The sequence below is a fragment of the Arctopsyche grandis genome, chromosome 13 (assembly GCF_051622035.1).
Source record: "Arctopsyche grandis isolate Sample6627 chromosome 13, ASM5162203v2, whole genome shotgun sequence".
Taxonomy (NCBI): domain Eukaryota; kingdom Metazoa; phylum Arthropoda; class Insecta; order Trichoptera; family Hydropsychidae; genus Arctopsyche; species Arctopsyche grandis.
In genome coordinates, this window is record NC_135367.1 from 10,532,563 (window position 1) to 10,791,690 (window position 259,128).

General features: G+C 33.5%; 18 protein-coding genes across 28 annotated transcripts; 13 read left to right on the forward strand and 5 right to left on the reverse strand.

Annotated features, from left to right (window-relative positions):
* Positions 1 to 12,742: 12,742 nt before the first annotated feature.
* On the forward strand, positions 12,743 to 14,596 carry LOC143921594 (V-type proton ATPase subunit e-like). Its single transcript, XM_077444943.1, has 7 exons — positions 12,743 to 12,816; positions 13,398 to 13,571; positions 13,663 to 13,710; positions 13,795 to 13,882; positions 13,971 to 13,996; positions 14,071 to 14,324; positions 14,393 to 14,596. The coding sequence occupies exons 1-5, from the start codon at positions 12,743 to 12,745 to the stop codon at positions 13,989 to 13,991; spliced, it is 405 nt and encodes a 134-aa protein (XP_077301069.1). The 3' UTR covers positions 13,992 to 13,996; positions 14,071 to 14,324; positions 14,393 to 14,596.
* Positions 14,597 to 15,995: 1,399 nt separating this feature from the next.
* Positions 15,996 to 19,616, forward strand: LOC143921114 (V-type proton ATPase subunit e 2-like). Its single transcript, XM_077444241.1, has 4 exons — positions 15,996 to 16,207; positions 18,941 to 18,988; positions 19,073 to 19,160; positions 19,250 to 19,616. The coding sequence occupies exons 1-4, from the start codon at positions 16,110 to 16,112 to the stop codon at positions 19,268 to 19,270; spliced, it is 255 nt and encodes an 84-aa protein (XP_077300367.1). The 5' UTR covers positions 15,996 to 16,109; the 3' UTR covers positions 19,271 to 19,616.
* An 18-nt stretch (positions 19,617 to 19,634) lies between these two features.
* LOC143921116 (uncharacterized) lies at positions 19,635 to 50,726 on the reverse strand. Its single transcript, XM_077444243.1, has 9 exons — positions 50,583 to 50,726; positions 33,327 to 33,421; positions 25,366 to 25,463; positions 25,145 to 25,276; positions 21,948 to 23,199; positions 21,751 to 21,878; positions 21,519 to 21,671; positions 21,288 to 21,446; positions 19,635 to 21,209 (listed from the first exon to the last, which is right to left on the reverse strand). The coding sequence occupies exons 2-9, from the start codon at positions 33,371 to 33,373 to the stop codon at positions 21,076 to 21,078; spliced, it is 2,103 nt and encodes a 700-aa protein (XP_077300369.1). The 5' UTR covers positions 33,374 to 33,421; positions 50,583 to 50,726; the 3' UTR covers positions 19,635 to 21,075.
* Positions 50,727 to 53,959: 3,233 nt separating this feature from the next.
* Positions 53,960 to 57,846, forward strand: LOC143921755 (uncharacterized). Of its 2 annotated transcripts, none has more exons than XM_077445136.1 (7): positions 53,960 to 54,097; positions 54,188 to 54,454; positions 56,117 to 56,307; positions 56,381 to 56,678; positions 56,824 to 57,077; positions 57,149 to 57,304; positions 57,392 to 57,846. In XM_077445136.1, the coding sequence occupies exons 2-7, from the start codon at positions 54,208 to 54,210 to the stop codon at positions 57,638 to 57,640; spliced, it is 1,395 nt and encodes a 464-aa protein (XP_077301262.1). In that variant the 5' UTR covers positions 53,960 to 54,097; positions 54,188 to 54,207; the 3' UTR covers positions 57,641 to 57,846. The 2 variants fall into 2 exon arrangements, with proteins under 2 accessions (XP_077301262.1, XP_077301263.1); XM_077445137.1 differs by having other exon boundaries at positions 54,052 to 54,097; positions 54,175 to 54,454.
* A 360-nt stretch (positions 57,847 to 58,206) lies between these two features.
* LOC143921302 (salivary endonuclease-like) lies at positions 58,207 to 66,509 on the forward strand. The gene is made up of 9 exons (XM_077444550.1): positions 58,207 to 58,296; positions 59,315 to 59,458; positions 59,578 to 59,719; positions 59,765 to 59,863; positions 60,716 to 60,969; positions 61,036 to 61,186; positions 61,275 to 61,515; positions 66,291 to 66,379; positions 66,499 to 66,509. The coding sequence occupies exons 1-9, from the start codon at positions 58,207 to 58,209 to the stop codon at positions 66,507 to 66,509; spliced, it is 1,221 nt and encodes a 406-aa protein (XP_077300676.1).
* Positions 66,353 to 70,819, forward strand: LOC143920645 (kelch-like protein 7). The gene is made up of 11 exons (XM_077443566.1): positions 66,353 to 66,379; positions 66,499 to 66,640; positions 66,719 to 66,858; positions 66,939 to 67,114; positions 67,183 to 67,380; positions 67,452 to 67,613; positions 67,689 to 67,844; positions 67,915 to 68,072; positions 68,141 to 68,360; positions 69,707 to 69,887; positions 69,961 to 70,819. The coding sequence occupies exons 2-11, from the start codon at positions 66,528 to 66,530 to the stop codon at positions 70,098 to 70,100; spliced, it is 1,644 nt and encodes a 547-aa protein (XP_077299692.1). The 5' UTR covers positions 66,353 to 66,379; positions 66,499 to 66,527; the 3' UTR covers positions 70,101 to 70,819.
* A 561-nt stretch (positions 70,820 to 71,380) lies between these two features.
* mtTFB2 (mitochondrial transcription factor B2) lies at positions 71,381 to 74,737 on the forward strand. The gene is made up of 7 exons (XM_077444244.1): positions 71,381 to 71,770; positions 72,698 to 72,845; positions 72,911 to 73,050; positions 73,137 to 73,295; positions 73,372 to 73,520; positions 73,599 to 73,763; positions 74,500 to 74,737. The coding sequence occupies exons 1-7, from the start codon at positions 71,426 to 71,428 to the stop codon at positions 74,636 to 74,638; spliced, it is 1,245 nt and encodes a 414-aa protein (XP_077300370.1). The 5' UTR covers positions 71,381 to 71,425; the 3' UTR covers positions 74,639 to 74,737.
* A 1,349-nt stretch (positions 74,738 to 76,086) lies between these two features.
* Afti (aftiphilin) lies at positions 76,087 to 81,796 on the reverse strand. The gene is made up of 4 exons (XM_077444242.1): positions 81,445 to 81,796; positions 79,341 to 80,914; positions 79,054 to 79,261; positions 76,087 to 78,529 (listed from the first exon to the last, which is right to left on the reverse strand). Exons 1-4 carry the CDS (start codon positions 81,548 to 81,550, stop codon positions 76,764 to 76,766), a joined length of 3,654 nt encoding a protein of 1,217 aa, XP_077300368.1. The 5' UTR covers positions 81,551 to 81,796; the 3' UTR covers positions 76,087 to 76,763.
* Positions 81,797 to 84,424: 2,628 nt separating this feature from the next.
* LOC143921277 (sodium/potassium-transporting ATPase subunit alpha) lies at positions 84,425 to 147,170 on the forward strand. Of its 9 annotated transcripts, none has more exons than XM_077444505.1 (16): positions 84,425 to 84,652; positions 133,236 to 133,316; positions 133,597 to 133,731; positions 133,808 to 133,978; positions 134,068 to 134,289; positions 134,370 to 134,588; positions 134,672 to 134,852; positions 134,934 to 135,191; positions 135,264 to 135,613; positions 135,690 to 136,153; positions 136,244 to 136,427; positions 136,719 to 136,934; positions 138,305 to 138,399; positions 145,022 to 145,196; positions 145,282 to 145,514; positions 145,596 to 147,170. In XM_077444505.1, the coding sequence occupies exons 1-16, from the start codon at positions 84,629 to 84,631 to the stop codon at positions 145,714 to 145,716; spliced, it is 3,129 nt and encodes a 1,042-aa protein (XP_077300631.1). In that variant the 5' UTR covers positions 84,425 to 84,628; the 3' UTR covers positions 145,717 to 147,170. The 9 variants fall into 9 exon arrangements, with proteins under 9 accessions (XP_077300631.1, XP_077300632.1, XP_077300635.1 ...); XM_077444506.1 differs by lacking the exon at positions 138,305 to 138,399 and adding an exon at positions 137,310 to 137,404 and having other exon boundaries at positions 84,469 to 84,652; XM_077444509.1 differs by lacking the exons at positions 133,236 to 133,316; positions 138,305 to 138,399 and adding an exon at positions 137,310 to 137,404 and having other exon boundaries at positions 84,472 to 84,652.
* Positions 147,171 to 152,905: 5,735 nt separating this feature from the next.
* On the forward strand, positions 152,906 to 159,116 carry LOC143921446 (sodium/potassium-transporting ATPase subunit alpha-like). Its single transcript, XM_077444762.1, has 15 exons — positions 152,906 to 153,039; positions 153,393 to 153,515; positions 153,597 to 153,767; positions 153,837 to 154,058; positions 154,138 to 154,356; positions 154,495 to 154,675; positions 155,260 to 155,517; positions 155,596 to 155,945; positions 156,086 to 156,549; positions 156,627 to 156,810; positions 156,893 to 157,108; positions 157,190 to 157,284; positions 157,520 to 157,694; positions 157,775 to 158,007; positions 158,094 to 159,116. The coding sequence occupies exons 1-15, from the start codon at positions 153,028 to 153,030 to the stop codon at positions 158,212 to 158,214; spliced, it is 3,024 nt and encodes a 1,007-aa protein (XP_077300888.1). The 5' UTR covers positions 152,906 to 153,027; the 3' UTR covers positions 158,215 to 159,116.
* Positions 159,117 to 160,347: 1,231 nt separating this feature from the next.
* On the forward strand, positions 160,348 to 166,800 carry LOC143921278 (sodium/potassium-transporting ATPase subunit alpha-like). 2 transcript variants are annotated; one of them, XM_077444514.1, is made up of 17 exons: positions 160,679 to 160,746; positions 160,828 to 160,982; positions 161,067 to 161,147; positions 161,222 to 161,356; positions 161,434 to 161,604; positions 161,686 to 161,907; positions 161,988 to 162,206; positions 162,281 to 162,461; positions 162,533 to 162,790; positions 163,409 to 163,758; positions 163,829 to 164,292; positions 164,374 to 164,557; positions 164,671 to 164,886; positions 164,958 to 165,052; positions 165,619 to 165,793; positions 165,885 to 166,117; positions 166,194 to 166,800. In XM_077444514.1, the coding sequence occupies exons 2-17, from the start codon at positions 160,845 to 160,847 to the stop codon at positions 166,312 to 166,314; spliced, it is 3,243 nt and encodes a 1,080-aa protein (XP_077300640.1). In that variant the 5' UTR covers positions 160,679 to 160,746; positions 160,828 to 160,844; the 3' UTR covers positions 166,315 to 166,800. The 2 variants fall into 2 exon arrangements, with proteins under 2 accessions (XP_077300641.1, XP_077300640.1); XM_077444515.1 differs by lacking the exons at positions 160,679 to 160,746; positions 160,828 to 160,982; positions 161,067 to 161,147 and adding an exon at positions 160,348 to 160,372 and having other exon boundaries at positions 161,235 to 161,356.
* Dhod (dihydroorotate dehydrogenase 2) lies at positions 166,548 to 168,593 on the reverse strand. Its single transcript, XM_077444517.1, has 5 exons — positions 168,521 to 168,593; positions 168,175 to 168,384; positions 167,710 to 168,104; positions 167,283 to 167,620; positions 166,548 to 167,202 (listed from the first exon to the last, which is right to left on the reverse strand). Exons 1-5 carry the CDS (start codon positions 168,539 to 168,541, stop codon positions 166,955 to 166,957), a joined length of 1,212 nt encoding a protein of 403 aa, XP_077300643.1. The 5' UTR covers positions 168,542 to 168,593; the 3' UTR covers positions 166,548 to 166,954.
* A 1,135-nt stretch (positions 168,594 to 169,728) lies between these two features.
* Positions 169,729 to 184,557, forward strand: Syt14 (Synaptotagmin 14). The gene is made up of 10 exons (XM_077444516.1): positions 169,729 to 170,039; positions 177,096 to 177,269; positions 177,368 to 177,438; positions 178,744 to 178,971; positions 179,048 to 179,209; positions 179,284 to 179,392; positions 179,481 to 179,638; positions 180,068 to 180,208; positions 180,297 to 180,461; positions 183,824 to 184,557. Exons 1-10 carry the CDS (start codon positions 170,006 to 170,008, stop codon positions 184,019 to 184,021), a joined length of 1,440 nt encoding a protein of 479 aa, XP_077300642.1. The 5' UTR covers positions 169,729 to 170,005; the 3' UTR covers positions 184,022 to 184,557.
* Positions 184,558 to 191,205: 6,648 nt separating this feature from the next.
* On the forward strand, positions 191,206 to 199,748 carry alpha-Man-IIa (alpha-mannosidase 2). The gene is made up of 23 exons (XM_077444245.1): positions 191,206 to 191,338; positions 191,456 to 191,595; positions 192,714 to 192,971; positions 193,049 to 193,196; positions 194,116 to 194,287; positions 194,363 to 194,664; positions 194,739 to 194,925; positions 194,999 to 195,176; positions 195,241 to 195,425; positions 195,499 to 195,681; positions 196,320 to 196,392; positions 196,467 to 196,568; positions 196,648 to 196,737; positions 196,829 to 196,992; positions 197,069 to 197,293; positions 197,371 to 197,533; positions 197,606 to 197,752; positions 197,829 to 197,981; positions 198,053 to 198,178; positions 198,259 to 198,374; positions 198,461 to 198,575; positions 198,653 to 198,766; positions 198,846 to 199,748. The coding sequence occupies exons 2-23, from the start codon at positions 191,464 to 191,466 to the stop codon at positions 198,993 to 198,995; spliced, it is 3,483 nt and encodes a 1,160-aa protein (XP_077300371.1). The 5' UTR covers positions 191,206 to 191,338; positions 191,456 to 191,463; the 3' UTR covers positions 198,996 to 199,748.
* A 1,952-nt stretch (positions 199,749 to 201,700) lies between these two features.
* LOC143921121 (uncharacterized) lies at positions 201,701 to 205,205 on the forward strand. Its single transcript, XM_077444247.1, has 2 exons — positions 201,701 to 201,952; positions 203,349 to 205,205. The coding sequence occupies exons 1-2, from the start codon at positions 201,809 to 201,811 to the stop codon at positions 203,508 to 203,510; spliced, it is 306 nt and encodes a 101-aa protein (XP_077300373.1). The 5' UTR covers positions 201,701 to 201,808; the 3' UTR covers positions 203,511 to 205,205.
* A 381-nt stretch (positions 205,206 to 205,586) lies between these two features.
* On the reverse strand, positions 205,587 to 208,018 carry IFT54 (intraflagellar transport 54). Its single transcript, XM_077444944.1, has 6 exons — positions 207,837 to 208,018; positions 207,647 to 207,764; positions 206,375 to 207,573; positions 206,124 to 206,294; positions 205,821 to 206,032; positions 205,587 to 205,749 (listed from the first exon to the last, which is right to left on the reverse strand). The coding sequence occupies exons 1-6, from the start codon at positions 207,969 to 207,971 to the stop codon at positions 205,587 to 205,589; spliced, it is 1,998 nt and encodes a 665-aa protein (XP_077301070.1). The 5' UTR covers positions 207,972 to 208,018.
* A 2,769-nt stretch (positions 208,019 to 210,787) lies between these two features.
* su(Hw) (suppressor of Hairy wing) lies at positions 210,788 to 215,893 on the forward strand. The gene is made up of 11 exons (XM_077444246.1): positions 210,788 to 210,896; positions 210,981 to 211,465; positions 211,596 to 211,886; positions 211,953 to 212,103; positions 212,185 to 212,294; positions 214,264 to 214,460; positions 214,539 to 214,669; positions 214,751 to 214,953; positions 215,023 to 215,253; positions 215,323 to 215,442; positions 215,636 to 215,893. Exons 2-11 carry the CDS (start codon positions 211,001 to 211,003, stop codon positions 215,828 to 215,830), a joined length of 2,094 nt encoding a protein of 697 aa, XP_077300372.1. The 5' UTR covers positions 210,788 to 210,896; positions 210,981 to 211,000; the 3' UTR covers positions 215,831 to 215,893.
* A 539-nt stretch (positions 215,894 to 216,432) lies between these two features.
* On the reverse strand, positions 216,433 to 217,151 carry Vti1b (Vesicle transport through interaction with t-SNAREs 1b). The gene is made up of 2 exons (XM_077444543.1): positions 216,964 to 217,151; positions 216,433 to 216,889 (listed from the first exon to the last, which is right to left on the reverse strand). The coding sequence occupies exons 1-2, from the start codon at positions 217,102 to 217,104 to the stop codon at positions 216,680 to 216,682; spliced, it is 351 nt and encodes a 116-aa protein (XP_077300669.1). The 5' UTR covers positions 217,105 to 217,151; the 3' UTR covers positions 216,433 to 216,679.
* Between the last annotated feature and the right edge of the window lie 41,977 nt (positions 217,152 to 259,128).

Here is a 259,128-nt window from a genome sequence, read left to right on the forward strand (position 1 = left end):
AACCAATTTCAGATTTGAAAGTCACATCTGGAGATTGTCTGAAATGGCAATCGGAAATAAAATATTTAGGAATAACATTCAATAGAGGCGGAGAAATGCAAGGCGATACGTGGTATGTCTTCAATATAGCCAATTACACTGTTCGACACTAAAAATGTTTCAGAGACGAGATATGACTTTTCTTATAGATCTATGCCCAGTGAACATGAATCTGGTAATAAAAAAGGTTGATTGGCTCGAGATTCGAAGATATATGTATGTGTTTTTTAAATCGCGCGATTTTTCTATATCTTGGTGTTGTTCGGTCGATGTCTCAAAATCTGTTAATTTCCTGTTCAAAATGAATATTTAAATCTATAGTCGGGTATTTTATCTTTCATTTATAGTACTTTTCAGCTTTCAAATCTCTCAAAGTAGTCGTCCAGTTCAAATCAAAAGTCAAAAGTACGTATTTTCACTTGGGATTTTTTCCCACTGTTAATACTATTTTATATTGAGTTTTTTCTATTGAAACATGTTTATTTGGATAGTGTTCTGGCCACACTTTTTTGTTTGTGTGCTGAATTTTAAATCGGTAAAATTTCGAGCTAAAATCTCGTACTAGTATTTACTTGTATTTACACGAATCTGAATTGAATTAATGGGGATAATATATTAAATTGTCTTTATATTAGCCAGCAGTTTGGCTTAATGGTAGCGTATATATTTAGCACCACTGAGAACAATGGTTCGAGTCGTCAAAGTGCTGGTTAGATTTGGGGGCTTTGTGATTTCAAATCGATCGTTTCTCTATAAGAGCCAATTTTATCTGATCATTGTTGAAACGGTTCCTGAAAATTGGTAATAGATCATTTCCTGTTGTCACAAATCTGTGTGTTTAATTTGTAGAAATTATGCACAGTAATCTGAAATCTATAGACATCTCTATAATTTCGTGTTTATTATGTTTATAAAAATTGTAATAATAATTGTGCACAAAATCTAAAATAATCCATAGATGTCTCTATGATTATTATTTCTGTACTTCATTAATTATTATATTATATGTATTCTGATTGTATTCTACATATGTATTGTTGTATTCTGACCGTTATCGTATACTCGTCGCATTGGAGCGATCTGTAATGACGAGTATTGATTGTAATAAATAAAATAAAAATAAAATAAAATATGAGAATTAAATAAAATTCCACTTAGAAAAGTCATATTTCGACTTGTGGATTAATAACAAAAATTCTATTGATAACTGGCTTAACTCGATAAAATAAACGAATTTTTGTCCATAAAATTAAAGTCCAATATTGGACCACTTTTTCGAACAGCTGGGGCCGTATATCAGCAATAACGCGGCAAATTTTGGCTTCCAAGTCATCCATTGTCTCTGGTTTATTGATGTAGACTAGCGACTTCACATATCCCCACGGAAAATAATCCAAGCTGTTAAATCACATGATCTCGGAAGCCGATTCACAGGTCCATTACGAGAAATTATGCGCTCATCGAATGTTTCCTTCAATAAATTAATTGTGGCCACGATTTTCGAAATAAATTTGCAGGCATCATTCTGGCATAAATCCACTTATAGTTAAATGGCAAACCAAATTAAGTACAAATCGGCCGTCAAATTTCAAATTGGCTATTACTAGAAAAAATGTTGTTGATTTGAAAAACAAACCTCTAAAAACAACATTCTATACATACATAAAATGTGCTATGAACATTTATAAGAATTGTATTAGTAATAATTAACTTGGTTACTTAGTCGGTTCATAGTATATTAAAGTTATGCTTTAAAAATTACACTAAACTTATGTTAATTGCCGTAATAAAGAGACACATCCACACGCACAGAAAGAGTGCACACAGAGTGTGTGCGTTGTGTCTCCGTGTTTCTCTGTGAGTGCCTTGTGTCTTCGTGAATACTATGTGTCTCATTGTGTCTTATATACATATTTCCGTGTGTTTGTTCGCTAGTTTTACATTCAGAATTACATCGAAGATTTCCACAATAGACGACTCGTAATATTTTAACGATGTGAGTAAATTTTAGAATTGTTTTAAATCAGTTTCACCCCCCCCCCCTCTTTTTAATAACAATATTAAGTAAATATTGAACTAACACGTTTCGTATTAGATCTGTATACTATGCTATATCTTTCGCATATGTACCTACATATATATGTATGAGTATCAGCAGCGTGATTTTATCAGGATTCATCAGTCTTTCTTATCCTTTTGAAGTATTAACGAAATCCAGGAATATTGAAAAATAGACTGAAGAAAATCATAAGAATTGTGCGTGAAATTATATTGAGAACATTCGACACGTTTCCATGTAAACATTGATTTTTCTGTTGTATGATATATTATACATGTCAAAGAAAAAAAGAGAGTATAATATTTTACATATACATACATATATAAGGATTATTAAAAGCCCCAGGACGCCTACTGAAAAGGTCTTCCGATGATAATCCCTTCAATCGTTGACGTATTTATATACATATGTACTTGTTATTTGCCTGGTATAAACAGAGAAATGTTACAATAATAGAAGTGGCTATAGGCGTTACATATATACATATATATTGTTGTCAAGTGAAGATTGTCCACATACATTCCTAAATAATTTTAGCATCAGTCGTATTTGATGGGCAAGTGCATCGTTAAAAATTGCACTATACATTCAAAAAGACACAATAAACAACATGGGATACATTTTTATAAGTAAATTGATCATTTAAGTAACATATTATTCAATTAACATCGTAGTTTGATGGTTTTTAAAAGTGTCATGGCGATCGCCCGCATTCTACATAACATTTCAGGGGTGGCACCGGAGAAATGTAAAAAATATTTTTAAATAAATGTTACAACATTTCTCTTGGTGGCGCCGAATACTCAATTACATTATATTATAGAAAGTAACATAGCTAGGTCGTTAAGTTTCGGCTTAGCGTCGAGAGGCGCCGGGTTCGATCCCTTGAGCTGACCTCGATTGAAAAGAATTTATATCTGTAGTGCTGCTGGTCAGACCTGGATATTTGTGACTCCAGGTCGATCGTTTCCTATCAGAGTTTGCCAATTTTCTCTGATTTCATTGTTGAAACGGTTCCCTGTAAAATTGGCTAAATACCCTCCCTACCTACTATGTCACCACTATTTGAGATTGATTAATGTACAATAACATTTATATACAATTCATAGATGTCTCGTTAATTTGCGAGTTTTTCAGTGTCTCGTAATTCAGTGACTTGTATAATCAAGAAAATGCTGCAATGTTTGTAATTGGCCAGGAAGGTGCATTGGGGTTACCTATAAGGCCTTCCTGGTATATATGTAAAAAATAAATAAATAAATATTAATAACCAATTATTTAAGTTTGATTAATAATATTAACATCGTTCATTTTATATTATACATATTTTTGTTGAAACTATACATTACACGTTAATTTAAGAGTTCCCAAGGATAGACAAATACAAAAAAGTGAATAAAAATAATCCGCCAACTGAGAAAAGAAACGGATTGGCCACCAACGCCCAACACCACCAAATTGTAAATAAATCTATATTAAAATAAAACTTAAATTTCTGTAGTGAATATGTGATGACCTTGATTGTATTCCATGCGTTTTAGCGTAGTTATGGAGACGTGCCGCGTAATATTGACACAATTTATTTATTCGTAAAGGCACTTCTATTATTATAACATTTCTCTGGGTATGCTCAAAAGTCCTTCAAATTCAAATTGTGAGATTTTCAATATAACAATATGTCATTTGTCGTTCAAAATGATCAATATAATAAAACTGTTGGTAGATTTTATATATATTATACAATATATACATATGTCTGTACATCGTACTCATAATACTTAATTTGATTTATATGATTTACGTGATAGTAAACAAGAACAGATTGTTTTGTTGCTATGCAAAGTTTATTCACCGGTTTGATCGATTCAATGTGATACAAAGTCAAATCATAATGCAATAAAATTCGAATCATTTGCAAAGTGGTGTAACTGAATAATGTAACGAGACGTTGAACCTATGCATATATTTTGAGACGAACGGTTTGCATCAATTGAAATGCGGCCAAATCAATTTTCGTCAAAGTAACTGAGTAGGTATGACCAATCATAAGATGACCAGACGTCCCTGATTGGGCGGGACAGTCCCGGATTTGAATAGTGAGTTCCGTATTGAAAAGTATCCTGGATTGGATTGATGTAACCATTTTCGAACATGAAATACTTATTTTTTGAATTTGGATTTTCGTATTGCATTTTTGCTAAACCTATTTTTAAATACTTTAATTTAACGTTGCAATGTCACTCATTTCTGTTTTCCAGTTCCCGTTTCCGTTCCCGTTTCCGTTCCCGTTTTTGAGCGATTTTTTTTACAGAAACCATCGTGGGCATACACACAATAACTCATGTAAATTTCATCACAATCGGTTAAATAGTATAGGAACGCAGGTGTGACAGACAGACAAACATTGATTTTTATATTAGTACTGTTTTTACTAATACTTAGTAATAACACTGATCAACAAAAAATGACGTTTTTACTTATCGGAGCAAAGTTTAATCAATACTAACTAAATTTGACCCACTAAATTCGAATATGACAATGATTTTTGCTGGCTTTTTCTCGTTTGTGAGATATAAGCGTTTACATAAATGCTCAATTTTTGCTAATTTTTGGATTTTGCTGCCTTTAATTAAAAATCTAGTATTGCTATGCCAAAAGTGAGTATTGGAACCAATAGTCAGATGTTTTTTCTATTGATTGGGATTATTTATTGATTTAAAATACTTTTCAATCTCGATATTTTTTATCTGGAAGTACTAATTCGAGTGGCAAATGATAAAAATGGCAAAGTATGAAAAAAAGCCAAAATTTTTCCTTAATAGTGATCGTAAGTGAAAGTAAGAAGAGGTTAGTAAATAGTAATATTCACGCTTTTATTTTCAGATTATTTCTCGTGATTTTTCATATTTGTTATTAATATTATTGTTTATATATTGCTAATTTATATACGTATATACTCGTGGTCTGTAATACGTTTACTCTTATTTTTGGAGATCTGGACATATCGTATGAAAAGAAGTGATAACGATTTGTGAATTAAGTCAAACAGAGATATTGTTTTTGAAACTGAAAATTGGATTTCCGCCACTTTCAAATATAACGGCTCATATGTGTGTAGATCTAACGATGGTAAACGTATTTTCTTTTATTTATAGCTTCGTTATTTCGTATCCTAAAATAGCGCCAGTCACCAAAGCAATCTCATCACTCCTTGAGCGAAGGCTAGTGACAGTTCTGAGCGAGAAGAAATTAGGCCTTATCTCAAATTTTTGCTTTGCTAAAGTTTGTTGTGTTATTTTTGTGAAAATTACTATTAAATTCTTCAAAAAGGATCATTGTCGTGAAGACTTCTAATTGCTTCAGTTGTAACAGTTAGTGGTAATAAAAAAATCGATTCCAATTTATGTCCCAAGTTGAATATCGCAAAATTTATGTTGGAAAAGCTGCAAATTTGTCACCTCTTCTTCTTGTTCCCTCCACACTACCAACAACGATTTGGCTCACAATTTACCTCTCCTCTCTCGACACGTGTCCAAATAAGTTGAAAAAATCACTAGCAACGACAAATTGCATCTTTGACCTTTCATCTTCACAAGTCTGTTCAGATACGCGCAATATACTGTTGACTTTCAAACTGAAAGTTTCAGAGTTCGCCTTTTGCGATGTTTTCATACACGTGTTTTAAGATGAACGCAAAAATATTGATTGGTCGATGAAAAATATTCGTGTCACGTGCAAATCATAGCACGTGTTAACTTTTACGTGTTATTCTCCAAACATTCAGAGACGGAATCTAATTTGTCTCGCATTAGTATTGATTATACCAAAATTAAAATGCGTGTATTCTTTTAAATTGCACACAACCCAAAGAGCTTCAGCTCCTCGAGAGTTCTTAAAAGTAAACGTAATACAGATTCCTCTGGGTTTTTTTTATTTAAAATGTATTTTTTTAAACATCTACTTTTTTAATTGAAAGTTATATTATTACAAGAGGTAGGATAGTCACAGTGCTATCCATTGTTGCATTGTTGTAAATCCTTTGTAAAAAAGGTTCGGCAAACCTTTAACAATGCATTTACAACATTTGAACAATACGCGGCACCTTCTGGGTCCGGTGACTAATTATTACTAGTGTTGTACCCGATGACATATCATAGCATGGGTGTTAGAATATTAAGTTATTAAATAAAAAAAAAATAAAAGAATCGATCCCCACGCGTTTGAATTTTTTTCGAATACCTTTTAAATATATTTAATTAAATATTTATATTTAATTATTTAATATGAACAAAAAATTGATAAAAAACTATCTACCTACCTATGTACATATAAACAATATAAGTCACCGATAACAAAATTCATTCATTCATTAATTAATTAAATACATTTTCAATAGATGGCGGTAAATTTTCTGACAAACGGAAACATTGGTAGGAAAGAGTATATACGAAAGTTTTTTCTTTTGTTAATGTATTCGTATATGCATACGTTTTGGCAGAGGTTTAGCTGTGACACACATACATATGTATGCTGAATTGAAACGAATATTATAGAACGGAAATTTTACGAATGCAAGGGATGTGTATAGTAAATGAAGAACAGTTGAATTTTTTAGTTATAAATTATCATCATTTACACTTTTACAGCCTATTTTCATTCGTCTCTGCTTTACGCAACTTTCATCCATCTCACATCACATATTTTTATGACTTTGTCTACCCATCTTCCTTGCGACCTTCCTTTCACCCTTTAACGTTCTCTTGGGGGCCAATCTAGCACTTCCATTGACCACCTTTCGTCCATTTTTCTAGCTACGTGACCCGGTCATTGCCATTTGACTTTCTTCACTACATCCATACTCTCACCCACGTATTCCGTTTCCTATCTCTTCGTTATGGCGATCATACAGTGTTTCATACTCCTTTGAACGCATTATAAATACAATAATAATATATCATATTTTAAATGATATATCATTATAAACAGTGGCGGCTCGTGCATTGCAACTGCGGCGCTGCAGCACCCCCAGAAAAATTACAAAATATCGCATTTACAACTTGTATTTAGATATATTTGACATACTCATTAATAATGATTATGTCAAATATCTAATCATTCTTATTTAAATTATATTCACATGTTGTAAATGTATACAAATGTGATTTTTTTTGGGGGTGCTGCAGCGCCGCAGTTTCTATGCACGAGTCGCCACTGATTATAAATATAATAATATAGCATTTAACATATACAAAAATAAGATATAGCATTATAAATATAATAATAATATATCATATTTTAAATGATGCAATATTTTACATGTGAACTATGTATGATAAGCCGAATAAAAATTTAAGTATGCACAAAGAAACGAGTAAAAATTCGTTAAACAAATAACACAATCATAATTTCATTATATGTGTACATATAATAGATTAAATATTTGAATAAAAATATTTTATATTAGAATAAAATTCAAAAACATTTACGTGTGTATTAAAAAGACCTTATCAATAGAGTACATACCAATTTTGAAATTCCAACTTAATATATATGTAAGTATTTGTTTTCAAATTTGATTTAAACGAAAACAAAATCAGCCATACTCAGTCATAATACGTACGTGGATATAATTTGCGATTGGAATTTTATATGATACAATTGCACAGAATCAACTCACCAATAGCCGAAGAAGCTGGCCAGGTCCTGATAGTCGAAGGGTCTTTGCAAGTTAGGTTCCTCAGCTATTCCACTGTCGACGTCTTCGCCTTCGGAAGACGACGTCGAAGAAGAAGCATCGTCGTCCGCCGCCATCTTGTTCATCTCTTCGACATTTTCACTTTCCACTTCCATATTGTACACTTTTCAGTCCCACATTTAATTTTCGATCATTTCAATTGAACTTTGACACACACAAACACACGGAGAGAGAGCTGATGAGTTCGTGTGCAGTATGCAGAAATGCAGGCGTGATGCAGTCGCCGTACTCCGTGTACTACTGCACCAGTGTTACGGGAACCAGAAACGGTTATTTTTATCCAGAAGCAGATCAATAGCCATCTGCACGTCTTACATAGTCGATGGTGCCATTTTTAATTCATAATTTATATTTATAACGCCCTCTTCACGTTTACACTTGAAAGTTCTGAATAAACTGAAGATTTGAGATTATATTATTTATATCTATGTTGAATAAAATATTGAAACATCTCTACTTTTCTTATACATATACCCTTTCCAGGTTATTACGGACACTCAATCCCAAATTCTACATTTACTAGCATATTTTCTATAGTAGGCTTATGAAATAAAATCATATATGTAATTTGGTTTTTTGTACAATATAAATATATACCAAAATAATATATTATTTAATACTTTGTGATCTCAAAAATTATTTTGAAAGTAGGAAGATACTATTAATTGAAGCTATTGTGGTTTTTTTCTGATATCTGAATCTCCCTGCCACGCTGAAAGGATATTTTGTTTGAGAGTGAACTTATTAATTTAACATTTCAGAACATGCTAAACATTTACCATGAAATTCAAGTATTCAATTACGTATACATACGTAGGTGTAGATTTTATTTTATTTTTATTTTACATATATACCAGGAAGGCCTTAAAGGTAAACCCCAATGCGCCTTCCTGGCCAATTACAAATTTACAAATTATAATTCAGCATTTTTATATAAATTTCAACAGTGAAATCAGAGAAAATTGGCAAACTCTGATAGGAAACGATCAACCTGAAGTCAGAAATCCAGGTCTAACCAACAGCATACTCTGAAAAATTCATTTTCATTCAGGGATAGAACCCGGCACCTTCTCGACGGTAAGCAGAAGCTTAACGTCCGAGCTATGCTGCTTGATGATTTGTTGATCAAAGTTATATATAGCAAAATAATTGAATCCTGCATGCGTTGCAATGCCACAATAACGAATGCAATTCCTGTTCCCATTCCCGAATTAAAGTCGCAGTAACATGACTTATCCAGCGTTTAACACATTTGAAATTATTCAATTGTTTATTCAATAAACGTTTTTCCCGTTCCCTTCCCATTTTTCCCGTTTCCGTTCCCATTTTTTGGCCGATTTTTTTTTTACAGAAACCATTGCGGACATACACACAATAAATCCTGTAAGTTTCATCGCAATCGGTTGAATGGTATAGGAACGCATACATGACAGACAGACAAACATTGATTTTTATACATATAGGTGTATTACACGTATCATCTATTGGATCATCCAAAAAGCAGAAATTTATTTAAGACTTCCATCGCAATTAATCTTCATTTGATGTGTGCTTCTAATATAAAAATAAATTAAATCTTTTTCGAGGGCAACTCACTTGAAAACGCCATTTTTCTGGTCAGTTGTATCTAACTGAATTGTGTGGGTATTATATGATCATCAATAATCCTGAGCTTACCACTTTCACTTACATAAAAAACCTTTTAAAAAAATAGACGACTGCCGACAAAAAGACTTCTTTGTATTATAAATAATGAATTTTAAACACACTTTCATTCTTTCTCATTTATTTCATTCTTTCGTCAGTCCGCAATGATTTTTATTTAATCCAGTGTAAATGATTCTGAATTAAAATTTAATATTATTTAAGCTTCTACATTTTTATGATGAATAATTTAATGCATAATGTATCAGCTTGTAATACGGGCGTCGTGGCCTGCATTGTCGTTTGTCAAGAGTGTTGCACTCGCCCGGCCATCGGTGCACTAAAATAGACAAGCATAGTGCATTCTTACCACTGCCATAGCTGCATCACGATGACATTTCCCCGCTGCTTTGATATTTACTGCTAGAAGACTCTCCCAAGTGGTTCCGGTAGAGCGAACGCGTCTTCTTCACCCTCAAAAACTATCAACTTTATTAGCAAGAGTCGAAGAAGGCAAGAAGTGCAAGTTAAAAGCAGCTCACCCTAAAAGAATCCACTCCGAAAACTTACCACACCTATGTATTTTCGCTTTAAAGATCGGCAGCATAAACAAATTTGTTGCATTTCATATGTCAAAATTAGCAGTGATGCTGAATTCAATAGAAATTGAGAGTGAACATTATGCTCAGTTATACATACATAAGCAAATCAATTGACGATTATTACTAAGATTTATGTGTATTAGCATAAAAGGCTACCACAGCAAATGAATATGCCCTATAAATTGAAGTAAATGTATAAAAGTCATTATTCATTTTAAATTTTGCTCAACTTATTTGAAAGCTATGGAGTTGGTAAGATATCCTGACATGACTGTAACAGCTTCGACTATAGGCACATACTCACTTAATTGCTCGCGCAAATTAAGTGAGTATGTACGTGAGTATGTGCCGTTTACCATGCACCCTTTTTTTTGAGCTTTCGACTTAAAATCTTTCGATTTCGATCTTTGCCTTCCGATATTTGCGTTTTCGGGCGTTTCACATTCAGGCTCAGGCTCAGGAAATATGCAGATAATGAAAAATTTAAAATACTTTAATAATATTGATCGTGATTCAAATGATCCGGGTTTTCTATTGGTACTTTAATAACACAAACTATATCAAAAATTTGTAGTTCGGAATATCTCCCGAATAGTTCGAAGTACTCCCCAGAATTAGCCCGGATAATCGAGAGTAAATTGTGTTATAATTGGTGCGAAAAACATCCCATGGAATTTCATATGAAACGCTTTTAAAATATACACATAGGTGGCACTCCATAGATTCTTAGTATGTACATATATTGATAGGATATTGTTTACTTTGTCTAATCTTGTCTATTCACTATCTAACATCCTACATACATTTGTTTAGTACGTGGTATTGGCACGTACTTTTCAAACTGGATTGGGTTTATTTAATTCCAATAAGAAGGCTTAACTTCAGGAAAATTAATAAAACATAATGCACGGACTCAGAAATTAATAAAAAATCACTGTAATAAATATCAACAATTTTTTTTAATTTTGAAATGCTTTTTATAGTTTTTAAATTATGTTCATAATACATATTAGGTCTATTATAATGGTTTCTGATCTAGTGATTTATTTTTTACTAGGTATTTATAGGATAAAATCTTATTTTAATGTTAATGAACAGCATTATAGAAAAAAAAAGCTCAAAAACTGACAAATTTCCGGTATAAAAGAATCTTTCCGATCGGGAACAGGGACGAATCCACGTTCCATATCGTTATATAGAGTTTGGCGAAAGAGATGAATAATTTCGAAAATGTGCAAATTTGGAAATTCTGCTATGTGAAGGGGGGGGGGGGGGATTGGGTCAATCGTATAATTATTTTCTGATCATAATTTGTATAAATTTCAGTTTGCATTAGGCCTTGTTCATAGTCTCGACAATGACGCTGCGACGTCGCGACGACAATGTCGCTATAAAATTATTGTGTCCGCGTCACGACTTTGTCGTAAAATTATCCAGTTGCACGATGGATTTTGTCGAAATCGATATCGATATTCTCGTCATAAAAAATTGATTTTTTCAATAACGTCAACGATTCTTCGAACCAAATTTACATACATACGTACATGCATATATAAAAAGTCTATTTCGAAATTGTATATTAGATTCTTATATGAATTCAAACTATTTTTTTCAAAACAATCGAATTTTTTTTATTGAACAAACAAAACATTTTTTCTTTGAATTTGTTTCAATGGCGTTGTTGACATGCTAATGTTATATATGTTAGTAGTTTATTTACTAAAAAGTTAAAATATGAAAAAGACTCGTTTGAAATTAAAATTGATCGCCCTAAAATTACAAACTGGCTAAAATTATGCACTTGATATCCTCCAAACCAAGTGCCGCTTGGTTGATAGCTTGCAAGAACTGTAATTTAACTGTATTTTTTGACCAAATTGTCAACTTTTTCAAGTCACTTAAAAAAGACAACAAAAACAAACGGTCACTATCATCTTCTTCTTCTTTGGTTTTATTATTCTTTAAAATAGTTTTCCTCAAAGCTATTTTTTCGTTTAGTACCAGTTGGTGTATTTCTATTTTCATTCACACTTTGCCGTTCTGAAATGTTGCTTTTATTTTCATATCACGATTACGATATCCTTCATTGCTCAAATCGATTAAAGCAGGTCTCTCTTCCTATACAGAAATAAAAGCTTCTACGTCAAACATTCTTGAACGAAACAATACGTGAACTTCAGTCAGAACCTCGGGCGACAATGTCGCGTGTCGCGATGGTATGTACAAAATTGCGGCGCCTAATACAAAATACACTGAGTCGCGAGTTCCGCGACATCGCCGTGACGCGCGCTAGTCGCGCCGGCCGCTACTTTGGGCCGGGCCGCACCGTGCAACTTTGTCGGCCGACTAGTCGCGCGACAGGAAAAAATGTATGGAAATGTGTGCGACAAACAAGTTTATGGTTGTGGCATGTCCCATCTACCTGCATGCATTGGTCTGGTCGCCCTCAACCAAGTTGTTCGCGAGTTGAGCGGTGCGGCCCGGCCCTTTGCGTCTCTCGCGCTTACTATGAACACTATTTGACAATAGTATGAACTTTGCGACTTTGTCGCAGAAGTGTCGCTGTTCATACTAATGTCTAATAGTGTTCATAGTAAGCGCGACAGTTTGTCGCGCTTACTATGAACACAATTAGAAATTAGTATGAACAGCGACACTTCCGCAACTTTGTCGCAGCGACATTGTCGAGACTATAAACAAGGCCTTAGATCAAACTGGCACTTATTTTCATAAATACTTTAATTTTCTAATTTATAAACCATTTCGAATTTTTCGTATATAATAAAATATTTTTTTGCACAATTTCCTCTTTTTGTACTTCTCAGTTGGCAACCTTATTATTATTATTATTTTTTTTTTTTTTATATCGCCACCCTTTAATATTTTTAATATTTTAATTCCTGAATCGGTCACTGATCCCGAATAACATTACAATTTTTTTCCAGTTTTGTTAGAACAATTTAACAGTTTGTTATACCGAAATTTGACTACATAAAATATATTTATTAGAATAAATGCTAGCAAATTGATATTTTATACTGAATTTTTTCAATAAATAATATACGACATCTAAATTTTTACTACCGAGGCTTCCTATTTGTACAAGCTTTTAATTTTAGATAGATCATCCAATGAAAAAATCAATTGAATAATTGAAAATATAATCCGACTCTGTCTCAGTCCGTTCAAGACATTTTTTACGAGATTGAATCTATGAGTATATATACATTAGATATTCATCTTTATGATACGTACGTACTTGTATATCTAATCGTATTTGGAATTATCACGGTTGAAGCATATTGATTCAGTTGTATCGTGGCTTTGGACGAATAGTGTCGAGCTTTGAAAAAGCTATTTTGAATATCATGGTTTTCGAAGTTTCATCTTTCGCCACAGTCACAGTGATATGGGCTGTCGTGGGCATCGTCATACCCATAATCTTATTCGCATCTAAAAATCCTAGCAGACCGTTAGTTTACATAAATAACGTTCATCTTTGATTATATTTACTATATGTATGAATTATTCATCAACTTGCCTGATAAAATGTCACATTTCAGAATTGTCCAATCTTCAATGCTGTTAACGGGGGTTTCGTGTTGGCTTTTGTATGTATATTTATCACACAGGTCTGATAATTGCCATTTTATTTCATTTATCTATCTAATTGTATTGGAACTTTTAAATTTTAGTTGGTTATGCTGTTACATGACTCAGATGAATCCACTCTTCGGACCTAAAATGGGCAATCATACTGTTCTCATGATAGCTAAAAATTGGGTAAGTTTATTTTTTTTATATTAAATTAGTTTCTTATGTCCATGTTCTTATATATTTATTTAATTTTCCAATCGATTACTCATTTCAGGGAAATTTATATACAGAATAATTTCGGTAGGTGTTACATTAAGCATATTTTGTATTTTTCTAAGATTGTATTGTCTTAACTTTAATTGCTTATTCCCCAGATTATCATCATCCAGTTAAAACTATTTTCGTATATTATATTATAACACGAAATTCTTTTTATCTATATACATAATGTGAATATATAAATAATAATTTAGATGAATAAATAATAATTTGGAACCAATCACTATGCTATTATTAATTTATGACATTTATATTACGAAAGCATCAAAATTATGTACAACAGTTTTAATTTATTTTCGATTGACTGCGTCTTGTGAAATGAAATATGTCAGTCATCATTATATTGAAGGTTTGAGCCTGATCAATATATTAATTTACGTTTTTGAACTATCGTTAATGTGAACACTCTGCTTTCAGATTCTAATACAAAAACCAATGGACTGCATTTTCTGAATTATGTGCTTATATAGATGACAATAACACAAGAGTGTATCAACAAGCTCACACACTTTTACTCACTTACACGCACAATAAGAAGTACATCTAACCGAAAATAATATAGAACTTTATATTACGAATAATTATTAACCCAATCTAATATTTCATGGTTTAAAAAACCAGGTATGTTCAGTTTGCTTTTTTATACCTATTTTATACCACAGAAATATGCACAGCAATGTTACTCATTCCAAAATATTTTGCGATAATCTTATGTGACGAGAGGTTATCTATCACAAGACTAATAAATGATTTTCATATTAAATTTGAAGGTCATTTTAATGTGTACTTATAATTGTGTAACGATTAGCCACTTGTACTAAAATAATATAAGGACAGCTACATTTGTCAATATTGTATTTCTGTGAATAATAAGCAGGAACACCATTTGGGGCATAAAAAGCTAGCTGTAATTGCACAAGACGCTTATTTTTTTATTTTAAAATGCCAGTGGCCAATTTCTATACGTTGGCCAACAACGGTAAACGGACTACTAGTCATATGTGAACCAGTCACAGGACAACCGGTCGCTCTAGATCGGTCACACGTGATCACCCGTCACACTAAAACTGGTCAAACCTTAAAATCGGTCATGAGAAAACTGGTTAACCGATTTTAGGGTGTGACCAGTTTTCTCGTGACCAGTTTTAGGGTGTGACCAGTTTTAGGGTGTGACCAGTTTTAGGGTGTGACCAGTTTTCTCGTGACCAGTTTTAGTGTGACGGGTGATCACGTGTGACCGATCTAGAGCGACCGGTTGTCCTGTGACCGGTTAACATTTGACTAGTAATCACCGAACCCCAACAACTCTATTCATTTTATTTACGGTCAAATTCCCGGGTTTGGTGCATCCGCTCTAAAATCGCCAGATTAACAGAACGGCAGCTTTAAAAGTAATTCTCGTTTTCTCGAATGATAGATTGCACATCAGATGACGAGTAACCTTTCGATGTGCACAGATGCAATTATTAAAATTGAGTTGGATCTTCCTGGCAAGATTTAATAAGGCAAGATTCGGAACTTATCGAATCTTGCCTTATTAAACTCGCCTGAAAGATCCAACTCAATTTTAATAATTGCATCTGTGCACATCGAAATGTTACCCGTCATCTGATGTGCAATATATCATTCGAGAAGATGAGAATTGCATTTAAAGCAGCCGTCCGTTAATCTGTCGTTCAATTTGTCTGGCGATTTTAGAGCGGATGCACCGCATCCCAAATTCCCACTATGTAGAATATTTGTGAAGTAAATAAATAATGATTATCAGCAGAATTAAAGTGACACACTTAACAGTTCGATAGAATTTCAATTCGATATCGATCAGAAACAACTATATAACAATAAAGCACGCTGATAGTGAATCGACGAAAACGATAAGATTCCGATATTGTGTTTGACACTAATATTTTTTTTCAATGGTAAATAATTTTATATGTTTAATAATATCATTTGAAACATGAATATTTGCATAATTTTCCAAAAAGGGGTAAAATTTAAGGGAAATATTTATGCTGGCAGCACTGTGCGTCACGTGACGTATCGATCCCGTGCGAGCAGCTGTCATGTGATATTTGACAAGCGTTAGTCTTCTGTAGTTCTGTTCGCGAAGGAGTTTACAAGTCTCAAATCAGCAATGGGGGCTTCAGCCATAGCTTTCATCGTATTCACGGTCATATGGGGTGTTGTGGGAATCGTTCTGCCCATCATCGCCCCCAAGGGCCCCAATAGAGGGTCAGTATCATGCCTTTATAATCAATCATTTTACCCTATACGACATGCTAATACTCATTATATATGTGATATTCCGATACATCCCTCTCTTATCGTTCACTCAATACTGAGAATTGTGGTGTCGTGGAGCGTCTAGGACCTGACTAACGACTCGCCTCCACTCCTAGTCCTGGGCAAGCTGATGATAGCGCACCAAAAGGATCCAACCGACCCTCTGATCTGATCCCTCCATCATGTGGTGGACCTTTCTGAATGCGTCCCCTCCAAGGATCAACGTCTCTAGAATCACATTTGAACCTGAGATTTCAGGATTAGAATTAAACGATCTCGGGCGGTGGCCGTCACTGCAACGAAAGTGACTTGATCAAAAGTCGAGAAACCAAGATTTTTCGCGATTTTTATGACAATATGTGAAATAGTCCGTACATATGAAGAGCGGGTAGTATTACCATATATGTATAGTACCGTTTACCATGCATATATTCTTTTCGATCTTTCGGCTTTCGACTTTCGATGCAGTGAGCCAGACCCAATTTTGGGATACGGGATTGTGATTATTTTCAATAGTTCAAGAATTTACATTGATAAATTTATATAATTTTCACTATTTCTTTTTTTATTATGGACATGAGGCTGGTACAATTTTGAACTTAGGTTCACGTTATCTAGGTGTTTACGAATGGTTATCGAAAACATTATCTCACTTTTATTGTCATCAAATCATTTAGAATTTAACCGTTTGCCCGCGGCCGTCTTCTATGGAAGCTTTGCGCGACAAGTCTGTAGCGCGGCTGTCTTCCATAGAATTTCTGAACTTTGCACGGGATTTTGAGCCTTATATGCGCCTATTTCAACTGTTTTAACGTTCAAAATTGGTTGAATATATTACTGAGAGTTGAATGCCATCTATTCAATTTGCTTAAAATGAATATATACCAGTCGAAATTAGTTTTTTGTGGAACCATACTGAAACCTCGTTTATGTGACGTCACGTCTGTTGAACAATGGCGACGATACGTCTCAATTGTATGAAGAATGATTATTTGACAATTAAGCCAAAACTACGAGATATATTGTGTATTTTATTGTTTAAAATAATACTTTATGTGTTAATTAATATATCTGGTTACTTGAGTAAATATTAAAATCTGTATTTAAGGTCGAAAACTCGATTGCCAAATTCGCGAAAAAGGTGCCGCGTACAGGGCTTGTTCGCTATATTTAATGCGGCTGGCAAAGGGCTAATAGATAAGTGTAAGTGTATCGGTGAAATTTGGTCCTCTTCGTTTTTGTTGAGAAATTACTATATCTTCGCTCAATGCAGATTTAAATTCAGTCAATTGTTTGAAACTGAATAATAAAATTATGTCGCCTGATATCACGAGTTGGTATCACGTCGGTAGAGTGCTTCGAGGACTAATTTTAAGGGTTTCAAAACGTCCATAATTTCAGCTATTTTTATCCAGTCATTTTCACTAAATGTCTAAAATTTTAAAAATAAAAATCACTCCAGCATGTTATAAAGACTATCCCACCTGGTTTTACAGTCTAATATAAGTAAATGTTGTTTTCCGTGCTCATTTCTAACGTACTTTTGTAGATTAGCATCATTTTTAGTCGGTGACCTTTTAAATATTGCCATGAATTCTCTCAGTTTCAATCCCGAGTTTTTCTGGATTACATTTACTAATGCCGGAATTCATAGGTATCGAAAAACGCCTGGGATTTCCTACTTCCTGACTATACAACATGGCCGAGAATTCCCTACTCTTGTCTATACAACATGTCCGAAATCAGAAAGAATTCTTCTTCGGCACGCTGTGGAGAGTTTTTCTAATATTTTTAACTCCTAGAGGTGAATATGTTCGTCCACTTCGAACACCATATTTTAAAGGCTTCCATGGTTTGAGACAAATGTTGGTTCTTGTCCCGAATCGTTCCACCAAAAGAATTTTCGTTTATCTTCAACCTTAAATACATGCTCTCCACTTGTACTCTAAAGAGTCCTCATAGTTGTCTATCAACGTTGCCGATACATATTTTATATATACATATGTATATAACTTTTACTATATTGAATTACACAATTAAAAATGTTTAGAATATATGTATGATATTGTTGCGTAGGGGTGGGTTCAGGATCTAAATGAAAGATCAAAGTCGCTTCACAGCATTTAATCCGCAAAATAATCTGATTTACTGTATGTACCTCCTTATAAAATACAAGTTGCACAGCACAGCTTCCCCGATCCATTAATGTGTCTTGCACGTAAAGGTCTACTGTGTCGGGTCTATTGTTTATGCACAAACTCGCCTAGGTATGTGAGAACTGCAGCGTATCCTTTATTCGGACACGTACGGAGTCCCGTTAGCCTAATCCAGGGTCTTTATTGTTCACCCACAAATTCACTTAGTGGATACTCTCTCTCATGTTCCCACATTACACTATAATATTAGAATCATCGTTTTTTGTAACTGCTAACTATCTTTTGCTAGATTAAGGCATATCCAATCTTACATTTTTCTTAGTCCAATCATCTCATTTGCAGCCTTCCTTGAATCATTTTTTTAACGCTCTCTTATCTTCTGGTCCACACATGATCATTAGTAGAGACCTTTATTTTTAGCATTTTGTGATAGATGCTATTTGTGCGATTTTTTTTATATACATATTACTATTTCTAAATATTTTCATTGAACTATGACTCATATTTACAAATTCAATCGTTTCAGAATTATGCAAGTGATATTGATGCTAACGGGGGCGACTTGTTGGCTTTTGTAAGTATCATTTTTTTATTGTTATTTGAGTATTATATTATGCATTATCATACAAATTAAAAATTATACTTTCTCTCGTTTTAGTTGGTTGTGTTGTTATATGGCACAAATGAACCCATTGATCGGGCCGAAACTCAGCAATCACACAGTTCTCATGATAGCTCGGGAATGGGTAAGTCTTTTATTTTTATTTTTCAAATTTGACGTCCTATATATTTCTATTTTTATTTCTAATGTGTGTATATATTTTTCTTTTTTCAGGGAAATACTATTCCAATGTAAATCTGAACAAAAAATATTATGTTGTAAAAAATTCATTCCACAACATCAAATTATATGTAACAGTATTGTAATGAACATGTCAGTGTTGTTAATAGAATTCTATTATTCGCTTAGAAATAGGCATATGAGAATTTTTCAAAATTTCGGCATACTTATCTAAAATTGTACGTTGTAAAATTTTAATTGCATCGTTGGCTATATACCTACTGTATTTAATGTATAAATGTAATTATTCTGTTGAAATTAACTCGTTTATAAATAAATATAACTATTTAAATTATTTTTTTGTTGTTTTTTAAGAGGTACTGAGATATATGATATATGCCTGCAAAAGGGTATTTGAATCAAACATGTATTTTTTTTTAAAATACATACACATATATAAGATTTAATGCGAGAAAAACTTAAATATATTCACAATATTATAATAACAAAATCTGTTAAATAAAAAAACATAAAGGTCCTTCTATATTATCCAGCACTGTACGTCAACAGCTCGTCACAAGACTACTACTATTCATACAATACAGCACTGTTTTCGGCACGTTCATACTTGTTTTGAATGAGTGCAAGGCAAAATCGGCTTACATGTACAATACAGAGCGCGACGATATAGCGCAATATTGCTTGCATCGAATCAATATTGTCACAATATGATGTTTTCGAATATATTCATATGCATATGTCAGTACTTTCGTTAGCACGGTGCACTCGCCACTATGGCGTCAAAGTAAACAGGTTCTACTGTATAATATGAATAGATTGTGTCGGCTACTGCTGTTGCGGATATATGTATATGAATGTGTGCTCATAGAATGTACTAAAAAATATTTTTTTGTATTGCTGTTTGCTGGCTCTAGCTGTACTGGTATAAACGAACCTTAATCAGAGATGTTATAATAATAGAAGGGCCCTTACGAATAAATAATTGTTGTCAATATTACGCGGTATGTCTCTATAAATACGCTACAATGCACGGAATACAATCGGATCAATTTACTTATAAAAATGTATCCCATGTTGTTTATTTTGTGTTTTTGAATGCATTGTGCAATTTTTAACGATGCTCGCCCATCTTGCGAGTAATATAAACAAACACAAGTTTTTATCGGACATACGTCGAGCACCAAGCATCAAATACGACTGATGCTAAAGTTATTTAGGATTGTCTGTGGACAATCGTCACTTGACAACAATATGACGCCTAAAGCCACTTCTATTATTATAGCATTTCTTTGACCTTAATACGTTTCACAATTGCATTTACTTTTACATCTAAAATATCAATGATAAATAATGTATGCAAGTTTCACAAAATACTACATATTATAAAGTCAAAGATTTAAATATATTACTTATATTTTTAAAAGCATCACAGTCTGAAAACCTTGCTTAGATACTTATAATTTTAAGTACTTGTGATCATTCACATTTTTTTTCAAATTTAAAATCTTCATTTGTTTAGCAATATTAAAACAAATGTATACATATATTATGGCGCGAAATTGAAATTCCGTTTTAAAATTGATGTTCATAAAAATAAAAATTAACACAAATAAATTAATAATACCATATTAAACATTTTCAATTAGATTTAATTAAAATATGTATGTGGTAACAGCTTTTATTCATAATATAGTGCAAAAACTAATATGAATAATATAATATACATATCTACTTATTCAATATATTGGAATGGTACAATGAGGTATTCTTTGATATTTTTAATGGCATGATATATATTACAACTATGTATAATATTACAACTAATAAGAATTAAGTTCCATATGCATTTTAATGCCAACTTATACGATTTTCGTTTTGTGTGCCCGCTCCACCAACTGCACGAGATCTTTATACAGCACAGAATCCCTGGATGCAAACTTGCAAATCATCCTATGATCCAAAGGTATACCGTACAACTCTCCAACTCCCAGATCTAAAATTTGAACAATTTAAATTGAGCTGTATTTTTGCGATCATATATCATTTTAATTATGTACATATGATGATTTACCAGCAGATGTAGGGAAAACGATCTGAAGTAATACTCCTGACATATTTGTCGGTATCGTTTCTGTGTACGACACTATCTTCGGTGGTGTGATTCTGCTTTCTTTTGAGGCTTTCAAAGCTTCTCGAAACTCCATTTGCAACTGCCTAATCATTTTTGAGCCTAAAATTTAGAATTATCCTTTGAGAATAGATCCATTGAATAGGTTTTAAATTTTCAATAAGTTATATGCACCAGTTTGTATCTCTGTGATTTCTATCGACGGTATAACAAAAGGAGCTGTGAAGAAATGCGCCAAAATTGAACCATGCTGTGGCACCGAATAGAAAACCATCGTGTTTGTATTTGTAAAGAGACTATTGGATACTCCGCTGTTTTTACACCAAGCTAAATACAATTAAGTAATGTTATTTTCAAAGTTTTATTAATAAGAAGTTGATGTAAAGTACAAGTGTAAATAAATTACAATTTATAAACATCTGCTTGACGAAGAGGCCTCCTTTTGAATGAGCTGCCCAAACGATGGGATATTTACCGACATCTAATTTTTCTAATTGTCGAGCCATTTCCAAAGACTTTTCTTGCAAAGATTTTCTGAAAAAAATAAAAATGATTAAATAATAGCCTACAAAATTAAAAATATACCTTAAATTGAATAAATACCTCTGGCTACGATCACTCCATATCGGATTCCACAAGAAAGTTGTATAATTAATGGAAATGACTCTTGCATTTGGACAATCGATCGGAAGCCAATCTTGAGGCCAACAATTGGATAGTTCCTCGCTGCGGTTCGAATAGTCCCACAACTTCCTGTACAGGCTATAGGCCTCTTTGGCAAACGAGAAAATAAATCTAATAACGAAGAAAATTTGTTTCAACAGCCGAGGACTGTTGCCGTAGATGTCCACATATCTTAAGCACATGTCTTCATGGAAAATACTGGTATTTCTTTCTTTTGCCATACAATCGCAATAGTTATCATTTTGTTGAGCTTTTTGATACTCGATAAAGTCATTTGAGAACTTATCTTCCTCGCCTGAGTATTCATCATCATCACAAAAATGTACAGATTGCCTTCTTCCTCCAGAAATGAAATTTCCTTCATAAATTACACGAGTGTTAGATACCGAGTCATTGTATTTGTAACTGTCATGTCTCGTTCTTTGGTAGGTTTTATCAAACTCTTCGAAAAATCCGTCAGAAATACTCAAACTCTCAAAAGTAATACTATTTTCTTCAACTTTATTGGGTTTTCTTAAACGTGGAATCGACGCTTCTAGCTTCTGTCGCTTTTTACAATTTAGGCAAAGTTCTTCCAATGCGTTCCTTTTTCTATTATTAGAATATTTGAACTGGTTACTTATTGTTAAATTTGAATCACAGAATATTTTTGAACTCTTTCCAGAACGAAAGCTATCCGTACTACGACTAAACATACAATCACAGAAATCTTCACCGAGACTACGTCCGTCTTCTAATATCAAAAAATTTGAATCGCTTTGAGCAATACCATCAGTCAATGCTTCAATACGTTCTCCAAAATCAGCCTTTGAGCTGCAAAAGCTATTTCTAATTAAATTTATATTACTGTATAAAATATCATCATCGTCTATCATTAAGTTATTCATATCGTACAAAGCGTTCGTTTCAAACGATTCAAATAAATTTTGATTTGCTTGAGATTTCTCGCTACCCTGCGATTTATAATTTAACTTATTTTCCTCCACACTGTCGTTGAACTGTGATTTGAAATTTTTAGTTTCAATGTATGAATTGTTACTTTTTTTGTGCAAATTGCACTTTGAACATCTTTTCTCTTCTTCGGAAGATACTGGAATATGCTGTCTGAGTTGAAACTTTTTAACCTCATCACATTTATACACACCCTGTCTCCAAGTTTTATAAGTGGAACCTGCAATATAATGATATACAAATTTTATACAAAATTATACAATATACAATGGGTCAAAGGTGAAGACAGATTGAGCCACCAAAAAGACAGAAATTTCCCAGTTTACCCACGTTTAAGTTTCATATAGTGTGAACTTTCAAAATATCATATTTCCAACTTTACTGCACCATTTCAAATTCAATTTCTTTGTTTTTATATTTCAAATAAAATTTCAAACAAGCCTTTCGATTGTGTATGCGTAAAGAAAATTTATTCAAATAGCAATTTTAAAGATCAATGTCACAGATCTAAAAATAAATAACATAATCTTGTTAGTGGCGTATGAAATCTTACAACTTCATTCAAACCGTCTTTAGATATTTAAATTTGAGCATTCCAATGTATTAACAAAATATTCTAGTTATTTTGAACCAAAAAATAATGATTCGACCCAAAAATATACAAGTACTATGTATATAAAGATGAATGTTTGCTTGTCTCCCCTTTTTAAATGTATGGTTTTTAATTTTAGACCACCAAATTTGATACACATACATACTAGGGAGTCCATTACCGGTAAATGGCCCAAAAATAGCTCGGTAAAGTATTACTTTTACCGGTATATATGTATATTAAACATATTCACTGCGTTTTACAACATTCCTCTCCTTTATTTTATCTTCTGACAAAACTGGTCCGACCGAGAAAAAATATACGATAATAAAAATAATAGTAGAAATTATAGAACGGATTTACAAGGAAGATATAGTAAATCTATCAGTTTTAAATTCCGATGATGATATTGCAGGGTATGTTATCAGTAAAAGAGAATCTTCAGTTAGCTATTAGAAATAAAACTGAAAAAAGTACTTGAAAAATTAGATTATAATTGTTGGACAATGGTGTAAATAGATTATGTTTTCTTCGTTGTTATTTTCTTAAACGACAAATAAAAAAATATATAATTTAATTTATAAAGATTTCATTATCAGTCATTCCTTTCTTTTGGGGCAATAATGTAATTAATAATAAATAATGAATATTAGCGTTTGGTTAAATGATAATAAACATTACTTAAAAAAAAATTAAAAAGCATATAAGGTCGTTCCGGAATTATTGTCGTTTTTCATAGTAAAATTCAAACTTAATTTTTTTAATTATTTATAATTCATCAAGATATATATCATCAAGAGTCAGCATTGGATTTGCGATAATTGATCAAGAGTCAAAATTAGATTTGCTTCGATATCCGCCTTTAGAGATGCTTAATCCTCTTAAATGCACCGTCCACTTCGAGGCTCGTCATCCAAGCTGAGATTAGCCGATTGAAATTTCTTAAACCAACGTTGGCACTTCCTTACATCCAGTATATCGCTGTATAAAATTAATTTTGAAACCTCTGCGGCACTTTTTTTCGCGTGAAACAACAATAATATACTGCTCCTTAAATGAGCTTCTGATGGACACGTCTCTATCAATTTTTGGGGATGGGGTAGAAAAGATTTTTTTTGTTCAAAAGGAACGCAACGAATCCAGAAGAAGAAAAAAAACACAAGACACGTCTTCACTTGTCAATGAACCGAAAGAGACCGAGTCAAAATTGCATATTACAAAAACGACATAAATTCCGGGAATACCTAATACATATGTATGTACTGTCTCATGGATTCAAACTAAGACTACATGCAATGAAAATCATTAATTTCAAATAACAAATTGCCCTTTGACCCAATTTTATTCATAACATGTATAATAACACTGGTAATTTGACACGTATAATTCGATAAAGTGTACAAACAAATAAATACTTGTCTTTATACCTGTTATATCAAATAAACAAACAGTATTTATCGCAAACGAGAGTTCCCTTGACAACAAAATAGATGTCATCGTGCAAGTTTACAACTTTTAAACAAACACACGACGTTTAATTATTAAAAACGCAATTGCAACATAGCAATATTACCATGCAGTCCGTGTATGATGATGATATCTGCACAGTGCATTCCCGGTGGTGGATTGTACAAAACTTCGCAGCGGACCTCATCTTTGTTCTGCTGTTCTTCTGTGAAATACTTCTGACTTATCAAACGATGAACTGAAATAAACAAATTGAATCATTGTCTGTGTTGAAATGTTCATATAGATATACGTATATACATTTTGAACGTATACAATAATTGATACCTCGTTCAACGGGCGTGTTAAGAGCGTAAGTTTTGAGAAGAGTGATGGCAGATCGGAAAAACTCCGGGAATTGTATTTGAAGCATTGCGATATACTGTCTGAAATGTGACAATCAATCACTGTTATATGCAGAAATGTTGATCTGGAGAAACCTATATCTTTGTACTGACGAGAGACAATGATAGAGGCTGCTTTTGTCGGCGACATACAATCTAGACATATTGAACACTTGAAACTAATCATACCAATACTGATAAAGAAACATATATCTAATTGTATACAGATAAAAATCTTACATGTATATGAATGTTTCTAAACTATTTTTACCGTGCTTTATTGTATGTATATTGTTTGACCATGACCATAAAAGGTGATCATATTTTTACGTCGTTCTTTCATGTACAATTTTTATTTCACATTAACATAAAACATAGATAGATACATTGTAGCAATAAATGTATATAAATATTTATCGACTCGTATATTGGCAATACATATAAATCTTTTTCTTGTTTGCATTGATCTGATTAATTTTATATACGCTTAGTATCATTTTGCACTTCACTAATCTTCGTATAAGTAACTAGGCATTCGTTTGTATAATATTATCACTTATTACTAAACTCTTCCTTTGCCTTTGATTGATTACACTGTTCGACAAATGATGACTTTTTTTTGGTTCAGAGACGAGATATAACTTTTCTTATAGATCTATGCCCAGTGAATACGAATCTGGTAATAATGACTCGAGATTCGGAGATATATGTGTTTTTTAAATCGCGCGATTTTTCTAAATCTTGGTGTTGTTCGGTCGATGTCTCAAAATCTGTCAATTTCCTGTTCAAAATGAATATTGGAATCTATATTCGGGTATTTTATCTTTCATTTGTAGTACTTTTCAGCTTTCAAATCTCTCTAAGTAGTCGTCCAGTTCAAATCAAAAGTCAAAAGTACGTATTTTCACTTGGGATTTTCTCCCACTGTTCATACTATTTTATACTAAGTATTTTCTATTGAAACATGTTTATTGGGATAGTTTTATGGCCACACTATTTTTTGTTTTCGTTTAAAAGGGTTAATCGGAAGTGTGCTGAATTTTAAATCGGTAAAATTGCGAGCTAAAAGCTCGTATTAGTATTTACTCGTATTTACACAAATTTGAATTGAATTAATAGGGATAATATATTAAATTGTCTTCATATGAGAATTAAATAAAATTCCACTTAGAAAAATCATATTTCGGCTATTCTTGTGAATTAATAACAAAAATTCTATTGATAACTGGCTTACCTCGATAAAATAAACGAATTTTTGTTATTAATCCAAAAAATACGATGTCTTGTTTCGTATTTTTGGAATATTTATTTATTTTATTACATTTTATACCAGGAAGGCCTTACAGGTAAACCCCATTGCGCCTTCCTGGCCAATTACAAACAATGCAGCATTTTATTACACAAGTCGCTGAATTACGAGACACTGAAAAACTCGCAAATTAACGAGACATCTATGAATTGTACATACATTTAATACTCAAATAGTGGTGACATAGTAGGGAGGAAGGTTTTTAGCCAATTTAATCGGGAACCGTTTCAACAATGAAATCAGAGAAATTGGCAAACTCTGATAGGAAACGATCGACCTGGAGTCAAAAATATCCAGATCTGACCAGCAGCACTACAGATATACTCAGAAAAATTATTTTCAATCAAGTTCAGCTTATGGGATCGAACCCGGCGCCTCTCAGTGTTAGGCAGAAGCTTAACGACCGAGCTATGCTGCTGGCTATAATATAATTTTTTCGACTATCATTTCTTTCGCCGCCTGTGTGCGTTTCACACATTTGTACATATGGTAGGCGCGGCCCTGCTAGTATGTTCATGAACGAACTGGAGTTAACACTTGAACTATAACATGCACTAACCATATAACATATTTTCTATAATATACAACAAACGTTCTGAACCAGAGAAATGTAATATTAATAGAAATGGCTTTAGGTGTTATATTGTTGTCAAGTGACATTCTGTCCACGGACAGATCTAAATAATTTTAGCATCAGACGTATTTGACGCTCGGTGCTCGACGTACATATGTCCGATAAAAACTTCTCTGTTTGTTTATATTGCTCGCAAGACGGGCAAGCATCGGTAAAAATTGCACAATACATTCAAAAAACACAATAAACAACATGGGATACATTTTTATAAGTAAATTGATCCGATTGTATTCCGTGCGATGTAGCGTATTTATAGAGACGTACCGCGTAAAATTGACAACAATTATTTATTTGTAAGGGTCCCTCTATTATTATTACATCTCTCTGTTCTGAACAATCAATTTTTATATGTATGTATACTGTTACTATGAATTGACTTACATGTTTTACGTATACTAAAAAGAGCCGCCGAGTAATTGCGATCGGACTAGGCCGGGTAGCGTCCTGAGAGACCGTGTGACCGGTGTAAGTGGTTTTAAGGATTAGTGACAGGCTAAGTGCAAGTAAGCTAAACAATGATTGCACTTCCCAGAATTGACCTGTTCCGCGGGAACGAATGTCGTGGGAAGACATATCCGTACGTGACCATAACAATAGGTAAACAAATTAGACGTCGAAGATGTCCTGAGAGATCTATCCCTTATAAGGCGATACTTAGGCGATATCATGTCATTCTGGACTGAGCACTGCCAGTGCGTGTATCTCCTTAATCATCAATAAATGCTGTGAGACGACTGTTGGCCTTTTACTTGGATACTCCACCCACCCCTACGCAACACATGTATAGAAAAATAGCTCAAAAACAAAAAATAATACATTGACACTTCATGACACTATCGATGATTTCTATCTAAGTGATACTAAACACAATACAGCTCATCGAACTATGACTTTGTTGTAAAGCAATTCCAAAATACTCATCGATACTATTATGTACGGTAGATAAATATATTTTCCATTCATGCTTCAAATTTGGCACACTTCCAACATATGATTATACCTATACAATAGTAAAGGAAACTTAAGTCAAACGTCGAATCAAAAGTCAGGTCGCAGGTGAACGCTGCGACCTTACAAGCCTATTCAAGATCAGTGTCGACTAACGAGATTTTCTCGACACATATTGGATTACACACACATTATGTATGTAGAAGCCAGTGCAACACAGTAATGTAATCCATGCAGGGGTAATCAAATCAATGGTTAATAATTTAACCCCACTAGAAGACGTACATACATGCGTTAAGTATTTATAGTCTTGCTCAGAAATGAATATCGCTAGTTTTAACAGTTTGAAACTAATTTGGCGAAATGCCTGAATACTTGCATTTAGTGCATATAATGTGTGCACAATGAAACGTGCACGCTCTCTGGTTATATTTATAGCTAAAATAAAATGCGGATTTTCCACAAACTCACTCTCGGTGGAAAATTTCGCCAAATTAAATGGTTCACTACTAGAATACTTCGAATTTATACGAATAATTTCAAATTGGGTTTTTGTCTTGTCAATTATATATATACAATTATCAAAATATTAAGTAATAATATAAGCAAGTATTTCATATTAAATGCTCTAGAAAAAAATTAGAGCACCATTTTGAGCTCGGTATAAGCTCATCGCCTTTCTATAACAACTTTCTTCAATTATTATGTAAAAATTAATCAAGGGCATATATTTTATTCCTCAAAACGGTTTGACATAATAATCGCTTTCATTATTTTTAATAGTTATATTAGTAGGCAATGTGGACTTTCAGTTATTATTACGAAATCATTACAATCGCGTTTACATACATATTAAACTTTACTATTTTCGAGGAACATTTACAATCTAGGAACTAATATTGTTTTATTTTTATCACAAACAAGTAACTAACTATTATATGAATTTTGAATTATAACTACATATGTACATATGAACATATACATATATGATACAACAAGGAAAAACTTTAAATTTTTCATACCATTATTATTAGTTACAGTCCAATTGTACATTTCGTTCATTCATGAACATACTAGTTGCAATGTATTCTGATGATTCCTTACTACATATATATGTATATTCTATTCAATGTATATGTTACAATCCAAGTTTAAATTTCGATTGTTCATGAACATACTAGTTAGTTCATACACGAACCAATCTTTCCAGTTACAGTGTACACAATATAACAAATTTATGCACAAACTGCTAGGCATTAGTTGAAGTATTTAAATTGTTTTTAATATTAGCGGAAACGGAAATAATAGCAACGTTGTAATGTGGTTTCCACAGGATTACCCAAAAATTAAAAATTGGTTGAATTTTTGGGTGTGACCAGTTTTTTCGTGACTAATTTTCGGGTGTGGCCAGTTTTCTCGTGACCAGTTTTAGGGTGTGACCAATTTCTCGTGACCAGTTTTAGTGTGACGGGTGATCACGTGTGACCGATCTAGAGCGACCGGTTGTCCTGTGACCGGTTCACATTTCACCAGTAATCACCGAACCATTTGAAGATAGCTTTTGACTTTTCACACTTAAACTAAAACCGCTAGTTCGTGTATAAACAAACTAGCATGTTCATGAATGTACCGGACCGAACACTTGAACTGTGACACATTCAATACAATTAGTCACTAATACAGTTTCAATGTACATACCTACGTATCCATTTCCTCTACAATTAATATCATATCAAGAGAATTTGTAAAATACGCCATCGCATATGATAACAGTGTATAAAAAATTATGATTGTACTCGGATGAGACCATTAAACTATCACAGGAATAGTCAAAATGTACATATACATATATAGTTGCATATATATTTTTCAATTTAAAAAATGGTAGCCTTAGACTAATATCAAAGGTTTGTTCGCTTGTTAACCCTTTGAATGCTGACAAACGTCAATCGGCGTTTTTCCAACAAGTCCATGAGGCTGAAATACGCCGATAGGCGTTGTATTTTGAGTATGTAAAAATAAACAAAAATACTACCCGCTAAGCTTTTCCAGGTAGCATTGAAAACAATTGCATTGAATATGGTTCGTGTAATCCGTGTCAATGTTTATAAAGTCTGGTTAACACCGGAATTTCTGAATTTATAACCATAGCAGAATTTCCCGATGGAAATCCCTAACTGCTGATTATTTTACATAGATTGTGGCTTGGCATTTAGATTGTGAGCATTACATTTTAACAACAATGAAGAAGATGGAACTAGTTTTGGAAAAATACATTCACTAATAGACTTCTTTTTTTATTTTATAATGTTGCAAGATATATTAGAGACACTAAACACACCTTTACAAAACTCGAAATCCTCAGCGGTAGTTATCTAGGGTAGTGATCTAGGGTTTGTTTGGATTAACTACAATTTTTATACCCGATTTCTATTGGATTTCTAAATAATTCTTTGGAAATGTTAGCGAAACTTTCAGCGGGGCGGGCTTTTAACAGAAAATACGTCAGCAATCAAAGGGTTAAAGCGTCAAACTATAACAGTTCAAATAGCTCGTGCACACGAGTTTGTCATCAATCCAATAAGTGGCTGACAATTTACGTAAGGTGCACGCGAAGCTCCTCCTAATTGTAATCTATGACTTTTACATTGACAAGAACTAATATCGACCTTGTTAATTTACACTGCCTTTCAGTACATTTTCCAATCACACTTCCTGCTCAACGCACGATATACCTATGTATGTATATGTAGATTTATGATTACCAATATATAGAAATGGTGCACGTGTAGACAATATAACCGGTAAAGTTCATAATGATCTTGAAACGGATGCCTCAGACCACTAGCTAGTATGTAGTGACACTCTATGAACCACTACTAAACTAAAGTTATCAGTGGCAAATGGAAGCATCCGCTCCTATGCTCCTCGTAACTACTGTTGACCCATGAGTGCACTTTTCCGAGACTATAAAGATCGAATCCTCCTCTGACTTTATGAACTTGAATCAAACTCGTACAATAAGTGCACAAAGGTTTTCGTCCAAATGGAACAATCAACTCCTCACTTCAAACCCTAGATCATTGGCGTGTCATACAACTTACTCCATACTCTATTCAACAAACTACGTACACATAGACAGTGATTTTTTGGGCAATTTATCTAATAGTTAGCGGGAAGGGAGTCTTTCAAAGACTAAAATATTATTAATCAATGTACCATACGGTCTATGTATAGTCAAATATAAATATATTTCCAAAATGCCACTTTGCCTGAAGAAAAAAATCTTCGATCAATATGATTTGCAAGTAATGACGCATGAAAGCGAAACTTAGGAATTTAACGCGAGGATGTTCAATTCGATGGTTTACTATAGAATTAACAATGGTGAACCCATTATTTTGTCCAAATAGAAACCAACCATCTATCCTTACTCATAACTAAACTTCGGCGCGACCCTGAACACCAATGTTCATTTTTATGGAATCTTTTTTTTTTGCTCTCTAGCTTTGTAGTTTGCCCTCTTTCCTGGAAAAATGTCCCAAAACTCAAATTTTTTATCCAAAATGCACGCTTCTCCGCCTATCTCTACTCATAACTAGTCACCGGAGCCTGAGGGGGCCGTGTATTGTTCAAAGGTTGTAAATGCATTGTTAAAGGTTTGCCGAACAATGGATAGCACTGTGACTATCCTACCTCTACTCATAACAGTCAAAACCAAATAGACGGATATTCATTTTTAGAGCAACATGCTTTTAAGGCTATTGTTAACTTCGTAGAAAACCTTTTTTTTACTCTTTTGTTTTCAGCACTTTTAGAACTTGTATAGTTATTCGGGTTTGCCTTAATGACTATCCTGCATATACATAGGTACTCATAACTAAAGGCCGGATAACCAAGGTGCCGTCTTGAAAAAAACGGACCCACTGGGTGCTGCGTATTGTTCATTGCATTGTTAAAGGTTCGCCGAACGTTTTGTTTTTGGACTCTAACTGTGTAAATAGAGCTAAACCGCCCCAATTCCTGGAAAAAGCACTGTGTCTATCCGGTGTTTACTCATAACCAGGGATCGGCGGACAAGTAGTTTTTGCCCACAAAAAATAGTTCACTATTGTTAATTTCCTAGAAAAACTATTATTTTTGCTCTCATGCTTTGAACACTAATGGTCAGGTCTATAGTTATTTGCAAAATCATTCTCGACTAGCCGCCCTTTACTCATAATTAGACTTATGATTTCACTGAAACGTCAGTGAAAATATATTTTCACTTGAAATATAATTTCACTGTGACATATACATATGTATGTACATTGATAATCTTAAAATACCATTGGATTTTCGGTTTTTCACGAATTCCTACGATTTAGTAATAAAAATAAATTTACAATTATATTTTATCAAACTATTATCATAACTTATTGTCAATTAAATCTTAAATGCTAAGAATTGGGAAAACAGAATAGAATTAATCAGCACAATCTGATACATTGATTCAAAATGTTGCCAAGACGACTTTTAGATCAAATAATTGACTTTGAAACACATAGATAATATACAAAGAATAGCACAATTGACACGATTTTATCAATTTTTAACACATCAAAGAAGTAAAAAAAAAATGCAAACGTAAAATTAATACTAGCAAACTATGCATTACAACCACTGCAATTTTATACAATTTAAAATAGATTACACGAGCCGACCAAAGTACGTTAACGTAATAAACGTAAGTATTATACAAGTTGATAATTAGGACGATCACCTTGAAAGTACACTTAGATTATCTGTAGGGTAAATATGTACATACGAATACTCGACATCTAATCTATAAAGTCGATTTAAAATGTCCATATATTGATCGGAAGGAAATGCATTCGATATCTATTACAAGTCCAAGTCACTGTGGGTACAAATGTACAATCAATTGAATAGATTGCTCATCGCCATTGTTGCCAGGTGGCAACGAACCCACACTGACTATCTTCATTGCGAAAATTTCTCGTGATGAACTCACTTTGTCCACAGTGCTACGAATTCCCGTGATACGTCCATGATGTCCATCGTCTCGCACTTCGCAGCATCTACATGGTAATGGCCAACCAGGAAAATCTGCATAAAGAAATAAAAATATATTAGGGTGTTACTTCGGCGTACCTACATACAAATGAGTTACAGTTAAAGTGTATCTTCCAGTTGTAATATATTTTGACTAGTTCGAATATGTTCCAACTAACCAGGTACCAAATACCGTTATAGTTGAAGTGTATTTTCAGTTGTAATATATTTTGACTAGTTGGAATATACTCCGTCTAACCCACGTACGTTGATTCGTATGTATGGCGAATTACATTCCAATCGGTCAAAATATATTGCAACTGGAAAAACAGTTCAATTATAAGTTGGTACCAGGAAAGATGGAGAGGTTAGGTTTTCGTGAAAAAGCCATTCGAATAGTAAACTGAGTTGGAAAGTCACATTTTTTATTATTTCGAACTCACTCTTAGAGCTATCGTAATACGGTACTCATTACCTTTATTCGCAATATCTAGCGAATATTAACGCATTATTGAATTCTAAAGCATTCGAAAAAACATCAGAGCTGTCAAAACTCGACTGTTATACATATTATAACAAAACTCAACTGTTATAAATACACTTACATTGTTGAAAGTATATTTGCGCTCGTAGAGATAACATTTACTAGTTTAATTGTATTCAAATATGAATGACCTAAAACGCCAGTTCAATCCGAAAATACACTTAGACTGTAACATGTACATACATACACGTACATACTATGTATGAAAAATGCGTTTCTGGAAATGTAGGTACAAAGTTTGTTACATTTTGTTCGTTCATGAACATACTAGTTTTCATATAAAAACCACACAAAATAAAAAATTGACTAACGAACTAGTTTGTTCGTGCCCCAATTATTAGGCATAAGTTTAAGTATTCTCAATCGTTTGCTATGTATTTTTGCAATATTTTTAATATTAGCGGAAACGAAAATTACAACAACGTTTGTAATGGGGTATCCATAGGATTTCCCTTTTAAATATTTGGTGTTCTGACATCTTAAAGGTTTTGACAGCTAAAAGTTTCATGCGACACCTGGTGAGTTTATGTATTTGGAGATATCTTTTAACTGTTAAACTAAAACCAATAGTTCGTGTATGAACAAACTTTTATGCTCATGAACGATCTGGAGTGAACATTTGGACTGTAAAATATATATTATATTGGTAGATCTATAAAAAAGTGATTCGGTAAGTATAATACAATGATATATCTAAGTATGTATGTACATATATACAATGATACACATACATATTTCGCGTCACGTCATGCCACGTCTAGTAGTGCCGCGTCGCATTGCGACACGCTGAATAATTGTGTATTTTTTTAGTAATTTGTAGCACTGATGATATTTCTTATTTTTTTGTTTAAAAATAAATAATTCTATTTTGATAATAATAACACAAAACATATTTTATGAAGTTTTTTTTAAATTTAGTTCGATTTTAAATTGAAAATTTACCAGAAAAACACAACGGGTAATCCCGATGTGCCTCCTTGGAAAATTTATACAAAAAATATTTAGAACATAATTGAATACCGGAAATAAAAAATGACCTGTGTCATTTTTGTGTGCCAAAATCCAAAAGAAATACATTCTATATGCCGGCGACATTGTTATAAAATATGGTTTCAAAATCATTTTTTTTAAGAGTGTACATATATCAAAGCAAGTTTGTATTACTTTTACAATTGTTGTACAATATATTGGACAAAAGCCGAAAATCTAAAAAAAATGTTTCCGGTTTTTATATGTAAGTAATAAAAATTTGACGTACAATAATTAAATATTATAAAAATACAAAAATTAAATTAAAAGAAAGCGTTTTTTCCGCAAAAGATAAATTTATTTTAAAAAAATAACTACAAAACCTTGTGGTCGAATTTTTATAAGATCACAAAAATTCATCTCTTGTTACTGAGTAATTATAATAGAGTAATTACCAAACTGACTGCAACAATTATCAAAATTCGTGTCTGATTGATAAAAGAAATAGACGTAGTTTCGCATAAATGATAGGATATATCAACACGAATAACACAAAATGGTTCTTTGACATCTGCAAATTCTAATATCTAACCCAAATTGACCTTAAGCCAAGTTTTCTCATCCTTTTTCACTGATCGATATGAATTATTAATTATTGTGGGTAGTTTTCTTGGTTATGAACCAATATTTTGTAAGAAAATACTACTGTTGAACAGATGCAAAAATTATTATTTTATTTAAAAATAAATTCACAAAAGGGCACAAAATTGGATGCTACTTACTATTCCAAACACGTGTGAACATACATATATACGATCTTATATAAAATGTATGCAGTAGAAACATGCACAGAGAGCACACGCTATAGTACACACTAGCAAAAATTCTGAAATAAAACATTGGCAAGCTTCTCATCATATTATATCAGTACAAATTAGCATTGTATCTTATCGGACGATTTGGATTAACAAAATTTTCTTTTGTATGCATTATCGCAGTATAATGCGATCAAAGGGTTACCTTGTTCATTATTATCGGCCATGTGCGAGCGTATCATAGTTAACACAATTGTGTAGAACTGCATATTTATATCTACAAACTCAATCCTATCTCTCTTAAAATATATATATATGTATATGCATTTTTACATACCAAGTATCTTCAAACGTGCCGTCTAGTACATGTGTACATATTTAAACATGGTTTATTCGCATGTACCTCGCAAAATAGCTTGGGTTTAAAGGGTTAAGATCTTATGAAGGAATGAAATTACGGTATTCTTGTAAACACGAATGTTAAGAGGGCTGTATACCCGAAGTCTTCATTTTGTTTCCGTTCCTTTCTTCGATATATTTATTGAGTGAATGTATATATTGAGTGAATGCGACAATATATATCAATATATATATATATATATATATATATATATATATATATATATATATATATATTGAGTGAATACGACAGTTGCGCTTCGATCAAGGTTTCGTATTCTCCAGTTTTCTCCTCCAAAACTCGACCAATTTAGAAAAAAAAATCATCATCGATATGAGAAAGATATTTTCTATGTTTGTGTGCTCGTATTTTTTAAAAAATCAACAGTTAAATAAGCACGCTGGACTCTTTGCGTGGGTGTAAAAAAGAGACGATTTTATAGATGTTTGGCGGCTTCTATAAAAAATAACTAATCAAAAAAATAAAACCACAGAAACATGCCTATGGTGGATATCCATAGCATATTAAAAAATAAGTTCTCTAGTGCCATAATTGAGGAAGGGAGAAGTGTAATACGTTTGTATGGACAAGACGCTGGTGTCCAGCCCTCTTAAATGTGACGGGTGGAAAGGAAGTAAAGTAGTCACCACCAACATGGTCGAATCGGTCCCTACAATCTCTATACTTATATCCGAGATTATGATAGCAATATGTATTATATTTCTTTTTTCGTAGAAAAAGAGTGACGTTGGCGATACTTCTGTATAATGTTTGACCATAGATGTCGTGTTTAATGTAAATAAATGAGTGTATACCTGTATATATAATTATAATTCTTAATCTGTATAGCACGCTCGTCGCGTTGAAGCAACCTGTTAGACGAGTGTGCAATTTTTACCAAAACGATTTGTAAAATGAACAGTAATTCTAGTACTAGCATTTTCGCAATAAATCCTTAGCTAGAACGTATGTACGTAGTAAAACGACTTCTGCCTCAATATAAAAGCAAACTTATAAAATTTGATAGTGCAGACAACAGACAACAGTACGTACTAACAATATAGCATACTAAAGTTCATTGTTAGTACTATCATTTAATTATACGAGTGTGCTCATATAACTTGATTAGTTCCACTAAGCAATAAAATGACCATTTATTCATACTAAAATTAGAATTTAATACTGTAAGGACAAATCAGTCAATATATAATATTTGTATGACTAATTGAATGACATACATTTTGAGGCAGAATCCTACTCTCAATTTATCTCATCTAAACGTGTCGTTTATAGTGAAAGTTTTCATGACCGTGTATGGTCAAACAGTTTGCACAATTAGGTCTGCGGCACGCGTGCATTTCATATGCAGAATGTTGTGATGAATGGTACTTATATAATCGTATTATATTTGCAATGAGTCTTCTTAATTATTATACACATAAGTTCGATTTGAGTTTTGAAAACTTTTATAATTTTCCAAGTAGAAAAGTTTTCATGAATGGTTTCTCATTCGAGAGCAGAATGAAAACTGAAACGGGCAATGATTTTTTATTTGAAATATTGAGTACAAACTCTGGAAGAATATTAATTTTAAACATCCAAATTACCCGCTTAAATATACATATGTATTTTGTTCTTCGATTTAGAATTTAAGCCCATGATTTCTAACCGGTAGGAAAATGCACCAACCAATGATATCAATTACTATCTTCTGCATGAAAAAATTCTAATGTTTTTTTTTTCGATTGATTTTTATAAAGATAACATTGAAGGTTAAAAAAATTGTTTGTTTTTTTTAATTGAAAAAGTCGCATATTATCATCTTCATAAAATTATCACACAGTTCATGTAACGAAATTAAAATATTATAAAACAAAGATAGCCTAGTTAGTGAAGTGGATACGGAAAAAAAATCGACTAAAATTAAAAAAATATATATTTATAGATAAAGATAGATAAAATAAACCGTTTCACCGAGTGATTTAGGAAAATAATTGCAATATGTATACATACATAAGTACTAATATACAATACTTTAATTCGATGCGTCCAATAAGAAAAAATTAAATAACCAAGTCATTTGTCAAGACGTTTGTTTGTATGCCTTTCACGCAAACATTTACGATTTTATTAGAAAATTAGAAAATTTAGCCCGTCGTCTGAATGTCTCACCAATATAGCTCAGCACATACTGGCAAACAGCACGTAACGAGCATGACGACGAGAATCTTTTGTAAATTGTATATGGACACATTCATGTCTAACGTGGCGTAGACGTAACAGTAACAGCAGTAGCAGACAAAATCTATTCATACTATACAGAAGTACATGTCACCGTATCGTATCAAGCAAAACCTTTTTTTTTTGGCCACTGTGGAAATATTTTAACATTTCGTAAAGTCATAGTAGCTAGCGCGCACCAATTAAAGTGTGCGTGCGCATATGAATATAAATATTCGGAAAAGTCATATTGTGTCAATATTGATACGACGCAAACAATATTGTGCCGTATCGCCGCGCCCTGTAATGTATAATATAGGTACGTAAGCCAATTTTGCCTTGCACTTGTCTGGACGTGCCTAAACGTGCGTTGCTGTATACAATGAATATAAACTGTCGTTTACGTGAGCTGCCGTGCTGTACTGTACCCGTGAACTGCTGAATAGTATGAATAGACCTCGATTTTTACATATGTACGTAGACTGCAGAGAGTCGGTATAGACATATTTATTTTTAATCAATCATGCACACTCGTCATTACAGATCGCTCCAATGCAACGAGTGTTCTATACAGATCAAGAAATATCAATTATAAATACATAATTACTAATCTCCGGCGCTGTGATGCGCCAGCTCGAAATAAATGGGTTCCTTTTTCAAATTTCTATTGTTAGCCTAGAGAGCAAAAAAAAAAAGAACAATAAGAACGCGTTTCAGCCCCCTCGTCTGCTTATCTCTGATAATTACTTTATATTTTACATTAAATATGACAAACTTTGTAAAAATTATACAAGACAAATACAATCAGCACCCACAGAGACATCTTTGGAGAAATTTGCAGCATTTATAGAAATCAGCGAAAAATCGAGATGCTGAATAACTCCAATGTTTGCGAGATAGGACAGGAAATGCCAATTTGTACTAACCATTTTAGATAAATTGGCAAACTCTGATAGACAGCAATCGACCTGGAGTCACATATCCAAGGTTTGGTCAGCAGCAACCAGCGAGAATCGAACCCGTGACAATTTTGTTCGAAAGCATTATATGCTAACCATTAGTTCATACTGCTAGTTGGTCTATATGTACTAAATTAGGAAAATACATACATATATGTGTATACATATATACGTATATACAATTATATTAAGTTTTCCATAATGTACATTTATGACCTTTTTAAAATAGAAATTGAATCAAACTTCCGTCACGATACGAAACTATGCGTGCACACCCACTCAACAATGCATGTATTATGCACCAGGCTCTAAAGAAGCGCGTGTATCGTCAAAACCACAACAATTTAGAAATTTAGATAGTCCATTCCATTGTGGACGACATAGGAAGTCGTTTGAAAAATTTATCTAAACGTCTCGCGTCGTTTAAAAATATAGACGCAACGTTACGCAACATCAGAGGTCGTTCCCTTCACAGAAGTAAAAACAAAAAGAAATAAGAAATTGCCTTAGATATTATTTCAGTCTAAAACAGTGGAAATAGCAACGGTTTTGGGTCAACTAATCAACGTTGACGAGAAACCTAATCTGATTGCACAACACCACTTTATATACAAATTAAAACTTTTCTATTATTATCATAAAACCCAAGTTATAATGCTCGAATATGTATTATGCCATATTACGTATTCGGTTGAACTTAACCATAAGTAATTGTATCGCGTAATCAGTGACCCGTTAATTGAAATATAATACTAAACGGCGCTACTGAATACAATAATTATCTTCGTAATTATGTCGATAAGTAACATAACGTAATCTATTGTTTGCGTATTCAAAATACAAATATTCCATATACATGTTTAACTATTGCATGCAACATAGGGCACAACACGCGCAAGGAGACACAAACAGCACATCGGAACACACGGGGCAGGGCGCACGGAGACACAATGCGTTCAGAATTCACTCTTTAAATAACAATTATTGAAAACACATGATGCATTCACACACTATAATGCAAATGCGTAATGTTGATTGATCGATATGGTAACCAAATAAACAGATACCGTTTACCAATATAACTGTTTTGCGATTAAATATTTATTGTATGAATGAAAACATCAGTTGAATACTTACTTCGTATACTATTTTCATGAACTTGATTATTTGACATGATGCAGAAGCAATATGTACTTTTAATCAGAGTAAATATGTACATGTATCAGTGACTTATAAAACAGGAAGAAAAAAATATTTTTAATTTTTGAATTATATGTAATAATCTGTCTTGAAGTGATGAGTGTATTTTTTTGATTTTTGTGCTAAGAGAAATATTCTAAATAGGCTACTTTTCTTAATAACATCTTGTTTGTCTTCAAAACTTAATCTTTTAAATGATTTGTCGAACATTCGATCGAGAATACAACATTCCAAAGACTTACTGATTTGTTCTGAAGGAATCGTTTCGCGAGCCGAGTCCCTTGCCATATTTGTACTGTGTAAATATGTTGTCATATAATTTGTGTGTAAATACGTGTTATTTTAACAAAAAAAATTTTTTCAGAATAATGTTTGATAGACACAAATCAGAATATTCCATAAATGCTTGAAGATACGAATAAATTAAAAAAATGTTTTGTCTTCGACAGAACGCCTATACATCATAATTTGCCAGTGTCGTGTAGGGAACAGCATTGAGTTGGCGAGTCCGTGAAAGCGAACGACGCGGCGAACCATACCATAACAATCCACTGCTACAGGTAGGGCCGATCCTGATATCTAAACTTCGCTAATTCGAGTGACCAATATCAATTTGAATAAAGATTTGAATTCATTGTAATTGAATTGTTGGTATTTTCAAATTTAAATAAATATATTTTAATACAATTGTAAATATTTTTAAAATATGATAAAATAAATTAAAAAAAAAACAAATTTTAATGGACTAGCCTAGTCCCTCTAATCCAATAACGTCACGTCGCTGGTATCTACATACATATGTATACATATTTGAATGAAGATGAGTAAAGTGACTGTTAATCTTTAAGGTCAAAGCTCAACCTCAACACTATCCCTTCACGTCGAACGCACAAACAGCCATTTTATCAATATTGCCATGTATTTGCGTTCGGCTTTTTTAAATGTTACGCAATTTCGACAAATCGACAGAATCGTATTTCACTTTCATTTTCATCACAATGAACGGATGGAGCGCGGATTTTGTAATACATCTACATATATATACATATGTATATATGTATTATACATCCGGTTCGGAAAGTATAAATCTACTGTGTATGTAGTATAAAATAGATAGATCACAAAAATAAATCGTAAAGAAACTAATGTTTTAAATATGTAGTTGTAAAACTTTTACAGTAAAAGTATAAATATGTATGTATGTACATACTATGTATATCGTCATTTCTAGAATTATTGCTTGAATCAGTCAATTAAGATAGTCATTTATGATTTGTCGTTTTATGTCTTTAAAGAACTTAAAAAAATATTTCGAATAGGGGGACTAGATTTACTTTCAATCAATGACAGCATATGTAAATGCATAATTTAATATACAAAAGTATATTAAAAAAAAACAGCCCAACTTCCAGTGTATTCCGTTTTTTAAATATAATTTATATCTGGATACAATTACGGTGCAGACCACACAGAATAGTAAGAGGCACGTGTTTGTTTTTAGACAGTTTTGGACATGTAAAAAACCGCTACCGCGCCTGATCTATACCAGGCCAAAACTCATCCCTGGAGTATTTTCAATGATATATTTTCCTTGTGTTGAAATAGTCTTGACAGTGATCGACAACGGTGATTCCCATATTTGAAGAAATGTAGAAACTTGTTGAAATAATACGATCTTTCTAATTAAAAATGACATAAGACACGTCCATTCTATCTAGGCACGCCATGCCGTATGGTTCTGCGTGTCCACGACTTTGGCGATCCGTATTTTTTTTAAATCGATTTATTTCATTATCATTTTAGCGAATAATATATATTTTTTAGAAATGAATTTCAAAATAAAGATAGTTTCAATACTTGTAATAAACTTCATGGAATACATCTAATATATAATTTCGAAAGAGACTTTGTATATGTATGTACATATGTAACCTTCGTTCGTTGGTTTGTAGACGACACATTCGAATTTTTTTTTCGATTCATAGGCGCCGATTCGATTTTTTTCGTTTCAAAGGATTCGAAGTTACCGGGGGCGAAGGCGCCGAGGGCGCAGGCACTACCGGGGGCGCAGGCGCCGGGGGTGAAGACGCCGGGGGCGAAGGCGCCGGAGGCGCAGCCGCTAGGAGCACAGGCGCTGGGGGCGCATCCGCTGGGGACGAAGGCGCCGGAGGCGCAGCCGCTAGGGGCACAGGCGCTGGGGGCGCATCCGCTGGGGACGAAGGCGCCGGGGGCACAGGCGCCGGATTCTAGTATACATATAATTTCGAAAGAGACAGTATATATGTTTGTTTGTACGTGACAGTCAATTTAATAAAAAAAACAAATGAGTATTCAAATAAATTTAATAAAATGTTTACTATTAGAATACCGAACTAAGCCGGGTAAAAGCACTAGTACAATATAAAGCTAACATCTAAAATATAAATTCGAAAACTATCGTTGGTTCGTAGAATCCGTGACGTTAAATTTAATAAAAAAGAAATTAATATTCAAATAAATTTAAATAAAACTATTCATATAAATTTAATAAAATATTTACTATTAGATTAGTCATGTTTAAGCGATTTATATTACAAATACCGAGCGAAGCCGGGTAAAACCACTAGTATTAAATAAAAAATAACATTAAATGACAATTTTTAGTTTTAGACAACGAAAAATCGGACAAACGTAAATTTTAACTATCGCAAGATGCTACAAATGCAGATTTCTACTGTAGTTAATATATTGGACAAAAGTTTTGAAAAAAAATACGCCGCAGACAATTTTTTTAATATAAAACAAATGGCACATGATTTTTGATAGAAAACTAATGAGAAAAAATGCGTTGCTGATCATTTTTTACAAATGTATCGACATTTTCACAACAATACCACAAAATTTTCATAAATTTATATTCTAAGCATCTCCATTTAAAACCATTTAATTGTACCGTCCTATTTACCATTACCGAGCGAACAGTAAACGACACTCTTCGGTGACTTACTGTAGCTTTGTTGTGCAAAATACGAAAACAGAAAAAATAACAGATGGGAAATTGATTGCATTGCATAACCACCGATCTCAATATACACACATATACATACATATGCAAACGCACACCCACTAATAAAAGGTTGCAAGCATCTGACCCGATATATCACAATTATACTAACAGGTGGCCATAACGATTGACTCCGTGACCCAACCAGAATGAATACTTCCAGTTACGGCATTTTGTAAATACCTATTATTATTACATATAGTGTCTAGAATTTTTATTTAATTAATACAAAGTAAGTGCAATAAATTGTGTTTTTTTTACGATTTTGTGCAACGTCCGCTTAAATCGCGATGGATAGTGAAATCAATTGAAATTGCGTATGATATGAATGTTGTTGATAAGTAGGGCAATTCGCATAACTACCGAACAAAGGGCTCGTCGTGCACGTTACGATACAATGATAGGTTAAATATAATACCGTTACTTTTGGCGGACTATCGTCGAAAATAGTCTCAACTGGTGATAAATCAACGCTGAAGATGTTGTAGAATTTTTGAATTTCAGACAAATTTCTGAATGTATTAAAAATCTATAGAATACCCCGATTTATATTTTATGTATAACACGAATATTTTAGGTATAACATAATATATATATAAAAACAGACGGATGTATGTATGTATGTTTGTATGTGCGGATGCGTGGATATACAACCAATCAGAGTCACAGAGGCGCACAGCCAATCACAGTAGAATGGTCGAGGAGACGCGGGGAAGCGGGGAAGTGGGGGTAGGTGTGGAGTGACACATACAAACATACACGAAGACACACATACACACACACATTCATTCATCATTTCGAATGGGTTGGATCGGCGAGCGTGTAATGCGCGCACTCAACTTTTTACGATTAATACGTGCGCGGGCGCGCCTATAAATTACCTTACATTATATTTATTTTAATTCGTATGCCAATTCCTTTCCGAAACCACCCATTGAAATCAACAGGCACAACACTAGTTTTTATCTACATTATTTATACACATCTACCTATATGTATGTATATATATATATATGTATATACCAGGAAGGCCTAACAGGTAGACCCCAATGCGCCTTCCTGGTCAATTCCAAACATCGATATACAATAATTTTAACAAAGCATCACAGAGACATGTATAAATAAATTTTGACAAATTTTTGATAATAACTTTTTTCTTATAAATCGTCGAATTTTGAGATGCTGAAAAACTCTTGAGACATTTATGCACAAATTTGCAACATTTTTATACGAATCAGCGAAATTCTAGATGTTGAAAACTCGAAAATTGTGAGAAATTGGTAAAGGTAGCCAATTTGTTGGAACCATTTCAATGAAAATCAATTAAACGACCGACCTGGAGTCACAAACCAAGGTCTGGCCAGCAGCAACCAGTGGGGTTCGAACACATGACCACTACGTTCGAAAGTATGAATGCTAACTTGTTGTTCAAGCGTTATTCGTCTCATTTAAATGAGATCGGACATAAATTGCGAGGCGTAGATTACAATTGACACATTTTCATCTAAACAGAAGCAATGTATTTTCTAAACAATAGAGGAATTGATGTCATTTTGATTATTTTTCATGTGAATTGCCACAATAGGAGTGTTGAAAAAATTCAAGGTTCAAAAAACAATTAAACTTCGGTTAATGTCAAACATTGGAAAATTTTGTTGCCTATTCAATGCGACTGAAAAATAAATAAATAATGAAACCTAACCTATAATCCTAACTCATTGGGCAAAATAAAGACAAAAGTCTTTTAGCTTTTTATAATTATTATCATCCCATGAAATTTATCACTCTTGTAACATATACAAGTGCTTTAAAGAAATCGCAATAAATTCTGCGTAGCTTATCGCCAGAGTTTATTGCACTGTATAAAAAAAAATCATTTTATCAAAATTTAATATCACTCGACATATGTATGTATGTATGTACTTAACACATTAAAACAGATAGTGCGCTCTCTATCTTTACAACATAATATGACATATGAATTTTATATTTACTAAATAAAATATCGGAGCGGTCAAAGTGGTTTCGAAACAATTTTCATCATATGTGAAAATTAATCTATCTATCCGTTTTTACACAGGCAAATGTTAAACGAACAAAACAGATGTGTCTCCACAAAAAAACTACTATCTCTCGAATATAGGTCACACAATGTATTATATTTTTCACGGCGTATATAAAAAGGAATTAAATCAATTTATCGTGCAAATCTGTTAAGAAAGCGACCGTGACCTGCATATATTTGATGCAAATATAAAACTATTCATATATATGCACGAATATGCTAATACGTTAGAAAGAGAAAATTAAGTATCTAGATAACTTACATATTATGTGTTTATATGCACATTCAAATTGCGATTGGAGCTCTCTCGAAAAGAACAAAACTGGTTTTTTAGTGACAGTAGTACATTTTATAGTACCCATAAGGTTTCTTTACGAGTAGAGTTCTATTCGAACGCATAGTCAATTTTCCCTTCGTAAAGTTGCGTAAACTCTATTTGGTCAATCTAAATCCGTATACAAACGAGTGTAATTGCAACATGTAATTAGGCTGTAATCGGTGGCGTAACTGAAGGGTCAGCAAAATCAAAAATCGCTGACAGGCATTGGCTCAGCCTTAAAAATTTTATTGAAATCGGCATATAATAAATTCATTACATATATCTAATACTAGCTGAACCCGGCATGCGTTGCAATGCCATAATAACGCATGAAATTCCCGTTCCCGTTCCCGTTCTCGTTCTCATTCTCGTTCCCGTTCCCATTTGTCGGAAAAACGCAGGCAGCGAACACATTTGAAATAACATTTGCGTTGCAATGACACTCATTCCCGTTTTTCCCGTTTCCGTTCCCGTTTTTTTCCGTTTTTTTTTCACGGTAATCTTCCCGGACATGCATACAACAAATCCTGAAAGTTCCATCGTAATCGGTTCAATGGTTTAGGAGCCTATTTGAGGCACATACACAGACATTCATTTTTATATACATACATATTGATATAATTTCGAAAGAGATTTTGTATGTACGTAAGGTTTGGTGGGAGTATCGAAAAATATCGTTGAATATTTTTTTTGGATTCAAATAAATTTAATAAAAAAACTTAATGTTGAAAATGAATGTTTATTATTTGATTAGCCATGTTTAAGCTGTTTATATTACAAATACTGAATGAAGCCGGGTAAAACCACTAGTATTAAATAAAATTAACATTAAATATCCAAGAATTGACATTTATCAAAAATTATTATCTAGCTTGAATCGTATATCGTATTTACATTAAGAAGTTAAAAATAAACGTGTTCGTTAGTTAGCGTATCTGCGTCTTGTGTGAAATAGGAAAGACGTGGTACCGCCCGCACAACTAGGTGGTAATTTTAATTTTGTTTTACACGTCTACTTTATTTACTAATTGAAATAGGAATAGGAATAGGTCTCTTACAGTAAGTTTTAGACTTAGTAATATTGTAGCGTGGACGTGTAGATCGAATTTCGGGTTTTTGAGATCGGAGTGAAAGACGCAGTAGTATGGTAGAGGTAGTTTATTGTTCTCGATCCCAGTGGCGTAACTACTATGTAGCGGGGGTAAGCTATGCTTAAGGGCCCACGGAGATAGGGGACCATAAATCGACAAAATAACTGTTCAAATTAAGACACGTATTATCGAAATGCAGGTAGTGAAAAACTATTTCGGTTTTTGTTTTACCTAGGAAAATTATTAATATGCCGGAAAATATTACAGACCATTGTTTGAATCTCAGAAAAAAATATCTAAAAGTTTTCTCAGATCAATTCGAATCTCAATTTACACATGTACTTGCATTAACAAAGAAAAATCTTTCTGAAACAATAACCATAAGGTGATTTTCAGAATTCCTTATTACCAAGTATAATTGTTTGGAGAGTGATTTTTCAGAAGTATATACCACATTCATGTTATTTTCTTACTCTCCCGTAACTATGGCTAGTGTAGAAAGAACATTCAATAAATTAAAAATAATTAAAGATTACAAAATAAATTCGATCGGTCAAACCAGACTCAATGAACTATCTTTGCTTACAATTGAGCACAAATAAGCAGTCAAAATAGACCTCAAACAACTAATTAATGTTTTTAAAAACAGTGAGGTTCGAAAGAAGAAATTTTAAAATAGGCGATTTAAATTAATAAAATTATATTATGTACCTACATATTAAAAATAATTATATTTATATTAATACTGCGTTGCAAAACCAAAAATTTGGTATTTCGATTTAAAAATTCGATGGGGGGGAGCCTTTGATGATTTTTGCTTACGGGCCCAAAATTCCCAGTTACGTCACTGCTAAATCCGTTGATTTCCCAGCTCCGAATGAAGCACGGACCAAAATCGCCAAATAAGGGTACTCTCCGCACAGAGAGATCATTGGTCGATGCGTCGTGAGACCTTATTGGTTGTTGTATACGGCTCGTTTATACGCTGAGGCCTTTTTGGCACGAACGCGAGTCAGTGGTCCACGAGGATCAATTACTTTATTTATACGTTACAATACTTAATTAATTAATAAATGTCATTATAGTTTTAAGAAAACTTTTCATATCATAAATATAATAATTTTTGCCTGGAGAAGAAGATATTCGATCAATGTGTCTTGCCAGTGATGAATTTCGGATGCGAAACTTGGGCATCGAGCACCAGAATGCTGCATAAAGTCCAATTCAATCAAAGAAGTATGGAACGCTTTATGCTCGGCATACCGAGAAGATAACGAAATACGTGGATGATATAATAAAGAAAGAAAAGAGATTTTAATGGCAATGGACCACGTATCTAGAAGAACGGCGATAGATGGATGAGGAAGTGCTCGAATGGTACCACATATAATGTAAAAGTATCCAGGGGAGGCCACAGGGGAGATGGGTGAATGAAATTTTTAAAAATGTATGGGATGAGATTGTTGATAGTTTCCCAAAACAAAGAGGAATGAAGGCGTGTTGGAGAAATTTACATCCGGCAGTGGATGGCGAATGGCTGTAAATGATGATGATGATGAGCAAATTGACACTACTGAATAAAAAGCTTCAACTCTTTTGAATGAGCCCTTCATATATAGTGGGTGTGTAGAAGAAAAGCGCAGTAAAATCATAAAATTACACAATTGTATAAAAACCATGCAAGCAAATCGCTGTTTATTATTAGCGTCGATTTTATAGACCTCATTCTAAATCTGAAGAAATTCATTATAGCGAAAACAAACACGTCTTTGAAGTTTCGCGTGAAAAAATGAGCAAATTATCCGTAAACAAAACATCGATTATGAAGTATTTGAAGATTAGCTCCTAACATTGAATAGAGGTCAAAAAAAAGTCACTCATAAATATTATTAAAATGCGCATATACATAACAAGTGCCATTAAATATCACATAATTTTTATGCAATATATTTTTAAAAAATCATGCATATGTATATATGTACATACATATATCATATATGATATATGCATAATGTTATATGCAATATAATAGTACATATGTATATGACAAAAATCTTTCTCGGTGCTTTAACAATGGTAATCAGTAACGATGTGAGTAATTAATGATAATCATGTGTGGGTGGCTTTGTGCAATATACATACATATGTGCATACATATGTGCATACATATGCACATTGCACATTTCATTTGTCGTTCCAGTTCATTATCTTCGTTGGAAAATTGTTGACAAATTGCCGCTATTTTCCATTGTAAAATTGATTGAAATGTATGTATGTACATATTTAGTTTACATACACACGAAAGTTTTTCTAAGCTATATTTATAAAACAATAAGCATTCCAATTAACGTTATCACAAGGATAAACACATGGTTGGTTGTGATATTAATTGTTGTCATTTTGAGTGTAAATAAGTTACTGTTATGTTTATAGTTGTTAAATAATTCGGATTTTAAAAAAATATAATATTCAGTGACCTATCAACAAAAGGGTCAAAATGTATAATTTTTGTATTGAATCAAAACTGAAATTAAAATTTTTGATAGATAAAGAAAGAAATCACATTCATATGGCGTCGATCCGTGGGGAATTTTTTATATATTAATTAAAAATATAATTTTTCAGTGACCTATCAACAAAAGGGTCAAAATGTATAATTTATGTATTGAATCAAAACTGAAATTAGAATTGTTGATAGATAAAGAAGGAAATCGCATTCATATGGCGTCGATCCGTAGGGGATTTTTTTAATGTTTTGAGGATTGATCCGTATTTAATTTAAGCTCTACATATCCTGGATAGATCTTGAAATAGACTTTCCCAATGTTAAGTCACAATTTGTAGTTTATCAAACAGTAAATAATGTTGTTTTCGTCAAGTTGTTTTTTTTTGTTTGTTCAAAATACCTGACTTAAAAATATGAATGTTTTCTTCGTTCTTACTTTTTATTTACATGTGCAAGAAAATCGACTGAAACGATAAAATATGCTTGCAACTCTAGAACATGGATATATAATTTTCTATTTTGTCCAATATCATAGCAAATTTAGGGATACTTTCTAAACTGTTCCAAAAATATTATATAAAAACTTTACTCTTGTAAATGTATGAAAAAATTATTTTATTATTTCTTCACACCAATTTTCATATTACGAAAAATTGTGTTTTCCATCATATTATCGTAGGTTTTTGAAACTAAACGTTTCATGCATATATTCAAAACAAAAACGCTGTTGAAATTTTGAAATTTTCTCCTAACAAAGCATGCTTTTCAATTTCATCTTTACCTCTTTTTAAATTCTAACAAAAGGGCTCGACTGATTCAATATTGTGACAAGTGACTAAAACAGTGCGTATCTGTTTACAAACAAACGTGTCGGCGTACAAATTTCAAAACATACATACATAATATTACGATGCACGTGTTTAGGATTTCACTGTGGCCAAAATTCGTTTGGTAAACATTGTCGATACGCAATTGTCGCGAAAAGTGGGAAAACCTCCGGGGCGCGAAATTCAAATTTGAATTGAAAAATCGCAAAGTTGATCGACAATCAATGAAAAGCTGTAAGAGGTGTAAAATATGTTACGTTTTAGAGGTGACGAGAGTGACCCTTCTTGAAGCCCTTCGCGGTTGAACGTAGAATGCGGAATGGCGATCTAGACAACGCCACCCCCACGTCCGACCCGCGCAAACGCTTGCACGATACTGACATCAAAATCGAGATGAGATGGTCTTTCACTGTCACAACTTGCATACAATACGGCGATCAACTACGCGTGCAAACCGTTTCGCCAGTATACAACATGTCAATTATACGTGCAATAAACTTATTGTATGTACTTAGAAACAACTATTATAACTTTTGATCACGAGGATTTAATTAAAAAAATTAGTACACTGTTACATTTACGGACTATTTTTGTGCAGTTTTCAGTACTTTGTTTACTATTAACTAATTGTAATCTAATATATAATTTCGAAAGAGACTTTGTACGTTAGGTTTGAGTGGGAGAATCCGTGACGTTAAATTTAGTAAAAAAACAAATGTATATTCAAATAAATTTATATAAAATAAAACTCTTTAAATAAAATGATTACTATTAGATTAGCCATGTTTAAGCGGTTTATATTACAAATACCAAGCGAAGCCACTTGTATAATATATTAAGGTACGATCTATTGGTTTGAATGCATTATTTTAATGACTATCGTTTGTCAAACACGCTCCTGTAATGTTTAGTCTTAAAGTTGATCCCACTCAGTGACAAAAACAATTGTCATGGAGTTGGCCCAACAACAATTAGGGACATAAGAAATTGAGGTAAACGGGCTACATCCTAAATGTAAATTGCTACCAGGATAACCGCCGGTACGAAAATCGCTCGCGCGGATTTCCTGTCGCACGAAAATTTGTCGCACAGGAAAATTGCTGAACAGAAAAGTGCCTAAATATTTCTCAACGAATGTTTTTTATACGAGATTTGGGCAGTTTTGAGCAATATTTGGGCAGTTTTCTGCTAAAATATTGCTCAATATTTGGGCACCGAACCGAAATTGAAGTATTACTAAAATAGTAACACTTAAACTTATTAAAATGGTGGATAGCGTAAGAACAGTACGAGTAAAACGAAAACTATCTATGTAGATTGTCTACATTTTCCAATCAGTCATATCAGTCAGATTTAATTTAAATTTATATATGTACAAGTTAAATACCATAGGTGTCGCTCAGGAACAACATAAATATAAATTTATATACACTCACTCGATATCGAAAATTTTCAAAATATTCGTATTAAATGAGTTAAATTATTGATAATTTCTAGGTTTTCACTTTTAGTGTTAAATAATGATATTTTTTAATAATTTAATCACAAAAATATACCAGAAATATAATGCAAATCAATTAACAATTATGATACTCTTTGTATAGGATAAATTACATTTTCAAGGTTCTCAAAATTTTTAATTCAAGAAGTGAATGTTAACTTAGTAACTTAAATTATGGCAACGAAAAACATAGCACGTATATTATAAGTTTCATTGATAAATATAATGATACCTGTGGAATTCAACAAATATTATCAGATGGATTTACCCATAGCTCAATTTGAGCTCTAGCTGTTGTTGTTAACCTTTTTAATTAATTACAAACTACATTTTGCAAAAAAATTAAAACCATTTAGACTCTTTGGAATTCATTGATATCAATACATAGTACATAAAACAAGCTTCCATTGATGTGAATGATTCTAAAAAGACAAATAAATAATACACATGTATATATAATAGTAAAATGAGCGAAATCCACCAACAAATTCTACAAAAGTTACAAGGCAGTTTACATACAAATCTGAATGCAACAATAAAATGAAAATGAAAGTAATACATTTTTCAAAATATATATGTAAGTATATCACATTTAGAAAAAAAAGTTTTATGATTTTGGTCAAAAAAACCACTAATCTAAATTGACGTCGACTTGTAATAAGATACCAAATAGATAACGCGTCATGATTATATCTATTGTTTTTATTTTTAGAATTAATACTAAGTATTTGGGGGATGTTATAACGTGATATTGATATTATCAAAAACCTTCGATTGTGATTAAATCTATTACATCAAATGTTAATATTTTTTTTCATTATAGTCATATTTTTTATACAATTAAAGCATAACATAAATATGTCATTCAAAAGTTATTAACATATTCTTTGTTCCAGTGATGGACGTTCGTTGATTTACACTAAAATGCGTGCCACTTAAAGAGAAATGGAATATTGTATTTATTTCATATGAAATATTTTTTCTATATGTACATACTAGGGTTTCTGATTTCCCGGACTTTTCCAATTCCCGGGACACGGGACGGAGCCCGGGATCGTTCCCGGGATTCCCGGGATCCCGGGACACATGTAAAATACTTTTTTTATTTCAATTTAATATATTTTTTATTAATAAAAAAATATTTATTTATTTACACAACAATACATAATATATCTATTAACTTGAAAAAATGTTATTATAAAAGTGAAATTATTTAAAGTAGCTTCTTACGAATACTAAAATATTTAAATGAGAATCCGTAAATCTAATTCTAGATTTGGTACAAAAATTTCCAGCAATGGAAAAATCTCTTTTATTTTTGGTCGAAGTTGGTTTTATTGTTAAAAGGGACGAAAACAATTTTTACTAACCTCTTCTTATTTTAATTTATCGGTTTTTTCTTCTGTCAGCATGTATATTTTAATATATTTTTTAAAGTCGAGGTTATTTTTATTTACGTTATTTTGTATATTTTGCCTTTGATAACTCCTTATTTGATTCTTCATTCATCGTCAAACACAATTGTTTCATCTTCATCCGAATCTAAAAGAGTTTCTTTCATTGTGGAATCGTCAATACAAGGATATACTCGCTTCATAATAGTTTCACCGTAGGATATATGTACATTCGCTTTTATAACAACATTTAAAGAATGTTTTGTTTGGTATAAAATCAGAATTATTTAAAATTTGTGTTAAAAAAATCATTTTTAGGCTTCTTCTTTCTTCGATTTTAATTTTTGAGAATATTTTACGATTCTTTGTGTATTTGATTTATTATTTCCCTTCGTGCAGTCGTGAAAATGTTTTATGTTTTCAAGATTTTTTTAAATACAATTCCCGAGATTAAAGATAAGAATTCCCGGGACACAGGACAACAAAAATTCCGTGAATTCCCGGGAATGTCTGTCATCGGGTCAGAAACCCTAGTTCATACATACATACATATAAAAAATACGGGGAGTAATTACTAGACACCGGAGCCTGAGGGGGCCGTGTATTGTTCAAAGGTTGTAAATGCATTGTTAAAGGTTTGCCGAACAATGAATAGCACTGTGACTATCCTACCTCTAGTAATTACATAGAACTTTGATATGATATTAAGCTTCAATCTTTCAGACAATACACCTGCCGTACATATAGTTTTGTATTACAGTTGGAGAACCAGTAATCATGCTTCGATGATATCCAATCTCCATATCTTCTTCATTAACAAAATAAAAAATTATAGCAAATAACTCAGTGTATCAGGTGAACGTTTCATAGTCGAACGGTAAGATTTTTAACGTTCGACATTTTGTAACTCGTAAAACCACATTTTTCGTTACTTTTTAGATTTAGATAAATAAGTGCAATTTTTCAGATTGTCCACACGTCAACGATATGCTAAAATTGCTCGTTTTTCTGTCGGTGCTTTTCATAATTGGACAGGCATCGCCTACCGAAAATAATGTCGACCGAATACTGAAAAATTTGAATATGGATAACGATACGATGACTTTTGCGGATCTGCCACCACCTGATAATCTTGCATTTACATTGAACGAAGATGAATTTGAAGATTATCTGGATTTCTGGCTGAGCAGGCAATATTCCGAAAAACGGGCAATCAACCCTTTGGCAGAAAGAGGTAAATTTATTTACATACTGTAATATAAACAGAACCCAATCCAATACAGCAGTCAATATTTGATTTTTTGATTCGTATAGAGAGATAGCTTTCTTCATATTCATAGTCATGTGTAACCATTCTAACGAAACGGATAATTCATTATATTTTTATTTTCCATGAAATGGCTAAATAGGAGAAATAATAGTCCTTGGCCATGCTAATATGAAATTGCCCTATGATATTACTACGCAGCTTTATCCTCAATGGTGCTCCTATTTACAACTCATGGGGACATTGATTAAAAGATAATATTACTTACAATATTTTCCGAATCTAGTTCCCAAATAGCCACCACAGGTGGCTCTATGGGAACTGGATATAGAAAATATTGTAAGTAATATTGTTGGTGTTGACGGCCCCAATGACTATTATTGAAATTATATATATTATATACTGCTAAATTTCGGTTCCATGATCATTGCGCGCTTGCATTCAGTGGCGCTCGATCGTTGATGTAAAAACTACAAACATCATCATGCCAAATATCATCAAACAATCATGTATAGTTTATTAGTTGTGTTGTGTTGTTCTAATCGTGTTGGCGTGATTTGAGCGCGATTTTTGTAAGCGCGCAACGGTCTGGTTACAGTGCAATCCAATATATTGCAATTTAAAACATAAATAAAAACAACTAATTTTTTGTGGCTTTTAAATGGTTTTAGGAAGATTAGGAGATTATGTTTATATAGATTTTGGCATCAGATTATTCAGTTATACTGAATACATTATCATCATTTGGAAACTTTTATTTGACGAAGAACCCAAGGCAATTGACATGTTGTTGAAAAGATTTAACTTTAAGTTCAGTAAAAAAAAACTGTAGGTATGTAATAGCATTTATAAGTTTAAATAAATAAAATTTGTTGTAAAAATATCCACTTGCTTCATTTTGATCAATATATCAAAATAATACGAATTAAACAAATTTTAAAAAAAGTTACATAAAAACCAATGTCTTAATGGCACCGAATCAATGATACAATAACCAATCAATTTGAGAAATATTTTTGAAGAAATTAACACGTTTTTATTTTGGTCTTTGGCGCCCCAGATGACTGCCTGCTTAACCTCGGGCTGGCTCTAGGTTTAACCTTTTGCACGCCAGCGACTCACATGTGAGTCGCGAATCGACTCACCTGGTATGCCAGCGCTTCACGGGCAAGTCGCGTCGATTTCTCTTCCAAAACATAATATTTAATGTTAATAATGGTTTTACAAGTACCATCTATGGTGTAAATATAAAACCGATGATTTGAATTTTTTGAAATTCTTAAAAAGAAATTCATCAAATGTCATCAGGGCTGTTACTTAATTAATTATACCGAGAAATCTGAAACGTCCATAAGTTTTCGTGCATGACATGTATCACTCATATGCATCCAAGGTCACACCAAAATTCCAAGAGCTTCGAATTACGTGAGTCAGATCATTTTATTCCTTGTTTAATTCATTTAAAAATTCTGGCGTACAGGTATATATCAAATATTTTGCGAGTGGCAGCCTACTAGTAAAGTATATAAATTATATAAGAAAAATCTCAAAAAATAAATGGCAAGCTATTACAAAGAATCTATTTACAGACAGATGTTCTAATATATGTATAATATTCATTTTCAATAGCTCCGTGTACAGTAGCAGTCAACAGTCTGACCGAGCCTCAACCAGTATTCGTGCTAGGAAACAGTTTGAAAGTTCCCAGTGGAACTTCTGGAAACTTAGTTTTCGGAGACTCTGAAACTCTAACAGTTGCATGCGCGGGAACTGGAAATAAATTAGTTTCTACATCAGCGACTCAAAATCCTGTTCAAGCGGTAATTGAAATTGTACATATTTTCTTTATATTTCCTCTACTCCCGGACATGATGTTTTGATTTTATATTACAGACAGTAGTATGTCAATCTGGCACGTCTTTTACTGGTCCAGGCTGGCTGTCGGGCCAGACGACTCTTCCGAATGTGAAATGCTCCAGCCACGTTCCGTGGGTTGAAACCAAGATCAGTGGTACTTGTGCAGCCGGCCAAGGTGTTAAAATTAACGTGGCTGTCCAATCAAATACGGCCAGCTATGTAATAATAACAGCCTGCTTCAAAGAATCAACTTCGGAAGCCCTGTATGTAGAATATGATCAAAATTTGGAAAACAATGCCAACCAAGCCAACGTTGCACGACCTGATTTCCAACGTAAGTACATACTCTTCCTATGTCTTGCAAAATAATCATAAAGTAAATGAAAGTATTAATTTCAGTGAGATCTAGAACCATTCACAGCTCATTTAAAATAAATAAATAAAGATTATTTGTGGTATGTTTCATATATTTCAACCAGAGGGTCAATGGTATCCTGGATTGGCTGTCAACACTTTGTACACCCAAGCTTCTCAGAAAGCAGCTATTGCATCTCTGGTCGGATCAGCTCTGGCAGATCAATACATAACAAGTACTTCATTCTTGGCTAGAGGGCATCTTGCTGCAAAGACAGACTTCGTCCTGTCTCCATCCCAACGTGCTACCTTCACATTCATAAATGTTGCCCCTCAGTGGCAGCCTTTCAATGCCGGCAATTGGAACACTTTAGAACAAGTACGTTAAAAAATATGTATATTTATTTACATTTGTACAATATTCACTACTATTTTAAAATTTGAATTCAGAACTTAAGAGCACGTATCGCAAATACTGGTAAAAGAACACGCGTGTACACTGGTACATGGGATATATTAAAGCTGAGAGACAATTCTGGAACACTGCAAAGCATTTATCTCAATCCTTCAGCGAAAAAAATACCAACCCCTCTTTGGTTTTATAAGGTATCTTTATTTTTTCTTTTAGCCCATACATACATATGTTCATATAGATATATACATACATATATGTACTATGAATGTAAATTTTAGGTGGTTCATGAGCCCAGTACGAACAGGGCTACTGCATACTTGGGTATGAACAACCCTCATTTGACATTAGCAGAAGCTAAAAGTATGGCATTCTGCACTGATGTTTGCAATGGAAACAGTCAATTCAGTTGGTTGAATTGGAAACCAGATAATATGGGACTCGGTTTTTCGATATGTTGTGACGTCAATGATTTCAAAAAAACTGTCAATCATCTGCCTAGTTTTACGGTCAGCGGATTGTTATATTGAATAAGTAAATAATATTGACATTTACTTTGCCCGAAATTCTACATGTTTCTTTCTTGGTTACTATAAATATGAAATTATTACATGCTTTAAATAAATGTCTGAAAAAAATTGCATTATTTCATTAACACTGTAACGATTCTTTTTGGTTTAATAACCAATATTATCGCTTTTACATTTTATTCTGAATATAATAAAATGTAAAAGTGATAAAACGATTTTGAATTAATGCCCAAAGAAGACGTGTTTTAATTACTAAATGGACAGTGCGCCTTTACAATTCTTCTTTGAATGGTTCTGAACTTCTAAAAAAATCTAATCAGTACAATAAAACCTCGGTTTTTCCAGTTTAATTTAGAATTAAGTAGATTCGAATACCAGAAAACTTGGAAAATTGAAAATAGAAAAATATAATACTGGACCATATATGTATGTACATATGTATTTCTGTACATACATACATATGTATTATATTAGGTATCCAGACGATAAATTTTGATTGATTCTGATTCTGAATTTGTAAAAAAATCTGATTAATTCTAATGTAAAATCTCAATTTTTCCGGACAAATGGGAGTGAAGAATCTTAGCTCTATAAATACTCAGCAATTCAAGAAAAGAATTCAAAGATTTGCTTTCAGAAATGGTAAAACCACACATGTCAGTTAATAAACACAATAGGGTAGTTAGAGATGATAATGGCTATTAAAGTGTTCAATTTCGGTAGTTAAATTATCATATCTGGTACATTTTAATTCTGCCCAGAGTAAAATTTATAATAAATAATCATTTCCTTTGAAAGTATGCAATCATTGAGTCGTGATCAGAACCAGATTACATATACGTATTTCGTGTAATAGAGACATCTAACAGTAAAACACAAACGTATCAAATTTTGAAAAGAATATATTCAATCACAACTCAAGCCTGTCATACTTCTAGTATGACATTCAAATTGAAACTTGGTATGGCTTAATGAAATGCTTATACATATATACGACGAAAATATTTTTTTAAATTTTTAAGATGATTCACAGTAGTACCTCCCCTTAATGGTGTCCTCTTTTTACTAACCTCTTCTTTTTTGAATGTTTTTGGATTCAATTATCTCCCAAGCCCCTCGACTGATCAGACTAAACCTTTTTATCGTGTAATAGAAATGATAAATTTTATACATTTGTTACGTACGCCGCGGATTAAGCGAATAGAATCCCAGAGACTGTGTGACCGTTCAAGGATTATCTGTAACGGATATCTGTTAACGGATTAACTAAGTGCATACCGTGCGACTGGTATAAGTGGTTTCAAGGATTAGCGACAGGCTAAGTGGAGATAAGCTAAACAATGATTGCACTTCTCATACCGTGGGAATACATATCCGAATACGTGACTATACAGTAGGTAAACAGATTAGACGTCCTGAGAGATCTACCCCTTTTAAGGCGGTACGTAGGCGATATCATGTCATTCTGGACTGAGCACTGCCAGTACGTGTATCTCCTTAATCATCAATAAATGCTGTGAAACGACTGTTGGCCTTTTACTTGGATCCTCCACCCACCCCTACGCAACACATTTATATTTTTCAAACACTTAAATATTTTTACGTCAACTGAAAGTAGTACTTTATCTCTAAAGTTTTCAGATTTTTTCCTATAGTCCTATCACTATCTTTCAGGTACCTATCACTACTCTGGAGGAACCACAACCAGTGTACTTATCCGGTAATAATTTAACGCATCCCACAGGATCTTCTGGAAACTTAGTCTTCCAAGATTCTGAAAATTTAACAGTTGAATGCATGGGAGCAAACAATAAATTAGTTCATGCTTCCGAAACTCGACCTTCTAAACAAGAATTAATAAATTAAAATTTTGTTATAATTTCTAAATCTTTTCACTCCTGGTTCAACTCAACTGATGTATTAATTTTATATTACAGACAATAGTATGTAAATCTAGCAAGTTCTACAGTACGACAGGATGGCTGCCGAAGTCAACAGCAATACATTTCAATAAAATAAAATGCGCCATGAATATAAAGTCAGTTGAAAAACTTGGTAAAAATTGCGCATCCGTTGAAGGTCGTGAAATTTCAGTGACTATTGACAATTTTTAAATAATGAAAGCCTGCTTCAAACAATCGACTTTAGAAGCTCTATATGTAGAATATAATCTAAACATGGAAAACAATATCATAACCATCGTTAAAAGGCCAAACTTTGACCGTGAGTTCTCTTCTTATATTACTTTCCAGTAAATCTTGGCAGTAGGCAAACTCTAAACCTCGATTTTTATTAGTTGAACTGCTTTGTTATCGTACATCCTCACTTAATTTGCGCGAGCAGGATACAACAGGAACAAGAGGAACAGGCTTTTCCTCCCGTATCCTGCGCGCGCACATTAAACAAGGCTGTATGACAAAAAGAGAGATAATTTTACCGCATGCCACTGATATATTATATATACATAGTACCGTTTACCATGCACCCTTTTTATCTTTCGACTTAAGATCTTTCGATTTTCGATCTTTGCCTTCCGATTTTTGCTTTTTCGACCTTTTTACTTTCGGTTCCGTGAGGTAGACCTAAAAACTACCTACCTACCTACATGTAAACAATATAAAACACTAATAGAAAAATTACTTAAATAAATTTTCAATAGATGGCGGTAAATTCTCTGTCAAAAGGAAACATTGGTGCAAATAGTATATATAGAAGCTTTTTTCTTTTGTTACTGAATTCGTATATACGTTTTGGCAGTGATTTAGCTGTAACGTACATACATATGTATGACGAATCAAAACGACTATTATATTACGGCGAGCGTTATCTCAGACACACATACAGAATAGCGATATTATTTATATGATTACAAAATAATTATTTAAGTTAGCAAGTTTACAAGTTTTATTGATAAATTTAGGTGCCGTAAGTGATAGATCGTGGATGCAAAATATCTCGTTTACAAATTTAGTCTAGATATTTCTCATAATTGTTTTGATACACATACTCCATTTTTTTAAAATGAAAAATAGATAAAGGTAATCTATCGAATATTGTATCTTATGTATCATGCAGAGCATGGATGGTATCCTAGATTGAATGTCAACAAATTGTACTCTATAAAGACTCAGCTTTCAACTTTTACCACTCTGATCGGAGCCACTCAAGCCAAAAAATATCTGACGAGGACTTCATTTTTAAATAGAGGACATCTTGCTGCAAAATCGGATTTTGTCTTTGCTCCATCCCAACGTGCCACATTCACGTTCATAAATGTTGCTCCACAGTGGGGGTCTTTCAATTCCGGCAATTGGCAGACTTTGGAGAAAGTATACTTTCCTATTTATTTTTTGCATTCTCACTATTAGCAATGTTATTTGTGAAAATGTCTTCAGAATTTGAAGAAACACATCTCATATAGTAAAATAAATACTCGCATATACACTGGAACGTGGGACATACTGAAGTTGAAAGACGGTGCTGGAAAACTGCAAAATATTTATTTATCTCCTACGAAAAAAATACCGGTACCTCTTTGGTTTTATAAGCTACATATCTATCTTATTTTCTTTTAGCCCATACATACATATGTATTTTCAAATGGATAGATATATAGACTATGGATATATATTTCAGGTGGTTCATGAGCCCAGTACGAACAGGGCTACTGCATACTTGGGTATGAACAACCCTCATTTGACATTAGCAGAAGCTAAAAGTATGGCATTCTGCACTGATGTTTGCAATGGAAACAGTCAATTCAGTTGGTTGAATTGGAAACCAGATAATATGGGACTCGGTTTTTCGATATGTTGTGACGTCAATGATTTCAGAAAAACTGTCAATCATCTGCCTAGTTTTACGGTCAGCGGATTGTTATATTGAATAAGTAAATAATATTAACATTTACTTAGGCCAAAATGTTACATGTTTCGTTCTTGGTTACTATAAATATGAGTTTATTACATGCTTTAAATTTCAATTTTTTCTTTAAAAAAATTGCAATATTTTACTTGCACTGAGACAATTCTTCTTGGTTATTAGGATTTTCACAATTTAAATGCGATAAAACGATTTTGAATAAATATCCATAAAAGAAATATTTTTTTTACCAAATAGACAACACTCCCTCACAATTCTTCATTAAGTGGTTCTGAAATTCTGAAAAATCAGAACAAAAAAACCTCCGCTTTTCCAGTTTCATTAAAATTAAGTTGTTTGACACCAAAAAACTTGGAAAATCAAGAATAGAAAGAGATAATAATGGACTATATGTATATGGGATCCATGAATGTGTGCGGGAGGATATTCAAAGTCAAAGTATTTACGCAACTCGTTTAATGTCTTCGCTTCGGGCTCGACCAGCGAGTGACGCCTAAGGCCTGCCAACTTAAAATATTCTCATTTATACCAACCTACATGTATATGATTTTTGAATTGGTGGATACGACTTCGGATGTGACTTCGGTTCAGATTTCGGTTCAGATTTCAGTTCCGACTTCAGTTACTATAACGATTACAATGAATATTGTTGTTATAATATCAACGGGCCCGTTGAAATATCAACGGGCACATCGCTAGTATAATATATAGCTTAAGTTGTCACTTGACTTCGCCCATATACATAGATCATATTACATATGTTTCTTTTTTGATTGTGAAAAACTTCCGTAAATTGCAATAAATATAAGTATATTATTACATACTTACTTTGAATAAATGTATGTGTCTATGTATGTATTGATTGTACTATGTATCAAACATGCAGGTTTTGTCGTGTTTTTGGTACTTTTTTTGAAAAATCGAAAGAGAGTAAACTGCCACTTCTGATTGGCAGACGCTTACTAAATTTTATAAAGTATGTAACTTGGTATTATACTTAAACTTCTAGATATGAAATTTCAGTACAATAAACCAAAAGGTTTCTGAGAAAAACATAAAAAAAAGATTCTCTAGAGTAAAAGTACTACTTCCGGTTAAGGTAAAAATATTAAGGTATAAAATTTATAATTTCTCTTACACAACTTAAAAATTAGAAAAAAATTTCCATCATATATGTACATATGTAGATCAGAATTTCAGTAACCGATACTACATAATTGTCAGTTTGTTAGGGCTAACGGTGTTCAAAAAATCCTTAAAATACACAAACACATTCAAACCTAGTTAAAACCTGGTCAGTCATTACTAAAGCCCGGACCCAGAGGGTGCCGCGTATTGTTCAAATGTTGTAAATGCATTGTTAAAGGTTTGCCGAACCTTTTTTACAAAGGATTTACAACAATGGAACAATGAGCGGCAACTTGGCTATCCTACCTCTAGTCATTACAACCGAGGTCTACTGTACGCAATTAGACAGATTAAAAGCGGAATTGGTGAAAAAAGGATTTTTTTTGTATTGTAAAAACACGCGACATTTCTTTTCAATTTACCAAATAGATTGAAATCAGTAAAACCCAATATGATTCTATTTTCAATAGTCAGTTGTTTTTTGTATACGGTTTTTCCACTGCCATTGAAATTATCTTGAAGAAAATACATTATTGCGGTTATTAATCAAGCGAACATTATCTCAATAATTACTAGCATTAAACTTTGGTTAAAACTATTATTTGGTTAATTCTATTATTTGCTGATGATATGAAGATTTTCAAGAGAATAGACAACCGAAATGATGCTTTGGCCCTACAAGATGATTTGTTCAGGCTAGAGGCTTATTGCAGCATAAATAAGTTGGAAATTAATGTAGCAAAATGCTCCTGCATAGCCTTCACCAGAAAACTATGTCCAGTTGACTTTCCTCATTCAATCAACGGACATAGACTCACAAGGGTATCGGAAATTAGGGATTTGGGAGTCTTTTTAAACTCTGATCTATCCTTTAGTAAACATATTGACAATGTTGTAGCTCGAGCGTCGAAGGCCCTCGGGTTCGTCATCCGGTCCTCCAAATGCTTTACTTCTATTAAATCATACAAAATACTATATTGTGCATACGTAAGAAGTATTGTTGAGTTTGCATCCCAAGTTTGGAACCCAGAGTACTCTGGTGCAAGAGACAGATTGGAGCGCATTCTGAAGAGATTCTTGAGGTACATCAGTAGCCGTTTTGGATTATCCTATACTTCCTATGAAGATGCTTGTAGGTGTCAGCATCTACTTCCACTTGTCAAAAGAAGGGAGATAGCTGACATCTCAACAATTTTGAACATCCTTAACGGCTCGATCGACTGTCCTCAATTATTGAGCAAACTATCATTGCGTGTGCCAAATAGAATGACTAGATGTAATGAGCTCCTTTACATACCTAATACTTTTTCTAATTATGGAAGAAGCTCATTCATCTGGCGTGCAAGCTCCACCGTCAACACACTAATTTTAACAATTTCTATGTTTGACTTATTTAATATTAATGCTATACAAGCTAGAGTGATTATTGCAAATTTGTTTTTCGATGATTAATTTTATTGAAAATTTACGATTGTGATTATGAATTTTTATTTTGATGTATTTATTTTGTCTTTTTGTTTTTTGCTATATATTATATTATTTTTATTATTTCATAATTTTTATCATATTATTATTCTTATTATTTTGATATTTTTATTATACTGTTATTTCTATTTTTTTTCTTTTTGTTTTCTCTAACTATCTTACTCTATTATCATTTTTGTTTCTTATTTTAAATGTTTGAGCTTTTCTTTTTTTTACCTATATGTGAAAATTATTAATGGTTTACTTCTATGTAACTTAATAAACTGTAAATTTTCCAAATAAATAAATAAATAAAACGTTCTTGAAAGCAAAAGATACATGGAAAATTTAAGCAGTTTGTCGAATTCGATCATTGATGATCTAAATTTGATTTTAAAACGTGTATAATCTGTGAGAAGACGATTATTTTATTATTGGCTTTTCAATTTCATTGAAATTATCTTAGTATTCCTTATCAGTGCAAAAGATGCATGACGGATTCAAGTACTTTGTCAAATTCCATTATCGATGATCTTATTTTTAATTTTAAAATGTGTGTAATCTGTGAGAAGATAGTGGTTTTAATATCGGATGAGTGGTTATTTTCATGCGGTTTTCCATTATTGTATTATTGTAAACATGTTTTTCTGTGGTATAATGGCACATCCGTGTAAATAATCTAGCGCTAACCCATTAACTCTAAGCAAAGGATGTGAATGAACAATTCAATCATTTGAAATTTCTTTACCCAAAATCCCAACACCATTCCAATTTTATATTAAACAAAGATTATTATTTTTAGACATCACTCTTGAATATTTTTGGATATTTAAAAATGACGTTTATTATAAGATTGATCCAGTGTATGTACATGCTCGATGGTTTACCAATTGAGAGGTCATGGGTTCAAATCTCGGCCAGAATCGAAAAAATAATTCGATCTTCTCTCTGATTATGAGTACCCACGTTATTTTTTTTTATCTTTTAATTTATACCAGGAAGGCCTAACAGGTAACTCCAATGTGTCTTCCTGGCCAGAAAAATTGTACATTTAATACAAATATTATTAGTATTATACAAAGTACATAAATACTGATACGTACGCCGCGGATTAAGCGAATAGAATCCCAGAGACTATATGACCGTTCAAGGGTTATCTGTTAACGGGTTAACTAAGTGCTTGCACTTAGGACCAACGGATATCTGTTAACGGATTAACTAAGTGCTTGCACTTACTTCCAGGATTATATCTGGACTCTAAGTGCATTTAGGCTAAACAATGACCGTTATTAGTCCTTTCTCAGAATCGGTACGGGGAGACCTAATGTCGTGGGAATACATATCCGAATACGTGACTATACAATAGGTAAACAGATTAGACGTCCTGAGAGATCTACCCTTTATAAGGCGGTACGTAGGCGATATCAGGTCATTCTGGACTGAGCACTGCCAGTGCGTGTATCTCCTTAATCATCAATAAATGCTGTGAAACGACTAAGGCCTTTTACTTGGATCCTCCACCCACCCCTACGCAACAATACATATCAATTAATATCCACAGAGACATCTATGGTCAAATTTGTAAATTTGCAGCATTTTCAACAATTCATCGGAATTCAGTAAATAGATATGAATTAACATCTACAGAGACATTTATGATCAAATTTGTAAATTTGCAACATTTTATACAATTCAACGAAATTCGAAATTGCTGAAAACTCGAGATTTTGCGAGAAAATGGGCAAGGAAGCCAATTTGTTGGAACCGTATCAATGAAAATCAGATAAATTGGCAAACTCTGATAGGAAACGATCGACCTGGAGTCAAAAATCACAACCAGTGAGATTTGAACCCGTGACCAATCTGTTCAAAGCATTATTGTATGTTAACCACTAGTCTATTCTGCTAGTTTATATTATATGTGCTGGTTATTCGTATCGTGATTGTATTTCTTCCAATAAAATAAGTAAAAGAAAAACAACCACCTTTTCTTATGACCCTTGATAACTTAGTTTAAAACATAAAATAATGTCATCTTTCTCCAAAAGTATATGAAAACATTGAATTTCCAACTAAAAGACATGAAATTAAAAGTTTGTGATAATATGGCAAAATAATCTAAATTAAAGATCAAAGTGTACCCATTTTAAAGTGGTGTACATTCGTTTCAATCCAGCAGCAAATGGGTTAAGATATCCTTATCTATCACTATAAAACTGCAGCCTGACAGTGATCCAAATCATTCACTGCTGTTCTATCTCATTGGTAAGTCTAACTTTATAATGCTTAGCACTTATAGTTCTACCGTATTTATGATGTACATCAATTTATGATGTTTCAATACCGTTTTACCGTATTTGTGATGTTTCAATTTTGTTTTTCAGGAGAAATCTAAGACAAAATCAGAATCAAGATGTTCGTAGTGAAGGCCAAGTCCGATTTCGGTGCAAAACGAGTGGCATATTTGTATGATGCCATGAAACAAGATAAGAAATGCGACACCGGTTTTACTGTTCGAGGCCGAAAGTATCTTTATTCGAATCCAAAAATATTTGAAATCCAAATTGTTTTGTCAGTTTAAATGATCATTTTTCATAATTGCAGCTTTCCCGCGCACTTGATCGTACTAATGGCGTGCAGTGAATTCTTTGGGACAAATGAAGGTCAAGTGGAGGACATCTTTTCAGATTTTGACTTTGAAGTCATCGAAGCAATCCTGAAGTATTGTTATACTGGAGAAATAAGTACGATTTCATTATTATCTAAAATAATCAATTCGAAATGCGTGTTTTGTCTTTAAATGTAATCTGAAATATAACTTTAGGTATAGACGACCATCACGTCGAAAAATTAATGGAGCTTGCCAACCGACTTGATGTGAAAATTCCAAAGCAATTCAAAACAGTCAATCTTTCAAACTGTCTGGAAGTTTTGAAATCAACGGGAGATTCCGAATTAATAGAAAAAGCAATGGATTTGACTCTGGAAAATTTCGAGACAGTGAGTGTTGATTACATATATAAAAAAAAATATCACTTTTATGTTTTCCAATTCCACTTCTGTTTTAGCTGCACAAAACACAAGATTTTCTTGAACTGCCAGCCTCCAATTTGATCGAAATCTTGAAATCGGACGATTTGATAATGCCTTCTGAAGAAGACGTATTCAACGCTGTGAAATTGTGGATAAATCATGATGATGCGAACCGTAAAAATGAATTGGCCCAGCTAATGAGATCCGTGAGGTTATCCTTGCTCTCGATGGAGGTATTTGAGATTCATTGAATGTTACAGTTTAAAAAAAAACAAACCATTCGAATAGTGTGTTACTTTTTCAGTTTCTTGTAAACGAAGTAATGCAGTTTTGTAATTCGCGTGAAGAGTGTACGATCCCTCTTAGACAAGCAATTCTAGACAAGAACAATAGTTCTGCAATCCAAAGAGAGACTCCTCGTAGAAAAAAAGAAAAAATAGCACTAATCGGAGGGGATGATATAAATGTGAGTTTTGTATCTCAAGTATAGTATTTTCATCACATTGTAAATTAAATATTTTATTGCCTAACGTGTTTTCAGATGGCAAATACAATCGATATATTTGACGGACTTAGGAAAAGTTGGACTCTATCCGAAGAAATTGGAATTAATAAAACATATTTTGCGTCTGTTATCGTTGGAGATCGGATCGTTATCATCGGCGGATTAAATTCTTCATCTGAAATACTGGCTTCAGTAACGTTTTCCGGTGTTGTTAAGTACCTGGTTAGAGAAATCGGAATATAACAAATTTATTTGTTTTCAGGTGGAGTACATTGATTTGAAAAACGGCCAGAAACATCCATTGAAGCCATTAAATCGAGACCGTACTAATTTCTCAGCGGTGACACTTCGTCGCGATTCTTCCACAGATGTCTACGCCATTGGTGGTTTTGGTGATGACTATTTATCTTCAGTGGAAAGGTAATTAAATTGCAATCATTTCATCAGATCGATTGAAAGAGAAGCTAACGTTTATTGATTTCGATTAGGTGGAACAGCGAGACTGGGGATTGGGAAATCATTGCTCCATTGCTGATGGCTGTTTTTTATCATAGTGCTTCTGTCATCGACAACAAAATATATGTAACAGGCGGGCGTACAGTTGAAAATGGAAAAAGAATATCTACGGATAAAGTCCAAATGTATTCAGTGGAGAACAATTCTTGGACTTACCGCGCTCAGATGATTCAGGAAAGAGAAAGACATTCGGTGAATATCAATTATTTTATTAACAACTATCGTAAATAATATAAAAGTCTCCAAAATAAAATTAACTTAATGTTGATTACACCATTTTTATTATGTTTCACTTCGTTAATTGTTCCGTCAATATTCCTACATTCTTCCGATCGGTTTGAAACTTTGCTATCATTTTGCGCGGTTGGTTTACCGATGGTGAAAAATAATCGTAATAACTAAAGGGCGGATTAGGGAGCCTGCTTTTTCCAGGAATCAGGGCTTTTTTGGTCTATTTACAAACAGGGTGCAAAAAAAAGGTTTGGTGAACCTTTAACATAGCACCGCAAACAATTAACAATGAACGGCAAGCTTCCAATCCGCTCACTAGTAATAACACGTTTAAAGTTCTGTTCATACCTAGTCAGCACGTACCGACTTCAACAGGTATCCGGACGTACGAAAAGTATTCTTTGGTACATTTTGTATGGGTATATTCATACCAACCGTCACGTTTACGCCACGGCAGGCTTGGAGCAGTACACGACATTTCCTGTTCATACCTTACAGCAACATCCGTCAACGTATCGTATCCGTTTTTTGGCCATCGTGGAAATATACATGTGAATTACGTGCCATGAGTCTGCCGCTTTGCTGTTTTGGACCAATAATTATCGATAGTGACAGTTGACAGCTGTTCAATCTTTCGACATGGTTTTGGCGCAAATATTTAAAAAATATTTAAATTTTTTACGGAAATATTTAAAAAAAATTTGTCCATCATCCACAAGCTCCTTATACAGTGTCCAAAACTCTCCTTCGGTGTTTCTATTTTTTAACATGGGATGCACATCAAAACGCCTCCGTGCTTTTTTATTGCCTTCTTGAGCTTCTTCTTCCAACAACAACGCGATTATACATAATTTTTCGTTCGATAAATGCCGAAACATTTTTGCTGACTTGTATTCTGACGCGTAGCTACGAATGCACGTGTATGCATTCATATTGTAAGTACTCGACAATACGACGTAAGCAATATTGCGCCGTATCGTCATGGCCTGTAATGTATAAGTAAACCGATTTTGCCTTGCAATCGGCCAAAGTGCTGTGAACGTGACGTGACCGCGACGTGTAGGTAGATATGAATAGAAATGTAATAAAATGACATATTTGAAACGGAGTCGTGCAGTGCTGAAGCCGTGCAGTGCTGTTAAGTATGAACAGACCTTAAGAATGCAAACATTTTTGATACGATGACATTTAGTGGCCAGTATCCTTGTTTGTTTGACTTTCCGCCCCCCTTGAAATGTTTAAATTGTTTAAACGCCTATAACTTTATCTTTTTCACATTATAAGTATGTATCTTATAAAAATTATAGAGCGTCACATTCAATGGGAAACTTTTCGTCGCTGGTGGCATTATCCAACAAACTCTTACTGATTTAGACAGTGTCGAGTATTACGATCCGAACGCAAATCTGTGGACAGCATTCACCAAACTACCAAACCCTGTAGAAGGAAACAGTATCTGCTGTTTCCAAAATAAACTTCTTAGCATGGGTGAGTTTTTATATAACTTAATTTGAATTTATAGGCGTTAAATGTGGAATTAATTTATTATCTTGATTTTCAGGTGGAAACGATGGAAAGATTAATTTAAGTGGTGTTTGGGAATACGATGAGACGAGCAAAACTTGGAAAGCGTCAAAAAGTCTTAGCGTAAAGAGACGTTATGCGGTTGCACATTTCATTCCATATGATTCGATGATTTGATCGACTGCAGCTTTTTTTGTATTACTTGAAAATAAAATATGTGTATATATATGTATGTATGTATATGCGTATATGTATGTGTATACATTTGCGTGTGCATGTATGCATGCGTGTGTGTGTATAAATGTGTATGTATGCGAGTGTATGTACGTATGTGAAGGTGTATGTATGCATGTATGCATTAGTCTTATTTTTTTTCGAATTTTTTTATATTTCATTGTAATTTATTTTATATTTTTGTTTCTTTCTCCATTTTCATTATGTAAAATGTTCAATTTTTTCTTGACCGTAAAATAAATATGCAAGTTCAAAATTTAACATAAAATAATCATTAAATATTTTTTTTGCAATATTTGAATTTTTAATGTATCTGCCTTTTATCTAAATATTTGAATAAATACATAATATGCAACAACTTCTCAGAATATATTTCATTTTTCTGTGAATATTTAATGTTTATTTTTCAATTTATTAATTCGCTTCAATAATGAATTGCACTCTCGTCGACGCTGGACTGTGGTGAGGTCCCTTCGTAGCCCTCATGCTTTGCATGACTTTGCTATGAGGTAGATCGACATAAAAACATCTGACTATTGATTCTGTAGGGACCCTACGACAAGATCGAGTTTGGGTCACCATCCTGTGAGTTGAGACCGATTCGACTATGTTGATGGAGCTACTTTATTTCCTTCCCACCCGTCATATTAAATAGTATCTACAAACATTCCTTCGTTTCACTTCAACCCACCATATTTCCAATGAAGACGGCAAAAGCAAAAAATGGTAAAAATTGCGCATTTTTTACACGCTCAACAAAAAGTAGTACCATATTCAAATTCAGTAGGCGTAACTAAATAAAAAAAACCATGTGAACTTAATAAGAGGTAAACAAAAATTGATTAATCTCCACTCTGGAAATATTTTTTATTGCTGTTATTATAAAATTGTCTTCGATTATTGCCATTATTGGTATGCGTATCAATATATCTCAAAATTTTTTTCGCCGCGAAAATGTTAAATTTCGTCGTCGTCGTCATCGTCAGCACCGAAAACAACAAATGTGAGCTTCTGTCAAATAGGGGAAAAAGCGAAATTGAAATACATAAATTAACAAACCGGGACTATGAAGTCTTATGTTCTTTTCTCCGTTTTTCTATCCTATTTTTTTTAACATTCAATTATTTTTATTCGATTAATATCCCAAAAGTCCATAAGTAAAGGGAAATATAAATAACCAACGAGTACGCAAGTACGTTATGGCCAAATTAGGAGGATACAATGGCGCTCGTATTTGACATTAGTTTGACAGTTGTGTATTGAAGGTTATGAAGCGCTTGTTTACATCCGTGTGTGGGGCGACGAAGCAGTCGAGGGTGGGAAGGGTGGGAGGGGTGGAAGGGGTGTCGGGGGTGAAGCTGGAGGGCGCAGAACCCCTCCTGAATAATCTGTTGCGCATGCGTCGAAGCACCCCCGAGGTTCTCTACGTTGCCAGCGAATCGGCTGCCAAACGGCTTATAAGCCATCTCAAACCATGTCTGGAGAAATCTACCCCGGAGAATTTGCTAGAAATTAATCCTGGCTTTGGCTATTTAACCAAGGAACTGCTTGACCTTCATTTTCCAAAGATTAACTTATACGAAACTTCTTCAAACTATGAACAATTTCTAATGGTATGATTCTGATCAAAACGTCTATTAGTAACGATCGACTTTATGTAAAACAACAAAAATGAAAATTTCATTTTTGGTTTTGTTTATTTTTGCCTCTAACTCTCCAAAAACCGATGTGACCATGACATATGTAGTTCTAAACGATTCTATGGTTCTAACAAATTTGCATTCAAATTTGCAAAAAACATTCATCTTTAGATGTGTAGACTGGGGTCATCATTGTAGACAGTAAAACATAGATAAAGTAAAAATAGTTGCAGGTGCGATTGTTCAGATCACGTCATGGTCACCATTATGGGCAGGTGAGGTGTGTTGACCGTATCCCTCCCTATTAAAACACGGTTGTGTTTTGAAGAGGATCGTTTTATTTACATATGTTCAGTTTATACAAGAGTTTATTTTGTACAGTGTAAACGAGGAGAAGGAACTAGTTGCTCTGCTCCTGGTGGCTTGGCTGGATGAGTCCACTGTGCGGGTTTATACATATATGGTAGTCCGATGGTGGCCGTGTGCAAATGTCCTTGTCCAGAGGTCGCGTGGTGTAGCTGCACTTAGGGGTCGTGTGCAAATAATGTCGTTCACATTCCGGATCGTTTCCCGTTTGCTAGCATATGTGGAATGTTCACAGCGTCTGCATGTCACCGTTCTTGGTTTTGGTTTGATTCTTAGTACCTATTGTTCTGCAACCTCTTGACATAATTTGTTTTGCAGATAAAACGTGGGATATCGTGCAGTTACAATGTATTCCTACAGATGGTTTATTACTCACGCTAATATTTAACCAAATTATTTCAGAAATTCGGCTTGGCCCAGAATAGCCTAGTTCAAAGTACCAATTATATCTAAACCGCCACTGCCTACCTATTTTATTACTTATGTATATGTACATTTATATTGTTATTCGTTGATTCGACTGAAACTTTTCAGAAACTACAAAAACAGTATCCCAACAGGCTACAATATAAAATAGAAGACTTTTTCGGAATGTGGAGAATGTCCTTCTTAGACAAACTAGACAGTGGAAACCGCATTGAAAAGTTATTTGATTCAATCGAAACTAAACCTTGGGAAAGCGGTAAAAACTAAAACATTTTATTATATTCATTTACGTTATATATGTATTTTTAATATTATTTTCAGAGTGCATCATAACAGGGATCGGATGCACACCTTCTCTTTCTTTCGTAAAGCACTTGATTATGTCAATCATATTTCAAAACTCTCTCATATCTTTGGGAAGACCAGAATTTTATTTGCTAATGTCTCCGCTGGATTATATCGTTAAGTTAAATATGATGTACATACATATGTGATAAAAGTTGGCTCAAAATATGCACAGTTAATAAGTTTGTTTTAAAATTAACAGAGTTTGAAAATCGTTGATGAAAATACCGTTAACTATAGAGCTACACCCGTCGTATTCAACACATTATTCGAACATCAAATGATAACCAAATTACCACGTAAAGATTACCTGCCTCAACACGTAATTAAGCCAACTAAAGTAAATACAAAAAAAGCAGAGGTATGTACATATGTCTTACTCAATCTTCTAATCGGATACACCGACAAGTATGCATTTCCTTTCTTAATTTTTACAGCTTATCAATTCGGAGAAAGATTATATTTATTTAGTTCACATTTGTGCCAAAGAGAAGCTACCCTGTCCTAAAGAAAATCTACCATTATTTTGGTACTTTTGTAAACATCATTTGCGCAATCGCGAGTATCGCATCATACCTAAATTGGAGTAAGTTTCCACTGTCGATGTTCTTCAAAAACAAACGTAACCATAAATCATATAAAATTGGAATGAAATATTTTTCAGAGAGTGGATCCCCGGTTGTGGAATTTGGCTCATCACCGAGCAAAACCCACCAGGCACGTCTTTACAAACATTACCCAATGAAAACGATGAAAAATTGCCACACATCACCATCTTCACACAATTTCAAGATCTTTCAGTTGGACAAAAATTAACATTATTTAAAAAGTCAATATCTATTTTTATATCCACTTAATATATAAAACGAAAGTTGGATTAACCCTTTGAATGCTGACCAACGCCGATCAGCATTTTGCCAACAAGTCCATAGGCCTGAAAAACGCTGATAGGCATTGTATTTTAGCATGTAGGCATGTACATGTATTTTAGGCATGTACAAAGTAAACAAGAATACTACCCGCTAAGCCTTTCCAGGTAGCATTAAAAAATGCATTGAATATGGGTCGTTTAATCCGTATCAATGTTTATAAAGTCTGGTTTACACCGGAATTTCTGAATTTATAACCATAGCAGAATTTCCCGATGGAAATCCCTAACTACTGAGTGTTTCAGATTGTAGCTTGGCATTTAGATTGTGAGCATTACATTTTAACAACAATGAAGAAGATGGAACTAGTTTTGGAAAAATACATTCATTAACAGACTTCTTTTGTTTATTTTATATTGTTGCAAGATATATTAGAGTCTAAACACACCATAGAAAACTCGAAATCCTCGGCGGTAGTGATCTAGGGTTTGTTTGGGCTAGCTACAATTTTTATACCTCCTTTCTATTGGATTTCTAAATAATTCTAGTTGGAAATTTTCACCGTAGTGAGCATTCAACAGAAAATACGTCAGCACTCAAAGGGTTAAACGAAATTTCTCGAAATGAAGAAAAGTAGACTTATGCACTTTTAAATATAACAGCTCATATCATATGTATTGAATTTTATTGTTATAGATTCATATCCTGGCCGGAATTCGAACAGTCACCATTCCGAGATACTTTAGAAAATCACATACATAAACAATACAATAATTACGACATCGACGTAAAGGAGGAAAATATAGAAACGGAAGAAGAATCTCAAGAGTCTTGAGGATTATACAAATGTTAAGTTTGGTTTGATGCGTTGTAAATAAAAATCAGTAACCACTATGTATATTTAAATAAAAGAAAAATGATTTTTATATTAGCGTAAAACTTTATTTACATATTTATAAATATTATTAAGTTTACACAATATACATACATATCGAATATGCACACTCACTCTTCATTCACAATACTAACACGATTCATTAGCATAAATAAAAGCTCATATCTGGTCTGAACAGTGTCAATATATCCAACAGCATCCTGAATTTAAACAAAAGACGTAAGTGCACATAAGTAAATTTATATAAAATTTTGCATAAATGATTTAATAATAAATTATAGAAATGAAAATAAACATATTGCAACGCTGTTCGGCGGATCGAAATACATACATACATACATTTGAGTACCCTATGATCCGAACACTGGTCTTTATAAGTAGTATGATGATCAAATTATATTGTCCCCCTAATCGGTACGAACAAAGTGTCTAATAAATTACTTAAATAATATTTTCTAATGTGTTTGACACAATTTACAAAGAAAACGGACACGTAAGAATTAATAATAAATAAACAATGTGTACTGGATTTAAAAATAAGTATTAATATAAATTGTATTAGCTAATTAACCAATTTTAAATACGTTGGTTAATAAAGGTGAATAATTGTATTACACATCCAAACTACTATTCTAAACAAAAATGTTTACATATTTTGACTGCATGTGTCGCATATAACAATAAAATTTACCAAAACCTTTCAACTACGTATCTATTATAGAATTAAATATATTTCTTTAAATATTGAAAACATATGTATATATATATATATAAATGGAATGCTTTTAATTTCAATCATGTAAATAAATTTAAAAAAACTATCACACTTTAAATATGTAGTAATAATATTAATATTAAAAAATACCACAATTATTAATCTCACAACGTTTATGTGCGAGTGCACAAATAAATAAGAAATTTACAATAATTCAACTACAATATGGAAAATCAACTTTTAACAGATTTCAAATGTAAATATTTAATTGCACGGTTATTTAAGATCAAACATCGAGTATTATTATATAAATTAAAATATTTAAATTGTATTTCGGAAACATATTGTATTAACTTATTCTGAATTAGAATTAATTACAATAAATAATAGGATTGCACTGATTTTAACGTCATTGTATTAAAAATCCAACAAGTCACTACAACAATCGAAGCTCAAATGAGATATTTAACAAAATGTGAACTAACACCAGATTCGTTAACAATTCTCAAAATATTAAAAGCCTACTGAAAATTCATGTAAATTTGGCTTTCAAAATACTATAATCGTAGTACAGAATAATAATAAATAATTTCAATATCTACAACAAAATTAAGTAACAATGCCGTGAGTCTTCGTAAAATACTGATAATAAAATATGAGCAAATCATAATTTCATTTGACGATAAGTATATTTCATAAGAGAATAAAAACGTAAATGAATCAATAATATAATATATGCTTAAATACACAATTTTTTTAACTATGAATGGTAACTCGAGATGATAAATTAATTTACTCTTCAAATATTATTATACAAAAATAATACATACATACATATCTTACACGCACCGAAAATTCAAATAATTTCAAAACAATTTGGCAACAGGGTGCAGTTTTTACTTAAAATGTCTAACTTATGTACAATAATAATCTATTTTGGTCCGTAAATAAGAATTATAATTGATACAATCGTCTCTATGTGTACTGTAATTTATATTGTTTTCATAATGCAAAGTTCATGTACAAATTTTCTCATATACATATTAATTGAAATGTATCATAAAAAATGACATTTCAATGTGTGTACTCTTTTGTTTCTTCAGAACATTTATATTTGAAAAGAACTGCACCTGCATATGAATCCATTATTTATAATATGATAAATAAAATAATCCAATGTAACAATTGCCGAATACAACATACACATGATCGTAAAAAGAAATCTGCACACTTCACGTCTCTCAACACACTCTCGGCTAATTTTAATAAGAGTATTTATATATATATATATTATACATGCATGTACGCGTGCGTTCAAGCAATGTTTTCATTGCTATGGTCAACGAAATGTTATAAATTTTGGAAATGGTTACTATAGTTCCTATTGGTGTTGGTCTTCGACGAGACGTACGTCAAGTTTGGTAAAATGTTCACGTTTGGCGGCATGCTACTTTGAATCGCCGTTTTCGATTTGGCGGTTGGCAAGTTTGAGTTTTTATACGAGTAGGACGGATTGTTGACTGTCGACTGCGAGTGAATGTTCTGACTGATCGTTTTCAATTCGTTGGTGTTCTTCGACGGCACCGTGCTGCTCACAAAGTCGGACCAGTCGACGCTGTCGTCCATCGACGGATTGGATGAATTGGCGATTCCGAAGCCGTTGCACGACAGCATGTTCGGCATAGTCGGCTTCGTCGACGAATGCTGACTGGCCACCGGCTTCGTCGAGACGAAATCCGACCAGCCTTCGTCGTCGTTCGACGGATCGACGCTCGAAGAGTTGCTAGCTTTGGTGTTTTCTTTTACTTCGCTGTACGATTTTATCGAATCCACCGGATTGAATCGAGCTAGATCTTGAAAATCGATGCCGGGATTTGGCCAGTTGATTTGGGAGTAATTTTCTAAAGACAGAGGTTGCAGTATCTGTTGCGAGGAACTTTTCGAAGAGTACTCTTCGGTTTGGCGACGCGCATACGTTGGCTCCAACGGAGGTTTTTCATAAGAATTCAACGAGTAATTCACAACGGGTCGCATATCGTTTTTGGCTTTACTAGGTCCATTTTCGAAAATTGTCAACGACGGCTGTAATGCGATTTCTTTATTCGGCACGTTGTTTGGGAAAGGTACAAACTTGACACTTTGAAAATCGTCAAAATCGTCTACATTAGATCCATTATTCGTAGGCAATATATTTATATTTGACACATTGGATATGCTCTCTTTAGTTGTTATCGAATTTGTTGAAAATTCTGTAAAATCAACAGAAAAATCACTTTGGTTAATTCTCGTATGTTTCTCGTTAGGTTGCATCTGAACTGGCTCAACGGAATCTGCTACATTAGCATCGCTGACAATTTTCGATTCCTTTAAAATGAACTGAGTCGATCCTAAAGGTAAATTTGGCAAAGATGACAAATCGGAAAGAGCATCCATGAAACCATTATCGAGCGTGTTCACATTGGTAGTGGATACCGGCAAAGAAATATCATTTAGATCAGAAAAGTCATTGAAATCAGAAGATTTCACTTCGCCAGGCGCTGGCCAATTTACAATGGGAGCCATCGGAGACAACTTAACAGGCTCTAATAAGTTCGTATTTGTAAAATGGGTTCGAGTAGAAGCCGCGATAGCTTCGGCTGATTGGAAATCACCAAAATCGTCAGGCTCATCCTTGACCGGAACGTTTAAAATTGCATTACCCTTATCGACAGCAGCGATTGTACTTAACGAGTCCACTTTAAATGCATCTTCCTTAATATCGGCGTAAACATTGTCACCGGTCGAGACAATATCGCCGGTCTTGTGTGATTGAAAGTCGTCAAACTCGTCAAAGCTTTCGTTGTGAGTAACAACAATCTTATCGACGTCACTCGTCTTGAAGTCGTTACTCGGTGGATCTTGGAAACTATTGAAATTTTCGTCATTATAATGAATAGTGTGAGACCAAGGTGTTTCTGAATCTGTCGGTGTGAATATGTGAGTATCTGGCAGGTTGATTTTACGTCCAAAATTCAATACAGTCGGATGAGACGGTTTGTCGGTCTTCGGCTCTTCCGAAGGAGTTTGAGCTTCAAATGCATGTACTACATTTGAGAGGTCATCCCTTTCGCTGCAAGCTGAAAAAAAACAAAATAATTAAAAAATAATAATAAAAACAACAATTCACTCAATAACTTACATATGTATAGAAATATTATTGGGAATATTTTATTACAGACAAACAAATGCATAACAATGATGTGTAATAAATACGTTTTTCATCGTTGCACTTACCGTTTGTGAAAAGATCGCTAATTTTAAAATGTGCAGATTGACCAGAGGTCATTTGATCCAAAGTTGCCATGAGGTGTTCTAAATCTAGGAGGAGGGATTCAGCGTAGGAAGCTGGATGAGGTGAACGAACATAACGAAATGGGAACCGTACCAAGAGCAGCATAATCAAATAATTTAAAATATAAACGAAAACCAACCATAATGATAAACAAAACAAATAGGCAATAAGTTGAAGAGTATCCATTGCATGTGAGACATGTAAGAAAAACCACAATAATCAACAATATAAAATTTCATGTCAACATAATACTGTTATACTTTTCTTCAATTGCGAATAGTTTTTGACGAAGCGGATTCGAGCACTTACATGCTTGTAAATCTGCACTAGTCAGGCTTGAACCATTCTCCCATCCGAAGTCCTTACCGGGCAACGCTGGAGATGATTGAGCGTCGCCGACGTTTGTCAATTTACGCTCAGAATATTGCTCCGAGATCGGCTTGATCGGCTGCAGAGGATTACTGCCTAAATTAGCGGCAAATCTCGGCATATTTACATTCCACTTTGGTCCGAATAACTGGAATGATAAAACCATCAACAAACAAAACCAAAATAAATAAAAAAAAGTGTACCAATCAGAAGAAAAGAACACTTACAATGTTTCTAGAATCAATTCCTAAGCTTTTTAACAAAGATTTTTGACTAGCAGAATTGTTCCATGGAAACAGATAAGATTGTTCCGTTTCACAGTTGATAAGATGGTTCCAACTTTCACCGAGGACCGTCTTCAATTCACAATTAGATTCTTTCGATTCTATATCACATTCAAATACATTCTCCTCACAAAAAATATTATTAACTACTAAATTAAACTTATCACCAGCTGTCGATTCATTTTCAGATAAAAGTTCGCTCATTTTAAAATCATCATCATCTGTAGTTGTTGTTTCGGACACTGCTGTTTCGTCGTTTCTTACGACAGGATTGTAAGTATCGAAATCTCCGAAATCGTCGTCGTCATCAACATCATTAACAGGTGGTGTAGAAGAGAAATCATTGACTGGGCTATTATTATCGACGATAAAGTCCATTTTTTCATTAACGTCACATTGTACATCATCAATATTTGCAGTCTCAAGAGGCGGGGGGCATTGAGAAGTATTCAATGACCCACTCAATATGTCTTTTATATCGCCACTTTGGAATGTTGTAAAATCTTCAAAATCGCCAAAGTCGTCATCGTTCAAATCATCCTTTTTTTCTGCTAACACGCCTAAATCTAGGTCACTGTCGGTTTCGTTAGACTTTTGCTCACTCAATTCATTCCCGCTATTTAAGTCATCGCCAAAGTTGAGATCAAGATTTGTAATTTGGTTTGTACTTTCAGATTCAGGAATGTGATTGCTGGCGTTTTGATTCCAGTCTACGACAAAGTCGTCGGTTATAATATCAGTACTGTGAGTATTTTCTATAGAACATACACAATTACGCTCTGAACAGTTTCCGCATACAGTAAATAAATCAGTGGTTGGAATTTCTGATGAAATGGCTTCTTCGACTTCGACGCGGTTATATTTTTCTACAATATCGAGGAAAATATCTTCGATAGGTAGTGATTCGTCTGATTTAATTTCACTATTTACAATATCATCTGGTTCATTTTGGGGCGAGTCATGAGGAATTTCCAGAGCGACGTCGACGTCGCTATTTTCTTCATTCGGAATAGAAACACTTACGTCAGATGACGTTTCGTGCGATCTGGAATCTTTTTCAAACGCGTCAGGAGTTTGCCCTTCGTTAACCTTAGGTAAATAATATGAAGTTTCGGGTGAGCTGTTGAGAGTCGATGAACTGAAAAATGTACCGAAATCGTCAAAGCTCGCATTGAGGCTATCTTCGACGGATTCTTTCCCATTTTGAAAGTCAATTTGTAGACTATCTAATTTCAAATCTAAATCTTCAATATTGTTTTCTTCTTCGGAATCGTTCTTAGCACCATCGCGGTTGACTTGCAGACTTTCTATAAACTTGGGAAACGGCTCTTTCTGTTGACTTTCATTTTGGATCATGAGAGTCGGAGCATTTTCGTCCGAAGGCGTATTAACTTTTTCTTTGCTCAATACTTGTGATGGGTTAGCGTCAACACTCTCCGATGATACCTTTTCAACATAAGTGCAATCAAATGAAAATCTCTCAGGCTCGAATTGATTGGAAGGTGAATGTGACGAATCTGAAATTATAATAAATGAAAAATAAATATCACGAATCAAATGTCAAAAGTGAGAATTTACTACGATTTGAAATACATATACATAATATTTCATAAATCCACCAGTTCAATGACCTTTCAAGAATAATATCGAAAATGGTCTTAAAAATAAATTTAATATTCTCCAAAAATATCAATTTCCAAAAGATTTTATTGGAAAAAATATATTAAATTATAATACAAAATCAATTTCATACAAATTTGTATACAAAATTGTTGATTGAATACAAAAGTAAGGCATCAATGTAAAACATTAACAGCATATAAGTCAAGGACAAATCAAGCATAGTATTGCTTTATACGATCTTGATATATCATCGTAAATACTCGATTTAAAACTTTAATTTCAAAATGTAAAATAAATGCGCGTAAAGCACACTATTTACTGTGTCAATTTATATGATGCGAATACAAGTGTGCAAATACATATGGCAATATTGATGCAAGGGTGTGATGTGTGATGTGTGATGTGTGATGCAGTTGTAGGGAACCTGTGCATTGGAAAGTGAACTCGTCTTCGTCGAGGTCGAGGTCATCGTCGCAATGGTCGGGTGGAGGCGGAGTGCTGCTGACGAGCGGAGGCGGAGGCACCGACATGGCGTTTCAGTTTCCGTTTCCGTTCGAAGTTGGCGTTTGAGTTGGCGTTGGCGTTGGCGTTGGCGACCGCTTACGAAGTGCACTCGGACACTCTGGAGTAGCCCCAGAGACTGTGCCTCACATAACCGGGGGCTGACGCTCTGTAGGGCTCCGCCACCCAATCCACAACCACACTACCACCACCACCACCAACTAATCTACTCCCCACACTGACACTTCACCGAGCCACTGACACGACACTTGTGTACTCACTATTACGGCCATAATCTTGATACGATACGTATCCATACTTTTGCACAATTTTTCAATGCCCGGTTGACGGGAAATTATTATTATACTCAAAAACAAGAACACAATCGAGAGTTCCAAAATTATACCATAATGTCACAAAGTTTTTATTTTTTAAATTTTAAAATGCGAATGTCCAATGACTGATAAAGTGCTTTTCCTTCCATTTGTTTACTATATATATTTGCATATTCAAAATATTTCAAGGTTTCTTTTCAGATAACTGCATAAAATTGTTATAAAGTTTTCAATTTTTAGTCGGATTTAAAAAAAAATGATGACCAAGTAAGAGAGCATGTTGTCAAACTGGTTCGACGAGTCGCAAGAAGCGGTTAAACTGGAGCTTTAATTATCTTTATGTACTTACATCAGTCATTTTTACCTCATCGTGTATAAGCTTTAACATTTGTTGTATGGCGAAAACCAATGCAATGACAGAACTAGTGAACTTTTTGTGACAAATCCATAATATACGTTTTATAGTTTTCGAGGTTCAGTGATTATTGATCACAAAGAGCTCGCCCAACAGTCACTAAAATCTCTATAATGGAACATCTGGCTCGAGTGCCAAATATTCCATATACGCGATTTTCATGGCAAAAATTGTCTTTGGGCGATCGTAGTGTGACTAATAATAATCCAATTACCGGTTTTCGATCAAAGCATACATAAATATATACATATTTCTAGTCAAGTTACAAAATTATATATATTTATTATACATTTGTTCACAAATATACATTTTTATTAATAGCTTAAATATAATATATGAATTTATGATTTTTAATTAATGATTCAAATTATTAGAGCGCTATCGTAATAATTTTCATTTTGTTTTAATTGCGAATAAGAGAGTGAGTAAATTTTTTTGATAATAGAGAGAGATTGCTAGCAAAAGATTTGCACAAAGAAAATTGCAAATAATAAATCAAGAGAAAACGAGCACTGATTAATCCGAAAGCTTTTAATATTGCAAATAGGGATTTCGTCACGACTTTCAATCAATTGACTCCTGATAGCCTAGCGAGTTGACCTCTTCATTTATTTAAAGAGTATTTGTCAGTATACGCGGCGACTTTTCAACAATAGAGAGCGAATTCGTTAACATAGCAAATTGCTATTAGTAATAATATAGTAATGTTGCTAGACGCCAGCTATCTTTGTTTCTTATTCCACCTGGAGCTAATACTATGTAAATCCGTTAAGCTGCTATCGTCGTCGAACCTTGTCTTCCTACCATTTACTGCGTGTTGTAAACTAGTGAGATTTAAACGGACACGAAACCTCTACAAAACGTTCGAACATTGTTTATAAGTGTGGGTGAGTAACCCAGTGCTGCCAACTTAAAACCATACAATAATCTTTTTCACTTGCCATGTCCCCCTAGAACGTCGGTAACTATAACCCATCCATATTCTATCGGTGGCTGCTCTTAATAGGGCTCAAATTCTAAGGCCGTACTAATGTGGAATATTCTTCAACCATAATGTTTTCCGCTGGCCCCGACTACGTTGGCCTACGATCTTTCCCTGGATTATTAGGTGTGAGATTTCTGGCTCTCCATCACATGACCAATTCGACATATTTTCCCATCAGGGTCAGCACCTCAGCATTGGTTCTATACGCCAATCATAACATTTTCAGCGACCTTCTGTGTACGGACGCTCACACATGCTGAAGCTCAGCGTAGAGACTGCGGTGTGGAGCTCCCTCAATGGTGTCTCCAATCGTCGATGATTCTTATGTGATGGAGTGCATGTGATGGATTGGTGGGAATGGAATGCACAAATAAAAGAGGTCGTGTGTTTTTATAGTTTTTATTCCGTATACAGTGTACAAAAAGCAAAGAAAAAGGGGGAGTGAGCGGCGAGCTGAGGCCTTCAGCCCTATGATTGAGGTTAAGTACTAACCCCAGCCAATTTTGAAAGGAAGAAACAAATCAAAACTTCCCACTATGTTCACAACGAATACAGTCTGAGAGACCCTTTCGTCGTAGAACGAGACGGTTGTCCAGCAATATTGCACAAGAACAACCGTACATCACCGCTCTATATAAAAAAAAACCAAATTGTACATAGCCAAGTACAAAATAAACAACAACGCATGAACACACAAAGGTGCACATGAGTTAGGAACCACGAAAGACATAATTAGATAATTAATAATCAGAAAATTAGTCTGAACATTCTGCATACAATAATAAGCTGAAATCGTAACATCGTAAAAGTCTAATCTAATATATAATTTCGAAAGAGACTTTGTATGTAAGTATGTAAGTATCTTTCGTTGGGAACTTCGTAAACAAAACAAAGTTTCTATGTCGAAAATTAAATTGGTTGAATATTATATTTTTTTCTATCCAAATCAATTTAATAAAAAACCAAATGAATATTTACTATTATATTCTCCATGTTTACGCTGTTTATATTACAAACACTGAGCGAAGCCGGGTAAAACAACTAGTATGCAATAATAGAGAACGCTAAATCTCTATGTAATCCAAAATAGCATGTACCACAGGTTTGAATCATCAATTAAAAATGGATGAACTCGACGCGGTGAATAATTGAGAAGGCCACGGGTGGCGACGAGTGAAAGTGTGCGAATCGGCGATGGTCGTAGGCGGTGTTGTTGTGTTTAGACAGGGCGGCGGGTAGCGGCGCACTCGCTCATCACTCGCTGATCGTCGCTCGCTGATAATCATCGTCGTCACCTTCGCCGTCACCGTCACCGTCACCGTCATCGTAAACACCAAACAGTGCGGCTGCGGCTGTCCCCGTCACTGCAGCGATGGCGTCCAAGGCTTCGTCTGACGTGAGTTTCGCTCTCGTATCCATTCTCATATTCAAACTCAAACTCCCAACCGATTTAAAACGACCCCCCCCTCTCCCCCCCCCCTCCCACCGCTCCACACCGGGCACGCCCTTCTGACACCTGACACTTGATACATCACACCTCACTCCTCACACACATGCCAACCTGCCGATGCGGAACATGCATTATTTATCCCGATAATTTACATCATTGCAGCCACCACACGAATGTCTCATTTCGTTTCGACAATTGCATGTTTTCCGTTTTTGTTTGTTATTACTGTAACCGATCAAAATGCATCATCGTCCGTTTTTTTCTTCATATATATATACATTTAATTTGTTCGTATTATGTATGTTTTTCCGTGTGCATATTTTCCCACACTCGCAGGTCAGACTGGACACACCCCTCCAATTAGAAAATCGATTCTTAGTCATCCTTTCGTTCGTTCGCCGGTTCCCTTCGAATGTATTGCACCGTTTTTGATATTGTGCAATCTGATTAAAATGCTGTAAATTTTCTCTAAATGCTATTACGAACGTTGATAGCCATCTTTATGGCTATATTCAATGCCGTCCGTTTACTATACCAGTCGTCTGTTATTATGACTAATAATTTGTATTGCATATTTAATTTGGAATCGGGGTTGTATTTCAAATTTTTCTTTTGTATGAATCCGGCAGAAATATTGTATTGCAGAATGAAATTGGATCGTTGGATTGCGACAGTTTTCAATATTTCCTTATATAATACTAGTGGTGCTATCCGGCTTCGCTCGGTAAATGTAAATGAAATGAAAACCATGAAAAATGTTCATTTGTTATTTTATATTAAATTTATTTGAAACGAAACAAATCGACCGACCAATCACAAACGTTTTTGATCAAACCAACCAATCAGAAACGACTTTGACTTTGAGCCAATCAGAGACGAATTACTGACGCCGTTTCGATTTTTTATATAATATTCTTTATTATATTTAACAGTAACAACTTAAACTGTAATTATAGAAATTATCAAAACAAGGTTTTAGCTTCTTCAATGAAGCTTAATTTCCATTAAATTGTATTTCCATATAATGTTTTTTGAAATATTTGAAAATGACGCCAATAATTTCTTAATGAAAAATGTAAGAAATGATAATGCTAGAAAGGTTTTCTTACATTTTTTTCCGTATCAAATTTAAATTTCAAGTTGTCTTACATAACCCATATATATATACATACAAGGAATAGAAGGGATTTTTTAGATAATTTTCCGATATTTTTTAAATAATTTTCCGGCCATTTAATATACAGCTTCGTTCCGCTATAGCGTTTTTCATTTTAATTTATATAAAAAAAAATCTTCAGAGTATCAAAAATTTTTATCAAATTGATGGATAAAATGCATTCAAAACAGCCTATGTACTATTCACCGATTGTATGTATCTCTTTACTGAACTAGTCCCCAGAGTATTTTTTGGCATTTACAAATTACATTATACATGTGTAATAATGATGATAGTAAATTACAATATGTTGTTGCTGTTTGCTTTTATCAAATCGTATGAGTCAATTTAATATCGTACATATAAAAAAGACTCATTCATATGAGTTAGTTCCGTTAGGCAGAACTACATACATACATATGTCGAAGTAGTCACACCTCCAATCGCGACTTTTACACATACCAGATATGTGGAGTCGTTAAATTAAAAAACGCGATTCCGACTCCGACATTTAATTTTTTTTTCTGTAAGATGTCTGAATTTTTGTACGAATATTTTCTCATACAATAAATACAGTCTTAATTTCACCAAGGCAGGATAATATACAGGCTAATATAGAATGGCGCAATGTATAAATTTTTATTTAGGAATACATAATTGAATTCTTCAATACATAATTAAATAATTTGTATGAATTATTCAATATATCAATTGATAAAAATAGTCAAAAATAAAATCGAGGCCATTTCCACCACTTTTATTAGAATTTTAAGTCTTAATAATTACGATCAGGTACGCGGCATGTGTTTTATTTAGATAGTTACGCAAGTAAAAAAAAACCACTAGCACGCCCAATATATGCTATTGCAATCAAGGCCAAAACTCACCCCTTGGGGTGTTTTCGGTGATATTTTATCCTTGTATTTTGGTATGGTTCTGATAGTGATCGATAATGGTGATTCCCATATTTGAAGAAATGTAGGAGAAACTTGTCGAAATAATAAGATCGTACGAATTAATAATGAAGACACGCCCATTCGCAGCTGGAGTCATTAATAACTAGTGGTTTTACCCGGCTTCGCTCGGTATTTGTAATATAAACCGCTTAAACATGACTTAATCTAATAGTAAACATTTTATTAAACTTATTAGAATTTAACGTCACGTATTGTACCACCCACACCTTACATATGTACATACAAAGTCTCTTTCGATATTATATATTAGATGAGAAAAATACAAAAATGGAAACACTGCTTTTCAAATATACATACATAAATTTATAATATAGAGGTACCAAACTTATATACTGTGGTGAATCAAACATGAACCCTTTATGATAGCTAGTAGGTGCATAATTCAATATTCATATACTTACTCGATATATTAACGACTTCGACTCCGGCCGAAGGTTTCGTATGTGTAGAAAAGTGGTACACTAAATGGGGTGCAGTGAATGGGAGGAAATGTGCATGAATGTATGCATGTAGCTCCGAGAGAACGAGCTCCCATGTCTGCAGGTGTGGTCCAGGGACCAAGCGTGCAGTTCCAGGTTGCTCGTGGCCAAGTTGGGGGAGGTATCGAGGAGGGAAGGAAGGGGAAAACACCGCACATAGGTAGGGCGGCCACTATTGTTTAGCCTTGCATGGCGTTTAGCGCTCTTTAATATATCGGCCGCAATTTCAATTGAGAGCATCCGCATTAGAGACGGAGCAGTTTTACGAGTTGCGCGCCATTCTGCGACTTCTCCGGCGACCTCACACTCGGAAGTCGTTACGTCGGCCTCTCCTGAGGACTCTCCTCGCGAGACCCCAATTGAGGCGTCGTCGTACTCTTTTTCGACCCCCCCCCCCCCCCCCCAAGACTTTTTTCAGATCCGAGATCCGAGTCGAACCGGCCAAGTCCTCTCACAAAAGGACAAATCTCTTGGGTCTCTGGATGCATATTGAACTTCGACCGCCTCTCTGATAATAATGCCACGTGATTAATATGTCGAAACTCTACGATGCTAATGTTCACTATTGAGACTAGTTGGAGGCCTTTGAAACTTCTGAGCAATCGTTCGCATTACAATTATACTTATTAGACTAGTGTTGTACCCGATGACATAACATCGCATGGGTGTTGGCATCAGAGAAATGTAATAATAATAGAAGGGCCCTTATGAATAAATAATTGTTGTCAATATTACGCCGTATGTCTCTATAAATACGCTGCAATGCACGGAATACAATCGGATCAATTGACTTATAAAAATGTATCCCATGTTGTTTATTGTGTGTTTTTGAATGCATTTATATATTTTATATTTTCTTCTTCTCTTATTTTATTTTATTTTAATATTGTTTTTTTTTTTAATGTATTTTAATTTTTCTCATTTTTTTATTGCATTTATGTATAATTTGTAAAATATGTTTATTCAAACCCCTTGGGCCTATCGGCTTTGCCGCCTCCCCCAAGTATATTAAATAAATAAATAAATAATTGTGCAATTTTTACCGATGCTTGCCCATCTTGCGAATAATATAAACAAACAGAGAAGTTTTTATCGGACGTACGTCGAGCACCGAGCATCAAATACGACTGATGCTAAAATTATTTAGGATTTTCTGTGGATAATCGTCACTTGACAGCAATATGACGCCTAAAGCCACTTCTATTAATATAACATTTCTCTGGTTGGCATATTAAGTTGTTAAATAAAAAACTAATTAAAAGACATGTGTCGTCGGTCATGTGTGCGATCCCCTCGCGGTCGAATTTTTTCAAATACCTTTTATATATGTATTTAATATTTATATTTAATTGTTTAAATATAACTGCCTACCTACCTACCTACGTGTAAACAATATAAAACACCAATATAAAAAATAATTAATTAAATAAATTTTCAATAGATGGCAGTAAATTCTCTGCCAAGAGGAAACATTGGTAACCAACAGTATATATATATAAGTTTTTTATTTTATTATTGTATTCGTATATACGTCGAGTATTAGTGAAAAATGGTTCAGTATTAGTGAAAATGGTTCAGTTCACTATTGTCAAGTTCTTAGAAAAACCATGTTTTTTGCTCTCTTGCTTTGAACACTAATGGCGGGTCTATTGTTATTTGAAAAGTATCCATCGACGTCCTAAGCCTGGTAATAACCAGAGATCGGCGTCCAAGTTGCTTTTACTCACAAAATATGGATCACTATTGTCAACCATTTTTGCTCTCTTGCTTTGTAGGACAGAGGTTTAAATTTTTTTGCGAAAAACGTATGAAATCCCATAAGTTACTACAAAAGATGAGATCGGAGAAGTGGAAGAGGTCAAAAATCAGCTCACAAATTTCGGACGCTCGAAAATTTCATCCAACTAACCGAGTGAAGCTAATTAAAAGCTTGAAATTATTCCAATGATGTTCACAAAGAAGAAAATGTAATAACTTGGCTATTATATTTCCATTTCTATGCTAGGGCGTATTTTGTTCGGAATTGAAATTCTGATCAGTTTCTTGGTAGAATCAAGTAAGTTTTTCAAGTTGTAATTTTTTCTGATATATTGAAATGGTCTAAAAAACTTCAGATTCAGAAAATCTTCATCGTAAAGCTACTGACTACATACTTCGCTTCACTTTGCAAAGTATAATACATTTCATCAGTACTTTTGGAACCGTCTTGAGGAATTCCCACTAAATCAAAATTTCAGCTCATGAATCATGTCGGGAGTTCGGATTGGAGCAGTAGTAAATCTTCACAACAAACGCTCCGACGATTTGAAACTTTTCGGGGGATTCGAGTGCTGCTCATTATTATAATGGGTCTTTTTTTTTTTTTGCTCACTTTTCCTTCCTGCCGTTTTTCAGCTATTCCTTTCTTTCACTCGTGTCCTTTTCTTTGCGCCTCACTCTTCTACGTCGATCAATATCTTCTATGTATATGGTTGATCATTTTTATCTCTTATCTGCCGAGCAGTGATTATGTGTAGTCGCCACACACTTTACATAAATGTCTCGCAATTGAACCATAGGAATGTGGAGTAAGTTGATTGCGGTTAAAAACATCAGGGCAACGCACTGCGCCTAATTGAATCGTTCTCGTACGAATCGCCAATATCTAATTAAATAAACACGAGCGCTTTTCAAGTGTTAAACGATTTCTATCGCCGTTTTACTTATTACATTGCCACTAACAAGCGATATTTAGTATTGCAATAGCCACATTTAGTGTGTTGTCACAAGAAAAATTTGCATGTCGTGTTTCGAACGTTTCGGAACAGTTTTTTTTATATGCACCCACATATTATATATTGTTTTTTTACGTTGAATTTCTATTTGGGATTTTTTCTGGTGCATTTTTGCACTTGCACCGGTGCAGTAGTCGCGCAATCGCGTCGACCGACCTCGTAGGATTTTACGACCTTGTTCGGTCTGCTGATCTACAATTTCTATGCTGGATATACATATATCGGCTGAGCACGTGCTCGCAGTCGCTCTAAACCTTTTTTTGAATCTCTAGAAATATTTCGTAATGCTAAGTAATTTCGGTCGGTCTTGCCGGCGGTTAAAAATGCACCGTTCGATGAAGATTTTTATTTTAATTGGACCGTTTTAACATCGGTCGAATATGGAAATTGCACAATTTTTAAAATTGTATATTATGTAGTGACAATTTTCTACGAATAGACATGTATTAGCAATTAGCAATAGGAAAGTTAGCACGCTATAGTACAATTTATAACTTTCCATTTCCTTCAGATTTCACTCTTCCTAATGTTGAAATTAATGCATGCATGTATTTTGGATCAAATTCAGTTTAAAAAGTTAGCATTAATAATGTAAAGGTATACATATTTTACTCTTATGACTGGATAATGGATTAGGGCAATATAGTTTTGAGGCAATATATGGTTATTGTTAACTTTGTAGCTAACCATTTTTTTCCATTTCATTCAGCACTGTTGGAACGCGTATTGTTATTTGGTATTGCCATAATGACAACCCGCCCTATAATTTTGACAGTATTTTATTATTATTATTTATTTATTTAAAGTTAGGACCATTGTGGAATTATGTACAGTAATTCTTATGCACCACAATGCTCGTAAATATAACAGAGAAGAAACAACAAAATATATGAATTACGCAGAAATAAAATATATATACAATACATAAAAAACAATAGCAGCAAAACTTCAAACAATAATAGAAGTAGTCACAAAACATATAATAATAGTTAAATAAAAGAACAAAAATTGGGAATGTGTTGCATCAACAGTTAGCTCCTATATATGTATGTATATATAAGAACCAGCCGTGAATACAAAACATCCCCGCGAGGCCCGAATAGAAGAGATAAGATCAAAATTCACTAAAACATCACCATCCAATGATCTGCGCTCATTATTATGAAAATAATAATGAGCGCATGCTACCAGACAAATAGGTATTCATGGAAATATCGTATTCATGGAAAATGGATATATGGATATATGGATATTTCATTAAAAAGCCGGATATCTCTTGGAATAGGAGCCTGGGAGGAGAACTATATATTTATGTATTATTCGAGGAACAGTTTTACATGTTAAGTTCCCAGTAGATGATACAATTTTACCTATCGCTTTCGTTGCTTAAATAGAGCAGACTTAGGGCAGGCCGAAAATTTCCGCAAAACCCTTTTATAGAATGTCATTAGCATATTTGAACAAATATCCCTCGTGACGCACTACATACAATCGGATATGTACGTAATTATGTATGAATTCCAGACACTCGAGAAGAACTCGAATCGAATTGATGGATTCGAATTACAATTGCTACCGGTGTTCAATTCACTTGTATTAGGATCTGGATCGCATTTTATACACGCAAATCCTACCTAGGCTGTCGAATGTTCCAGATTCGACCGCAGAATATGTATATTTTACGTATGACAGTCCACGTTTTCTAGGTGTACAGTCACACGCGTAATTTTAAAGTGAGCATTGTGTAATTGCGGTAAGAGTCATGCGCGTGACGCTGACACCACCTACAATCTACATCCTCTGGGTCGTAATGGGACACGACAGGAAACATTCATTGCTGGATTCGCGTTCCAGAAGATCTTGACACACAAACGACACACGTCTTCTGCCACCACCAACACACATAATGATATACATAATATATCAATCGTGTGATTAACTAGACACGGTTCACACAAGTCGTGTTTCTTTTCAACGGCAATTATCCTGTGGAATGCTGGAGCAGCAGTTCTGGGTCACTCGCCATAGACCTGTCAAAAGTTGGATCTCGACTGTTGGATTGGCGCAGATTAATCTGCCAGTTTGAGGTGATTCTATCTAACCAGTCGAATACTGACTGTCGTATGTAGTTAGTAATTTTCAGCTGAAGTTACTATTTATATTTAAAGTTTTGGAACAAGGTAGAAATAGTCGAGTCATATCTTATGAAGGATCAGTAACTGAAGATGCAAGTTTCAGATAATAATCGCTTGGTCCTTCGAAGAAACAAAACTGTACATGTGTATACTTGAAAATAAGTCAGAATGTCCTTTATAGTGGAAAGGTAACTCTTCAATAATTATTCTACAACCCATCTGAAAGGATATCCCTTTGAGTGCTGTCTTTTCTGCTGAAAATTTCCAACTATAATTATTAAGAAATTGTAGCTAATCCCTAATACCCTAGATAACTACTTTCGAGTTTTGTAAAGATGTGCTTAGACTCTTTAATATATCTTGCAACAATATAAAATAAACAAAAGAAGTCTATTAATGAATGTATTTTTCCAAAACTAGTTCCATCTTCTTCGTTGTTGTTAAAATGTAATGCTCACAATCTAAATGCCAAGTCACAATCTAAAATACTCGGCAACTTGGGATTTCCCTCGAGGAATTCTGCTATGGTTATAAATTCAGATATTCCGGTGTAAACCAGTCCTTATAAACATTGACACAAATTACACGACCCATGTTCAATGCATTTTTTTCCAATGCTACCTGTAATGGTTTGGTAATGTACAAAACATCCCCGCGAGGCCCGAATAGAAGAGATAAGATCAAAATTCACTAAAACATCACCATCCAATTATGAAAATAATTATGAGCGCAGGCTACCAGACAAATAGGTTAAAAATAATCTCGAGGTGGAAAATATCGTTGTTTATTTTTTTGCATACTCAAAAAACAACGCCCATCGGCGTTTTTCAGCATTCAAAGGGATATACATAGTACAGGATTATGTTTTAAATTTAATCCAAATCTTGTTAGGAATTGTATCCTACCCAAGAACGCATCGAAGCGGGATATTTTTACAAGCTTTTTATTAGTTTCACTCGGTTAGTTAGATGAAATTCCTAACCGTCGGGAATTTGTGAGCTAATTTTGAACCACTTCCACTCTTCCGATCGCTTTGTATTTTACCGATATTTTATTTTTATTTCACCGATGGTGTGATTCTGCCCCTGTCAAAGAAACGAAATGTCTCCGATTTGGTCGAAAACGAAACCATAGAAAATTACATAAGAATCATCTGTCATATCGACGTAATGACAGCTGGCTATCCAAACGCGCCTTTCTACCGCCCCTACATATTAACTTCACAGGCTATATACATATAGTTGAACGGTTACTATCGCTGAAATTAGTAGTAGTTTTGGACCATTCTGTGAATCACTGCTAAACGAGGGGCATTTCAGTTTGGACTGACGTTTTCAAAATGCATCTATTCATATTGAATGCATGTTCTCGATTTCGAAAAGTTTGGCAGCCTCTGGCAATCGTCATTGCGGCAGAACGTGTTAACGATACGCACGGCCTCATCTTGAACCGAGTTGTTTCTTTGTAAACACCACGCTTCGGCATAATAATACACAATTGATCCACATCTGACTGTCATTAAACGCTAGGGACCACCTAGGTCACACTACATATGTGTATTCACGTTTTATTGTTCACATGTAAAATAGACATGATTATTACAATCGTTTTCATTAGTTTCGTTTTGGTCGATTTCGATTTTAGATATTGTATGCCCTATGTGCACACCGATTTCGAAATGGTCGTATACCTACATATGTATTGTCATTGCTGTGGTATGAGTTTCTGAGTCCGGATCCGGACAGGTGAATTGTCGCTGGTGTGGTTGATTTAGTTTGTTGGAGATATCGCAGTTAATAGATAAGGGGAATTGCTCTGCGTATAGATGTGCTAGTTTATCTTAGCAGGTGGCGTAACTCTCTCAGAAAGTTGTAGGGTTGTCACTAGTAGCTGTAGGGAGACATATTATTAAGTAACTTAATTCGTTTCTAGATATAATTATTTTGAATATTTATGTACACACACATATTCAATAGTTTTGATAGGGCATTTCAGCTAGCTTAGAATGCCTTTCGTCATTTTATTCATTATTATTTTAAAATAAATCAAATATCAATTTTGGTAGTCAGGTGTATCAAGAGGAAGCCTGGGCTTGAGGGGGGACTCATTTTACAATTAAAAAAAAATCCCTTTTTTCGACGTATTAAATAGTTATGAAATAATTGGAGCCCTTCAAATGGTACGGGCCCGGGAAGTTGTCCCCTCTCGTCTGCCCTGGATACAGTACCACATATTTAATATTTAGGCTAACGATTCACCTATTTTTAAGTAGCGGGTCTTCTTTTATTTATTATCTTCAATATGTTAGTTCAGTGACTTTTCTGTCCGTCGTGATCTGATTTCGAACCACTTCTACTCTTTAGATCGTTTTGATATTTTACTGAATTGCGAGGGGGGGGGGGTAGCTAGCATAATAAGATAAATCATTCACGAACTCATTAAAAATTACATTGGAATCTTGCGCCAGATCGAAGCGATGACAGCTAGCTATTCAAACGCGGCTTTCTACCGCCCCTTTGCAACTCACTACTCCGGTTTAATAATTGATCAGTGGTAAAAGTTGCTATTTTCTCTCTCATCTCATGTAAACTCAAAATTGTATACTAACACGTGTACGTTTTTAATAGATTATTAATATTTAGAGGTAGGCAACTATTTCTAAATCTATTTCGCGTAGTCTGAACCGAGTATTGGCTGTCGACTTTTATAGAGTGTGTTCTATATTACACGTATGTATATTTATCAATTATATGTGATAATTAGACAGCGGAGAGTGATTAGGGCAATCTGTTGTTAGGTCGTTATGGCTGTTGTTAACTCGGTAGAAAACCTTTTTTTTTTTGCTCTCACCTCCAGCACTGTTGGAGCGTGTATTGTTATTTGTCATTACCCTAATGAGTATCCATCGCGTAGTGATAAATTGATCTTCATTATCTCTTTTTTAACCGAGGCAAAGCGATAAAAGTTTGTTTTCAATAATTGTCAATCCTTAAGTTTAAAAAAATAAACCCAAAAATATGTATTGATAATTTCCATTACCATTCCTGTTTATCTATACGCCCATTGATAAAAGTTGTTAGTTCAAACACCTGAACTTTGAATTTGACATTATCTCAATTATGTAATACATACATTGTCACTTTATATGTAGAGTTTATACACATACGATATCCATTTCCAAGTGTGCATTATGTAGATAAAACCGAATATTTCGCGTTGCAAATTCTACAATTCCATTGACCCATTTTAGCAATGATTCGTGTGCCGAACGACGGAATGGAAATTTTCACCGACGAAAAGTATTCATACATTCAATTTTTGATTACATTACCGAAACGACGAACGGATGACATTGAATGACTTGTACAGAATCGACACATAATTACGCACGACCACACATTTTTTCGATAGCTCGCACAAGCTGTCAAAGTTCAAGGAAAAACGCTTCAGATAAATATTGGCTCGGAAACCTGCTCAGATAGCGATGCCTCGCACATGCTCGGAACAATTGATTAAAATTAACCAAAAAAAAAAAAAAGTTAACACTTCGTATAAACAATTTACCGGATTTAACTGCTTGGCAGTTGATGGGGGGCGGTATTCTTTTGGGTACCTGCCCGATAGTGATAATGTCGTGTCGAATTATTTATTATTGTTTATCGTGCAGCTTTCGCCGCCGCCGATCGCACCGGAAAATACCGGAAAATGTAGACCAGATAAAGCAAATTAAACGAGCTGAAATAAAAAATAATAAAAAAAAACAAGTAAATATAAGAGATGCGTCATAACAACGCTGGGTCAGCTGGTCGGGGGAACTCCGCACGTTATTGGGTCAACGGTATTGGTTTATGAACAGTCATTGAATGATTTTCGATCTTATTCAAATGCCAAAGTTTTTCAAAGTTTATTTAAAAAAATATGTACGTTTTTCATAGACTATATATTAGTCTCGGAGTTGCCCGGTCGACCTTTTGTAATTAATCGGTTTAGTCTTTTAGTATACAGACCTATCGGCTTATCAGTGTTTTTAACTTATCTAATAAGTTACGAAAAAAATCACGTTTTTTTAGATACCGGAGTGGAGACCAATCAATCTTTACTAGTTTGACCCACTGAATTTGAATATGAAAGTGATTTTCGTTGGTTTGCTCTCGTTTATGAGATATGTCTTGAACTCAAAATCTAGTATTGCTGCGCCAAAAGGGAGCATTGGAATCAATAGTCGGATGTTTTTCGTATTGATGTGATTTTTTGTTGATCTAAAATACTTATCTAACGAATTTAAAAAATCATAATTATGCTTATTTTTAGTTATAATTATAATGTATTTTTTACACTACCTTAACAAAGATTTATTTTTTATCTCGATAATTGCTTTTTTTTCTTAAGTTTAATTATTGTACTTGTAGACTGCAAAGGTTAGGTTAGGCGTTAAATATTTGCTTTTTTTTGCTGCTGGAAAATGTATAGTAAAAAATTGGGAGTGCCACAAATTACGTAACTGGATAATTCTTAGGTCCTTCCCAAAATCCAACTAGAATGCTTTTGGGATTATATATGGATAATTCTTGGGTCCTTTTCAAAAGTCAACTAGAATGCTTTTGGGATTATATATGTATGTATATTAAAAACCTTCATTTGCTTTTCTGCCAAAAAATGTTTACTTACTTCGATATTAAGCCTAAAAAACTCGACCGTGTGAAAATTTGTGAAAGTGAAAATATCGTAAATCAATTCTGAAATTTTTAGAAATAGAAGAACTTACCGGTAGCCAAAAACTTGTATTTTCTTAAGGTAAACCTATTGTTTTGAGAAAGAGAGGTAGAGATACTACATATGTAGCTCCGTGTTAAGAAATCTTAACGTTTCTATTGGTTTATAACATTATTTATGTAATTCAACTTTCTACATTTCTAATGCCATCCCCATTAATTTGCTTTAATCAATACTTATGTACTAAACAACATCAAACTAATGTCTGTGTGCTGCATTAAATTGAGTGTAGGTCAAGGTATTTTGTATTATCTTTTTGGTAAAAAAATATATCTGTATGTATGTATATTGTCAATCGAAATTTCGAGTTTCTAGCCATGCGATAAACGGTAATCTAAAAAAAACCAATGCCACTGTCATGGGTTGTTGAATTCCGCATCTGCTCCGATTTGAGCTTCGCTAATCTCATTGTGAATGAATTGAAACATGGGACCAGTTTCAACGAAAACATCTTATGCTAATTCCTGCCATTTGTTTACTCGAAGAAAAAAACCGGTCAGTTTATGATACACAACAAAATCGTGCGTAAGTATAAGTATCAAGTGTTTCAAATAACAAAATGTGTTTACCGAAGCAATATCTGTCCTATATGTGTCGAGAGCTATGTATGTAGTTATACATAGATAGTATGTAGTTCCTCACTTAATCTACTAAGTGTGCTAAAATCATAAAGAGATAAACTTATATCTAATCACTTTTTCCTTGGAACGTTCATTCGGATAGCAAATATCAAATTTATTTCTTATACTAGTATGTATATACATATTGCTGTTTTTCTTTTTTTTTAGATCAAATCTCATTTGCATATGCGTACTAACTAGATTAGTATTATCGTTCTATCTCTTCTAGACGTTATTCCGTACTTCTCCTCGACTTAAGTCCTTCACGGTACTTTTGCAGTCTGGGCTTCCTCCTCTCGAAGATTACTCTTCATTATAAAGTGCGTTATTTAAAACTTGAACTTAACGCTTCCTCTGCTCTTCGTGGGTGTTCTCGCTTCAATCGCTTAAATGAGGATGTATTTTCGCCACTTCTTTGCGTTTCCTTCGTCCTGTGTGCTACATAGATCGTGTAAAGATCGACCCAAGGAAATTGCCATGCTGTCATCACATCGATATATTTCAATCTTCGCACGAAGCATAGCCCAGACGTTGCACTTAAAATCTCCTGTTAATTAGTTTCGCATTGTTCTAAAATGTGAGTGATCTTTGTCATCGTTTTAAACTCGAGTCGACTTCCCAATCTGTCGATGCCTGGTTTAACCCTTTCGACGACCGTGACATCAATTTTTACGCGGTTTTGCATTCATTATAAAAACAGCAAACGATTTGAATAATCGTTCACGGTGATCGATTGCGAATATTATTAAAATATTTATGACACGACACATACATATGTACATGTGTGTACTAATAAAAATTGTTATACGATCGTAACAATCGTGCATTGTTAATACTTTTTTTTTGTATACGGCTCATTTTACAATCTATCATACGTATATACAACGGTGGGGTTTTTGATTTGTTGAATTATTTTTATTTTCCTTAATTGGTTAATTCCTATTGATTTTCGGGTGAATCATTTGAACCTTCTCGTCTCGAAACAGTATTTGTTTGTTCAGTTGTCGTTACGAGGTATACATATATTATCAATAATGTGCAAACAGTATTCGAAAACTTCCACATACAAACTGTTTGAGCACCATTCATATAGTGGAATCGTTGGAAATATTTATAAATTCACAGTTTGTCTGTCATAGTCGTCGTTGTTGATTCTGTGTTTTTTTGTGCCGAGCTAATGACTTGTATATTCAAAACATCTCTTATCACATTCTTCGGTGTGTGTTTGTATGTAGCGAGCACGTTTCTCAGTTTTACCTCTTCTTATTCACCCTTCTGTTTATTTTGTTATAGTTAATCATTTCGATTCGTTAGAATTATATAGGCACTTGTCATTATTTAACGTTCGAAGTAATTTCTTTTTTATTTGCATCGATTTTTATGTACAATCATTGCGTTTGGCAATTGAATTGAAGCGAACTTGACTTAAAAAAAGTATTATGTAAACCTCGTAAATTTAAGTACAGACTAGATCGTTTCAGCAAAGAGGCGTAAAGGTGCAGAGACATATAGAATGGTACGCGGCACGTGTTTTATTTTAGATAAAACACTGCACGCCTGATCTATGCTGTGACAATCCAGGCTAAAAATTACACCCTATAGTGTTTCCAGCGTTTTCCGTCTCTGCAACGAAAGTGACTTGATCGAAAGTCCAACAACCAAGATTTTTCGCGATTTTTATGACAATATGTGAAATAGTCCGTTTACCGTGCATACACATGAAGAGCGGGTAGTATTACCATACATATGCATATATGTAGTACCGTTTACCATGCATACATTATTTTCGATCTTTCGGCTTTCGACTTTCGTTGCAGTAACCCAGACCCTGTTTTCAGTGATATTTTATCCTCGCGGTGGTTGGCATTATCGCAACCACCAAGCTATGCTGCTGGTTTTCTCGCAATTTCATTATGTTTTTTATTTCCCCTTCTCGCTGTTTTTATTTCCGCTTTCTTGAGGAACATATCTAACGCGTTATAAATAAATTGACTATTTATAAAAAAAAAAAAATCATAACTAAAAATAATTCATCGTTATATTATGAAAATTTTAGTCTCCCATGAAATATTCTAATTTTAAATTTAGGCAGTAAGGAGAAAGGGTGAGCATCTTGCTTTAACATCTTTAGCTCAACGAGCTAAATACGTGGTGGTGCAACGTTTCCTAACACGCTCAGCCGCATAAATCCAAAATACTCTCCTGTGCGTAAATACAATTTCACTGCAATAACTTATCATATTACATACTTTAATAACATTAGTCCATGACACCTTCAAGTTTTTGCAACTGGAAAGGAACGAGACGAGCTCATCGCATGGAACATACTAGAAGTAACCATTCTGCAAACTGAATGTGTGCCCGCTCTTCGTATAACGTCAAGTGGGCAATCACATAAAACCAGACAGGCAGATAGATAGCTCTAATCTAACCATTGCATCAGTTAGATTAGAATCAACTTTCGAATCATAGCTGTTATTAAACAGTTTTTTTGTTTGTTTTTGCAATAATCAATCTATTCAAGGCCCACCGGTTACATCCCAGTTCGAACAATAGACACTTACCGGCATACCAGTTCTATTTTTCATGTATTGTTTATTATGCACATGCTTCGAAACTCACCGAAGTGCTAACAGGCCCATCGTGTGTCGCATTCGTAACCTCAATATTTCAATATCAGTCAATAAAGAGATTGTTAATTGGTGTCGTTCTCAATCGGTTGCATCCTGCGGTGTCCGCTACTTATCTAAACTTCTGGGCTATGCTTAAATTTCTACTAAAACACTGAAGGCTGAATCGTGTGGATCATTATGTAAACATTGGTTAGAAATGATTTTCAGTTTGCTTGAAAGTTACTTTGACTGAATTGAAATTTAATCGAAAGATTTCTGAGAATCTTACTTAAGCGTTTCATATTATGTTTTTGTATGCATATTTTGGCAAGATAAACTGTTATGGCATTTGGACTTGCATAACTTATTATTGTTTGTACGACTGAATCTATTTGGCGTGCATTTGCCTCTGCAAAAACGTACTTTATATACAGCTCTAAGTCATATACAAGAATTCTAACCTATAACTTTTTCGTTCTTAGAGGAGAATAGGTTTTACATTAAATTGTGCAAATTTTGATTTCAAATGCAATACTAGAATAAAAAAAATAGCGTATAATAAAATTTATTAAAAATTGATCAGGGATCGATACTACTTTTTTTTTATATTTTGATACATTCTTCATGTGTATTATGTAGACTAAGATAAAATGCCATAAGATCGACTTCGGTCCTCAAACTCAGAAGTTTTTTTTGACGCACAGAAGTTTTTTTTTATAGTTTTGCACATGTAAAAAAATGCTAGCACGCTTGATCTATGCTGTTGCAATCCAGACCAAAAATCACCCCTAGGAGTGTTTTTGGTAATATTTTATCCGTTTATGCATAGGTTTGACAGTGATCAATAACGGTGATTCCTATATTTGAAGAAATGTAGGAGAAACTTGTCGAAATAATAAGATAGCGCGAATTAATGATGACATGAATATACACCTCTCATTGCTTGAGTCCACGCACGTGTCCCATGCCGCACATATGGGAAATTTCCACCTGTCAGGCTCATTCAAACGCATTTCCACCACTTTAATTAGAATTTCAGATCTTAACTCTCGTTAAGGCGCAGACACGGAGTGGTACGCGGCACGTGCTTTATTTTTTACAAGGCTTTTATTTATTAACAGTTTTGCACATGTAAGCACGCCTGATCTATGCTACGACAATCCAGGCCAAAACTCACCCCCAGAGTGATATTTTACCCGTGCTTTGACAGATTTGACAGTGATCTGATAAGATCGTACAAATTAACAATGGCATGAGGATATGCTCATCACAGCTAGAGTCTACCTAGGCTTGCCGTGCCGTACGGTTCAGTTTGTTTGCACCCTTAGCCATTTAAAGCTAAATACGTCCTTAATGTTTTATTTTTAGAAACCTCCTTTACGTTTCACTTACGATGACAATAATTCAGAGGACTTTTTATTATTGTTTTCTTTTGGATGAGGACATTGACGATGAACTTGTCGTTAACGTAGAGTTATGAAAAGATTATTCAGTTTATTAAATTGTAGTACTAGAAGTTTCGACTTTTTAATGAACGTCTCTACAGTACTAACTGCACTCGGTTGCATAATTGGATCACACGTCACAGTTCAATACACAATGTTGTATACGGAGGAATTCTTTCGGAACGAAACACGTGTCTCGATCGTCACGTGCCGCGTGTATTTTTCTTGTTATTATTTTTTTGTTTTGCTTCTTCGAGATATGTATCAATTGTTTTTCATTGCCAGTCCTATGGCAAGTCGTGGCATATGTGCAACGCTAGTCATTGTCCCCCTCCGGGCCGTTACACAATGACCCGTTTGTAATGACGTTACCTTCCTCAATCCCATTTCCTCTCGGTTATTGACGATTCGACAATGGTCACCGGCTGCCATTGATCGTTTTTCGCACAATGGTCAAGAATCTGAATGCATAATCAGCGGAAAATCGTGGCTCTCGTGTAATCGCGACCCAATCAGCGGAGCGTATTTGCATACGGCGGGCGAATCTGTCAATGATCCGTGGCAATTTTGAATTGTATCCTTATCGCGATCGAATCGTGCCGACACCATTCTCAAGAAATTCTTCATTTCATGCCAGATTTTCTAATGATTCCTATATCGGAAGGCAAAGATCGAAAATCGAAAGATCAAAAAAAGGGTGCATGGTAAAGGGTACTATGCATATATATATATATATATATATATATATATATATATATATATATATATATATATATATATATATATATATATATATATATATATATATATATATATATATCAGTGGCATGCGGTGAAGTTATCTCTCCTTTTGTCATACAGCCTTGTTTAATGTGCGTGCGCAGGATACGGGAGGAAAACCCTGTTCCTCTTGTATCCTGCACGCGCAAATTAAGTGATGATGTACGACGGGAGGAGAGAGAGTTTTACCGCACGCCACTGATATATATGTATACTAACCGTTTTTCATATGTATGTATGGTAAACGAACATTTTCGACTTTTTCACTGTCTACTTTTCACGGTCACCCGTATGGTTGTTTTTGAAAATGTCGAGAGTGGAAGTCCCTCAGTTTGCTCTCCATTTGCTACGATCCTTTGACTTTGAAAACCCTAATTAAACATTGGAAAAGCGATTGCATGAACAAGCAAGTCATCGATATCGTGAATTAAGTGTGAATGAATACAAATTGCCTGCATAATGTGTCGTTAGCAAATATTCTTTATTAAATTCGCGATAACACTTTGCAATCATAATGCATTTGCACAATTAATCATACCTGACAAATAAGGTACGTATATATACTTCATACTGTACAAGCGTTAAAAATTGTAATTAAAAAAATCTTGAATAACCTAGATGGAGTTTTGGTCTGTTGAAAAATCTCCTTGACTGTTAATGAGTTAACACTTTTCGTACCGAAGATTTCCGCCGACGCAATTTCGTCCTGTCGTATATCTTCTCAATCCTTTTTACGATCCTTACACGCGCGCGCGTACCTAATTTTCTTATACAATTTACACAATTCACAATTGGTCCCCATCCGTTCGTTCAGCTCTACGCTTTTTATATTGTTTAATAACGAGCTTGGACCTCTCTTCCTGGTCCATATTGTTACTGATCGTACACCTCCTTGAACCCTTTCGTGCCAAAAAGTCACACATCTAATCCGATTTCATATGAACGACACAACCTTTCTAAAAGTTTTCGACTTAAATCCGGATGAATGTCATATCAATAGGGGAACTGGTGGCTTGAACCACTTTCACCTACATATGTATATTAAAGTAGCGCATTTGATTTCGAACATTGACTGTTCCCCTTTTGATGAATATTTTTACAATTTCCAGAACATTGAACCAGCAGAATAGACTAGTGGTTAACATATAATGCTTTGAACAGAGTGGTCACGGGTTCAAATCCCACTGGTTTCTACTGGCCAGACCTTGAATTGGTGACTCCGGGTCGATCGTTTCCTATCAGAGTTTACCAATTTATCAACAAATTGGTAACCTTACCCATTTTATACCATACTCGAATTTCGCTGCATTGTATAAAATGCTGCAAATTTACAAATCTGACCATTAATATATCTGTGAATGTTAATTGATATGTATTTATTGAACTGTTAAAAAAAATGCAGCAAATTTACAAATTTGACCATAGATATCTCTGTGGGTGTTAATTGATATATACATATTTCTTTTGTATAAATTTACAATGTTTCTGGCTAGGAAGTCGCATTGGGGTTACCTGGTAGGCCTTCCTGGTATAGATTAAAAATAAATAAATCTTTTTAATGCGTTTTCTGTTTTTTCATTAAAAAAGAAAAGTACAGCTGAAGAACTGAATAAGATATTTAATATTGATTTAAATTAAATTTATAGTTCATAAGTAGTACAATGTAATACTAATACTATATGTAATGTGTCAAATATTGGATTTGCGTATAAATACGCTTTTAACTTTTGACGTATTTTTCAATAATACGTATTTTTTGTAGTATTTGGAAGACCGTCAACTGAGACTGTTAGCATTAAGAACCGCTTTTCGTTTAATTCACTCAAATTGTTTATTTACAGTTTATAAAGAGTTGAATCCCTATAAATATTGACATTCCATAACCTTGACAGCTTTTTATACCTAATTATTACTTTTATTTCATTTAATTTTCCTTAAAGTGTAGCTCATATTTTTGGTTAAGGACGATATTTCCACCCACCAATTTTTTTTTTTATCTTCTTAAGTTCATAACAATGTTATGATGAAGTACGTATCGTCACTTGAATTTAAGTGCGCTACATAACATGCACTAAAGTGATGAATTATTACCTGTACTATATTTCATTTCATTTAGCTCGGTAGTCAAACTATAGATCTCAATTATTATGGGTCAACGAGACTACACGTTTCCTTCTAGCGAGAAAATCTTAGCTGAAAAATAAGAATCGCGTATTTTTCTTCCTGCTGTCAAATTAACGTAAATGTGATATAGTAACGTATTCAATATTGTCAACAACAAGTTTCATGAACGTGATATCATCTCAGAACGTTTTATTTGAGTTGTTAAACTTAACCTTCGCCGAAGGCTTTAACTGCGTATATTTTATTGCTTTATTAGACAGATTGTCCCGATCATATTCAGTTCCAACAGTTGCCTTTTTCATTAGCGACAATTTTTTTGTACAACGTTTTCCTCGAAAATATATATCGTAATCTTTGCTTATGCGTACACTTAGCTCTCTGCGCGTGTTTTCTTATTTTTCCGTTTTCCACGTCGAAGGTCGCCTTTGACGACGTCCTACGAAATGGCTTTCTAGAACGCGAAATATACGCCAAAACTGGGACATTAATGACCGACTCCGTGTCGGCTCGATAAAGTGGTTTATTCGCATAATCGAGGACGCCGTATAATAATTGTATTATGAACGCTATTCATCTACACAACTGGACAGGTTTTTTTTTTAAATCGCAACCGTTGCAAAGAGAGTGACTTGTGCGCTTTCATATGAATCAATTGGACTTTTTGAATTAAGCTCCTTATTTGGTTTTTGTTCTGTCATCGTGTTAACTATACGTTAAAACTATTGATTTTAAATCTTTATGGTTTAATCAAGGTTTAAGTGATTATACGCATACTAAACTTGGAAGGTTTCCATCGATTTTTCCACCCTAGACTTAACCTCACCTTGCCTTTACGAACCCGTTCTGTATATATAAAATTATACGTTTCTACTCTTCGCGGTTTATTTTGCTCGTTTCTATATACGGCTTTCCTTATTATGCTTGAAGGTAATGAAAATTTAATACGTGGAACTTGCCTCGATGTATCTTGCCACATATGTAGTATAGTTAAGCCCTTCGTCAGTATTTAATTAATACCTTAGAATATTTTACTGAAACTTGTATCAAATAATCTATTAGTGAATTAAAAACGTATATGCGAAAGTATAAAAGCTTGTCATGTTACATATATCCATATAAAAAGTAACTTGTAACACTGTTTAATTGAGTTGTGAAGAAACGGTACAAATTCGCGTTTGGATAGCTAGCTGTCATCGCTTAGATCTGACACGAGATTCAGATCTAATTTTTAATGAGCTCGTTAATAATTTAACTCCTCTAGCTTCATGTCGGAGACATTAGCTTTCTTCAATGTTAGATAACTCCCACATGTCGGTAAAATATCAACGCGATCTTAAGAGTGGAAGTGGTTCAAAATCAAATCACAATTTTTGACGGGCAATGATTTCATGGAACAGAGTGAAGCTTATAAAAAAAGGCTTGTTTTTTTTATTGTTTAATTATTATTAAAATAAATTCATATTTGTTTTCAATCAGTTCGTTATACTAAAGCGTCTGCTTTTACAATGCAAAAGTGGCCTAGTACACTAAAATTCGTGCTTGTATGTAGTTTTATTTATTTATTTCATCGAACAAGTACACTCGCCTTTACAGATCGCTCTAAAGCGACGAGTGTACTTATACAGATACAATACAATCAATATATGTATGCACATAGGCATTTATACAAATGCTAATTCATACAATCATCCACAATGACATCTATAGAGAAATTTTTGCAGTATTTTTATATAAGGCGAACCTCAAAACGCTGAATAACTTGATATTAGCAATAGAGATAGGAAAGGGGATGGCAATTTTACGGGAACGGTTTCAATGAAAATCAGAAAAATTGCCAAACGCTGATAAGAAACGATCGACCTGAAGTCACAAACCAAGGTCTGGCCAGCAGCGGGACTCGGGTGGGGCTCGAACCCATGACCAATTTGCTCGAAAGCATAATATGCTAACCACTAGTCCACGCCGCTGGTTCAAATCGTATCCGCTGAATTCGTATGATCCGAATCCGTAGATGCCATTTATAATAATTTTAAAAACTGATATCATTTACGATACAAACAAGTCAAGTGCATCAAAATTACATTACACCGATGAGAATTTTCTCCAATTTACTTTTTAACCAGTGCGAATCTTAAGATGAAATACGACGTCGCGAGATGATAACGCTTTATTTCCAGTGATCAGTTCAAAGTGTAACCTTTCTTACATTTTGCTCTCATTACTTTATTTTACTATAGCGTACTCACTTCAGATTTCTGAAATTTGGCGCGTCGCGTCCTTTCGTCACTTCACGATGGCATGACGTCGGCTGCGCTGGAAGATCATCACTCTTCTTCTGCACGGCGATATTTATATCTATATATTCATAAGCGTATTCGCGGCCAGAATGCGATTGTGAATTTTTTTCTCTCGAGACGTCGACGATGTCTAGTTGCGCGAAATAGGTCGGTCTCGCAGCGGCTGGCCGAGACCGCTTTTGGACCAGAGCCACGCTCCCGTTTGGCATCCGCTGAAATTTTCATATATATTTTTGCGGATATATCCAGTTAGCGCGTGTATTCTGCTCATGTACACTATATACGTGTATGAATTCAGCCACATCCGATACAACTCACGCACGTCAATTCCACGCCTGAAATTATTGGCTCGATGTTGCTACATACTCATGTACGTACGTCGAGGCGGTCTTGCAACTTTGCCCTGTACGTGCGAGATAATTGGATTTGAGGGTCTGGTGAAACTGCGGGTTTTTGACCGAGGTCTTTGAGATTACGAGTGTAACAGGCCTAAATATAGAACTGTCAAATTGGCTGATTTGAGTCCTCTGACGGGTTATAAGCTGTGTATTGCCTCGGTAGGCGAGTCATTTCAATTAATAGCGAGCAGCATAACTCGGTGGTTATCGTTAATTCTAACGACTGAGAGGTCCCGGGTTCGAGCACTGTTTTGACCTCGATTGAAAGGAACCATACGCCATATGATTCCAAGTATTTCTGCGGTGCTGCTGGTCAAACTTGGATATTTGTGATTCCAAGTTGATCGCTTTTTATCAGAGTTTGCCAATTTATCTGATTTCATTGTTGAAAAGGTTCCTCGCCGCATTGGCCGCCTACCATCTACTTGTCACAACTATTGAATAGAATTTCAAATTAATAATGTATAATAAAAAATATGCACGAGTATGGCCATAGGTGTAGCTTTGGGGCAACCTGGTAAATATATTTTTTTATAAAAAGAAAAAAAAAACAAAACTCATAAGATGAATGTCGTTATTGTATATTTCATTTTACGATGCAACGTCGTTGTTGTATATTTCATTTTACGACTGTTTGCAGTAGAGAAAATAATAAGGGCGCAGACACACAGAGAAGCACGCGGCACGTATTGTTTTTTTCTTTATTTTAGATAGTTTTTCACTTCGTTAGCACGCTTGATCTATACTATGGCACCTAGGCCCAACATTCTTGTATTGACATAGGTTTGACATTCATCGATAACGTTGATTCCCATATTTGTAGAAATGAAGAAGAAACTTGTCGAAAAAAGATCCCTGCTGTTTGAGACATGTTTTTTTTACAATTTAGTGTGTTTGCGCCTTTAGCGATTCCTATTGACTAATTTAACTAAGATGTTCTGATCTTAGAAGTTCATACGAATACTTAATATTGATAACTAGGTCGAGTTTAAAATTACTAAAATGAAATATAGATTAGTGCAAGTCGTACTGCTATTCATGTCCGCCATTTTGTTTCCATATGGAAGTACCTACATAGGGTTTTACGGCTTTAAATGTTTCAAAACTGTATGCTCATTAGGTACCAAATTAAATGAATCGATAATCATGATACATCGAATTCTCTATTGATTTATAGTATTATATTTTAGAAATTTGTCAAATAGAAATTTCCTCGCTGTCGAAAATTTGCAACGTTTGATTGCATATTTTTTACCGATGCGCGTACGCAACAGTGGCTCGTGCTGGTTTACACAAAGTGTTTCGAAATTTATTAGCGATACATATAAATAGAGAGAAAGCATGCTTGCATCGCACCCATAGCCGCATTGGTTCATAATTGGTCATCTAAATAAATTTTACCATTTTTTTTTACTTTTTCAGTTTAATTACTTGACATTTCATATGTAATAAAAGTTAGTAAAGGAAAATTTTGGATGTAACACATTCAAGGTCGCATATTTGCTGAACAGGTTTTCATAAGTATACATATAAAATGCATAAAACGGTGTAAATATTGTACTTTAAATAATATTTGATTAGTATATTAACAACTCGATACATTTTCTGCGTTCGCCTTCTTTTTCATAAGCTATTTATGTTGAAATTTATTTATTTTCTACCGTAAAAATAACTCATTATTATTTTGTTTTAATTATTTTTTTTAATATAAAAAAAACATTGGCGATTCTTCGAAGAGACAACAGTAGAATTATAATTACATGTGTATTGACGTGCGACAGCAATTCGACCGGTTCTGGTTGACTTTTCTTTGAGAGATACGAGATTTCTCAGAAAATTGACCAACACTCAATCGATAATTACATGCTATCAACCCTCAAACGACCAAAACTGCATTTTATTCTCGTAAAATATTGCACCAAGTGGAAAATAAATGAGCCAATTTATACTACAGAAGTGAAACTTAAGGCCCAAACACACTAAGGGCGAAAACACACTGAGTGGTATGGGATGTCACGTCACTGGCTTGTAAACAGTAGGTGTTCCCCAAATCGAATTCGGGTGTAGTTGCACGTGCAGAATGCATGTTTGGGATATCCATATCCATGTACAATCGACAAGTTTCTCCTACATTTCTTCAAATATGGAATTCACCGTTATCAATCAATGTCAAGCAAGGATAAAATATCACCGAAAACACTTCAGGGGGTGATTTTTGGAACTTTGTACCATGTATCTATAGGGGCTAGGGATGCTGTTTTTTCGAATGTTTAAAAGTGTCTAAAAAAATGAGTACCACGTACCACTCAGTGTGTTTTCGCCCTATATCGTTTGCCATGCACGTCCTCGGGGTTTCCAAGGGCGTTTCTTCAGATCTTTACTAATTAGTACGATCTTATTATTTCGACAAGTTTCTCCTACATTTATTTAAATATTTTGATCATGTGTGCTAGCGTTTTTTTACATGTGCAAAACTATCTATAAAAAAAAACAAGTGCCACGTACCTATCTGTGTCTGCGCCTTTATTACTTACATGAAATCTTGGTGTGCACACTGATTAAGAAACGGATTAGGCTTGTGAGGTAATTCTCAAAGAGGGGAACTTTATCAGCATCCTACTCTAGCTCAACGGCGAAGAGGAGTGGGAGTGTAACGTTTCGTAACATATTGAATTCGTGCGTAAGGAAATTACACTTTAAAAAGTTGCAGCGAAACGTCAACATATCTTTCAATTTTTACGATAATGCAAAAATATTTGCGCGGCAGTGTCAGTGAACTCGCGATGTGCATCTATCGATTCCAGGCTCGTGGATTCATTGCACTATACTAGTTGTGAATTTATGTTGGCCGTCGCGACAACCAGTCGCTTGATGGTCGCCAACATTCGAGTCGGTTTTATTACCCTTTCGGGATAATTTAAAAAATAGATTAATCGCCGATTTGCATGCTCTGTCTTCGCAGCTTGCCAAATCTGTCTGGCAGATGTAGTTTTAATATTTTTTTAGACTGGGTGTTGAATATTGTCGTTTATTGTTTTTGTCTCGCTTTCATAGCCGATGTCGAAATTAGTCTATTGGTTGGTATGCAATCGTATACGTAATTACTGGAATGAAACTAGTTGATCTTGTACCTGGGTTGGTTTTTAACATTATTTTCCTCTAATGGTTGCTGCGAGTCTTGGCTTGTTTTCGTTGGAAATTTATATTTGCTGTTTATCTTTAAAAGCGATCAATCAAATCATGTCAAATCGGTATTCAATCAAACGTTTCTTCAATAATATGTTTATTGAGATTATTCAATAGTATGCAGTATAAACACAGTAGTCACATTTAAGACATTTATGTGCTAATAGTGTTAATGCGATAATCGCTAATAGTATTCCTATCAGACTGATAAGATTAAGTCAACATCGTTTTTATTTGTTTTTTCTTTGATTCTTAATGCGTGTCGTGTAAGGAATAAGATAATTTTAACTTTATAATTACGTTACCTGGAAATTGACCTTGACATATTTTTTGTGTATTACATAAGAAAAACGCTTAAATAAAAATAAAACATATTAAAAGGTACTTTGTAGTGCCTGTATAATGTTGTTAAATACTCATTTGTTACACTACTATCAAATTGATAGTAGTGTAACATAGGAATTTCAGACCAATGTAAAATATATAATTCGAGTTTGCATAACGTTTGTAGGGTATTCTTGTGAGTTTGTGCGAAATAACGTTTATGGAGAATGCCGGGACTGTTCGGACTGCTGCGTGTCCGAAAACTCGGCTACCTGTCATTAAAAGGAAAGACACGGTGGACTGAACGCTCTCGAGCAAGCGGCGGTTCTATGTGGACCTCCTGAGTCTTAGAAAAAATCCGGTGATCTGACTTTGGTCTATCATTTGGATCCCTGAACCCTGAAGTTGGAGGTCATGGGTTCGAATTCCAGCCATTAAATTGAAAAATTTATCCGATTTTCTCAACCTTTTGATGAGATGATTATTAATTTCAGTTTGACCATTAAAGTTATTCAATGACAACAATTTAACACATTTTGTTGCTTTACAATTTAACACATTTTCTTTTTATGCGGTAAATATTTAATGCAAATTGTCAAGAAATTAAAAATATATATAATTTCACTGTTGTTTAAGTTGTGTGTTTCTCGCGTGCTGTTCGCAAGGTGATGTTGTCATGTGTCTGTGTTGAGGAAGGTGGAAGGTAAGCCCAACCGGCCTTGTTTTATCTCGGGCTGCGCCCAGTATAATATCTGCCAAACCAGGCGAGATTGTTCCTGCGTGATATCCCCCTCTTTTTCAAGTAAGCCAAGTCTTATTTTATGCGTCTATCGCATAATAATCGTAAGTGAAACGTAAAGGAGGTATGTAATAAAAAGAAACCTGAGTGTACATGTTATCCTAGTTATTGGAAGTGATGTAAAATTGTAAGATTACCCAACTTTAGTACAAGCTCTCTATATTGCTGTATCGTTATCAGCGGAAGGACGCTTCTTCATCCTCAAGGCTCTCATCCTGGCATGAAATTGCACTATTATATCATACTCTCCATACCGAAAGCATTATTGATTTGTTAATTTTCCATATTTAGTTCAATAGCCCAATACAAAACATATCGCAAGTACCCAGATTGAATGCTAAGTCGCAATTTATCCATATTTTGTTTGCTAAGAAAATCACGAGTCGCTTTACGTGATGGAATTTAATATAAGGCATCGACGATAGTGCGGGGAATTCAAACGTTGTATTGTAGTAGTCTAGTCTCCAGACAGGGCAAAGAGCCTTGCTATTCCGTTCGAGCCAGGAGCCTCGGGAGGGGTGAGAAGGAAAGTAGGAGCATTAGAAGGGGTGGGATGTAGGAGGTGGGTAGGTTGACGGCGCTCCGATGCACCTGTAATCGGTTACGTCAGCGATGCACACGACGGCGCAGAATACGTGTCCCATGGTTTGGTTGCAGACTACCCCTGGCAGGGGGCGGTGGTCTCGCTTGCCGACCACTGGCGTGTGCACCACCCCCCGCCTATTGATCGGGGCGTGACCCAGTTTGGGGCGCGCGCAGACGCTCCACGGCGCCCTCGCCCTCATCGATCCCCCACACCCCTTCACCCCCGTCCCCGGTCTGCCAGAAAAACAGCCCCCTCTTCTTCCTTCGCCGGTGCATGTTCCACATACCACCCCTCTCGCCCCTTCCCGTGACAGAGGGTGCGGCCTCCCGTCGATCCCAAGTGCAGTCACTGCGAAAAACTTTGTTTCAGCTGCTTACGTCTATGTCTGAAGATCATATAATACTTGAGAGTTAGACTGAAGTTCCGGCTTCGAATGTGGTTTACTTGAGTAACAAACCCTTTTTACATCCGTTTTTGGACGTCTGATGCTAAAACCGGCACCCGATAGAATACTATGTATTAAGATAGTACGATAGACTATATTAAGATTATGAAAAATTGTTGCATAATTGAGTAATTTTCATTAAAGTTGGCCATCTTGGATACAATTCTCTCCTAGGGCCTCTGGCTACGATATATAACATAGCAAGATACGTGGAGAATCCCTCGATTTTGAGGCAGGGACGTGCTGTGGGCATAAGTAAGAAAGAGGACGCCTAAAGGTAGCTCACTTTGAGGAACGGCAAATTATATATGATTTTTTTAATTAAGTAGAACTATCCCGTACAGGAATCATTGATATTTAAGAAATTCGCGTAAAAAAAGTATTCATTCAAGAAGGGATCAACCAATCTATGTAGGTGAATGCATCCGAATTAAAACATGTAAAATTGACAATATAAAAATATAATTTAAGATAATTATCTACACCATTATAATTGTTCGATTGTATCATATTTCTAGAGGCGGCGGTATTTTGAATTTTGCCTAAAGGCGGCAAATAGTGTCGGGACTTCACTGCTTTGAGAATCTTTTGTTGGAGAAAAATTGTTTTACAGGTGCAATTTAGGGTTCATATTTTCGAAACTTTTTCATTATATACTGTTGCAAAAGTTGAGTAATGTTTTGAGTCGTTGAAAGATAACGACTGACATAACTAAGGCCAAATTGTGAACAAAATCAGTCGACAAATACCATTGAGCAACAAAAATAATCATGTTTTTTAATTACCGGAGTGTAGAATAATCAATCCTTACTAAGTTTGACCCACTAAATTCGAATATGAAATAATTTTTGCAGGCTTGCTCTCATTTAAGAGATACGAGCGTTTAAAAAAAAGGGCTGTGCCAAAAGTGAGTATTGGAATCAATAGTCGGATTTTTTTATATTGATTGTAATTTTTTATTGCTTCAAAATACGTATAATTTTCAGGAAAAAAATATATTTTTATATAAAATATATTATGAGCTAATTTTGCAAATCTTTGCTACTTTCTATGGTAATAGTATGAGCCAATTTCGATAATTTTTCGTTAATAAATAAACGTACCAATTCGAGCGATAAATGATTTTAAATTATAATATGAAATGTTCCAGGCAGAGTGCTCGTCGCTCGTGAGCGAGTGAGATGAAATGACGCGCTCTCCATTCTTCACCTCATTGTCTGCTGATTTGCATTGTCTACCCTTTAAAAAGTAATTATGTCAGCTATGACATAATTTCTTGGTAATTAATGAAAAGATTTGAAGAAGTTGCGAATGTGGAAAAATTATTCATATGAGTTGAATACATAAATAACTAACTATGTACATACAATAATGCAATGAGCAAATACAACAATGTATTCCTACATAGTTTTGCTCTTCTTTAGAATTGACATTCCAATTTCACATCCTTTGATACCTTCATATACTGCCACTACCTAATGCTGAAATTTGAATTCAATGAGAAGTGAAATATATACACATTTCTATGAAACGTGGGTTCTATAACAATATATGGGAGGGCATATCTGAAACCATAAAAGCATTCCTAAAGGCAGTTTCACGTTATCTATGTCCTTCAGATGCAGACGTGCACTCCTTTTACTCACACTAGGGGGTAGTAAAATACGCGTGCGCTTATTGGTCGAATCGCTACGGTCGTACATAATCAAGACGTGTGTATTACTCTCATAATCATCACATTACAAACTAATTTGTGAGCTATTACTGAAAGGGTTCCGTGACGGTTATATTACTAGTTACTTATCTAGAAACATTAATGGGGTCGTTTATAAACACGGTGACACCTTTGTTTCGTTTTGCGGTTATTTTGAACTGAAGGGCAAATAATTGCATCGATTTTATTATTTTTCTAGCACATTTGATAACATGGAGGTTTTTTTCTATATTGTATTTAATAATTCACATACATTTGATTTGAAATGTGTTTCATTATATGAAGACATTTTTTTACCGTGTAATATAATATGACATGTGTGGAACAAATGTATGGTTTTTTTTTTCAGGCGTGTAAATTTGAAACATGTCTTTTCCTACTACTAGTACTTTAGACGACTGAAATATAATTGCTACTTCTAATAAAGCTTCAATTACGTTGTTTTATGATGCTTTAATTCTCTTCCCGTACTAAAGATTCTGGAAGGTTTTATGTAACGTTTCGAGTTCGCCATATTTGACCCAGGTTAGGTTCGCATTCGTTGGTTCACTCATCGATCGCAGTTTTCCAGAGAACTCCAACGATCAGGGGTGCATTCTAATCCGCCCCTGGCGCCTGGAAAATTCATGAAAAATAAATGAGACAGTCTAGAGTCGTTTGCGACTACTTTTCCGTTACGTAACGTCTGAAATGAAACCTCCAACGTGATTTTTCTCTTTCGGTTTCTCCTCTTCGTTCTCTCTCCAGTTCCTTTTCATGCTTCAATACTTATTCGGCTCGATTTAATAATATCTTATGAATATTTTTAGCTCTTCTAATTCATGACGGGTTTAGAGCGATTAGCGTTTGGAATAGTTCTAATCAGTATTGAGCAATACTGAATCAATGTCAAACTTTTGCTTCGATATGATTAGCACGTATCTCGACTTAAATTAATCATTGCACAGGTAGAGTTCTATCCGTGACCGACTGACGGATCGATACCGGAAATATCATTGTACGTGATTAGAATCGACTATTTATATCTATCGCGGGGGAGGAGAGGGAGCAACCCCTCTAAAATTCACCCTGAAACTTTGGAGCACTTTTAAACGTAGACGCTTTTGTGACGTTCGTAAAACGTACGCCTAATTAATCACTGCCGACTGTAGGTTACAGGTGCCTAATGGTACGTTTAAACCGACTCCTTTCTTCGTGTTGAAGCAGATGCTGCCGGAATTCTGTTCCTGATTGAAGTCGATGATTTTCCTTTTGGTACTTTAGTCTTTCAGCAAACAGTACTGTATCGGTGCTAACCATTTGGTTAACCTGTGATAATTCTTCTGATGAAATATATCTCTCTATTGTGACCCACATTTAAATTGTGTTATCACAATCGATTCCCTTTTGGAACCCATCTTTTCATTGGAAATTGGTGTACAAATATATCAGGAAACCACTATCACATTATTTTGTCATCTTTAATTAAACGAAGTGTTTCCCTTATACGCTGTATTTAATAACTACGAAGGCTACGTATCGAATGCTTGTCAATGTCAAAATTATCGTATGTTTCACATATGTACCTTTGTACGAGTATGTCTATATGTCTGATTTTTATAGACAGGAGTAAACACGAACGTTATTTCATGAAAATCTATGAATAACAATTTTCCCTTGAAAGTCGGTATATATAAGATTTAATTGTGACCTTAGCTTCTGAGTTGGCTTTCTATCGTGTAAAATTTATGCTTGCGAGCATCTTCAAATTTCGCCTTTCTGTTGCTATCCATGGAAACGTTAGATAAATACTACACAGTAAATTGAAACTTTGTTATGTTGCCTGCAGATATAATTTACGACATACATACATAAATTTGCATTACAATTTACGCTGAGGCTTACAATGTCATACATTACATAATCGTTTATTTTATCACACTGGGTGGTAGGAGCCGAGACCTTTTCCATTTTTGATGCTATTTATACGCAAATTCTTTGCAAATAACCCTTTTTCGCCTTTCAGAAATAACCTTGGAAATTCTATCCGTAATTTCGGCGACCATCATTTTTTATAAAAAATTTCCCAAATCACACACGTATTGCTTTCAAAATATGATATATCCACGTAATGTGTGTACGCGTGGTATTCTTCAATATTGATATTTTTCCAAAAGATTCCTAAAGAAGAAAAAAGTATTAGCAAAATGAAAAATCTTCACGCGCATTTATGTAAGTATTCTTTCCTTATCCTCACATACCAAGTTCTATGAATGTTATGTGAGATTCTGTCCAATCCCTGGCCCGGTGTTACTGGCCAGACCTTGGATTTATGTGAATCCAGGTCGATCGTTTAGAGTTTGCCAATTTATCTAATTTTATTTGTCACCATTTTTTCAACATAATTTCAAATTTACTATGATTATGTTATAAATTTACACAAAGTACACGGATAGCAATTAAGATATCTGTCAGGGGCTATGGAGTTGTTGATTTTTTCCATTGGATAGTTTTTGAATATCTCTAAAAAAAAATTACCAAGACAGAACAATATATTATATATCATTTTTTCCGGTCTCTGTGACGAGACAGAATGTTAAACGATAGAAAACGCAAATATCGGAAGGCAAAGATCTTATGTCGGAAGATCAAAAAAAAATGGTGCATGGTAAATGGTACATACTCACTTAATTTGCGCGAGCAGGATACAACAGGAACAAGAGGAACAGGCTTTTCCTCCCGTATAAATGTGCGCGCGCAGAATACGGGAGGAAAAGCCTGTTCCTGTTGTATCCTGCTCGCGCAAATTAAGTGAGTGTGTACTTGAGTATGTACCGTTTACCATGCACCATTTTTTTTTTATCTTTCGACTTAAGATCTTTTGATTTTCGATCTTTGCCTTCCGATATTTGTGTTTTCTGTCATTTTACATATGTAAGTCATAAAATGCAGGGCTGTGAAGTTGGAGGAGAGTCGGAAAGTACGTTAGACTAAAATCAAAACTATGAAAAATTATTGCACAATTGAGCAATTTTCATTGAATTAGCCATTATGGATACAATTCTCTCGTAGGGTCTCTGACTACAATATCCAACGTGGAGAGATATATGGAGAATCGAATATCTTGAGGCGGGAACGTGCCGTGGACATAGGCAAGTAAGGCGACGCCTAAGGGCGGTACACTTTGAAAGACGGCAAAATATATGTTTTTTTTTTTTGTTCTTAAATAAAGTACAACTAAGCCCGTACAGAAATCATTTCCTAAATTTAAGCAGGGTTGTGGAGTCGGGAGTCGGAGCAATTCAAGCTGTGTCAGAATCGTAAAAAATCAACCGACTTCGACTGCTTTTTTTATTTTTTTCTTTAATAGTTTTAACAATTTTACTGAATTAAATCTACTAATAAATTTAAATTTAATAATTTCTTTAGAAAAATCATGAATTTAAATTACATGATAAATAAAATCGTTGAATTGTTGTGGTCAAAAACGATTGTTTCCTCCGTTTCACATTTTTTTTTATTAAATTGATTAATTTGTGTATTAAATTCATATATGTACATACACTATGAATGTACTCAGTGTTCATTTATACCTATTTAATTACCAATAATTCAATAAATTTGGTTACCTGTCAATTGTCAGTGATTTTCTTCAACGATTCGTTTTTAACGTATTTTGATGTGTTGCGGCCAAAACTGATTGTTTCATCGTAATTTCATAAATGTTTTTATTAAATTGATTAATTTGTGTATGAAATTCATACAGTATGAATTTACTTATGTATGTACTTTTCATTTATACCTATTTAATTAGCAATAATTCAATAAATTTAGTTACATTCCAATTGTCAGTGATTTTCTTCAACGATTCGTTTTTAACGTATTTTGATATGTTGCGGCCAAAACCGATTATTTCCTCGTAATTTCATAATTTTTTTTTATTAAATCGATTCATTTTTGTATGAAATTCATACACATACAATATAAATCGGTCTCCGTGACCAGCCAGAATGTTAAATTACAGAAAACGCAAATATCGAATGGCAAAGATTGAAAATCGAAAGATCTTAAGTCGAAAGATCAAAAAAAAAGGGTGCATGGTAAACAACAGGAACAAGAGGAACAGGCTTTTCCTCCCGTATTCTGCGCGCGCACATTAATACGGGAGGAAAAGCCTGTTCCTCTTGTTCCCGTTGTATCCTGCTCGCGCAAATTAAGTGAGTATGTCCCGTTTAACATGCACCCTTTTTTTTGATCTTTCGACTTAAGATCTTTCGATTTTCGATATTTGCCTTCCGATATTTGCGTTTTCTATAATTTAACAATCTGGCTCGCCACGTAGACCCAATATAAATGTACTTATGTACTTTTTAAATATAGATATTTAATTACCAATAATTCAATAAATTTAGATTTTTTTTTAAAAATCGCTATTATTTTTATTTAGTCGATCTTACTAAAATCGTTCAAGTTGTAACAGTCGGAGTCGAATCGTAAAAAAAGTCGTTGAATAAGCAAGTCCCTCAAAATTTTAACGATTCAGTCCTACTTTTCAGTGGTAGATACGTATCTACCATTGAAAAACCTTCGGAAGGTGAAATAAAGTAAAAAATAAAAGCATTCCCATACAGTAGACACGCACAGCGCGCGGCCACTCACTTCCACCCTTCCCATCTTCACCATCGCTTACACACTTTTCGGGCGATTTCCATCGAAATTTTCTCGCCTGAATCGACTCGCCACAGACTCGAGCAGAGAATTTTCCCACTCGCTCACGAATCCGTCTGCTAGTATGTGTGTATATGTTACGTAAGTCGGGGCTGTGCGGTGTGCGCGCGCGCGTCCCTGACGCAGTGTGACGCGGCGGGGCTCGGATACTCCGCTAGCTCGATACCGGCAGTCGGCCGCCGGCCACCGCCACAAATACACCTATTTCTACCAACCCCAGCTGAACCACTGCCTGCACCCGGCCCGTCGTCAGCTGCCGAGACCGACCAACCCCTTCAGATCATCCCCATACTTCGACCATGGGCGACAAGGTAGACCACAACCGCCCTGCAGAGACCTGCCGCCAACTTCATATCGCTTTATCGCATTATTTCGGATACGAATTTTCCTAGTGTGCTCGATCGATCTCCTCAAGTGTTACGACGTTCTTTTTCTTCTTCATTTTTTTTTTTTTTTTTTTTTGCATGCTGCGTTTTCATCCTGCAGTGATGTCGTTGTGCGTGTAAGATAATCTCGCGTTCGAATTTTCGCAATGTGTCAATCGATTTTCACACTGTCTGGGGAAACTCCGTTTTGTGATCGAAGTTTGCGGTCGTATTATGTAAAATTTCCAACCCGCCATTTTCTGTTTCTGCTCGAGCGGTCTAGATTCCGCTTCCTGCTTTGCACGATCCTGCACGTGAAGACTTCAAGGTCTTCGCTCTTTTTCCGTGCTGAAAATTCTGTCAACTTTTTTAAATAACTTTGATTCGAAATTTATAATACTCCCTGTCTTATGCTATTGTAATAATTCTTCAGATTGCACAATTTTCAGCCGTAGTATTCAAACAGCCTTGAGATGTGCCCACAAGAGTAGTATGTACACTCCCCCCTTTTAGAACCATCTAAAGAGTTCTATGTAGTCTTAACGGTCTTCGCACTCAAGTAAATATACTATGCAGCATACAATTTATTCTCACAATCAATCTCAATGAATTTTGTTCCTTTTAAAATTCCAAAAACGCTCCACGCAGACCCAGACATGTAACGAAACTGGACATTTCCTGACTTAAAGTGACCAAATTGCATCCTGTCAATTCACACGCGCTCAATTTCGTTACAGCAGACGATTTCGCTGTGGCGGACATTTTCGCGGCTTCTACTCGCGCTTTTCACATATTGATTTTTCGACGATCACATTAAAATCATCTTAGAATAGTATAGTCGTATTGAAGATCTCACATCAGGGCGCCGGATCAAAGGTAACCAAATAGCAACTTCGAATCTTAGATTCGGAAGATTTTGTTTACAGCTATGATTTATTAATCCATCCGTCCACTTTTTACAATTTTTGTGTTAACATCATCATCATCATCATCAGCATTCGAATGTATAACTATTATATCTGTATGTATTCGTGCGGGAAGAGTGTTCTCATTTGCTTAAAATGTTTAGTCCATAGTGTGCATTTTAGATGCGGCATGTTTTCAGCTTCATCCTAGTTTTTACTCTTTTCCGGAGATTCTTTTTCAGGTATATATAGATACATATATGGTATTTTCTACGTATAGCGAGACGTGCTCATTGTCTGCGTAAAGCGAGAGCAAATCAATACGGCGATGGCCGTTATGTGGTCCGATATTATAGAACCTGCTCGACATTTGAACTTTAGTTACGTAAGCTGCCGGTTCACAAAGGAAATGTGGTTTTTCGCACGTGGTCCGGGAAAATCGATGTCTGGCTAAATTTAAACCTAGTAATTAATTATTTCATTCCGTTTCCAATGTCAATTAAGCCAACGTTTAATCAGTCGAGTGCTAAATTTTTCACATTCCTATTACATATATAGATTCATTCCTCACAGACTCATTTTTTGTGGTTTAATTTTGGAAGTAGCTTTCGATAGCGTCATCATTTGATAAATATCACTATTTTTATGGAAAAATGCCTTTTGAATAGGTTTAATATAGAATTTTCTTCATCTTTTGGTGTGATTTTCATCATAAGTTGCGCATTTTGATAGCTTCCATAACTTAGTAATTAAAAGTACACGTTTAAAGCTAAAATTATGCATAAATTCAGACATACATTAGAATTTAAAATTGAAGTTGATTTCTAAAAAGATTTCTTCCTTCTTGTAAAGATTTTCTAGTTATTAACTGATTTTTCGGCAAACCAGTATTGAGCTCAATCTTAAGAAACTGAAGAAGCATTAAAATTCGGACAGATGAAATGAATCCCTTGTAGAAGATATTATTTAATTTTCTTTTCCTAGTTTTTGTATCAAATTTGGTTCAAAGTTATGAAGAAGATAGAAGTTATGTTTCAAGCACAGGCTCCTCGTCTTTTGAAGTATTTCCGTCTACCATCATTTAGAGTCAATTCAAACATGATCTAATCTCTAGTTATTTTTATGTAAATCGAATATTTATAAAGGACATTTCCCCCTTCTTCAAAGCCGACAGGTCTAAACCACGTACTAATAAAAATTATGATCACCGTTAGGCCTAACCCAATTACCGAAAAATGCCACATTTATTTCGGATTATTTCAGAAACGCTTCCTCCTTTCTTTTAAACTCTCGAACTGTCTTAAAATCTTACACTTTTTACAAGGGTTATGAACTGATACCCACAAGTTTATTAATCTAATCTACAAAACTGTTCCTAGTAGCTTTTTTCATGTTGTAACTTTATGAATATTCATTTCAATCAAGAAAACAATTTCAATTATAATTTGCAACGGTCTATAACTTCTTAATAACCAGATCATTGCTTCCTTGGATCAATTGCTGATGTTGTACGGGGACATGCTACAGGCCTAACGCATTACGTATTCACGACGCGTCCTCGTCCTGGACACGTCGTCCTCGTCGAGGATGTGGACATTTAAATGCTGTGACATTTCATAGCGTGTCCTAACGGCCGATGATCGTCTTCAATAAGTAAATCGTCACTAGCGCGACAGGAACTGGGTCGACTGGGGCGAGCGTCTCCGTCACTCCTGCCGCGCGTGATACCAATAACTCCCCCTCGGTTTCTCCCATAAAAATTCTTCGCGACACGTGGAATCACCCCACATCCATTCCGGCACGTGTCCTTCGACGATATTTCTGCATTAATTGAAAATTCTTCTGCGATGACTTCCACTTGCGGTCTCTTCCCGTCGCGCGTCGAAAGGCGGCGCGCGCATCTCATTCAATATCGCATTAATTTCAATTATTTCGATGCGGTTTTAGAATCAAAGTCGACAAATTAAAACAGTGTACAATTTGTCCAATGAGAGTATCGCGCTCGCGATTCGCGATAAGTTTCGACAAAACTATTCTAACATACGAACGAACAGTTGACTGATCTATTTTAGTTTAATAGTCACGTGTTAAATGTGTATTTTAGAATTACAATTCTAAAGAACTGATTTTCATGTGTAATAATAGTCCAACTTGCTACATTCATAAATATTTACCTAACTAAAAAAAAAAATCTCATTAAAATCGGCTTGGAAAAAAATTATGCTTATATCAATTGGTCGCAAAAAAGATTTACTTTATTAATCTGAACGTTCTTTGATTGAAATGGGTGAGGAATAGATCAGTGCAATGACCCAGAACTCGATAGAGGTTATAATAATTAGTAATGTCACTTAAATCATCTTCGTGTGTGTATCGATTTGACTGTATATGTACTTTTTTGATGTGTGTATATATTTTGATGTGTATGTACTTAGATGTTTTAATTTATAAACGGCTCATTTACATCTGGCAACAGTTCATTAACTACCCACACTATTCCTCTATTTTCAATTAAGTCATAAGCCCCTAAAAACTGGAATTTGATTATGATCTAATAATCAATGTTTAAATATAAACATGAAGAAATCCAAGCGATACAAGGAAAATTTATTGGGGTTTTGATAACAAAACATTTTTTTTATATATCGTTTCACACTTATCTTATACGCACTTGCCAGGATGTGGTTTCGCGCATTTGTGTTTGATATAAGCTCGCGATAATACTTTAATTCAACTAACCGTAATAATTCTCGTTGATTCATCTGAACAGTATTTTCTCGATTTAATTCGACAGACTTGTAAACATGGCAGTTATGTGGAAATGTCGCAATAAGTTCAGACAGGTCGAATGATTCATCCGTTCAATTAGTCTATGTACATGTCTTAACTTTCTACAGAAACAATTAGGTTTTTTCGAAATGGAAATACATATATCGTTTCGACTTCAGATACATACATATGTATGTACATACTTACAAGTTTTACTGAAAATTCCCATGTAAACACGATAATTAAACATCTCGTAATGAGCACACTTGCTCATTACGTTTTGACAATTATTGGTAATGCGTGTAATTAGTCATACAATATGATGCAAGTCGCTTTTTGATTTGAAATGTATCGTTGACTGTTTTATTTGTTTGAATGTTACAATTTTATATGGTAAATTTTAATTAAATACAAAATTTAGATTTGATTTAGTTTGAAGTTTAGTTCTCATCAGTTAAATCATGGATCAAATTCCGGCGTCTCGAGAGTCGCATGCGGTTCTTTGTGCGGAAAAAAATTGCGAATCCTGTTGTTGCGCAACATTCTGCTTCAATATTAAAAAGGTCAACAAAATCCGAAAATGATCGATCAAACACTTTTATGCTGATAAAAAAAAGCATTTTCTAGTACTTTTAATTTTTTTTGTTGATATGGAGTATTTACATATGTATGTATGAATGTACATATGAAACTAGAAATTTGCTTTTTTAGAATTTGCTAGAAATTTCTTGGTTTGCTAAAAAAAATCCAGCTGATTATGTCCTTATAAATTTTTCTTAAAACCGATTCCGTCCTTTTTGAAGATGTTTGGAATGTATTAAAATTATCTCAACTTACTTCACTGGATTCCCGTGTTTTTTTCATTATTCAATAAAAGAAGATGCACTTCATTCAAAAAAAACGAAAACGATAAAAACAACGCGAAGAAACCACTTCTCTCGAACACTGATCTGCGTAAAATCGATAATGTCGTATTTTTTTACAATAATAAGCGACCCTAGAAAGAAAAAATAGGGTTAAACAATAGTGGAATCTTAGTAAGATGCGATGCAGGTAGTGGCAGTTTCAAATCCTCCCGACTATTTTCGTTCAAAACCATTTTTGCATGTGGCCTAATACATTTGTCCACAACTGTATATACTCTTTGTGTAAGTTTTAGAATTTTTTCTAATTTAAATTTAATAGAGTAACCACAATCAATTGGATCGATTTATTTTATGTTATAAAAAAGACATTCAAATAGGTATTCATATTTGAAACTTCAGAAATCGACATATTATTTTTTGTTTTTGATTTTTAAATGTTTATTATTACGAAATTATGTTCACAATATATATTATATCTATTTTAATAGCTACTGATCTACTGATCATTTTCTATTTTAAAATTTAATTTAATTTGGTTAGTAATCCTAGTATTATATTATTATAATGTTAATGTACAGCATAATAGGAAAAAGAGCTCAAAAACCTATTTACAATTTTAACTTTTTATTTTTACCTATTTTATTTTTTGTGATTTCTCTCTAATGGTCCATTTTTGTTATTATTCTGTTTATTTTAATAAAATAACTGATTGGTATTAGCCTTTTCTTTTGATAGAATGGTATTTTAACCGCCGGTTAATTTTTTATTGTTTGTCATCGACTATATCTCTTATGTTTTTTTGCTAATCACATCACATACATAATTTCGATATCAAAAGTGTCAATTTCGGCATTAACACTTCGGGAAAACGTTTCACTTGTTATAAATTGTATGACGCAATGTTTTTGTAAATTTTAATCGAACGTGGTCTGCTTGTTATCAATGAACACAGTGGCAGCTCGCCTTGATCGTTTATTTTTAGATTACACTTTTCGACCACATTTGCAAACCGATTGTTCACAAACCAAACAGAGCACTCTCTCCAACTACCTGCCCACGTTCCATTTGGATCTAAAGCACAAATTACCGATCAGTCGAGATAGTAGTACTGACCTATAGTACCATTCGTTCCATTTTTCGGCTATTTCTGTGACGTCCTCGCGTGTCGTTCCGTTTCGCTTCGTTCCGTTCGGTTCTATGTAAATGTTCGCTCGGTTATGTTTTTCTAGTTTGGGTTTTAAAAGTATTCGTGTCACCAAAATATTCGCGGGATGATCCCGCGATGGCCCGCAACCGTGATCCCAGAATAACAGCATTATTTATAGTGTGCTTGATATGAAACAGCGATCGTAAACCGCCCGGAGCGCGTTCCGATTCGCCACCCTTTCAAATTTTAGTCATTTTTAAACGTGGGTAGGTTTCATAGCTAGATACTTAAATTTCTGTTTTATTGTTGGAGAGTTCTCATAATTATATATATAATAGCATCATTAAAAGTGATCGAATCAATCAAATAATGTATAAACTTTCTAATGATTCATTTAGTTCTCCACTTGAGCTGAAGTATCTTGCTTATCAAGTTTGCCTCTCGATTCTTTAATTACGAGCTTTTCATTAGTTTCACTAACTGTATGTATATGGCGCAATATTTGTAAGCTGATTTTTAACCACTTCCACTGTTCTAATCGCTTTGATATTTTAATTAAAGTAAGCAAATATCTCCGTCTTTTGAGGAATTTAATCATTAACCTTTCCACCGCGTACGACTACTATACATGTCCTAGCGAACATGCCCTCAGCGCGTGAGACACGCACAGATGTCTTGGAAGTTCCAACCTGTATAAGAGCCGTCTATTGTGTTAAAATTTTATAACTTGGTTGAAAATATTACTAAATGTATACTTTACCGAATTCAATAGATGGCAGTAGTCAAAAAAATTCAATATAGGCTAAAATAATTTATAAAATATTACAACCTATATTTATAGTCGAAAACGCGATAACAAAATCCGCAAAAAAGCAGCCGCGTACAGGGCATGTTCGCTAAATTTGGTGACGCGGGCAAAGGGTTAACGAAATCATCATAATCGACTGTCAGATCGACGCGATGAGAGCTGACTATCAGAAGCGCCTGCTCGCTAATTAATTAATTAGTTAACAAAGATAAAAAGCATGGTTGACAATTGTGAACCATTTTTTGCAAAAAGGATCGTTCCAACGCCGATCTTTGCTTATAACTAAAGGTCGGTTAGTCATCGGTGTAATGGTCACAAAAAAACGTCCGTGCTAGACAACTGCTTTATATTTTTCACAAAATTATTATTTATTCATTCAATTAAAATTGTATTTCAAACACAAGAAAGGAACATAATTCTGGTTGTAATTATTAGTATTAAATCAATGTACATGATTACCGTTGAATACTTTATATGTATCGCAAGGACCAAGATTCTCTCTCTGACTAATTAAAAAAAACCATGTTCTAAGCTCTTGTTCAGGTTGATAGTGGAAGAAGATAACGTTGTTTGTTATATTTCCGCTAGCCTTTAGATGTTATTAAATTATAAAATGTGTTACCAATACGGCCCATTGTTTAGCCGACAAAGAGTCCTGCCACGTTCAAAAGCCTATATCTAATTAATAATTATAATTATACATAGGAGATTGGTAATTGAATAATTGGTTTTGCTATTCACTTTTTTTGCTCTCTTGCTTTGAACACTGTTGGAGCGGTGTATTGTTATTTACCATTACCCTTATGACTCTCCGATGTCTGGTTATAACAGTGACTTTTTTCACACTATCTCATATATTTAATTTCATTTGCCTCAGTGGAATCGATCTCCCGCGTTATAAGAGGGGTTGAATCTGTATTAAAAAATTTTAACATTTCGACATTTTTCATAAGCTTTAATTTTTTTTTATTACAAGGTTTACTTCTGATCGCTTTGAAACTTTGCAATTTTGCGAGGTTTGGCCGCCAATAGAGATTTCAATTGCTTCCGCTAGTTCGATGGTGGAATATAATCGTAATAAACACGTTTAAGAAACCAACAGTTTTGGAGACGGTGACAGCTAACCATTTGCCACTAGCCTGTAGCCTTATATGTTTGACTTTCCGCCCTCCACTCGTTTTGTTAGATTTTTATTGTTTAAACGCCTATAATTATAATTTTTTCGCACTATGTATGTATATCTCATAAAATTTGCATTAAAGGCTATATATCTCTCATATATACATATTTTCACTTCACTAATTTTCTTTTTTGCAACCAAACTTTCTTACTATAGCGAATAATGGATAGTCTGGGCATATAAAATATACAACACATTTTTTTAATACAATTTCTTCACATTTGTAACGCTCACTAAAACAATTACAGCAACTTTAGTGGTCAGGTCTTTAGTTTGCAATAACAAAGTTAGACTATTTTTAAAAATACATAAAAAATTTCGTTTATGCAATATTATTTTCTGTTAAAATCGAAACAATCGACGGTTTCGAATGTAGACCTAAAACCAAATTTACACGTCAGAACAGGTGTTCGAATGAGATAAATTTAAGCGGCGTTCGCTCTTGAGCCAAAATGACTTCAACGTATTCTATAGATATGTATATAATACCATTTGACAATCGTTGGTTTTAAATTTTTGAACCTATACATACGTAAATTTTCGTTTCTTCCGGATACATCCGCATGATTTCGGCAACTATTTTCGCCACTTAAAATTTCACCTCAATCCGGCGGTAGATCGAAATCTAATCGCAAAATTCATGTACGTCAATAGTGTTAGCGGAGATCATCAATGATTGGATTATTTTAAACGACAAGTGTCAATCGACCCGTATTCGTTATCGCTCGCGGATAACGCCACAATTAATAATGATACCTGTTTTATTGTTTTATCTGATCGTAGTGGGTTAAATCGGTACTTGTTGATAAATAATCTCGCTTTCCGATCGACTTTATTTTTAAAAATACAAATTATAAGACGTCAATGCGGCTTTAATTGAGATGCCTTATCTCGTTGTTGGCGCTTGCCGTTCTTAACTTTTATCGCTGCATATTATTGTTACTTGTAAAAAAATACTACATACTTTTCTTTGCTAACTTTAAAAAAATCATTCTTACGATCTCTGCCACGTGTAGTTTCATTTAGTGGAACTAAACTATTATATGTACATGATTCTTACATATTTTAAGCAATTTACTTGACAATTCCGATTGTAATAAATATGTACATACGTATAACCTGGACTAATTTGCTTGGAATTTATCATATGTATGTTTATATATATACAACGATGCTGTTTTTTTGCATACAAATTAGTATTATAATGTTAGTTTCATTAGTCAAAACGTGTATTTGATTAGTATCAATTATGCATACCAGTTTCCTAAATGACCTTGCAAACAATTCAATAGAAAATTTTTCTTTAGTAAATTGAATTACATATGTAGTTTGTTACATGTAAAAAGATTTATGTCGAATTGTGAATACAAACATTTTATAGCAATAAAGCTCGGTGGTTGCGTTCCCAGGTTTAAGCCCTCGGTTGACCTCGATTGAAAATAATTTATTCGGAAGTATTTCTATAGTTCTGCTGGTCAGACTTGGATATTTTTGACTCCAAGTCGATCGTTTCCTACCAGAGTTTGCCATTTTATCTGATTACATCGTTGAAATGATTCCTCTTCAAATTGGCAAAACCATCCTACCCACTATGTCATCAATATTTGAATATGATCTCAAATTTATATGCATACTAGTGGTGCTACCCGACTTCGCTCGGTAAATGGAAATGAATTGAAAACCATGAAAAAAAATCCATTTTTTTTTTATTATTAAATTTATTTGAATCGAAAATAATATATTATTTAATAACCGACCAATCACAAACGTCTTTGACCAATCCAGCCAATCAGAAACGACTTTGACGACAGCCAATCAGAAACGAATTACAGTCGTCGTTTCGGTTTTAAGATGTACAAGTTCAATACCATAGGTATCGCTAAGGGGCAAGCTTTAATGGCATGGGAAAATACAAGTTTATTAAAATATATATAAAATAAAAAAATATATATGTATGCTAACGGGTAGAGATGCCAAATTATTTAACTAGGAATAGAAATTTAAAAAAATCCAATGTAAAAAATGAACAAATTCAAGTCTAAAATTCTTAGATTCTTCACCGAGATTCTTCAAAATCTCCAGGCAAAATATCAAAGGTTTGGTTTTCTATGCAAATCCAGCGACTATACGTTATAGAATATGATTGTACTGTCAGTTATGGTCAGTGGCGTGCGGGGAAATTTTCTCTGTTTTTGTCACACAGCCTTACTTACGTGTGCGCGAGCAGGATACAAGGGAAACGGGCTTTTCCCCGTGTATCCTGCTCACGCACACATAAGTGAGGCTATACGACAAAAACAGGGAGAATTTCACGGCACGCCACTGGTTATGGTGCAATTAGAGTCTAAGACTTAAAGGTATATGCTACATGCTGTAATTCGCTTGGGCCTTTGCTACCAAAATTTACAACTTACAAATTATTATCATTGTCCACAATACGTTCGTAAGCCAAGAATAAATTTAATTCATACCTATTTACAAGCCTCTTGTTAGCTTTCTTTCGGAAAAAATTGTTGACATAGTATTTTAAAACAGTACCTATTTTATTACGGAAACTGTTGGTGTTTCAAGTACATTTAGGAAATAAATAAATAAAAATATGGTTTTGTAAAATCCTAATGAAAAACATGGTAAAAAACGATAATAGCATTTTTTGGGGGGGTCTCAAATTTTAAATGCACCTGGGGTCCCCCCATTTACTTGATCCGCAACTGCTTGTAACGTACATGTTACACGCCGTAATTTATTTTGTAATGTATAGATTTGGTTCGATTTAAACCATTTTCTTGTCTTGATATGATGATTTCATCATCGCGGATGGCTTTCGGTGTAATCGTCAACATCACGTGTCGCCCTGAAGATGGCCGTTTCTCTCCGATCCCGGTGCGTTACACCCCGTTCCAAAAGTGCCGTCACACCATATAATTCGCTTTCGATGCCAAGAAGTGTTTGTAGAGACGCAGACGCGGCCGTCGCGACGCTTGACATTATAATAACACACACAAGACGCCGGTGTTGCGCAACTTGTATGTACGTATGCACGTACTGGCGGGTTTCCTACAACCGATTGCCACTGGTGAATGGGAACGAGCGTCAGTGAGACATCGTGTGCTTGTCCGTGGCTAACTTTAGCTCTTTGGAGCTTTTTCTGGTCAGGGCTTCGGTACGTCATTGGTTGGAGAGGACTTTCGAGCACTTTTGGGGAGGGACTGTACGTGCTTTCGGAGCTGGAAGTTCAAATTTTATATGAAAGTTTATAGAACATTGCCGACCTACTCTAACTAATCGAAAAATTCAGCTGAAAGTTCACTTTTGAGAACGCGCCTCGAGAAACTCCTATCTACACATGTGCACAATTTGGCTAAAAGCTTTTTCAAATTGAAACGTTTATCGCCTGTTTCGTTTTATCTCGATTTTAACCCTTTGAGGAGTATCAACGTACCGGTACGTCCGTAGTCAAATATGCTGGACAGAGCACTGCCGTACCCGTACGTTTTCACACGTTCAATCACTCAAAATATTCTACCTCTCTCGTTGTTCGACATATTTGCATCTCGTTTTTTTTCATGTATAGCTGAGAGTTCTCTTTTACTCTTGTGTATATATATATATTTTTGTATTCGAATAAAGAAACGAAATTTAACGAGGCGTGAAAGCCAGTTAAATTTTAATGACTGAACACGATGACAATTTTTTTTCTAAAGTAATATTTTCCACATGTAAACAAATATGTTATCGCCTGTTTCGTTTTATCTCGATTTTAAGTAACATTTGTTCAATCTGCTATGTTGTGAAGTTTGCTTGGGAAAGGTTTTAATCTCCACAGTTTCGTATTCGTCTTCTGGAGCAGAAGTAATGGAAAGTGGCAATGGATTATAATTTTTGGTTGATCTAGATTTTATAATCATCTTGAACTCGTCAGTAGTAGATCGTAATCGAATAATTTTTGGTCAGGATTTGATTCTGAACCTTCTGTGCTTGCTGTAAAACTAGATACCAATTTTCTTATACCATGTTTCGCTTAACCCTTTTGAGTGTTGACGTCTTTTCTGTTGAAAGTCCGCCACTCTGAAAATTTCGCCAACATTTCCAACTAGAATTATTTAGAAATCCAATAGAAAGTAGGTATAAAAATTGTAGCTAATCAAAACAAACCCTAGATAACTATCGCCGAAGATTTGTAAAGGTGTGTTTAGACATTAAAGGCGTGGTCAGCATTCAAAGGGTTAATGGAACGAGCTCGTGTCCTTTGAAGTCATGTGTCTCTTTCAATCAAAGACTCCTTTAAATAGGCAGTTTCTCAATGAATAAGTTCAATTTACAGTGTATGAAATCCAAGTTTAATGGATCACATCAACTGGAACACTTTGACCTAATTAAGCAGCTGCTCCATTTATGCAATACTTTACCTAAAGAGATACGCAGACTGTTCCAATTGCTGGTCCGATTAACCGGCAAACATTGCTTGATATAAACCACTATAGAAAATATAATGTTTTACTTATACAAACAACAATTTTTTACTTATACGAACAAAAACAACATACCCTTGCTTTGAGCAAACTATTCGTAAACATTGGTGTGGCTTTTGAGAAACGTTCAGTAAAAATTAAGCACCTCCTTGTTTATTTTTAAACATAATACATTTTTAATCGCTCATGTTTAGTTTACTTCTTTTTGCAAACAAACTAAATGTTTATTTCGTTGTATCATAAAAACTAATCAAATTCCTCATTTGAAGTCATATATTTGTACACAGCTCGTATGATAGTTCAGCAACAGAAGGTCAGCCATTATTACCCTCCAACTATTGTACTAACGAGATAGTTAATCCGATATAGTGGCTCCCCAAACTAATCACAGCTCATATTGATATTCCTGGGCCACATACTACATAGTTCGTGGGGCGACACCTTGACCTACTCTGGTCAATGCTTTGCGCTTCACGCCTCATCCATACGAGATAGGACCGGTTCAGCAGATCGACTATCGATCAAAAAGAATGTACACACTTTATATCATATGTACATTATTAAACTTTCCTCTGGAACCCCTTCGAAATGGCTAATCTTTCATGACGAGGGTCGTCGCTGTTCCTCTGCAGTGTTTGGTCAAAGTTAACAAACCGCTGGAGCGTGAAACAATTGGAAATGGGGTCGGCTTATGTCAGGTCAGTTCTGATAGGGTCGGTGTATGTATTATTACATGTATATGGTCCGTTGTGTTGTGTGTCAATGTCGAAGCCATTCATACAAGATAATTGGTGATGTGCCTGCCAGCCAGGCTCATCCCATGCCATGGCAGGTTTTAGAATCTTAATGGACCTTAGTGATTTTTTTCTATTTGAAAAACAGGTTTTGTAGCTGCTCATATTAGTGCTAGTTAATACGGAATACACTTATGAAGAATGCGAATAATTTGAGTACCCGATACATTGTGAATCTTGTGCCGAAGTGGTATTAGAGACGTTTGTTTTATACTGTTTACAGAAGTGATAAATCCAATTAGTACTTTAAGTCGTCTGAGTAAACATTGTTATCTTAATAACAAGTCATACACTAGAAAGTTAATTATTCTGCGAACATTTTACGTAAGTCGATGATTTTTTATCCTGTTATTTACACATTATCATTCATACAGACACGATATTATTTTATTGTCATCAAACAGTTATGTTGATTTTATGTGCTAAATGCTTTAGCATAAGTGTTTATTTTTTATATAATTTAACCTTTTTTCTATTGAATTCGAATATGATTGAATTTATTAATGAATAAATATTGCAGTTTAAAATTGTTTCGAATTTACCAGAAGGAAGTTGAGTTATATAATTGCATTTTTGATTTCATCCTGTTATCCACATACTAAAACATTCCAAAATGAAACTTTTTTTAAATCTTTTTTTGGAATGTTAACATTTGTTTAAGTTTTACCTTGTTGCATACATTTTTTACGCATTGGCTATTGCAGTTATGTATCAAGTATACGAAAAAGAGTTTTTAATTATTCTTTTGTCGTGATTTTTTTAACTAGTTTTGATCTTTCCGAGCATTTTGATACTTGGCTGCAATACTAATAAGCGTTTCTGTGAGTGAAACGTCTGCCTTAGATAAAAGCATGCTTCAGCTAGTAGTAGTTTTTTTGCATTGTGTTTTCAGCATGGCCGCTCAGACTCATATCGCGTGGCCACTATAGCTCCGCTTAAAGATGACAACAAAACCGCCGATGGGCAGTATAAGGTTTCTTTTATGTTTTTCCATTTGTTGATTTTATGTTTTCATTAAATGTTTCAACCATTTCAACCTTGTTATGTGTTTTTTCAATTAATTTTTAACTTGATTTACCATTAATTTCCGACACATCCATTACATTTTTTTCCGATGCGGAATACAAACAATTTGAATATTACAGCGAAATAATATATGTATAATGTTACTTCAAACAAATGAATTAAATAAAATATTTTCAAATTTATTTTCCGATATCGATATTTAATGATTTTCTTATTATTTTATTCAGTCGAGACGAAAAGGACAAACAAAGAAGCAACGCAAAGGAGATGATCTTGATGATCTTAAACAAGAATTAGATATCGATTTCCATAAGATCTCACCTGAAGAATTATATCAAAGATTCCAAACACATCCCGAAAACGTTAGTACATACATTCTTAACATTATATGGGATTTATTTTCAATAAGTTTATTCATATTTGTTTTGAATTTAATAGGGCTTAAGTCATGCTAAAGCAAAAGAGAATCTTGAACGCGATGGTCCAAACGCACTTACCCCACCGAAACAAACCCCCGAATGGGTGAAATTCTGCAAAAACTTGTTTGGCGGTTTCGCTCTTTTACTGTGGATCGGAGCTATATTGTGCTTCATCGCTTACGGAATACAGGTGATTATTCGTCTAATGACCTATTGTTTACGCGTCGTTATACATAAATTTGATTAATTTCAATTCAACGAACGTTAATCATTTCACAGGCAAGTACAGTTGAAGAGCCGGCCGATGACAATTTATACCTTGGTATTGTATTAGCAGCTGTCGTAATAGTCACCGGTATCTTCTCATATTATCAAGAAAGTAAAAGTTCAAAAATTATGGAATCTTTCAAAAACATGGTACCTCAATTTGCCACCGTATTGCGTGAAGCTGAAAAATTAACAGTTCGCGCTGAAGACTTGGTGTTGGGCGACGTTGTTGAGGTTTTAAATTTATCTAAATAAATAAATCTGCATTCGAATGTGTTAACTTAATTATTAACTGTGTGACTTTTTAATTATAGGTTAAGTTTGGTGACCGAATCCCAGCCGATATTCGTATTATTGAAACGCGAGGTTTCAAGGTAGATAACTCAAGTTTAACTGGCGAATCCGAACCACAATCCCGAGGACCCGACTTCACCAATGAAAATCCCCTAGAAACAAAGAATCTTGCTTTCTTCTCTACCAATGCTGTAGAAGGCACTGCTAAAGGTGTTGTCATTTCATGTGGAGATCACACTGTAAGATTTCATTCATACTTAAAAATCATATATGTATGTACTCTCACTTGCAATCTTATTTAATTGTTTTTTTACAATTAAAGGTCATGGGCAGAATCGCTGGATTGGCATCAGGCTTGGACACTGGCGAAACCCCAATTGCTAAGGAAATTCATCATTTCATTCATCTCATCACCGGTGTGGCTGTATTCCTTGGTGTTACCTTCTTCGTAATTGCTTTCATTCTCGGATACCATTGGTTGGATGCTGTCATTTTCTTGATTGGTTCGTATTATAATTCCAATAAATGTTCACCTTGTTTCTCTTTAATCAATATGTACTCTACATACACACTTATTATTACAGGTATCATTGTCGCTAATGTGCCTGAAGGTTTGCTCGCCACTGTAACCGTATGTCTTACATTGACAGCCAAACGTATGGCTTCCAAAAATTGCTTGGTAAAGAATTTAGAGGCTGTGGAAACTCTTGGCTCAACCAGCACCATTTGCTCAGACAAGACTGGTACCCTAACTCAAAACAGAATGACTGTCGCCCATATGTGGTTTGATAATCAAATCATTGAAGCCGATACTACTGAAGATCAATCTGGTGTTCAATACGGTAAGGATATGTCATATTATGTTACATTAATTAAATTGTAGCAGTTTTGTTCATGCTAATTTATTATTTTAGACCGAACCAGCCCTGGATTCAAAGCTTTAGCTCGCATCGCCACACTGTGCAACCGTGCTGAGTTCAAAGGAGGTCAAGATGGCATTTCCATTCTCAAGAAGGAAGTTAACGGTGATGCTTCTGAAGCTGCTCTATTGAAATGTATGGAATTGGCCCTCGGTGATGTTTTGGCCATTAGGAAGAAGAACAAGAAAGTTTGCGAAATTCCATTCAACTCCACCAATAAGTATCAAGTTTCTATTCACGAGCCAGACGATTCTAGCGATCCTAGACACATTATGGTCATGAAGGGTGCCCCTGAAAGAATCTTGGAAAAATGCGCAACTATTTTCATTGGAGGAAAGGAAAAGGTATTTATCGTTTATTACCACATACATATATAATTGTTTTTATTATCATATCACTAATATGAACAATCGATTGTAGGTTTTGGATGAAGAAATGAAGGAAGCTTTCAATAATGCCTACTTGGAACTCGGTGGTCTCGGTGAGCGTGTGCTCGGATTCTGCGACCTCATCATGCCATCAGACAAATTCCCTCTCGGATTCAAGTTCAACTCAGACGACGCCAACTTCCCCATTGAGAACCTCCGATTCGTTGGCCTCATGTCTATGATTGATCCTCCCAGAGCCGCCGTACCTGACGCTGTAGCCAAGTGCCGATCTGCCGGTATCAAAGTCATCATGGTCACCGGCGATCACCCGATCACAGCAAAGGCTATCGCCAAATCAGTCGGCATCATCTCTGAAGGTAACGAAACAATTGAAGATATCGCCGCACGACTCAATATTCCAGTTTCCGAAGTCAACCCACGTGAAGCTAAGGCTGCCGTCGTACACGGTACTGAATTGCGAGAACTCAACTCCGACCAGCTCGATGAAATCCTCAGGTATATTACATACATACATACATACATACATAGTTAAATCAAGCTTTTGTGGTTTTCATGTGTTTAAAAATGTTATATTGTGTCTGTTAGGTATCACACTGAGATTGTATTCGCTCGTACTTCACCACAACAGAAGCTCATCATCGTGGAGGGTTGTCAACGAATGGGTGCTATTGTGGCTGTGACTGGAGATGGTGTCAACGATTCTCCCGCTCTCAAGAAGGCCGATATTGGTGTTGCTATGGGTATAGCCGGATCTGATGTCTCGAAGCAGGTTAATATGTCTTTCAATGTGTCATCTTTGTATTGACTTGCATATTGCCGAGTGTATAATTTATAAGTTCCACATTCTGTATATCGACTAATGTCACAACCTTCAAATATTTTTACACCTAGTCGAAAATTGAAAGATATGCACTGTGCAAATGCATTTAAAATTCGCCATTAGATGTTTATTCGCAGTTATAAAGTAACGTTTGCTTGAAAATTGACGTTTTTGTCGATACTTTGTGTATTGACTTTAATTTTTTTTATAACCCATTTTTGAAATAATTCAAACTTTCAGGCTGCTGACATGATATTGTTGGATGATAACTTTGCTTCCATCGTTACTGGCGTTGAAGAGGGTCGTTTGATCTTCGACAATTTGAAGAAATCCATCGCTTACACACTGACGTCAAATATTCCTGAGATTTCACCATTCTTGGCCTTCATCCTCTGTGATATTCCTCTGCCTCTCGGAACTGTTACTATTCTGTGTATCGATCTTGGAACAGACATGGTGAGCTTTTTTAATTTTATTAAATTTAACATACATATGAAATTATTTTTATGTGATAATTTAAAACAGAATTTACACATATGTTAGAACTTAACGATAGGTTGGATATTCATTTTATTTAAATAAGTAAATTTCAGGAGCGAGCGTTGGACTACCAAATAAGTAGTATCAAAATACTTAATCTGTAATGTTTAAGTATTTGGAATAGTTGTAGTTTTTTTTTTATTATTTGATTAATATTTGAAAGATAATTCAGATAGTGTCTTTTCAATGATAAAGTTGCATTATTTTCAATACAATAAGGAGTCTTAGGTATCTAACGAGTATTTTATAATGGCTGTGTGATTTGTGTCATATTTAATTATATAATATTAGGTACCTGCTATATCTCTGGCTTATGAAGAATCGGAATCTGATATAATGAAACGCAGACCTCGTAATCCTTATGCCGACAAGCTTGTCAACGAGAGGTTTGTGCATAATTACGGTGCAGAAGATTGCACTGCATCTGCAAAAAAATACTTAAAAAATTGCAGTAGTTTTTCTTTTGTAATCTTTGTATATGCTATTATAAAAAAAAATTATGCCAGATTACTCTTTGGATCTCGTTCTTATATAAGTAGATAGATTCTGATCTTTCACATTTTACAAGTTTTTCGATCAAATTACGAATTTCTTACCTTATTATTGCTAGATTACTCTGTATTCTATTTATATATTATATATATATATACGTAATAATTGTAGAAAATAGTGTCTTTCCTTGACTTCTTTTTATGAAATAATCTATTTATAGGGAAAGCTAACATTTCAAATAGCATTTTATATATATATTTGAGCTAGCATGCAGTGAACAGTAATAATTTCGATCACTGTTATTATTTATTTACAACACGAAACAGAGTAACTAGTTTCATTATTCTTTTTCATTTTTACATTTTGAAAATATACTTTGCTGTACAATGATACGTAAAACGATAGGATTATTTTCAAAAAAAAAAATGACATTTAGTGAAAAATTAATCGCTTTAATCCATGAACACTACCATTATTTCACTATATCACGTTGAAACATGCACAAAAGGAATTAATTACAAGTAGTTAAAATATTTATAATCAAATATAATTCACAAAATGTAAAATAATTAATAAATCAATATAATCAGTCAAAATTTAAGATATTTTATATTCACTTTTCAAATGACGTAAATTATATTTGTTTATCGATTACATACAAACAAACACACACAGTACACATTATATATATATTATTACACCGAGTATTATTACTGTAGTGTTCATTTGATTTATTTTATTTTTGTAATTTTATTTTGTCAGTTTTACTATAAGAGTTTTTACACGAAAAACAGGTGCCCGCTATATCTTTGGCTTACGAAGAAGCTGAGGCCGACATCATGAAACGTCCACCGAGAGACCCGTTCAATGATAAATTGGTCAATCAGAGGTCCTTTTCTTTTATTTATTATTTACAGAAAATAACTCTAATCCTGCTAACCTGCGCTCGTGTATAATGCTGGGGATATATGTGGTATTGTCATTAACCAACGTGTCAACGTTTTGTGTAAAAACATTTCGACGAACCATAGCTTGGACACGTGATCCTTATTCTACAACTTTCACTGTTTATAAACGTATATCATGGTTTATTCTTTCAATCTAAACGCACATCTGGTTTTCCATCTATGGTCGTCGATATATTTTCAGCTGATGCTATATATTGTAAATATCGTTTCTATTTTATCAATATATGGTGTTACTAATAATTCTGCTTGCTATGTTATAATGTGTATATTTCATACAGAAAACATTAACAGCTTGATTATATATATTATATATGTGGTCTACGTGGATGGAGTAAACGTAAACGTTAACAAGTCAACACTTAACATGACTATTAACCGACTAATACATACATAGTGCCGTTGATAAGTTGCTTTATCGTTATTTTATATATGGATATTCACCCGAATTATAAAATATTATAGACAGATAACATAAACAAATTATACTTGACAAATCACATCTCATCTCAATTCTTTCTTTTTTATTTTACTTTTAATTTGACAAACTCATATTTCGATTGTGTTCGTTTTAGATATGTCGATCACGTGGATTTGAATTTTTGACATTTCGATTACTTTTACTTATTGTTTCTTATTATGTCGTTTTATTGTGTATATGTAAGAGTATTATTGTGTGTGTGTTTTTTTTTTGGGATCGCCTCTCATACACATGATGCATTCGCTTGATGGATGCTTATGAAGTTACACGTGTATATGTTAAATGTCACAACATTTATGTCCGCCCGCACCGAGCTTAATAACTGTTAGTGTTGAATGTGTATACTCATTCTGTAGATATCATCATCTCACGTTCGAAGCAATTTCTTTCAGGTCTTTGCAAAACAATGTAAACTAGTGCGAATCCGCATTCGGACCTGTCAATTACCCGAAAACCCTGAAAAAAATTGTTTTTGTCTCCATCAACTGTTTATACTTCGGCAAAATTCAACTGAACGTGTTTTCAACTTTGTAGTTGTTGCTAAGATACGCTTTTCGTGTGTGTTTTATTTTTCAATTCTATTTATCATCAAATGATCATATTATTGAATTGAAATCATTGTTGAGGAGATAGTCAAGTCATTGATCAATTTAAATTGTATATAATACAGAATGGAATGTATATTTTTCAGTAATATGCACTTAATTATTCATCAATGAAGATTATTGGTGATCAATGTACTGTTAATGTTTGCTTTGAAAGCAAAAAGCTATAATTTATATCCTTTCATGTTCATCGTCAATTTTAAATTCAAATTTTTTACTTTTGATTCTGAAAACATATACATACATTCATGAAGTGCACATCAGTTGTTGCGCTACAGTAGATAATACCGTTGAATTGGTTGGGTGCATGGATCATCATTTATGTATTATTTTTATTTTGTTGATTTGTATTATGTGTTTTTTGCTTCCTATAATACCTTGTCCCTTGCCCATAAAGTTGTGGTCGTTTGCAATATTTCACGGTTAGAGTGGTGTCTGTGTAGGTGCCTGCTATATCACTGGCATACGAAGAAGCTGAGTCTGACATAATGAAGCGACAGCCCCGTAACCCTTTCACTGATAAACTAGTAAACGAGAGGTAAAAACCATGGTATCCCTCCCAAACATACATCCTCACTCCCGTCGTATATTTATATTTTTATATAAGTATATGTGCGTGACGAGATTGGTCCTTGCCGATGAGACGTCCGATGGTTGACTTCATTCGCCAGGGCTGATTTTGTTGCCCGTTCAACCAAAATGCATTCACACGTTGCACCCGAACTGATTTTCAAAAGTTTTCTATACAATCTATTTATTCCATCACTCGCACGATGTTTCGCTTTCGGTGGCAATGGGTTTGAATAGGTTTTGGAGGAATTTCGTTTACGTGGTGTCTATTTTTTTTTTTTTTGAATATATGCGTGTCTTAAATTGATGATTTTTCTGCTGATGTGTTTTTCGTATACTTGTGCGTTTAGAGTCATTGTGTGTTTATGTTCATACTTCTGCATTTCAATCCTCACAAAAAAAAAGTATATTCAAACCTCGAAGGTAAGTTCTCACCTCCAAGCTCTCCGACTCGAAAACTCCTTTTCTTCTGCACCTGTCTTATCTGCTCATTCCATTTCTGTGTGTAGCATGGAACCACTTCACTCTCTCTCTCTATCGTATATTTATTATTCATCGCTCTTACACGTCTTTTTGTTTGTTTTTTCTGTTTATTCAAGCACACTTTTTCACTCTGTGGAAATTTGAAATGTTTTGTCTTTCTATTTTGTGTATATACGTGTGTGTGTGTGTCCTTTTCTTCACATTTATCATCACTTCTTTTCAGAGAAAGGATACTTGTCCTTAAATTTTATTTGAATATATTTTATTATAACATATTATTCATATATATATATATTGCTTTACACTCTACTTTATACTCAATACCTCTACTAACGCTCGTATTATCTTTTTTTTTTTTTTTTTTTTACATGTTTCCAATTATCTCCACAGTTTAGATATACACTTCGCCATATTCTTAGGATTTATAAAAAATGTTACTATAGTTACTAATTAATAATGAAAACGATGTATATTTATTTGTGTACAGTACTTTAGTTGTATTCGATAAAACGTACAAACATAATAATGACTCCTTTCCATCAAATATGCGCCTTATAAGTGTTGGCTGTAAGGTCATCTCTTCACAAAAGCTATTATTAGGATATTTTATTTTTATTCGTTTAGAATCTAAGATTTTTATACATAGTTAGAGTAATTAAGGTTTAAATAACACTATGGAAAACATCTAGAATGTTTATTCTTTATTAATGCCTCTTCTATTGAAAAATTTAGCATTGATTTAAATCACTAATCAGCTCTAGGATGCATCCTTCTTCAGTTTTTTTTTTTTTATTTTTTTAAATTTTATTTGAGTAATTGACTCGTAGATGATAATTATTTCATTTAGCGAATTTCTAACTCTATCCTTACGATGGCCATATCTTAAAACTATCGCATATACTTGTTGACATATGTATATCATTTAGTTTGATTTTGGCACGGCTATATATATACATAAATACATATATTATATTATATATATATTTATTATGCCATATATTATTTTGTTTTACGACATTTGTCACATTATATATTTATAATATATGTCACTGTAACAAAAGTCGAAGAGTAGAGACAATTGTGTATGTGTCGCTGAATGTGTGTTGTAACCAAAGGTGCCCGCTATATCGTTGGCGTACGAGGCCCCAGAATCAGATATCATGAAGCGGCAACCAAGGGACCCCTACAGGGACAATCTGGTCAACCGAAGGTTGTAACACCGCGTGACTTAGCACCATTGTATTCAGAACGCAAATGACTGATATTGCATTTTTTCTAGTGTGTGTTTCATAGAAACAATATTAAATAGGGATTTTTTTTCAATTATAAATATATATATACAATATAGATTTTTTTCGTTCTCTTTTACTTATTTTCGTGTATTAAAATACTTAGATTTTAATTGCTTGATATATGTGCTGCCTGTATTTAATGCATTGGTGACTACGAAATGACGGATCGTTGAATTTTAAATTAGAGCCGACGACGTATGTAGTGTTATTGTAAAAATTCACATTCAAATCTTGAACTGAATATTATATACGTAGCCTTTTTAGTGCTGCTAGCTTACATATTACAATTTTAATACTCAAATTGTCCTACTTTTTTTATTATATATGTATATCATGACCGTTCAATCGATGCATACGCCTAACTTGAAATGTCGCAGTTTATAGTGTCTGTGATTTCCATGATAGCTGACGGTTTAAATATGCTTCAGCATGCTTTTGGTGTTGAGAGAGTCAATGTTGTTTAAAATCTTGTGAATCAAAGCACTTATAGGATTGTTGGACGATGTTTGTGTGTGCATTAGTAAAAAATATGTGTATATGTGAAACAAATTTTTTTTAGTTGTTTAGTTGACGTCTATCACCAAATTGTGGCGTATTGTTGTTTCTGTGAAGGCGAAAAAAATTGATATAATATTATATGCATATATTTTTGATATATTTGTATTCAACAAAATTAATTAAATCGTGTAGTTCAAATTTAACAGTTCCAAATTATTGAAATTTATTATATAATCACTTTTTTTCGCTTTCTCGTTGAATATTTAATACATTATTTTAGTAGTAGGTATTGTTTATGTGTTTTATTTTCATATATAAAAAAAATAATAATAATTCGACAATGATTTATTTTTACTTGATAGATATTGTGAAATATTTGCGCTAAAATGTGACGTATTAGTTTTTGAAACTACATAAGCCTTTATAGGTTTTAGTTTTAGAATGAAACTATTAGAAGTGCACCATCAACCCAACAGCTTTCCGTTTGTGACATATTATATACAAAATAATACATTTTTGTTATTAAATTAACGTGGTGAGATGTGTTCAATTCAATTTAAATACAATCATTGTATTGATCTTGCCTATAAATTCAAAACTTTATTGCTATATAAAGGTTCGTTTGTACAAGTACAGCTCAAGCCGGCTATTGCACGTCAACAGCAGTACGAAAAATATTCTTCAGTACATTCTATATGAACACATTCATAATGTGTATATGACGTATCTGAAACAACAGCAAGCCGACACGATCTATTCATATTATACAGCAGTACATGTCACCGAAACATATCAAATGACGTGACGGCATAGTGGCGAGTGCACCCGTACTAACGAAAGTGTTGCCATTTGCATGGTAATATTTTTAGAAACGTCATATTGTGACAATATTGATACAATATTGTATCGTCGCGCTCTGTAATATATATATAAGCCGGTTTTGCCTTGCACTCGTCCAAAACAAGTATGAACGTGCTGAAAATGGGCGGTGCTGTATAGTATGAATAGAAGTAGTCTTTTCTGTGCGGTACAGTGCTGGATACTATAAACAGATCTTAAGTCGTAGTATTATAATTATTGGCATATTTCTTATTACAGACGAAACATTTTCTATTAGGTTTTTTAGTAGTCTTGAATATTTGAAAATATTTCTCATACAAAATTTGTTTCAATAGGTTACTCATTAGATCAAAATAATTAGATTGGTGATTTCAATTCTACATATAGAAGTTTTGGCTATCGCAAATAATCTGTTGTTATGCAAGTGCATGAAAATGAAGAAAAACCTGTATAATCTCTTTTGTCGAAGTTTTAAATCGATTTTTTCATCTTCTTTTTGATCTTTCATTCTGTTGTATCTCTCTTTCTCTTTAATTGTGTTGATCTTTTTCAATCTACTCTCTCCCCCCCCCCCCCCCCCATAGCCCCAATTTATCACAAACCAAACAATCCCATCCCAGCAGAAGTATACGATGTAATATCTGTGTGTTCGTACGTACGCGCATAAAGCATCACCCTTTTTATATGTGCTTAATTGTGTTGTTTGAACTATGAGAAGGGTTATGCTGCTCATTTTTCTATCATATATAAATGTCAGTATCGTGGTCGTTATGTATATTATTATATTACAAAATATATATGTGTATACCTATCAGTCATGTGTCAGACCCGAGAATATCTCAGGTTTTAAATATTGGTAAAACAGCGCATGTGTCAATCGTCGACAATTATTAAAAAGTTTGTACAAATCCCATGTGAGTAAACTTCAGTGATTATTGTAGATTGTTTACGTAATTTGCTATTCGAATTTTATTTTGCTTTTTGGTGAATATTGTTTATATTATTATACCTATTCGAGCACTTATTATTAAACACTGCGGCTTAACGTATTTAATGGTATATAATGTCAATTGTAATATTGCTATTGTATGCACGTCATACGATATAATCAGTCAACATATTACATACATATATATACATATACTGTTGGATACGTTGTTTACCCATTATGGATGTGACGTAACACCCGAAATAACAAAAATTTAACTATTAATCGATCTCTAATACAATACATTAATTGTTGGTTTTGGAAATACTATTTATATTAACCGATGTTATTAAATTTATATGCATTTTCGTATTTTAACTGATACTGAAAATGCATAGAAATTTGTCCATATGGGATGATCGTTCAATATATTATACATTTGAATGCTGCATGATTTTTAGACGATAAGCTTTTCAATCTGACATGAAAACTTCCTTGTAATAATTTTTTGCAATACATGTTAAATTTTGAAATGTCATTTTTTACGAGGAAGTTTTAATGTTAATACTTATTATTTAATTTATTAAATGATTTAAAAAAATGACTTATAAATTGTACATTAAACTCATTCTTTTTTTCATCAGCTCTTGGATGAATTAATTATAATACATTTAGTAATCTGTTAACGAAAAAAAAAAGTACATATGTACTATCACATTAGTATTTTATTATCACTTGCAAGTATTCTTCAAATGCTATTCAAAATCATTTTAGTGCATTGAATTATAATTAGAGAAAAAGTTTTATACACGCATGCATTTCACTAATCGGTTGTTTGACGTTTCACAGACTTATTTCAATGGCCTATGGTCAAATTGGAATGATCCAAGCTGCTGCTGGTTTCTTCGTATACTTTGTAATTATGGCTGAAAATGGATTCCTTCCATTTAAATTGTTCGGTATTAGGAAACAATGGGATTCCAAAGCCATCAACGACTTGACCGATTCATACGGACAGGAATGGGTGAGAATTATTTTCTTAATTTGACATATGTATGTACATTAGGTGGTAATTTTTATTTAAATGTGTTGTAACGAAAATATTTCAGACTTACCGTGATCGCAAGACTCTTGAATTCACTTGCCACACTGCTTTCTTCGTATCCATTGTCGTTGTCCAATGGGCTGATTTGATCATTTGCAAAACTCGACGAAATTCCCTTCTCCATCAAGGAATGAGGAACTGGGCCTTGAACTTCGGCCTCATATTTGAGACTGCCCTTGCTGCCTTCCTATCCTACACTCCCGGAATGGACAAAGGATTGAGGATGTTCCCACTCAAGTGCGTATAAATTGAAATCTGTCTTTTTTTTTTTTTTAATTTTTCTATTCTGAATTTTCTTTGATTTTTATAATTTTTTAGATTTGTCTGGTGGTTGCCTGCTCTGCCTTTCATGTTGTCCATCTTCATCTATGATGAAACTCGACGTTTCTATCTTCGTCGTAATCCTGGAGGATGGTTGGAACAAGAAACGTATTATTAAATTAAAAAGAAATTAATAAAATACGGACTTATTAAAAAAAAGTGTAAACACCTGCTCGTGTGAATGTGTTGAATGATTTGTTTCGCCAAATGAATTTTTTCTGTGTTCACGCCAAGTGGTTCTCGTTTATTTCGTTAGACTTAATAGAGTTAAAATTTCATTACTTGTTTATTTTATTTTCATTTTCGTTAAACATGATTCGCCATTATGCCCTAGATCAAAAATTATTTTAAAAAAAAACTCGAAATCACTACAGTCACTCATTTTATTTGTAGTATTTTTTCGTTATTGTAAGTGTTAAAATAAAATGCAAAGCTAGTTTTCCACCTTTGATAAATTAGGTGAATAAAGTATTTTTTTAGAACTTTAAATCTTGCATATTTTGATTTACGTGTATGTAAATTTACAGTGAAAGCTGTTAAGTATATAAATCTAATATTTATTTCTGTTAATAAAAAACCTAAGGGACGCACTTCCATATTATTTTATTATTCCAGATTGAATGGTTCGTGTGCATAATTCGTTATTTTTATTTTTAATGTGTTTTTACCTTCATCGTTATTGCTTTTTAGACAATGATAAATATATTTGTGTGCACATGTGCACTTATAAATTTAAAGTTGTGTATTTAAAATGTACTTTATTATATATGTGCGAATACATTGTTTTCACTAAAAATGTAAGATTGTATTTATAAATAATAAAAAAAAAAACGATCTATTTACGTCTGATACCATCGGGTATATAATGGCCTCGCGGACCATCCACGTCGAGCTATCGGTATGTTGTCATCGGGTTCGAGTTAGTTTTTTCATGTATAAGATCTACCACTACCTCGTTTTAGGAGGTTAACACCATGCTACTTTTTATCTTGTATTGTCATCATTATTGTATAAATTTCAACGTCATCTCTTCATTGAATTCGTTGACTTGAGTTATTCGTTCGGAGCTGTTTTTCAATGCATCCTGTTAAAATGTGAAATCAAATATTACGCCCAAGGGATCATAATAAAGTGAACGCGTCGCGTCGGGCGACTTTATTTTTAATTTTTAAACGTAAATAAGTAGTATTTCCGATCACATTTTAAACACGATGTTCCCTCAAGCGACGCTTGATACTTCTCTCTCAAACGAGCAGCTTTTCACGTGTTATGTTTAATTTAAAAAAAAAAAAATATATATATATACATTACGTTCGAATCAAGATGTACAATAAAATGTAGTTAAATTTGACATGCCTAAAATGTTTATCTGTTGTTAAATGTAAGTGAAAATAAATTAACACTCGTGCTATTTAATTATTAAAATTCCAATCGTTTTGTCGACAGCGGCAAAGAAAAGATATACGCCGTAATATTTAAACTGCTACCAGTTCGATATTTCAACGCATCAAACCGCACAGAATATAATAATTAATGCAAACGATTACCACAGTCTCTGTAACCCTCTTGATCAAAATAATACAAAAAACATTTTTGAATAGGTTTTTTTTTTAGTATCGGTAGATTTCACTTTAGGTAGTAGCTAAAAGTAGGTGTAATTATTAATGAAATTATATAGGTTTAAAATTAATTAGGAAAAAATATATTTATTAATGTGTTATAAAAGATTTTGATTATCAAATAAAAAGCAAAAACTTAATGTGAAGTAAGTGCAGCATTAGTTAGGCAACATTGTTGTTTGAAGCTCCGAGTTTTAGAGTTCTATTCTATTTTATATTGAGCATGACCTAGTCCTGCAAAACCGACAACAAAAACTTTAAAATCTAAACAAATGAGTTTTTAAATAATCTAAAAAGCTATTTTATAAATAAGCGGAATACTATTCTGTCATAAATTTAATTATAACATTTATTATAAATATACCTGTTTGTGATGGATACATTTTATATTTATTAAATTTGTTAATTTTTTACCTTATATACGCATATACATATACACGCATACCCAAAACGTATGCCGATATATATGTATGTGTGTATGTATATTATATTTATATACATATATATATATATATATATATATATATATATATTATAATATATTATTGTAGACATCATTAACATATACTTAGACGCTACAGAAGAGCTTGCTTCTTAAACATTTTTATTATATAAAATCTTCCGTGACATTCAAATATTTGTGTTGCCTGATTGCGTACAACTGTTTATAGTTTTGCTGTGTGGCTTTTTGTGTGCTTGTGGGATGTATGTTTTGACTATTTCCATCGGAATGAATGCGTTATTTAAAATAAGCACACAAGTATTGAACACTTGGTTTGATGTGTGATTCTCACTTTCACCTTTAAATAAGATAGCCACTTTAAATTTACTAAAGTATTTCTTTTTAGTTGTAGGATGAGAAGCTGTATTAAATTAAGTGTTGATATAAAACAAATTTAAAAATATGCTACTTCTTTTATTCCATTTCTCATGTACACATTTTATTTTTTTTATTATTCGTTATATCCATAAAAGATACTCCTCTCTTATTCCTATAGATAATAAATAAAAATAGTTGTCATCAAGAGAAATCGCAATATAAATATTTTAAGTAAACAATTATTTTTCTGCTACATGTAAATTTTTTTCACAGTTTGAAAAATACATTCATGAATAAGTTTAACAAATCCATTCATAAATGGTGGATAAGCTGTTGGATTTTGATTTATGGAATACTGTTAATCAAACCAACCCAAGACTTCATTTATGTAAATGTACGCATATTTAAGGAATATAAGGAGTATCAAAATTGAAATTCGCTTAACGATACCGCTTCTGGTCAACTGTTTTTTTACCAAAACCTCATTGAATATAAAGTAGTCTGTGATATAAATATAAAATTTCACCTGGATATGACATGTAGTTTCGATGAAATCATGTGGTTACGAAATTGTTTGCTTTTCTAAAACGAAAATGTCTCACTTTCGGTTTCCTAAATTTTATAAAATATAAACAATTCCTCACTGATACTGGTATAGGAATTGTTTTATTTTATTCTAAAGATTAGAAACAATTGAAATCCTTAGCAGATCTAATCATTAGGTTTGCAGATCTTCACTATGTTACTTACCTCCATCTAAAACTTATAAATATGAAATTTCATTTTAATATGCTGAACAATTTTGTAGAAAAACCTAAAGATCCACTTAAGAGTAAAGGCGAAAACACACTGAGTAGTATGGGACGTCATGTGTCCTTGGCTTCCCACTGTGCATGTGCAGAATGACTATGTTTGCGAGGTCGTATGTGTATGCATATCCATATGCAACCGACGAGTTTCTCCTATATTTCAAATATGGGATTCATCGTTATCAATCACTGTCAAGCAAGGATAAAATATCACTGAAAACACTCAGGGGGGTGATTTTTGGGACTGTACCGTGAATATGGGCATGTTTGAAAGTATCTAAAAAATCACGTACCACGTTCCACTCAGTGTGTTTTCGCCCTAAAAGAACCATGTGCGTTTAGAAAAACCTATTTAAATAAGAACCCAAACTTTGTCACACGACAAAATCGTTTCTGAAGTAAGAAGAGGTTTGTAAAAATACAATTTATGAACTTTACAAAGTTTGAGCTTGACATAAAAAGGTTGGGAAGAGAAAAATATAAATAAAAAGGAAAACGAAAAAACCCACGAAGAAGCTATCTCTTAAATCACACACTTAATATTACACTATAAATTTCTCACGAAAGCTGCGCTTTATTTATTGATACATAATATGCAGATAAGGTAAATATTTAAATACAAACAAATCAAATCATATTAGGAATAGGAAGCATCTCGAATTGCACATTTAAACACATGTAAACTAATAAAACTAGATCTAATATATCAGTGCTGTCAATCGGCATAAAAATACAATATTCACGAATACGTCAAAGTCACAAGTTTGTTAAAGCTATTCTAAATGATGAATAGTTAGCCAAGGGAATCCATATATCCTGATTTATTGCAGTAATTGTGTGAAATCAACACGTCTAATTTTTTTTTCCTTGGTAACATCACTGGCAGTAGTGCTCGATCATTTAGCAAATGCATACGTAATGGTATGAAATTTTCACATTAAATTCACTCGTGATGTATTTTTTTGGGTCTTATTATAGTTAGTATGTACGTCCAAATCAGATTGAACCATATTTGGGTGCATCACTAAATTTAATAAACCGGAAGTGGGATTATTTCCTCTCGGAAAGGTCAAAAATGTTGTGCCCACTACTGTGTCCACACCCCTGAACGTATCAAGCTGACAATTTATATTTGTATTCTTTATGATTATTATTAATTAATAAATAACTTAGAGCTGATTATTTTTATTAAATTTATTTGAATATTTAACGATAGCCAATCAGAAACGAATTACATAAAGTCTTTTTTGTTTAATATATAAGATTAGCTAAACCCGGCTTGCGTTGCAATGCCACTATAACGAATGCAATTCCCGTTCCGGTTCCCGTTCCCATTCTCGTTCCCATTCCCAACACGTATCAAGTTCCGGAACTGAAACAAATCTGGATCCAGAACTGAAACAATTTTTGGGATCCGGAACTGAAACATTTATCGTGATCCGGAACTGAAACAGTAATCGAGATCCGGAACTGAAACAAATCGGGATCCGGAACTGAAACAGTTATGGGGATCCTGAAATGAAACAGTAATCAGGATCAGGAACTGAAACAGTAGTTGTGATCCGGAATTGAAAATGGCATCCGGATCCGGAAATGATAAAAGGACCCGGAAAAAGATTTTTGTTTACAAACTTTGTTTTATTTTCGAGGTTCCCAACCAAAAATACTTACATACAAAGTCGTCCTTTTAGAAATTATATTTTAGATAGATTATTAATTGATTTGGAGAGAGCTAACCCCATAATTTTTAAGATTCGCTTGCAAGTTATGTTACTCGTCTTTTCTTCCAGAATATTCTTTATTTTAAAATTACAAGAAATGTGTATATTAAGAATTTAAGTTTTTTCTCTTGAATAAACTCTTTTGAAACATTTTGATTACTTGAAAAATCAAGCAAAAAGTATGTTAAAAAAAATATATATATACATATATATTTTTTTTTTATTCAATACCTTTTTTGCGTTTTTTTCATAGAAATCAGCCAAAAGTAAAAATAATATGACTAATATTTTGTACTACGTCATAATATTATATAATATATTTAATACTTTATAATATATATATAATACTTTGTACTACGTCAGGAAATGGAATCATGTAAATGAACAATTAATTGCGTGAATTTTATTAGATAAAATCTTGGAAAGATGCTATACACTTAACACCATTCCAGTATTCATATTGGTTTCTATAATTTCGTGCTAATAAATTAATATAATTTTTTAAGTTCTCTGACGCAATTCACTTATTTTGTGTATATATGTAAAAAATGTTAACAATTGTATGTGTGTATGTATGGTTCACACTATGAGAAATCATATATCATCTATTGGGATCTCTACGCCGAAAACAATAATGAGTTCTTAAGACATAATGGCATCTCCTTTGGAAACCTATTATATTGAGTTTTGTTGTAATAAGTGTGGTATCAAAAATTAACGACAATTTAATTCGTCATATAAACAATGCATCTAGTTAACCTCGATTAATGCACGTGATTTATTATGTATATTTCAACATTAAATTCACGTTCGTTTGTAATAAAAATGCTTTACGTCACTCACCTATCTTTTGGCTGAAATCTATCATTTCGTTAATGTGCCTAATTGTGCACATTTGTAAAAAAAATAAACGTGGAAATATAGCGAAATAAAATAGTACAACACACTCTTTAGAATTGATCTCATGATTGAGAATTGTGATGCTTCTGAAATTAATATTCTAACGTAAAAATATCACAAACAACAGAAGAGTTAATTTCATTAAATTCTTTAAATTGGGAATCTGCCCTTATATTTTCAGTTATCATAAGTTTCTTCAAGCTATCGTTTGAAGGCAAAGTGCCCAAATAATGACAAAACACACATCAAAGAAATTCTAATTTCAAGAACATATGTATATGATAATTCATCTCTATTGTATAATATTTATGTATATAATAATTTTTCGATATTTTATTTTTATTTTAATAAACGTACCAGTATCTTCACATGTTATACCAATACTACACTATTGCCAGATAATGCATAAATAGCACACATTTTATATAAACATATATATGTATGTACATACATATCTATATATATAAAAATGAATGTCTGTGAGTGTGTATGTCTCGAATAGGCTCCTAAACCACTGAACCGATTACGATGGAACTTTCAGGATTTGTTGTATGCATCTCCGGGAAGATTACTGTGAAAAAAAAATCGGGGAAAAACGGGAATGAGTGTCATTGCAACGCAATAATTTCAAATGTGTTCGCTACCTGCGTTTTTCCGACAAACGGGAACGGGAACGGGAATTGCATGCGATATTATGGCATTGCAACGCATGCTGGGGTTCAGCTAGTAAAATATATAAAAATAAAGTTATTATTATTTAACAAATATACACATGCTAACCAAAAAAATAGAGGAAAATAAAAATATTATTAATTAATATTAATTAAAAATATTAATATATATTATTGGGTTGCCGAAAGGAATCCCGGGCCCTGGGAAGAAATAATTCCTATGACAAACTATAAAAGATTTAATATGGACACAAAGAATACGTGGATCGAAAAATAATTAATATTTAGCATTAAATAAATACATGTATTTTTATTTAGAATAATATAAGATATATATATATATATATATATATATATATATATATATATATATATATATATATATATATATATATATATATATTATATATATATATATATATATATATATATATATATATATATATATATATATATATATATATATATATATATATATATATATATATATATATATATGGTCAGTTGGATGTCCTGGCATGGGTCCTCAAATATTCCGGGCCCCGGCTCGCCCCCCCCCCCCCCCCCCTCTAGTCGCCCCTGTGTATTATATTTTATGACAAACCATTGCAAATCTTCTAAATGATGTAACAAAATCTTGAAAATATTCTGAAAACTTTCAGCCTCGTAAAACTACCATGAACTTCTTTTTATTAAAACAAAGAGTGAATTTAAATTTCCTTAAAACTATATAATTGCTTGCGTTTAGGAGCTAGCAATTTAAGTTCGATTAACACCCCACTAAATCGATGGCCAAGATAGATGGTAACTTGTAGTGGGCAGCATTGCTAGTCGATTGTCGGCCACCGTAACAACTACATCATACCAAAGATTCACTTGCCCACTAAAAATGGGTGCTAAGGTACTAAATAAATAGCGTAAATTTATGCAGATTTCAAACTTTCACAAAAATGTATATTACTTGATTTAAATGTGTGGCATACAATGTGTAAAAAGTCCTAGTTAAATTCATTCAAAAATTGCTAGAATTAATGAGATTTCAAATGTGGTGTTTAATGTTTTGATAGTAAATATCAAGTAACAATTATTGTTGTTCAATATTTTTTGTTGTTAATTTATGATTTTAATGTAAATTTCATACATTTTTCAGTTAAATTATTTTTTAATAAATTTATGAAACAATATTGCTAAATAATATAATCTTCATAAAAACATATGTATGTACACTTATAATAATTCCTATGTATTGATCAGAAACAGAAAAAACCGAAGCAACCTAGAGAAGATATCAATGATCTCAAAAAGGAATTAGATTTTGATTTCCATAAAATAACACAAGAGGAATTGTATCAAAAATTCGAAACCCATCCTGAAAATGTAAGTATATGCATAAATATCAATTATCTTCTTTTCACAACATTTATGTAAATACATTTGTTTATGTACGTTACATTAAAGGGCTTGAGTCATACGAAGGCAAAAGATAATTTAGAACGCGATGGACCAAATGCACTTACACCACCGAAAGAAACTCCAGAATGGGTGAAATTCTGTAGAGGCTTAACGGGAGGATTTGCCATGTTGCTGTGGCTTGGATCTGCCCTGTGCTTCGGTGCTTATGCAATTCAAGTAAGTCACATTACATTTCCTTGTTTATAACACTTTTATTATTTAATTTCAGTTAATTTTCAATTACAGGCTAGCACAGCAGAAGAACCTTCATCTGACAATTTGAATCTCGGTGGTGTATTAGCTGGTGTTGTAGTTGTCACCGCAATTTTTTCATATTACCAAGAACGTAAGAGTACAAAAATCATGGAATCTTTTAAAAATATGGTACCCCAATTCGCCACTGTTATACGAGACGGTGAAAAATTGACAATACGCTGTGAAGATTTAGTATTAGGAGACATCGTTGAGGTTTGATCTTCGTCTATAAAAAAACTTGTTTACATTTTGTACATTTAATAAAAGAATCTTTGTTGTATTTGAATTACAGGCTAAATTTGGTGACCGAATTCCAGCCGATATTCGAATTATTTCATCACAAGGTTTCAAAGTAGACAACTCAAGTTTGACTGGTGAATCTGAACCTCAAAGTCGATCTCCCGAGTTCACGAATGACAACCCTTTAGAAACCAAGAATCTCGCTTTCTTTTCTACAAACGTCATTGAAGGAGTGGCAAAAGGAGTTGTCATTTCTTGTGGAGATCACACTGTAAGCCCTTTCACAACTGTTTGTAACTGAAATCGGAAACATTTTAACATTTTACCTTAACTTTAGAAATTTTAAAATATGAGGTTTGAAATATGTAATGATATTATTGGACTCTAATTAACACTATTGTAATTTTAGGTCATAGGTAGAATTGCTGGATTGACTTCAGGTTTAAACACCGGAAAAACTCCAATTGCTAAAGAAATCCATCATTTCATCCACCTTATAACTTGCGTTTCTGTGTTCTTTGGTGTAACATTCTTTATTATTTCTTATCTCATTGGAACTTACTGGTTGGATTCTATAATATTCTTGATAGGTAAAGTTTGAACAATAATTTTGATTAATTATATCTGATAACGCTGAGCAACAAAAAAAAAATACCAGAGTGGAGACTAACCAATCTTTACTAAGTTTCACCCATTGAATTCGAATATGATTATGATTTTTGTTGGTTAGTGATCGTTTACGAGATATGAGCGTTTAAAAATATGCGCGATTTTTACAGTTTTTTGGCTTTTGTTTTTTGTTTTATTTCACTACCTTTATAAGGATTGTTTTTCTATCTCAATATTTTTTTTATCTAAACGTACTAACTCAAGTGGTAATTGCGATAGAAATGCTTTCGTTGTGTACACATTTTTAACGCGGATAGCGTTGGTGCAAGCGAGATGGCATGTAGTCCGACCGCTGTACTCTGTGAGGTATCGTATTCGAAAATTCAAAAATCATTATCATATTCGAATTCAGTGAGTCAAACTTAGTAAAGATTGGTTAGTCTCCACTCTGGTAACTCAAAAACGTGATTTTTTGTTGCTCAGTGTAATTAATCCAGTTAAATATATGCCTTTAAACTTATTAGACTTGGATATTGGTTAAAAATATTATTCGGACTGATTTCAGGCGTTATTGTTGCCAATGTGCCCGAAGGTTTGATTGCTACATTGACTGTATGCCTTACATTGACGGCAAAACGTATGGCTTCCAAAAATTGCTTGGTAAAGAATTTAGAAGCCGTAGAAACTCTTGGTTCAACCAGCACAATTTGTTCAGATAAAACTGGCACTTTAACTCAAAACAGAATGACTGTTGCTCATATGTGGTTTGATAATCAAATAATTGAAATTGATACCAGTGAAGATCAATCTGGTGTTGAATATGGTAAATTTACATTAACATCACAATAAATAGGAAAATAAAATAATCCTTTCACGTATTTTTCTTCACATTTTCTTTCAGATCGAACTAGTTCTGGATTTAAAGCATTATCTCGTGTTGCTTCGTTGTGCAATCGTGCTGAGTTTAGACCTGACCAAGAAAGTGTTCCGATTATGAAAAGAGAAGTTAATGGAGATGCTTCTGAAGCTGCTCTCTTAAAAGCCATGGAAGTAGCTCTCGGCGATGTAATGGCAATTAGAAGAACTAATAAGAAAGTTTGCGAAATTCCTTTCAACTCCACAGATAAATATCAAGTTTCCATTCATGAACAAAAAGATTCACACGATAATCGACATATTTTAGTCATGAAAGGTGCTCCTGAGAGAATATTAGAAAAATGTTCGACCATATTTATAAATGGAAAAGAAGAGGTATGTATTTTTAATTGTATTTTCAAGCAATTTAAATTATAAATTTGTAAATACATTTTAACAAAACCTAATAAATATTACACTGAATGAACATGTTTAATCAATTTGTGATATAATAATAAAGAACGCTAAATTTTAAGGTTTTAGATAAAGAAATGAAGGAAGTTTTCAATAATGTATACCTTGAACTTGGAGGTCTTGGTGAACGTGTACTTGGATTCTGTGACTATACCTTATCGTCTGATAAATTTCCACTCGGTTTCAAATTTAATGCAGATGATCCCAATTTCCCTCTCGATAACTTGCGATTCATTGGTCTCATGTCTATGATTGATCCACCGAGAGCAGCTGTACCGGATGCCGTAGCAAAGTGCCGATCAGCTGGAATTAAAGTTGTTATGGTGACTGGGGATCACCCAATCACTGCTAAGGCTATTGCCAAATCTGTAGGTATTATTTCTGAAGGCAATGAAACTGTTGAAGATATTGCAGAACGACTGAATATTTCGTTATCTGAGGTCGATCCTCGGGACGCCAAAGCAGCTGTCGTGCACGGGTCTGAACTGAAAGAATTGAACTCAGATCAACTGGATAACATTTTACGGTGACTATTAATATTCTGTAATTGCTTTGAATATATGAGCGTTTTTAATTTATGTATATTATACTTTGTATTGATAGCAATCACACTGAAATTGTATTCGCTCGTACTTCACCACAGCAAAAGTTGATTATTGTTGAAGGCTTCCAACGAATGGGTGCTATTGTAGCTGTCACTGGAGATGGTGTTAACGATTCTCCTGCTCTTAAAAAAGCTGATATTGGTGTTGCTATGGGAATTTCAGGCTCTGATGTTTCAAAGCAGGTACATATACAATTTATCTTTTCTGGAATGTTCATATCATAATTTGATTATTATTTCACATTACTCATTTCACTACCTTCAGGCAGCTGATATGATATTATTGGACGACAATTTTGCTTCAATCGTTATGGGTGTAGAAGAAGGTCGTTTGATATTTGAAAACTTGAAAAAATCAATTGCATACACAGTGTCATCAAACATTCCTCAACTTGTGCCATTCTTAGGCTACATTCTTTGTGATATTCCTTTGCCCCTTGGAACTATTGCTATGTTATGTATCGATCTCGGAACTGACGTCGTAAGTTTTTTTATGTGAAACCAGATAATTTGATTTAAAATAATTTTATTCCATTTCTGAATTTGTTTTAATTCATTTTAGGTACCCGCTGTATCTATGGCATATGAAGAACCTGAATCTGATATAATGAAATGTCCTCCAAGAGACCCAATCAAAGATAAATTAGCTGGTGGAAGGTCCCATATTAATTATATCTACTTTTAACTAACCTTTATTCTCTTGCTATCATATTCTTACTATTAACCCAAATTCATAATTTCCTCTGTCATTTTTTTAATAATATAAAAAAAACATGTTTCATTAATTTGTTTTGACAAACACACATATATAATACAGAAACATAATTTATATTATTATTTTATTTTAGGTAAAGTGATATTTATAATATATTTTTATTTTCCTTCCTTTCAGGTTAATTTTAATGTCCTACGCTCAAATCGGAGTTATTCAGGCGTTTGCTGGTTTCTTCGTATATTTTATAATCATGGCTGAAAATGGTTTCCTTTTGCCAAGATTACTCGGTATCAGAAAACATTGGGACTCCAAAGCAATTAATGATTTACAAGACTCGTTCGGTCAAGAATGGGTAAGATTTAATATTAACTCTAGTAAAATATTAGTGTAGTATATTCAGTAATTTTATATACTATTTTTTATGTGTTTCAGACATATTACGATCGCAAAATACTTGAATACACTTGCCAAACCGCATTCTTCGTATCCATCGTAGTCGTCCAATGGGCAGGCTTAATCGCTCGTAAAACAAGACGATTATCCATCTTTCAGAAAGGCATGACAAACTGGGTTATGAACTTTGCTATTGTATTTGAGACTGCCCTCGCAGCCTTTCTCTCTTACACGCCTGGCATGCAGTCGGGTCTCAAGCTATATCCAATCAAGTACGTATTATTATACTATGCATTTACATACATATGTATGTTTCAATTAATCTATTCCTTTACTTTAATTTCCACGTATTTTATAGATTCAGCTGGTGGCTACCGGGACTGCCATACTCAGTTCTCATCCTTGTATATGATGAAATAAGACGCTTAATTCTTAGACGTAATCCTGGAGGTTGGATAGAAAAAGAAACATATTATTAGATATTAAATTTATGTCAGCAAATGTAAATATATGTATGTATCGCGGTAAGAGTGATTTGATTTGAATGTTTTTGATCAGCTTTTTATTTATAATTAATGAAATTGTAATTATATTTTTAATCTTGAAATTAGATAAAAATCTAAATAAACCGTTTCTATTTACTTAAAATTTAATTTTATGATCCCTTAAATATAAATGTTCACTAATATATATTTGCGTTTTTCTTGGGAAATAAACATCAATACATAGTGGGCTATACACCGATTATCTTACAGCCAAACTCATAATAGAATAAACAAAAATTGTTATAAATGAAATTGTAAAATAGCTTCCATTATTCAATCATATTATACTCCACCTGACAACAATTGTACAAAATTTTACCTGAAAAAATTACTCTGTCACTTCATTGGAGTAAATTTGTAAACCGGTTTGCCTATCATACTTCTGGTTCAATTTGATAATATTCGTGTTTGCTAAATAGCACAAATTTTCCACTAATTCTATTAGCGATAAGGTATTCATTGATAGAAACACTTAATGCTATCAAATGATTTAGCACATACCCATAACCCATACCTCATATCCTGTTTTTACTGATCAAATGTAATTTTTTTATATCATACCAACATTTTCAAACTAGGTTTATAGTTATTTCTTATATGTAGCATGAAAAATCTTAAGCCAGCAGAGCATTCAATCGATGGAATGAATCAAATATATAACTTTATTCTTTTGATATTCTCATGAGACAAAAGCTTAAAACAAAAATTGTTTTCAGTGTGGTTTCTACACCAGTATCGCGAGACTATGATAATTCCCCCACAACATGGTAATTTTTTCTCGATCTAGATTTTTTTTGTAAATAAAAATAGATAGACATAATAAATCAACATTGAGCAAACGAGAAAGAAAAAGAAGAAGAAAATTTTAACTCGGTATTCTAATCAATTACACTTGTATTACAAAATGCGAAAACAAATTTTAATACCTACAATATGTTAAAAAGGAATAACATACAGCTTAAGATTTTATAAGTATTTGGAAATCAATATAAAAATACAAAATTCATACTAAATATGTATATGAAAATTGTACCAACAGTAAAATATATAGTAAAAAAGGTGTATGAATACAAACGAGCAACTAGAATATAATTTATATAATTGATTAATCACAAAAAAGTTGGTAAATAAAAAAAATCTTTGAAATAATCCGAATTGAAATGAATTTAAATATCTGTAACATCGAATTCTACATGACATAAAATAATTTGTAAATAAATAAGCTACATAAATACTAACTTTCAAATAAACTATAATATGTATTACTTTTTTACTAACAAGAAATCTTAAAATGTTTTAGAGTATTCTAATTTTAAATACTTGTCTAGTATTTCTATATAATACATACCAGTTTTCATCTATTAACACAATTTCATCCATTGATTTAATTTGTAGTACACATACGTACATACATAGATTACATTGAATTTACACCATGTCGAATGACATTGTTTTATATTTATGCTAACACACAAATACCCACAAAATTGTTGATAACTAACAAAGTTAATTTTAGTTAAAAATATAAAAAAATTACATTTATTTTATATGAATTCACCGAAACTTCATAGCATATATACATATTTAGAGCAATCTATAATAAAATTTCATAATACAACTTAATTTGACGATTTTAGGTCTGTTCATACCTAGTCAGCAAGTACCGACTTCAGCAGATATTCGGCCGTACGAAAAGTATTCTTTAGTACATTTTGTATGGGTATATTCATACCAACCGTCACGTTTACGCCACGGCAGGCTTACAGCAGTACCCGACATTTCCCGTTCATACCTTACAGCAACATCCGTCAACGTATCGTATCCGTTTTTTTGGCCATCGTGGAAATATACACGCGAATTACGTGCCATGAGTCAGCCGCTTTGCTGTTTTGGACCAATTATCGATATTGACAGTTGACAGCTGTTCAATCTATCGACATGGTTATGGCGCAAATATTAAAAAAAAATAAAAATTTTTTACGGAAATATTTAAAAAAATTTTGTCCATCATCCACAAGCTCCTTATACAGTGTCCAAAACTCTCCTTCGGTTTTTCTATTTTTTAACATGGGATGCACATCAAAACGCCTCCGTGCTTTTTTATTGCCTTCTTGAGCTTCTTCTTCCAACAACAGCGCGATTATACATAATTTTTCGTTCGATAAACGTCGAAACATTTTTGCTGATTTGTATTCTGACGCGTAGCTACGAATGCACGTGTATGCATTCATATTGCAAGTACTTTACGACGTAATACGACGTAAGCAATATTGCACCGTATCGTCATGGCCTCTAATGTATAAGTAAGCCGATTTTGCCTTGCACTCGGCCAAATTGCTGTAAACGTGACGTGACCGCAACGTGTAGGTAGATATGAATAGAAACGTAATAAAATGACATATTTGAAACGGAGTCGTGCAGTGCTGAAGCCGTGCAGTGCTGTTAAGTATGAACAGACCTTTTCAAGTGACGGACCTTCCTTTCTTTTACCGAAGCGATAATTGGTGTTTTGGTAGTGCCACCTCTGTAGCATAATTTCCTGTCTAGGTGCAAAATGATTGAGGATGACCTTACCGTGTAAATCCTATACGTTCAGCTACATAACTCTTCAATACACTATCAGTTGGTTGCTGACCATTGTCACAACCACACCAATCAAATTACTGCTACCATATGCCAATATATCAAGTATGGGCGTACAGGTAATAATAATTTACAAATTCGTTTTATAAGACGTATTAAGCCATTTGGTACTAATGGTATTTTTTTTTTATACTTTTCTCTAGAAATACCACGCAAATTCATACGAAATAACTAGCATAACTCCAATAAAAGATGAGATCAAATCTACTGCGAAGAAATATGCAGTAAATACATACAAATTATAATTAATACTATCTACTATTAATATACAAATTTTAAAACTCATAATTTATTGCAGTCAAAAAAATCAGCGGCAGAAAAGTCGCACAAAAAGGGAGAAAATCTTAATAATCTCAAGCAAGAATTAGATATTGACTTCCATAAGATTGCACTTGATGAATTATATCAACGATTTCAAACAAATCCTGACAACGTTAGTGTATTCTCAACTCTAACTTTTCTTAACCATTGTTGTAATGTATTTAAAATATATCTTCTTTTATAACAAAGGGCTTAAGCAGTGCGAAAGCAAAAGAAAATCTCGAACGTGATGGTCCAAATGCTCTTACCCCTCCGAAGCAAACTCCAGAGTGGGTGAAATTTTGTAAAACTCTTTTCGGAGGATTTGCGCTATTACTATGGGCTGGATCAATACTATGTTTTATTGCTTATGGAATACAAGTATGTATTTTTAGAATTACTACTATTACTGCTGTGGTATTGTAAAATTTAATTAATTGAAAAATAATATGTAATACATAGATAAGTACAGTAGAAGAACCGACGAGGGATAATTTATATCTTGGTATTGTATTGGCAGCCGTCGTAATAATAACAGGTATGTTTTCATACTATCAAGAAAGTAAAAGTTCAAAAATCATGGATTCTTTCAAAAATATGATCCCTCAATTCGCTATGGTCTTGCGTGATGGAGAAAAATTAACAATTCACGCTGAAAATTTGGTATTAGGAGATGTCGTAGAGGTTATAAATTTATTTAAATTATTTGTAGCTTTTGTTAATTTAATTTTTCTACTAGCTTGAATGAATATTGTTAATTGAAGGTTAAATTTGGAGATAGAATCCCTGCTGATATTAGAATTATCGAATCGAGAGGTTTCAAAGTAGACAATTCTAGTTTAACGGGAGAATCCGAGCCCCAATCTCGAAGTGTGGATTTTACCAATGAAAATCCCTTAGAGACAAAAAATCTCGCTTTTTTTTCTACCAATGCAGTGGAAGGTACTGCTAAAGGTATTGTCATAACTTGTGGAGATCACACTGTAAGATTTTATGCATTATTTATACAATATTTTTTTTTATTTTGGTTTTTTAACGTTATTGTCTTATAATTTAGGTCATGGGCAGGATTGCTGGACTAGCGTCAGGTTTAGATACTGGCGAAACTCCAATTGCAAAGGAAATAAAATATTTTATTCATATTATAACTGCCGTTGCTGTCTTTCTTGGCGTTAGCTTCTTCATCATTGCAATCGGTTTGGGCTACAACTGGTTGGATGCAGTTATTTTCTTAATTGGTTTGAAAGAGTTTTTACTGTTTTTTGTTTAAGTATCTAAAATTCTACAGTATCTCTTATGTCTATTGTAGGTATTATTGTTGCTAATGTGCCTGAAGGATTGCTCGCAACTGTAACAGTATGTCTCACATTAACAGCTAAACGTATGGCAGCTAAGAACTGTTTAGTTAAAAATTTAGAAGCTGTAGAAACCCTAGGCTCAACTAGTACAATATGCTCAGACAAAACTGGCACATTGACCCAAAATAGGATGACAGTTGCTCACATGTGGTTCGATGACCATATTATTGAAGTAGATACGACTGAAGATCAATCTGGAACTCCATTTGGTAAACATACATACATATTTTATAGATAAGATCATTGAGCCAGCAGTTTGGCTTAATGGTAGCGTATATATTTAGCACCACTGAGATCGAAGGTTCGAGTCCTCGTCAAACTGCTGGTTAGGTTTGGGGGTTTTGTGACTCCAAATCGATCGTTTCTCTATCAGAGTTTGCCAATTTTATCTGATCATTGTTGAAACGGTTCCTGAAAATTGGTATTAGATCATTTCCTGTTGTCACAAAATCTGTGTGTATAATTTGTAAAAATTATGCACAGTAATCTGAAATCTATAGATATCTCTATAGACATCTCTATAATTTCGTGTTTATTATATGTATAAAAATTGTAATAATAATTGTACACAAAAATCTAAAAATAATCCATAGATGTCTCTATGATTATTATTTCTGTACTGATTAATTGTTATATGCTATGTATTCTGATTTTATATGTATTATTGTATTTCTGACCGTTATCGTACACTCGTCGCATTGGAGCGATCTGTAATGACGAGTGTATATTGATTGTAACCATAAAATAAAATAAAATATGTACATATATACGTTATGTTTAGAATACAACTGTATGCATTGGTTCTGATTATACTAAATATTTTATAGATAAGATCAGTCCTGGATTTAAAGCCTTATCCCGTGTGGCCACATTGTGTAATCGTGCAGAATTTAAAGGCGGTCAAGAGGGGGTTTCAATTTTTAAAAAGGAAATTAGCGGTGATGCTTCTGAAGCTGCTCTCTTAAAATGTATGGAATTCGCTCACGGCGATGTTATGTCTACCAGAAAGAAAAATAAGAAAGTGTGTGAAATACCTTTTAACTCTACCGATAAGTATCAAGTTTCAATTCATGAACCAGAAAATTTCAACGATCCAAGACATATTATGGTAATGAAAGGTGCTCCTGAAAAAATTTTAGAAAAATGTTCGACAATATTTATTGACGGACAAGAAAGGGTGAGTATCACTTTTAATCAATTTCTTATTTGTATTCGGTCGATTCGTGACGCTTTAAGTGGAATTTTAGATATTAGATGAGAATATGAAGGAAGCTTTCAACAACGTTTACTTACAACTCGGTGGTCTCGGAGAACGAGTGCTTGGATTTTGCGATTTTGCTTTACCATCTGAGAGGTTTCCGCTTGGTTTTGATTTCGATGCAGACACCCCCAATTTTCCTTTAGAAAATCTTCGATTCGTCGGACTTATATCTATGATCGACCCACCGAGATCAGCTGTACCGGATGCCGTGGCAAAATGCCGATCGGCTGGTATCAAAGTAGTCATGGTGACTGGAGACCACCCGATCACTGCAAAAGCCATTGCCAAAGCTGTTGGTATAATTTCTGAAGGCAACGATACAATTGAAGATATTGCTGCCAAACGTCATGTTCCAGTGTCTCAAATCGACCCTCGTGAAGCGAAAGTAGCCGTCATACATGGCTCGGAACTAAAAGATTTAAACTCGGATCAACTAGACGACATTTTACGGTGACCATTAATATTTTTCAATTGTTTTCAATATATGCATTTTCAATTTATTTATATTATATATATATTTGGTATTGGTAGAAATCACACTGAAATTGTATTTGCTCGTACTTCACCGCAGCAAAAGTTGATTATTGTCGAAGGCTTCCAACGAATGGGTGCCATTGTAGCTGTCACTGGAGATGGTGTTAATGATTCTCCTGCTCTTAAAAAAGCTGATATTGGAATCGCTATGGGTATCTCTGGCTCAGATGTTTCGAAGCAGGTTAAAACGCAAATGCTGTTGTTTTCTTAAATCTTATATGTACCAATACAAAATTTGTTAGAATTTAGTGCGAAACCAAATCAAACTATTCATACGCTTTTATTGACTTCCAGGCTGCTGACATGGTATTATTAGATGATAACTTTGCATCAATAGTCATCGGGGTAGAAGAAGGTCGTCTGATTTTCGACAATTTGAAAAAATCTATTGCATACACCCTGACATCAAACATTCCTGAAATTGCACCATTTCTATTATTTATTCTTCTTGATATTCCACTACCCCTTGGAACAATTACTATTCTATGTATCGATTTAGGAACTGATATGGTAATTTTTCATCCAAATTTTAATAGCACTTAATAATTTAGTCTTATTGAAATTATTTATTTATAAAACAGGTCCCTGCTATATCCTTAGCTTATGAACAAGCCGAGTCTGATATTATGAAACGTCCTCCAAGAGATCCTATTAATGACAAATTGGTAAATGAAAGGTCTGTATTATAATTATTTGCAATGAGTACTTTTTACAATTATTTTAGCAGGGAAGTGTGTTGACCAGTGTCCCGGTCTATGGAAACCCGTTTGTGTTCGGAAGAAGTATCTTTATTGTTCAGTATATATGTTTTTGCAAGAACAGAGGATTCGGTTGAAGGGCTGGCTGAACTGCCATCTGAGTGTTCTGCGCTGGTTTATATATTGGTTGAATTATGTTATCATGCTTTCGAGAGTTCCTACAGGCTCGAGGCTATTCTTTGTGTAGCACGATAGTTGCTCGAAGGGTTATAGTTGCTCGAAGGGCGGTCAAGTGATGAGATTATGCTTCTGGAGTTTCTACGGGCTCGCGATTATTAATATGGAGCGAGTCAAATTGTGTGTTTTCCCTTGTTTGAACGAAGATATTTTTGGCAAGGTCAACTCTGCATATTCAAGAACGCGATGATGTAATCGTGCGACTTGTGTTTTATGGGGGAATAGATTGAGATTCGGGATAGTACAAACTGAGCTATATTCCTAGTTATTTTAATGAATTAAAAAAATATTACAATAACTTTTCCAGACTCATTGGAATGGCTTACGGTCAAATAGGAATGATTCAAGCTGCTGCTGGATTTTTCTCATATATTATAATCATGTCTGAAAATGGCTTTCTTCCATCTACGCTTTATGGCTTAAGAAAAAGATGGGATTCAAACGCCGTCAACGATTTGGAGGATTCATACGGACAAGAATGGGTGAGGCAAATGACAGACATATATATATATACAAATATAGATGTACTTCGGTACCAAAGCCGGTACTTCATCATATAACTTATATTGATAGACATACTACGATCGTAAAATCCTCGAATCCACGTGCCACACTGCTTTCTTCATATCGATTGTCATTGTCCAGTGGACTGATTTAATTATATGTAAAACTAGAAGAAGTTCGCTTATACATAAAGGAATGAAAAATTGGGTGTTGAACTTTGCTCTTGTGTTTGAGACTTGTCTCGCCGCTTTCCTTTCCTACACACCCGGCATGGACCAAATCTTAAAAACGTTTCCAATAAAGTATGTATTTTTACTATTATGTTAATATTGTAAGAATTTATAGCGTGCATTATATAAGTACGTTAATCATTTTTAGATTTATCTGGTGGTTCCCAGCTCTACCTTTCATGTTATTAATATCTATATATGATGAGAGTCGACGTTTATGTATTCGTCGAAGTCCTGGAGGATGGGTAGAACAAGAAACGTATTACTAAAATAATAGATTCAAATATGTAAATAGAAATATTTCTAATTATGTAATATGTTTGATTGTACTGTGCCACTTCATGTCAGCAGTATATTATGAAGAATAATCTAAAACTCTTACCGAGTTATCTCACTATTGAGAAAGTGGTTAACAATGTATGTATATTTTTAAGTGTTATCAAAATTACTTGTAATAAAATTAGTTAAAACTCCAAGAAAATTTAGTAAAAAAACCACAAATAAAACGTATGTTTAAAAAATCTTATCGTTTAATAACATATAATGTATAAAAATAAAATCATATAAACCTGTGATCGAGATTTTTAAATTCGTTACAGTATTTGGATATAAATTATAACACAAAACACATGTTATACAATATATCATAGTAATTTCTTTAGGTAATAATAATACCACATCAGTACAATATTCTGTTTAAGAATTACAAATTACATATTATGTAAATATTACACATAGCATGAGCAATTAAAATGCAATGCTATTCTATAAAAAAAACCCTCTAAACATCTAAATCAAATTTTTATAATCATAATATCTAAAGAAATTACTAAAACATCAAGTAATACAAAAAACTATGTACTTCTACATATAACAATCACAAGATTATACATATATATTTTCTAAAATTTAGAAAAACCTAAAAAATCCAGATTTTTTATTTCCAGTCGCAATTTCTTTACCTACAGCATCATTTACACAAGTGTAGCCATCATTCAAAAGACACTCTGATAGTTCAGATTTAATACGAGAAACAATAGGTGGACCTTCGTATGCAAACGAAGAATACAATTGCACTACAGTTGCTCCAGCCAGTATTTTTTCGAATGCATCTCGACCGCTTGATACACCACCGACTCCAATGATGGGCACTTTGCCTAAAAATTAACCAAACATAATACACAAATAATGAATTTTTTATATAGAAAAACCTCAAACAATGAATTCATAAACAAACCTTTGGTCAATTTATACATATCTCTTATCATATTGGTAGAAATATCTTTTAAAGGTTTGCCACTCAAGCCTCCCGTTTCCTCCACAAATTCGGTACTGGTCAAATTTGATCGTTGTAAAGTAGTATTAGATATTATAAGACCGTCTATTTTGCATTCCTTTTTATTCAATATATTGACAATATCGTTCTTTTCGTCATTTGATAAGTCGGGGGATAGTTTTAAAAGTAAAAGAGGTTTTTTTTCAGTCTCCATAGAATTCCTTGCTGATACGATTCCCTTCAAGAATTGATACAAATGATCTTTCTTTTGAAGTTCTCGGAGACCAGCTGTATTTGGACTAATCAAACATAAAACATATTATATTATACCAGGAAAATTTTTTACTAATTCTAAAAAAGACTACAAAAACTAAAATATAATACATACCTACTTATGTTTATTACTAAATAATCGGCAACAGTAGAAAATAATTTGAGACCTTTGATGTAATCTTCAGTGGCATCTAATGAGTCTTTATTTTTACCGAGATTTACTCCTAAAATACTATCATGCCATTTCTCGGCATCGATTTTTTCAAGATTCTGCAAAACTTGCGTATGACCACTACTGTTAAACCCGTATCGATTAATTATAGCTTCGTCTTCGGACAATCTGAAGACACGAGGCTTTGGATTTCCAGATTGTGGTTCAGGTGTAACAGAACCTATTTCAACGATACCAAAGCCAATTTTCTTTAGTCCTGATACAGCTTCACCTTGTTTGTCAAATCCAGCGGCTATTCCGATGGGATTGCTTAGTTCTTTACCAAAAAATGACGTTTTCTGAAATATGTATGAGAATGAATAGTGATTGATATATCTAAAAATAACATTACTGTGTTGATTCACATACCAAAACTGGATCATCTACGTATTTACTTTTAGGAATCAATTCATATTTGAGCGCTTTTACGGCTAGATTGTGTGAAGTTTCAGGGTCGATGTAACGAATTAGCGGCATCAGAACGTCTCCATAAAATTTTTCATTGTTGTTATATATACTTAAACCACCATATGCTAATGCGCCACCGGTGGAAAGGTAGCACATGGACCATATTTTTTTCTGTAAGTCAAATTTACATAATATCTCTTAAAATATATTTATACTAAAATAAGTAGATGTGTAATTGTATTTGAAGAATTAAAATAGACTTCGTAATATAATTTTAGTAAAACACATGGTTTAACATAATATTTACAAAAAAATCCCTCTTCGACATATTGACAAGGAACGGACTTTGACAGCTGATTGTTTGTAAAAAAAGTTGACTTAAACATAAGTAATTTCGGCTATAGACAAATCACACTTTCTTTTGAAACCTCGCCTATATTTGCATTCCAAAATACCTAGCATGTATAAAATGCTACAGCTATTGACCATTTGAATTTAAAATAAAAATAACTTTTGAGAATCATTTGTGACCTCGATGCTGCTATCGTTTCGATAGCAATACATACGTTAATTAGTTTGCCATAATTGTTCGTTAATGCATTATTTTAATCTAAGTGGTCAGCAACCATAACACGAACAACTACTAGTCTTTCCCCAAAAAACGCATCTTCATATTTACATATTCAAATGAGTTACATTACATCCCAAATGTGAATCGCTACCAGGATAACCGCCGCTACGAAAATCACTCGCGCGGATCTCCAGTCTGTCGCTCACTCGCGTGGGTCTCTTGTCTGTCGCACAGGAAAATTGCCGTACAGAAAACTGCCCAAATATTGCTCAGCAAATGCTTTTTTTTCTTATGAGATTTGGGCAGTTTTGAGCAATATTTGGGCAGTTTTCTGTACGGAAATTTTGCTGTGCGACGAATTTTCGTGCAATAGGAGACCGCGCGAGCGATTTTCGTACCGGCGGTTATCCTGGTAGCGATTCACATTTGGGATGTAATGACCGAACCTGTGAAGATACAGCATTAGAGTAGAACACTGCAAAATTTACCTCTAAAAACTCATACTAGTAGGAACCCAAAATTTTTGACAAGTTCACTTTCGTTAAACCAGTGGTGTCACCAGTGGTGTCCCAATTTTGGAACAATGGATTTCCAGTTTTTTTTTGGTAACTTTTTCACCCAAGTTTATTTTTCTACTTCTCTTTTCTATACAGAACACACAACGTTCCATACTTCTCTGAATGAAATCAAATAATAATAAAAGTAAACATTCATTCCATTGCCAATAATTTGTGGTCAAAAATGAACTGTCTGCAAACTTTCACTACAGAAAACAATGCAAAGACTACACCCGAATCTCACAAATCCGTCCTTTGTTTCACACATAGAATCAGTTAATCAGGCCTATCTTATTTGTTGGCAGTGTCTATTGTCTAGCAACAAGGAGGGTTGCGCATGTGCGTAAAATGAGCACTACCCCATTGTGCAATGCAGAGTAGGGGATCAGTGTTGGCGATCCCATAGCCCCGACACCACCGACACCACCGCATATCGATTAACCCCCCATCCTTCCCTTATCACCCACACCGACTGATCCCCGCGCGGACTGGTCCAAACCGGAAGTGGTTCACTCGATGGACCAAATTGTCGTGACAAATCGATCGTGATTGTCGAACGCGGACTGTCCCATTTGAGAAGATAAGGCGTCCCAATTTTGAAAAGTCGTAAGTCGACCTCGTACGCAGTTCATCCCTCACGTAGGCAATCCCGACTTCCGCCACCATGGTGATAACCGGCGTAGAAAATTCCAGCAATCGTGAGTATTTTTCAATATGATTTTTGGGATTTGATTGTATTTGTTTATAATACGATCGCAATGTATTCAAGACGATTTATTTTTAGTTTCAACGTAGAATTTTCTCCACTTTTATCATAACACCCCAACGATTCATTTTCATGTGAATTCAAAATGAATTCATTTATAAAGTTTTCAACTTTTAAATGTGGTTTTTAATTTTTTTTTTTTTTTTTGATTTTTAAATGTTCTTTTTTTTATTACGAAATTATGTTTACAATACATCTTATATCTATTTTAATAGCTACTGATCTACTGATCATTTTCTATTTTACAATTTAATTTAATTTGGTTAGTAATCATAGTATTATATTATTCTAATGTTAATCTACAGCATAATAGGAAAAAGAGCTCAAAAACCTATTTACAATCCTTATAAATGCTCATAATACATCTAATACATAATATTAATTAAAGACTCTCTAGAAATGTGGTTTTTAATAAACTGTACACTTACTTGGGCGATTTTTTTTTTATCATTACCGGAAACAAATACCTGGACATTGTGGTGAGCACTTGCCCAAATGATTACATCCCACATTTTATTATATTTAAATAATTTCCCATTTTTAAATAATTTATTATCAAGAAAATGTGATAAGATGTCGATCTCCACACACAATTTCTAATATTTCATAATAAATGAATTTTTCTTATGTTATTAGAGGTAAAATAATGTTAAATTGTGTGGTAAATTAAAAAAAAAATAACGATGGATTTATTTTAATTTATGATGGAAAATTTACTTTTCAATTTAAATGCAATTTACTGATGATACGGAGGGAAGTAAAATCCCTATCTATATACATATGTATATAAAAATGAATGTCTGTGTGTGTGTGTGTGTGTGTGTGTGCGTCTCGAATAGTCTCCTAAACCACTCAGCCGATTACAATGGAACTTTCAGGATGTATTGTATGCATGTCCGGGAAGATTACTGTGAAAAAAAAATGGGAAAAAACGGGAACGGAAACGGGAAAAATGGGTATGACAAATAGGACATGTTTTTCCGACAAATAGGAACGGGAACGAGAACGGGAACGGGAACGGGAACGGGAATTGCATGCGGTATTATGGCATTGCAACGCATGCCGGGGTTCAGATAGTAATCTATAAAAATAAATCTACATATAAATTATAATATAAAGAAAACAGTAAATCAATCAGAAAATTAACAAAATAAAAACAAAAATAGTGGACAGACTGATTGATATTTAAATATATTATGAAAATACATCGATGAACCAAGTTGGAAATCCGCAGTTCCAATAAGATCATTAGATGACAAAAGCACACAATGACATAAAAGATAAAGAAAACAAATAACAAATCTAGTTTAATCAATCCAGATTTAAATTATATTGTCAAACTTATCCTGCAAAATAACTCCACACATACATATATATTTACATATGGATTATTTATCATCAATTATTAAATTTACGCGTAAACGAAATTTTAAAGAGAATAATAATTATAATGTACATGTGTACCTATATATTTTTATTTGTACATAATAACGAAAATTTTAGTTTCAAACTTGCTATTTACATACACATGTACACTGAATGGAAGGATAATAAAAGTTTTCGACAATAGACACAATGGAATTTATGATTCTGTTATGAAAATTATTTTCAAGGGCACAAACTAAATCGAATTGTACACCTTGGTTTTTTTAAAACACCTTGAAATTTAGGTGTTTATTAAATTATAGTTAGTTTAGCAAAAATATACGTCGTAATTTTACAGAAAGCCAATATTCGGGGTATTATGAAGTTCATTAATATTACAGGACACGTATTACAATAAACTACAAAGAAAAATGTCTTATTGATTTTACAACAAAGCGAAAGCAATATGTATATTTAATTGAAAACGTACACTCATAGGTAATACCGCGTAAATGAAACCCCTCCTGTTAGCATTTAAAACGCTATAATTTTCTTTCAAACACGCAACACTCGAAACGTATCTAAACAACTGAATAATATATACATTTATCTTTATTTAAATTATTTGATTAATCGAATTTGGTCATTATCTGAAACCATATATCCATTTTATATTTCGCTGTTTGTATACAGGTTATATGCAGTGGCGGACTGGCCATACAAGCGAACATGCCCGATGGCATGTGGGCCCCGCTATCTGTTAGAAAATATGGGCCCTCAGTAAAATTAAATAACTTTTTAACTATTTATTTTATTTTATTTTATTTTATTAATTGAAAAATCAACAGACAGGATGTACATAGATATGTATACAAAAACAAATAGTAAATAAATAATATATGTAACATCCGAGTCCAATAATAGATTTTTACAAAAATGAAAAAGATAAATATGAGGAAAACAAATTAAAAAGTAAAGAATAAAGGCATGACAAAATATGTAGAACATTGCATAATTAAACTATAGTATTAAAATATTTGGAAAAGGTTATAAAATAGAATATAAGAAGAAATGGAAATTTACAAATATAAAACAAATGAAAAAGGTAAATACAAAATAAACAAATGAAAAGGAAAAGAATGAAAGCTATAATATGATTAAATAGCACATTACATAACTAAACTAAAGTATAAAAATATTGGAAATATTGGAAAAATAGAATAGGAGAAGAAATGAATCAATCGGTCAAGATTCTCTTGATGTTAGACCTGAATTGATGTAGGGAAATACCAAATAGATCAACCTCATTCAGCTCTCCTCTATTTATAGGATATTGCAACTTTGGGACCTAAAGTTTAGGTATTTCAACAAAACAAATTTCTTACGATATACACAAACAACTAATACCTGCATTAACAGCCCAAGGATTGGCTAACTTGTTTTATTAGGCTCGAAATGTAAGTTTCAACATTTGCGTGGGCCCTTTTGCCGGGCCCATTTCCAACGTCAATATTATGTATATACCAATACCTTTGTAACAACTAACTACTGAAATAAAAATGGGAATAAACAAATTTTCGTGAATAATATAAACAGAATTGCTTAAAACAATTTTGATAGGACGATTCATCATCAACCAGCGATTTAAATTTACTTCATACTTTCAAAATAACATTTGATTATACTTCGATGATATAGTAAGATTTAATACACAATTTTAAACAGTTTCCGTATATAAAATCTATTCCTAATCTAGACACATCCATGTAAATAGAAATATAGGATAGGGGCCCCCTCCCCAAAATCCCGATTTCCGATTAACATTAATTGAAAATATTATGCATTTTTTTCAGGGACGTAATTTGGGGGTCCATAGGGGGGCACTCGCCCCCCTAAACTAAGGAATAGTGTGAATTTAGAAAATATTATGAATTTAATGATTAATGAGATACTATGGATCTATGAATGCTACGTTTATTTCTTATGTACATATGTTACTTTTGGGTAACTAATAAAATAATCGCTGCTATGTGCTTTGAAGAAAAACAAAACAAACCTTTATCTATTGTTATTACGTACATGTACATAGATAAAGTGAAAAGACAGTTGGTAGAAATTAAGTTAATTGATAGTTTTTTGATGACTCAGTTTGATGGTCGATTAATGTTGACCATGTGAAGATTTGTGGAAAAAAATTTTCGCCCGCGGCGCTTTTTTCTCTTTACATAATATTTTTTAAAGTACTCCGGAAGATATAAATGTATCACCCTATATTGATATGACCAATTAATCTGAATTATCTCTTGTAGACATTAATTATATTATATGTGGACGTAGCGGTGACCGTCACCGCAGCGAAAATTGAAAATCGAAAATGTTTTTTTACCATGCATACATATGAAGAGCGGGTAGTATATATGTATGTATATCAGTGGCGTGCGGTAAAACTATCTCTCCCCCCGTCATACAGCCTCACTTAATTTGCGCAGGATACAAGAGGAACAGGCTTTTCCTCTCGTATCCTGCACGCGCACATTAAACGAATTTGTACGACAAAAAGAGAGAGCATTTCACTGCACGCCACTGATATATATTATATATACATAGTACCGTTTAACATGCATACATTCTTTTCGATCTTTCGACTTAAGATCTTTCGATCTTCGATCTTTGCTTTCCGATATTTACTTTTCGATCTTTCGACTTTCGACGCCGTGAACCAGACCCATGTAGGGTTTTTTTTTTTTTTTGAAGAAAAAAAAAAGGTGCTGGAACTCACTTCTTGTTAAGTTTTTTTATTGGAAAAGATTATATTCAAATTATATTATATAGAATATTCGTTTGAAAAATGCTAAGATAAAAAGGTGCCGGAACGCCGTTCCACCGCGTTACGTGGGAAAAAAAGCCCTGGATGTTTGTATTATTTAAGTCGTAATATTATCGACAGTTTATCAAATTCTGTTTCTTTTTACTTAACGATAACAGGTTTAACGGTTATTGATGAAAAAATATTCGTCAATATTCGTTTTCAAAACTCTCATGTTCCTATAAAAAAATGTATAAAATTATTAATGACCGTACATATGTTTTATATCTAATCTGAAACTTCCTTCCACATGTTTTTACTTGTTGATTTTATTGTATCGTTTTAACGTTGACTCAAAGAGACAGTCTCGTAGAAAATAAAATAAAGGCGTTAGATAAGTATTACATTGTTTCAAATGATTTCATTTGTAACTAAATATAATACATTTACGCACTCAAAAGTGGTATCAATACGTGCTGGGTCGGTAATGGAGTCGTCGACGCAACTTGGAAGTGTCGACACAAATGGAAAATCGATCTTCGATTTGACTCCTGAACAAACTCTGACTCATTATTGGGTCACCGATCACTAGAAACGCTGACGATCGTATTTCGTAGAAAATGTCCAAATTACCTACCCCAAATTGTATAGACGCGTATCTTGTAACATTGTTACCTCAGGTAATACGATATTACTTTAATTAAGATTTGTCTCCTTTGTAATTTGATACATTGTGAGATTGCCTCTGGTACTACAACTTCACGATTCTTATAAATATATGTACATACATACATATATGTATGTATGTAAGTAATTCTAGAGTGCCACTCGGTATATGTGTCCTCGATGCGGTGCAAACGATCGACAAGCGCCAGACAGACTGAACCACAGATTAACGACACGTGTACCTTATGCGTGCGCACTGCTCGCACTTACACTAAGCGAAATCTACCTGAAGTCCCGACATACCTACCCTGTATACGTTCTGTGCTTCTGATACTTTAGTTCCGAATTTTACCTTATTAAACTCGCCAGAAAGATCCAACTCAATTTTAATAATTACCATTTTAATAATTGCATCTGTGCACATCAAAAGGTTTGTCATCTGATGCGCAATCTATCATTCGTGAAGTCGAGAATTGCGTTTAAAGCAGCCATCCAGTTAATCTGTGGTTCAGTCTGTCTGGCGCTTGTCGATCGTTTGCACCAAACCCATGTGTCCTTAATATACACCTACATATACATATGTACATACGTTAATATGTACATATGTACTTCTGCTATAGATATTTAAACTACTTTTGACTAGATGCTAGTGCTATGCATAAACAGATTCGAACAAACCAAACCTGTTTTCGGTTTTGTTTGTTTTTGCATTTTACGAAATATTTACCTGTGAATTTACAAGAACAGATAGAATAACTCGATATTTTGAAATTATCAGTCATTTTTTAAATCCTGACAGTTTTTTTGGATTTTACTGAATCAAAAGACAATATTGATTGAACTATTATTTTCTAAACAACCTTTTAGCTGGATTTCCATTCCACTACAGCTCCATGAAACTTTAATGGTAAGAACACACTCAAAAGTACATATGTATGTAGACTCCAACGGTGAGAATCGTCATTATTAATTCGTGCGATCTTATTATTTGAGACAAGCTTCCTCTACATTTCTACATTATGGCAATCACCGTTGTCGATCACTGTCAATCCTATGTCAATACAAGGATAATATATAACCGAAAACACACGAGGGAGACGGGGACGGTGGGGGGGATACTTGCGAAGGGACGCGTCGGTACATATTTGGCGTACCTATCGTACTCAGAGAAATGTAATATTAATAGAAGTGGTTTTAGGTGTTCTTTTGTTGTCAAGTGACATTCTGTCCACAGACAGATCTAAATAATTTTAGCATCAGTCGTATTTGACGCTTGATGCTCGACGTATGTCCGATAAAAACTTCTCTGCTTGTTTATATTACTCGCAAGATGGGCAAGCATCGATAAAAATTACACAATACATTAAAAAACACACAATAAACAACATGGGATACATTTTTATACGTAAATTGATCCGATTGTATTCCGTGCGATGTAGCGTATTTATAGAGACGTACCACGTAAAATTGACAACAATTATTTATTCGTAAGGGCCCCTCTATTCTTATTACATCTCTCTGATCGTACTACGAAAGGTTTTTACAAGATTTTTATTAGTTTTTCTTTCGCGCTGCGTATCTTTCTGTGTGTCTTTGCCTTAAAGTGGCTTAAAGCAACGCACTTCAATGTGAAATATTTATACATATTTGCCTCTAAAGAGACGCTTGAAGGTTTTTTCATACCTATCCAGCACGACCCGTAGGTGTCATGCAAGTACGGATTGTATTCTTTGGTACATTCTATATGGACGCGCATGAATGCGTAAATGCGCATGCGCGAATGGAGTATGAATACGTCCATATAATGTACCAAAGAATACTATCCGCACTTGCATGACACCTGCAGGATACGGGTCGGGCTGGATAGGTATGAACAGACCTTGATCGATGAGCCACAACTGTAAATTGAGAGGATTAGCAAACCTAAAAAATATCTTTTGATGTTTATCTATAAAACATGTTTAATAGATAAACAAACATTAAAAAGTTTGTTTTGCATAGAAACTACACAAAGGATTGGTTGAATGCACACGCGTTTGTAAAACATTCCTTCATCGTAAATAAAACAAATGATTAAACGCAAGAATGCTTTCATTTCAGCTGGAGACTAGAATAATATAATTATATCTAATTCGTTTTATTATATTACAGCGGAAGCAACTACGTACGTCTCGGCCTTCGCAGGACTAGCAGCCATAGTACTAATGGTTCTGCTATTCGTAAATAGGAGGTATTTCTTCAGTGGATCATCTGCAAATACTGTGTGCAGTGAAATCATCCACACAAGCAAAATTGTACCAGTCAGCAGCCGACCAAGAGGATTAGGTCATCCTTATTTTCTGTTTATTCATCTAATATATAATCAAAACACATTTTATTTTGTTTTTGACAAAAATTTACTTAATCAAAACTTAACTTTATAGAAAGGACCTATTCGTTCGACGCATCAGAATCCGTTGAAGATTTGGGTGATCCGTTGCTTTATTTACCACAGGTTTGGACTTTTTTTTATATTACAGATAATATGAATATTCTCGATGCGGTGCAAACGATCGACAAGCGCCAGTCAGACTGAACCACAGATTAACGACACGTGTACCTTATGCGTGCGCACTGCTCGCACTTACTCTAAGAGAAATCTACCCGAAATCCCGACATACCTACCCTGTATATGTTATGTGCTTCTGATACTTTAGTTCCGAATTTTGCCTTATTAAACTCGCCAGAAAGATCCAACTCAATTTTAATAATTGCATCTGTGCACATCGAAAGGTTACTCGTCATCTGATGTGCAATCTATCATTCGTGAAGTCGAGAATTGCGTTTAAAGCAGCCATCCAGTTAATCTGTGGTTCAGTCTATCTGGTGCTTGTCAATCGTTTGCACCAAACCCGAATATTCTTGATTTTTCCTCTCGGACATGTTTTGGTTATCATATAATATTTATTTAGATAGGACTAATAATGTTAAACTATTCACATTATATGAACTGCTATTTTGTATCGTCGTTTAAACGAATTAGAAGTTAAATTGATTAAAAATATATTATATAAATATGCGCGAATAAATACATATATGTACTTATCATCATGTACCTAGTCATCAGCAATCTCCGGACATAAGTTTTTCCTTGAGTGACCTTTACGTATCCAAACCGTTGTGGAGTGAAGATAAAATTCAACTTGATTTGAATGTTTGCTTATTTAAACAGCAATATGCTTATCAAGGGACGGTAAACCCATATCCTGAAAGATAAAAAACATGACCGGAAGTAACGCAAGTGGGTGTACTTTTATCAAATTATATACTTCCTTTAAAAATTCAGTTCGCAGTTGGAACCAACGATGGATAACTGTTGTTTACCTTTTTTAAATATCAATTGGATGAAAAGACATGGACGCATGAAAAAAGTATCGATTTCGTTAAATTTACCTGTTTTTTTTGTACTACAAATAACGATTACGCCAGAAATTAAATATTCAACAGTTTGGCATTTCTTTTCAATCCATTTTGGCCCATTCGTAGACACTTTTCAAATAATGTAACCGTTTCAAACATACAGCACACACTTATTACCTGTATATTTATACTAAATATAATCATTCGTGCTTTATTTATATTATTAAATACAAATATTTACATCATAATACACATAAATATAGTGAAACCAAAAGCTAATTGAGTCAATAATATAGTTTCGAAATTGAAAAATTGAATAGCATAGGATTCAATACACACAACAATAGATATATTTCTAGTGTAACTAATAACATTTTTATTCATTTATACATATTTACAGAATGCAACACCTCAAAACTTTTCCGACATTGAGAGAGGAGAGAAGTTAATTCTCCCCGTAGCTCGTTCTGAATCAGCATGCACTCACAACTCAGTAGAATCAAGCCTCAAGGAGACTAGAATCGATTCGGTAGAACCAATACCTCTAGATCAAAACGCAAGAATAGTAGCATATCATCAGTTGGCATTGACACAAAGTAGCGTGGAGAGCGATGCCACCAATCAAGATGTTAGCATCAAAAATATATATGTTATATAAGAAAAGTCAATAGCTAAAATTCTAATTGCGTGTTTGATTATTGCAGTGTATTGTAGTATTATCCCAAGATACTTTTTCACATTCTGGTAGCTGTGGATCAGTGGAAGTCGCTTTTCTCTATGATGCACCAATGAGAAAAATGACGGTTCACGTTCTGCAAGCAAGAGACTTGCCACAAAAAGACAGAGGACAACCATCTCACACACAAGTACAATAAAAATATATTGATATTGGAAACTTCAATGAAATATCTATATTTAAATAAAATATTTAATTGTTTAGATAAGGTTATTGATGTTGCCAAGCAAAAAACAAAAGCACAAGACCAAAATCCGTTCCGGAGAGAACCCACAGTTCATGGAAAGCTTCTTACTTCACAGAGTCAATCCAGGTATTTATATGATGGTTAATTTCATTTCATGCTAAAAATATTATAAACATTTTATACATAGTTGATGTATTCCATTAAAATATTACAGAGGAAGTCAACAGTATGGGAGTAAGGTTTCGTGTTTATGGATGTGAAAGGATGCGTCGTCAGAGATTAATTGGTGAAGCAGCCGTACAGTTTTCTTCTTTAAGGCTAGAATTGGAAAATTCTCTTTGGTTATCCCTGCAACCAAGAGCAAACATTCAAGTATGGTTCTATTTATCTCATTTTTATTTATTTTTTGATTTTTAAATGCTTTTTATTATTATGAAATTATGTTCAAAATACATCTTATATCTGTTTTAATAGCTACTGATCTACTGATCATTTTCTATTTTACAATTTAATTTAATTTGTTTAGTAATCATAGTATTATATTATTCTAATGTTAATATACAGCATAATAGGAAAAAGAGCTCAAAAACCTATTTACAATCCTTATAAATGCTCATAATACATATAATACATAATATTAATTAAAGACTCACTAAAGTCGATGACCTAAAGCAGATTGTGTTTAGGTAATCTGTGTGTTATACCTGAAGGGTATAGACATTTTGTTGTAATCACCGAGACTTTTTATTTATTTCAGTTGTTTCTTATGTATATATTTATCTCATAATTTATTATTTGCAGTTGACCGGTTCTACTTGTGATCTGGCCAGTTTGGGACGGTCAGACAGTGTTAGTTCCTGCTCCAGCATGCAGCATGGAGGTGTAGCTGAAATGTTGATCGGTTTAGCGTACAACGGCACAACTGGCAGTTTGGCAGTTGAGGTACACATACAATAAAAAAAATTATGTTAAATATTGAATGCTAAGATCAAATATATTAATCAAATTAACCTTTCATTATTGCTTTCAGGTTATCAAAGGGAGTCACTTTCGCAAACTTTCAATAAACAAAGCTCCTGACACGTATGTTAAACTGTGCATGGTTAGCAGCCTCGGCCAAGAAATGGCAAGATCTAAAACTTCAACCAGAAGGGGTCAACCGAATCCACTATACAAGGAATTGTTCCTATTTCAAGTGAGATATTTTTATATAATACATATAATGTAAATATATAACTACTGTATAGCTATTACCAGTGGCGGACTGGGACTGAAATTAGTGCATGCCAGGCTGAGTCAAAGGGGGCCCACCCAGGGTTAAAAAAATGTGTCCCCCCCCCCCCCATATAACAAAATGTTCTGCTTTCAATCACGCTAAAAATCAAGGGTAAAAAAATAAATGAAAAATTTTCAAAAATGGGAATAAACAAATTTAGGTACACGAAAAATGGCAAAAGCAAAATAGATCCATAAATTACATTGTATACTTCATTTTAACCTTGTCCTAGGTAAATATAATGCATCATAAAAGAATGCGGCATAAAAGCGGCTTTTAATTTCGGTAGAAAACACTCAGGGACGTCATTTCAGCTTTTTCTTGGGGGGGCAGGCAAAGATTGGTCAGATTTCAAAAAATCTTTTTTATATCGGAATAAAAATGGAAAATATTCTTTGCATACACCTTATTGAGTTATAAAATATGAAAAAAATAAGCTTATTTTTTGAAAAAATAATTATAAAAAAATATTACGTAAAAAGCGCCGCAGACGATATTTTTTTTCCAAAAATCTTCACATGATCAACAAAAATCGACCATCTAACTGAGTCACTAAAAAACTATCTTAATTTCTACCGAATATCTTTTCACTTTATCTATGTACATATGTACGTAATAACAATAGATAAAGTTTTGTGATCATGCGAAAATTTGAACTCAGAATCGATCACTGATCACGTTAATATACGAACTTTCGGAAAAATAAACGTTACACATTGTTTTTGAGACAAAACAAAGTAAAGGGGACCTTTCTCACGATTCGCTCTATAGGATGAACAATTTCTAAGAATTTTACCCAAGGCATACCACTTAAAAACCAAAATATACTTGTTTCGAAATAATAAAATCTTTTTTTTTCAAAGCACATAGCAGCGATTATTTTATTAGTTAACCAAAAGTAACATACATAAGAAATAAACGTAGACCCATAGTATCTCATTAATCATTGAATTCATAATATTCACACTATTCCTTAATTTAGGGGGGTGAGTGCCCCCTATAAAAAATCCATAATACTTTCAATTAATGTTAATCGAAAATCAGAATTTTGGGGAGGGGGCTCCTATCCTATATTTCTATATATGTACATGGATGTGTCTAGATTAGGAATAGATTTTATATTCGGAAACTGTTTAAAATTGTGTATTTAAATCTTACTATATCGTCGAAGCATACTCAAATGTTATTTTGAAAGTATGAAGTAAATTTAAATCGCTGGTTGATGATGAATCGTCCTATCAAAATTGTTTTAAGCAATTCAGTTTATATTATTCACGGAAATTTGTTTATTCCCATTTTTATTGCAGTAGGTAGTTGTTATATATGTAGGTATTGGTATATGCATAATCTTGAGGTTGGAAATGGGCCCGGCAAAAGCGCCCACGCAAATGTTGAAACTTACATATCGAGTCTAATAAAAAAAGTTAACCGATCCTTGGGCTGTTAAAGCAGGTATTAGTTTTTTAAATTGTTTTGTTGAAATGCCCAAACTTTAGGTCCCAAAGTGCAATATCCTATAAATTTTTACACACGTGAAATAATGAAAAAGTTATTTAATTTTACTGAGGGCCCATATTTTCTAACAGTCGGTGGGGCCCACATGCCATCGGGCATGTTCGCTTGTATGGCCAGTCCGCAACTGGCTATTACAATCATGACACGACTTTTTGGTAGAACCCTCACTATCTCACATTGTGCAAATAATAAAATTTACTTTTTAACGAAAGTAAATATAATGGTAACAACTACTATTTATTTATAGTGATAAAAAAGATAAGTTTGGTATTTTTCCCTCTCTACGCCTATTTCATGTGTACATTTCATGTTTTAACTGAATCGATACCACCGAAACCACTTGTGCTCAAGATCTAGCTGAAACTATTCGTGCTTTAGTGAAATACTGTAATCGGTGAGTTATTGTCACTACTTAAGGATAAATTTAATTTGCCGAAACTATAGTAAATAAAGTAAAATAAATATTTCACATGCAATTAATTGAAAAATTTGTGCGATATTTCCAATAAAATATGTTATTTTTATTCCCAAATATTACAAAATGGCAAAGTTTCAAAACGATAGAAATAATGTGGGAATTTCAACTGAATCGTTTGCGAAGTGATATATAAAAGAGCCTTGAAAAAAGTTTATAAACATTTACAAAAATAATATTGTTTAATGAATTAGGTAAACTTTCAATGAAAACTATTAGAAAAAAATAAAATCAAATATTTTTTGTTTTAAATTAACATTTATATGTAGATATTTATATAATTTATTAATTAATAACCTTTTACTTTATATTTATACATACATACAAACATATGCATGTGTTTATATAAAAGCAATGAAGCTTAATTTCACTGCAATAGAAAATTGGAGTCTAATCAAATAAAAATGCTTGAAATAGATAAGATAAGATACTTTATAAATACAAGGGGAAGATTGTGAAAGAAACATCGATTTTAAAATGACCGTTTATTTTCTTATCACACGTGAAAAATAAAACTAGGCGCTTTTTTTAATTCGTTACTTCGAAGTTCTCTTTATATATTTAGTTCATAATTTAGTAGCCGTGAAATTAAAAATAAATTAAATGTAGTAAAATTTTGTTGATGTGATGCTCAAATATGTACATTTTTATTATAGTTGAACTAATTATGTATCTCATTTCACGTTTATCGATAAATATGTTTTATATATTCTTAAGAGGGCTGTACACCCGAAACCTTAATTTTGTTGCCGTTCCTTTCTTCGATATATATATTGAGTGAATGCGACAGTTGCGCTTCGACCAGATAAAACGTATTTTAAATCGACCAAATCGAGGTTTCGTATTCTCCTATTTTCTCCTCCGAAACTAGACCAATTTTTAAAAAAAATTCATCATCGGTATAAGAAAGATATTTTCTGTGCAACTATGCGCGTATTTTTTTTAAATCGACCGTTAAATAAGCACGCTGGACTCTTTTCGTGGGTGTAAAAAAGAGGCGATTTTATAGATGTTTGGCGGATCCTAGCTCCTATTAAAAATAACTAATCAAAAAAAATAAAACGATAGATGCATCCCAATGATGGATATCCATAGCATATTAAAAAATAATTTCTCTAGGGCTATAATTGAGGAAGGGAGAAGTGTAATACGTTTGTATGGACAAAGCGCTGGTGTCCAGCCCTCTTAATATAAAACAGTAAATATTTCACAAAACAAAACATCTATGGTTTAACAGTTTATTATTAACATGAGAGTTATATAATTGCTTGAGGTTTCGTTTCATTCCCAGGTGGCATTATTCCAACTCAGTGAAGTGACTCTGATGGTGTCCGTATGGTGGAGACGAAGTGTCAAGAAGAACGAAATGGTAGGATGGTTCTCTTTGGGCTTAAACTCATCTGGACAGGAGGAGGCAGCTCATTGGAAAGACATGCGCGAAGCAAAGGGTGAACAAATCCAACGGTGGCATGTATTGATAGATTCCTGATTCACGTAACAGTTGAACGTGACCGTGAACTGGGTTACTGCTGCTTTTAATTATGCGAAAAATTTTCGTAGTATTTTGCTATGCCCATCTTGATGCTTTCAAGGTTCAGGCTTTGATGTGACAAAACCTTGTATTTGTAAACCTTTTCTGTGATCCGAATGATGATAACGCATTGTATCTGATCACAGACAATTTTTTGTGGAAGTCGACAAAAGAAAACCTCTCCAGCTTGTGTATCCTTATATATATGTATACATATATGTATATGAATAAGAATATTCGATACAGTTGAGCCGATATTGCTCTTCACATTTTCTATGAGAATCTTTGCCTTTGTCTAACGCTATCTAGAATGATCGAAGATTCAAATATGTTGTATATAAATTGTAATATTAATAACAATCTTAACATTTTCTTTGAACCTTTTCCTTCATTTTGAAACGAAAAGTAAATGCATAAATACATAGCCTTAACTTTTTCATTATAATATAGTGTCAATTTCAAAACATTTGTTTGTCAATATAGTATTATATAGCATGCTTTGTTTATAACGATTTTTGAAAAGGCCCATTTTATGACATGTTTTTACTATTACATATGTATATTATTAAGAAATTATGAATTCGATTCATAATTTATACTTACGTGGTATATTTAGTTGTAACCATTAATTATGCTACAAGTATAATCGTGTGCTAAAATTTTGATGTCGTTTTGAGTGGATTTTTCTTCATTTTAAATTTCTTCGTTGATCTTCACAACCGTTTTTGCAATAAGCGTATTTTAATAAATAAGAAATAACATTTACATTTTTATACAGAGTATTTGGCGTGTTGGTAACGATTGATAAATATCAATTTAAGATTTTTATATTATTATTGTATATATAATATAATATATGGAGCGTCAAGACGCAGCACATGTATGTTAAACAATTTGCACAAAAAAATATATATACACGTATACAATTCGTAATCGTATATACATATATTATGAAATTCAATTTAATTAAGTTGTGATTAATGGATGTAGTAACACTTTTTCATTAAAAAAATGTTCCATAGATTTTAAACATTTACAAAAAAAAAATCTATAATTTTTTTAGTGTTATTTACCATGAAAATTCACAATAATTTAACTTTTTCCTAAATATAAAAAAAAGACTTAGCTTTTGTAGTTAAATTTTATATACATACATTTTACAATGACGGACCATAAAGTGTCGTAAATTTTATCATTATTATATTATATATATATATATATATATATATATATATATATATATATATATATATATATATATATATATATATATATATATATATATATATATATATATATACGTACATATGTGTATGAACATTAAATTTGCAGATGTTTAATATTGTTCTTGCAGTATATAGAATTTTTTTGAAGAAATAGTTTCAGATTATAAAAAATTCAAATGCTTTTTTATGGATTCTTCTGAATGCATAATCTATCTCCGAATAACTAACAAACAGGTGAGAGTTGTACGATCACCGTTAACAGCTTAATTTTAAATCTCGAGCTATCAGGGTAAAGGAGTGGCAAATCACAAAAGTATGCACAGAAATATTCCATAAAACGTAATCTTAACCATATGATTGAGTATGAGTATATTCATTTAAATATATTTTATACAATACATATGAATTTACATACATACATACATGCACATGCATATTTCTGTAAACAAATAATATTTTAGTTTTTTTTTATATCGCAATCGTTTTAATATAACAATTAAGTATAAAGCGCACATAAAATTTATTATATTTAAGAAGAATAAAAAAAAATAAACATGTTGATAAGATAGTATTTACATATTATGAACTTTTAAAATTTTATTCCTAAGTACCTTTTTAGAACATACGAATACAATTCTTAACATTCTTATTGATCAAAATAATATTCAAATATTCTGGTAACTGGAATATATTTGCTTGTTTTAAATATTACATACATATGGTGTGATACTACGCAAATATAATGTTTCTATAGTAAAGGTTACTACATTGCAACAAGGCCGGAAGTTTTATCTATGGCAGCTCAAAAGTTGTCTATCTGATGCTTGTGGATTATTGATATACACATTAGTTTTTAAACAACGTTTCGTTAGATTAGTCTTTAAATTTAAATCATTCTGAACGGTGGTTATTTGTGCTAAATTTTGAGGTGCCGGTACGCTCGATTTCGCCAATATTTAACCAATGTTTAAATGTGCTAAAGACACATCTGGTGCCTCACATAAAGCCTGGTGGTATCCTTGATCCTGACAGCATTTTTATGTCATCGAGCTTGGGTGAAAGAAAAGTGGTAAAACATTTCGAAAAAATTAATGTTTTATACTATTTTGATTTTTGATATTTTTATGGCGGGTCGCGTACCGGTGCCGATAAAAGGTGGCCGGACGCCGTACCGGCACGTACCGGCTATTCTACAACCCTGATTCTGAATGAAAAATAGTATATACAATTTTATACACAAGTATGGGGTACATTTTACTATCCTATTTAATTATGCAAATATTTATACATGTGTCTCTCACATATAAAAGTGTTTTAAAATCAAATAATATAAAAATTTAACATTTTATGTATATAAAATTATAAAACATTTTTTGTTTCTAAAAAAAGTTTGCCTTTTTTTCTATAAGTTTGATAAAATCTCACAATACGAGTTTATAATTTACTCCATGTGTTAAATTTTGGATTGTCTCGATTAAATAAGCAATGGCTATTTATTTTTTTCCATCCTTTATTAAAAAATATCGCATTTCCATTAGAAATTTAATCCTTTTAGAATCATCATCATACGAACATGTATAATGTGTCTATGTGAAGTTTATAATATAAAATTAAATTGCACCTAAAACGACGTTTATCTAAAGAAGATAAAAAGTTAATACCTATTGCATTGGAGGACATCCAGTCCCCAAAAATTGCTTTCAATAACAAGTATAATGAAATGGTGCATTACCATTATTATTTTTAGCTCGAAAACTTGTAACATGTGATGCTTTTAATGACTCACGTTTATATACATAGGTATGTTTTGTTTTCGAAAGTCGAAAATCATTTTAAATACATAAATATTTTTATGGATACTCCTGACTTATATTCAATTACTTGGAATTTGCTCTCATATTTAATAATATTGAGATCACACCAAGAAGGAATATCATGTAAAGTTTGGTCACCATTTACACTGGAGTAAGACTCATTTTTTTCTATATTTTTTTCTATAGAAAAGTGGTTTGGTATATTCCTTTATTGTTTTCAATTACATTGTGATCAGTTCTCTTCAAAGCTATGATTTTTATTTGAAATTCATAGCTTTGAAATATTCTCGGTGTTAAATATGACATCATTTCCTAAACGAAATTAGGTACAATCGTGTCAGCACGAGTTTACAGCACCTTTTTCAATTAGAAATTGAGACTATTTTCTTGATATATTTAAGTCTCATTTCACAAAAGCAAAGCAACCGTACAATCTGCGGTGTTTTCTATGAGTAATTTTATTGCACTACATAAAAAAAGTGTATCACGTTTCGAATACATCAACTCTCTGTGTTCGAAACACATGGATTTCGCATGAAATGAATATTTTTTCTTGTCGGTTGTAAAAATCTTCAATCTACTGTGACTGTAAGGATCACCGTCACTAGATATATTTTTCTTGTTTGGAATAAATTGTACTGATAATCCTTGTATTTCTTGACTACATTCATGATTCTCTCAGACTGTCATTTAATAACGATTTTGAGGATTGTCAGAAAAATTGTTTTCGTGTCCACTCTCGTATTTTAATATTAACTTCAAAATTTTTTATTTAAAATTTAAAGTCAATAGGAATAAAAGAACGACGAAAGTTCGCTACATTCCTATTTATTGTCCATGTATTAAAAATGTCTACCAATGACCAAAATTCATGGACCGAGAAACCTCAATCTTTCTTTGTAGAATACATTACGTGACTACTAGTACATCATTGTTGAGAACAAGGTAACAGAACCTTGATTAAGAACTAATTGTGAAATATTAATTATTGATAGATTTATCAATATACAAATAATAATATTTGCATGCTTGTGTTAGAGCACTATGTGCTGGTACTTAATAATAAATAATAAGAATATTATGCTTAAAAAATAGTATTCTAATTATTTGTTGTTGTTTTCCATATATTCACTATATTAACATTGAAAATGTGAACAAAATTATTTTACTTATTGAACATAATTTTAACAATTTTGCAATCACGAACAATACACATATATTAAATTAAGATATTTGCCACTCCTTTGCTAGCATTGTTTGCACAAAAACAGTATGGATTGTATGTGACTGATACATATACATATGTATAAAACAAGCTTTATCTGGAATATATCAGAGGTAGACTATGAAAACTAAATTTTTCATAAAAATGTGTCATTTATAATATTTTTCGAGGTGCAAATCTATGCTGAAGTTTTAAAAAATACTAAAATGTAACAGTTTTAAATCATTGTACTTTCTTTTTACATAAATAGAAGGAATCCATAATAAAAATATTTCAATATGTACTTAATTTATTGTTTAATTCGAAGTTATATAAAACCAGTTTCACTGAAAAAGACGTTACTTATTAATTTTTCCCATACGCCTTCCTTTTTATACACACATTGAATTTTTTACTCTATATGCTGTTATAAATAAATTAACCTAATAGCTGATATAATTTTTATTTTTATATACATACTATGTAGGTACATGTGCGATAAAAGGTACTCTTATATAAAATAATACCATCAACAGTGAATAAGTATGTATCCTTTTAGATGCTAACATCTTTATTAATTCAAATCGTCGTTTTACTTATTTATATCGCTATATTATTAACTCCAATGGGAAATTTTAAGAATTATTTAATGCTAATTAATTTGCCTATTGTCCATATTTAAATGTGGCGCTTGAATTTTTATGCATTTTTCTCGTATCTGTACTTAAAAACTGTCGATTACAAACAATTACTTTTAAAACTTACATATTGTTCGGTTTTTTCATGTTTAATATTGTACTACAACTACATACAAAATCTTACTTTTATTTTCTCTCTAAAAATAAATTAAAGAATAACTAAGCGCTTAAAAAAAAGATAACGCATAAAAAGTTTTTCATTGACTTGAATAACACATCATATTATTGACAGCAAAATAATATAATATTTGTATTCAGACCTGACCTGATCATATTTTATAAAATTTTAATTACGGCAAATTTTTATGTCATAAATTAATAATAAATAAATCAACTTGTACTAATTGAACAATACTACACCAGGGCCCAATTTTTTTTAGATGGCTTTATTTGTATCAGTGAACAAGAGCTCAAAAGATCCTCAGTAATATCATAGGGTTCTTATTTTTTTAAATTTTAAGTGTCCAAGAACTATAACGTTGCCAATACCTGTAGTATATTCTTTAAAAACGTACATCGCGACAATACTCACTTATATAACTTGACAATCAGCTGATATATTACAGTCATTCGATATATAATATAAGATAAGAGATAATTTATCGTTTTAGCGCCTCTTAAAATTTGACCGATTTAAGTTGCCAACACTACATATCTGTATTACTAACTCTCCAATACTATTCGTAGTTTTTTTTCTAATACTAATCACATCTTATAAAATGAATAAAGAATATGAATAGCATATAGAAAAAATTTGGGTGGCTGGCCAAGTCGATAAGAGAAGCAAAAGTAGAATCGAGGGTCCGTAAGCGTGGTGTTGGATGGGTTCGGTGATTATTCCGCAAAAATCGATCTCGCGCACGTCACTAAAATCTCGATCATGGGACATCTCGCACCTAAAAACTCCATAAATCGAAAGCTTTACACGCGAAAAATTGTACTAACAAGAACTCGAATGCCAGATATTCCATTTTCGCAATTTTTGGAACATGCGCGCGATCGTAATTTGCGCAATTATCCGTTTACCGTTGGATGAGATGCAAGTCGAACACCAAATTACGAATGTGTGCGTGAGTAAGTGGTCAAATTATAAAGGACGTAAAAATGATAAATTACCAGAGAAACATCACTCGATGACAACGGCCCAGATTTGAAGCAACTTTAGTACGCGGGACAGATGTGTTGACCGTGCCCCGGTCTAAGAAAACACCGTTTCTGTTTGTAAGAGGATCATTTATTTTAGTTCAATTGTTACAATGGTTATTATATGTACGAAGAGGTTGAGCTTCGGAGAAGTGATCTGGTTGAACTCCAGAGGTTCACTCTGGTGTTGGGAGCTGGTGCGTCGCTTTATATACGTTCTGGCTTGTAGCGTGCCGTGTGCAGATGCTTTGTCTTCGTTTCCAAGACACGTGTGTTGGGAATACGTGTTGACCTATTTTCGAGGCGTGTGCTTTTGTTACACGCATGATTTATTGCTATGGGGTCAGCGCCAGGACATCGTTCGTTTGAGAATGTGGTCGTGTCACGAGTAAATGTCTTTTTAAGACACGTGTCACGGTATCATGATGACATCACTGTTGGGTTTCGTTCGTTTTACGACCGAGCGATGAATTCTTTCTTCTGGAATGGTCGAAGGGGTCGTTGCCCTTGAGTTATGCATGTTTGTACAGGATCGATGATGAGATCACTGGTATGGGGGATGAACGAATGAGACGACTGGCATATTGATGCACGTGCTTTATTTATGACAGCTGAAGGCAGAGTGAGGTAGATACTCTGAACGGTAATTGGAATATTCGTCACATTGGGGTGGTCACAAAGACAATTTTTGTCATGAAAATCGCGAATACACAATATTTGGCACTCAAGTTCCCGTTACTATGATAGTTATCGTTAGTATGATGGACTTTTCGGCTGCCAGATGTTCCGTTATAGAGATTTTAGTGACTTTGTGACGAGTAATTTGTGACCAGTAATCACCGAACCCTCTGAACACACGTCGAGTTGGTCCCCACTCGCAGAAAGGTGACCAAACTCGACCATGTCGTATAGCGAGCCGCCACACTGGCTTTGATTCGTAATAGCACAAGTCGTGCTATATTCCTACACAACCATAAAAATATTTTTACACTGAAATTAAATAAAAATAAAAACTGTTGAGATGGCTGGAAAGTACGCGAGGTTGACAGCCCTCGATACAAAATAAAATAAAGGTATAGTATTGTGTTGACAGGTGGCGGGTGGCTGAAGGCCGGCTGCTGCACAATTGCATGGAAAATGCATTTTCCGGCTACATCCACATATACCCGATCGTTATAAATTTCCCCAATGTACGTATGCACCCACACGTCTCCGTGACGAGTGAAAATTTTTTCCAATATTTTCTTATCTTGCGAGTAGAACGCGCTTGCGTATACCTGTGATGTTGTCACGTGTAATTGTTTCAGATCCAACGATGAGACTCCGCCGGCTAGCGACTCTCTTCTGGGCCTTCTGCATGGTCGCCTGCTTCGTTTCCATTTATTATTTCACCGAGGAAATACTCAGAGCGCCAGCTAGAGAGTCCGTCCACGAAGAAATGAAAGATGTACTTACTCCTTCATATGTTTTTTTGTATATATACGGATCTTTTTTTTTTTTTTTTAATGCTTTTTATTATTACGGAATTATGTTCACAATACATCTTATATCTATTTAAATAGCTACTGATCTACTGATCATTTTCTATTTTACAATTTAATTTAATTTGGTTAGTAATCATAGTATTATATTATCCTAATGTTAATCTACAGCATAATAGGAAAAAGAGCTCAAAAACCTATTTACAATCCTTATAAATGTTCATAATACATCTAATACATAATATTAATTAAATACTCTCTAAATTCGATGACCTAAAGCAGATTGTGTTTAGGTAATCTGTGTGTTATACCTGAAGGGTATAGACATTTTGTTGTAATCGCCGAGACTCTTCACAAGTGTGTTAGTATGGTTATTAGTGATTCTGTCATAGAATCTACTGGTTAGTTTGTTAGTAATGTCTGTAACAAACGGAATATTATAAATGGCATGCAGTTTTTTCAAGTTAGTATATATGGGTGTATTATAAATTATTTTTAGGGATTTATTTTGTATTACTTGGAGCTTGAAAAGATTAGTATTCGAGGCGTTATTCCATACAGGTGAAGCATAGGTTAATAATGGTAATATGAGCGCTCGATATAATTTTATATATACGGATCTAGTTTTGGTCAATGGCTCGTAATTTAATATATTCTTAAATCAGAATAATGATGCTTGTTCACCAATTAGTTACATCATATACCTACTTACATATATGTAGCTAAAATGCCACAAATTCAATTACTGTCCTGTTACTATGAATCGATTTTCAATAAATTATAAAATTAAATATATATAAATTTGAAAAAAATAAAAATATATGTATCTAATTTTGAATGGTTAACTACTTTTCATGTCTGATGGGCATTTTTAATATAGACCTATGAATCGATTTTTGTATAATGGGACTAATCCATGTGATTAATGTTTTTGATACTTTTGTCTGATACTTGAAGAATTTTTCAGTATAGGATAAAAGAAAATTCCTATCATTTAATGACAGTTAATCACCCTAAGACTCTCCTGATAAGTTTGCTGATTATATTAAACGAAATATATTAATGAGCTTTTCGATTCTTCTAGAATAAATGGCTCCACTTCGAAGATAAACTAAAGCATCTGGAATCGGAAGTCAGCGAGTATCATGCTGTAGTCGGAGAACTTAAATCGGCTGTTCAAGAGCTGCTGCCGAAGAAGGAAGGACATCCGAACAGTCCGTTCAAACCTTCAAAACATCAAAGCCGTAAAAGTCAAGAGCCCAAAGAAACTAACAATGTAGTAGATTTTAGTGAGGTGAAATGTTCCTTACAAATGGACAGCATACCGAACTCACATATTCAAGTAACGTTGATTGTGTAATTTTTATTTTATATTGTAATATAGAGCAAATTTTTATTTTGATGTATTCAATATTGCAGATGCTTAATGTTTATGATAAGCTCAAGTTTGACAATCCTGACGGTGGGCCGTGGAAACAAGGATGGAATATCAAATATGATCCTCATCAGTGGAATTCGCATCATAAATTAAAAGTCTTCATCCTTCCACATTCTCACAACGATCCTGGTATTTTCATAAAATTAGCTTTATATTTATTCAAATGTTTAATATAAACCAATTAATAGTGTTGCGTAAGGGTGGGTTCCGGATTCAAATAAAAGACCAAAGTCGCTTCACATCATTTATTCAATGATTCAAGAGGTCCATATGGATCCACCGCTCACTCCAGAATAATCTTTTTTTGATTTTTAAATGCTTTTTATTATTACGAAATTATGTTCACAACACATCTTATATCTATTTTAATAGCTACTGATCTACTGATCATTTTCTATTTTACAATTTTATTTTATTTGGTTAGTAATCATAGTATTATATTATTTTAATGTTAATCTACAGCATAATAGGAAAAAGAGCTCTAAAACCTATTTACAATCCTTACAAATGTTCATAATACATCTAATACATAATATCAATTAAAGACTCTCTAAAGTCGATGACCTAAAGCAGATTGTGTTTAGGTAATCTGTGTTCCAGAATAATCTGATCTACCATGTGTACCTCCTTATAGAGGACAATCACAGGGTTGCCCATCACAGCTTCCCCGATCCATTAATGTGTCTATTGTCTAGGCACTTAAAAGTCTGCCCTGGCGAATCTTTTATTTAGGCACTCGCCCAGGTCAGTGAGAACTCCAGCGTATCCTTTGTTTGGGCACTTAATTAGTCCCGTTAGCCTAATCTGGGGTCTCTATTGTTTACCCACGAATGTACTTAGACAGTGGATACTCTCTCTCATGTTCCCACGCTACAATAGTAAACATTCCTTTTTTTTATTATTATTAAATTTATATTTTAATCGAACTTATTTGATTATTTAACGATCAGAAACTATTTAGTGTGACTACAGCCAATCAGAATCGAATTAAACACACACAGTGAATGGTATTTGTTTTATATATAAGATTTAATATTTTTGATTTTAGGTTGGCTAAAAACATTCGAAGAATATTACGCCGCTCAAACTCGCTCAATTTTAAATAATGCTTTGACGAAACTGTCCGAGGACACGAGGAGAAAGTTCATATGGGCGGAAATAAGCTTCTTCTCTCTGTGGTGGAAGGAAATATCTGAAGAGCAAAGACGGCAAACAAAAAAGTGTGCCTCCAATTTCATTCATTGCACTATCTCTCTGTCATTCAAATAAATTAAATCGAATTGTAATTCTACTAGGCTTATTCAATCCGGTCAATGGGAAATTGTCACCGGCGGTTGGGTGATGAACGACGAAGCAACATCTCACTGGTTGTCCATCGTACAACAGCTAACGACTGGTCATCAATGGTTGAAGAACAACTTAAACATCGTCCCAAAGTCCGGTTGGGCCATCGATCCATTCGGACACTCAGCGACCCAGCCGTATTTGCTAAAATTGACCGGAATCAATGGTTCTTTGATTCAACGTGTTCATTATAGCGTCAAGAAAGAATTAGCGTTGCAAAAACAATTAGAATTCAGATGGAGGCAAATTTGGGGTGAGTTTGTGAACACAAAAACATATGCATTATACTTATTTTAGCAGTATGTTATTAGTGAGTTTAAATTTCAGACGGAATCGGTACGACTGATATGTGGACGCACATGATGCCGTTTTACTCTTACGATGTGCCACACTCGTGTGGACCCGATCCGAAAGTATGTTGTCAGTTTGATTTCAAAAGGCTTCCAGGCTATGGCTTATCTTGTCCTTGGAAGATCGCTCCGCAAGTTATCACCGAGCGTAATGTTAAACACAAGTAAGATCACAATCGGAACTAGCGTTGTCTGATTATTTTGCTCGAATTGTAAGCTATGTTTTTTTTATTATAGGGCTGAACTGTTACTCGATCAGTGGCGGAAGAAGTCTCAATTGTATCAGACCAGGGTTGTTCTAATGCCTCTTGGAGACGATTTTCGATGGGATCATAGCACGGAATGGGACGCACAGTTCAATAACTATGAAAAAATAATTGAATATCTTAATTCGAACGACAATTTGCATGTTGAAGTAAGTGTAATTATTTATTTGTGTATATAATTTTGTTCGAGTATTCAATATGAAATTATTTTAGGCTCGCTTTGGCACGTTGTCTGAGTACTTCAATGCCGTCAAAAAAGAAAAGTCGTCTGAAGAGTTTCCTATACTCTCCGGAGACTTTTTCACGTACGCCGATAGAGATGATCATTACTGGAGTGGCTATTACACATCTAGGCCGTTTTACAAAAGGATGGATAGAGTACTTATGTCATATGTCAGGTATTAAAAAGGACGTTGGTATATTTTGTTGTAATAATGCTACACGTATTTATTTGTATCACTGTTTTTTTAGAGCTGCAGAAATGATTTTGGCTTTAGCAAGGACAAGAGCTGACGTACCACACGTTTTACTAACCCCGGAAGCTGGCTTGTCGTCGAAGCTAGAATCTTCTCGTCAATCTTTGGCTCTGTTCCAACATCACGATGGGGTTACCGGTACTTCGAGAGATCCAGTTGTCGTCGATTACGGAAATAAGTAAATGGTTTACTATTTTTTTTATAACATCTTTTTCGACGTAGTACTTTATCATAATAATTATGTGCGTGGTAGACATCGTTATTTGATGATTGTACCCGTACCTCCTGCTCGCACAGTTCTTTATCGATTGACTCCTATTCCGAGAGCTATCCGACTTCTCAATTAAATCGTTGCTGCTGAGCCTGAATGTGATATTTTCCACCGCAGTGAGCGTAGGCTATCGAATCTTATTTTAACTTATTTTTCTGGTAGCCTGCGCTCATCATTATTTTCATAATTGAATATGATGTATGAGTGGAATTTTGATCTTCTCTCTTCCATTTGGGCCTTGCAGGGATGTTTTGTATTTGCGGCTGGTTCTTATATATTGGTGCTGGCTACAGGTGCAAGACATTCCTAACTTTATATTTTTACTTTATCTGCTATTATTATAATGCTATTGTTTTTTACATACCTCCTTTTATCTTCACTTACGATTATTAAAATTATGTATAAAACTATTTTTTGTGTGTGTATATACATATGTACATATGTATATATTTTTATTTTTCTCATTTCTCTGTATTTTTTCAACATTGTGGCGCATTTGAAAATAAAATAAAAATAAAAATCATTGTTTTGTTATAAATTTTAAGACTATTAGCTGCCATATCTGCATGTCAACACGTGATTCAACAATCTGCATATCATCTTTTGGTGCAGCCAAAAGTATATACTGATTTTATAATATTTTATGTTGATTATTTTGAGTGTTTATACTAATTTAATTTTTTATATTTTAGTATTATCATCCTGCTCCTGAGCAGGTGTATTTTGAAGTGGACGATATACGAAGAGAGCATAGTTCGCTTCCGGAGAAAATTACAATAACCGTTGGTCCAGAGGTTTGCTATTAACACATTTTTTGTTTTTATTTGTATATTATTAATGATTTAATAAATTTTCTATATAAAAATATTATAGGCGCCTTCCAGAAAAATAGTAATATTCAACTCTTTGCCGTTCACTCGTAATGAAGTTGTCTCCTTGTATGTTTCAACACCATTCCTTACAGTAAGTCGTCACATTATAATATAAAATACTATATATATATATACAAATTTATGTATTATATTTCATTGTATTTTTTTTTTAATATATTTAGATTCATACTTCCGATAACCAAGTGGATTGTCAAATTAGTCCCATTGTTATATCTGGAAATAAAATTTCAAATTATAAATATTTGCTAAGTTTCGTTGCAATCGTGCCAGCTATGGGTCTTACGTCTTATATTGTTACAGCTGTTGATAGAAACTCGTTGACACGGTATTTACTTTTACACAAAATGAAATCAAAACACACTATTCGTAATATTACAATGCATACGAGCTATTATTTTCAGAGCGACGAGTTACGCTACTCTCCGTTTTCTCAACTATGACGGAGAATCGTTCGAAGGCGGTGTCTTTGGAACAGTGCAGGTAGTATCTGGTAGCACCGTTGGAGATTTTGTTCTTTCCCGAAATACCGGAGAAGGAGTGGTAGCCGCATTCTCCAAAATCGGTCTTTTGAAAGCTATCAAATTACCGGGAAAACAAGCAGTACCTGTACATCTCGATTTTAGAAAGTAAATATAATTTATTTTAAATTTGCGTTTGAGATTTATTTTGAACTATGTATATTATGTATTTCTTATTGCTTCAGATATGGCACAAGGCATACGGGAGATAAAAGTGGAGGATATCTTTTCCTGCCTGGTATTGAAAGTTCGATCATCAACACCACTCTTCCATATCCGATGATCACCGTCATCGAAGGTTCGATACTATCGAGAATGAATGTTCAATTTCCATACGTTCACCATACTGTTAGTTCTAAATAATCTTTATTATTATTTGAAATACTTTCAAAGCTTTATATTAAAATGACTACATTTCAGGTGTCAATTTATTCTGGTGTAGATTATCACATAGAAGTGACTAATTTAGTTGACATTACTAGCGCGCACAATTTAGAACTTGTCATGCGACTTTCTACAAACATTGCCAATGGAGATGAATTCTACACGGATTTAAATGGATATCAAGTAATTCAACGTTGAATTTTATCTGAAGTTATCGCACTTTTGAAACACTATTTTACGGTTTATATTTTGGCTTCAGATGATAAGACGCAAATATTTGACTAAAATACCACTCCAGGCGAATTTCTATCCTCTTCCGTCTGCAGCTTACATTGAAGATCATAATGCAAGGCTCACACTTCTCACATCCACATCGTTGGGTGTCGCTGCACTAACTCCTGGTCAAATAGAAGTATGTATGAATCTTATCTCGTATTATGCAGTTGTAAAGATGTAGAATTTAATCAAAGTAATTGCACACAGGTTATGCAAGATCGTCGACTCAATCAGGACGATAACCGTGGTATGGCACAAGGCGTGCTAGATAATCATCCCACACAACATACGTTCAGAATATTACTGGAAAATAAGAATGATGAAAAGTGTCAGGTATATATACATAATTGATGAAATAATAAATCAGTATTCAATATAAAGCTTTGATTGATTTATTTTTACATCACCAACAGGGTGCTATTCAGGACCATCCAGCTGGTCAGTTATCATTATCTGCTCACGTTAGCTCAGAAACACTCCTAAATCCATTAATTTCATTATTCTACTATGAAGATGGGCACCCAGATAGGTACTTGTACATATATATTATACATATAAAATGTTAATACTAATTTCGTTTCTTATATTTTTTATTATTTACATGTTTTGTTGTAGATCTGAACCAGAGTGGTCATATGGATTGAATCTGTTCGACAGTTATACACCTGTGTCGACTGAACCTGGAGTGGATGTAATAGTAGCATCGTATCGGGATGGTGTGTCGTCAACTGTAAGTCTTAATTTTCCAATTTACTTAATGCAAAATTGAAATGAAACAGTTTATTCATACTTTGACGTTATTGTCAGATGCCAAATGGTAAAACGAAGAAAGGAAGGGGTCTAGTTCTTCATCGGCGCAATTTAAACATGTGCTACAGCAGCGATCAACAATTAAAAACTTACAATACGAACGATGGAAAAGTATGTGTTTTTCAATTTGTGGATTTTAACATGCAATAAGTCTCATTATTGTATTATTGTTTTTTTTTTTTTTTTTCAGGTAAATTTATCAGCCATTGTTCCAATATCAGAAGTGGATGAAGTTCGAAATTCGTCATTGTCATTCCTCCACTTGGGATCACAAGTCGATCCTTTCTCTTCTCAACCTATCTGTCCTATGGAAATAAATTCATATTTCATATATTCCTAGTTAATTTATAGTGAATTACTTAATATGTGATAGCAATACAAAATTATCCTAGGTAGCACATACATACAATACTCTTAAGATTAGTGTGAAGATTGAATTTATGACATGAAATGACAAAATTTTGGTTAAAATAATAAAAAAAATGACATAATATGATGATGTAATGCACAATGTGATGGCTATTTTATTTTGTTGTGTGTATGGTGATATTGTTATATTGGGATAGTTTTTTTATTATTATTTAGTGGTGCATTTTTAAAAATCACATTCACATACATATATTATATTTTTATGGTTTAATACTTTCGTCATTTATTTTGATATATATTTATAATAATTGTTTGTATGTATTATATGTATATCATCGCTGTGCTTTATATTTTTACTCAAGTTATGTGATTAAAATTCAACATATGTATGACGTTAAAAAAAGACTGAGCCGTAAAATTAATTCCAACTTTTTTAATTGCTGTTGAATTTTTGTGCGGAATGTTTTTATAAGGCTATATATGTCTATTTAACTTATCGGTGTATATGTATTGTAAATATTATAGATGTTTGTCTATGTCTTATTTAATTTTTGGAAATTTATAATACTCTGGATATGAATATGAAGATATTTAATATTTATTTAAACTTTCAGGTGTATTTTTGCACCCTATTACTATTAGTTATTCATCAAATTGTGATATTTTTTTTTACTCCAGATTTTTCAAATAAATAAATGCATTTCAATCTTTGAATTTTGTTTTCAATATTTTCTTTGTTTTTGAAAATTACCTTCTTTATTTATACTTGTACCCGAATAAAATAAATGACAGACTAGAGCAGATATCGGAAACCTATGACTCATGGGTCATCTAGTGGCACATTTGATAATTTCAAGTGACCCACTTGAGTTAACTAGTTAGGGCTTGTTTTTTTTATACATTAGGTACCAAAAAAATATTTTATTCAAGATGTGTCGGGTCAAAAACAATTTGTGATCTAAAGGCATTTACTTTGAAGTTGTAATGAAAAAGGTTATTAAGATCCTAATAAAAATAGCAGCGTTCTACAAAGTCGTTTGAAAGCTTTTTTGGAAGAAATTGAACCTAAATATGGAGATTTGCTGTTACATATGTACATACATACCGAAATACGATGGTTAAGTCTAGGCAAAGATCTTAATAGATTGAGGTGAAATTTTTTTTTCAGATTCTAAACCAGGACATTTTTTTCAAAAAATATTTCTAGACATGTATGTACATATGTATTTGTTTCTATTGCTAAAAAAAGAAACATTGTATATTCATGGACGCACAAATACAAAATAAAATCATTTTCTCGAATGTTCTTACAAAAGACCGGCTAAAATTATATTTAGTGATAAGCAAACGTTTTAATGTTCCAAAATTTACTGGCGCTTTATCACTGGACCACATATTGTTCATCAAAGAAAATTCGATCAGCGAGTGCATTTGTTTTTCGTAAACAGAGACAATATTCAACTAATTTGCCAATATTTTTGTAAGAGACATCATTTTCACTGAAGGCTTAAAATATTTCAATCAATATATTCTATAAAAAAAGTTCTATTACATAAAATATACTAGTTTTATCTTATGGCTTACCAGAACAGATACCCAAAAACCAGTACGAATAATCACCTTATAATCAGTGATGTCACCCCAATTTTGGAACAACAGATTTCCAATTTTTTTTTTCAAATAATTTATTTTGAAAATATAATTATATATACTTTTTCGTCTAAGGCACTATTACACGAAAGTTCATTAAATTTTCAAGATTTGTATAATTTCTGACAAATATTTTATGAATTTTTAGATTAAATAACAGGTTTACGGAAACTTTTGAATTTTAACAATGGGTTTCTGGAAACCCGTGGAAACCATTAAGGTGACACCACTGCTTATAATAGATTTAAAGAGTGCTTTCAATAAAATTATTTCGAATTAAATGATAAACAATAGTGTTTAAATTCTTTACGAAATAAAAAGGCCTTGTAAATGAACCATTATAATGATTTCAACGAATAACTCAAGGAAATATGTAACTACACAATTTTTAAAATGTACGAAAAATGAAAGAGTTTGTCTGTAAAATTTATCTTAATATTCACTTAAAGATTTTTAAAACGAAACTACCTACTGATCCGAAACATCTTCTTAGTTTACATTTTGGTGAATTTTGACCCACAGCCAAAAAAGTTGCCGAAATCGGGACTAGAGTTATATTCAGTGGCGGCTCGTCCATATGGGCTGCGGGGCTGCAGACCTCCCAGTATAGTACATATTCAAGCTATTTTTGTTTTAATTCGATCAACGATTTGGTTATCGAGCTACTACAGCCTGAATAATCTTTGCAACCTCCCACTATGAAATTTCACGAGCCGCTACTGGTTATATTACAATTTATTAAAAAGGATCTATAAGTTGAACGTCAATATGATAGTTATATCTGGATTTCATTTTTATGTGTGAATGAATCGGTTCGATTTGTATGCGACAGTTTTTTAAACATTAAAAGCTTACAATCAAAAATTATCTCTTTTATTAACTTTTTTTTTCCAAAGTAATAATGTTAAAGTGAAATAATTTAATTTCAAAACGTTAAAAAACAAAAAAAAAGCCTTGTAAAAATAGTGCAGAGTTAGAAATCCGTTTTTTTCAGACTCCGCAAATTAAATGTTGAGCTTTCAAAACGTTCAACACATGGCCGTGAAGTAGCGCGTTTAGGCCGAAGCTGTCAGTTGTCAGCAGGAGTGTAGTCGAATCGAATGTAGATCGAAGAGTAGCGAAACCGGCCTCGAAATGGGGTCTCTGGAGCGCGCGATGCTGACCGGCTTCATCTGCCGACTCTGCTCGGAAATGCACAAAGTAGTGACGCACATATACGGGGAAGCGGGACGCGCCATGAGACTATCGCATAAAATCAACAAGTACCTCCCTGTCAACGTGAGACTGACACACACTTCAAACCTATTTACATATACAAACCAATATCAATCCGTAACATTCGATCATTCGAAGTGTATTCCATTATTATGCTCCACTCCATTATGGTTATATGACCTTGCTATTCAATTTTCGTCAAGTATGTGAACCCAAATCATAAGCATATTCAAGATGGCGTCGAGCTGGATAATACATTACAAAATTGATTTATATCATTGGAATGGAAGTTCGTAGATGCAGCTACGCCACACTGAAATGTTCTGGATTTAATTGATTTTTTTACCTTATAATTTTAAATATTTTATACCATTTACAAGACGAAACCAACTGGATCGTTAAGTCTTGTATTTGATATATAATGGACCACAAATTTGACAGAAATCCATACGTGAATTAAAATTATGTCTTGTCATGTTTTTAGTATATGTATGTAATTTAATCACAACCATGTAAAGTATACTATCTTAAGAGGGCTGGACACCAGCGCCTTGTCCATACAAACGTATTACACTTCTCCCTTCCTCAATTATGGCACTAGAGAAATTATTTTTTAATATACTATGGATATCCACCATTGGCATGCATCTGTGCATTTGTTTTTTTGATTAGTTATTTTTTATAGGAGCTAGGAGCCACCAAACATCTATAAAATCGCCTCTTTTTTACACCCACGAAAAGAGTCCAGCGTGCTTATTTAACGGTCGATTTTTAAAAAAATACGCGCACAGTTGCTTAGAAAATATCTTTCTCATACCGATGATGAAATGTTTTTAAAAATTGGTCCAGTTTCGGAGGAGAAAATTGGAGAATACGAAACCTCGATTTGGTCGATTTAAAATACGTTTTATCTGGTCGAAGCGCAAATGTCGCATTCACTCAATATATGTATATATTGATGTATATTGTCGCATTCACTCAATATATACATTCACTCAATATATATATCGAAGAAAGGAACGGCAACAAAATTAAGGTTTCTGGTGTACAGCCGTCTTAACATATGCTCAATTCTGTTTTACGATTTTCATATAACACTGTCTAAAACTATACGAATTCTATTTTATTTTCATATAAAAAGTCAGACTTGCATTTTTTTGGACCTATTCCAATGAAATCGTAAAAGCGTATACAAACATGTGAACTTGATTAAATAAATATCAGGCAATGATTTCGTGGGTATATAGCAATTAAACCATTACAACATTTATGACTTAGAATCACCAAATGGATAGTAATATTCAATTCCGATAGCTTTGATACTATTGAATCGAATAAATTTCTTAATTTTAATATGATCTATGCTTCTAACACCCAAGTTCTTTTGTAATGTATCAATCGATTGGATGACCAACAGTATTCCGCATGTGACTCATTTTATGTATATGTGCCTGTACAGGTTTCGCACTCGGATCCCCTGCCCAAGACGATATGTGACTCTTGTTTGAACCGTCTCGAGTCGCAGCACAAGCTCGTGTCCCAAATCGAGCTGGTGAAACAGCGGCTTATCAAGCCGCGCAAAACCAAGCCACCAATGAAGAAGAAGAAGAGGAGAAATTAGAGATGCAAAGACGAGCTCGGCGCACCAAACTCATCTCGCGGGATGTGCAATTGTGCTACTCAAAATTATTTTGCAAATAACACTTAACGAACACCATAGGCCAATAATATGGCTTCGTAGACGTAATGGGTTTAACGGTTTTATATGAGTGCTCTTATTAAAGTGTAATATAACGAGGCTTTCAATTCGTATAGCCTTACATCATGTTTGTATGTATATGTATATCTCACATGCGTATTCTTAAAGTTGACATTAAACGTTTCGATCGGATTTAACTCGAACCAAATTATTGCGCTCAATGTTTTTCCTATTTGTTGTTTTAAGGTTTGTAATTATTGTTTAACTTCTTTTTTTATTAATTAAAAAAAAAAAACCAACTCCGTCAAATATAATTGAATTGGAATAAATTAAGTATTCAATACTCGGATTATAATTTGACTATGTTAATAAATGCTACTACAATGAACTCACATTGCCGATGCACCATTTGTATTTTTATTTGTTTTTATATACTTCACGTTAGGGTACCAGCGATAGGTAAATAAATGGTTGTAAATATATACGATCTTGATTCTTATTTTATACACTTGCTTTTCTTTTTCTTTTTTTACGTACAATATTGATTCACATTCGATGCATACTTGTAATTAATGCAATTTGATAATGTAAAGATTTGTGAGTGATGTATAATATGTATGTAATGTGGAACTAAGTTAAATAAAATGAAAAATTTCAAAAAGGAACTTGGTTTAATTTGCACAGAAATACAAAAAACGTGTAAAATATTTGTGTATCGTTTATAGCACATTTTAAAGATTATCATTTTAATTTGTGCTGTGATCAATTCTACATGCATTTGTATATTTTTTTTATTATACTTTTATGATATGAAAAAAATTCTTATAATAAATTAATTTACATTTTTAGATATCGCTAGAGTGTAAATATTAATTATAAATAACACACTTGCCAATTGATAGACCGTCATAACATTTACATATGATTTATACTAATACAAAATAAACAGGTATCCATGGTGCCTATTTATTATTTGTACTCGTAACACTAAGTTTTAGTCAATCTACGATATTATATACTAATATAATTGACAATGTTTATGTATATTTAAATTCATCCCTGTCGACCAGCCTTCTAATTTTCTGCTCGTTTCTATATATGTTTGATTTCACGGTGTATATCAATTCCATTTGATCCGCTATACTTTCATCCAGTTGCTTCAACTTGGCCTCTAACGGTTGAATTGACTTTTCCGTCAAACTGAAATGTTGGAAATACATTGATTTTGATGAAATATATGTGCGTATCTTAATTATATACCTCATACTCATACTCAAATTATAATCCGAGTAAAGTATTCAATACTCGGATTATAATTTGACTATGTTAATAAATGCTACTACAATGAACTCACATTGCCGATGCACCATTTGTATTTTTATTTGTTTTTATATACTTCACGTTAGGGTACCAGCGATAGGTAAATAAATGGTTGTAAATATATACGATCTTGATTCTTATTTTATACACTTGCTTTTCTTTTTCTTTTTTTACGTACAATATTGATTCACATTCGATGCATACTTGTAATTAATGCAATTTGATAATGTAAAGATTTGTGAGTGATGTATAATATGTATGTAATGTGGAACTAAGTTAAATAAAATGAAAAATTTCAAAAAGGAACTTGGTTTAATTTGCACAGAAATACAAAAAACGTGTAAAATATTTGTGTATCGTTTATAGCACATTTTAAAGATTATCATTTTAATTTGTGCTGTGATCAATTCTACATGCATTTGTATATTTTTTTTATTATACTTTTATGATATGAAAAAAATTCTTATAATAAATTAATTTACATTTTTAGATATCGCTAGAGTGTAAATATTAATTATAAATAACACACTTGCCAATTGATAGACCGTCATAACATTTACATATGATTTATACTAATACAAAATAAACAGGTATCCATGGTGCCTATTTATTATTTGTACTCGTAACACTAAGTTTTAGTCAATCTACGATATTATATACTAATATAATTGACAATGTTTATGTATATTTAAATTCATCCCTGTCGACCAGCCTTCTAATTTTCTGCTCGTTTCTATATATGTTTGATTTCACGGTGTATATCAATTCCATTTGATCCGCTATACTTTCATCCAGTTGCTTCAACTTGGCCTCTAACGGTTGAATTGACTTTTCCGTCAAACTGAAATGTTGGAAATACATTGATTTTGATGAAATATATGTGCGTATCTTAATTATATACCTCATACACACTTTTCCTGATGATTCAGCGTATTCGCCGCATTATGACGTGCTTCCCTCCAATGAAGTAGCTCTTGTCGCATGATTTCCACGTCTTCTTGTACGTAGTCCATCAATTTTCCCAACGGATTTGCAGCTCTCGACAATGATTGCAGACCATTCCTCAAACTCTCTACTTCTTTGAAGGAAGCTTCGCGCTCTCTTCTCGCGCCCCATTCCCATTCCTTATATTTTTTAATCATACAAACTCAAATAAAATAACGAAACTTAAATAATAGTCATCTATAGTAAATTCGTGGATAAAATGGAGCTTACAATTTCAACCTTTGAAGTGTCGCCATCCAATTCCTTCTTGGTTTCTAGTATTTGTTGTACCAAATGACCGTGTCCGCTGATGACGCTTTCGGGTTGAGGTTTTGAAAATTCCCCGTCTATGACGTTTTCATCAAAAATGGTTTGTTCGACCACAACACTGCCATCATCCTCCTATAAAATGGTATAACGTATGATTATCTCTTTGAAATTTGACAAAATAAGCTTTTTTTAAAAGATGGTTAGGTTCTAACTTCAGGTTGATTGTCGTAGTTCTCTACTATTATGTTGACTTTAGCTTTTGGTACAATTTCTGTCGTGCTTGTGATAATGTCCACATTGCTGTCTTTAAACCGTGGGGCCCCTGGCCGCGATGAAGAAGGTCTTACACTTGGTGGTCTTAATGATGTGGTTGGTCTTTTTACTTCGGATATGTTTGTGGGTGCAATTGAGTTTTTTTCATTCTTACTCAATGATTTACTTTCGCTATCCTCATCTAAACTTACGCTTTTATTTTTGGCTATCGTATCTCTGCCTCGTATTGATTTTGTTGATATTGCTCTGTTTTTTATTTCTTTATTGGAGCTTTCATTTGGCTTAATTGGTTCCATTTTTGCTGACACTTCTCGACTTTTTTCATTCTTTGTTGAATTTTCGGAATTTTCATCAATAATTCTACTCTCTTCCACATTGTGTTCAGTTCTAATATTTTCAATCTCACTTTTGTCTTCTAGCATATCGTTTGGAATACTTGGAATATCGCTTTGTAAGCTTATAAAAGGATCACTATTGCGTAAATCATGACTTGTGGGTCGACTTCCCTGAGTGCTATCTTTTTTGTTTGAATTTTTAGAAACTTCTTCGATGTTTATAATTGGTTTCATTTCGATAATTTCATTACTATGTTCTGTTTCATTAATTTCTTTACTTTCTGTGTGATTTGTTTCTATACTTTCATCTTCGTGAATAATTTTTGGATCTACAATTGACTTTTTTTCGTTTACTCTTTTTGAACTGTTTATATCTCTTGCTGTGCTTCTATCAATTGATTTTTGAGACTTCAATTTAGGTTCGTTGTTGACATTTTTATCTGATATTGGTTTATTTTTATTCTCTTCGGTTTTCTTTGTTCTGTTTGATACTTTGGATTTCACCGTTGATTCAGTTTTTGAAATAGATTTAACTTTTTTCTCGTCGGTTTTAAGTTTTGCATCTTTATCCAAATTCTTCTTCTCTGTTTTTGATGTTTTTGAATTAGTTTTCGCTACTTTTTCCTCCACCGCTGCTTTTGGTGATATATTTTTGGAGGTAACCATTTTTACAGCTTGACTGCTATTTAGGTTTTGTTGAAGAGCTTCACCAATTTTTTGTAATAATTCGTTAGTTTTCTCCGGTTCTTGACCAGATATAATTTTTGATGGACGGACTGATAATGACGATTCTGTCACTATATCTACAAATAATATTTTATTGATTAAGTAAAAATACAATATAATTTATTTCAGACTTAAATCTACAATACGTACTAATAACTTCAATAATTTTTTGCAAAAATACAATTTTCTTATCACGGTCCTTTATATTCTCAGACACGAGCTCTTCTTCAGTAAACAATCCATCGAAAAATCCAGTGTTTTTGATTACCTTATAAACATTATGAATATTACATGTATTCCATAGTGTTGACACGATTCGTACTTCAGCAATAATACTCACGGCTTTGACAATATCGTGCAAAAATCGGAATGGAGGTTTTCGTAAAAGTTTTTCAGTCAATGGTGGCCTCTTTACAAATTGACCTAAAGTCTCCTGTGTTGTTTTTACGACTTCTAAACTTATATCAGCGGACATTTCGGTCCATAGGGAATAGAAGATTGTTGGCACTACGGTTGCCAAGGAAACTACTATCAAACAAACGTGACTCTCATAGACCGTCTCCTTGAAATTTATTAAAATATATTCGTGACTAGGGGGTCAACGCATATAAACTATTTGATTGATGAAATCCCCAACCTAATATTACGAATCAATAACGCGTAAACATCGAAATCGTTTCTACATATATATTATGAGCCGATCTCATCTCATACCATTGATGATATTAAATATACGTAAATTGAAACGCAATCAGAATCTCCAATATAAATGCCTGATTAAATGACCTATGTATGTATATACATATTGAGGATCGAATAAATCACATTTTTACCAACCTCCTTTACGTTTCACTTACGATTACAATTCAGGAAAAAATTTTCCTCTAATCCGATCGTTTTCATACTTTGCCATATTGTTATATTATTTACATGTTTTAAGTCGAAATAAGTCTTAATACGATTTCAAATCCTAGATATGCACAAAATTTTTGTTTTAATAGAAACAAAATTCAATAAAATTCCATTTAACTAAAATGTCTTGTTTCTAGTTTCCCAAATACATCTCATTTCCAAATTCACGGGGCCACAATTGAATGAGTAGTTCAGAAAACGTTAATTGCAGCTTTTTGAAGAAACCTTCGTCTACATATATAAAAAGGGGTTACAAGATATATATGAAAGACGCAGTGAGCATAGTTTATTGTTCAAATCTCGTACAGTCAGCTTCGAATCCATCGACCTTGTATACTAAGCACACGCTCAAAGCAGTGAAAACTATTGGTGGATTAGTTGGGAGACCTCATTGGCTAGTTTGGCACAGCTCATTCATTCCGTTTCCGTTTCTGTTAAATTTCATTCCGATTCCGTTAAATCCCGATTCTGAGTACTGTCGGCGAAAACTGATCGTATAATCATAAAAATCATAGCCAAAACTCATCCATATTTGAAACAACAACCATAATGCAATACCAGATGCAAAAACAGCGTATAACAATAGTTGTCTCTTTTTGAAGAATGTACTGTCATTTATAACAAGAGGATGTGTGTGGACCGTTTTAGTTTACAAGTACAAGTACACATAAGTTAGCAAAGGAGCGTAACGCGAAAAAGTCGCTTGACTTTGAAATAGCTAGGTAATAACAAAGGAGTAAATCTGCTCAGCGTGTATTTAAATTATATTGTTGGTTACCAGAGGGGTCGTATTGGATTGTTTGAGGTGTTCCTTCATTTCCATAGGGCGATTTGAGGTCATCCAAGGTCTTTTGTCGAAGATAATCGGCACGTGTAGGGTGAGAGCGCGTGTTATAAAATCGAGGTTATAGGGTTGAAGGTGCGACGTTCATTGAAGGGGTCACCAGTTATAGCCGTGAACGTGCGACGTTCGTTGCAGGGGCTCCAGTTATAGGGTTGAAGGTGCGACGTTCGTTGAAGGGGTCATCAGTTATAGGGCGGGTTAAAGGTTTCGACCGTTTCCCGGCCTATGGAAATTCAGTTGACTTTGAAAGAGGATCGTTTATTTTTGTTCAGTTGTTAGAATGGTTATTGTATGTACGAAGAGGTTGAGCTTGGGAGAAGTGAGCTGGTTGAACTCCAGATTTTCACTCTGGTGTTTGGAGCTGATGCGTCGCTTTATATACGTTCTGGCTTGAAGCGTGTTGACCTGTTTTCGAGACACGTGTGTTTTATAGCTATGGCATCGTTTGTTTTATAGCTATGGGGTCAGCGCCAGGACGTCGTTCATTTGAGAATGCGTTCGTGTCCCACGTGTAAATGTCTTTTAGGACACGTGTTACAGTTTCCCGATGACATCACTGTTGGGTTTCGTTCGTTTTACGATCAAGCGACGAACTCTTTCTTCTGGAATGGTCAAAGGGGACGTTGCCCTTGAGTTATGTTTGTACAGGAGCGATGATGCTTGGTGTGAAATGTATGAAATCACTGGTTTTGATTCGCAATAGCACAAGTCGTGCTATATTCCTACAAGGTCGTCCATTGATTTTGATTTTTTGTGTTAAAAGTTAATGCTTGGGTCGAAAAGAGTTGGGTTTTATGGGCGCACAGCACAAATGTCTTCTGTAACGCGACGTTCTCCCCATAGTCCCATAGGGCAACACTCGCCCTTTATTTCGAGTGGCCACACAGGAAAAAGCCTTATAGGCGCACGCGCATGTAGAGCGTCCCTCTCTCTACCGCCAGCGTTGTCGAAGAGAGATTTCTCCTGTGCACGTCTCCAGGAGGAGACGGGGCCCAGAGATCCACCACCAGTGCTGAAGAACCGCTGTGAGGTCGAGTGTAGCATCACTCCCTCCCCTGAGTTCCAGCACAACGTCCCCTGTATTCCTCACGCCGTTTCCGGAGAAACATCCAGCCGTGAGAGGACAAACCAGAGGACCGCAGAGCCAGCTTCCCGACCACGAGGAAGCTGTTATCAACGAGACGATTTGCAGTCAGGAACCTCCCCGACTATATATATAACTGTATCCCAAGGTTAGTCCACGTTTCCATATAACCCGACCCTTGGAAGAACGACTTAAACGCCCTCTAGATCTTCCACCGCGAGATCAGATAAGCGCGCGTAAAAACGTTCGTTACACTTCTCAATTATGTAATTTGTGCACGTATTCGGGTTTTGATATATATGATTCCCTACAAACTTGTCATATATATCGACGTCGTTATTGTAGCCAAAATCATATCCTGGCCGTTGAGTAAAACAATACCAATTTATAATTCAGACATGGTGAAAAAAAGTGAACCGTGAAATGAATTGTTACGGCCACTGTTTACAAATGTCTCGAAATGTCGGCTTCGTCTCGGCCGCATGACAGCTGCGCTCGAATGCAAAAGCGACTTATTTTATTGTATTCCTAACCACCGGCGATTTTCCCATCTTCATTGTGTATGTTTTTATCTTATTGACATTCGATATGTAAATATAAACGAGACTTAAAAACAAATCTCAAACTCAAAATTATTTCCTCAGCAACCCTTAATAATAGAAACATGACTTCGACGAGAAGAAGCAGCCAAAATTTTCAAAACAGCATGGCGATCGAAAACGTGATCGTCATCGTAGAAACACCCAACGGAGGCAGACCTGTTGAACAGATCACCAAAATAAAAACGTCGCTTATAGAATACATGTGCAACAGATGCAACAAAAAGTACACGACCAACTTGGGATTGAAGCGGCATTTGAAATTCTGCAACGATTCCGACAACGACATTCAAATTCAAATACCCATGTCAAAAAATATTGACGACACCCAAAACAACAATCTGCCGTCGCAGAATATGAACCTTAACATTGAGAAGGCCACCATTGATATTCAAGCCGACAATCCATATGAATTCAACGACGACGATATAGTAAACTCAGCTGAGGAAAATTGTCCGAATGGTATGACTGCTGATGCTAGCGAAGATGTGTGTGAATGTTGTGGAGAAGACAAAAGTACTGCACATAAGGTATATCAATCACAAATGAAAGATGTTAGGCAATTATGTGCCAACTCACACGACGTTAGAAAAATATTAAATACATTTTTGTTCTACTGTTAAAGATATTAGATTCATATTGTATATTAATTTATTTAAGGCGGGGGATCTCAAATGCGTATCTTGCAACAAATACTACAAGCACAAAGAAAAGTTTGATTTGCACTTAAAAAGATTCCACTCGACGTCTAAAAAGGCTTTGAAATGCTCGCAGTGCAAAGTGAAGTGCGAAGATGGCATTGCTTTCTTAGAACATATGAAAATCCACGACCGAGCCAATACGATCTCTTGTCCTACTTGTAAAAAAAACTTCACCAGGAAGTATCACTTGGAGAGACATCTGAAGCAAATCGGATGCGACGGACGCAAAACGTCCAGCTTCACCTGCGAAGTACATATAATCCACATTACACACGAAACTCGCCAAACTTATGGCTAATTTTAATAATATTTGCAGGTTTGCGATCGCGTTTTCGCTCGGAAGGATAATCTGCGGGAGCATTTGCGTTATCACATCGGCTTTACCAAGAAAACGTTCACATGCGACTATTGCAGTAAAAATTTCCATAGGAGGCAGATGTTTATAACTCACATCAGAACGCATACTGGTATTCTTTAATATGTTTATATTATTGCGCTGTCTATCTTCATATTACATCATTTGCTCATATGTTGAGGTTAATTTTTAGGTGAATCTCCGTTCAAGTGTTCATTTTGCAGCAAATGTAACAAAACTAAAGGGGCGCTGGTGAAACATGAACGTACTCATACTGGAGAAAAGCCATATTCTTGCAAACAAGTAAATACGTAGTATTTTATGTTTATTCTAATATAGTAGTTCTATCCGCTTAAACATGGCTGATCTAATAGTAGACATTCGTTTGTTTGTTTTATATTAAATTTATTTGAATATTCAAAGACAGCAACGAACAGAAGCGAACTACACACACAATGATCTTTTTTGTATATATAAGATTATACAATATCTTTTGGTATTGATGCGTAGGGGTGGGTTCAGGAACCAATTGAAAAGCCAAATCCGCATTTATTCAGTGATTCCAGAGGTCCACACGGAACCACCGCTCATTCCAGAATAATCTGATTTACCGTGTACCTCCTTATAAAAGATAAGTTGCACAGCATAGCTTCTCCGATCCATTTATGTTTCTTTTGTCTAGGCACATAAAGTCTATTGTTTACGCACGCACTCGCCCAGGTCTGTGAGAGCTCCAACGTATCCTTTGTCGGGCGCTTACTGAGTCCTGTTAGCCTAATCCGGGGTCTCTATTGTTCACCCACGAATGCACTTAGACAGTGGATACTCTCTCTCTCTCTCATGTGCCCACGTTACTGTATTATTGAAATGAATACTTTGGTGTGGTAAATATGGGGTCCAATTAGTGATTGCAAAACGTTGAACAGTTAAATGCTGGCTTCTTAAATTAACTCAATTCTAATCAATTTACAAATTTTATCAGCTTAAATATAATATGTAGAAAAAATGGGTCTACTTCGTTCTACCAAATTGCAATATCACAAGACTCGTTTTCCCAACTTTTTTGGTGTACTTCGTTGTTGTGTTTGTATATATATATAGGTATACAAAACAGATAATACGAAAATGTTTTACATAGTGAAATATGTACTTGTTTTACGAGATAAACATTAACTATTGAAAAACATATTAAGAATTGATTTTTAGACGTTTTTTTTTAATATTTTAAAGGTATGTTAATAGCTTAAAAATCTATGAATGATTACAATATGTCTCGTATATTAAAGATATTACATACACGTATACAATATGTATACAAACTCCTGTTTAAGCAGACGAAATGTTGAGAAAACGAGTCTCGAGATATTGCAAGTTGGTAGAACGGAGCGCACCGAGAAAAACTTCATATTTTTGAGTTTTGTGTTTTATAGTTATAAATTTTAATATAAATTTTACATGCGAAAATAAGGATGTACGAATGTGTGGCATGAATGTTGTTTTTTACTACAAGCCAGCTGTCATCACGTCGATCTGACAGTCGATTTTGATGATTTCGTTAGTGATTTAATTCAGACATATTTGATTACTTTGATGAGAGCTAACCCCCGTATATTAGTAATATATAAGAGCGTTCGAAATTGTGGAAGTGGTTCAAAATCAGCTCACAAATATTGCGCCATGAACACACAGACAGTGAAACTGATAAAAACTGATGGAGTGAGTAGTGGTAGGGGTATTGTCGATTTGTTGACTAGCCAGCTTCGAATGAAGCACATAACAGATCCGCCGTATACTTATACACAGCGTGTACTCTCAGTACAGAGAGATCATTGGTCGATGGGTCGCGAGACATTATTGACTGTTACATATAGCCTGCTCATACGCCAAGGCCTTTTTGACGAACACCGATCACCCAATCTCCACATTACAACAACTTAAAAATGCCATATGATAAAATTAGCTTAAAACTAATATGACTGTAAAATTTTCTATAATAATTAGTCTCATTCTCAAATGGTTTTACAAATACATATGCAATATCGTATATTTTTATGTTGCATTTCCCATCCCTGATTAAAATAAGAACTTAAAACTTATATATACATAATATATTATATAAAACTTACTAAATTCGCATTTGTTCATTAGCTAACTTGAGGCTCTGAATAAGGTAAGTAATAATTTAAAATAAAATCTTTTTTGTTTAACTGTATATGAAATCCATTATACAATAATGATCATTTAAATTTTACTAACAATAATAATTTTCCAGTGTGGGAGAGCATTTTCCGCAAAGGAAACGCTGAATAGACATGTAAAGACACACTTGGAAGATAAACCGATCGTTTGTTTAGAATGCGGTAAAACGTTTATCCAAATTTCACAACTACGCAATCACTTAGTTCATCACACTGGTTTAAGTATTTTTAAATGTAAATACTGCGATGTGACATTCACCCAAAAATCAAAGTAATAAACTTTTCATATACATATACATGGTAATATATCAAATTTCTATACAATACAAGGCTCTTTTCTTTTTTTCAGATTAAAGGCGCACGAAAAACACATACACGAAGGAGTCGAGAAGTTAACGTGCGATACAGATGGTTGTACTAAATCTTTCATAACCAAAGATGACCTTAAACGGCATCAAAGAATACACACCGATGTGAAACGTATGCAATTTAATACACTCTGGTAAGAAAGCGCAACGTCTCGGTACCTTTCAATATATCATTGTGACTATCCGGTTTCAGCATATCAATGTAAACAATGCGACAAAAGATTCCGTACATCAGGACAAAAATCCTCACACGAACGGGTCCATAAACGTGAACCGCCTCGAAGATGTTCCAAGTGTCCACGAGCTTTCATAAGAGCCGATTGTCTACTCCGACATATGCGCAACAAACATCCTGATGATTATAAAGCGTTGGTTGTTGCCACACGAAAGAACAAGGTGAAATACAGAACCATAATTCGTTTCAACGCTATATTATGTAGACTAAATTTTGATTTTAAATTTAAGCTCGAGGTGATGAAAGCAAAGTTAAATATTTACAAAAACGCCATTGGTAATAATAATTCGGCTATGTCTGATAACTCGTGTGAACTGATAAAATCATCCGATACTCTGGATACGCCTAGTGCTTCGGTCAAAGCGTGGACAATGTCAGATAACTCATGTGATGCATCTGCAGATTCTGAAGATGTCCAGTCGAGTAATGAAAATGAATTGATGAGTTTTCCAATGGAAAAGGTATGTAAATTGGTATTGAATTGAGGTTATATCAGTGAAAAAATGTTTAGGATAATTCAATTTGTGCAGGTGAAACAAGCCAAGTTCACTAATGAAGCATTGGTGGCGAATGTCGAAGAACTCATAACTTTGTTGGTCGATAAAGACAGCTTGGATGCATTCGGATGGCCGCACGTCACCATTGATAAAGTAATGCAATGTCAAATTAAACTCTTCTTGAACCATATCACTCGTCTAATTCTACCTATCCTAAACAACTTCCAACTAATATCTAACTTACATACAAGTATGTTGCCTCTTTCCTATATTGTAATCGTTCTCTTTTAAATTTATTTATGTGCCTGTGTATTTGTAATATTGACGTATTTTTTATTATATACAGGTATTAGAAGATGTTATAAAGAAGTGTGGCTGTGAACCTGTTTTGTCTAAAATGGGCAGAGAGGAAAAATTGCGGGAAAATACGAAATTGCTTCTCACAGTTGTTATTGACGATGCTTCTATGAAAAAATTAGTTGACACTCATACAATTGATGAAGTGATATTGCATGTATTACAGTTGGGGAAATCAGTTTAATATTAAATGTATAAAATATTTCTAATGGTGAATATCCTATTGGATGCTGAGGCATTTTTCCTTAAACAAAAATTTCCCTGCTGAAACTTTTAAACTTCTTTATCGAGTATATGAATTAATAAATGAATGCTCAATCAATACATACATATGTATTTTCAAAGGGTTGACTCAAAATATTTGAAATTATTTTCCTAAAGTAGATGGGAGATGCAAATTTGATGTGATTGGTGAATTTTTAACATAATACATATACATAAGTATCGGAATTTTTTTTTTTATTATATGAATATTTTTTTCTAAATATATAATTTTATACAATTTATATTATATTATTTCTAATTTTATTTAAGACAATTTTATAAAAGTATTAAAAATTAAGTTATGAATAAATATTATGAAAATGAATACAATGTATTATTGAAATGTACTACATTAATCAATACTCCTAACCAAATATATAATATATATATATGTATATACCAAATATTCTTAAAATTAGATAAGTAAATTTAACTATATAATAAACACTTCACTCAAAACATATACATATGTAAGTATTGACAGATTTTTGGTATGCAAACAAACAATATGATGCTAAAAAATGCACTTTAGCTTTACATAAAATACAGGCATTGAAATGTAAAAATAAGGCACAAATGACAGTGTTATTGATCGTTGAATTTTTAGTTCGCAAGCTTTAGCAAAGATATTAAATTATCATAGGAATGTTTCGCAAATATTTCACGTCGAAGAATAAATTTTTTACTGAACCAATTAGCATCATCATTTGCGGTTGGTTGTAATACCTACATGTGGCACTTGTGTGGCAAGCGTAAAAAATACGTTTGACTATTTACGGAAAAATTTCAAATACACTAAACCACCTAGTATTCCTATTTCTAGCAAAATAATGAGAATAAGTATGATCTTATTGTAGAAAACGTGTCGGCCCATAGCTCTGATGATCCTTTGGGATTTTGATAAGCCTTCGTCCATATTTTGTAATCTGTTCCTGCTCCGTAATAGGGATTCTCTCTGTTCACTCAACTCGTTCATAACCTATGATTATTTAATGATAAGTACAATCATGTTATAAGAAGAATTAAAAAACCCGAATTGTAATTGAAACTGACCCCTGTGCCAACTTGTTCCGTCTCGATTGCAATTTGTTGGGAGTTGACAACACTCTGAGAAGTCCTCTCGAGGATCTGGTTTCCGCGCAGGGCGGTTTGCCTGTTATGCTCATCCCAGTCGTATCCTCCAGTGTAAGCCATCGCGACAAGATCAGATCACGGAAATAATGCGCCAACCCTTCCACTCGACAAACGTCAAACTGAACTGTCAAAATATTTGGCCGAAACATCAAATAATAGCCAATTTTTTTTTAAATTCGAAGACATTTTGAAATGTTCATTATAAAGGTCTGTTCATACCTAGTCAGCACGTACCGACTTCAGCAGGTATCCAGCCGTACGAAAAGTATTCTTTGGTGCATTTTGTATGGGTATATTCATACCAACCGTCACGTTTACGCCACGGCAGGCTTACAGCAGTACCCGACATTTCCTGTTCATACCTTACAGCAACATCCGTCAACGTATCGTATCCGTTTTTTTGGCCATCGTGGAAATATACACGCGAATTACGTGCCATGAGTCTGCCGCTTTGCTGTTTTGGACCAATTATCGATAGTGACAGTTGAAATCTGTTCAATCTTTCGACATGGTTTTGGCGCAAATAATTAAAAAATATTTTAAAAAATTTTAAATTTTTTACGGAAATATTTAAAAAATTTTTGTTCCTCATCCACAAGCTCCTTATACAGTGTCCAAAACTCTCCTTCGGTTTTTCTATTTTTTAACATGGGATGCACATCAAAACGCCTCCGTGCTTTTTTATTTCCTTCTTGAGATTCTTCTTCCAACAACAACGCGATTATACATAATTTTTCGTTCGATAAACGCCGAAACATTTTTGCTGACTTTTATTCTGACGCGTAGTTACGAATGCACGTGTATGCATTTATATTGTAAGTATATACTCGACAATACGACGTAAGCAATATTGCACCGTATAGTCATGGCCTGTAATGTATAAGTAAGCCGATTTTGCCTTGCACTCGGCCAAATTGCTGTAAACGTGACGTGACCGCGACGTGTAGGTAGATATGAATAGAAATGTAATAAAATGACATATTTGAAACGGAGTCGTACAGTGCTGAAGCCGTGCAGTGCTGTTAAGTATGAACAGACCTAAAAGCGGTACATAATTAAAATTCAATTATTATGCAGAATTTACTATATATTATATATGTAATTAATTATATGTATGTTACATATAATTAATAATAATACATATGTATAATTATAATAATACATATTATTATAATTAATACAAATAATTATAATCCCTGGAAAAGAGAAGAGATTTATTTCTTGGGAAACATTTCGTAAAATTACTTATATGTTGAGGAGTGATTCACAATCCCGCTATCCTGGAGAGACTAAAATTCTGGTCCCCGGAAAATCATAGTTTTGCGAAAGCATGATATCGTTTTGCCAATTAGGGCTAAATCAAACGTCCTCATGAACTCTCCCCTCTCGAGAGCTGTTCGACTCCTTAACTAATTGGCACATTACTTAGACCTCTTCAATGCCAGTTATGTTGAGTTGGTGGAAATATAATTTTTCACGACATAATTTTTCAATCTTATTTCTTTGTTTTTATTTTGTGTACATATTTCTTACTTGATTTTTATTATTTTTTTATGATTTTTATTATTCTTGATTTTTTTTAACTTATATTTGTATTATAACCACATTAACGCTTTGGGGCAACCTGTCAAATCTCTGTGGTATTGATTTTTTTTAAATAAAATAAAAATATATACCTAAACAATATAATATTTCTAGGCATTTTTACGCGAATAAAATTTCAATAATATCAACTACGGTCTTCAAAGAAAAATGTTTATGAAGAAAATTCAATTACCATTTATGCGCAATTCATGGAAAATATTGAAAATGTAGTTGCATTGATTGAAAATAGATGTCTCCATAAATATCAATACGAATTTCTCCTTGATACAATCGCCCTAATTTGCAGAATAAAATCAATGTATTCAAACAATATTTTAAACATTTTATAATAATTCCGTTTCTACAAAAACAAAAAAAAATAACATTTATTCTCAAACATTCTCCACAAACAATTACTTTTGAACAAGTGATTTATCTTTTTTTATATATATGTATGTATGTAAAGCACTATTCACGAGTCTTGAAATTATTATCTGTTTAAATTTATAATATTTCTGCTATACTGTTTGAAAAGCGCCTATACAAAATATTCAATCAATGATCTTGTATTTAACTTAATGCGGAAGGTAAATGTTTCGTCGCCTTTCCACAACTTGTTTGTGAAAAGATGATGGAAAAATACATACATACATATTATATAATATATGTTTTCATAATATGCCAAACGTAGTGTTTACCTGCAAATATGTTGGATATCTATGTATGCATGTACATCGTCTTGTAAAATAATACAATACAAACACATGTACATATCTATAACATTTGTAAATATGTGCAGATATTTATATTTTCAAAATACTATATAATAGTCAGAAACTACATATAACAGAATTTGCATATAACATAAAACGACATTTCTTATAAAGAATTTAATTCTGTAAATAGTTCAAATAACGAACGGTTTTATATTTTACATTCTTCGTCCTGATTGAGTAAACATTTTTTGTCAACATGTATTAGTGACCTGAGGCGAGAAATACGATAGTTTACTTGTTACTGACTAAAAAGTTTCAATAGCAATGTCCCAGAAAGCACTGGAGGCACATTATGTATTTTCAAAGTCTTATAAATCTTTACCGTCACGCTTTCGATCGCCAATAAACCCAGTAAGTCGTCTGAAATACCTGGCGGTATTATTTATCTTAGTATTTGTCATGTTCCTACACACATATGTACATATTTATTACATATGTATGTACATTCGTGATATTTGTGAATAATAAAATAATATAAATATAAAATAATAATCTCTGATTAGTGGGATTCACTTTCGATTATCGTATTAATTTTAAATATTGTGAAATGTCTTAGAGGCATAAAATTTACTTCAAATATTTATTGATATAATATTTTCAATATTCGAAATATAGATGATTTTCTATAAATGTATATTGCACTGCTTTGATATAAGTCTAAAAGGCAACGTTCGGACGATGCTTTTTGTACAAAAAAATGGTCCACTATTGTCAAACATTTTTTTGCTCTCTTGCTTTGTATAGTAATGGAGAGGTCTATTGTTATTTGACGAGCATCCGTCTAACGTTTATATCTAGTATAACCATATAAGTTATATGGTTATACCAGATATAAATGATACAACAACCAAACCAATTGCTTAAAATAAACAGCATTCGCATGCTATTAGGGAAGGATACTCTGCCCTGTGGCGTAACTACTGTTACGCAGGGATTATACGGTGCATGCAGGCCCTTAGGATCGTGAGGGCCCCCAGGAGAATCTCCAAATATTATTACATATGTATATTTTAAAGATTGAGGGAAATAGAGAGCCTCTTAGTAACTTTTGCCTGCGGGTCAAAGTTTTCTAATTATGTACATACGTCACTGACTCTGCCATATATGTATGTAAGAAAATGATTATTTTATTAAAAAAATACTAAGTATTCTGTTTTCGATTTTGGCGAATAGATTATCCCATTACATAAAGAAATGATGGAAATAGAAAACAATATTTTGCTGAATATAAAGTAAACAACATGTAGAAATATATAAAATAAACAACATATATGTATGTATGTATATATAATCAGCGGCGGTTTATCATACATTGAAAATAAGTGCGCGCGCGGGGGGCCCGAAATGAGCCTTTTCTACCAAAATTTACATCTTACAAATTATTATCATTGTCCACAATACGTTCGTTAGCCAAATTACTCGATCCGTAACTGTATATATTATATAGACATATATTTTAATATGTAAAATATAACCAATATATATAATATATAGAAAACAGTATTTTACTGAATGTAAAGAAGATATTTGAGAGACCTAACTAATAAATACGCCCATCCCTCGTTTTTATGCGGTTTTAAATGGATATTTTTAATTTATGTGTCTTTTTGCGCGGCCCGTGTGACGAATAAAGATACGTTGATGATCAATTCGAGAATCGACATAGAAAGACAATCGCGATTTAATGTTTTCCCTAAATTAAAATACCCCAATCGTCGGTGATGCAAAAGTAATGGACCACTTTGATTTCAAAGTTGAGAAATGAGAACTCGATGATATCACTGAGTATATTTTGTGCCCTCAATGGTGCTCTTGTTCGCTACTTAGTGATAGCAATATATTGATTTACCATCAATTATCGTTTGATTATGATTTTAATCCAAACGTTCAACGATTACGGCACTACCTGGGTACTTCTATGAAATGAGTATATGATTGATTTTTAAATGCTTTTTATTATTACGAAATTATGTTCACAATACATCTTATATCTATTTTAATAGCTATTGATCTACTGATCATTTTCTATTTTACAATTTAATTTAATTTGGTTAGTAATCATAGTATTATATTATTCTAATGTTAATCTACAGCATAATTGGAAAAAGAGCTCAAAAACCTATTTACAATCCTTTTAAATGCTCATAATACATCTAATACATAATATTAATTAAATACTCTCTAAAGTCGATGACCTAAAGTAGATTGTGTTTAGGTAATCCGTGTGTTATATAGACATTTTGTTGTAATCACCGAGACTCTTCACAAGTGTGTTAGTATGGTTATTAGTGATTCTGTCATAGAATCTACCGGTTTGTTTGTTAGTAATGTCTGTAACAAACGGAATATAATATATGGTATGCAGTTTTTTCTAGTTAGTATATATGGGTGTATTATAAATTATTTTTAGGGATTTATTTTGTATTACTTGGAGCTTGGAAAGGTTAGTGTTCGAGGCGTTATTCCATACAGGTGAAGCATAGGTTAATAATGGTAATATGAGCGCGCGATATAATTTTATTTTATTTTGAGTTGATAAAAGTATATGAACATATGTATGTGTATGTACATATGTACGAAGTTCATGTCTGTGTTTGAAACATCCCCCAATACTACAAGTACGTAGGTACGTAATTCTTCAGCAGAAGTGGACGGCGAGAACGGACGCGTCGAGCGATCCTCGTAACACGCTCGCAGGATGTTCGAAGGACGAAGTTCGCCTCGAACATCCTCACTCGAGGGATGAAATTCGCCTCGAACACCCTCGCTCGAAGGGCTGTAAAGTATGCGCTCTCAATAACCTAGGCTCATGCGGTTCGGCGATGGCGGAGAACGGGGCCCCGTGCGTCGCAACAGAGCGAAATCAATATCTGATATGAAAAAAGCGGGTGGTCGGGGGGTTCGGGGGCCGCCTGCGCCCCCTGCAACCCCCCTGCGCCCCCCCAACTTCCCCCGCGAGCTATCGACCGCGCCGCCGCACCCGATCCATACCGGGACACAAAGGGCCGTCGCTGACGATACTCGACACGCATACATTTTTAAGCACCACCAGCTCGACGATGTCGCACATCGAAGAAGGGAGAGGTGGTGGGGAAAAGGGGGAAAAGGCAGAGCCTCCAGCTAGGGCGCCGAGAGTCCCCGTTTCGAGGAGCGCGTCGGCCATTTGTCAAGATGGCGGCCGTGTCTACCCCCCTCGTGTAAAACCCCACTCGCTCGATACTCAACTCTTCCCAAATAATTGTAAAATATAAAAATTAAAATGCCCTTTGGAACAGGTTGAATGATAAATTCCACGGTTTGAATTTATTTATTTATTATTACAGCGCCACTGGCGATGAAATTTTAAACTATCCTAATTGCTAGCCGACAACTACAGCAGTGCCGTAGTGAGACACTTTCGCGCCCTAGGCAAATTAAACATTTGTCCTCCCCTCTCGCTTCCTCTTTTTAAACATTGAATAGGGGTGGCTCTTTAGGAATTCCATCTATTTTTTTATGTTTCTATTAATTTTTCTCAAAACTCTACATACATACAGAGCTGCCGAGAGGGGGGGGGGGGAAGCTGGGGTTAAAGTTCCAGGGCCCGGATTACTTGAAGGGCCCCGTGTTGGGACGTTCGACTGATCGATATTTATATGTTATATTATTCTACTTAAAAATACATATAATTTTTAAAATGCTAAATGTTTATTATTTTTCAATCCGCGCATTATTTGTGTCCATGTGAAATCGTACTTGTTATATCGTACCTTCTTATTCGATTATCTCAAAAAATAGCACTTAACATATATGTAGATATTTTTCTAATAGTTCTGATAAATTTTTCGCATATTAAAAATATGGTTCGGTGATTACTAGTCAAATGTGAACCGGTCACAGGACAACCGATCGCTCTAGATCGGTCACACGTGATCACCCGTCACACTAAAACTGGTCACGAGAAAACTGGTCACACCCTAAAATCGGTCAACCAGTTTTCTCGTGACCGTTTTTAGGGTGTGACCAGTTTTCTTGTGACCAGTTTTAGGGTGTGACCAGTTTTAGTGTGAAGGGTGATCATGTGTGACCAATCTAGAGCGACCGGTTGTCCTGTGACTAGTTCACATATGACTAGTAGTCCGTTTACCTAAAAATATATCTATAAGATTTTTTTTTGTTTGTCATAGCTCATAGGGTATGGAATTATTTTTTCAGGGCCCGGAATTTCTCTCGGCGGCCCTGAATACACATGTACATATACGTTACAGTGAAGGCATATTTTCACCAATTCAAGCAATGAAAATGTATCAAACAATGAATTTACAACGTTTAACTATATAAATTTAACCCAGCCAACAGCCATAGAAGTACAATGCATAGAATGGTCATTGTTAACAAAAGTATCGTCTAAAAGCGAGCCATCGAAGAGACAGACGGAATGTCAGAAGTGAGACAAGAGAGAGAGAGAAAGACGAAGTTTAGCAAACAATGAGCAAACAATGAGCAAACAATGAAAAAACAATGAAAAAGTTATTTTAGCAACATTTTTGGAGGCTGATAGCGATTCTATGCATTATACTTCTATGCTAACAACCCTTATCTTAAATGAATAGGCCAACACTTAACCAACACTAACCCTTAAATAAGACCAATCATAACAATCTAATCTTAAATGAATAAAACCAACCCTGAAAATGTAACTGGTTATGATTTTACTGAAACGTCAGTGAAAATATATTTTCACTTAAAATACAATTTCACTGTGACATATACATACATATGTATTATATCTTAAAAAATAATAAAAATGTACAATTATGATTCATTTACACAAAAAAATACAAATGTACTTTTTTTTATGAAAATGAATCATATACGATTCCTATTTTAGATTCATAATAATGTGATACAGCCGAAAGTATTTAAAAACTTAATGTTTTTCGAATATTTATATATTTACATACATGAAGCCATTTTAGAAACGCCCCTACTGAAATAGCTCCCTCGGCATAAGCATGAATGCTTTCCCCGTCACAACGGCACTGGCTACAAATACAATATATGTATGTATGTATCTACCTTTATATTATGACATACGTACATATGTATAACTGTCTTTCACACATTCTTTCTTCAAAGCATGAGAAGATATCTCATATAATTTTGGATTTACATACATATATCTTTTTTTATATATATTTGTTTATGTATATTCAAAAATATCCAAACCGGATTAAATAATTAAAAATAAAACAGTTTGAAATACATATATTTTATTTGTAAATTGTACATATTTTAAAATTGGATAATAATAATAAACAAAAGAAGTCAGGTTTTCAATTTATTTATTTTTATTTGAATTATATTATTGGATTTTCTAATATGGGAAAAATATCGGGAAAATATGGCTGATTTCACATTTTATTTTTTGCCTTATATATGATACCGATTTTACATTAAGTTTATTTTAAAAACATATGATATTTTCTCAATATGAATAAAGATTTTTCTTCAAGTCGACTTTGGCGTGTTTTAATTGAAGTTTTTCACCGCAACTGTACAATGGCGCTGCATTCTATGAAACAATTTAGCATTTCTCCTTTGTGCTGATTTTTAAAACTATTTTATAATATTCAGAAGATTTAAATACGTATTTTACTTTATTATTCGACATTTTCATACGCTATAAATAATATTTTAATGAGATTGTATTGTGACACCTGTAGATTTTATAGTTTCATCCTTTCAGCAAAATATTACACACATGACGGGGCATCTTTGTCTGGAAAATTATTCACGCCATCAATATTCCACCGCAGAATAATCTTAATACGAAAATAATATTTGATAAAATATATTATATTATATCATAGGACATTTCGTCACAGCGGCATCGTCTTTTACAACCCAGAATTTACGACACGTATAACACAAAATATTTATGTTGAATTTCTAGCTCGAATATACATACATATAGCTAAAGTTTAACAACAGTATAAAATTTCCGGTATAGTTGTACGCAGACAAAATGACACAAACACGAAGTTACATGTGCATCTGTAGCTACATACATACTACGTCTGAATATTGTACATATGTACATACATACATATACATATGTCTATACTCAAACAGTGTTCATGAAGCAGGTGGAATTTGGTACTCCTGAAATTACACATATACACACATAATACAATGCAATCCGCACGCCAAATCCTATCATTGAATCGTTAACAAGCAACCGTAAATACACATGTATGTATCAACATGCATACATATTACATATGTATATAAAAATATATACATATAAAAAATTGAAAAATCATAATTTTTTACTGGCCTTTTCTTATTACGATTAAAGATATTGCACCACAAGTAATTTATTTCCAAATAAATCTATTTTGTTAGCGATGTGAATTCATCAATAAGTATAATTAATAATAAGCAAGTATTAATTTGAACTAAAAATAATATTTAGACTGAAAAGTGGTGCATCTTTTGCTCCCCCTCGAATATAAACCTTTACCCAAATTGAAAGTATAAGATATGAAAAATACACCGCATAGAAAAAAATCTCGAGTAAGAATTTTCACATGATCACAAAACTTCATCTATTGTTACTAAAGTAATTATATTGATAGTGCACATTTACATACATACATGTTACAGTCCAAGTATTAACTCCGGTTCATTCATGAACATACTAGTTTGTTAATAAACGAACTATTGGTTTTAGTTTAAGTGCTAACAGTCAAAAGCTATCTTTAAATAGACTCACCAGGTGTCGCATGAAAATTTTAGCTGTCAAACCTTTAGGGCTGTCAAAACCTTTGAGATCTTAAAACGTATTTTAAAGGGAAATTCCTTTGGAAACCACATTACAAAGTTACATACTATAATTCCCATTTCCGCTAATATTAAAAATATTGTAAACCAGGGTAAGCATACATATGTACGTATGTACAAAAGGCCGGCTCAAAGGTGCAGCAGACTACACATATGCCTAGGGCGCAATAGACAAGGGGCACCACAAGGCGCCCCTATTTTTCTTTTTTTGATTATTAAATTTAAAAAATAAAAATAATAAATTTTGTCTTTCTCTGAACTTATAAAACATTCTATATTCAACTTAATTTTTCTACTCGAAGTAACAATACTGATTGTAAAATATTATTATTTACGAGGAACGCATAAAGTTGACTGTCAAATATCAGTGACTCACGAATAAAACTTGTAAAAAAGCAAATTGTCGTCAGTACAAATGGTAATTTGGAATTGTATTTTATATAAAATACCGCTGAAAAATATGAATGTATATATACATATATATCAGGGATGGATTTGCTTCACGAAATTAAATATCTTAACCAATCATATAAAAAAGAACAAATGTCACTATAAAATTCTTCAATTCATTGTTGAACATAAATTAATGTCTCAATTGCCGAATTTATTCATATTTTATTTTATTTTATTTTATTTTATTCATTTTTATACATAAAACGTGCCTATTTTGAATAAAATTTTAAAATACATTTTTTGTTTTTGTCTAAATATATTTTTCTTCAACATTAAATTAAAGAACTTTAATGAGATTATTGTTTAAAAATTTAAGGGGGGAGGCTCTGAAATCAATCTGTCTAGAAGCGCATATATCCTCGGGCCGGGGCTGTATGTATGTAAATAGAGGAATATCACACGACAAGTCGTTCATAAACTTTCCGTTCAGCGACCGTTCGCTCGCAACCGTTCATCCACCGACAGTTCATTCACAAACGTTTCGTTTACAGACGGCTCGGCTCGTTCACGACAAATCATTCGTTGGTATTTCGTTGACAGTCGGTTTGTTAAGCTCCATGAACGAGTTATTTTATATTTATGAACGACATGTTGTGAACGAAGTCGGTAAATTAATTGTCTGTCTGGGAATTGTCGGTGAACGAAGTATTTGTGAACGAACTGTCGGGGAACGAACGGCCGTGAGCGAGTTGTCGGTGGACATAAAGACTTTTCGTGACACCATACAATACTTGTAATTCAATTTCCAATGCATCAAAGTCTTATAAAATATAATGAATTGAAGGCGACATGTCAGAACGACGAATTTTAATCTATTTTATTATCATTTCTTATGAAAAAGTAATCTATAATATTTCAATGTTACACGTTAGAACACTGCTGAAGATTACTTCTTGTAATTCCCATCAAACACGCGACCGTACGTCTAACATGCGACCGAATCGATAATATACAATCCTAAGAGACTATTATAAATATATTACTTAAAAAAGCAATTCCTTACTGAACGAAATTGACTCATATATGTAAGTACATATGTTACGTACATACATACATGTAGCATAATCAGTATAATTTCGAGAAAATATGCTAAAAATGAAGCAAGCTTAGTCAATATAAGCTATTTAGTTAATGAATTCCGAATATAAATTAATTTTCATTTTGTATCGGATATAGCACGCAAAAATGGGTCACGCCACTAAATTCTGTCTTAAGGCTTTATTAGTGTCAAGGGCGAAAAAAGAGTTTGCTAAAAAATTTTATCTCTACTAGTTCGATGACCCACTTCATTAATTTACATAGACGAAAAGTTAACGACGCTATATGTACGTATTTTTTTATATTATTAATGTTTTGTGTGTGTTTGTATGATGTATGATACAAACGAAACTACGAGGAATAATTAAACAATACATATGTACATAAATAGGGTAATTCGTACGTACTGATAAGGCAACAAATACATAATGAGAATTACAGACGTCATCAAGAGACTGAAAATTCCCAAGAGACAATACACGATACCTAACTCAACGCACATGAGACATAAATAATTTGAAATTCAACAACTACATATGTACATATGTATTTAGATTCCACATGAAGTTGGCGAAGCCTATCTGGTAACTTTAGATCTCGATCGAGATCCAAAACATTGTATTATTAATTTATAATTGTTTTAATTCCATACACGTATGTAATACGATATTTTCCGGACTGTTCATTTTCACAAAGATATAAATTTCCACACGTAATTTTTCATCGTCGTACGCTTTTCTATCCTCCTAAGACATAAGCTATCATTTTAACAATTCGAAATTGATCGACCGTATTTCTGGACGAGAACGTGGAAGCTAGTTAGTCCTCATTCTATACGGACTAATATTGCCTCTCCTTGCAACAGGTACTATAAGGATTTGTTTTCTTATGACATTCTTATACATATGTATTCTAACCTTCAACTCTTGGAGACATTGGAACTTCTTTTTTGGCAATACATGTGTAATTCATGACATATATACATATGTACATATATTTATACAGTAGAAACTCGATTAACTGAACTAAATGCTAATTAACGAAAAATGTCGATATTTAAGAGAAGAAAAAACATACAATAATTACGGTAACCCGACAAAGTCACAAACGACATTTCCGCGCCAACAAACCCGCAAATTACAGTGCAGAGCCCCTTCAATGCGGCGCTGACAAACCCGCGCCAACAATGCCGCGCCAAACGGTAAATTGCGATCGCCTAAAAGACAATTTTTGCCATGACAAATATCGCGAATACGGAATATTTGGCACTCAAGTTCTCGTTAATATGATAGTTATCGTTAGCAGAGAATTCGAGCGGAGCAGGAGCACGGAGCAGTGGAGCAATGAGATTTTGTCCGGAGCAGGAGCGGAGCGGAGCACGTAAAATTTTGTAGTGCTCCACTGCTCCGAATATGTTTTTATTTTCAGCCTACCTATGCCGTTTTTTTGACGCACTTTATAAATGTTTCATAATGTTGCCATTAACAAATATTAAATATGATGATTCAACTATGGAATTATTTTAACACATAGCAACACTGCCGCACGTAGAGATAACCTGTTTTTGTCGAGCGTTTTGTGAGCAATAATCACCGAACCCGCAAAACATAACTACAAAAATTAAATTAAATTTAAGTTATAGAGAAAATAGGTCAATTTGAAAAAAAATGAAAAGCGTTGGTACGGAAGATTCGTTATCTTTATGCAACTGAATGCAACTGTGTACATATTTAAAGGACTCAAAATATTGAATAAAGCTACGAGCGTACTGAACTAAAACTACATACAACGTGAAAATTTTTTTTTTCGTTTATTTGGCATTTACATTACAATCCGTTATAGTTCCGCGTTTTTGATACCTTCCGACGGAAATGTAATATTTCCAATTATTTAAATTTCCGTCGGATACTTCCACAAAACAAATATATTTTATAATTTTGTAAATAATAAAGTCCATAATTAGGCTCTTGCGAAAACTTTTTTTATTAATATTAAAATTAATGAGTATGTACGTTTTAATTTTAATTGGATATAAAATTCAATATATAGGAATTCACTTTTGCCCTGAATTCAACCTGCGTAGCTGCATTTATCGGCGCGGCATTGTCCGCGCGACATTGTCGTGCGTGGCTTTGTCAAGGTGCCATAATAGCATAATAACGGTTCAGAATCAGGTGATTGAATTTTAATGAATCATATCAAATACATGTGTATGTATTTACGGGGCCGCCGAGAGGAATCCCGGGCCCTGAGAAATGAATTCTGGGTCCTATGACCAACTATTAGAAAAATAACAATATGTTGGTTGCTATTTAAAAAAAAAACAATAAGAAAGTATGAAACTACCTAAATAATGCGTAGATCGAAAAATAATAAACATCTATCATTAAATAAATACATGTATTTTTATGTAGAATTATATAAAATATCAATATCGGTTAGTCGGACGTCCCTACACGGAGCCCCTCGAGTAGTCCAGGCCCTGAAACTTTACCCGGCTCCTCCCTCCCCCTTCTCGTCGGCCCTGTATATGTACACAACAGCGGCTTGCCGTAAAATTCGACCTGTTTTTGTAGCACAGCCTTATTTACGTGTGTGCGAGCAGGATACAAGGGTGCTAGATGACGTCATACTGAGTCCTCTTGTATCTTGCTCGCGCACACATATGTACATATATATAAGTAAGGCCGCGTGACAAAAATAGGGAGATTTTCACCGCACGCCACTGATACACAGGTTTTTCATTTTGTGATTTTCATTTCTTAACATTTAACTCTAAGCTTACTAAGCAAATTATATACTTTGTATAAATTATCAGAATTATGGTATGTAACTTTATGTACTTTAGAAAGATTTTTAACATTTTCAAATTTGCAATCAAAAATAAAATTCATACACCCATCATAATTTTAAAATAAGCCTTAATCAAACATAACACAAACATAAGCCAACAGTATGGCTCGACGGTTGCGTTTCTGTTTAGCACCGAGAGGTCACGGGGCTCGATCTCGTGCTAATCTTTAATGCTGCTGGTCAGACTTGGATATTTGTGACTCCAAGTCGATCGTTTCCTATCAGAGTTTGCCAATTTAACTGATTTCATTGTTGAAACGGTTCCTCCATCAAATTGGCAAAAACCATCCTACCAGCTATGTCACAAATATCTGAATTTCATTTATGTACAATATGTAAAAATGTACATATGTACAAGTATAAATTCATAGATGTCTCTATGGACTAAATAATTAATTAATTAATTGTTAATTTCGTGTTCTTCAGCCTCTCGAAATACAGCGATTTATGTAATAAAAATGCTGCAATGCAATTAATTATCTAGGAAGGCGCATTGGGATTTACCTGTTAGGCCTTCTTTGTATATATCTATGTAAAATAAATAAAATAAAATAACAGATTAGAGACCGCATTACATACACTATGCATACAATCTCTCGCAGACTGTCTTTCGCTTTCTAATATTAAGCATCAATAATTTAATCCATTTTTATAAAAAATGATCACAATGTAATGCAATGCAAAAAACCCTGTATTTTATCCTGATACGACACCCTCATTTTCCTCCCCTAACTATCTCGCAGCGCAGTGCTCTCCGATATTCACAACTCATAATATTACACAAAAAAAAATGCATTTTCCATCCATACAAAACACGCATACAAACTTAATAAATCCGATCAAACAATATGCAACTCAAACATTACGTATATGTATAGAATATACACACACGATAAATACACACGGCCTATACAAATTTCACCTACATATGTGTATACACTAGAGTAAACTAATCCGTATTATTGTACGTCAACAGCGACTCTCAATTGCATAGTCGTCTACTTATTTTGATTCGTTTTGCCAATTGAAATCACTCGGAATATTCTCAACACACCACTCAAAACACACGATACAAACAAAACTGTGTGTGCACACATGCATAATTTGTATGCATGTAAAAGTGTAATAGAGCGTGATAGTCTGAAAAGCACTTTCAGGTCGCGGACCGCCATTTGGCTTTCCCCGACTCGCAACCGTCGCTATGTAGTTTCAAAACAAGCTCACAGATATATACCCGCACTCTTCCAGCGTTGAGTAGAATGGTTGTAGAGTGAAAGAGACGGCAGTATGGTTGTAGGTTGACTTGTTGCGGGAGAAATGTTCGAGTGGTCGACCAAACAAGAGCGCTCAGTCTGGGCCGCGTGAAAAGCGAACAGGTTTAATCATCAGCTAAAAGCGTCAGCCTTTCAACACACATTCGAACGAGTTCGATTTCCCGCGCTTTCATGGAAAATGTGCGGAAAAATCGCAAGCTTACACCGACCGGTTTTCAGAATCGGTGACCTCGAGCGCGATGACTGAATATGCAATCATAGTAATGGAGCGTTTGCACTGGCTGATGTTCAGACTAATACGGAAAATCTGTCCGCTCTAATGGTTTTCAATTATGCGATAAATGTACCTAATTTTATATGTTTTTCTTGCCGGGCTCTACTCGGGAGACATTCAAACTGGAGATAATTTTACATTTCCCGCAGAGACGACAATGCGAAAGGGTGATTTAATGGGGTATTTTAAAACGGAACTCATGGTTTTGAACCACAGGCGTACTACACAAAATTTTTGATATAAATAATTTTGCATTTACAGATTCATTTTTGTCAAATTAAAAAAAAAAACAGAAAGTTTTTATAAATTTTATTTAAAATTGCAATTAAAATAAAACACAGATTAACAATTGACGGGCTGAAAACCAGACTGGTACAAGTAATTTAAAAAAAAATCTGGTTTAAGTGCTTAAATAATAGCATATATGAAATTCTATTATTTAAGCACTTAAACCAGCTTTTTTTTTAAATGTCACTTGTACCAGTCTGGTTTTCAGCCCGTCAATTATTATAAAAATAAAAGTTATATTTTATATTTTTATAAACCAGCAGAATAGACTAGTGGTTAGCATATAAGACTGGTGTGACGATTTGGGGCAACCTGTGAGGTCACACTGGTCATTTTATTATTATTATTATTTTAAAATAATGAATTAAATAAATAAATATAATGCTTTGAACAGAATGGTCACGGGTTCAAATCCCACTGCTTTCTACTTGCCAGACCTTGGATTTGTGACTCCAGGATACAGATCGCTTGACTGGAAATGGCTCGACTCGATTACAAAGCGATGACTGCACATATACAGATACAATACAGTCAATCAATACATATATGAAATGCTATTATTTAAGCACTTAAAAACCAGCTTTTTTTTAAATGTCACTTGTAACAGTCTGGTTTTCAGCCCGTCAATTATTATCAAATAAAAGTTATATTTTATATTTTTATAAACCAGCAGAATAGACTAGTGGTTAGCATATAAGACTGGTGTGATGATTTGAGGCAACCTGTCAGGTCACACTGGTCATTTTATTGTTATTATTATTTTAAAATAATAAATTAAATAAATAAATATAATGCTTTGAACAGAATGGTCACGGGTTCAAATCCCACTGGTTTCTACTTGCCAGACCTTGGATTTGTGACTCCAGGTCAATCGTTTCCTATCAGAGTTTACCAATTTATCTGATTTTCATTGAAACAGTTCCAACAAATCGGTAGCCTTATCCACTTTCACACATATCTCGAGTTTTCAGCAATCTCGAATTTCGCTGAATTGTATAAAATGCTGCAGATTTACAAATCTGACCATTAATGTATCTGTGATTGTTAATTGATATGTATTCACTGAATTTCGCTGAATTATTTAAAAATCCTGCAAATTTATAAATTTGACCATAGATGTCTCTGAGGGTGTCAATTGATATGTTTTTACTTTGTATAATACTATCAAATATACATACAATGTTTTTGACCAGGAAAGCGCATTGGGGTTACCTGTTAGGCCTTCCTGGTATAGATTAAAAATAAATATTAAAAATCATTTTCCAGTGCTGCAGTACCTCAGTACCTATGTACAATCTACGCCTTATATAATTAGTAATACATTTTTTTTTCATGTCATAGAACATGAACACTCCCCCTTACAGATCGCTTGACTGGAAATGGCTCGACTCGATTACAAAGCGATGACTGCACATATACAGATACAATACAGTCAATCAATACAATCAATATACACAAGCATTTTATACAATGCAAATTCATACAAACATCCACAGTGACTTCTACGAAGAAATTTTTGCAGCATTTTCATAATCAAATTGGCGAACCTCAAGACGCTTAATAATTTGAGATAAGCAAGAGAGATAGGAAAGGAGATGCTAATTTTACATGAACCGTTTCAATGAAAATCAGAAAAATTGGAAAACTCCGATAAGAAACGATCGATCTGGAGTCTCAAACCAAGGTCTGGCCAGCAGCGGGACTCTAATGGGACTCGAAACCGTGACATTCTGCTCGAAAGCATAATATGCCAACCTCTAGTCTGGAGTATATAAGAATGCTTTCGTCGATTTAGTTCCGAGATTAAAAAACTTACATTCGTATGTGAAATGTTATAACCTTTGGCATCTTACATGTTGAGTAATTGGGAAAAAGTCAATACTGTATTCAGGCGACTTATATAAAAGAAAAATGGTAAGAACACACTCAAAAGTATGCACCGGACGTGGACATGGACTTCAGCGGTGAGAGGCGAGAGGTTTTGCTGAATTAAAAGACAATACTCTTTTTAAACTTTGAGGCACTTTTTTAATTTGAATCAAATTTCACATTAATTCTGATTGAACTATTATTTTATAAACAACCTTCACCTGGATAGCAGGCTACCTGCAAGTACGGAAAGTATTCTATGGTACATTCTATATGACGCGTATGAATGCATGAATGCGCATGCGCGAATGGAGTATGAATGTGTCCATATACAATGTACCAAAGAATACTGTCCGTACTTGCAGGTTACCTGTTGCTATCGATACGTGTCAACTACATAGGTATGAACAGACTTTTAATGATAAGAACACATTCAAAAGTACGGCACGGGATGCTTACGTGAACTCAAGCGATGGAAGACGTATCTGCGTGTCAATATTAGTTCGTATGATCTTATTATCTCGATAAATTTCTCCTACATTTCTTCAAATATGGGAATAACCGTTATCGATTACTGTCAAACCTTTGTCAATACAAAGATAAAATATCATTGAAAATACTCCGGGGGGAGATGTTTGCGAAGGGATGCTGCGGTACAAATTTGGCGTACTGGAGTACGTCTAACGTTATTTTTTTGCATCTGCAAAACTATCTAAAGAAACACATACCGCGTACCTCTCTGTGCATCTTTACCCTAAAGGCGCAAGCACACTGAATCGTGCGGCACAGGTGCGTTCTTGCCCTCCTGTGGTGTAAAAACCTGTCTCACGCCATAGTGAAATTTTTTTTCGACAAGTTTCTCTTACAATTTCTTCAAATATGGGAATCACCGTTATAGAACACTGTCAAACCTATGTCAATACAATGATTTTTGGCCTTGGTGTAGATCTATCTAAGGTATAAGGTAAAGCAACGCGCTTAAATCAAATTCCAAATTGTTTAATATTAAAAAGATAAATTAATTTAAATATATTATTAAAAACGCTCGCAACTTTAAAACTTCTTATTTTATAATCGAATAAAAATATTAAAAGCCCAGTTAACATTCTCATGTTTTTAAATAAAGCGAAATAGTTATTGCGGTAAATGATGAAATAATCAGAATCCAATATGCATATAAGATTAACAAAAAATAAATTATTCTGCAGTTTATTTAATCATTCGCTGAAAAAAACTTCATCGATGAATTTTAACTACGATTCGCTGACTCAACGTCAATACTTAACTATGACAAAAATCATTATTCAGTCATTCACCTTTGTGATTTCTATTGGCAAAAAATAATTTACATAACAAAAATTCACATCGAAAATACACATATTTTTAGATAAACTACGTCATTTTAATGACACAATTTCATATCAAAATACTTTTCAGCAAAAATTTATTTGTATAAATCAAATAGCTCAAACACCGAGTGCTAAATAATGCAATGAAATATCGATGTATGCAAATGTGACCCCTCCTTATCCAACAGGTGAAATAGTCAAATGTTAACGAATCTGTATCTGTACCTGTATCTACATATATACTACATATACTAACTGAAAAACTATAAGTTAACTGAACAATCCATGAAACTTCCTGAAAATAAATAAAAATTATTTAAAATACATCGATGAAACACAATTTATTAAAGTGAATGCTGAAATGAATAACATGTAAATACCTACCACTGGAATCTCGACATTTATAAATGAGATTAAAAATTTGCGTAGTGCAATTTATATGAAGTGCAAACTAACCAAATGCGCGCGTCGAAAATATTCACATATTCAGATTGCCATAACGGAATATAGCGTGATGATTGTACGAAATTTGCATGATACAGAGTCGTCTCCGTTTGTCTCGGCTCGAACAATCTCTTATGAACCATAAGTATATAATAAATATGTATGCACCTAACCGTTTCGTTTCCGAGACATTATACTCTTTTTTTGCCCTTACATACTAATCATAATAAAACCTGGCGCTTCGCTTATATAATAAAGTATCATCAACACGTAGGTATATCATTTCGGGAAATTCTCATGCATGTTAGTGTATTCTATATAGAGCTATTTCCACCATACATATTGGGTAAGTGATGTCATGGGGCAACACATGGCGAATCAAAACAGGAAAATTTACCGTGTACTTCCAATGAAACTGTCTATAATAGGCCGTTACGAGTCGTTTCAAATTTGTGATAAAATAATTTAATACAAAAAGTATTATACACCTGAATAGCAACACTCGTTAAATGGAGAGAATAAGTTTTCAACTTTAACTTCGAGCTTAAAGGGGGAAAATTACCATACTAAACCGAACTAAAAGGGATTATTACAAGTAGGCACTCTCCCGAAATAGTCTCGTACAATACACATGCTATCGCAATACAGTCACCATCCTATCTCTTAAAATGTATCGAATTTATTCATCGAAATTTATAAACGACTGACACATCGGCCACATTAAAATATTTGCATACAGGAATACTCGTATATTTTCACAAGTTGAGAATAAACACTTGCGCAAAAAGGCATATGCATATGTATAATATCTAAATTAGAGTGGAGTCATTTAACGGTAGATTGTATTAAATAAAATGAATTTACATATATGCATAAGTGAAACGAAGTATGTGTATATGTTTTTACCTGCGTATATCGAAGCCAATAAATCTATTTTTTAATAACTAAAAATTATTGCAAATATTTAGATTTATTCTTTATCTCAATCCAGTTTTGAACATTTTCAAGGTGTAAATTTACATACATACATATACAATTTATCCAAAAAAAAGTAAACCAGTGCTATCAAGCCTTTTATGCGTTAGTATAAAATAGACGGCAGAATGAACGTGACTTTTCCGAAGATTCTTTAAAGTAGATTGTCGAACAACTTATTATTATATATAGAAATATACATTTTAAAAATGTATATATGAATCTTCGCCTTATACCTGCTAATTCTTAAGAGGTTTGTTACCATTTCACGTTCCGGTGAACCTAGCCTTCTGTCGTTGTGAAGGAAAAGCCAAAGAAAAATATTCTCCAGACATATCCCTTTACCTCCTGAAGGAAAAGAGAGAAAAGACAACAAAACTGTTTCGAAAAAAAATAGGTGGTGTCAATATTTCTATGAAAAATATCGTGAAATCAAATCTATCCGAATTAATAGAGTTTTTGAAATTTATATCTTAGCAGCCATCTATACATGTGTACAAACATACATATGTATGTGGCGGACTGGGACTGAAATCAGTGCATGCCAGGAGTCAAAGGGGGGCCCCCCAGGTTTAAAAAAATTTGTCCCCCCCCCCCCCATAGCTTTTTCTTGGGGGGGGCAGGCAAAGATTGGTCAAATTGAATTTTTTTTCAAAAAATCTTTTTTATATCGGAATAAAAATGGAAAATATTCTTTGAATACACCTAATTGAGTTATAAAATATGAAAAAAATAAGCTTATTTTTGAAAAAGTAATTATAAAAAAATATTATGTAAAGAGAAAAAAGCGCCGCAGGCGAAAATTTTTTTCCACAAATCTTAACATGGTCAACATTAATCGACCATCAAACTGAGTCATCAAAAAACTATCAATTAACTTAATTTCTACCAACTGTCTTTTCACTTTATCTATGTACATGTACGTAATAACAATAGATAAAGTTTTGTTTTGTTTCTCTTCAAAGCACATAGCAGCGATTATTTTATTAGTTACCCAAAAGTAACATACATAAGAAATAAACGTAGCATTCATAGATCCGTAGTATCTCATTAATCATTAAATTCATAATATTTTCTAAATTCACACTATTCCTTAGTTTAGAGGGGCGAGTGCCCCCCTATGGCCACCCCAAATTACGTCCCTGAAAAAAATGCATAATATTTTCAATGAATGTTAATCGAAAATCGGGATTTTGGGGAGGGGGCCCCTATCCTATATTTCTATTTACATGAATGTGTCTAAATTAGGAATAGATTTTATATTCGGAAACTGTTTAAAATTGTGTATTTAAATCTTGCTATATCATCGAAGTATAATCAAATGTTATTTTGAAAGTATGAAGTAAATTTAAATCGCTGGTTGATGATGAATCGTCCTATCAAAATTGTTTTATGCAATTATGTTTATATTTTTCACGAAAATTTGTTTATTCCCATTTTTATTTCAGTAGTTAGTTGTTACATAGGTATTGGTATATACATAATATTGAGGTTGGAAATGGGCCCGGCAAAAGGGCCCACGCAAATGTTGAAACTTACATTTCGAGCCTAATAAAAAAAGTTAACCGATCCTTGGGCTGTTAAAGCAGGTATTATTTGTTTGTGTATATCGTAAGAAATTTGTTTTGTTGAAATACCCAAACTTTAGGTCCCAAAGTTGCAATATCCTATAAATAGTTAAAAAGTTATTTAATTTTACTGAGGGCCCATATTTTCTAACAGATAGTGGGGCCCACATGCCATCGGGCATGTTCGCTTGTATGGCCAGTCCGCCACTGTATGTACATACATAATAGGAAAACTTACATTCCTATTTAATACAAAAAACAAAATGAATTCATACGGATTTAGACTTAAGTCGTATAATAAATAAGTAAGTATTTACATATGAACCGTTATATTTGTTTCGAGAAATATTTTACAAAACATTAAATATAATGTTTTGCGTATAAGAATATGTATTTAAAAATCCTAGTGGCCTGTAATACGCTTATTCTGCTTTTGCAAGAGTCCGGACATATCGAATTAAAAGTGATTTATAAATTAGTTAAAGAGAAATAGTATTTTTGTAACTGAAAATTTGCTTCTGCCACTTTCAAATATAACGGCTCATATGTATGTAGGTAAATGTGTTTTGAAAAAATTGAGAAAAAAAAATGTGAATGTATGTAATTCAAAGAAAGCCGGACATGAATATGAATATTTCCGGACAGAAATATTTGAAAATCTTACTACGAACCTTCTACAACTCTCATAAACCAATTAGCATATTATATGTATAGATTATCACTTACTGAGGTAGTGAGTACGGATGTAACAATTCAAATTCACTTCTTAATGTCAGTGGAATTGTAATTTCAGTAGTGAAATTATAATAATTATTCAATAAATTGAAAAATATTCTGCAAATTAGATATGATTTAATAATTTAAGTTTTAAGCTTTATTGATTATTAAAACTAATTTTTAGAAAATTTTGAAATAAGTATACTTATCAATAAGTTAAATATTAAATGAAAAAAGTATTCTTTTATTTCTACGATAATATGTGTTTCATTTAATTTGGAATGAATGTAAAAGAGTCATTCGGGTCGTCTAAATCCGAAACATTAATTTCATATTTCAATTAATTATTGAATCGTAAAGCATTCTACATATAAAATAATCTTAAGTAAGTATTGCACTATCATTCAACTGTCAAAAATTATAATTTCACTAATAGAGGACAGTGAATATGTGCATAATTGGATATGAATACACTGGAATGCCAGTGTAATTATGATTTCACTGCTGTTATAATTTTACTGTAACATGTACAAAAAACATCACCATAGCAGTCGCTCACTCGGGATTTAATTTTGGGAGGGGGGCCGGGTTGAATAAATAAAAACATTTTTATTTTGCATATTCTATAAAATGCATTACAAAGTTACAATAATTCATTTCTAATCACCTCCTTTCACAAATAGCCTTTGTCGTATTTTGTTTTGAAAGACTTGTTTTTGTTATTCCTTCATTTGTTTGAGGGGGAGGGGGGGTCGAAGCTCCATAGTGCGTCACTGAATCATAAACGCAACCTATCATACAAGTTTATTTATAGACCTTATACATTGAGGCTTTCGTCCTATAAAAAAGTGTGACCCTAAACAACCGGAAATCGGTTTTCCAATAATAGAAGTTTACGCGCTCGATTCTCCCCATCCGACGGACTAATTTTCACCCACCCTGATCAAATTGAATTTAAATCAAATTCTCCCGCGCATTGTCAACAATTTGACGCATCGTCAGTCCACGTCGAGCGCGGCCGCACATTTGGTCGTAACGCGCTCAATTCCAACCGTATGAGCTCATCGAAATATGCTCAAGCAAAAACTCGTCAATATTATTTTTTCGCACGCCGGTCGGTCGCACAGATCAAAAATACATTCAGAACGTAAATAAACGCACGTTTGTGCACACGTATAAATACATTATTTGCACGACATTATATTACGGCAGACGACGGTAATTATTCACATCGACACGGGGGATATTTTGTACCGGGAGTAAAATTTACTCTCGAGACTTGCCCTCATACACACACATACACGCAGTGGCGGACTGGCCATACAAGCGTACATGCCCGATGGCATGTGGGCCCCACTATCCGTTAGAAAATATGGGCCCTCAGTAAAATTAAATAACTTTTTAACTATTTCACGTGTGTAAAATTTATAGGATATTGCACTTTGGGACCTAGAGTTTGGGTATTTCAACAAAACAAATTTCTTACGATATACACAAACAACTAATACCTGCTTTAACAGCCCAAGGATCGGTTAACTTTTTTTATTAGGCTCGAAATGTAAGTTTCAACATTTGCGTGGGCCCTTTTACCGGGCCCATTTCCAACCTCAAGGTTATGTAATATTTCCAACCTATGTAACAACTACCTAATGAAATAAAAATGGGAATAAACAAATTTCCGTGAATAATATAAACTGAATTGCTTAAAACAATTTTGATAGGACGATTCATCATCAACCAGCGATTTAAATTTACTTCATACATACTTTCAAAATAATATTTGATTATACTTCGACGATATAGTAAGATTTAAATACACAATTTTAAACAGTTTCCGAATATAAAATCTATTCCTAATCTAGACACATCCATGTATATAGAAACATAGGATAGGGGCCCCTCCCCAAAATCTCGATTTTCGATTAACATTAATTGAAAATATTATGCATTTTTTGTTTTCAGGGACGTAATTTGGGGGGGGCACTCGCCCCCCTAAATTAAGGAATAGGCGAATTTAGAAAATATTATGAATTTAATGATTAATGAGATACTATGGATCTATGAATGCTGCGTTTATTTCTTATATTATGTTACTTTTGTGTAACTAATAAAATAATCGCTGCTATGTGCTTTGAAAAAAAAAAGATTTTATTATTTTGAAGCAAATATATTTTGGTTTTTAAGTGGTATGCCTTGGGTAACATTCTTGGAAATTGTTCGTCCCATTGAGCGAATCGTTAGAAAGTTCGCCTTTACTTTATTTTGTCTCAAAAACAGATGTGTATCGTTTATTTTTCCGAAAGTTTGTAAATTTTTTGATATAGTGATACATTTTGATGGTCGACTTTTGTTAACCATTTTGCGACCATGTGAAAATTTTTGGAAAAAAATTTTCGCCTGCGGCGCTTTTTTGGCTTTTTACATAAGATATTTTTATATATATTTTTTCAAAAATAAGCTTATTATTTTCATATTGTATATTTTCCATTTTTATTCCGATATAAAAAAGATTTTTTGAAAAAAAATTCAATTTGACCAATCTTTGCCTGCCCCCCCCCCCCCCCAAGAAAAAGCTGAAATGACGTCCCTGATTGTTTTCTACCGAAAGTAAAAGCCGCTTTTATGCCGCATTCTTTTATGATGCATTCTATTTACCTAGGACAAAAAAGGATTAAAACGAAATATACAATGTAATTTATGGATCTATTTTGCTTTTGCCATTTTTCTTGTACCTAAATTTGTTTATTCCCATTTTTGAAAATTTTATTTATTTTTTGCCCTTGATTTTTAGCGTGATGGAAAGAAGAAAATTTTGTTATATGGGGGGGGGACAAATTTTTTTAACCCTGGGTGGGGCCCCCTTTGACTCCTGGCATGCACTGATTTCAGTCCCAGTCCGCCACTGCATACACGTATACATTCTTCGTGGTGCTCGAGTGTTGCTTGGGCGTTGCCCGTCGATAAACCAGCTGCCGACTAACCGGCCGGTGAATCTGAAATTCGAAAATGGTGAAATGTTGGCTTTATGACACGTTAAGATGGAGCGCATTCTGTGAATGCAATGAAAAGCCGCTTTTTTCGAGACGAATTTGACAGTTTTCGGTCGAAAATGGCTTTTATACATACACACTTATTGTGATCAATAACCGAAGCCGAGCAAAGCCGAATTTATACGACGAGACACGAAGCGTCCGATTCCTTGAGTTGTCCACGTTGGACGATCGTTAGAAATGTTATCGAGTAAAAATTTAGTGTGGATAGCTATGTACTGAATCTTCATTTCAGTTAACTTTGCAGCCGGATAAAAAATAGGCGATTCCTATTGGTTGCATAATATATTCTGATCAATATGATCCTTGTATTTAGATAGTAATGCGTATGTTAATGTAGTTTATAATAAAGTCAATCAATTAGAAACGACATGTAGAACTTGCCTAGTGTTAAGTTAAATTATATGAGGTGTATATTTTTGTAATTACTCGTTCATATACTTATATATTCCCTTATATTTATACATATATGTATGTTCATTATAGTGATCCTAACTTTGCTGAAAATTTGAATCTCTTTGTTAAAGTAAAAAAAAAAATTTTTCATTTATGGATGTAAAAAAATAAGTATAAAAATTCTGAATATTTTATCCGAAAGATCGGTTTAAATCGGCACTTTGACCGTTTGGTGGAAAACACAGTTTTTCTTCTTCCTCATTTTTATTTTTGAATTGGTTTGCCAATTTTTTTTCTTTTAAATTCTTATTAATGTTAATAAAATATTTTCAAAATAAAAAATCAAAATTTATCTTGTTAGTATTTATAATAATATATATAAAATCGGAAGAATATATGTGGGTATGTGGTGAGTGAATCAACAAGTATAATATAAAGATTTCACAAAAATAAGTATTAGAATTATCAAGAGTTATTATATCGATTTTGATTCCGATTCCGATTCCGATTACAACTTTATTTCCAACTTCGATTGCGACTTCGGTCCCGACTCCGGTTGTGACTTCAGTTCCGACTTCTTATTCCGACTTCGACGTTTTTATTATTAGACATATAACTTTATTTTAATTCATGTATCAATTCCTTTTCCGAAAACACACGTTGAAATATCAAAGGGTACAACATTAAAAAAGCTTAAAAACCTTCTTATACAATATTCATAATACATTTTATACATACACTAGTGGTTTTACCCGGCTTCGCTCGGTATTTGTAATATAAACCGCTTAAACATGACTAATCTAATAGTAAACATTTTATTAAATTTATTTGAATAGTTTTATTTTATATAAATTTATTTGAATACTCATTTGTTTTTTTTTATTAAATTTACTATCGCGAACAAACAAACATGTATACTGTCTCTTTCGAAATTATATGTATACCAGAATCCGGCGCCTGCTACCCTTGCGCCTGCGCCCCAGGCGCTTTCACCCCCGGGGACGGGGAATCTTTTTAATCGACAATAATCGAATCGGCGCCTATAAATCGAATCGAGAAAAAAATGAATCGAATGTGGCGTTCCCAACAAACCAACCAACCAACCAATGTTACATATATGCAAAATCTCTTTCGAAATAATATATTAGATTATATTAAATTCAAACAGGAAAATTCTTTTTTTTTATATTTTCCACAAACTTAACATTTAAAATAATGTAAAAAAGAATGCAATAAATAATTGAAAATGTAATAAATAATTGAAAATGTAAGAAATAATTGAAAAATAACGTTTTCCACAAACTTAACATTTAAAATAAAATTATTAAAAACATTCATAAGAATAAAAAATATTATATATGGAATGACATAAATCCTTCCTATCCAGTGTTTTATTTAACATTATGAATTACCAAAAGTAGACTAAAATCAATAATGAAAACACCCCAACGCCCATTACACAAATAAGGCCACATTTAAACAGCTACTAACTCTATCAATCAATGGTATATTCGCTTGTTTTTTACATCACAGCAGGTTGAGAAACCTTCGACCACTTAAACATCCAGTTTGGCTATTCCTGATATAAGAATCTTGCCACATGCATTTACACGGGCTCAATTCCAATTGCGTAAGGAGAATCCCACACCCAATGAAACCAACCACCCACTCAAGACATGGTCAATGTTCCCGCATTTCCCTCAACTGAAAACAGTCTACGATGAACTACGAATTGTGAGATTTTCCGAGATCATGAAAAGCGTGACGGTATGGAGGCAAACGAACGTTCGACGTGCCCAAACGATCAGAATAAGCTACAGGGGGCGCTAGTGTGCTTGAACCCAAGAGTTCGCTACTAGCGTGTGTGCAACAGACAACGTAAAATCCAATGTGATTTTCCGCAGCGCGTCGCCATGAATGTTTAATACACGACTACTTAGTCCACTCACTAAAATGACAAGATGCTCGTATATTTATACACGCGGAATTGCTCGAAAAACATGACTGTCTCATTGTTTATTTTTATTTGTTATTTTTTATCGTTGCGATTCTGCGTCGGTGAACTTTCTAATCGCACCGAACGAGAGCGACGACGACAGCTATTGGCGACAAAGGCCGACAGATGGTGCAATCGACTGAATAATAATAGTCAATCCAATATAAACTGAGAATGTAAACATCAAAGATTTAAAACTAATTTCAATTTATCAAGAAAAATCACAACTTCGTAGCGTGAAATTATTTCCCAATTAAGATTTTATACAGACAAACTTCCGTTACCTGCTAAATATTGATCTAACTTTGTATTTGCGTTTGGAAAAACAAAAACAAAAAAAACGAGGGTTCCAATCAGTCGACTTTTCGATCGGATCACAATGTACCGACTCCGACTCCGATTTTATTTAGTGATTCGACTCCGACCCCGACTCCAAACTTCAACTTGGACGATTTTAGTATGATGGACTTTCCTTTCCAACGCATAAAATTATTAGCAGTAAGAAGAGGTAAGTAATAATTATAAGAGCGATTGTCAAATCACTAAAAATTGACATGTGACCCAATTCAATTAATTATTAGTAATAAAATGTAAGTATAAGTAAAATGTAAGTGAATTTCATACACAAACAAATCAATTTAATAAAAAAATGATAATGAAAATGTATAAGACAGAGAAAACATCGATTTTATTTATAATTCAATTAAAATTCATTATTTTTATAAATAAATTATTAAATTTCAATTTATTTGTCAATTTACTTCAATAAAATTAGATAATCTAGTTGACGGATGCCTTACTAATAAAAATAATAATAAAATTATTTACTGAATTGTAATCGTAAGGCGAAGTAAGAAGAAATTTATGTAATAAAAAGGAGTTGGAGTCGGTTGATTTTTTTACGACTTCAACTCCGCTTGAAATGCTTCGACTCCACGACTTCGACTCCGACTCCAGATCCCTGGTTACTACGTACATACATACATATGTACATAGATAAAGTAATAATAAAAGGATTCTTGGAAAAAAATCGAATGTGCACATTTTCATGCAATGTTTTATACGCAAACTATTATTCATCTTAAAATTAATCGTAATTTTATATAACGGGCCTATCTTTTTGAGATTTTTTCCTCGTTCACAACTCTGTGAATGTTTTATAACAATATTCAAATATAGCAAACACATAAAATTTAATAAAAGAAAAAAAAACAATACCGATTTGTATCATTACTTCATTTGATTTTATTTTATATTTGAAACGTGTAAAAGAGACATTCATACGGGTTAGGTCCATTACGCAAAACCGCATCCAATTGACGCCTATGTTAATATCCACGTGCGTCATATATCGTTATTATTTATTGTATTTCTGTATATGGTGGACTTGTTTGAAATGTCGAAACAAAAAATTACTTGGCTATAATTTTGAATATTCATCTGCTTTTTTTTTATTACTTTAAGTGTTTGGATGATATCGTTTTTAGCGAAAATACATTAAATTTACCTGCGAAATTTAGCTTTCTTGGCAACGATTCAGAACGGTCGGCCATTTTATACAAGTGTACTTTATAATGGCGATGAGCGTCATACACTTCGACTAATTCAAAATTCTGAAACAAAAATAAATTAATTCAAAATAAATATATAGAATTAGATTACATCTACATATTTATCTATGTAATATATTATGTATAAAGCCACGCCATCGTCGAAGTGCCTGATTAAAGTTATTGTTGAGCAATTTAACTTTGCAAATGAATAAGAAAACTTTATTCATTTGTAGAATGTAGTATATTATATACATAATGGCGTTGTAATAATCTCAATTATATTAGTATGTATATTTAAATTTTATTTTATTGATTTTAAAATTAAATAAAAAGTTTTAAGACATGCCAGAGGATTGCGATTTAATTTGTGAATATTTTTTTCGTATGATTAATACATATGTAATTATATACACAAATTACAGAAAATTTGAAGTTAACGTATGATTAATATATATGTAATTATATTAATAACTCCCAGAAAATTTGCAAAGATTTCAAAATTGTCGCAGTGCATTTCCTTCATTTGTAAATCCGGGATTTTCATATGTAACTGGAATATTTATAGAGAGCGTAAGGGTTCGTTTCGAATTGAAGATGAAGCGTTACGCTTTTATTAGCGGATTAATGTTTTCTATTTATTTGAGTGGGTTTCTATCTCTCTCGCTCTCTCATTTTCCCCGGTTCTCGGTTTCAGAACTCGAATCCCGGTCGCAATAAGGCTCAGGGGGTGCGCACCCCTTTACACCCCCCCCCCCCTAACCCACCTCAATAAAAGGACGTGCATGCATTATATACGATTCAATTTATATTTATAAATTAAGACTTTGCTCAATTTTGTCCAAGTGCAAATATACACACACCCGCTTATTCAAATCATGGACGAACTTCTAACTACGAGTTACTATTGAGCGAGGGAGAGACATAGAGAATTACCTAAAATGTTTGAACCCTTGCTTTAAGTAGATTGTAAGACTTTGGATAAATTTCCCAAAGGAAACCGGCAACAACATAAACATATTCCGCATTTGAACAATATTCTATGAAACGCTCGTTAGATTTATTTTATCTTAAATATTAGCCAAATCACCAGTGCGAAAAAACTATATTCATAGTGGAAAAACAGGCATTCACCTTCATTTACGCTGTTTTTCATACAGCTCAAATATCTAAAGTCAAAAAAATATATAAGTCGGAACGTTTCAGTTTACTAATAAAATTTCAGGAATTATATAATACATATATACCTACATACATACATATATAGTATTTTTTTAATAATTTTACTAAGTAAAAATTTATTTTTAATTTTAATCTTTCGAAATTTAACATATTTTATATAAATTTATAGTTACTATTTGAAATTTCTCACTGAAAAAAATTAAACAAATGAAAATTTGTTTCGAATTGTATATAACATACATGGGCATTCTATCTTATTTTGAGTCATCGTTATTTTTACAAGCTTTTTTTACTGACTTACAGCGCAGTAGCGTTAGGGGGGAGCAGGGGGTGCAATATTTAAGGGGGGCCAAAACGCGGTTGGTAATATTCCATACTATGTAAAACAATAAGCTTGATTTTATTTTGGGAGAAATATTCTTTGAAATTTTTGCATGTTTATTTAATATGCAGACGAGCGCCACAGGGAGGGATGTGGCGCCACTCACCCTGTCTATTTACGAAAATGACAATATTCTTTTTTTAATTGCTTTTTTTACATTGAATTTGAATTAACTTTTTGTTCAGGTTAAATGGAAAACATTCATTTTGATATATTATTTAATATAAGAATTAGAAAATTGTGAAAAAAATAATAATAGGAGGGCGGGGACGCCAATAGAATGTTTTCCTCCGAGCGCAAACCACCCTAGCTACGGCTCTGCATACGTTTGTAGATACATATGAATACATACAAATTTATATCTTTAAACCTTCACAATACGAAAAAAATCCCTATATTGTAAACGCTGTAGAAAACCATATTAAAAATTGAGTTGGTTCTATATATATATATATTGTCGATATACATACTTACGTATGTATATGTATTTAAAAATAAGAGATATTTTATTTATTTTTTTATTGTTACAAATCAATATACACTCGCCATTACAGATTTGCTCCAATGCGACGGGTGTACGTTAACGAAATACAGAATACATAAACAATCAGAAATCAGAAATACAGTAATACATACATATACAATATATAGCATATAACAATTAATCAGAAATAATAATCATAGAGATATCTATGGATTATTTTTAGATTTTTTTGTATACAATTTTTATACATATAATAAATACGAAATTATAGAGATGTCTATAGAGATATCTATAGATTTCAGATTACTGTGTATAATTATTACAAATTATACACAGGCAGATTTTGTGACAACAGGATTAGATCTAATACCAATTTTCAAGAACCGTTTCAGCAATGATCAGATAAAATTGGCAAACTCTGATAGAGAAACGATCGATTTGGAGTCACAAAACCCCCAAATCTAACCAGCAGTGGCGAGGACTCGAACCTTTGACCTCAATGGTGCTAAATATATACGCTACCACTAAGCCAAACTGCTGGCTATATATATATTCATACGCACAAATACTATTCAATATATTAATATTTGATCTAAAATTCATTTTATTATACAATTTATTCAAGTCAATAATCCAATATACACAGATTGCCTAAGCAGAATCTGCTTTATATCGTCGATTTTTGAGAGTCTTTAGTGACTTTAGTTAATATTATTTACAATATGTATTATAAGAATTGAAAATAGGTTTTTGAGCTTATTTTCCTATTATGCTGTACATTAACATTAGAATAATATAATACTATAATTACTATCAAAAAGAAAATGATCAGTAGATCAGTAGCTATTAAAATACATATAAAATGCATTGTGAACATTATTTAGTAATAATAAAAAGCATTTAAAAATCAAAATCAATAATTCAAAACTGATAGATTTAAAAGTTTCAATAAAAGCTTGAAATTTTGCCCTTTAAAGCAAGCTACAGTTTATATCAGGGATAACTTCGTCAATTTCGTATTCTGTATCAATAATAGCGCTGTCAATTACAATTCTAGCGATAACAAAATTTCTCTGCTCAGTGCTGTTTCGATTAAGGTCTTTCCTCCACAGATTTATTTATGCAAAAACTTAATTACATATTTATTAATAAAGTTATCCAACGAGTTTTACGTCAATTTCAAATGACCATTTTTTAACTGAAAAAATCAAACCAAATATAGTTTATATAATATTTACGATTATTTTAAATAGTGAAATCAATATTCGCACAAGCAATAAAAAAAATTCAATTGTTTTTTAAATTTTCATTTTTTTACCCAGCTTAAACCAATTCCTTATTTAAACGAAAGAAAAACGTGACGTTTTTAATCAAAAATAAAATAAATATTTGCATATTTGCGCAACATATTGTATTACATACAAATATGTGTATACATATTTATATACATATATATGTAGGTATGTAATATAATGCAAAGTTATGTATTATGAAATATGTATAATGGGCACAATTAATCGCTAATACAATATATTTTTTGGCCTTAGCAACCAATATACCTATACATATGTACATGCGTACACATATTCAAGCAACACTGCGATAATGAACATAAATAAATATCTTTCATATAAAAGGCTTAGCCGTCCATCGATATTGATATTTTCCATATTTGAAACATGGGCGCGTTTCGCATATCGAGGAGTTAAGCGACATAATGGCCGGCAGAATGAGCGAGACAGCACGAGACATGGCGCGCGTTTTGGTAATGATGGGCCACCGACGATAGAGGAGCGCGATACGTACGATAGAGAAGCGCGATACGTACGATAGAGGAGCGCGATACGTACGCTTAGTTGGACGTGTTTTGTGTCCAGTTACCAACTACAAGCACAAATTTTCGTGCACTGGACTACTAGATTATCAACATATAGTCCGTGCAAATTTTTCCGGTTCAAAATAAATAAATAAATATAAATAAATATTGAGTTTTAGAGTAACCCAGAGTATTTTGTAATTTCAACATAAAATATTTTGGCCGCGCATATTTGCTCACTAATTACCCTGTTCATAGCTGTTTGAAAATTTAATAAAAAAAAAACAATATATGTATGTAAATAGGTACCAGTGGTGTGCCGTGGAATTCTCCCTGTTTTGTCGCACAGTCTTGTTTTCGTGTGCGTGAGCAGGATACAAGGGGACTAGATGACGTCGTACCGAGTCCCCTTGTATTAGGATGACCATGCGTCCCGTTTTGTCCGGGATAGTCCCGTATTTTACGTTCGTCCCGTCGTTTTCGTAAAATTGATTGATTTGTCCTATTTTGTCTGTTCACTGCTGCACAGAAGAAAGTTTTTACCCCCTCCACATTTTACTCATAAGAGTCATAGAAAAGGAATACTAACTTATTTTATGATATGGTGTTAAAAGACCAAAATTTGCTACGAAAAATTACTCAATCGGAGAAATATTCTTGGCTATACTAATAACAATAATTTTCAAATATAGTTGACCTCTTAATCAAGATAATTTTTTTTCGATATTGTTTTTATTTACATTTTTTCCTTGTTTTTCCAAATCAATTCATCTTCCCAAAACAAATATTATTATATAAATATACAGTTACAAGTTACATTTAAATATATATTTTGTTACATGTTTCTGAAAAAAATAGCTTTGTGATATTATTTTTATTTTTAAATAACTGTAAAATACAATATTATTATACATACATACATATGTACATATGATGAATTTTTTACGTTCGAATGTACGTTCTGATAAAAATTATACTACTTAACAAAAGAAGAAATTTTCAGTTGCACATAATTTTTGCAATTAAAAGAAACCGAGAATATCGTTTTGGTAAATTTGTAGTCATTTTTATTTATTATTTTTACACGTTTCAGAAAAAAAATTAACCTGCCACGCATGTATATATTTCATATACAAATGTATTTATTATATTTTCCTTATATGTATACGAGAATTATTCATTCTGAAAAATATTATATCTTTTTTCTATTAGGGGGACAATTTTTTACGGAGTGTCCCATTTTGTGTCCTGCTAAATATGGTTACCCTACCTTGTATCCTGCTCGCGCATAACCGTTAGGCTGTGCGATAAAAACAGTGAGAATTTCATCGCACGCCACTGATATGTACATATGTATATGTACATATTTTCCAAACAATTACGAACGATTATATGTATATACATATGTATATAGATACATATGATTATATATATACATATGTATGTATGTATTGTTCAAGGGACCGAAGCTGTAGTTTATTATTATATTCAAGCAGTCGAAGCTTTGACGTCAGTTCAGTCACATAGTTTTATGAAAAAATTTTATACATATGTACGTCACGGATTAAGCCACAGCAAATACATACACACAGAATTTTCCGTCGTGCACACTGCAACAAAAATATGCGGCTCATATTTATTGTTTTTCCTTTTTTTTACAGGTTTTGACTTTTAAATTCGCAGGCGTCAGTTACGTTTGGTTATACTTATAACTCTGATACTTTCAGATTCAAGTCTCACGAGCGTCTCGACAAATTTTACAAATTGTCCCATATTTGTGCGGTTGATTCCAGTCGAAAGCGCCGCGATGCGTGCCAGAAGAAGAAGGTTGTTAGAAGCGAAAGTAACGGGGTCACGAAATTCGGCAATATTCTTGACGAGTGAATGAAAACGTGGGGAAAAGAAAAAATCCCAATACTTAAATCGGGACGTTACATATTCGGCGAGTTGGAATATTTAAAATCAAATGAAAAAAATGTAAATAGATTTTTTTCGTATGAAAATTGTATGATTTTTCATGGCGGTGATTGCATCGACTGCAATAAGAATTGTTGGACGGCCAGTGTACGCAACGTTTCCAATTGAATAATGCAGCGGCTTCAAACCACTTTGAAATCTTTTTTTTTTTGTTATTTTAATACGAATTTACGTATTAATAAGTATAAATAAATAAGAGTGACCCCCGCGACCCCAATACACGTGAAAAAGACATTTTTATAATGTGTAAAAAATAAATAAAATAATATTTAAACATCTAAAAATGAATTAAAAATGTAAATTATATCATTTCATATTATTTTTTAGTTTATTGATTCACTTGGCGACCCCACGGAAAACCCTTTGAGGCTCGATCTCATTTGGGGTCGGGACCCATCGGTTGAGAGTCTGTGATTTAGGGTGACCTGTGGCACTGTGATATAAATGAAGAGGGAAAATATTAAAACCCGTGCAATAGAATTTTTTAAATACGCCTTCATAGATTCTATGACAGAATCACTAACAACTAGAGCCCGGATAACCAAGGTGCCGTTCATTGTTCAAATGTTGTAAATGCATTGTTAAAGGTTTGCCGAATCTTTTTTACAAAGCATTTACAACAATTGAACAATAAGCGGCACCTTGGTTATCCGGGCTCTACTAATAACTAGAGTACGGATAGCCAAGGTGCCGCTTATTGTTCAATTGTTGTAAATGCTTTGTAAAAAAGTTTCGGCAAACCTTTAACAATGCATTTACAACATTTGAACAATAAACGGCACCTTGGTTATCCGGGCTCTACTAATAACTAGACTACGGATAGAGAATGTGCTTTTTCCAGTTAAAAAAAGGTTCGGCGAACCTTTAACAAAGCATTTATAACAATTGAACAATAAATGGCGCGCTTTGAGTCCGGAGTCTACTAATAACTAAAGGCCGGATCCACAGCGCGCCGTTTATTGTTCAATTGTTGTAAATGATATTGCTCAATTGTTGTACAAGGTTCGCCCAACCTTTTTTACTTTATCTATGTACGTAGTAACAATAGATGAATTTTTGTGATCATTTTTTTTTTGTACTCTAGCTTTGTAAATATAGCCAAACCACCCCGATTCCTGGGAAAAGCACTGTCTCTATCCGCAGTCTACTAATAAGTAATAACCATACTAAAACACTTGTGAAGAGTCTCGGTGATTACTAGAGGTAGGATAGCCAAGATGCCGCTCATTGTTCCATTGTTGTAAATCCTTTGTAAAAAAGGTTCGGCAAACCTTTAACAATGCATTTACAACCTTTGAACAATACGCGGCACCCTCTGGGTCCGGGCTTTTGTGATTTCAACAAAATGTCTATACCGCCTAGTTTTTGGACCAGTCAATTTTTAACTGGTCATGGCCACTTTAACGGCAAGCTCGCATCTATGGGCTTGGTATCTGAATCCTTTTGTCCGTGTTCTTTTCCGGAGCAGGATGCAGATCATATTCTGTGGTCCTGTCCTGGGATGGAGGCTGAGAGGAGGGTTCTGCTGGACAGCGTCAGGGGTTCTCTCATTGGCCCCCTACATCATGGGGATCTAATAATGAGTAAAGCATCGTTTAGAGCTTTCGAAAAGTTCGCGGAATGCTTTGGGAAGCTGTGTTCCCCTGGATGCTACTACTCCACTTAATTGCAAAAGCATTTATGTGTTTGTGTGTGTGTATGTGTGTGTGTGTGTGATTGCGTGCTTATGCACGCATAATCATGCGTACATGTATGTTTACTTGAGGTGTGCGTGCATTCGCACGGCACATCTCAGGTTTTGTTTCCTACCGCATGCGCGCTTTATGTGTTCATGCTTTGTTGTTAATTTTGTACTTGATTATGTACAGTGTGGTTTTTTTATTAGAACAGTGATGTGCGGTTGTTCTTGTGCGATATTCATGAACAACCGTCTCGTTCTCCGACGAAAGGGTCTCTTGGACTGTATTCGTCGGGGGGGTGGTGGCCTCATGTTGAGGGCTTTAAGGGTCAAATTCCGTGACCTTTAAAGCGGGCTTAGTATACCCTTCAGGTATAAACACAGATTACCTAAACATAATCTGCTTTAGGTCATCGTCTTTAATTAATATTATGTATTAGATGTATTATGAGCATTTATAAGAATTGTAAATAGGTTTTTGAGCTCTTTTTCCTATTACGCTGTACATATTAACATTATAATAATATAATACTATGATTACTAACAAAATTAATTTAAAATTGTAAAATAAAAAAATGATCAGTAGATCAGTAGCTATTAAGATAGATATAAGATGTATTGTGAACATAATTCAGTAATAATAAAAAGCATTTAAAAATCAAAATACACCTTCATGATATGAAAACAGTGCTTACGTATGTACTTCAATATATGCGAAACCGAGCATGCAAAATAGAAACAATATTACTATATATCAATGGAAAGTCATTTAGTCACGTCGATTGGATTTTCTATAAATATGGTTATCGTATAGGCGAGGTGGAGTGGGATGGGTTTCTGTATACAGAATATGTGTAGAATACAGATGTCGTATGTATGCGGACCGGAGATTGGCAGCACATGCAGCATCAAGGCCCGCGCCAGAGCCCGTCAGCTCGTCAGCCCGCTGCGTCACACTCGCAAGGCGCGCCCCACCCAGCGCTTCTCAAACCCCACCTCCACACGCCCCCAAACTTTTTCATACATGTAAATATGAAAATTGAAAAAATCGAACGACCGACTTAAAAGTCAACGCGCGCGATTTGTGCAAATAATGTCCAAATATAACTCTGCGCGACCGTGAATTCTGTCGTGTGGGTAGCAAACAAGGTAGGAAAACTCGCTCGCAACATCGTCGACACCCACACGTCATGCACAACCAAATGGCTCGACTCGCATGCATGAAATGAAATCAAAAGTGAAACCAATATGTACAGTATTTTTATCTCGCAAAGGGGTATTTTACGAATTCTATTAAATTAGGTTAGTTTTGAAATGTGTACTGACTCAATTGGTACTGTATTAGCAGTGGTTTCACCCTAATGGTTTCCATGGGTTTCCGGAAACCCATTGTTAAAAATCAAAAGTTTCCGGAAACCGTTATTTAATCTAAAAATTCATATAATTTCTGTCCAAAATTATACAAATCTTGAAAATTTGATGAACTTTCTTGTAATAGTGCCTTGGATGAAAAAAAGTATACATACATATATGTATTTTCAAAATAAAATTTTTGAAAAAAATTTGGGAACTCGTTGTTCCAAAATTGGGGTGACACCATTGTGTATGGGTATTTAGTAAGTAGTAACTATTTTACAGTGGTGTCACCCTAATGGTTGCCATGGGTTTCCGGAAACCCGTTGTTAAAAATCAAAAGTTTCCGGGAACCCGTTATTAAATCTAAAAATTCATATAATTATTGTCAAAAATTATACTAATCTTGAAAATTTGATGAACTTTCTTGTAATAGTGCCTTGGATGAAAAAAAGTAAAAAGTAAATCGTTTGTTACAAGCGACATCCCTTACAGACCCCTTGCAGAAGGAACACGTGTCTTTATATGGCTTCCATGACACATACTCAGTATACGGATATTATCTTCAATAATTAATTTATAAAAAAGAATTCCAGTTAAATAATAAATTAAAAGGAAAAAATAAGATGCGTCACAGAATGATACATTTGTACTGATCCATATGGGAATATATTTAGCTTGCATGTCAGTAATGGAGCTTTTTCAACGAAAATGACTTACCATTTATCAAAACAAACTTTAAAAAAGCAAATACAATTAAAAACCTTTTTTCCTGTATGTACATATGTACATACGTACATACAGTGCTGTCATCCAGTAGATTTTCCAAGGTTTCCAGAAACCCTTTATTCAAAAATTTTAATACTGAATGAACTGTATGTATATACTGTTGCTTTTTTTTTTGCTCGCCAGCGTCCCATGAAGCTGCGCCCCCTGTGGCGCCCCCGCGGGATCTTCAAATCCTTTGAATCGAAAAAAATCGAATCGGCGCCTATGAAACGAAAAAAAAATCGAATGATTTGTTCGATAGCGTCGCGGATTTACGAACGAGCAAACGAACGAAGGTTACATATATACAAAGTCTCTTTCCAAATTATATATTTGATAATAGTATAAACTAAATAATAGTGTAATTTTGAGTCTTAAAGATTATCTGGAGCGTGAATGTTTACTCGTTCATTTACAAAACAACTTAAGCCATTTATATACACATCTAATGACCATTGATTTTTTATTTTTTATCTTATTTTTATAATAGGAAGGCCTAACAGGTAAACCAAATACGCCTTCCTGGCCAAAAACATTGTACATTTGAAACAAATATTAGTATTATACAAAGTACATAAATATAATACATATCAATTAATATCCACAGAGACATTTATGGTCAAATTTGAAAATTTTTAGCATTTTATACAATTCAGTGACACTCGAGATTTTGCGAGAAAATGGGCAAGGTTGCCAATTAGTTAGAACGGTTTCAATGATAATCAGATAACTCGGCAAACTCTGAGAGGAAACGATCGACCTGGAGTCACAAATCCAAGGTCTGGCCAGCAGAAACCAGTAGGATATGAGCCCGTGACCACTCTGTTCAAAACATTATATGCTAACCACTAGTCTCTTCTGCTGCTTGCAATAAATTAAAGTTATTGTGAAGTTGCAATAAATTAAACTTAATCTATCGAGCATCACCCGTAAAAAAAATTCGTCACGTTGGTTATTTGATGATTGTTTGTGACACATACCAACAGCCAATCACATGTGCTGACGTTTTATTTTATTTGTTCTTTTGTTTTTGTAATTCTGTACAACACCACCATATTGCGCATTCTGTTATTCGAGTTCAAATTCGCATTAACGTCTCTTCAGAGATGAAATGATAAGAGAGCGGCAACAATCGAATTCGATAATTAGATCTTTTCACTTCGTCTATTTCAAAAATTCATTTTTATCGAGAGCACAAATGTGTGCACCAAGCCACTGGTAATGTATGTATGTATATTGGAAGAATTTTTCTTTCGAAGCACGTTATTAGGGAAATTGGATGACACCACTGTCAGTACATGTATGTAGTCGTTTTATAGGTCACCCTAATGATTGTTTTACATATTTATGTGGACGATGAGATTTGCACAAACTTCCCTACTTAAATACGTTCAGCCTAAAATAAATGCATCATTATCATTGCTGTGACCATTGTAACCTTAGTCATTGAATGATATAATTTTATCACTGCGTGCACTATTTGATTTTTAGTTCAAATTGAAATCCAATAGGTGGCAGTTGCTATGCGACGATTCATTTGTTTATGTCGGTGAGGTTATGTGCTATTGTAAAAGTATGTGGGTAGTAGTATGCGGTGTGGAGTGCACGTGTCCCTCCGACGACAACAGAGAGTAGAAGAGACGAAACGGGGAGACGAGGAGGGTCTTTGAGAGGCTGAGGCGAGTTACTAGCACTAGTCGGTCGCATGCGAGGAGTACGAGGAGCCAGCGACCAGCCCAGTTTGAATTCCGTCGGACCAAAGCACACTACATGGGTCGACAACTCAAATTACACTTGCTCGGTCTACGTATTTTGTCAAAATTGCAAAAAATATCTGATACATATTTCATTCGATTTGATATGAATAGCTTGATATAATAACGTGTCAGTTGTATATCACGACGGCTAAGTATTGATGATGAATGTATTTTTTCTAAAGTATCGTATTATTGTTGCCTAATATAATGTTCGTGCAATCAGTGTTTTATTGAATTTGTGTAATTTCTTATTAACACAAAAAGTATATATGTATTTAAGTACATACTTATTTGGAAATAATTTGCATATGTACAGTAACGTGCAGAGAAATCGCATCACTTTCAATTGTTCGATTTTTTTTAAATTACATGAAGCTATACACGAGTTTTTTTGGTTTTATTATTTGATTTCAACTATTTAACATGTTTTACGATTAAAAAAGATTATTTATATTTTTAAATTAAGGCGAGATACGAATTTTAAAAACACATGCAAAATAGGGCATTTTTCTTATATGTATTTCAAATGTCTCTAGCTAAAATAATATTACAGTAAATATTTTTCTATGAATTAAAATACATAGGCAATGGACATATGACAACAATAAATAGTAATATAATAATTACTAGACAAACGTCTTGCTTCTATGACGGGATGGATACCTGCCGGCAGGGACAATACGACTTTTTTTAGTATGTCGTCCGAAATTTCTGCAAACCATACATTTTCAACAGTTTTTTTAATTCATAATTTGCCCCAGGGTGTTGTTTTTATTCCCTTTGCTTTATAATAGCTTGTAAATATTCGATAGGTTGTAAGTCGGGACTATTGTACTATACACAGGAGCGTCATTTGGGAGGGGCTGGGGTGAGCACCCGCCCTCTCCCGCTAGATTTGAACGGAACTATTTACGTTGTTTAATGTATTATTATGAATTTGAATTAAAATACCTAAACACTGTTGTTTGTCTTGCTTTGAAAGATATTTGTAAAATTCGTTTATCCCACAAACCAAATTGTTGAAAAGGATTGCCTTTATATTACTGAAAAAAATTCATATACGCTCATTTTTTTGTATAATAGCCTCCCCCCCCCCCTAGAAAGTCATTCCTTACGGGTCCAAAATCCCCCCCCCCCCCCTTAGGAAAAGCTGAAATGACGCCCCTGACTATACATATGCATGGTATTTTGTTTGCATTTGGTCACCAGTACGGTCAACGAGCCACTACAGCCCGATTGTTAAATCAGCCGCCACTGACTGATTGTTAAATCCAGAGAAATGTAATATTAATAGAAGTGGCTTTAGGTGTTTTAGTTGTTGTCAAGTGACATTCTGTCCACGGACAGATCTAAATAATTTTAGCATCAGTCGTATTTGACGCTTGGTGCTCGACGTATGTCCGATAAA

What these genes read in the sequence shown, in the direction of transcription:
- Dhod (XM_077444517.1), bottom strand. Translation starts at nt 168,541, where the DNA reads ATGTCGAAGAGGGATTTTTTT. An exon ending in ACGTAGATGATCCAGTTTTG is followed by an intron (nt 168,105 to 168,174) that starts GTATGTGAATCA and finishes TACATATTTCAG; the next exon opens with AAAACGTCATTTTTTGGTAA. An exon ending in TATGTATAAATTGACCAAAG is followed by an intron (nt 167,203 to 167,282) that starts GTTTGTTTATGA and finishes GTTAATTTTTAG; the next exon opens with GCAAAGTGCCCATCATTGGA.
- LOC143921277 (XM_077444505.1), top strand. Translation starts at nt 84,629, where the DNA reads ATGGCGTCCAAGGCTTCGTCTGAC. An exon ending in CCGCCGATGGGCAGTATAAG is followed by an intron (nt 133,317 to 133,596) that starts GTTTCTTTTATG and finishes TATTTTATTCAG; the next exon opens with TCGAGACGAAAAGGACAAAC. An exon ending in GATCTGATGTCTCGAAGCAG is followed by an intron (nt 136,428 to 136,718) that starts GTTAATATGTCT and finishes TCAAACTTTCAG; the next exon opens with GCTGCTGACATGATATTGTT.
- LOC143921594 (XM_077444943.1), top strand. Translation starts at nt 12,743, where the DNA reads ATGAACAGCGACACTTCCGCAACTTTGTCGCAGCGACATTGTCGAGAC. An exon ending in CAAGGCCTTAGATCAAACTG is followed by an intron (nt 12,817 to 13,397) that starts GCACTTATTTTC and finishes TCACGGTTGAAG; the next exon opens with CATATTGATTCAGTTGTATC. An exon ending in TCATGATAGCTAAAAATTGG is followed by an intron (nt 13,883 to 13,970) that starts GTAAGTTTATTT and finishes TACTCATTTCAG; the next exon opens with GGAAATTTATATACAGAATA.
- LOC143921755 (XM_077445136.1), top strand. Translation starts at nt 54,208, where the DNA reads ATGCTAAAATTGCTCGTTTTTCTGTCGGTGCTTTTCATAATTGGACAG. An exon ending in CAACCCTTTGGCAGAAAGAG is followed by an intron (nt 54,455 to 56,116) that starts GTAAATTTATTT and finishes CATTTTCAATAG; the next exon opens with CTCCGTGTACAGTAGCAGTC. An exon ending in TGCACGACCTGATTTCCAAC is followed by an intron (nt 56,679 to 56,823) that starts GTAAGTACATAC and finishes TATTTCAACCAG; the next exon opens with AGGGTCAATGGTATCCTGGA.
- LOC143921302 (XM_077444550.1), top strand. Translation starts at nt 58,207, where the DNA reads ATGGGAGTGAAGAATCTTAGCTCTATAAATACTCAGCAATTCAAGAAA. An exon ending in TGGGAGCAAACAATAAATTA is followed by an intron (nt 59,459 to 59,577) that starts GTTCATGCTTCC and finishes TTTATATTACAG; the next exon opens with ACAATAGTATGTAAATCTAG. An exon ending in GGTACCTCTTTGGTTTTATA is followed by an intron (nt 61,187 to 61,274) that starts AGCTACATATCT and finishes GATATATATTTC; the next exon opens with AGGTGGTTCATGAGCCCAGT.
- LOC143920645 (XM_077443566.1), top strand. Translation starts at nt 66,528, where the DNA reads ATGTTCGTAGTGAAGGCCAAGTCCGATTTCGGTGCAAAACGAGTGGCA. An exon ending in CTCTGGAAAATTTCGAGACA is followed by an intron (nt 67,115 to 67,182) that starts GTGAGTGTTGAT and finishes CTTCTGTTTTAG; the next exon opens with CTGCACAAAACACAAGATTT. An exon ending in TCGGAGGGGATGATATAAAT is followed by an intron (nt 67,614 to 67,688) that starts GTGAGTTTTGTA and finishes ACGTGTTTTCAG; the next exon opens with ATGGCAAATACAATCGATAT.
- Vti1b (XM_077444543.1), bottom strand. Translation starts at nt 217,104, where the DNA reads ATGGCTTACACTGGAGGATACGACTGGGATGAGCATAACAGGCAAACC. An exon ending in CGGAACAAGTTGGCACAGGG is followed by an intron (nt 216,890 to 216,963) that starts GTCAGTTTCAAT and finishes AAATAATCATAG; the next exon opens with GTTATGAACGAGTTGAGTGA.
- LOC143921278 (XM_077444514.1), top strand. Translation starts at nt 160,845, where the DNA reads ATGACCTTACCGTGTAAATCCTATACGTTCAGCTACATAACTCTTCAA. An exon ending in CTACTGCGAAGAAATATGCA is followed by an intron (nt 161,148 to 161,221) that starts GTAAATACATAC and finishes AATTTATTGCAG; the next exon opens with TCAAAAAAATCAGCGGCAGA. An exon ending in TCGATTTAGGAACTGATATG is followed by an intron (nt 164,887 to 164,957) that starts GTAATTTTTCAT and finishes TTTATAAAACAG; the next exon opens with GTCCCTGCTATATCCTTAGC.
- alpha-Man-IIa (XM_077444245.1), top strand. Translation starts at nt 191,464, where the DNA reads ATGAGACTCCGCCGGCTAGCGACTCTCTTCTGGGCCTTCTGCATGGTC. An exon ending in TACCGAACTCACATATTCAA is followed by an intron (nt 192,972 to 193,048) that starts GTAACGTTGATT and finishes TCAATATTGCAG; the next exon opens with ATGCTTAATGTTTATGATAA. An exon ending in TAACTCCTGGTCAAATAGAA is followed by an intron (nt 197,982 to 198,052) that starts GTATGTATGAAT and finishes AATTGCACACAG; the next exon opens with GTTATGCAAGATCGTCGACT.
- IFT54 (XM_077444944.1), bottom strand. Translation starts at nt 207,971, where the DNA reads ATGTCCGCTGATATAAGTTTAGAAGTCGTAAAAACAACACAGGAGACT. An exon ending in AAAAATTATTGAAGTTATTA is followed by an intron (nt 207,574 to 207,646) that starts GTACGTATTGTA and finishes TATTATTTGTAG; the next exon opens with ATATAGTGACAGAATCGTCA. An exon ending in ACGCTGAATCATCAGGAAAA is followed by an intron (nt 205,750 to 205,820) that starts GTGTGTATGAGG and finishes CCAACATTTCAG; the next exon opens with TTTGACGGAAAAGTCAATTC.
- LOC143921116 (XM_077444243.1), bottom strand. Translation starts at nt 33,373, where the DNA reads ATGGACATCATGGACGTATCACGGGAATTCGTAGCACTGTGGACAAA. An exon ending in TAACACGCCCGTTGAACGAG is followed by an intron (nt 25,277 to 25,365) that starts GTATCAATTATT and finishes TGTTTATTTCAG; the next exon opens with TTCATCGTTTGATAAGTCAG. An exon ending in TGGAGTGATCGTAGCCAGAG is followed by an intron (nt 21,879 to 21,947) that starts GTATTTATTCAA and finishes TATTTTTTTCAG; the next exon opens with AAAATCTTTGCAAGAAAAGT.
- Afti (XM_077444242.1), bottom strand. Translation starts at nt 81,550, where the DNA reads ATGTCGGTGCCTCCGCCTCCGCTCGTCAGCAGCACTCCGCCTCCACCC. An exon ending in GTTCACTTTCCAATGCACAG is followed by an intron (nt 80,915 to 81,444) that starts GTTCCCTACAAC and finishes TTATAATTTCAG; the next exon opens with ATTCGTCACATTCACCTTCC. An exon ending in GAATTGATTCTAGAAACATT is followed by an intron (nt 79,262 to 79,340) that starts GTAAGTGTTCTT and finishes TTATCATTCCAG; the next exon opens with TTATTCGGACCAAAGTGGAA.
- LOC143921121 (XM_077444247.1), top strand. Translation starts at nt 201,809, where the DNA reads ATGGGGTCTCTGGAGCGCGCGATGCTGACCGGCTTCATCTGCCGACTC. An exon ending in ACAAGTACCTCCCTGTCAAC is followed by an intron (nt 201,953 to 203,348) that starts GTGAGACTGACA and finishes GTGCCTGTACAG; the next exon opens with GTTTCGCACTCGGATCCCCT.
- LOC143921446 (XM_077444762.1), top strand. An exon ending in TCGGTGCTTATGCAATTCAA is followed by an intron (nt 153,768 to 153,836) that starts GTAAGTCACATT and finishes TTTCAATTACAG; the next exon opens with GCTAGCACAGCAGAAGAACC. An exon ending in GATAAATTAGCTGGTGGAAG is followed by an intron (nt 157,285 to 157,519) that starts GTCCCATATTAA and finishes CCTTCCTTTCAG; the next exon opens with GTTAATTTTAATGTCCTACG.
- Syt14 (XM_077444516.1), top strand. Translation starts at nt 170,006, where the DNA reads ATGGTGATAACCGGCGTAGAAAATTCCAGCAATC. An exon ending in GACAACCATCTCACACACAA is followed by an intron (nt 179,210 to 179,283) that starts GTACAATAAAAA and finishes TTAATTGTTTAG; the next exon opens with ATAAGGTTATTGATGTTGCC. An exon ending in CTGGCAGTTTGGCAGTTGAG is followed by an intron (nt 180,209 to 180,296) that starts GTACACATACAA and finishes TATTGCTTTCAG; the next exon opens with GTTATCAAAGGGAGTCACTT.
- mtTFB2 (XM_077444244.1), top strand. Translation starts at nt 71,426, where the DNA reads ATGAAGCGCTTGTTTACATCCGTGTGTGGGGCGACGAAGCAGTCGAGG. An exon ending in TAAATACAAAAAAAGCAGAG is followed by an intron (nt 73,296 to 73,371) that starts GTATGTACATAT and finishes TAATTTTTACAG; the next exon opens with CTTATCAATTCGGAGAAAGA. An exon ending in CGCATCATACCTAAATTGGA is followed by an intron (nt 73,521 to 73,598) that starts GTAAGTTTCCAC and finishes AATATTTTTCAG; the next exon opens with AGAGTGGATCCCCGGTTGTG.
- LOC143921114 (XM_077444241.1), top strand. Translation starts at nt 16,110, where the DNA reads ATGGGGGCTTCAGCCATAGCTTTCATCGTATTCACGGTCATATGGGGT. An exon ending in GGGGCGACTTGTTGGCTTTT is followed by an intron (nt 18,989 to 19,072) that starts GTAAGTATCATT and finishes CTCTCGTTTTAG; the next exon opens with TTGGTTGTGTTGTTATATGG. An exon ending in TCATGATAGCTCGGGAATGG is followed by an intron (nt 19,161 to 19,249) that starts GTAAGTCTTTTA and finishes TTCTTTTTTCAG; the next exon opens with GGAAATACTATTCCAATGTA.